The sequence below is a fragment of the Patella vulgata genome, chromosome 4 (genome assembly GCF_932274485.2).
Source record: "Patella vulgata chromosome 4, xgPatVulg1.2, whole genome shotgun sequence".
NCBI classification, from domain to species: domain Eukaryota; kingdom Metazoa; phylum Mollusca; class Gastropoda; family Patellidae; genus Patella; species Patella vulgata.
In genome coordinates this window covers 3,205,153-3,493,510 of record NC_065882.2, presented here as the reverse complement: position 1 = coordinate 3,493,510, position 288,358 = coordinate 3,205,153, and the positions used below count along the sequence as shown (strand labels likewise).

At 38.1% G+C, this 288,358-nt stretch overlaps 10 protein-coding genes and 2 long non-coding RNA genes across 18 annotated transcripts in view; 6 read left to right on the top strand and 6 right to left on the bottom strand.

Annotated features, from left to right (window-relative positions):
* The window catches only part of LOC126819698 (uncharacterized protein C19orf44), a 19,004-nt gene extending 4,699 nt beyond the window's left edge, over positions 1-14,305 (bottom strand). The window contains exons 1-6 of the mRNA XM_050547893.2: positions 14,154-14,305; positions 7,280-7,459; positions 5,648-6,113; positions 4,684-4,814; positions 2,509-2,743; positions 737-1,355 (exon numbers count right to left, since the gene is read on the bottom strand). Of these exons, the coding sequence (XP_050403850.2) occupies positions 737-1,355; positions 2,509-2,743; positions 4,684-4,814; positions 5,648-6,113; positions 7,280-7,387 (1,559 nt within the window). The 5' untranslated portion in view covers positions 7,388-7,459; positions 14,154-14,305. The remainder of the gene's footprint in view (positions 1-736; positions 1,356-2,508; positions 2,744-4,683; positions 4,815-5,647; positions 6,114-7,279; positions 7,460-14,153) is intronic.
* Positions 14,306-14,448: 143 nt separating this feature from the next.
* Positions 14,449-21,310, top strand: LOC126817726 (calreticulin). Its single transcript, XM_056100420.1, has 11 exons — positions 14,449-14,607; positions 14,912-15,016; positions 15,388-15,591; positions 16,437-16,531; positions 16,843-16,977; positions 17,453-17,641; positions 18,177-18,320; positions 18,983-19,075; positions 19,599-19,686; positions 20,086-20,141; positions 20,531-21,310. The coding sequence occupies exons 1-11, from the start codon at positions 14,526-14,528 to the stop codon at positions 20,546-20,548; spliced, it is 1,209 nt and encodes a 402-aa protein (XP_055956395.1). The 5' UTR covers positions 14,449-14,525; the 3' UTR covers positions 20,549-21,310.
* Positions 21,311-27,655: 6,345 nt separating this feature from the next.
* Positions 27,656-33,020, top strand: LOC130012343 (uncharacterized). Its single transcript, XM_056100070.1, has 2 exons — positions 27,656-27,786; positions 31,509-33,020. The coding sequence occupies exon 2, from the start codon at positions 31,530-31,532 to the stop codon at positions 32,943-32,945; it is 1,416 nt and encodes a 471-aa protein (XP_055956045.1). The 5' UTR covers positions 27,656-27,786; positions 31,509-31,529; the 3' UTR covers positions 32,946-33,020.
* A 5,610-nt stretch (positions 33,021-38,630) lies between these two features.
* On the bottom strand, positions 38,631-70,375 carry LOC126819686 (disabled homolog 1). Of its 5 annotated transcripts, none has more exons than XM_056100346.1 (12): positions 70,223-70,375; positions 58,846-58,971; positions 54,348-54,405; positions 53,678-53,895; positions 52,173-52,307; positions 50,101-50,253; positions 49,313-49,360; positions 46,916-46,999; positions 44,275-44,700; positions 42,060-43,694; positions 40,134-40,204; positions 38,631-38,899 (listed from the first exon to the last, which is right to left on the bottom strand). In XM_056100346.1, exons 3-11 carry the CDS (start codon positions 54,370-54,372, stop codon positions 40,154-40,156), a joined length of 2,775 nt encoding a protein of 924 aa, XP_055956321.1. In that variant the 5' UTR covers positions 54,373-54,405; positions 58,846-58,971; positions 70,223-70,375; the 3' UTR covers positions 38,631-38,899; positions 40,134-40,153. The 5 variants fall into 5 exon arrangements, with proteins under 5 accessions (XP_055956321.1, XP_055956322.1, XP_055956324.1 ...); XM_056100347.1 differs by having other exon boundaries at positions 38,631-38,894; XM_056100349.1 differs by having other exon boundaries at positions 43,074-43,694.
* Positions 70,376-70,450: 75 nt separating this feature from the next.
* Positions 70,451-78,233, top strand: LOC130012556 (uncharacterized). Its single transcript, XR_008788031.1, has 4 exons — positions 70,451-70,586; positions 73,483-73,537; positions 76,293-76,399; positions 78,109-78,233. It is a non-coding gene; the product is annotated as an uncharacterized LOC130012556 (long non-coding RNA).
* A 38-nt stretch (positions 78,234-78,271) lies between these two features.
* Positions 78,272-101,013, top strand: LOC126819706 (major facilitator superfamily domain-containing protein 1). The gene is made up of 11 exons (XM_056100741.1): positions 78,272-78,337; positions 81,966-82,021; positions 86,758-86,907; positions 88,675-88,833; positions 89,722-89,837; positions 90,603-90,703; positions 91,392-91,500; positions 92,824-92,961; positions 96,271-96,410; positions 98,451-98,556; positions 100,450-101,013. The coding sequence occupies exons 2-11, from the start codon at positions 82,009-82,011 to the stop codon at positions 100,651-100,653; spliced, it is 1,236 nt and encodes a 411-aa protein (XP_055956716.1). The 5' UTR covers positions 78,272-78,337; positions 81,966-82,008; the 3' UTR covers positions 100,654-101,013.
* A 9,589-nt stretch (positions 101,014-110,602) lies between these two features.
* On the bottom strand, positions 110,603-112,640 carry LOC130012509 (galactoside alpha-(1,2)-fucosyltransferase 1-like). Its single transcript, XM_056100616.1, has one exon. The coding sequence runs from the start codon at positions 112,460-112,462 to the stop codon at positions 111,323-111,325; it is 1,140 nt and encodes a 379-aa protein (XP_055956591.1). The 5' UTR covers positions 112,463-112,640; the 3' UTR covers positions 110,603-111,322.
* A 9,480-nt stretch (positions 112,641-122,120) lies between these two features.
* LOC126819693 (putative amine oxidase [copper-containing]) lies at positions 122,121-129,967 on the bottom strand. Its single transcript, XM_050547884.2, has 3 exons — positions 129,829-129,967; positions 125,869-127,932; positions 122,121-123,348 (listed from the first exon to the last, which is right to left on the bottom strand). The coding sequence occupies exons 2-3, from the start codon at positions 127,906-127,908 to the stop codon at positions 123,049-123,051; spliced, it is 2,340 nt and encodes a 779-aa protein (XP_050403841.1). The 5' UTR covers positions 127,909-127,932; positions 129,829-129,967; the 3' UTR covers positions 122,121-123,048.
* Positions 129,968-141,634: 11,667 nt separating this feature from the next.
* On the bottom strand, positions 141,635-164,230 carry LOC126819689 (radial spoke head 10 homolog B). The gene is made up of 20 exons (XM_056100677.1): positions 163,943-164,230; positions 162,620-162,695; positions 161,525-161,593; positions 160,210-160,268; positions 159,161-159,275; positions 158,281-158,487; positions 157,720-157,896; positions 157,248-157,389; positions 156,242-156,360; positions 154,695-154,887; positions 153,993-154,104; positions 152,319-152,398; positions 151,470-151,564; positions 150,177-150,230; positions 148,269-148,379; positions 146,873-147,034; positions 145,743-145,880; positions 145,224-145,299; positions 144,265-144,411; positions 141,635-143,213 (listed from the first exon to the last, which is right to left on the bottom strand). The coding sequence occupies exons 1-20, from the start codon at positions 164,179-164,181 to the stop codon at positions 143,020-143,022; spliced, it is 2,565 nt and encodes an 854-aa protein (XP_055956652.1). The 5' UTR covers positions 164,182-164,230; the 3' UTR covers positions 141,635-143,019.
* Positions 164,231-166,766: 2,536 nt separating this feature from the next.
* LOC126819729 (solute carrier family 66 member 3) lies at positions 166,767-174,300 on the top strand. The gene is made up of 6 exons (XM_050547942.2): positions 166,767-167,123; positions 168,365-168,447; positions 169,360-169,432; positions 170,119-170,185; positions 171,487-171,607; positions 173,681-174,300. The coding sequence occupies exons 1-6, from the start codon at positions 166,945-166,947 to the stop codon at positions 173,815-173,817; spliced, it is 660 nt and encodes a 219-aa protein (XP_050403899.1). The 5' UTR covers positions 166,767-166,944; the 3' UTR covers positions 173,818-174,300.
* A 2,582-nt stretch (positions 174,301-176,882) lies between these two features.
* LOC126819685 (adhesion G protein-coupled receptor L2) lies at positions 176,883-252,270 on the bottom strand. Of its 3 annotated transcripts, XR_007679721.2 has the most exons (21): positions 252,112-252,270; positions 206,089-206,243; positions 205,505-205,641; positions 204,279-204,406; positions 201,975-202,397; positions 200,686-200,795; positions 199,450-199,671; positions 198,120-198,303; positions 197,583-197,702; positions 196,883-197,073; positions 196,412-196,461; positions 192,177-192,297; positions 189,569-189,672; positions 187,947-188,049; positions 186,984-187,137; positions 185,974-186,040; positions 184,892-184,958; positions 184,234-184,334; positions 182,922-183,090; positions 178,877-181,600; positions 176,883-178,806 (listed from the first exon to the last, which is right to left on the bottom strand). XR_007679721.2 is itself a non-coding variant. In XM_050547863.2 (20 exons), the coding sequence occupies exons 1-20, from the start codon at positions 252,182-252,184 to the stop codon at positions 181,442-181,444; spliced, it is 2,838 nt and encodes a 945-aa protein (XP_050403820.2). In that variant the 5' UTR covers positions 252,185-252,270; the 3' UTR covers positions 176,883-181,441. The 3 variants fall into 3 exon arrangements, 2 of the variants coding, with proteins under 2 accessions (XP_050403820.2, XP_050403821.2); XM_050547863.2 differs by having other exon boundaries at positions 176,883-181,600; XM_050547864.2 differs by lacking the exons at positions 204,279-204,406; positions 205,505-205,641; positions 206,089-206,243; positions 252,112-252,270 and having other exon boundaries at positions 176,883-181,600; positions 201,975-202,441.
* A 17,773-nt stretch (positions 252,271-270,043) lies between these two features.
* LOC126807795 (uncharacterized) lies at positions 270,044-271,136 on the top strand. Its single transcript, XR_007674171.2, has 3 exons — positions 270,044-270,207; positions 270,746-270,949; positions 271,027-271,136. It is a non-coding gene; the product is annotated as an uncharacterized LOC126807795 (long non-coding RNA).
* The last annotated feature ends 17,222 nt before the right edge of the window (positions 271,137-288,358 follow it).

Genomic DNA, 288,358 nt, shown 5'->3' with positions numbered 1-288,358 from the left:
TGTAGTGTAGGCCATTGAAATTATAAAAAAACGAAACAAAATACAAATGTGTATTTTAATCAGACTGATCAAACTTAACCTTTTCAATACAAGGGGCCTGTCCCCTCGCCGCTCGCGGAAATTACTAACATTGAAATTTACCTGTGGCAGGTAACATTGACATTATGGAAAGGATATGTTGACACAATTACTTGCATTATTTCAGAAATTTAAGACCTTTAAAAGCTGTTTCCTAATGGCTATTTATTTACAGAAATAGTTGGACCATCTTTTTCAAGATTTATGATGATTACGGTCATGTGTAGCCATAAAGTTAGTTGGAGAACGAAAGTTGCATCTCTTAAAATTTTGTAAAATTGTCTTGTTTTTTATTTTTCTAAGCCTAAAGAATTTTATTTTTTATAGAATGATACCCTTTTCTGAGCCCAGAGAATGTTGGTATTTTTTTTTTTTAAAAATGATACGCTTTTCTCAGCCTATGAAATGCTTTTTTAAAAGAATATCCTTTTCTCAGCCTATAGAAAGCTTTTTTAAAAGAATGATACCCTTTTCTGAGCCTATAGAATGTTTTTTTTTGTTAAAAAAGCCTATAAAATGCTTTTTAGAACGATACCTTTTTCTCAGCCTATAGAATATAATTTTTAGAATGATACCCTTTTCTGAGCCTAAAGAACGTTTTTTTTAGAATAATCCCCTTTTCTCAGCCTATAGAATGTTTTATTTTATAGATAAATACCTTCTAGAATAAGTTCTGGAATCAGAAAAAGAAGTATAACTCTCGCTATAACTTTTATCATCTGCTTCTTTTTTACTCTGTTTTTTGTTTCCTCGAATAGATTGAGATTCAGTGATACTTTCTGGTTCACTTTCAAAACCTTCCGTATATTCGACGTCAGTTTCATCACTATATTGTGTTTTAACTTCCGAAGCAATCGACGATTTATCCTGTCGACTGCTGACCCCTATTCTCTCGGAGATAGAATCATCGATTTCCTGAGTGTGGGATAAAGAAACGTTTTTTCGAGAAGTTGCACCTGAACCAAAAGTTCTTATCTCAGATAACGACTCTTTTCTCTGGACTTTACGACCACTGTCCTGTCTTTCGAACCTCACTTCCGATATTTCACTGGCAATACTTTCGTCCATTCCATCCGAGAAATTACCCATTAAATCTTCGACAGTTTGTAAACCAAAACTACTAAACACGTCACTTTCAATCGGTTTGGTACTCTTCTTCTTTGCTTCTTTTGGACTCTTTTTCTTTTGTTCTTTGGCTTTGTTTCGTGATTGTCTGGCTGTGTCTCTTTCTTTTTTGACTGGCAATGCTGGTTCCAATGCATCAATGTCCATTACAACTAGTAAGAAAAATAACACAGATAAATAAGAGAAAGAGAAATCCAATTCCATCGAGAGTTGATTATGGCCTGGATCATGGCCTGGATCAGTTAAGGGGTGAGGCTACCCGAAAAATGTTTTCTCAAATTCTAAAGCTATAGAAAATGGCACAAGTAGTTAGGAAATGTAATAAACAAGGGAAAACTAACATTAAAAAAAAAAGTTGTTGCCAGGGTAACACGTTTTTTTTTTTAAAAATATGAATAACGTAGGTACACGAGGTTGGGCAGATGTCCCTACTCCTTGTCCCGTACAACAGGGGAATCAAAACCACGCCAGGTGACTCAATGACAGACATTATGATACAACACGCACAATAACCATTCGACCATCCAACTCCCCATCAATTAAATAAAGGAAATGAAATGGAGTTTAACGTCCTACTGTTTTGCTCCGAACTGGGCTTATGAAGACGGGCATATGTCATACAGTGTGCTATGAGGGAAATTTTCCTGGACAGTGGCGTTAAGGCCTACTCTAATATCAAATTCTGACTGCCAAGGGATCTTTTACATGCACACCAATGTGTTAGATTCCCCATCCTACACCACTAACAAAGAGTAAACCACGCCGGAAAATTCAGATAAACTTTCTCAGCCAACACTGGGATCGAACCCGCGACCTCCAGGCTAGCGAGCCAGCGTCCTACTCACTTACTAAATTCTTACTAAAGAAAATGTTGGTTAAAAGACAATCTGATTAAAATATACATCTATATTTAGTTTCGTTTTTTTATAATTTCGATGGCCTCTACTACATGAAGATCTGACGATTTATAGTGGAAGGTCGCGTTATGGGTCATACAAGCGGCTTTTGACGCTATGATGTTAGACATTTGATTAACCAATCAGCGTTGATGTTTCTAGTAGGATACCCACAGTTCCGTGCATCACATGCCAAGAATTTGATGCAACAGACTGTTTCATTGGCTGATTCCTCACATCATTCAGAACATGTCAGTGATAACAACTATTCCAGAACCTAGGTTAGTAAAGACAAGTAAAATGAAATTTGAACTATAAAAAACGAAACGAAATAGGATCTGTGTTTTAATTAGATTGATCAGAAGATTTTATTTCCCAACAGTTTTAACAGAAAACATGAAATACAAACCTTTGAACAATTCTTCTGAACTGGCTGTGTCTGGTGTCTCGACAACCTCACTAACAATAGATTCGATCATATCAGAGTCCTGAGATTGGGAACGAGAATGCAAGGCCAGAGGTGAAGGAGTTCGTCTACCTACTTTAGGTGAACCACTCTTTCTTGGTGTTCTAGGACTCGGTGAAAATCGGTATGGTTTTCCTTCTGGTGAAGGAGATCGTGGTTTGGGTGGAGCACCATCAGCCTGTAAATTATAGATGATATAAAATTTTTTTTGGAAAATCCTTTTATTTTGTACAGATAGATTAAAAGATAAGTAAAATTGTCACAATTTCATATTTTGTAAGAAAGTCAAAACATAATTATTTCTATGTCTTTTGCTCAATAGGTTGTCAACTCACTATTATATGATCATAGGTTATCTTTCTCACACTTAAAAATCTTCACGCCGGAAATAATAACACAATTACCTCCCTTGTTTTCCTATTCTCTACCATGGAATAGCTATCTTCAAACGTTTGAATTTGAAGTTGAAAATGATAATTTTGCCAATTTCTCAACTGGCAAGAGTGAATTATAGGATTAATAGGATTATTCTTTAACAAGGTAGGACGGTTTATAGATACCATCTATTTTAGGGCTTTATTTTAATACATTTTAAAAATATAACTTAAAAATATGAAATTGTAACTTTAAAGTTTAAGGAACTCAAATTTAAAAAGAACTGTTCGAGACAATGTTTATTGCAGAGTTTTACGAACATTTAAACGATGTACAATCAGAATATTTGAACTGGGTGGTTCGATTTTAAAGGACAAACTCACCGACATGGTATCCTTTTTCACACGTCACTTAACCCCTTATAGTTAGTTCCCTTAGACCCTTAAAACATATGGTTCACCGTGATTCAAACAAGAACTAATCTCGATTACCACACCTTATTTTTGTCAGCTAACTGAGAGAGGGAGACGGGCAGAGAGAGAGAGAGAGAGAGAGAGAGAGAGAGAGAGAGAGGAGAGAGAGAGAGGGGGAGAGAGAGAGAGATGGGGTTTAACAAGCACTCGACAAAAACTAGGTCATTTCAGGACTAACATGGTTTAATTTTATTTCAATAATTTGCTTCCACATAGAGGTCTTTAGAAGTGGAAGGAAACCGAAGGACGTGGAGATAACCCATGAGGTTGGACAAGAGACCCTACTCCTTGTCACATACAAGTGGGGAATCGAAACCACGCCACTTGACTCAATGTCAGACCTTATGAAGCAATGCGCACGCGTTAACCATTCAGCTTCGGTCACATTCCAGGCAACTCTCATCTCAACAAATCTTAATACAGTTCTAATTTTATGGACTTCTTAAATATGTTCTAACAGTTTTTTATTATGGGTGTAAAGATTTAGTTTATATTTTGATTCTTTTCAAAAATGTGCCATGAATATTAAACATACATTATGCAAGAGCTAAATCTGCCTATTGTAGGTCTTTCTTTAGGCCTGAAATGTTTTCTAAAGTATTAATTAGACATTAATGAAATGATCAAGGCCTTAATCAACTCCCGATGGCATCAGATTTCTCCGATATTAAATAGATTAGAATGGTTCAGCGATACTTTGATTTAATCAAATATGGAGGCCTGAGACTTAGTTTCGATCAACCAGTATGGTGGTTGAAATTATTGCACACGTCTGTCAAACCTTCAAAGGCTAATATCTTCGCTTGCAATAGAGTAATTTGAATGAAATTTTCAAATTATTCATTTTACATCATCTTCTTTCAAACTATTACAGCAATAATGGCTAGTTCTTTATCTAAATCTTACATAATGTATCTTTAAGAAAGATTTTTCAAAAATCACTTGATAAAAATAGCTTCAGGGTATTATCAAAGTGGCTATATGACTTACAGGTTTTTTTTATCTACATTTTATTTTGATTTTATTCATAAACATGCCATGTGTACTAACAAAGACAGACATTTTGAAATATAGCCTCACCTCAGGGCATTAAGTGGAGGTGGGTATACAATAAGTCTTTCAGGGGATAGCTACAAGGGATAGCTACGTACAGGCATTAGCTAAAGGGGTTTATATCTTTTTTATGATATATCTAATACCATAATCAACAATAAATCACCAACAAATTAAAATTTGATTGTTTGACCTTGAGGGTATAAGTGATATTTACCGGTCTTTGATAAGATCGAGCTGATTTAGGTCTGGGAGTAGATTCAGATGATGATAATCTTTGCATGAAATCAGCCAAACTTTCTTCTGATGATAATAACTGCTGATTCTTCTTTTTATCTTTTTTAGAACCTAAAATTAAAGGGGCATTATGGGACATTAGATAAAGAGTTGACAGTTCTCGCTTTAATAGTTAAAAAATAGATAATATAAATAGAATATGCTGAAAATTTCAGTCAAATTGCTCCACTCTGAACTGAGATATTAGCTTTTGAATTTTAGGCCTAGCCTCAGTCATCATTACTAAAATCGGTACAATAAAAAACAAAGTCTTGATTATCCATTTTTACATTTAACTATTGGCATCAAGAGTTGATTATGGTCTGGATAACTTAATTAATGTCTAATCAATAATTTAGATAACATTTCAGGCCTAAAGAAAGACCTGCAATAGGCAGATTTAGCTCTTTCATATTGTATGTTTAAAAAAAAAAAAAATGAGAGAGAGAGAGAGAGAGAGAGAGAGAGAGAGAGGGTTTAACGTCCACTCAACACAAACTAGATCATTTCGGGACTAACATATGGTTCAATTTTATTTCAATAAATCACTTGCGCATGGGGGTCTTTAGCACGGGCGAGCCTACTCCTTGTCACATACAACCGGAAAATTGAAACCATGCCACAGTTGACTCAATGACAGACCTAATGATACTACGAGCAGGTGCTAACCATTCAGCCATCCCCCACCCCCGATCTAGGAGGAAGATTGACAAATATGGAGCTTCTGTCAATATGAAATGAAAAATAACAGGATTTAACCCTTTTTTAGTCCCATCCATAGGACTAGATACACTAACCTGCTCAGCCCTATAAAAGTAAATCAGACTGTTAGCTTACCCTTGTCTGCGATATCATCCCAGGTGGACGTGGACGTTGAAACACCAGGAACAAACGAATTAGCTTACCTTTGCTTTTATCAGAACTCTGATTCGTCTTCTCAGATTTAGTAGTAGCTTTAGGAGTTTCTGGTCGTTTCATGAACCGCTTCCCATCATGCCCTACACTCTGTTCAGACGACGTATCAGGTAGATTTATATAAGCGACTCTACTTTCATCCGTGTCCGTATCAACGCTAATATTTACATGAGAATAAATGGGCGATTTCGTTCTTCCTTTATTGGTCACGGCAGGGGATTTCTTCGTTGATGTTAGTGCACTGCCAGACGTCTGTTTAGAAGTCGGCTGCGATGTAGCGGCTGGTTCATCAACAACTTTCTTCTTCAAGAATTTGCTTCCAGCACCAAATGCTGGTGATTTCTGTTTAGGTGTTGAAACATTATCCGAACTTGATATTGAAATGTCCCCGTAATCACTGAAATTTATTGATTTGGCCTGTTGAGATGTCCTTTTACTCACAGTATTTAAATACGCCTGGAAAATAGAGACAAAATGTTTAAATCCGGCTAAATCTATTTGTTAAGGCCAGCTCAATTTTCGTCAAGGTCGCTGTGATGTAAATAAGGTTACGGCACATGATTGTTGGCGAGAATGTAGGTTAGGGTTAGGGTAAGCATTATGGCTAGGTCCAGGGTTAGGGTCAGGGTTGATAAATTGGAATAAAGAGAGAGAGAGAAACGGGGTTTAACGTCCACTCGACACAAACTAGGTCATTTCGGGACTAACACATGGTTTAATTTTATTTTAATTATTCGCTTGCGTGTAGGGGTCTTTAGCAGTGGAAGGAAACCGGAGGACCTGGAGAAAACCCACGAGGTTGGACAGGCGACCCTACTCTTTGTCACATACAACCGGGGATTCGAAACCACGCCAGTTGACTCAATGACAGACTTTATGTTACAGTGCGCGCGTGCTAACCATTCGGTCATCCAACCCCCATGTCGGAAGTAAGCAAAATACATGAAAAATTGACCAGCTGGTCAAGTTCTCAAGTGAAAACCTTGATTGAAAGCTCAGAGCTTGACTCAATCACAGACATTATGATCTTAAGCGCATGTGTAAGACCATTTGGCCACGGCACCTCCTTCATAGCGTCCAGCATAAAAACAGGAGCTGCAGTGGCTCAGCGAGTAAGACGTTGGCTCGCAAACCTGGAGGTCCCGTGTTAGATCCCGGTTTGGGCTGAGAAAGTTCATCAGGATGTTTTCATTGTCGTTCCCCCCTTGTCAACGATGCAGGACAGCTGGTCTGGCAAAGGACCACGTAGTTGTTCGGATTGGACAAAAAAATTAGTTCCTGTTTACACATTGACGTGCACTCACAGTTGGAATTTGATTTTAGAGTAGACCGTAGCACCACTGTCCAGTCAAAATTTATCTACATATATCCTCTTTGTTATTTCAAGAACAGCTGTCTAGTCATTTGGATGGGACAAAAAAAACAAGGTCCCATGTATAAATTGGCATGCACATAAAAGATCCCTTGACAGTTGGAATTCAATATAAGAGTTGGCCATAGTGCTGCTGCCAGGGCAAAATTTCCCTCATAGCACACTGTATGGCCGTCTTCATTAGCCCAGCATAGGAGCAGTAAGGTAGGACTTTAAATCCCATTTCATTTCCAACATAATAATAACTTACAGTTAATTCATCTTCTTCTTTTGTTACTGTTGGTACTCTCTCGCCCTTTAACTGATTTGAAACTCGTTGTAATAGGGCAGACGTAGAAGCGCGGTTTCGTTTATCCATTTTTGCAAATTGTTGATTTAACTGTTATATTATATGATTCCTGTCCACCAAACACCACAAACCATTATCAATCTGTAAATATACATACATGTACCATGTGTAAATTAATGAATGCATTATAACATAATAAAACACAAACAATTCTATGGAGGAAATATTTAATATTATCCGCTCATAGTCATAACAAACTGCATGGCGAATGCCCGTCTTTATTAGCCCAATCAGAGCGAATGTAGGACGTTTCGGCCAGTGGACATTTCGCCCGTGGACATTTCAGACTAGGACTTTTCGGCCACTTTATTTTTTAGAAAGACGACGTTTCAGCCAGATTTATTTGTTTGTTTTCTCCTATAGATCTTTTCTTTTCTGTGTATTTTTTTTTTGGGGGGGGGGGGTATGTTTTTTACTGCGACAAATACATTTTTTAAAATAAGTCTGAAGTTGTTGTCATCTTTGTACATGTTTGTAAGTCCTAGTGACTGGATGTGTCTCCAAGGTGATTGAGTAAGGTGATAAAAACAGTACTGAATCTGTACTTGTGGTCCATACACTGCATAAAGAGAAAGATCTACAGTGACAAGTGGCGTGGTTTTGATTCTCCGCTTGTATATTACAAAGAGTAAGGGTCGTCTGTCGAACCTTTTACGGTTTCCTCACACTGATAAAGATTCTTACACGCATGAATAGTAAGATTCTCCGCTTGTATGTTACAAAGAGTAGGTGTAGTGTCGTCTGTCCAACCTCGTGGGGTTTTTCCGGGTGCCTCCCACTGCTCAAGACCCCTACACGCAAGCGAATTATTGAAATAAAATTGAACCATGTTAAGTCACGAAATGACCTAATTTTTGTCGGGACGTTAAACCCCATTTCTCTCTCTGATTGTTCCTTTATTATTATCAAATAATATTTGAATTTAATTCAGATATTCAAGTATAAACAAAAAATTTATTTTGCATTTGCAATAGAAAAAAATCAGGACACAAAATATGTCATTAATTATCTGTTTGTGCATAGGGGAGGAAACCAGAGGACCCAGAGAAATCCACAATGTTGGGACCACTAGAACCCTCTATTTATATATTCTATCATGGACAGACCATAAAACTTAATATTTAATGGAATACAACATCTGGCAATTTCATACATAAAACAATATATAAAAATATTCATTCCTTTCATATTTTAAAATTTCAATTTTAATGGCAGGCTACACCATTTTGTCACTCAATGATTATCTTTATAGCTGACGTATGAAAACCACAAATTTTACACACCCAAAAAAAGGAGAAATAATTCATTCAATTTTAATTGATTTCATATATGTATCATTTTTCACAATTGAGTGAATGATATATTTCTGGCAACATAAAATCCTATCAGAGATAAACACAACAGCTGTCACCCTGCCAACAGTATACCCAGCAGCCAATCAAATGGCGACACTTCAATTACAGGAAATATCAGAAGGATATCAAATTCAATATGTATTAGTAAGAGCTCGTAGAAAAAAAATCTTTTTGGACAGATAATTTACATATGTGAATAATTAATAAAACATAAAATATATTTATTTAAGTTACTTAAAGATAAATGTACATTATGTAAGATTTAGATAAAGAGCTGGACGTTCTTGCTATAATATATAATAGTTCAAAAATAGATAATGTAAAATGAATATATTGAAAATTTCATTCAAATTTCTTTATTTTGAGCAAAGTTATCACTGTTTGTAGTTTTGTATTGGTATATTCAAGGCTTAGACTTGCTTCTTCATTTTTAAATTAAATTATTCTAATCTATAAAATCTGATGGCATCGAGTGTTAATTACGGTCTTGTCGTGTTAATAAATGTCTAATTAAAAATTATAACATTTAAGGACTAAAGAAAGAGAGAGAAATGGGGTTTAACGTCCACTCGACACAAACTAGGTCATTTCGGGACCAACATATGGTTCAATTTTATTTTAATAATTCGCTCGTGCGTAGGCGTTTTTAGCAGTGGGAGGAAACCGGAGGACCCGGAGAAAAAACACAAGATTGGACAGGCGACCCTGCTCCTTGTCACCAAGTGTTAGTCCCGAAATTACCTAGTTTGTGTCGAGTGGACGTTAAACCCCATTTCTCTCTCTCTATATGAGTAATCTATACAGGCTTCATTAAATATAAAGTAGAATAAGAAAATAAGGATAATTTGAAACTGATAAGGTTGGTTAATTATGACAGTTGTGGTAAGCTGTCGGATTGATTGAGTGATAGATTGAAAGTCTTATATAACATTATCAATACCTTATTGTTTATCTCTATCATTCAACATGAGATTGGGGGATTAATTGGTGAGGAATTTAGATTATATACAATAGATATAACTAAAGGCATTGACAATAAAACTAAAATACATATACTGATATCTTTACTTATCATATAAAGTGGGTCATATAGCACTGTGTCAACTGTTTAAGATATGTTTCCAAGAGCATAATTAGGTCACCTATTGGACACTAAACATACTTTTATCAATGAAAAGGGGTTTAACGTCCTACTTTTCTTCACTGACTGGGATAATTAAAACGGGCATATGTCATACCGTGTGCTATGACGGAGATTTAGCCCAAACAATGGCGCTACTTTTATTTTGAATTCCAACTGACCAATAACTAAACACTGTCCTTTTCAGACCCACTTTTATCAAGTAATGACAAACATAATTTTTGTGTATTCAGTCCACAAGAGAGAGAAAAAAATGTAGTCATTGTTTTTTAAACTTGATAAGTTTGAGAGAATACTCTTCGAAGCGTCCCCCAAATAAATACAAACAACGACGACTGAAAATGGGGTTTAATTTCCACTCAACACTAGGTCATTTCGGGACTAACATATGGTTCAATTTTATTTCAATAATTCGCTTGCGCGTAGAGGTCTTTAGCAGTGGGAGGAAACCAGAGGACCAGGAGAAAACCCACTATGTTGGACAGGCGACCCTACTCCTTGTCAGGGGTTTGTGTCACTGAGTCAAGTGACCTGGTTTTGATTCTCCACTTGCACATGACAAGGAGTAGGGTTGCCTGTCGAATCTCCTGAGTTTTCTCCAGGTCCTCCGGATTACAGTGAATTAAGACCCCTCTCTACATGCAAGTAAATTATTGAAATAAAATTGAACCATATATTAGTCCCGAAATGACCTAATTTGTCTCTCTTTATATAAATTCGCAAACAAATTATTGAAATAAAATTGAACCATATGTTAGTCCCGAAATGATCTAATTTGTTTTGAGTGTACGTTAAACCTCTCTCTCTCTCTCCCCCCCCCACTTCCCATAAGAAATTATTTACAGAAAAATAATTATAGTTTTAAAATTACAATCATAGGTTGGACAGGCGACCCTACTTGACTCAATGACAGACCTTGTGATCCAAGGTGAACAAGTTAACCATTCCTCCCCCCACCCCCAACTCCCACCCCACACTCCCCCAATCTATATAAGCACCAGCCTGTTCTCAGTACCAGTACTCATAATGATATGTTGTTTACTGAATAAATAAATAATGTTTGAAAAAAACAAAAATTGGGTTATGGGAGAAATAAATAAGAAGCCTGAGTGCCCAAAAGGAAAACTGTAGATCTTCAGGAATTGTTGTTATAGTTTTCTGTAGAAACTAGCCTCATAATTTTTGTATTACTGTATTAGCTTGATAACGTTGAGAGAATACTCTTCAAAACTTCGCTCAAATAAATAAGTTTTTTCCATAAGTATGTGTTATAGTTTATTGAAGACCTACAGGTTACAGCTATAAGACCACAGATTTATTTGAAGGCATTTCTTTTATCAAATAAAAATTTGTGGATTTGATCACAATGAGTAAAAATATCTTATTCATGTCTAAACTTTTATAAATTTAGTCAATTGAAAAGATTTTTAAAAATCCATTGTATACACTATCAGTGAACATATTGTTATCTATACAATCAGTCATTGTGATGTCATTAACACAACAACCAATAGAAACGTACAGAGTGTTCTGTCATCCACTCATTCATAGAATAACAAATCATGTTTAAAGTGGCAGTTCAAGTTATTATTATTTTATTATAAACAGGGCCTGCCTTGTCATTATATTATGATCATTCAAGGAACAATTAAAAGTCAGATTTAAGGTCAAATATATTGAGTTTAAAATCATGAACAATAAAAAAGTATGACTGTTTTTTTTTAGTTTAATCCCTACACCTTTCATATGGTTGAGATGGTTTAAGTAATCAATTATATATCTAGAGTTTAAAATCATGAACAATCAAAAATTATTAAAAGATATGTTCACCCAAGTCTGACTGGTTTTTTTTTTTTGGTTTAATCCCTACACCTTTTAAATGGTTGAGATGGTTTAAGTAATCAATTGCTTTTTTTTAAAATAAGTCATTTCACATTTAAGTGTAGTAATTCCTTAGCCAACCATACACCTTTGAGTAAACATAAAAAAAAAACTGCAGAGCATGTGCAATAAATATTATCTATGCAGACTGGAATAACCAGACGCTAGAGGTTGCCATTCGATTGAGACTTCTGGCATATTTCGCGGAACATAATTGAGTAAAAACGTGAACGATTGAATGTAAATCAGATTCATTCACATTACATTATCATATGCGTTTCAAGTTTCAACCCATTTTGGTCAATTTCTAGGTCCCAAATATTAGCCATTTAGCTCCTTTTATGCATGCTATTGTTGGAATTTTTGATAATTCTGTTTTGTGGTTGGATTGAATATAAAATTACAGCTTAATTTATTTTCTTGTGACATAATTAAACATAAAGTAAGGCTATAACATATTATTAGTAAGGCTATATAATGATTTTTTCTGTACGTGTTGTTACAATACATCTAACATATAAATGTTAACATATAGACTCACACTTTTTTGTTCTTTATAAACAAAATTAATCACACAATTTAAATCTAAATTAAAATCAGTTTGGAAAAACTAAATTATTTAACATTTTTTCAAATTATGAACAAACTACTTAACTTTGGTTATTATAAACTTACCTGAGTATTTGAAATCAACTCCTGTTCAATAAAATCCATTGCACAACTAAATATCCCAACAAATAAAAAAGTGCTCTCTTGACAAATTTGACTATTTGCTTGTATTTTCGACCGAGTGGAAGACAACAATGCTTTCGTCACGTGTTGGGCGAAACCAATGTAGCTGTTGCGGGGGTGGTTTAATTTTGACAACCACGTGTTGCAATGAAAACAAAGCGCAATCATTACGATCGATTGAGTTTGGGCGTCGAAAAATATCAACTGAAGGCAATTACATAGGAGATTTATATTGTAACCATTGATCCCCAGTCTATCAAATTTTATTCACAATGAATTGCACGGATACTCATAAAAATAAAGTCATATATAAACTAAAAATATGTTATTAATTTATCATATTAAAGATAATCATGGGTAATATTTAAGGCCCGTAAAACAAATGTAATTGTTTTTGTGCCGCATGTGTGTTCAAAAGAAAATTGTCCAGTCAGAGTCATTAATCAAATAATTAAAACAAAATATTTCAAAAGGTAAAGTTATAAAATTTGCAGAGATTTTACTAGAATGTAAAAGACGATAACGAAATTAAAGAATACGAACAGTTATGTGTTTGAACGCTCAAACTCAGTGCCGAGCCGAGACTTATAGCTTATTCTTAAACCAAACTTGAGTTGTCATAAAAGTACCGAAAACCATTTCGATTTGCTATGCTGTCACCCCTTATATTATACAAAATGATATCTCCCAAAGAGTGACATAATCAGCTTCCATTGGTATTTTTCTATGTCAAAAGTTTGCGGGATTTCAATTTTTCAAGAGACAACATTTTTATTCGTTGGGATAATTAGTTGTGCAATGAATTTTATTTAACGGGAGTTGATTTCAAACACACAGGTAAGTTTATAATAACGAAAGTTAAGTAGTTTTAATAGAGAGCGAAGCTCTACAGCATCGCGCGAAGCGCGGTGCTTGAGCAAAGCTCTTTTCCGGTAACACAGGAGCGTAACTGAAATTGTCACCCACAGACTGTTGATTAAAAAAAAAATTCAGACCGGAACCGGATACACTGGGCAAAACAGCCAATGCGCATGTCAACTTACCAAATCTCGCCCAAGCGAGATTACGCGCCTCATAGAACTATTTCTATGACGCGTCTAATCAATGACGTCACATATTTTTGACGTCAATGAAAATAATTCTCACACTTTTTTGTTCTTTTTTAAAAAACAAAATTAATGTATACAATTTAGATCTAAATGAAAATCAATTTGGAAAAACTAAATTATTTAACATTTTTTGTATCACTTGAGAAAATTAATTTTGAAGGTTTTATATTTGACAATAATCAGCTTCGCTCTACTCAGGCAATGCCTGTTACATATTAAAGAAATCCATTTTAAATTTACGATAGTTCAGACAGTAAGGTTTTATTTTTGACAACAATCACTTTAATTGGCTTCAATCTGCTCAGGCAACATCTGTTACATAATGATATTATACAATAAACCAAATCTGTTGAAAATAAATTTACATATTCTATTATTAATATTATACTAGTATATTATAATTATGGACCTTATAAGGTCCATGTTATAATTTATAGCCAATGATATAAATACAACTGTTATTCAAGTTGGTTCCTGTTCCGTGAACGTGGTTGTTTTTCAGTCAATCAATCAGTCATTGCTATCATTAGGGCCTAATATTTCTATTTTTAACCTACCTGTCTCAAAACGAAAATACTGACATAAATCTACCAATGTCATCTATAGATAGACTTCAAAATTTAGTATTATTAATTGAAAAATTTGTATTTTCCATAAAATTAATGAAATTTGTAAACTTCCGCTTCTAAGCAAAACAAATAAGAGTAACTTCCCTTTTCCACGAAGCGAAAATATCGTGTATCTTCGGCTATTTCCGTGGAGAAACACGCGGGGTGATCCCTTGCTCTGCGCGTGGTGAGCACTGATTGGTCAAAGGAAGCCAATCGCTCGCGTACAACTGTCTAAGTCACGTGACAAGGGATACTATACTTTACTCCAAGCACCGGTTAACGTGATCCTTGTAGTGTGTGTGTATTCGTCTGGTCGAAATGAAAGCCGCTATACTGTTTGTAGCACTTTTCGGTGCAGTTTTTTGTAAAGACAAATTCTATTTTAAAGAGGAATTTGGTGGTGAGTATTTTAAATTACATTGTTAAAATAATATTTATAACGCTTTTCCCGATGAATCTTGCAATACCTGCTACTCCGATCCAACCGACTGTCAAGTCAATGCGGCCTCGCGTTTCAATTTCATTCAATGTTAAATATTATTATTAATAAATAACCAGTCGTGTATGGCTTCACTGCCTTCTCTTGATTGCTTATTGAATTTAAAATTTCTTAATGTTTTCCTCAAATTACTAAACAGTGGACCGAAGTGGAAAAAGACTATCAGTGTGTAAGGGTAATGAAAATGTGTAAAATTTTATTTCAGATGATTTTGCGGACAGATGGGTAGAATCAACCGCAAAAGGTGCCGAACAGGGTAAATTTGTATCCTCAGCTGGAAAATTTTATGGTGATGCCGAAAAAGATAAAGGTACATTATTTATGCATTTATTTCACCGATAGTTTTAAGGACGATAGAGAAAATATTTGTACATCTGGACTATTAACAGAGGCTCCAGTCCCTTTCTACCAAATTTGCCTTAGGCCCTTAGAGGGGCAATTTAGGCAAGCCATATCCCTCAATCACTGTATTAAATTAGAGGTGAACCGGTCCAAGCCCAAAAGTTTTAAAATGGATATCAATATTAAGAAGAATTGCTATATATGCAAATGGCCTCTAAAATTTACCGTTTATGTTTGTCACAAAATAACATCTAAGTATTTATTAAAACATAAACCCATTTCATTTATTAGACTTATTGCTGTAGACTTTAAATCATAATATTTTTTCTTTTTAAATAGGTATCCAGACATCACAAGATGCCAGGTTTTACGGACTTTCAGCAAAGTTTGATAAATTCAGTAACGAGGGAAAGACATTAGTGGTTCAGTTCACAGTAAAACACGAACAAAATATCGACTGTGGTGGTGGTTATGCTAAGATCTTCTCCAGTGATCTTGAACAGAAAAACATGCATGGAGATTCACCATACTTGATCATGTTTGGTAAGTGCCACACCCACATTAGTTCTCACACAGATGTTCTAGTTCAAATAGTTTTTTTCCATTAGCCTTAGACTGGTATTAGTTTTTTATTTTCTGTTAAAACAACAAAAGTTTTTATGTCCTTTGGGGGGTTGGATGGCCGAATGGTTAGCATGTGCATGCTGTATCATAAGGCCTGTCATTGAGTCAGCTGGCGTGGTTTCGAATCCCTGGTTGTACGTGACAAGGGAGTTGGGTCGCCTGTCCAACCTCATGGGTTTTCTCCAGGTCCTCCAGTTTCTTCCCACTGCTAAAGACCCCTACGCACCAGCGAATTATTGAAATAAAAGTAAACCATATGTTAGTCCCGAAATGACCTAGTTTGTGTCGAGTGTCCTTTGATTGATAATGTGAATAGTATTCAATTATTGACTATTCAGAATGTAGAAATAGAATTCTATATGACTAAGTATATTAGTACCAAGAGCTAATTTAGGTCGGTACATGAAATGTGTAAATATTAGGATATAAGACTACTACCGGTAGTATTCAGATTGTTGTATGAAATCCAGATGTCATTGTATCTATACTGCATGTGGGGTTAACGCTTAAAGAGGATTAAACAGAAGTCTACTAATAAATTATTTTCCTCATCTGGAATAATGTCCAACCTCGTGGGTTTTCTCCGGTTTCCTCCCACTGCAAGCGAATTATTGAAATAAAATTTAACCATATGTTAGTCCCAAAATAACCTAGTTTGTGTCGAGTGGAGTAAAACCCCATCTCTCTCTCTCTTGCATCTGGAATAATGAATGAATATTGATGTCTTTTTTGCAAATACTTAAAGGTATATTATTTATTTACAGGGCCTGATATATGTGGACCAGGTACCAAGAAAGTTCATGTTATTTTCAACTACAAAGGCAAAAATTTATTAATTAAAAAAGATATTCGATGCAAGGTAAAGAATCTTTAGTAATTCAAAAAGTTTTTGGTGAATATCAAATTGAGTAAGAGTTCCTTTCGATTTTGAATTTGCATTTGCAAACCCTGAGAGGGTTGAAGGGGGCTCATACGTCCGTTAGGTCCTCCATATGGGTGTACCACTTCTGAAACTTGAGTCCAGGAAGCGAAATTTAGTTAACCCCCATTGAGTGAATTTCTAGCTACATGTATGTCAATGTTAAAATGTATTCCATTTGCATTTTGCCGTTTTTGATTTGAATTTTTCGTGTTCACAAATCAATGAGAATTATGAATGGTGTTTTTTAGGATGATGTTTATACTCATTTATACACGTTGATCGTGAAACCAGATAACACATACATTGTCAAAATTGATAACGAAAAGGTAGAAAGCGGAGAATTGGAAGCTGATTGGGATTTCTTACCACCAAAGAAAATTAAGGTAAGTTTAGAAGTGGAATAAATCTTAATTTAAAACAGAAAACCGTATCCAATGGCAATATTGATAATAGTCATTAAAAGACAAGTCTGGACATTGTCTGGTGCCGATTTGATAAATTCAGATAAAAGTTAAAATTAATACCAACCAATACATATGTGTTTGCTGTGTGAATTTTCCTCGTAAATGAATATTGTGGTGGTATAGGGTGTTCTGGCAAAAGCATACCCTGCCAAAAGATTATGCTTTTGATTTGACCTTTATTAGATTACTTGTAGTTGTTTCCCACGGACAGTGAAATTCTGAAAATGGTCAAATTTCAATGACGGTCTTGGAACTGTGAGATATCTGAAATTTGTGGTGGTGTTCTATAATCATCATGTGTTAGTCCCAAAATGACCTAATTTGTGTCTAGTGGACCCTATAACCATCTCTTTTTAGTCTAAATTCTAAACATTAAACCTATTTCTATTTTCAGGATCCCGAAGCCAAGAAACCAGAAGACTGGGATGAACGTGAAAATATTGATGACCCAGAAGATAAAAAACCTGAAGATTACGATAAACCAGAACATATCGCCGACCCCGATGCCAAGAAACCCGACGATTGGGATGATGAGATGGATGGAGAATGGGAACCACCAATGATTGATAACCCAGAATACAAGGTTCGTACTTTAAACATATATTAGTGTTGTTTTCATACAGATCTGCTCGCAAGTCTTTAACTCAATATCACCCACTTTCGAAATTGCAAACACGACTTATTGGTCAATTTCGTCGAACATAACTGATTTAGAAATTACAGTAAAAACAGAAACGATCGAATGTGAATCAGTTTATATACATTCATATTACATTATATGTAATGCGCCCCATTTGTGTCAATTTCTAGTTGCCAAATATTAGCGATTTAGCTCCTTTAAATATGGTCAGGTAACTTCAGATAAAAATAGTGCAACATTGTTGTATTATTAAATGGCCCATCCCTATATAAGAGTTATGCTAACCCTATTAAGAGTCCTCTATGCACTTGGTAAATTTCTTCAATGTGTAATTAATCTAACTCGAAATTTAACATGTTACCTTGTCAAAATGAAAGGACCATTTTGATCTTAAGTCAACTTGAAATGAGAAATCATGTGGATGACTTCAGATTTATTCTTAAATTGATCATTAATTAAATTGTTTATTTCATTACAGGGAGAATGGAAGCCAAAACAGATCCCCAACCCTGACTTTAAAGGCAAATGGGTTCATCCAGAAATCGATAATCCTGAATACACCCCTGATGATGAATTATATAAATATACCGATATTGGTGCTATTGGTTTTGATTTATGGCAGGTATGTTTCATGGCCCAACACAATCTGATTACAACACAGATCCTATTTCACTTCGTTTTTTATAGGTCAAAATTTTGTTTTACTTGTCTTTACTACACTAGAATCTGGAAGAGTTGTTATATAACCCGCTTTCTGGATGATGTGTGGGATTAACCAGTGAAACGGTCTGTTACGACAAGTTTTTGGCGTGAGTTGCACAGAACTGTGGGTAACCCACTAGAAACATCGACGCTGATTGGTTAATCAAATGTCTGACCTCATTGGGTCAAAAGCCGCTGGTATGACCTGGCGCGATCTTCCACTACAACCGGTCAGATCTTCATGTAGTAGAGGCCGTCAAAAGTATAGAAAAGTGAAACGAAATATAGATCTGTATTTTAATCACATTGGGTCAAACATTGGAAGTTGATGGATACAACCAAATATATTAACATAATAAAAAAGGATAAATATATTTCAGAAATGATTGTACATATTAAAACAAAGGATAAATATTTCCATAGCTAAATATTATGCTTATTTTATTACAGTACCTTGAAATTACTAAAATGATATTAGAGTTCATCCTCTATACAAAAAACTGGGTTTTATACTAGGATAGATGATACCTGACCAATGTTTATTAGGAATGGAATGTATATTTATATGATTATTAATTACAGGTAAAATCCGGAACAATCTTTGATAATGTACTCATAACAGACTCTGAATCATACGCAGAAGAATTTGGAAATGAAACGTGGGGAGAAACTAAGGTTAGTAGATGAATATTTATCTAATGAAGGACACTTCCGTATCGGATCCTTCGATCCATTGTTTTCATATTTGTATATGTATGTCCCATCCAAAGTATATAATGGGTGTGGTTTCGAGTTGTACGAGACGAGGAGTAGAATCGCCTGCCCAACCTCGTGGGTTTTTTCCAGGTCCTCTGGTTTCCTCATACTGATAAAGACCCCTACGTGCAAACCAATTATTGAAATAAAATTGAACCATATGTTTTCCTGATCACGCCTTTTTTTAACTATGATAACGTGTGTAGCGACAACGACGTGATATCAACTATTTTGTAAATACTTCCATTCTAGAAATTTTGGGGGTTATTAGTCTTAAGTATATATTCAGCCAATTAAATGGGTCTAAAAATACGAAATTAAATTCATAAATATTTCCATTCTAGATACGCTTTATGGGTTTGCCAGTAGTAAGATAAAATGGATCCTTAAATATGAATTTAGACTTGACCTTAAAATCAATATTGTTTTTTTTTTTCTTCAGGATCCAGAAAAGAAAATGAAAGAAAAACAAGATGAAGAAGAAAGTAAAAAGAGAGAAGAAGAAGAAAAGAAACAGAAAGAGGATGATGGTAAGTTCGTCAAGTCTTGTTTTAAATTATAATTATACTCACCTGTAATTATACACACCTGTTAGGTGTCGGCAATCTGATTTAAAGTAGGGGGGGGGGGTGGATGGCCGAATGGTTAGCACCTGTGCGCTGTATCATAAGGTCTGTCATTGAATCAACTGGCTTGGTTTAAATTCTCTGGTTGTTTTGAGATAAAATTAACCATGTGTTCGTCCCGAGATGACCTAGATTTTGTCAAGTGGACCTTAAACCCGATTTAATTAATTACTTTGCATCGAACTCAAAATCCGTAAAAACATGTCCCCCATACTAGTGTGTGGATTTAACCACTGGTGCCGTCGGTTTGACAAGGGTAGGAACAAAAGGCGACCGGCTAATATTAATACATCTATTTTACAGATGCCAAAAAAGATGACGATGAGGAGGAAGAAGATGAAGACAAAGAAGAAAAAGAGGTAAGATTTCCATATGTTTATTAATTTAGCTGACTTGTGATACACGGGAGGCAGGAAAAATGACCTTTTTTTGTTGCCTCAAGACTCAAATTAGACCTTTCCCTCCCAATTTAACTTTGAATCTCAGAGAACTCTGTTCAAGCTAGTTTTATTGGCAGTATAGTCAGACCATAGTTTCTGAATAACTCCTAATTCTAGCAGAACTTTAATTTATGCAAGCTTCACTGCAAGCTAATGTGCGTTATTTATTCAATTTTTTAGACTTGTGAATTTGTTCAATTTGTTAATACTTGTGACTTTATTCAGTTTTCTAGACTTGTGAATTTATTCAATTTGTTAGATTTAATTTTATATTTATTAATTTTGGGGGTTTTTTTTGTATTTTTCAGGATCATGACGAGTTGTAACCAAACTGTTCAAACATTTCATCATTTTAATCATCATCGTGTATAAATCATCCATCCATTGTGGGTCAACCTGTTTCTAGGGGGTAGGGGAAGACGACAGCCTCGTGCTGCAGGTGTAATCTATCAATCCTGTCATAAAGAGACAATTCATACCACTACTACTGCAGCCGACATCTTGGATTGTTCTTAACTCCGAAGTCTTTTTATGTTGTTATATGAAGAAATGAAAGGAAGAAGAATTCTTTTTTGTTGTGATGTTATGAATGTTGCATTTAAAAGACTGGTTAATCATGTTTTCATTGTGACATTCACCCTTTTTTTTTATTTAAAAATAGAAAAAAATTTATTATAAATTCCTCACCTCAGATTAAAACTGTTCATATTCACCGTAGTTTTATTGTTTCATCAAGAAAAATGAATTGCAAATTTTAAACGACTGAATATGATACTTTATATTTAGTCTCGGTCACCCAGTACCTCCTAGTTTTCAACATGTAGGGGAGAGTCTTTGACAACGCATCCAGACTAATATTTGTAGAATATTTTTTTGGATGATAGAGACTATTGTATGTGTATATGAAATAAGATTAATCCGTGAATTTCGAACGATTTTAATCTGAAGTGACGAGGTGTATAGCTCTTGATGTAAAATATTCTGTACATTAACAAATACAATAATTATTTACATTTAGAGGAAATGTGTTTTACCAATATTAGTTAGATTGTTATTTGGTATTAAACTACAAGTTCTTCTTTTTTAAATGGATTTTATTTTTTTATGATTCAAATTTTGATGAGTGCTGTGGAGTGACGGTGGCTAAGTGGGTAAGACCCTGGCTCACTAGCATGGAGGGTTGAGGGTTCGATCCCTGCATGGGCAGAGAAAGTTCATCGGGATTTTCCAACGTGGTTTTCCCTTGTTAGTGGTGCAGGGCGGACGACCTGACCAGGGCAGCTGTCTAGTTGTTTGGGTGGGATGAGGTGCCGTGTGGCGTACACGTAAAAAGATCCGTACACGTATAAGAGTAGGCCATAGTGCCACTGCACTAGGCCAGTCAGCGCAGAACAGTAGGTGTCGAGATTAAATTAGTTTGTCATGGGATACTCTGTGTGCAAATGTGTCTTTCAAATGGAGAGGCGGGGGGTGGAGTGACCGTATTCGTGCACTTAAGATCATAAGGTCTTGTCATTAAGTCAAGTGGCGTGGTTTGGATCCCCTGCATGTACGTGACAAGTAGGGTCACCTACTAAACATTGTAATTCGCAGTGTCCTCGTGTTTTCCTCCAACTGTTAAATTGAAATAAAATTGTACCATATACATTTATCGGTGGATATTAAACCCCCATTTTTACTGCAAGCAGTATGAAGGACCTGGGTAGGAACAGTATCTAGTTCTTAGGATGGGACAAAAATCAAGGTCCCATGTGCACTAGTAAGAATTATTAACAATTGGAATTGGACGAAGTTTGGGTTGAAATGCCAAAATTGCCAGACCCATACTGCATGGCTTGGGCTCGCCTTTCTAATCCCGTCAGTGCAGAAAAGTAGGACAGATCTGGCAAGGAACGTGTATAGTTGTATGGATTGGATGGGGATTTGGGATTCCATTGGCATGAGCGTAAAAAAAACAAACCCATGCTTGTCTTAAAGTAGCTAAGTCCGTAACTCAATATCATCCAAAGTCTTCGACATTGAAAACACAAATTATTTATCAAATTAAATCAACATTGATGTTGTGATCTTACCGGGAAAAGATGGGCTTCTGATATCTAATATTTAAGACAAAATAAACATTTTACCACTGGTACACAACTAGTGTACCACAATGCGTTTCAGAGCCATTTGTAACAAGGGACTCGAAAAACGAGGCTAGATGTATTCCACAAGTCATGTCACTTGTCAGAAGGTGATGCCATATTCTGTGCAATTAACACTATCGGTGTAGACGGGAATAACCAGGCGCTAGAGATTGCCATTACATTATGACCCATTTGTGTCAATTTCTAGGTCCGACATATCAGCGATTTAGTCCCTTTAATTAGCCCATTTAGTGGTAAATACCTAATTCATTTCAATATGAGAACCCAGTTCTTTATTCAGTTCCTCTCTCTGCTAACAAGCAAATTATTGTAGCAAGAATGCTTTGTCAATCTTGAAATGATCTAGTTGTGCAGAGTGGATATTGAGCTTCAGAAAAATAAGACAAGGGAGACAACTGCAATTATTCCCTGGTTTAAATAAATATATGAAAATACAGAAGCTGGCAATAATACACTTTTCGTTACGTCACTAATGGATATACTCAAAGTGTGTAACAATTGACAACGCCTGGGTTTCTTGTGAACAGTTGAAGTCTGATTACCTCCCTTTACCCCAGAGCTTACAAAATGTTAAAAGGATGAGCACCAACTTAGGCGGCCCATACCACTAGTTTGTGTTTATCAGGCTCTGATTTATGCCACAGAGAGAGAGAGAGAGAAATGGGGTTTAACGTCCACTCGACACAAACTAGGTCATTTCGGGACTAACATATGGTTTAATTTTTATTTCAATAATTGGCTTGCGCGTAGCCTGGGCCTTTAGCAGTGGGTGGACCTTAGAAAACCCACGAGGTTTGACAGGCGACCCTACTCCTTGTCACGTACATAGTTTATTAGGAAGCTATTGTTTGGTATCAATGACCTCTGTTTTGTCGTCAATGAGTTTGAGCATATTATTATTGGTCATCCATGATTTAATAGCTTTTGTACTTAATAGTAAGTGCAGGGGGACTGCACCACACAAATTTACACAAAAACAGATACACGGACAGGACATCATACCCAGGAAAACACAAACATACAGACAATTAAAAAAAAGTGAATGGAATGTGATTCTACTAAATGAATCCCGATGATCTGTAGAATTCCAACTGTCAACAATTTGTGTATCATCAGCGTAGGAGTGGTACAGAAGCTATTACAGTTGCTTTTTAAGTATATTGGCGACACTGACTGTGTAATGTTCAAATAGCACTGGTTCCAGCACAGAACCTTGGGGAACTCCGTTCGAAAGATTAACAGAATCTGAGTTGGTGTTTGTAATCTGTACCGATTGACAACGATCGAGAAGGTAAGACTCAAACCATGCGAAGACGCAATCTGAAGAGCCCCGGGGAAGAACGATCTAAGTCACTTTTTTCAACAACCCCCAGTTAATGGTGCCATCTGGTAGCAAATTGAATAAGCTTTCTGTGGAACAATCAATTTCAGGTAAAAACGATCGGATTCACATCAAACCAAGGCCCTTCTGAAATGGCCTACCGGATAAATACAAGTCCATCGTACCCTTTATTTAACCTTAATTTGCCTGAAAAGTTGAATTCAGTTGTTGTACTGGTAATTATGGTTCGTATTAAACATCATTTTGAAGTTGTAATTAAACCCAATCGTTGTTCTGTTCGCATCAAACATTCTCGTCCAAAAGTCTGTTTTGCCTTTTATGCGAAAAGACAAAGTGTGACTTAGATCGTTCTTCCCCTGGGCTCTTCATCTGTAATGCCAAAGTCAACGTGAAGTCAGTTTCTTTTGAGGCACCAATGGATCGACCGTGTTGAAAACGACTGAAAGATCCAACATTACTAAGGAGCAGCAGTTACCTCTGTCGATAATATCTCTGATACCATCCACGACCTTGAGAAGAGCTGTCTCGGTAGAATGACCTTAAAAAGGTCTGTAAGCTGACTGATACTGGTCAAACAGTGAGTGCCGAATCAAATGATCGTTCAACCGAATGTTTGCAGCTTTTTCCAATATCTTTGAAATGAATGGTAAATTGGGCAGATGACGATAGTTTTTTAATACTTCCTTATTCATCGAAGGCTTTCTGAAGTAGGAGTTTAAAAAATGCATATCTAAAAATTTAAGGAAAGACGCCGATTGAAGGCTGTTATTAATTATCAAAGTTATTGTAGGAAGAAGCATGTCTGCAAATTGAATCACAGGTCCTCCGGTTTCCTCCCACTGCTAAAAAAAACCCTACGCGCAAGCGAATTATTGAAATAAAATTGAACCATACGTTAGTCCCTATAGATGACCTAGCTTGTGTCGAGTGGACGTTAAACCCCATCATCGAGGATATATTGGGATATGAAGGAGTAAGGAGGTTGCTATTCTGAGAACGGAGGGTTGCGGTGTAAAGGGAAGTAGAGATTTAAGATAAGCTGGAGAGTCATCAGAGTGTAAGGAAGGGTCCTGTAATTAGTGAGAGCCCATGAAGACCATGAAGCACGGGAGTAACATGCCTTGTAATTTTAGTTCGGGTAATAATACGGGCTACATTATTATGAATTAGACGGAAGATTGTATGAAAAAATAATTGCAGTAGTCAAGGCGTGATGTAGCAGTGTCAATAACATTTATAATTCGTCCAATGTCATAGACCTACAGCCTGTCGGTTCCTTGGTTGGGCGCCAATAATATCTTCGTGTGCGGAATTATGACCGCCTCTCCGAGATATGAGGCACCCGCCAATCATGCCGTTTTAGGCGCCCCATTGATCAAGTTGTGGGCGCCCAACCAATCTCAGTCGGTGTTGTGCATTATGAGAGGCCTGACAATCATACATTGTCATTATAAGGCGCCCCACCAATCATGTCATTATGTGCGCCCGTCCAGGGTAAGGCACCCCACAGATCACGCCGTTTTGGGCATCCCCATCAATCAAGTTGTGGTGTTAATCGTGTAATTCACTTTGAGACGCCTCACCATTTGGGGGTCGCATGATATATAACGACATGATTGGCGAGGCGCTCACAAAACCAAGTGGGCGCCTAACCAATGTCAATCGGCTTTATGGGACGCCCATACTGATATGGGCACGTTGGTCGTTGGCTTCGTATTGCGTCCAATAGAAAGGACGCCTTTTATCCGGGCTTGCCACTTTACATGGCTACGATGAACGATAAGCTATCCCCAGAAAACTCTTACCTATTATTTCCCTATTTTATCTCCACTACCCTATAAAAGGGCAAACGATAAATTTTAAAGCGAGAATTTAATATTTTCTAAGAAAGACAAAACATAATTATTTCTATGTCTTTTGCTCAATAGGTTGTCAACTCACTCTTAAACGATCATAGGTATTATTATCACACTTATAATAAAATCATTCGCACCGGAAATAATAACACAATTACCTCCCCTGTCCCCCCCCCCCACATGGAATAGCTATCTTGAAACGTTTGAATTTGAAGTTGAAAATGATATTTTTGCCAATTTCTCAACTGGCAATAGTGAATTATAGGATTAATAGGATTATTCTTTTAAGTAGCTAAGTCTCTAACTCAATATCATCCAAAATCTTCGACATTGAAAACACGATTTATTTGTCGGTTTAAATCAACACTGATGTTGTGATCTTATCGGGAAAAGATGGTCTTCTGATATCCAATATTTAAGACAAAATAAACATTTTACGATTGGTACACGAATCGTGTACCATAATGCGTTTCAGTGCTATTTGTAATAAGGGGCTCGAAAAACGAAGCTAGGCATATTCCACAAGTCATGTCAAACGGTGATGCTATATTCTTATCTGGAGAGCAAGCCCAATAAATAATGTTGGCGTAGACTGGAATAACCAGACGCTAGAGATTGAAATTCGATTGAGAATACTGGCGTATTTCGCCGAACCTAACTGATTAAAAATTACAGTAAAAACAGAAACGATTGAATGTAAATCAATTTACATGTATATACATTCATATTACATTACTGTATGCGTTGCGACCCATTTGGGTCAATTTCTAGGTCTCAAGTATTAGTGACTTAGCTCCTTTAACAAGGTAGGACTGTTTATAGATACCATCTATTTTAAGGCTTTATTTTAATATATTTTAAAAATATAACTTAAAAATATGAAATTCTCGCTTTAAAAGGTGATATCTGTACATAATATCTTAATTATCTGCATAAATTATTTTTATACGCCCACATTTTCATGTGGACGTATATTGTCGTCGCCCTGTCCGTCCGTCCGTCCGTCCGTCCACAATTGTTTGTGAACAGTCTACAGGTCACAATTTTTATCCGATTTCAATGAAACTTGAAACTTGACGGCTGAGTTCAAATTTCGTGAAAATCGGCCCAAAACTGACAAACAAAATGGCCGCCGTTCGTTCTCAAATAGCGTAAAAATATGGTATATCAAGGTTGTGGACCCTATAGAGGTCACAATTTTTATCCGATTTTGTTGAAACTTGAAATGTAAGTTTATAACACAAAGATCTTGGTTCCTTTCGATATTCGCGCATATCGGACCGTAACTTCATGAATTATGGCCCCTGATTGTACCCAAAAACGCGTTTTTTGGCTTGTGGACCCTATAGAGATCATAATTTTTATCCGATTTAAAAAACCGTGTTAATATATCACCGTTACACCATAAGGACGGCTGAGTTCGAATTTCGTGAATATCGGCCCAAAACTGACAGACAAAATGGCCGCCCCTCGTTCTCAAATTGCGTAAAAATATGGTATATCAAGGTTGTTGACCCTATAGAGGTCACAATGTTTATCCGATTTTGTTGAAACTTGAAATGTAAGTTTATAACTCAAAGATCTTGGTTCCTTTCGATATTTGCGCATATCGAATTGTAATTTCCTGAATTATGACCCTTGATTGTAGGAAAAATCACTTTCGTTTTAGCTTGTTTTCTATCCATCTCTCGAAAATGTGGGCGTATCCTGCCTGGCAGCCGCTGGTTTTTATTTCCATCACCTAATAAAGTAAACGATAAATTTTTTTAACGTGAGATGGTCAAATTACACGAGCGTGCTCTGGAAATACATTATAGAATTAACACACGACTCAAAGATACAAGAGAATGAACAAATAGCCCATGCAGTTTGTATAGTGGAATGCATGGCTGATCATACAAATCCAGTTTGTTTAAATATTTTCGAAATGAGAATCCCCAAAAATTATTCAACCACTTGATAAGAATTTTTATATGATTTGATAACACGTAATACAAAACTATTGTTGATAAAAGTATCCGTTCAAGGCCGATCTCGTTTCATAGAAATAGAAATTCCCAAAGAACTATAACTATAGGTGTATATATATATATCTATAAGTCAATGTATGTCATTTTGCTGCGTTAACTTACAAGTTACAACATATAAAGCATATGTATCATAGTGTCGATACGCTGGGTCCACTTACCACACTTGAATTTTTATAATTAATTCGCAAGGTAAGTCTGATAATATATATGTACAAATATTTGACTGTTTAGCGTATTATTAATAGGTGAATTTGTGGAATGGTGGGTGTCAGAGAGGCTTGGCATTGAATTTCATTGAATTGTGTTATATTAATCTACATTATTATTTAAAGTCTGGTCAACACAATACTTCGGTTATTGTGGCAAATTTCATTTCTATGGTTTACATGTGAAATGTGAGGGGTATAATCTTGTCCAGACAGTGGCGTTTCCTCCTACTTTTCTTCAAATTCTAACCGACAAATTTTCTTTTACGCGCACGCCAATGTGTACAGGGTGGGCCGCAGTTGTTTGTACCACCTGTTCGACTATATGCACAGTTTCCTCGTCAACACGACTAGCACCACTCCTTATAGAAATATTTTAATGCTAGTTATTTAGTTAAACATGTACATTATGCAAGCCTATTGCAGGTCTTTCTTTAGGCCTGAAATGTTTTCTAAATTATTAATTAGACATTAATTAACCTATCCAGACCATAATCAACTCTCGATGGCATCGCTAGCCTGCTATCTTTAGTGGATTATGAGCCGATTTATTGCCAGTGGCGGCGCCAGCCGTCTGTTGTTGGAGGGGCAAAGCTGGGGCAAAGTCCAAGGTTAAGGGGGCAAAGGCACGAGGTTTAACTAGGGGTAGGGGGAGAGGGGGGCTCCCCTAGAAAATTTTGAACAACGGGCTGCTGAAAATGCAGCCTGGCAGTATTTCAGGCACTGATCGTTGAGGTACAGTGTCAAACGAACGGGCTTGCGAACCTCGACGAAGCCCACTCACGAGTGCCAAAGTAGGGAGTCCTTACGGAGGGTATGGGGGACCTTCCCCCCAACATTTTGAAAAATAGACTGTCGGAAATGCTGTCGAGACAAATAGATCTGACCAGATACGTTCCGTCGACTAATCACTAGTTTATCCCACCAGAGAACAAAATGTCAAACGAACGGACTTGCGAACCTCAAAGAAGTCCCTCTTGTGAGCGCCAAAGTAGCAAGTCCTTGTGGGGGGTATTGGGCACCTCCCCAAGAACATTTTGAAAAATAGACTGTCAGAAATGCTGTCTGACAGTATTCAGGCACTGATTGAAATTTTGGATTGTTCTCTACAGTTTTCTTTCAAGGAAACTAGGATTATTACAATTTACCGCCCGCCCAATAGCAAATTGTGTCAAAAGTTTATGGAAGAATTTGGATTATTTCTGGACCAGTTGATGATGACTAAGTGTTGCACTATTATTTGGGGAGATTTTAATTTTCATGTTGATGATTCCAACGACTCTACCGCGGTTGATTTTTGTGATATGCTGAATAATAGATCTCTCACACAACATGTTTCTTCTTCTACTCATAACGGTGGACATATTCTCGATCTGGTGATAACTAATCCACGTGATATTAAACTGGATAATCTCTCTGTCTCGGACAAATTAATATCTGATCATTTCCCGGCAACTTTTAATCTTATGATCCAGAAACCACAACCAACAAGAAAGAATTTAACATATCGAAGGTTTAAATCATTTGACATAAATAAATTTAAAGCGGAAATAGTGAACTCGAATTTCAATGGCATTCAACGTATTCAAGATATACAAGAGAAGGCAACCCAATATCACTCAAAGCTTGCTGAAATTTTGGACTCGCTTGTTCCTCTTCAAACGAAAACATTTACTATTCGTCCCAATACGCAGTGGTTTAATGATTCTATTTTAGAAGCCAAAAGGGACCGTAATAAGGCTGAACATCTGTGGCGGAAAACAAATCTACATGTCCATAAACAGATTTATAAATCTTTAAAAAAACAATGTGAATAAATAGATTGAAAATGCTAAAATTAAATTTTACTCTGATAAAATAGAAAATGGCGAAAACAGACAAAAAGACCTGTATAAAGTTGTGAATTCCCTTTTGGACCATAATGCTGAGCGTACTATCCTCCCGGACAATGATAATGACACTGAACTTGCAAATTTATTCTCTGATTTCTTTCAAATAAAAATACAGAAAATACGAACTGAACTTGATGATTTAAATAAAACTATTGACTTTAACGCTCATGATTTTGATAAGTTAGAAAATTCTGTTTATTTAGAAAATTTTAACTTGGTTAGTGAATCTTTTGTTTTAAAGCTAATTAAATCGTCTGCTCCTAAATCTTGTTCATTAGATCCTGTTCCGACTTCTGTTCTTAAGGACTGTCTAGACGAAGTTATTCCAGTTTTTACCAATATTATTAATTCTTGTATATCATCCGCTACTATTCCCAACGTTTTCAAACGAGCTTATGTTACCCCTTCAATTAAAAAGTCTACACTGGATCCTAATGTTTTTAAAAATTACAGGCCAGTCTCTAACTTAAGTTTTATTTCTAAAATATTGGAGAAATGTATTGCTTCTCAGATAAAGGCCCATCTAGATGATAACTGTTTGTATGAACCATTTCAAAGTGCTTATAAACAATTTCACAGTACCGAAACAGCTTTAACCCGGGTTTCAAATGATATTTTAATGGAAATTGATAATAGAAAATGTACATTTTTAATTTTATTAGATTTATCTGCTGCTTTCGACACGGTGGACCCTTCCATTCTTCTACGTAGACTTCAATTTAAATTCGGTATTTGTGGCTCTGCATTAAATCTTTTAGAGAGCTATCTTGTGGGTAGAAAACAGTGTATTTTAGTTAATTGCAAATTGTCGTCTGAATCTGTTTTGTCATCTGGGGTTCCCCAAGGTTCTGTTCTTGGTCCGATTTTATTTACCCTCTATACGTCACCATTAGGAGATATTGTCAGAAAATATGGTCTCAGCTTTCATTTGTATGCCGATGATACTCAATTATATATTTCATTTACACCTAATTGTCCATCTTCTTTCAATTTATCAAAATTGCAACTTGAGAACTGTATTAGTGAAATTAGAAAATGGATGTCAAAGAACTTTCTAAAATTGAATGATGATAAAACCGAATATTTGTTATTAGGCTCAAGGCATCAATTAAGTAAATCTGCACAAGATAACCCACCTGTTGTAATTGGTAATTGTGATATATTTTCATCTTATTCTGCTCGTAATATTGGGCTATCTTTGATAGTTTTATACTTATGGGAGCTCAAGTAAATAATATTTGTAAATTGTGCTATTTTAATATTAGAAATATAGGTAAAATACGTAAATGTGTCACTTATAGAGAAATTACAAAAAGTACAGAATACTGCGGCTAGACTTGTTACTTTAACTAAGAAATGTGACCACATAACTCCTGTTTTATATAATTTACACTGGTTACCTAGTCTATCCGACCAAATACTTTTTTTATTTTCTAAAATTATTGGAGGGAGGGGGGCAAACAGAGGGTAGACCAGATTTATGGTGGGGGGGGGGTAAATGCCCCCCCCCCCCCTTGGCGCCGCCACTGTTTATTGCATAACTTTCCTTCTCGATTTAACGATTAAATGGATAATCGAGACTATGCTGTTTATCGTACTGACTTTAGTAATGATGATCAATGCTTAGTTCTCGGTTCATAGTGGATCAATTTGACTGAGATTTTCAGCAACTTCCCTTTACATTATCTAGTTTTTAACTATTATAGTGAGAACTGCCAGCTTATTATCTAATCTCCCATAATGTATTTTTCATCTATTGATTGTTGATTATACCTAATGCTAAAGTTGGGTTGTTTTTTTGTTTTGGTTACAGAAGATTGTTAGAGGCATTGCTATGGCTACTCTTCCTGAGTTTAAGATAGAAGTGGCAACTGAAGCTGACGTAGAGGGCGGGATGAACTGCTCTAAGAACCCTGGTCACGTAGGTTTTATACCATTTAAGGACTTCGCAATTGACCACCTGTCACAGGTATGGCAAGAGGAGAGAATATTTGAATATATTCGAAATGTTGGTGAAAGTGTTGTTCGTCTGATTGTTACAGGTGATGAAGGTCAGCGTAATTATGGTTCTGGACTCGTAGAAAAATGGGCCGGCCAATACGTCATAGCAACAAATCATCACGTGATTGAGAACGAAAAACAGGCCAAACGATGCATTATTGAATTCGACTTCAACAGTGAAGACAGGTCTGACGTCATAGTATGTGAAGGCACAGGTCTATTGGAGACATCAGAAGAGTTAGACAAAACTTTAATTACATTTCAGCATGTGCCGAAGAAGATATACGATCTTAACTTGGTTGATGAAACCTTATTTATTCCAGAGGTGGCAAGCATCGACGAAAATGGACAAAGCCACAAATATCAAGCTCTTGTCATGCCAAATAAAGTAAACGACGCGGGCATTCTTATAATGCCATTTACTTGTGAATTGAATAAAGCGAAAGAAACTATGGTGCATTTCCATGAAGGTACCATCAGTAAACTGGCCAGTGATGTCATGAAATTCGAACCTATTCCTGAAGAGCTTCGGGTTGGATTGAGCAACCGAAATTTAGATTTAAAATTGACCGTTGTAATTGCAGATATTAAAGGCAAAATGAAAACAATGACAGGTAAAATAGAGTTTATTGAAGGAGAAGTCTTTATAAAATTACCAGAAGCTCTTACAGATAAAGAAGCTCAACAATGCACAGTTACTTTTCCTGATGGCAGTGTTAGTAAAGGTACGGGGGTGCACTTTTTACCCACAACTCTAACCACCGCCAACTTGCAAGGTTTGGATATAAATTTGGATAACCTTTTAGCCACAGGCATTCCGGCTGTTCATGTCCTTGCTAACAAACCGTTCTGGAGTTTAGCCTTTAAACCAATCCCAAGAGGCCTCGAAGAACAGCTGGATATCCAAAAAACAAATAACACACAAAATAGGCGCCTAGTTCATACAGCAATAGTAATTGGACATCCCCATGGTGGCAGGAAAATGGTTACAATTGGTAAACATTTGCCCCTAGGCACCCTTGAATGCACAGAAAGGGGTTTCCGGTTTAGCATTTGCTATTCTTGTAAAACCTGCCGTGGATCCAGTGGTTCTCCGGTATTGTATTTACGTAGCTGTAGATGGTACATCCACACTCTTGGTGGTGAAGGCGCGAAATGTAAGGGGGAGATAGTTGAAACTGGTAATTTAAGCATGGCCTTCTGGTGGAAGAAATATGTCAATGACATATTTATAGGAGAGAGCACGTAAAATTTTGTGAATTTTATTTTCCTTTACTCCTCACGAACAACTTTCTCGACAATGGTTGTTTGTCTTTTGTAACAATAAAAGTACCGAGGATTCAGGAGAATTATGATATTAAAGTTTAACACTAAACCTCTAAATAGGCGAAACAAAATGAAATGAAATGAAATGGGGTTTAACGTCCTACTGTTCTGCTCCGAAGTGGGCTAATGAAGACTGGCATACACCATACAGTGTGCTATGAGGGAAATTTTGCCGGGACAGCGGCACTACGGCCTACTCGAATATCGCCAACTGTCAAGAAAACCCACGAGGTTGGACAGACGAACCTACTCCTTGTCGCATACAACTGGACAATCGAAACCATGCCAGTTGACTCAATGACAGACCTTATGATGCAACGCGCACTTGCTAACCATTCAGCCATCCAACCCTCCCCAATTCTGAATTCAATGCATGGTGATAAATCACAATCAAAAACAATCTGATAAAACACAGATCCTATTTTGTTCCGTTTTTTATAGTTCAAAATTTCGTTTTACTTGTCTTTACTACACTAGGATCTGGAAGAGTTGTTATCATTGACATGTTCTGAATGGTGTGAGGGATTAGCCAATGAAACGGTCTGTTACAGCAAGCTTTAGGCGTGTCAGAACTGTTGGTAATCCACTAGTAACATCAATGCTGATTGGTTAATCAATTGTCTGACATCATAGGGTCAAAAGTCGCTCGTATGACCTCTGACGCGACCTATCGCTACAACTTGTCAGCAGATCTTCATGTAGTGTAGGCCATCAAAAGTATAAAAAACGAAACCAAATATAGATCTTTATTTTAATCAGATTGAATTAACCAAAGGTAATAACCCACAGGATGCTGAAGAAAGAATGGATTAATTTCTGAATCTTTTATTTCAAGAAAAAGGCACAATTTAAATCATAGATAGATGTGGCATCACAGACTTAATTAATTAATTATTACTTATTTAATTATATATTTTTACAAATTGACAGACAAAACACAAGCTTCTTCGTACAGCATTCATAAACAAATCACAATATTATGTTTCTACGTCACCGTAACAATCGTACTAGACCTTGCTGCATGGAACTTATTAATATATACGTACATGCAAGTGTATTTATAGCAAAATCATCAATTTATTGTGTGCATTGTGAAATGGGGTCCTAATACTTGCATAGAAATATCTAAACTACAGATAAGAGTGAATAATTAGCCGTCTTGTGGCATAGTTTTAATCTCTATAAGGCCACATAAGAAAATATTCATGTCCCCCCAGAGTTCACGAAGCATTCTCAGACTTAAGTTAAGAATATACTCAAAATTCTTTACTTTATATTAATATATCAAATACATCAATAGGAAAATATGTGCAAAGTTTTATGTTTCTGGATCAAAGATATTTCTCATAAACAGTGATTAAAAGTTGAGTAAATTCTTAACTTAAATGAGCTAAGTCGCTAATATTTGGGACCTAGAAATTGACACAATTGGGTCGCAACGCATACAATAATGTAATATGAATGTATATAAATTGATTTACATTCAATCGTTTCTGTTTTTACTCTAATTTCTAATCAGTTAGGTTCGGCAAAATACGCCAGTATTCTCAATCGAATTTCAATCTCTAGCGTCTGGTTTTTCCAGTCTACACCGATAGTATTTATTGGGCATGCTCTGCAGATAAGAATATAGCGTCACCGTTTGACATGACTTGTGGAATATGCCTAGCCTCGTTTTTCGAGTCCCTTATTACAAATAGTGCTGAAAGGCATTATGGTACACGATTCGTGTACCAATTGTAAAATAATTATTTTGTCTTAAATATTGGATATCAGAAGGCCATCTTTTCCCGGTAAGATCACAAGATCAATGTTGATTTAACCAGACAAATAAATCGTGTTTTCAATGTCGAAGATTTTGGATGATATTGAGTTAGAGACTTAGGAGAATGCTTTGTGAAACCGGAGCCTGACTTTGTGAACTCGGGGAGCCTGATTCTCAGACCATCTTGTATCACATAAAAAAAAATAAAAAAAATAAAAACAACCTCCGTAATTACTGCACGTAAATGCTTTATCTCTTGTGACAGAAAGTAGCCCTATAAAACATTTTGAATGAATCCAGAAAGGTGGCGTAGGCTCAATTATCAAGTACACAATCCTGATAAATGTCACTGACAAATAATACTGGATAATCATACATTCCCATAACAACATGAGATAAATTCAGTGGCTTGAAATGTGATGTTTAGCCCAAATAAAAACACAAAAATAAAAGCCTTTCTCCTGCACCAGATTTTTTCGTAAGGATTATCTAAGAGTTAAAATAATTTTGTTTGTATGGCCTATAATTAAGAAATTAAAATTGTCAAGGCAGGGTATAAAATTAATATTAATATTCTATTCTTAAAGTGACATGTTCAATTCTTATAAAGTGACATGTTCCATTTCTATAAAGTGACATTTTCCATTCTTCTAAAGTGACATGTTCCATTTTTATAAAGTGACATTTTCAATTCTTATAAAGTGACATGTTCCATTTCTATAAAGTGACATGTTCAATTCTTATAAAGTGACATGTTCCATTTTTACAAAGCACCCAGCAAAAGCAATAGAAATAATACTTATTATATTGAGCAAATTTGCACATTATGCAATTAATATGAATGGAAAACTACACAGGAATCTCACTAACTGGGTTTACTATTAAAAAGAGAGAGAGAGAGAGAGAAAGAGAGGTTCAATCTTATTTCAATAATTTGCTTGCGCGTAGGGGTCTTTAGCAGTGGGAGGAAACCAGAAGACCCGGAGAAAACCCACAAAGTTGGACAGGCGACGATTTACTATTAAAAGATGGGTTTCAACCTAAGATGTGGGTTTAGCGTGAAGCCTCTTTGTAAAGGTTTAACCTTGGGGATGGAGGCAAAGAATTTCCTTTTTCCCCACTCCCATTCCCACGTTATGCTGGAATAGCCTTTCAGACACGATTCAGTCTTCTGGCAAGTTTTCCAGGGATCATTTGTCTGCCATATCAGCCATGAGTGAACATGCAGGATAAAATAAGCGTAAATATTTAAAGAGCATTTTGTGATATTTGGATGGATTCCAAAACTAAATAAAAATTAATAAAAAGATGGTTCGTATGGATTACAACTCAGCATTCTCTAAACACCTTCTTAACATATACTAACGAACAATAAAAATCTCATAAATAAACGAAGAAAGTAAATATACGTCCTTTCAACGTATTTTTTTTTTTTACATATTTCTACCAAAAGTTGTGTTATAATTGTACAGTAATTAAATTTGCATACCTCAGTTATTAAACATACATTATGCAAGATCTTAATCTGCCTATTGCAGGTCTTTCTTTAGGTCTGAAATGTTATCTAAATTATTAAAAAAACATTTATTAACATGACAAGACCATAATCAAAGTTTTGATGCCATCTGATGGGTCCGATTTTTATTGGATTTGAATCTGATCTACCGTTCAACAGGCATAAATGATTGAACGCAAAAATGGATAATCAAGACTTTGTTTATAATCATAACAAATGACAATCAAGACTACAGAGTTATTAAAATGAGTAATTCTCGGCTTATAGTGAAATAATTTGACTGAAATTTTCAGCATATTCCTGTTACATTATCTATTATCCAACTATTATAGCGAGACGTGCCAGCTCTTTATGTAATCTTTCATAATGTATCTTTATAAGCAGAAATAGAACCTGCACTAATTACAATATGAATGAGAGTATTTCTACGGCAACAATTAAACTTAGCTTCTACAGAAACAATTAAATTTAACTCCAACAAGTAAACTTAACTGCTATATGGAAACAGATAAACTTAACTAAAAGAAAACAAACAAAAAAAAAAAACATAACAAAATTATAAATACATCCAATAATAATCAGATAAATGTAAGTTGATATTAATAAAGACAGCTGGTATATGTGGACCTCACGAATTAACGTATTTCGAACCGTGATTCATCTGATCCTCAGCAAATAATCAACATATCTCGAACCATGATTGATCCATTCTAAGCAAATGATAAACATATTTCGAACAACGATTGATCGATCCTCAGGTAAAGTAAGTTAGTCCTTTGAATAAATCCGCTTGCACTTGTTAAAATACAGTGGATTGTGTCTTTAGTTGGGTCTAAGAGTGTATGAATATCAACAGTTGCTACGAGTTAAGTTTGGGTCATCATACAGTCGTGACTTCCGCGATAACTTAATAAACCTATCCCCAGAGCAAGGATAGCCACATTATCGCCATTTTTTTCTTTCTAAACAAAAGTTATATTTATATTAGTAAATATGGACTTTTATAATCCTTGAGTGGCATTTGTACTTGATAACGATAAGAGAATACTTGTCGAAACGTCGTGTGATATGTGTATAAACCAGTGATTGTATTCCACATAAATTAAATTGTGTTGTGTTTTTTAAATATGGACTTCATTTTCGATAATTTATAGAATTTTCAGATGATCGTAGAAAATTGTGTTACTTTGACGATTTGACGACCACGGCATAATCTGACTGACGGCATAATCTGACTGACGTCTGGGATAGGTAAATTGAAACGATGCATAAAAACATAAAATAAATATATAATTTTGTGTGGATATATAATTAATCTGTATAATAAACATTGATATTACATCATATATAAATAAATTAAAATATAAAGATGCCAAACTGGCGGGGGAGTATATATTCATTATACTCCCGTTTCCAGTTCCAATATACAATGTAATGTGAAAAATTCTAAAAATACATGTGACTATTGCAGAATAGATGTGGAATAAACAAAAGAACACATATTTAACAGTAATAAAATAGTTAATCCGAAAGGTGACAAATCTCTTTGATTCAGGTAAAGGTCAAATTGGAGAGAGAGAGAGAGGGGGGGGGGGGGGTAACATTGAGAGAGGGGGGTGGGGGAGTAACATCCACTGGACACAAACTAGGTCATTTCGGGACTAACATATGGTTCAATTTTATTTCAATAATTCGCTTGCGCGTAGGGGTCTTTAGCAGTGGGAGGAAACCGGAGGACCCAGAGAAAACCCATGAGGTTGGACAAGCGACCCTACCCATTGTTACGTAAAACTGGGCAATTGAAACCACGCCAGTTGACTCAATGACATACCTTATGATACAACGCGCACGCGCTAACAATTTGGCCATTCAACCCCCACCGTTCATATTGGCAAAGTAATAATGGAATACATTTTGTTTACTAATTCTAGTGAGGTTTTTTTTACTTAAAATTGTTCACTGTGGAAAAACAAAACCATTTTATCTCAACATTGTTGATCTAAACTTTTATATGTATCAATTTCAATTAAACAGACATTTCTATTTTTACCCAAATCAAAGAGGCTTAGTCATTTTAAATGGAACAAATCTTTCAGTAAAATATATATAATATATTTATATTGCCATATTCAAATTTTTGAAATATTCAAGTTTTCGAAATATTCAATTTTTTAAAAATATTCCATTGAAATTTTTTAAATATTCCACTGAAACTCCATTCAAATCTTTGAAATATTCCATTCAAATTTTTTAAATATTCAAATTTACTCTCAAAATCATTGTGCATAGATTAAATACCCTAACATCGTCCACAGGTACCAACGACATAAGGACTTAAAAAAACACTATGATATAAAAAATATAGCAGTGTTATAAATAGTAAAAGATAAGTTGTATAATAATATAATAAATCAAATAAAACAATGATTGATCATATTGTTGCATAAGATAAGAGATATCTGAAACTGACTATAAAGTTTAACAGCAGATTATCCAATGTTGTATATAGATGGGATGAATAAATACAGTTTTACACCATGACAATAGTTATATTGTATATGTTCTTTGATTATCGTTAAAGGTTTTGGCATCTGTTCTGAAAAAGAAATTTACATTAAAGGCCCATTATATCAATGTAAACAGTAAATAAGTATGGTCTAATGGTCGAGAGAAAGACAATAAGTAATATAGTGAAACAACACGAGGGATGTTAGTCACGAATTGTTGTTTCAATATATTATGCAATGTCTTAAGCTCAAGACCATTAAACAACTAAAATTCACACACTAGCATGCGCTTTGCCTTGAAATACATCACGCGGGTCCAATATTTCAACTAGTATAAATAATGTACACTTGGCACATTGTCCGTACCATTAGGTAAACGTCACATCTGCATTTTAAAGTAAAAATCATAATGCAATCTCGGCTCCCAGAGAGAGGGAGGTTTACCATTCATTTCTTTCTCTGGGGAATCACTTCGGCCATTAATATATTGAAACAACACGAAGAACGTTTGACATGACTTGAGGAAAATTTTGCCCTGGCAGCGGAGCTACAGCCTACTCTTATATTGACTTCCAACTGCCATGGGATCTTTTACGTGCACGTCAATTTGTACACGGGACCACAGTTTTCCGTCCCATCCGAACGACTAGACAGCTGTCCTTGGCAGGCCCTCCATCCTGCATCACTTACAAGGGGAAACCACGCCGGAAAATCTGGATGAACTTTCTCGGCCAATGCAGGGATCGAACACCCGATCTGCAGGCTAGCGAGCCAGCGTCTTACCCACTTAGCCATGTGATCCCCATTAGCAAACTGAACAGTGCATGTACGCATATGTTTAATTGAATATTTACGAAAATCCACAAAATAGCTCTGTTTTTAATCATTTCTGATAAACACATAACAATTCATGAAATGTTCAGAAAGTTGGAATAATAATGCATGGAGGAGAAGCAATGTCAATTAACAACATTTAAAAATCATCAAAATCTGAGGAAATAAAATAAATTGATTGGTATGGTTAAACTACTACAATCTGGTTAAAACACAGACGCTATTTCGTTTTTTATAGTTCAAAATTTAGTTTCACTTGTCTTTACTACACTAAGATCTGGAAGAGTTGTTATATAACCCACATTCTGGTTGATGAGAGGGATTAGCCAATGAAAACGGTCTGTTATGGCGAGTTCTAGGCGTGCGATTCACAGAACTGTGGGTAAGCCACTAGAAATGTCAACACTCTAGTGTAGGCAATCGAAAGTATAAAAATACAAAACCAAATATAGATCTGTATTTTAAAGATTGGTTGAAGTATATTTTTACCTTTGTTCAAGTAGGTTGTTTTAAAATGGATCACCGAATAGGGAAGACGTATTATTATTACTGGTATTATTCTATAAACAAAAAAAAAAAACATTAAATAATTCAACTTTCTTACATAAATAAGATATTATAAAGATTTTTGGAAAACAATAAAAAGGGTCAAATAAAAAACCTCATCGATATCTTGAAATGAAATAGGGTTTAACTCCTATTATTCTGCAGCAATTAAAGTGTGTGAGAGAGAGAGAGAGAGAGAGAGAGAAAGAGAGAGAGAGAGATGAAATGGGGTTCATCATCCTATTATTCTGCACCACTTGGGCTAATCAAGGTGGGAAGGTGAATTTTGCCCAGACAGTGACGTTCCCGCCAGGATTCATTTAAATTTTGGCCAAAGGGTACACAGATGAACCATATTTTTCCATCCCCTTAAAACGATGAGACCCTGACATACCCAGTCATCGAACTAGCACCATAATCACTGTGACTCTCCTTCGTTAAAGGGGAGAGAGAGAAAAATGGGATTTAACGTCCACTCAACACAAACTAGGTCATTTCGGGACTAACATACAGTTTAATTTTTTTTCAATAATTCGCTTGCGCGTATGGGTCTTTAGCAGTAGGAGGAAACCGGAGGACCCGGAGAAAACCCACGAGGTTGGACAGGCGACCCTACTCCTTGTCACGTACAACCGGGGATTCGAAACCACGCCAGTCGACTCAATGACAGACTTTATGGTACAGCGCGCGCACGCTAACCATTCAGCCATCCAATCCCCCTTCGTTAAAGGGACCTACAGAACTGAATTCTATTTGATAAGGTCAACTTCAAGTTTGGTCAAAAACACATTAAATAATTCAACTTTCTTACATAAATAAGATATTATAAAGATTTTTGGAAAACAATAAAAAGGGTCAAATAAAAAACCTCGATATCTTGTCAACTATTACATGCCATAACCTTATTTACATCTCAGCGACCTTGACGAAAATAGAGCTGGCCTTAACAAATAGATCTAGCCGCGAGTGTACTTCTTTTACATTCAAAACTAACAATTAGACATTCCACTTTATTTTTACCTAAAGTATTCAAGTTTTACTTGTGAAATTAACCATCTAAATGCGTGTGTATATATGATATAAATAAATAAAGCATTAACTGATGCAATCAGGTTATAATTAGAATAAATCATGTTTGTGTTTATTGACATATTAAATGGTGTCAATTCAGGGGCGGATCTACTACTTTTGTTAAAGTCTGCATGTACAAATTTTGCTGGATTAATAATTAGAGTGCGTTTTTAGGAAACCAGTATTATTCTGGTCCCCCAATACCAAACTTGACTTATGACTTGGACAATTGTTTATTTACAGGGTTATAGAAACTAGTTCATTCAAGGCGGACATATTTCGGTTTCATCATAATAGACTAATCTGGATCGAGGTGGGTGGTCATCATGATTGCGCTGTCTGATTAGGTCCTGCCTCACAATGGACTAATCTTGATTGTGGGGTGGGGAAGCACATCAAGATTGTACCATCCGATTAGATCCCTCCTCACAATGAACTTATCTTGATATCGATAAAGTCGATCATGATTTCGCTGTTCGATTAGGTCCCTCCTCACAATGGACTAATCTTGATTGTGGGAAATTCAATCATGATTTCGCTGTACGATTAGATCCTTCCTCACAATGGACTAATCTTGATTGGGGGGAAGTCCATCATGATTTCGCTGTCCGAATAGGCACCTCCTCACAATGGACTAATCTTGATATCAATAAAGCCTATCATGATTTCGCTGTTCAACTAGGTTCCTCCTCACAATGGACTAATCTTGATTGGGGGAAAGTCCATCATGATTGCACCATCCGATTAGGTCTCTCCTCACAATGGACAAGTCCACAAGAAAAATGAAAGTAGACTTACCTGATTGTGTTTGTGTTTGTTACCTATATTTGTTATATTGTCACTGACACAATTAAAATCACTAAAAGCCTCCCATTTAGACTGAAAATCACGTGGTTTATTGGCTGGTTGACTAGATAAAAAGGGGTCATTATCGTTCTGATCCTTACAGATATTATTATTATTAGGGGTGATTATAGTTTGGGCAAAAGGATCGTCCGCAAAAGGATCGTCCGCAAAAGGATCGGGATCAGGAAAAAAAGGATCCGATTTTTTTCTATCACCATCGGCACTTCCTATCGAACTTTTATAACTCAAGCTTTTACGCGGTTTTGGCACTGGCTGTTTTTGTGTGATCGACTTGTTAGATTCAGGGTTAAGCGCAGGATGAGGAGGATTAACTCTTGAGGATGAAGTGTCTTGTGATAATATAGGGGGTGCAGATGTATCAGATGACGTTGAAAGTTTTGTTCGCCTCGGTATGGCAGGAACTGGCGATGTGTCCGAACTCGAGTTTGTACTAATTGGCGATAAACTCGACAAAGTTTCCTGATCATCGGAACTCGAACTCGCACCACTTTGATGAGATTGCACGGATAAACTGTCTTTAATTGAACTCGATCGGGCCACGGCTACAGGTGTTGACGATTTCTTACTTGCTGACGGTGGTCGAGGTGGAGGTGCAGGAGCATTTTTAGGTATATTAAATAAAGCATCACTTGGGAGGGGAGGTGGAGGTTCGTCAGGGGAGGGTAAATCAAAATCATTTTCATTTAACGCTGATTGTTTCTTTATGTTTGATGATTCTCCATTGAGTATACTTGCAGGTTTTTTGGCTGTTGGGCGTGGTCTTTGACGACTGTGCTGTTGTGAGGCATTGATATTGCTGGAGGATTCTGTGTGCCTTGCAGGAGTGGGTTGGTGAAGGAAGGATGATGTGTCGAAAGGATCAGCAGACTTGGTGGCCAGGTCAGGAATATGATTCACCCCTTTGTCCAATGGACCAAAAGGATCGTGTGCAGGGAATGAACTTGCCTGTTGAGTCGTTGGAACAATAGGAACATTTCCAAATGGATCATTTGCCGGGACTGCAGCTGGAGCAGGTGCTCCAAATCCAAATGGATCCGCTGCAGGTTGTAATGAAGCCACTGACTGGACTGGTGGCGCTGGAGCTGGTCTGGAAGGCGTTCCTAAAGTAGGATTTGCTGAAGCAGCTAAATTCTCAGCCTTCAACTGGTTCAATGTTTTTTTCTGGGGTTCGCTTTTTTCTTTAAACATATCTTTTGGTGTCTTTGCCTTTTGAGTCATGCTTCCAATATCACACAAATCTCCGAAAAAATCACTGCCCTTTTTATCTTTACTTTCAGGTTCTGTCTCGCCCTCACCTCCTAATTTGGTTGGTGCCAAAATGTCTGCTCCTGAATCAGGCCACCCGACTGAATCATTTGCAGCAGGAGGTGATGGGAAACCACCACTTCCACCAGGTGCAGCACCAAATGGATTACCTGCTGGAGCACCAAATGCACTGGGCTGACTTCCCACTCCGGCAGTGCTAGTTTGACCAAATGGATTTGGACTTGAAAACGGGTCATTTGCAAAAGGATCTGAAGTAACTGGTATTGCAGCTTGTCTTTGAGGAGGTTGTAGTGCTGTTGGCTGAAAAGAAAGAAACGAAGAAAAAATTAAACAAACAGATGAGTTTAAATGAAATGAAATGGGTTTAACGTCCTACTGTTCTGCTAGGACTGGGCTAATTAAGACGGGCATACGCAATGCAGTGCACTATGAGGAAAATTTTGCCTGGACACCGATGCTACGGCCTACTCTTATATCCGTCCTGCACCACTGACAACGGGAAACCACGTTGGAAAATCCTGATGAACTTTCTCAGTCAACACCGGGATCAAACCCACGACCTAGTGAGCCAGCATCTTACTCACTTAGCCACCATGGCTCCCAAAAGAGCTTAATGTATATTCCAATGGATCTTGACACCAGATCAGAAATGCATATTGAATTTAATAAGTCTGGTTGGACAAGTGGTCCTACACCTTGTCACATACAAGCTGGGAATCAAAACCATGCCACTTGAGTCAATGACAGACCTTTGGATCCAACGCGTATGCATTAACCAATCTGCCACCCAACTCCCCCAAAAAACGAGGTCCTGTGTAAGCAGCAAAGTCTGACGTTAAGCTCCATTTGTTCTACAAATTTGTTATCATTTTTTTTTTACCTGTTGAAAAGCAGGAGCTGCTGCTGCTGCACCAAATGGTGAGGATGATCTACCACCAAATGGTGAGGATGATCTACCACCAAACCCAGGAGCTGCCAATCCCGCTTGTCCAACTTGTGTGGGAAATCCTGGTTGTTGGCCCATGGGTGGAAAACCAGGTTGTCCCATGGAAACTCCAAAACCTGGGCGAGCAATCGGAGTAGTAAGGCCGGTTTGAAAAGGCATAGAAGTCTGTCCAGTAGGAAATGGGGTTCCAGGACCTGGTGTTCCCAATCCTGCTAGATCCATTGAAGGCTGTTGTGTTGATACAGTGGGAGCAGCAGAAGAAATACTGGTTCCAAAAGCATCGTCAAAACTAGGTGCTGCTGAAGTTACTGGTGGAGATGTGCCAAATAGACTATCGAAGGTGTTCATTTGTTTAATACCCTAGAATAGAAAATCTAAATATGTGAAAAAAGACCAACAAATCTTAAAAGACGAGCTTTTAAAAAAAGATTGACACTATAGAAACAGGCATTCTATAAAGCACAGTAATTATCATGCAATTAATTAAAGCAAGGATGCGTCATTTTCATTTTTCGCTTAGATATCAAATTTCTCACGGCTTAATCTACGCCAATATGTACTCTGATTATTTAACATTTAAAGGACAATATTGGTGTCAGTCATTATCACATATGTGATAGAACTGGTTCAAGAGGTTCCAAATATAAGTTTAACACACAGATTATTGCTACAATAGATGTGTAACAAAGATTTCAAGAAACGGAAGACACAAAAACAAAAGGAAAATATGAGTTATCCTTCTATATAACTGACTGAAGTAACCAGCGATAACAGATACATGGATGAATTTCTGCTCACTGATAATTCCTTCGAAGACAAAAAGTTGTTATACGAGACTGTGAGAGGATATCTGACAATTTATAAAAAGAACTAGATAAGAGAAAAATAGAAAAAGTCCATGCACTACCATGTTTTTATTATTAAGTACAGAATGAATAAAAACAAGGGAGTATACATACAGGCCTTTTCTATGTTTCTCGTTTCCTCTTATCTAGTGACATTCAATTCTGTTTTTGAATTGTCAGATATCCTCTCACAACCTTACATAACAACTTTTGGTCTTCGAAGGAATTATCCGTGAGTTGAAATTCGGCGGTGCATCTGTTATCGCAGAAGGATAACTCATGTTTTCCATTAGTTTTTGTGACTTCCATTCCTCCAAATGTTTGCTACACATCTATCGTAGCAATGATCTCTGTGTTAAAATTATATTTGGAATGTTTTAACCAGTTCTATCACATATGTGATAATGACTGACACCAATATTATTCTTTAAAAAAGAAAACATAATCCAAATACCAACACAAGATAATCTCCTGACACAGATTCAATCATTTTTGTTCACTCACAACAAAATGGTGTCAGAATTATTGCTACATAGTAAAAAGCAAATAAATCGATGAAATTTCAATTGATCATAACTTTGTAAGTACTGAACCGAAATTGAACCAATCTTGGATTGATATTCATTTTAGAGATTCATCTTTCACAATATTGTAGTTTGCAAGGGATTAACAATTCCTAAAGTGATGATCTCCAGAGATTTTAATTTAGTGTGGCGTTTGAATGAAAGCGTCTAGCTGAATCAAACCATATTTGGAATGATATTCGTATTAGAGATTTAACCTTCACAAAATTGTAGCTTACAAGGGATTGAAAATCACCCCCAAAAATGACGCATCAAGACTTTAATAAGATATGATTTCTAAGTAGTAAAAACCAAGGTGAAATAGGAAAGATATATAAGCAAATAAACTATAAAATCTATTATTTTACTCTAATCCATGTAATGTTTTGCAAATAAAAATTGGATAAGTGCTCTTATACCATCATCTTGACAAGTCATCATTTATCAAAATAAATAGCGAAATGGCAATTAATGTCCACTCGACACAAACTAGGTCATTTCGGGACTAACATATGCTTTAATTTGATTTCAATAATTCGCTTGCGCGTAGGGGTCTTTAGCAGTGGGAGGAAACTGGAGGACCCGGAGAAAACCCAAGAGGTTGGACAGGCCACCCTACAACCAGGAAATTGAAACCACGCCGGTGGACTCAATGACAGACCTTATGAATGAACTCGCACGCGCTAACCATTCACCAACACAGGGATCGATTATGAAATGAAACGGGGTTTGACGTCCTACTGTTCTGCTCCGACTGGACAAATGAAGACGGGCATACGCCATACAGTGTTCTATGGGGGAAATTTTGCTTGGACAGCGGCATTACGACTTACTCTTATATCGAATTCCATCTGTCAAGGGATCTTTTACGTGCACGCCAATGTGTACACAGGACCTCAGTTTTTTGTACCATCCGAATGACTAGACAGCTGTCCTTATCAGGCCCTCCGTCCTGCATCACTGACAAGGGGAAACACGCCGGAAAATATGGATGTACTTTCTCGGGCTATGCAGGGATTGAACACCCGACCTCCAGGCTAGCGAGCCAGCGTCTTAACCACCTCATATCTAATCCCTGGGAGCACTGCTCAAATTTCTATTTGCAAACCATAATGGCCGAGACAAGACAGACGGCTTATTATAATTATAAATCAAAGTTATGCCCACTTTTTCTATACTGGTTAATTGATCTTGTAAATTCAATAAATTTCCACCGTCCTCCTCCGCAATCGGTTGATTATTCTTAGGTACCTAAAGGTGATATAAAATCATCCAAGCTACAGGTGTTAGTTCATGGGCTTTAAACCAAGGTATATTAAATATATATATATCCTCTTGGGTGAATCCTTCTTCATAAGCCAGGGAGAGAGAGAGAAAACTGGGGTTTAACGTCCAATCGACACAAACTAGGTTATTTCGGGACTAACACATGGTTCAATTTTATTTCAATAATTTGCTTGTGCGTAGGGGTCTTTAGCAGTGGGAGGAAACCGGAGGACCCAGAGAAAAGCCGAGAGTTTGGATAGGCAACCCTACTCCTTGTCACATACAACCGGGGATCGAAACCACGCCAGTTGACTCAATGACAAGCCTTATGATACAGAGCGCACGTGCTAACCATTTGGCCATCCACCGCCCCGCCCCCCTTGTTCATAAGCCAAGTTGAAAATGAAATGAAATGGGGTTTAACGCCCACTCGACACAAACTAGGTCATTTCTGGACTAACACATGGTTCCATTTTATTTTAATAATTAGCTTGCACGTAGGGGTTTTTAGCAGTTGGAGGAAACCGGAGGACCCAGAGAAAACCCACGAGGTTGGACAGTCGACCCTACTCCTTGTCACATACGACGGGGGAATCGAAACCACGCCAGTTGACTCAATGACAGGCCTTATGATACAGCACGCACATGCTAACCATTCGGCCATAAAACCCCCATTCTTCATAAGCCAAGTTGAAAATGAAATGAAATGCAAAAGGGCTTAACAGCCTACTGTTCTGTTCCAACTGGGCTAATGAAGACGGGCATACCCCATACAGTGCGTTATGGGGGAAATTTTGCCTCAGCAGGGTCACTACGCCCTAGTCTTATATCAAATTCCAACTGCCACGGGATCTTTTACGTGTATGACAATGTATAAACAGGTCCTAGTTTTTTTACTAGAGAGCTGTCCTTGTCAGGTCCTCCCTCCTGCATCACTGACAAGGGAGGGGGGGCAAGGGGAACTACACCGGAAAATCTGGATAAACCTTCTCAGCCAATGCTGGGATTGAACCCCCGACTTCCAGGCCAGCGAGGCAGCGTCTTACCCACTTAGCCACCGTGACCCCCCCTCAACCAAGAGGATATATAAATAAATAGAACTATAATAAACACATCTTGTATGAAGAGATCTTTTCTCAAACTATCTTCCAGCCATCTATTTATTAAAATAATTCCAAATAACCTAAAATATCACGAAGTCCAAGAACTGACCTATCTCAAGTAAGATATTTTTCACAAGCAATCAATAAATTGTGTGGAAACATCTAAAATACTTGTACAACGCGTAAAATGTAAGCTAAAACATGGTGCATGTATGTCAGATTTTGGAAAATTTAGAATGAATCTTCAAGAATTTTGAGTTTGAGGTCCACAGGAATCTTTGACCATTCCGCGAATATATCAAAGTCAGGTCAGGCATAGTATTTATTGTGTAATAGAAAAAAGCTCTTCAAACAACTCACCGCAAAATAAACAAACGCAAAAGTAGTAACAGCAGAATAAATTAAAGCTAGATTATTTAAACATGCGTTATCTAGAATTAAAGGATAGGTTGCCAGGCAATGAAACCTACGTCCGCAGCAGCTAAGTTACACAAAGTCAACAAAAATTGCCACATTGTGATTCAGAGGATAACCTTTGTTGTGATAAAGACAAATTCAATAGGGTTCTTCTTCTCACTAATGTAAACAACATATATAAAATTGTTCAAAGAATGATGATAAATGTAGTCTTTAGAGATATAACAAGAAATTAAGGATGACGGACGGACAGACAAAGGCTATGACAATATATGAATACATTTTAATATGGCGTATTAATTAAGCAATTAAATTGAAGTTATTTTTCATTTTTAATGACTGTAGAGCATGTCATGTTTGACTCAACTTTTTCCCAAAATTTTAATGGAAACAAAGTTATTAAATCCATCAGTGCAAACAGCATTATTAAATCACATCATTATAAATGGCATTAATGGATCACTTCGGTGGAAACAGCATTAATGATTCACAACAACTATTTACCTTATATACAACGTGTGTGATCTTTTCAAAGACGAAACTACTCAAACAAGAACAAATTCAATCAAGTTTGTATTTTATCATTCGTAAATATTTGTTTGTTAAGCAATCGAAACGTCGAACAAACAAGCTGTTGTGGCTGTATCTCATCACTGGAGTGAACTTATGTGCTTTTATATTCCACATTTGCGCCAGTACACAGTCAACGGAGCATTCAAATGTTTAAAAGCCTACATTCTATTTTTGCATAATAAAATATATACATTATTTTACTTACAGCATATTCGCTCTCAGTACCTTCGACTGGAGCACCATTTTGAGGTACCTAAACAATATTGTAAAAAGAAAATTTATTGATTAACCCCACAATTAAATGAGAAGTTGGTGCCAAATCTTCTAATCTAGTCTAGTCTAGTCTCTCAACCCCTGAGGAGACCGTTTGAGGGCATAGAGAGGAAAAACAGTGGTTTCATGAATGGAGATGATCTCTCTATGGGTTGATGTACCACGATTTCAATCAGAACATCATGACTTGTGGAGCTTTCTAGACAAACACGAGGATCGAATATAGGACCTCCTGCTTAGTCAGCTAGCGCCTTACCCACTGAGGTATGGTACTCCATTATATATACAAAATGAAATGGCGTTTAATGTCTTACTGTTTTGCTCCGACTGGGTTAATAAAGATGGGCATACACCATACAGTGTGCAATGAGGGAAATGTTGCCAGGGCAGCGGCATCATGGCCTACTATTATACTGAATTCTAACTGGAAAGGGATCTTTTACGTGCACACAAATGTTTACACAGGACCTCGTTTTTTTTTCCATTCCTTCAATGACTAGACAGCTGTGATTGTCAGGCCTTCCGTCCTGCACGACTGACAAGAAAAACCACATCAGAAAACACATTAATAGGACTGGTGATAATCTTGCTATGGGTTGATGTAATATGGTTTCAATTGTTGAAATTTCTCGACCGACACCAGAATCGAACCCAGGACCTCCTTCTAGTAAGCCAGCGCCCAACTCACTGAGCCACAGTAGCTCCTTTAAATTTACGAACCTGATAAACGGAATCGTCGCTTTCTCCAACTTCACCATCTTTTAACTGTATTGTTGTTTCTTCTTTTTGTTTCTTCGCCTCTTCCACTTCTTTTTTCTTTAATTCGTATACAACTTGAAATAAATCTCTCAAAGAAAGTACTAAATTTTCAGCCTGTAAAACAAAATAACCTAACAATTATCTCCATAGAAAATACAGGCAAAAATAATATTAGTGTCGAGTAACAGTTCAAATATTGCTGTATATCGAAGTTTAGCGCTCTTAAGAAAATCTTTTGTTGGATATTTAGCCAATCTGATTAAAACACAGATCCTATTTCGTTTCGTTTTTATAGTTCAAAATTTCATTTTACTTGTCTTTACTACACTAGGATCGGGAAGAGTTGTTATATACATGTAGCCTGCATTCTGGATGATGCGAGGGATTAGCCAATGAAACGGTCTGTTGCAGCAAGTTCTTGGCATGCGATGCACGGAACTGTGGATATCCTACCAAAAACATCAAAGATGATTGGTTAATAAAATGTCTGACATCATAGGGTCAAAAGCCGCTCGTAAGACCTATGACGTACTTTCAACTACAACCGCTCAAATCAGTATTTCGTAGAGGACATTGAAAGTATAAAAAAAAACCCAAAAAACAAAATATAGATCTGTATTTTGATCAGATTGATATTCAACGCTTTAAAAATAGATTATTATTATTATTATTATTATTATTAACTGTTCAACAATGTCAGGGTCCAAATGCTACAAGGGAGACAACTCTTGATTGAGAATATCATTTTATATCACATTAAAATAACCATAAATCTAGCGACGTAATTCAACATGTCTGAGGAGAAAAAACCAAAAATATTATAAGGGAGGCAACTCTCTTGATTAATAATGCACTTTAAACAAAATTTAAATAACCTTCTTTATTTTATGATCAGTAGTGGATTACTGGGTTTTATCAGTGAAATAAAAGTGTTATTCCACTGGCTAAAGTAGTCCATGTTTTTTTTCACCTAAAATGTTTGTAAAATCATAAAATAAATAGAACATTTGACGTTTTGTCGTGAATAACATATTTTATTTCATCCCTAAGCAAGAAAACATTTCTATGCTACGCATTCGTGAAAATATAAGTTTTCTTGCTTCTCGATGAAATAAAATATGTTATTCACCCTAAAACGACAAATATCCTCTATTTATGGTGTAACAGGAATATATATATGAATGGTTTTGAAAATGCAATTTTTCATACAATCATGGGGCCGTACAATCCAGGAGGTTATGGTAAGTTATATGCGGCAATATCAAAAGGAAAAAAGATCTTTGAAATATAAACATATTTTTTAATTTTCATCAAAATCGGATAAAAATTATGACCTCTATGGGACCCACAAATTAAAAACCAGATTTTCATACAAATCAGGGGTCATAATCCATGAATTTATGGTCCGATACCTGCCAATTTCGAAAGGGATGGAGATCTTTTTGGATATAAACATACATTTTAAATCGGATAAAAATTGTTTCCTTTAGAGTATTCACAAACAAAACAATGTGAAGGGACACACAACAACATTATACATCCACCTCTCATCTGAACCTAAAAATCACCCCCTCTTGTTCCATTTAAAAAAAGGGGGGTTGGATGGCCGAATGGTTAGCACGCGCGCGCTGTATCATCCGGTCTGTCATTGAGTCAACTGGCAGGGTTTTGATTCCCCGGTTGTACGTGACAAGGAGTAGGGTCGTCTGTCCAACCTCGTGGCTTTTCTCCGGGTCCTCCGCGGTTTCCTTCCACTGCTAAAGACCCCTACGCGCAAGCGAATTATTGAAATAAAATTGAACCATGTGTTAGTCCCGAAATGACCTAGTTTGTGTTGACTGGACGTTAAACCCCATTTCTCTCTCTCTCTCTCTCTCTCCGGTTTCCTCCCACTGCTAAAGACCCCTACTTGCAAGCGAATTATTGAAATAAAATTGAACCATGTGTTAGTCCCGAAATGACCTAGTTTGTGTTGAGTGGACGTTAAACCCCATTTCTCTCTCTCTCTCTCCATTTAAAAAACACATACATACCGCTTTTTCAGTTTTAATTCCAAAAAATTTATGAGATCCATCTCCAGGTCCATAGATATAACCAAACGCCCTAGAATCCGTCATATCTCGAGATATGAAAGATATTTTATGAACTTCGTGTGTATGATCTATATTCTGAAAAAATTATTAGAAAATAAATTAGACTAAATAATATAATCATTAAAAGAATAAAATCTGACTCTCTTCCAGGAATTATTTATGGTGATACAGGAATGGGTCCAGGAATTTTTGCAGAAGGGGTTTTTCAGGCTCTTATTAAGGAAATTTAACAGCTGACAATGCATGATCATCATCGTCTCCAAATTACCTAGGCATACAAACATACACACTGAGCTTTTATCATGAATTAATAGGATCATATTGTTATTCAATTTCATTGATGCAATGCATTAATTGCGATATCACGCATGTCTATATCATTATCTCGCGCTTTGAATACCAATCCCATCCCAACATTTGATGATAAAGGATAAAGCACACAATTGTTACACTTTTCTCATAAAGTGCTGTTTTACCTTTTTTTATGTAGGTGGGCTATGATGGAGTGGCGTTATCTGCCCTACCTCGTGGGTTTTCTCCAGGTCCTCCTGTTTCCTTCCACAGATAAAGACCCCTACGCGCAAGCGAATTATTGAAATAAAATTGAACCATATGTTGGTCCTGAAATGACCTAGTTTGTGTCGAGTGGACGTTAAACCCCGTTTCTCTCTCTCTTTTAACCCCCCAAATTAAAAATAAAAATCTATTTTCATTTTTCAGCTGAATCAAAGACAATATACTCATTTAAAGATACATTATGTAAGATTTAGATAGAGCTAGCCATTCTTGCTATAATAGTTTGAAAATAGATAATGTAAAATTAATAATTTGAAAATTTCAATCAAATTACTCTATTGTAAGCGAAGATATTAGCCTTTGGAAGTTTGACAAGATGTGTGCAATAATTTCAACCACCGTACTGGTTATTCGAAGCCAAGTCTCGAGCCTCCATTTTTAGCTTAAATCAAAATATGGCTGAACTGTTCTAATCTATTTAATATCGGAGAAATCTGATGCCATCGAGAGTTGATTATGGCCTGGATAAGTGAATTAATGTATAATTAATAATTTAGATAACATATCAGGCCTAAAGAAAGACCTACAATAAGCAGATTTAGCTCCTGCATAATGTATGTTTAAATATGTACTTTAAAGCAGATTCTGTTCGTTTTATTATTGATTGCAATCTTAAAGGCTACTAGAAAGTTTTTAAATGTTAGTGTTCAGTGGACGTTTAACCCCATTTCTCTCTCTTTTAACCCCCCAAATTAAATAAAAATCTACTTTCATTTTTCAGCTGAATCAAAGACAATATACTCATTTAAATAATTTTTTTTCGTAATTTACATATATATAATAAAAAAGTAAATCCTCTACTTTCATTTTTCAGCTAAATCAAATCAGATACATTTAGATATATATAATAAAAAAGTAAATCCTCTTACAGCAGTGGCTTGATCTAAGATTTTTAATCCATCTAAAGAAACATTAACTATAATCCTCTGTTTGTGTTCTTTAGAAATTTTGACGATCGCTTTTAATTTCTGTATCGTGTCCTGGCACATCTTATCTCCCCTTGCCTCGGGTACGTCATCTATACCAATTAATTTAGCTCGAAAATTGATTCCCTCCCCTTGAAAGCGATTGGCATCGGCCACTGGATCTGTCAATAGAGAAATGAACATATAAAAACGTATTTAGAAACACTGTAATCTGGGTATCATTTAATCTTGTGTATTTAGCACTAATTTCTTTCCCCTTCATTCAATATCAAATCTTTGTTTAAAAATTTGTAAAAATCATTTAAAATCACCAGAAATCATGTAATTTGTACTTGTGTCCAAATTATCAGTGAAATGAAATTCGATCGTGTGTCTGATATCGCTCGTTACTTCAGTCAGTTATATAGAAGGATAACTCTTGTTTGTCATTTTTGGCGTCACTTCCGTTTTTTTCAAATGTTTGTAACGCATCTATCGTAGAAAGTATCTCTGTGATAAAATTGTATCTGGAACGTGTTTAACCAGTTCTATCACATATGTAATAATGACTGACACCAATATTGTCCTTTAAAAGAAAAAAAACAATGCACAAAATAATAGGAGTAATCTCTACCTTTACTTGTATATCCAGAAGCCATTATGTTTTATTTAGATTATAACTAGTCTTCTACCTAAAACATAGAATTATAAAATATATTTTAACAAGTCTTCTACCTGAAACACAGAATTATAAAAATATATTCTAATTAGATTATTACAAATCTTCTACCTAAAACATACAAATATAAAAATATATTCTATTTAGATTATAACCAGTCTTCTACCTGAAACATAGAATTATAAAAATATATTATATTAGATCATAACTAGTCTTCTACCTGAAACATAGAATTATAAAAATATATTCTATTAGATTATAACCAGTCCTCTACCTGAAACACAGAATTATAAAAATATATTCTATTTAGATTATTACAAATCTTCTACCTAAAACATACAAATATAAAAATATATTCTATTTAGATTATAACCAGTCTTCTACCTGAAACATAGAATTATAAAAATATATTATATTAGATCATAACTAGTCTTCTACCTGAAACATAGAATTATAAAAATATATTCTATTAGATTATAACCAGTCCTCTACCTGAAACACAGAATTATAAAAATATATTCTATTTAGATTATAACAAATCTTCTACCTAAAACATACAAATATATAATATATGTTCTATTAGATTATACAAATCTTCTAACTAAAACATTATAATGTAGACGTGTAAAAAGACATATTCTATTTAGATTATAACAAATCTTCTACCTAAAACATACAAATATAAAATATATGTTCTATTAGATTATACAAATCTTCTACCTAAAACATTATAACGTAGAAGTGTAAAAAGACATGATTTGTTTGTATTATAACAAATCTTCTACCTAAAAAATAGAACATGTTAATAACCACAGAAAACAAGAACTCAATTATTATTAGTTTTGTTTGTTAAATATGTACTTTAAAGTAGCCAAGTCTCTGTCTCAATATCATTGCAAACACAATGATTATTTGTCAATTTAAATCAACATCCATGTTGTGATCTTACAGGGAAAAGAAGGGCTTCTGATATTCAATGTTTAAGACAAAATAAACATTTTACTATTGGCACACGAATCGTGTACCATAATGCCTTTCAGCACCATTTGTAACAAGGGACTTGAAGAAGAGGGCTAGATATATTCCACAAGTCATGTCAAACGGCGATGCCATCTTCTTATCTGGAGAACATGTGCAATAAATACTATCGGTGTAGACTGGCATAACCAGACTCTAGAGACTGAAATTCGATCGATTTGAGACTTCTGATTTGAAATTAGAATAAAAATGGAAACAATTGAATGTAAATCAATTTATATACATTCATATTACATCATTATATGCGTTGCGACCCATTTGTGTCACTTTCTAGGTCCCAAATATTAGCGATTTAGCCCCTTTAAACCATAAATAAATAGGGAAAAATTTGTCTCCCTTTAAAAAACAATATGTCATCATGTGACAATGGGAGTTTCCTACCAGCGTTCTTAAAAGTAAATTAACATGGTTAACTTATACATCGTAATATCATGTCTGAACAATTATAAAAATATATTAAATACATGATATCTAACACAAGTACACAGTTAAAGAGCTAGCTCACATGTCCAATTTGCATTCAGTCAGAATTTATTTCAAAGGGATTTATTTAATCAACAATTTCCTTATTCTCGTGTTCATAATAATGACATCAACATTTATCATGTAGTTGCGATGTTTTAGTGAAAGTTTATGTACTTAAACATACATTATGCAAGAGCTAAATCTGTCTATTGCAGGTCTTTCTTTAGGCTTGAAATGTTATATAAACTATTAATTATACATTTATTAACAAAACAAGACCATAATCAACTCTCGATGCCAACTTATGTGTCGGATTTTCATTGGATTTGAATCCGATCTGCTGCTCAAAGCTCATTTAATGATTAAATGCAAAAATGGATAATCAAGACTATGTTTTTAATCGTACCGACTTTAGTAATGAAGATCGAGGCTAGGCCTAAAATTCAGTCGCTAATATTTCGGCATATTCTCTTTACCTAATCTTACCTAATGCCCCTTTAAGTTTCAAACCATTGGTAGAAATCTGTTCCAATTTGTTGAGAATCATGGAAACCATTGGGTTTCTATTGTTGTGTAGTTTAAAGGGTCTGTCTAGATTAGATAATGGGTGTTGGGTTTATAACTGTTTAGTTTCTAGAGCAGTGTTGAGTAATTAATTAGCCTGTTAATTACTCAACACCTTTCGAGAAAGTAATAAACAGTTGTAAACTCATTATCTAATCTAGACAGATTAATCTAAATTATGTGGCAATAGAAACCCAATAGTTTTCTATGATTCTCAACAGATTTGAACAGTTTTCTACCAATGGTTTAAAACTTGAAGGGGCATTAGACAAGATTAGATCCTTGTGAAGCGCCTTAAAGCAGCCATTGGCTGGATTTTGTTGCGCTGTATCAATGAATAAATTTAACTAAAATGTTAAAGGGGTATTAGGTAAGATTAGATAAAGAGGTGACAGTTCTCACTATAACAGTTAAACGATAGATAATGAAAACAAAATATGCTGAAAATTTCAGTTAAATTGCTTCACTCTGAAAAGAGATATTCAAATCCACAAAATATTACAGGCTAAGGTTGACTTCGAGAGTTGATTATGGCCTAGATAAGTTAATTAATGTCTAATTAATAATTTAGATAAAATTTAAGGCCTAAAGAAAGACCTGCAAATAGACAGATTTAGCTCTTGTATAATGCACGTTTAATAGATGCATGTGTTATTTGTAACTGTTAATGTATTTCATCTTAAATATGGTTTCGATTGCCCAGTTGTATGTGACAAGGAGTAGGGTCGCCTGTCCAACCTCGTGGGTTTTCTCCGGGTCCTCGAGTTTCCTCCCACTGCCAAAGACCCCTACGTGCAAGCAAATTATTGAAATAAAACTGAATTATGTGTTAGTCCTGAAATGACCTAGTCTTTGTCAAGTGGACGTTAAACCCCATTTCTCTCTCTCTCCCTTTAAATAATAAAAGATAATTGTTATATTTAAGATAAACCCTTGTTCTTCAGACCTATATTATAGATTAAAACTATATTAATGATGTTAATATAGATAACCTGAATACTACAATCATACTGTTATCAGTCTACAACATAATTATAATCATACATCTCTCTTTAACAATGGTATATCCATGATTTCTAACAGAGGGAGGAGGGCATGAAAGAGAGATAAAATAAAACCAAGTACGAACAATCTAAACCATTAGACAAAATTTGAAGTCCTAAAAAAACGGTCTAGGCAAAATAGTGTAATCAGCAAATGGACTGTTCACAGTGTACAAAATACACGACAATCCGTGGTAACAGGTGTCCGAAAAAGTAAACTTACCCTGCCTAGCGCCAAACCCGCCATAGCTGTATCCAAACTATTAGATGAAATATCGGTAAAATAGCGTGATTGGCAAATGGGCTATCGGTATGCTAAATGCACATGATGAACAGTGTTAACGATGTAGTAGACATAATCAGGGAGATAGTATAAGCGTCAATTAAATATATCTAGAATAATAGCCGAGAGAGACATGTTATATTTACCAATCAAGTCAATATGATGGCCATAAAACTTTTAGTGCGCAAGTATCCCTGGAGTTGAAGCTTAGATGACAAATGCCTCGATACACTTAAAAAAATCTGAATAAAAGGAACAAGCTCTCGTGTAAAGAATTAGCTGAGACACAAACACTCCATGAGCTGGTGATATTGAGAGAGAGAGAGAGAGAGAGAGAGAAAGAGAGAAATGGGGTTTATTGACACACACAAGGTCCTTCGGTTTGCTACCAGTGACCACAACTAAAGACCCCTACGAGCATGCGAATTATTGAAATAAAATTGAACCATGTGTTAGTCCATAAATGACCTAGTTTGTGTCGAGTGGACGTTAAACCCCAATTATCCCTCCCTCTCTCACAATATATGAAAGTTTTAGATTTAGAAGGAAAAATAATATTCTGTCAAAATATATATAATATGCATCCTCGTTAGGTTTAACGTCCTACTGTTATGGGGCCTGTTTCACCAAATTTTAACTACGATCAAATCCAAATTTTAGTAATTTGATTGGATAATATTAGATTGATTTTAGTGCTTAGCCAATCAAAATTGAAGTATCTACTAAAATTTGGATTTTATCTTTAGTTAAGATTTCGTGTAAGAGACCCCGAGTCCTAAACTGGGCTAATGAAGACGGGCATACGTCCCACACTGTGCTATAAGGGAAATCTTTCCCGGGCAGCGGCACTATGGCCTACTCTTATATCGAATTCCAACTGCCAAGGGATATTTTACGTGCACGCCAATGTATACATGGGACCTCGGTTTTTCATCCGATCAAAACAACTAGACAGTTGTCCCCCTCTATCCTGAACTCAGATTGATAAATAGAGTTATTTAAAATACATGTATATTATAAAAAGTCTGTTTTATAGTTTAATTTAAATACATATACTCACTTAAAATATTCCCGGGTCAGATTTCAAATTAGAAGGCTTGAAACCACTTAGGACTGATATAATATAATTATACTACTGTTGTAAATGATGTCAACAGTCACGACACAAACATTATAGATCCTGCATCTGAATAAATAATTATAATAATAAGTCTTAATATATAACTCTATAATAAACTGGTATATCTACATGCAGTCTGATTAAAACACACATCCTATTTCGTTTCCTTTTTATAGTTTTACTTGTCTTTACTACACTAGGATCTGGAAGAGTTGTTATATAACCCGCGTTCTGGATGATGTGACGGATTAGCCAATGAAACAATCTATTACGGCGAGTTCTTGGCGTGCGATGCACGGAACTATGGGTGTTCCACTAAAACAGCAATGCTGATTGGTTAATCAAATGCCTGATGTCATAGGGTCAAAAGCCGTTCATATGATCTCTGACACAACCTCCCACTACAAATGGTCAGATCTTCATAACCCGCGTTCTGATTGATGTGGGGGATTAGCCAATGAAACGATCTGTTGAAACGAGTTCTTGGCGTGCAATGCGCGGAACTGTGGGTGTTCCACTAGAAACAGCAATGCTGATTGGTTAATCAAATGTCTGATGTCATAGGGTCAAAAGCCGTTTGTACGACCTCTGACGCGACCTTCTACTACAACCGGTCAGATCTTCATGTAGTGTAGGCCATCGGAAGTATAAAAAAAAAACAACGAAATATAGATCTGTATTTTAACCAGATTGGGCAGATATGAAAAACAGTGGTCTATTACCTGCAATGAAATGGGGTTTAACGTCCTACTGTTCTGCTCCTAACCTGGGCTAATGAAGACGGGCATACGCCATACAGTGTGCTATGAGGGAAATTTTGCCCGGACAGCGGCACTACGGCCTACTCTTATATCAATTTCCGACTGTCAAGGGATATTTTCCGTGCACGCCAATGTGTACACGGGACCTCGGTTTTTTGTCCCATCCGAACGACTAGACAGCTGCCCTTGTCTAGCCCTCCGTCCTGCATCACTGACAAGGGGAAACCACGCCAGAAAATCTGGATGAACTTTCTCAGCCAATGCAGGGATCGAAGGTCTATTACTTACCTATGGCTGTAGACAGCAGACATTAATAAATGAGCTAGTAGGTAATTTTTACAGGACTTGACATGGTTACAATGAAGGTAAAACCCACCTGGGCATGCTACTTGATATAACTGACCAGTGTATAGTTATATACCAGGTGATTAGTCTGTCATGTTACATGTGTCATCTGTCTCATAACAAGACATACCATGTCACATTGTTCTATTTTATTAATCCTATTAAAACATTTATATAAGTAAAATTGAGATATATACTGTAGTAACCTATAGTTACCATATAGACTAGACAGTATCTTAATTCTCAGAGAGAGAGAGAGAGAGAGAGAGAGGGGGGGGGGGGAGGGAGAGAGAGCGAGAGAGAGGGGGTTTAACATCCACTCAACACAAATCACGCCAGTTGACTCAATGACATACGCTAACAATTCGGCCATCCAATTCCCACAATCCTATTTAAACCTTTTATATAAGTTAAGTTGAAATATATATATACCATAATAACCTATAATGAAAGTGAAGATAGACAGTATCTTTTAAAAATTTAAGTTTGGATAAATGAGGGAAATTTTCACCGGACAATAGCGCTACGGCCTACTCTTATTTCAAATTCCAACTTGTCAGGGGATCTTTTAAGTGCATGCCAATGTGTACACAAGACCTCAGTTTGCCATCCTATCCAAATGACTAGACAACTGTCCTTGTCAGACCTTCTGTCCTGCACCATTGTCCAGGGAAATTTTGTCTGGACAGCACCTATTTTTGTATTAAGGATACATTATGGGAGATAAGATAAAGAGATGGCAGTTCTCGCTATAATAGTTAAAATCTAGTGTAAAGGTAATTTGCTGAAAATTTCAGTTAAATTGATCCACTATGAGCCAAGAACGAAGCGGGTGAAATTTTCGCAGTCTCGGTCATCATTACTAAAATCATTAAAATAAACAGCACAATCTCGATTATCCACTGTTTTGATTTAATTGTCAATGGCCGTTAAGCGGCATAAAGGAATCTAATCCAGCCAACATCGAAGGCTAGCCTTGACATCGAGAGTTTATTATGGTCTGGATAAGTTAATTAATGTCTAATTGATAATTTAGATAACATTTCAGGTCTAAAGAAAGATTTGTAATAAGCAGATTTTGCTCTTGCTTAATGCATGTTTAAGAATTTACTCAAAATTGTTCACCTCATTTTAACTAAAATATAACTCTTTATAAAACTTTTGTTGTTTTAATGTATCAAACAGTGACTGAAAGTTGAGTAAATTCTTAACTTAAGTCTGAGAATGCTTTGTGAACTCGGGTTAGATAAACTGGAGATGAAAAAGATTTTGTCAGAATATCATCATGATAACTATTTCTTCTTTCACGGTCATGAATCCGGTAGCTGGTCCTGCAGTCAGTTCCCTGGACGACAGGATTGTCCCCTTAAGTTCGTCATACACTAATGCATATGACTAATTTTGTTTAAGCAGTCATTATTGTGGCTACGATCACAATAATCTTCAATGCCTGGACAGCACCTATTTTTGTTTAAGTCAAGGATTCTTTTACAGAGGCCCTCAGGTTTTCGTCCCATCCAAATGACTAGACAGTTCTTGTCAGGCCCTCTGTCAGGCCACCACTTGCAAGGGGAGAAACTGTATATATACATGTATAATATGCATCCTCGTTAGGTTTAACGTCCTACTGTTCTGGAGTCTGTTTCACCAAATTTTAACTACTAGTAATTTGATTGGATAATATTAGATAGATTTTAGTGCTTAGTCAATCAAAATTGAAGTATCTACTAAAATTTGGATTTTATCTTTAGTAAAGATTTCGTGTAACAGACACCAGGTCCTATACTGGGCTAATGAAGATGGGCCTACGCCATACAGTGTGCTATGGGGAAAAAAATTTGGCCCGGCCGGCAGCGCTATGGCCTACTCTTAGTCTTATATCGAATTCCAACTGCCAAGGGATCTTTTACGTGCACGCCAATGTATACACAGGTTCTCGGTTTTTCCATCCTATCCAAACAACTAGACAATTGTCCAGCTCCATCCTGAACTCAGATTGATAAATAGAAGATCTCAGGGAACTTTCTTGGCCCACACCGAGATCGAAACCCAGACCTTCTTGTTACCAAGGTAGCATTTTATACACTCAGCCACTGCAGCACCCATATGAGAAAACAGAAGCTGTGTTATTTTAATTATGACAATAACCATGATTCTATTTTATCTCGTACCTAACCCAACCCAATCGGTGCAGAACAGTCGGTCATTAAAGCCCACTTTATTTCCTTTTATTTATCTCTTACCTTTTATAACTGGATCATTTTTTGATAATGTACATGTACGACACTAGATAACCTAATGATCTGTAGTATGTATCAAATATTGATTACAGATCTATATTGTCTCGTTGATTTCAATTATTGATTACAGATCTATATTGTCTCGTTGATTTCAATTATTGATTACAGATCTATATTGTCTCGTTGATTTCAATTATTGATTAAAGATCTATATTGTCTCGTTGATTTCAATTATTGATTAAAGATCTATATTGTCTCGTTGATTTCAATTATTGATCAAAGATCTATATTGTCTCGTTGATTTCAATTATTGATTAAAGATCTATATTGTCTCGTTGATTTCAATTATTGATTAAAGATCTATATTGTCTCGTTGATTTCAATTATTGATTAAAGATCTATATTGTCTCGTTGATTTCAAATATATTGATTAAAGATCTATATTATCTTGTTGATTTCAAATATATTGATTACAGATTCATACTGTCTAGTTGATTTCAACCTACATTTTACATTTAAATTAGATTCGATTTACAATTTGATTAACAGCACGTGTATCTTGTTCTTCAGTGGCGGGCTTGGACAGCCTCGCCCCAAGTTTACAAGGCATTCTCAGCTTAAGTTAAGAATTCTCAGCTTACTCACAATTGTTTGCCTTATTTTAACTTAAATATAGCCTTTTATAATACTTTTGTTGTTTTAATGCATCAAAAACATCAATAAGAAACTATATGCAAAGTTTTGTGTTTCTGAATCAAAGATATTTCTCATAAACAATGATTGAAAGTTGACTAAATTCTTGTGAACTTGGGGCCTGGTCTACATTTCCATCACAATTATCAAGTCTCCTACATGTATACAACTGAACAGTTTGTCTCTATCATCCAGAAAAATATTCTATGAATATTAGTCTGGATACGTTGTCAACATTTGAGAATAAATCAGTCATTGGTTAGATTATCCAGTTTTTTATATTATCATAAACAAAGTCTAAGGGAGGCAACTAGTCCCAAAACAAGATTTTATTAATTTAAGAATGCCATTTCAGAAAATCCATTGATTGCATTGTCATTTCTATATCCAATACTCGCACTTTTTTTTATTGTAAAATTTCTCTCTTCATGGGCCATATCTATGTTTTTTTAAATTAATCCCAATTCATCGTCACAATTCAGGATTATTTATATTGATGCAAAAATTATGGGATTCATTGCGGGAAGGGGCGCAACTCTTAATTGACTTGGACAAAGATTCCCGGGTTGTACATGACAATGAGTAAGGTTCTGGGTTCAACCTCGTGGGTTTTCTCTGGTTCAGGTCCTTTGGTTTCCTCCCACAGCTAAAGACCTCTAAGTGCAAGCGGATTATTGAAATAACATGGGGGGTTGGATGGCCGAATAGTTAGCACGTGCGCGCTGTATCATAGGTCTGTCATTGAGTCAACTGGCGGGGTTTCGATTCCCCGGTTGTACGTGACAAGGAGTAGGGTCGCTTGTCCAACCTCTTGGGTTTTCTCCGGGTCCTCTGGTTTCCTCCCACTGCTAAAGACCCCTACGCGCAAGCAAATTATTGAAATAAAATGGAACCATGTGTTAGTCTCGAAATGACCTAGTTTGTGTCGAGTGGACGTTAAACCCCATTTCTCTCTCTATCTCTCTTTCTTGAAATAACATCAAACCATATGTTAGTCCCGAAATGACCTAGTTTGTGTCGAATGGACCCCCCATTTCTCTGTGTGTGTGTGTGTGTCTCTCTCTCTCTCAAAACCACATCTACTTTTATTCAAATTCAAATGACCTAGCTTGTGTCAGTGGACATTAAACCCCATTTCTCTCTCCCCCCCCCCCCCCACTCCCGAGATATTTGCATATTTCTGAGTTAGCAGTTTAAACCATCTGCCAACATCCTGCATAGTGTAATTAACAAGATTAATTTACCTTGACATAAAAACCTGTATTCATGTAAAGTGTCAACACACCTGTATTTAAATCCTGGTCAAACAAAAACTATTTCAAACTTAATTAAAACATCAAAGAAATAATTAAACTTTCAAATTCTTTTTAGAAAGAAAAGAAATGGAGTACATTTGCTTTGGTGAATTTAAGACTAGTGGGTTTTTTTTTTAATTTTTCTGTCTGTGTTTAAAGGGAGCCACGGTTCCTTAAGTGAGTAGGACGTTGGCTCTCTAGTCGTGGGTCCGCTCCTGGTATTGGCCGAGAAAGTTCATCGGGATTTTCTGGCATGGTTTACCCTTGTCAGCGGTGCATGGACAGAGGGTCTGGCAAGGACAGCTGTCTAGTTGTTCGAATGGGACCAAAAAAAAACCCAGATCCCGTGTACACATTGGCATGCACGTAAAAGATCCCTTAGTAGTTGGAATATGATATAAGAGTAGGTTGTAGTGATGTTGTCGGGGCAAAATTACCCTCATGGCACACGACATGGCGTATGTCCACCTTCATTAGCCCAGTATAGGAGCAGAACAGTAGGATGTTAAACACAATTTCATTTCTGTGTTTAAAGCTACATTTAGCTGCAAGCGAATTATTGAAATAAAATTGAACCACATGTTAGTCCTGAAATGACCTAGTTTGTGTCGAGTGAAATCAAACCCCATTTCTCTACTTGTATTCTGAATTCAAAGTCAAACTGACATGGAATCTTTCATGTATACAGAGAGAGAGAGAGAGAGAGAGAGAGAGAGAGCGCGGAGGACCCCGAGAAAACCCAAGAGGTTGGACAGGCGACGCCGCGACCCTACTCCTTGTCACATACAACCAGGAATTCGAAACCACGCCAGTTGACTCAATGACAGACCTTATGATACAGCGCGCACGTGCTAACCATTCGGCCATCCAACCCCCATTTATGTATACATAGATGACTGTTTTGTATAAACATTTAATTAGAAATTAACCAGTTATAGCATGAACGGGAGCTGCAGTGGTTCAGTGAGTAAGACGTTGGCTTGCTAACCCGGAGGTTCCTTGTTCGATCCTGGTATCGGGCCAATCTGATTAAAATACAGATCTATATTTCGTTTCGTTTTTTATACTTTCGATGGCCTACACTACATGAAGATCTGACAAGTTATAGCGATAGGTCACGTCAGGGGTCAAAAGACCGACTTATGACCCTATGATGTCAGACATTTGATTAACCAATCAGCATTGATGTTACTAGTGGATTACCCACAGTTCCGTGCAAAACACGCCTAAAGCTCACCGTGACAGATCGTTTCATTGGCTAATCCCTGACACCATTCAGAACACGAGTTAAAGAACAATTCTTCCAGATCCAAGTGTAGTAAAGACAAGTAAAACGAAATTTTGAACTATAAAAAAGAAACGAAATAGGATCTGTGTTTTAACCAGATTGGGTATCGGGCGAGATATTCAGGCATGGTTCCTCCCTCCCCTTGTCAGTAGAACAGAACAGTGGGCCTGGCAAGGAACTGTGCAAAGTCGTTCGGGTGGTATGAAAACCGAGGACCAGCGTATAAATAAAGGATCCCTTAGCAGTTGGAATTCGATATAACAGCAGGCTGTAACACGACTGTCTAACCAAAATCTTCCTCATTCTATTTCAATTTATGAGCAGAGCATGGGTCCTTATCTCCCAGAGGAAAAGACACTTCTGACCCACTCCACATTGAGTACTGGTAGTCATAAATTTGGATTGTTTTCCTGACGGAAGAAAGGAAGCAATAAAAAAATTAAGTTCATTTAATAATTAAAATTTTAGCAGAAATATACGTGCAAAAAAAGGGGAGGGCATAGTTATAATTAGTGGGTATTATAAACCAGAGCCCAGGGGAATATTTCCACCCGGGTGACTGCCATGATCCCCCCCCACCCTAATCTGCTATGACACTTGGTCACATAGCATCCAACAATGACAATTTCTTACATTATAAATAAACTGTTGATTTGTAAAATTAAAGATACATTATGGGAGATTAGACAAAGAGTTGGCAGTTCTCACTACAATACTAGTTACTAGATAATGTAAAGGGAATATGCCGAAAATTTCAGTCAAATTGCTCCACTCTAAGCCAAGAAAACCTTATTTTAAAATCTTTGTTGCCTTGATTGCAAAGTCTTGATTAACAAAGTCTTGATTATCCACTTTTGCATTTAATCATCAACAGATGTTGAACAGCAGATCGGATTCAAATCCATTGAAAATCGGACAGATAAGATGGCATCAAGTTGATTATGGTTTTTTCATGTTAATAAATGTCTAATTAATTATTTAACATTTCAGGCCTAAAGAAAAGACCTGCAATATGGAGATTTACTTCTTGCATAATGCATATTTAAGGATTCATTATGGGAGATTCGATAACGAGTTGGCAGTTATCACTATAATAGTTAAAAACTAGGTAATGTAAAGGCAACAGAGAACTAAGCAGTTGAAATTTCCGTCTAGCCTTAATTATCATTACTAAAGCCAGTACGATAAACAGCATAGTCTTGATTATCCATTCAATCATTAAATTGTGAAGGAAAGTTTATATATGCAGTAAATCGGCTCATAATCCACTAAAGATCACAGGCTAGTGATGCCATCTAGAATTGATTATGGTATGGATAGGTTAATTAATGTCTAATTAATAATTTAGATAACATTTCAAGCCTAAAGAAAGACCTACAATAGACAGATTTACCTCTTGCATAATGTATGTTTAAAAGAGTATTTACAATATTATATTTAAAAAGAAATATTATTTACATTACATCGAGGGTTGATTAAGGTTTTTTGCATGATAATAAATGTCTAATTAATAGTTTATACATGTATAACATTTCAGGCCTAAAGAAAGACCTGCAATATTGAGTTTTAGCTCTTGCATAATGTTTGTTTATGTGAATACAGATATGAATGTACGCATCAGAACTTATGCATCATCAATTGTATCATCATTTACAGGTGTAGATTACCGTACCTGTATATCACTGAGTCAACTGGCGTGGTTTCGAATCCCCAGTTGTACGTGACAAGGAGTAGGGTCGCCTGTCCAACCTCGTGGGTTTTCTCCGGGTCCTCCGGTTTCCTCCCACTGCTAAAGACTCCTATGCGCAAGCGAATTATAGAAATAAAATTAAACCATATGTTAGTCACGAAATGATCTAGTTTGTGTCGAGTGGACGTTAAAACCCCATTTCTCTCTCTTTCTCTCTGTGCCTGGATAAGTTACACTACTTTTATCAGACTTTTCATGTATATTGCTTTTATGAGGTCAATCCCTTATATTCGACAATTCATATAAATAACATATATATAAATTTATTACTTAATTCACATAAATATCATGTATAATGCACATGTACATATATTTATTACTTAATTCAACCATGCATAACAACTGTCAAAACAGAATGATTGGCCATATATTTTTAAATAGTATATAACATATTTTTTTTAAGAATAAGAACATGTGTACGGAGAGAGAAAGAGAGAGAAATTGGGTTTAACGTCCACTCGACACAGGCTAGGTCATTTCAGGACTAACATATGGTTTAATTTTATTTCAATAATTTGCTTGCATGTAGGGGTCTTTAGCAGTGGGAGGTAACCGGAGGACCCAGAGAAAACCCATGAGGTTGGACAGGCGACCCTACTCCTTGTCACGTACAACCGGGGATTCAAAACCACGCCAGTTGACTCAATGACAGGCCTCATGATACATTGCGATGTGCTAACCATTCAGCCATCCACTGTATGGTGCCATCCACCTTGGCAGTTGGAATTTGATATAAGAGTAGGCGATAGTGCCGCTGCCCAGGCAAAATTTCCCTCATAGCACACTGTTTGGCGTATGCCCGTCTTCATTAGCCCAGCATAGGAGCAGAACAGTAGGACGTTAAACCCCATTGCATTTGCATTTCAGCCATCCAACCCTCCACATGTGTACTGGCTTGATCTCTAACATGAAGGTTTCAATAAAGCCAGATGTTCTAACCAAATCAATAAACTTCATCAGATTTAATTAAATGGCTACTTTTAAAAAATTGAAACAATATTTTATTCACGGGATGTGGAAACAAGTCAATGACTTGCGTAAATCAGCTACCCAAATCGCGACTTTCTTTTTCACCCCAATACAAATGGGTTTTATCATTTCATTTAGAATTGACAATTGATTGATTTGACTAATGTCAAATGTTTTCAACATTTCATGACTCAGTACATGTAACTAAGACAATGGCTCATTAAGGCTAAGGCAATGACACATTAATTAAGGCTAAGGCAATAACTACTAAGGCTAACACAATGGCACAGAAACTGAGGCAATGGCTCACTAAGGCCAAGTCAATGCCTCACTAACTAAGGCTAACGCAATGGCTCACTAAAGCTAAGGCCTACTAATTAAGGCTAAATCCATAGCTCACTAATTAAGGCTAAAGCAATGGCTCACTAAGGCTAAAGCAATGGCTTATTAATTAAGGCAATGGCTCACTAACTAAGGCTATAGCAATGGCTCACTAACTAAGGCTAACACAATGGCTCACAAAGCCTTACACAATGGCTCACTAAAGCTAAGGCCCACCAATTAAGGCTAAAGCAATGGCTCACTAACTAAGGCAATGGCTCACTAACTAAGGCAATGGCTCACTAACAAAGAGGTGTTGGCTGACACAGCTCCCCTGGATTTTCCAGTGTGGTTTTCCTGTGTCAGTGGTGTAGATTCAAAGAGTTCATATAATTTAGAAATGACAGATAATTGATTTGACTAAAGTTGTCAATACAAGACAGATAAAGAGAAATGGGGTTTAAGTCCACACGAAATAAACTAAGATGTGGTATATTTTTATTACACAAATTTGCTTGTGCAGTGGGAGGAAACCGGAGGACTTGGTGAAAACCAACGAAATTAAGACAGGAGACCCTACTCCTTGTCACGTACAAGCGGGAAATCGAAACCATGTCACTTGACTCGGTGAAAGACCTTATGATTCCATGAGCACACTTTAACCATTCGGCCAGCCCCCCCCCCCCCTAACGGAACAGAATCACATTTGGACTGACATTGCTTTCAACTGTTTAATTCTGATGATATTATAAATTTCCATGGATACAAAATCCTTCAAACGATCAGTGATTTGTCGTTTGATGTTCAGTTTTCTTGTGGCTTTTGTCCACGGCAGTGTCCAAAAAATTTAAAACATTGCAATTTCCAAAAATTCAACAGAAACCTGCCCTTAATCTCACAAAGCATTCTCAGACTTACGTTAAGAATTTACTCAACTTCCAATCACAGTTTATGAGAAATATCTTTCATCCGGAAACACAAAAAACTTTGCACATAGTTTCTTATTGATGTATTTGATACATTAAAACAAGAAAAGTTTTATAAAGGGCTATATTTTAGTTAAAATAACGCAAACAATTTTGAGTAAATTCTTAACGTAAGCCTGAGAGTGCCTTGTGAGCTCGGGGTCGGATCAGTTTAATTGATAAATAAAATGATTCCCTCAACACTGACTAATCCAATATATTATTATAATCATTATGCTTGGACTTTGATGTTAGAATAAACCATTTCTAATGTATCATTATGTATAGATGTTATCTATGTATAAGTTACAATACACCAAGGTGTCCTAAATACTAATCATTCAAGGGGCGTGTATGTAGAACTGTAGGTAACCTGATATTTCTAATGTGCAAATCTTTTATCATCAGACATTTCACTGGTATTTCTTGATATATGGATGACAAAAATACCTATATACCTCCCAATAAAACAGAGAATAAATATTTACTAAAGTATATATAAAAAATATATATTCTTAGTCGATTTATTAGTATCGTAAACCCTGGATTAGCTCGCCAATTAATATTATTATATAAGTCATAGTGTATTCGTTCAATGTAAGCCCTATACCATCCTTGATCAACAACTCTCAAGGGTACGTACATAACTTTGTCTAAACCGATATAAATAATGAATAAATTCATATTTACCTCTGTCCCGTGTTTTCACAACATTGTTATAAGTGACCTAGCCTCAGTTGTAGTTATTCAAAGGCCAAAATAATGCCACTTGTTGACGTCTTGGTTCTCTCTTGTCGCTGTTCGACTTTATGCGTGTTCTGTATTGACACGCCTACCCGGATGTACAACCTTTGACCTAAGAACATGACCTACCGGGGCGCCGGATGCAGGTGCTCGTGGCGGGAAACTGATAAACTTTCAAGAAATAATTCCACTACGATGCTGGTCGTACGGTGTTGACTAGTTAGAGAGAATATAGACTATGGGGTTTTGTAAATAATGTAAAGTAAAAGACAAATAAATAGGAATGGTTTTAGCTCAAGACTAGCTCTTGGTAAATAAGTTGAAAGAGGAATTTATGTCACTTTTTGACAGTTCATGATTTCTCAATGAGTTTCAGGTAGTCATGGAATTGCCTTACTCTGTGTCTGTTATAAAAACATGTACCTGAAAGCTTTGTCTACATTTGAGATCTGATAAACCACAAATATATCTTGACCTATGAGATATACCAGTGGTTCGTACCTTTTGTGACAACGGCACACCTTGGAACACATGAAAAAATAGCGACACACCTGGCTAAATACCTTTAGTTGATAAAAAATAAATAATTAATGTTTTTCTCATATATCACCTAATCAGATCAGAGGGTGTGAAGTACCTAATTAGGGATTATCCAATCAGTTGATTAAATTAATTAGTACTCACCTCTTTTAATTACCTTGAATTACAATTACACTTTACAGTATGTAATTTTCCGGGTTGGCTTGGGTTGTTAAATTAAAAATGTTTGGCCGTTACAACTAAATATTTTGGCCATTATGACAAAATTTATTGGCCGTTATGACCAAAATGTCTGTCCGTTTTATGACTAAAGTATGGCCGTTTTGACCAAACCTGTTTGTGGCCGTTATGACCACATGCCGCTAAACATATATGAAAAATATTTGAATTTTGCAAAATAAGAAGATGGTAAGTCATAGACGGCATACAACCGTAGACAGAGACTAGTCATAGACACACAGAATGACTCAAACTAAATAAAGAAAAACACAGCTATGAACTTATTAGTAGACACCAGGGAATACTCAATTGGGATCACTGGTTGTTTTTTTTCCATTTTCTTAGTGTGCCGTTCAAAATTTCGCGACACAATTAGAAAGATCTTGCGGCACACTGGTTGAGAATCACTGAGATTTACTATGATGAAGTGGTAACAGGGAATACTTCCGTCCTGTACAGTGAGACACATTAGAATGTGTTATTGGCAATTATTCACCTATGAGTTATAAACATGTAATGCACAAGGGACTATTTTTTATATGTGGTGTTGACCATGCCCTGTGTATTATTATAAAACATGAGTTATTGGCTATTATTCACCTATGAGTTATAAACATATAATGCACAAGAGACTATGGTTTATAAAGCATCAGTTATTGGTTATAAACATGCACAAGAGACTATTTATATGTGTATTCATGGATCCATGGTGTATTGAAAGATCATGCCCTGTGTATTATAGAGAATGAGTTATTTAAGTTATATTTAGGGGGGGGGGGGGATGGCCGAATGGTTAGCACGTGCGTGCTGTATCATACGACCTGTCATTGAGTCAACCGGCATGGTTCCGAATCCCCGGTTGTACGTGACAATGAGTAGGGTCGCCTGTCCAACCTCGTGGGTTTTCTCCGGGTCCTCTTGTTTCCTCCCACTGCTGAAGACCCCTACGCGCAAGCGAATTATTGAAATAAAATTAAAACCATATGTTAGTCCCAAAATGACCTAGTTTGTGTCGAGTGGACGTTAAACCCCATTTCTCTCTCTCTCCGAAAGGGTTATAACACTGCTTTCATGAGTTAACAGGTTTCAACATCGAGACCGTAGATCGAGATGTTAAACCTATTAACGAATGAAGCTTGCTATAAATGACTTGTAACATTGACAACTGCTCAACATGCTTGTTGTTATTGCACAGAAAACCCACCCCACTTCTCTATATAATTTCTACTAAAACTAGTGTAAACCTGCAAAAGAGTGCAATAACATTGAACATGTCTAGTTAATGCACGGTTAAGCTCCACCCAATCTACTAGAGGGAAAACAATCTGCTTATACAACGAAAAGAACAAAGGAAGATTTCCTATCCATGTTACAATAGCTATTATTCACCTATGAGTTATAAAGTTGTGTGACAAGAGACGGTGTTCTATTAATAAGTGCATGAGGACCGATCATCACACAACAACAAAAACCCTGTAAAGATATTTAGATATTGTAATCAAAAACACCCCAACCTTGTACAAAATACACAATTTAATTTCCAAGCCATAATGTAAAGGACATTTATTATGACTTCCTAGGCACAATGTTATACCTTTATACCTTTTCTTCGGTCTACCACCTTAATTATATCTGGTATGTGCACGCTATATCATACGGTCTGTCATTGAGTCAACTGCCATGGTTTTGATTCCCCAGTTGTACGTGACAAGAAGTAGGGTCACCTGTCCAGCCTCTTAGGTTTTCTCCGGGTCCACAAGTTTCCCCCACTGCTAAAGACCCCTATGTGCAAGTGAATTATTGAAATAAAAAATTGAACCATGTGTTAGTCCCAAAATGACCTAGTTTGTGTCATGGACGTGAAACCCCATATCTCTCTCCCTCTCTCTCCCTCTCTCTTTGTCATCCGAATTGTCAGAATGATATATGGTCTCATTTTCTGATGTTTGTGCCCGAAAAACGGAAATACATTGCCTAAAAATGGACGGTTCACAGAATCTCCAGCCCTGCTACCCCCCACCGGTTCCTCAGGGTTCCCGTGGTCCTTGAAAATCCTTAAATTTAAAATGTCATTTTCAAGGTCTTGAATATCCTTGAATTTCGTGGAAATAGGAAAATATCCTTTAATTTCAGTTGAGATCCTTAATTTTGTTTCAAATGTCTTCAATTCCTTTTAAATATGAGATTATAATGATAGTTGGTAATGTTTTGGTTATTTTTAAGATGAAAAATTGTAACTTTAGGCTAAAAAATGTCATTGAAAATCCTTGAATTTGACGTATATTTATCCTTGAATATCCTTGAAAAAATGTTTGACGAAGCCGCGGGAACCCTGTTCCTAGACTTATGTTTAAGATGAAACTTCACATAGCTATTTTTGTTGTATTTAATATTACTGTATAAAATGAAATGTAATAATTATTATTCCTTTTTTCTCCCCACATAAGATTGATCACTAGATAAAAGTAGATTTAACCACAATGGCTAGCCAAAGAGAATTACGTAAGTTTAATCAAGTATTTTTATATAAATAAAATTTATTTTCATTTGGGTGGAGTATTGGTTGGTTCAACTGGTCTTTGTCCCAGTAGTCTTTGGTCCGAGTTGTCTGGGGGGTTGGATGGCCGAATGGTTATCACATGCGCGCTGTATCATAAGGTCTGTCTTTGAGTCAACTGGCAGATTTTCGATTCCCCGGTTGTACGTGACAAGGAGTAGGGTCGTCTGTCCAACCTCATGGGTTTTCTCCAGTTTCCTCCCACTGCTAAAGACCCCTACACAGAAGTGAATTATTGAAATAAAATTGAACCATATGTTAGTTCCGAAATGACCTGGTTTGTGTTGAGTGGACGTTAAACCACTCTGTGAGACAACTAAATGAACCACTTGATATTTTGGAAGGGGAAGCCAGGATATACACTCCTAAATAACTTTCTCGGCCAGAAATGAAAAATGAAATGGGTTTTAACGTCCTACTGTTCTGCTCCAACTGGGCTAATGAAGGCGGTCATACACAATACAGTGTGTGTTATGAGGAAATTTTGCCCGAACAGCGGCTCTACGGTCTACTCTTATATCAAATTCCAAATGCCAAGTGATCTTTTACGTGCACACCAATGTGTACACGGGACCTTGGATTTTCGTCTCATCCGAACAACTAGACAGCTGTCCTTGTCAGGTCCTGTACCACTGACATTTGAAAAGGGGAAACCACACCGGAAAATTTCTTGGCCAGCATCAGGATTGAATCCTGGACCTGGTTACACTGAGTTACTTTAGTTCACGGTTTTTATTAACTAATCGTGTAATTTTTTCCTTGAATGGCAATTAATAAGTAGATCATAATCAAAGAGAGAGAGAGAAATGGGGTTTAACGTCCACTTGATACAAGCTAGGTCATTTCGGGACTAACATGGTTTAATTTTATTTCAATAATTCGCTTGCGCGTAGGGGTCTTTAGCAGTGGGAGGAAACTGGAGGACCCGGAGAAAACCCACATACAACTGGGGATTCGAAACCATGCCAGTTGACTCAATGACAGGCTTCATGATACAGCGTGCACGTGCTAACCATTTAGCCATCCAACCCCCCTAGATCATAATCATATAAAACAAGATTTCACGAGTCGTTATTAAGTATATATCCTCTATTTGTGTTGATATTTAATTCCGGGGGGGGGTGGGGGGTCATCAGATTTCTTCTCACTGCTAAAGACCCCTACGGCCTACGTGCAAGCGAATTATTGAAATAAAATTGAACCATAAGTTACTCCAGAAATGACATAGTTTGTGTCGAGTGGAGGCTAAACCCAATTTCTCTCTCTCTCTCTCTCTCTCTCTCTCTCTCTCTCTGATATGAGACCCTATCATGAACATCTATATTTACTGAAGACTAATGTTATTCCATCATTCGGTATTCGCATTCAACCCCTTTTGTCTCAGGCTGGTATCAGTCAAGGCAGTATTGCGAAAACCCCTTTCTTTGAGACACCACCATGGTCTATATCTCCTCCCAGGATCGATCTCGATCTTACATAAAACAAAAAGAAAGATACTAGTTCCACGGTGTTTTAGTCTCTCTTCAGAGAGTTAAGGTCTAAATATGGTGATTACGCTCCAATTTATACAGATGGTTCCAAAGATGGCGATCGGGTAGCTTCGGCTACTGTCACGCCATCTGAGACCATTTCTGTTCGTCTTCCTCCTGCTGCTTCTATATTTACTGCTGAACTCCAGGCCATCTTTCAGGCTTTGGAGTTCATTAAATCCTCTTCATCTTTAAAACACATTATATTTACTGATTCTTTGTCCTCTTTACAGGCAATAAATAATAAGCAGCTTGTACACCCTTTAGTAGCAGACATTTATCGTCTGCTACTATCACACGAGTTTAACGGCAAGGACACCGTCCTTTGCTGGCTCCCCAGTCATGTTGATATTAAAGGGAATGATCAAGCAGACTTAGCTGCCAAGTCTGCTTTAGATCTTCCCATATCACAATTTCTTTTACCTTTCACCGATTTTAAATCGTCCATTAATTGTTTTATATATGACCGCTGGCAACGGTCTTGGGATCTTACAGACACAAACAAACTTCTTCACATTAAGCCTCTCTTAGGAGACTGGCCCAACTCCTATATAACTAACAGGAGAGATGAAGTTGTTTTGTGTCGCTCTCACATTGGTCATACTTTTTTAACTCATATTTTCATTTTAAAGCGAGAGCCTCAACCAGAATGTGAACACTGTCATGTTCCTTTGACAGTTAAGCACATTTTGATTGAGTGCAAGCATTTCAAGGATATTAGATCAAATTTTTACCGTTGTCAGTCACTACATCACATGTTTGCTCAACCGGGTTTATATGTTAAAGTGTTAGACTTTTTAAAGGAGACAGGTTTTTATAATAAATTTTAATTGTATATATATATCATTTCATTTTTGTATTTAATATTTATATGCATAAAAGGTGTATTTTATTTTTAATTTTATTAACTGTGATATTGTTTTTATTTATGCATATAATGTTTTTCTGTGATATAGTTTAGCCTGTCTTGTAATTTTCTCCATAAGTTTGGCGCAATATAGCCCGGTTGGAGCTGACGTGCCATAAAACCACATTTCATTTCATTTCATTTCTATCTCTCTCTGATATGAGATTGACTTGTGATATCTTGTTGAAATGTCCCCATGAAATAAACCATAGTAATTGTTATAAATAAATAGTGTTTTATTTAATTTTGTAATTTATATTTTAGGTTTCTACAGGTTTTCTATTTTAATGTGCAACTGTTTATTGACGTTTGGATCATTCTATGCGTTTGATATGCCTAGTGCTATACAAACGGAACTACAAGACAAGGAGGTAGGTTAAATATGTGTGTGAATCTCTAGTCTTGATTACTCCAGCCCCAAGTGTCTTCAGCATCGAATTCTTGTCTAAAAATAGTGTCAATGGTGTATGTGTGAGAGAGAGAAATGAGGTTAAACGTCCACTCAACACAACTAGGTCATTTCGAGACTAACATATGATTCAATTTTATTTCAGTAACTAGCTTTAGCAGTGGGAGGAAACCGGGGCGGGCGACCTGGAGAAAACCCACGAGACACCTCAACCCCACCCAATAGTGTATACCAGTATGTCTGACTGTCTGACAGTTCCATTGACGACACAGTAAGGTTAAATTATTAAGCAAGCTGATTTCTGCTTAAACATACATTATGCCTGAAATGTTATCTAAATTAGACATTAATTGATTTATCCAGAGCATAATCAACTCTCGATGGCATCGCTAGGCTGTGATGTTTATTGGATTAGGTTTCGATTTGCTGTTCAACTTCCATTCATAATTAAATCATGAAATGGATAATCGAGACTATGTTTTTTATCCTACTGACTTTCGTAATGATGATCGAGGCTATGCCAAAAATTCAATCGCTAAAATCTTGGTTCATAGTGGATCAATTTGACTGACATTTTCAGCAAATTCCCTTTACATTATCTAGTTTTTAACTATAATAGTTAGAACTACCAGCTCTTGATCTAATCTCCCATAATGTATCTTTTAAACAAGCTGATTTCTGCTTAATCTTCCAAATCTAAAATGTAATCCTATAAAGCTAATACCATACCGGTTTCCACCCACTTCTAAAGACCCCTACGCACAAGCGAATTATTGAAATAAAATTGAACCATGTGTTAGTCCCGAAATGATCTAGTTTGTGTCGAGTGGACGTTAAACCCCATTTCTCTCTCTCTCCCTTCCAGGAGTAATCTCTATTATTGTCTTTCTCAGTTTTTCTGTTTCTATGATGTGTCAAGGGAGACAATTCCGATATTACTCTCTAACATTTTCCCCTGTCCAGAGCAATTTCAATCTTGCCATGTTGGTTATGCAGCTAGGTAGTCCAAACTACTTGCCATTTTGGTAATGGTAGTCATTTTGAGTCAAGCATATGCTCATTTTTATACTCTTACATATACTTTGTGGTGGGGGGGAATGGTTAAGGTCTGTCATTGAGTCAACTGGCGTGGTTTCGATTCCCCAGTGGTACGAGACGAGGAGTAGGGACACCTATCTGTCATTGAGTCAACTGGCGTGGTTTCGATTCCCCAGTGGTACGAGACGAGGAGTAGGGACACCTATCCTCCGGTGTCCCCCCACTGCTAAAGACCCCTACACGGAATCGAATTATTGAAATAAAATTGAACCGTGATAGTAAATGACCTAGTTTATTTCAAGTGGACGTTAAACCCCATTTCTCTCTCTCTCTCTCCAATTGTCAAAGATTTTTTTTAAGTACATGCCAATGTGTATATGTAGGTGGATATTGGCTTTTCATCCGTTTTGCTCAGGTCTAAATATTAAGGCCAACTGCACAAGTAATTGTGGGTTAGGGTTAGCACTAGCCCTGTTTACATCTTGTGACCTTTGACCAAATCTGCAGTTGGCCTTGATATTTAGACCTAACCAAATCGGAAATGATAGCTATTATTGAGAGATATTTTGATAAGATTGTGGGTTAACAGTCTGAAGTGATAGGTATATATTGAGTGATGGTTTTATTTTACAGGGTTGTTGGAATACTACAATAGAAAGCAGTATTAATTCTACAAGTACCACAAATCATACCACATGTTGTCCAGATTGTTTAGGACTTGGACCGTTTCATTATAATTTACTCTTCGCGATATATGCTTGGATGTAAGTAGACCTATTATACATCATACCACGTGTTGTTCAGATTGTTTAGGATTGGGACCGTTTCATTATAATTTACTCTTCGCGATATATGCTTGGATGTAAGTAGACCTATTATACATCATACCACGTGTTGTTCAGATTGTTTAGGATTGGGACCGTTTCATTATAACTTACTCTTCGCGATATATGCCTGGATGTACATAGACACGTTATAAATTATAGTTCAACTGATGACTCCAGATTCTCCCTGTCACAAGGCTTTCCTTAAACTTTATATATGTAGATGCATTAGGGGGTTTGGATGGCTGAATGGTTAGAGCGTGTGAGCACTGTATCGTAAGGTCTTGTCATTGTGTCAACTGGCGTGGTTTCGATTCCCCGGTTTTATGTGACAAGGAGTAGTGTCGCCTGTCCAACCTCATTTCTTTTCTCCAGGTCCTCAGGTTTCCTCCCACTGTTAAAGACCCCAACGCGCAAGCAAATTATTGAAATAAAATTGAACCATATGTTAGTCCTGACATGACCTAGTTTGTGTTGAGTGGATGTTAAACCCCATCTCTCTCTCTCTCTCTCTCTCCTCTCTCTCTCTCTCTCACTCTCTACTCTCTCTCTCTCTCTCTCTCTCTCTCTCTACTATCTCTCTCTCTCTCTCTCTCTCTCCGCTTTAATTCATCCATCTTCATTAGCCCAGGCGGAGCAGAACAATAGGCCGTTAAACTCCATTACATTTCATTTAATTATAATACATCCTGTAGTTAAGCCTTTTAGATGTTCTCATTAACTTGAGAATCCATTTATTATATAATCCCATTGTCCGCAGGTATTCACTTGAATAATCAGTTAATGCATTTTGTCAGGTAAGACCAAAATGAAAATAGAATCCACATGTTAGATTAAAAGGGATTTTATGTCTTAGGTTTCTGCACCAACTGGGATAATGGAGACAGATGATGAAACATGATACATGTTTATAGTTAAACCTCTGGGTAAAAATAAAGGGAGTAGAAGCTCTAAGTAGCATTTGAAGGGGAGTAGGATCTCTAAGTAGCATTTGAAGGGGGTAGAATCTCTAAGTAGCATTTGAAGGGGAGTGAAAGCTCTAAGAAGCCTTTGAAGGGGAGTAGGATCTGTTAGTAGCATTTGAAGGGAGTGGAAGCTCTAAGTAGCATTTGAATGGGAGTAGAAGCTCTAAGTAGCATTTGAAGGAGAGTAGGATTTCTAAGTATCATTTGAAGGGGAGTAGAAGCTCTAAGTAGCATTTGAAGGGAGAAGGATCTCTTAGTAGCATTTGAAGGGAATGGAAGCTCTAAGTAGCCTTTGAAGAGGAGTAGGATCTGTTAGTAGCATTTGAAGGGAGTGGAAGCTCTAAGTAGCATTTGAATGGGAGTAGGATCTCTTAGTAGCATTTGAATGGGAGTAGAAGCTCTAAGTAGCATTTGAAGGGAGTAGGATCTGTTAGTAGCATTTGAAGGGAGTGGAAGCTCTAAGTAGCATTTGAAGGAGAGTAGAAGCTCTAAGTAGCATTTGAAGGGAGTAGGATCTCTTAGTAGCATTTGAAGGGAGTGGAAGCTCTAAGTAGCCTTTGAAGAGGAGTAGGATCTGTTAGTAGCATTTGAAGGGAGTGGAAGCTCTAAGTAGCATTTGAATGGGAGTAGGATCTCTTAGTAGCATTTGAAGGGGAGTAGAAGCTCTAAGTAGCATTTGAAGGGAGTAGGATGTCTTAGTAGCATTTGAAGGGAGTGGAAGCTCTAAGTAGCATTTGAAGGGAGTAGGATCTCATAGTAGCATTTGAAGAGAGTAGCAGCTCTAAGTAGCATTTTAAGGGAGTAGGATCTCTTAGTAGCATTTGAAGGGGAGTGGAAGCTCTAAGTAGCATTTGAAGGGAGTGGGATGTCTTAGTAGTATTTGAAGGCAGTAGAAGCTCTAGGTAGCATTTGAAGGGAGTAGGATGTCTTAGTAGTATTTGAAAAGAATATAAGCTCTAAGTAGCATTTGAAGGGGAGTAGAATCTCTTAGTAGCATTTGAATGGGAGTAGAAGCTCTAAGTAGCATTTGAAGGGGAGTAGAAGCTCTAAGTAGCATTTGAAGGGAGTAGGATCTCTTAGTAGCATTTGAAGGGAGTGGAAGCTCTAAGTGGCATTTGAAGGGAGTAGGATCTCTTAGTAGCATTTGAAGGGAGTGGAAGCTCTAAGTAGCATTTGAAGGGAGTAGGATCTCTTAGTAGCATTTGAAGAGAGTAGCAGCTCTAAGTAGCATTTGAAGGGAGTATGATCTCTTAGTAGCATTTGAAGGGAGTAGGATCTCTTATTAGCATTTGAAGGGAGTGGAAGCTCTAAGTAACAGTTGAAGGGAGTAGGATCTCTTAATAGCATTTGAAGGGAATAGGATCTCTTATTAGCATTTGAAGGGAGTAGGATCTCTTATTAGCATTTGAAGGGAGTAGGATGTCTTAGTAGCATTTGAAGGGAGTGGAAGCTCTAAGTAGCCTTTGAAGAGGAGTAGGATCTCTTAGTAGCATTTGAGGGGAGTGGAAGCTCTAAGAAGCCTTTGAAGGGGAGTAGGATCTGTTAGTAGCATTTGAAGGGAGTGGAAGCTCTAAGTAGCATTTGAATGGGAGTAGAAGCTCTAAGTAGCATTTGAAGGAGAGTAGGATTTCTAAGTAGCATTTGAAGGGGAGTAGAAGCTCTAAGTAGCATTTGAAGGGAGTAGGATCTCTTAGTAGCATTTGAAGGATGTGGAAGCTCTAAGTAGCCTTTGAAGAGGAGTAGGATCTGTCAGTAGCATTTGAAGGGAGTGGAAGCTCTAAGTAGCATTTGAATGGAAGTAGGATCTCTTAGTAGCATTTGAATGGGAGTAGAAGCTCTAAGTAGCATTTGAAGGGGAGTAGAAGCTCTAAGTAGCATTTGAAGGGAGTAGGATCTCTTAGTAGCATTTGAATGGGAGTAGAAGCTCTAAGTAGCATTTGAAGGGGAGTAGAAACTATAAGTAGCATTTGAAGGGAGTAGGATCTCTTAGTAGCATTTGAAGGGAGTGGAAGCTCTAAGTAGCATTTGAAGGGAGTAGGATCTCTTGGTAGCATTTGAAGAGAGTAGCAGCTCTAAGTAGCATTTGAAGGGAGTAGGATCTCTTAGTAGCATTTGAAGGGGAGTGGAAGCTCTAAGTAGCATTTGATAGGAGTAGGATGTCTTAGTAGTATTTGAAGGCAGTAGAAGCTCTAGGTAGCATTTGAAGGGAGTAGGATGTCTTAGTAGTATTTGAAAAGAATAGAAGCTCTAAGTATCATTTGAAGGGAGTAGGATCTCTTAGTAGCATTTGAAGGAAGTAGGATCTCTTATTAGCATTTGAAGGGAGTAGCATCTCTTAGTAGCATTTGAAGGGAGTAGGATCTCTTGGTAGCATTTGAAGGGAGTGGAAGCTCTAAGTAGACTTTGAAGGGGAGTAGGATCTCTTAAGAGCATTTGAAGGGAGTAGGATCTCTTAGTAGCATCTCTTAGTAGCATTTAAAGGGAGTTGAAGCTCTTAGTAGCATTTGAATAACCCATTCTCCTATGAAAGCTGCTTCATCTGATTTGTGGACCAGGAGCTGGGGATGACGTCTTCGAAAAAGGCCTAAGGGTCAGCCAAACTAAGTAAGCTTGTTTGGGCAAACTTTCCCTCATAGCACACTGTATGGCATAAGCCTGGTACAGAAAGGTAGGACGTTAAATTTTATATTTTTTGTTACAGAGCTGCTGTAATTGTATTAATAGCAGGAATCTTAGTTGATAGAATGGGTACAAGATGTAAGTATAATAACTATTTCATAGTTACATGTACATAAACTGTAATACAACAACGCTTACACAAGGAATCAGATTCATTTTCAACGTTTTTTTATACGCCCACATTCTATGTGGACATATATTGTCATTGCCCCTGTCCGTCTGGATGTCCGTCTGTCCACAATTTGTTTGTTAACACTCTACAGGTCACAATTTTTATCCGATTTTGACGAAACTTAAAATTTAGGTTTATCTCCCAAAGATCTTAGTAGCTTTAGATATTGGCATGTATCGGATCGTAACAAGTCATGGATTATGGCCCCTGATCGTACGAAAAATCATGTTTTTAGCTTGTGGACACTCTAGAGGTCACAATTTTTATCCGATTTTGATGAAACTTGAAATACATGTTTATAACCCACAGATCTTTGTTCCCATCGATATTCGTGCATATCGGATCGTAACTTCCTGAATTATGGCCCTTGTACAAAAAAGGGCGTTTTTAGCTTGTGGTCCCTCTAGAGGTAACCATTTTTATCCGATTTAAAAAAACATTTAAACATATTACCGTTACAACCTAATGATGGTTGAGTTCGAATTTTGTGAAAATTGGACCAAAACTGCTTGACAAAACTGTTGCCCCTACTATGCAAATAGTGTAAATATATGATATATCAAGGTTGTGGACCCTCTAGAGGTCACAATTTTGATCCGATTTTGATGAAACTTGAAATACATGTTTATAACCCAAAGATCTTGGTTCCTTTCGATATTCATGCATTGTAACTTCCTGAATTATGGCCCTTGATTGTACAAAAATGTCACAATTTTTAAAAAAAAAAGGTTTGAATATATCACCGTTACACCTTAATAGAGGTTGAGTTTGAATTTCGTGAAAATCGGATCAAAACCAATGAAACTTAAAATATAGCTGAGTCCATTTCTATATTTGCGCATTTCAGACATACATTCCTGGATTATGGCCCCTGATTGTATGAAAAATTCTTTTTTTTTTTTTTTTTTTAGCTTATTCTATATCCATCTCTTGCAAAATGTGGGTGTATCTTGCCTGGCAACCGCTGGTCAAAATTCAACTAGAATTATGCCCCTTTGTTTCAAAATCCTCTTTATGCTGTAATGGTTATTATTAACCTGTCAAATCTGTGAAGACTACAAATCCAAAATAATCTTTTATTTCTTCGTGAACATAATATATGCAGGGATTCAAACTTCTAAAAAACCTTGAAATAAAATTATACGCCATGTTAGTCCCAAAATGACTCCTAATTTGAGTGGATGTTACTCTCCCTCTCTCTCTCTCATTATGTCAATTAGCGAGGTTTCGATTCCCCGCTGTATGTGACAAGAAGAAGGATCGCCTGTACGTCAAACCTCATGGATTTTCTCCGGGTCCTTAAATTTCCTCCCATTGCTAAAGACCCCTACGCACAATGAAATTAAATTGTCCCATATGTTAGTCCCAAAAGGACCTAGTTTGTGTCGAGTGGACATTAAACTAACTCTCTCTCTCTCTCTCTCTCTCTCTCTCTCTTTCTCATATGAATTAGCTGCTGGTTGGTTATTGACTGACAACTCTCTTTAAATGCGGGTTGGATGGCCGAATGGTTAGCACGTGTGTGCTGTATCATAAGGTCTGTCATTGAGTCAACTGGCGTGGTTTCGGTTCCCCGTTTGTACGTGACAAGGAGCAGGGTCGCCTGTCCAACCTTGTGGGTTTTTCCTCCAAATGCTAAAGAACCTTACGCGCAAGCAAATTACTGAAATAAAATTGACCCATATGTTAGTCCCAAAATGACCTAGTCTCTCTCTCTCTCCCTCTCTCTTCTCCCTCTCTCTATATCTCTCTATCTAAATGTGCAATAAGAAGCCTCCTTGATTTCATTTTCATTTCCCTTTAATCAACGCTAGTAAACATTGACAGTTTGTCCAACATATATTCTAATGCATTGCTCCACTCAATAAAAATCTCAGTGTTCTCAGTACCATAGTTCTAAAAGGTTCGATGTTTTATTTAGAAGTAAAAAAGCGTTTTATAACAAAAGAGGAAGAAATATAACACTTTATTGCCGGGGAATATTGTGATATTAAACACACGGGCGTTATTGTATTAGATTATCTGGTGAGATATTCTGCTTTTGACATCAACCACCACAAGCAGACGGCATTGTTATGATAGAGCTAATTTTCATTTTTAGCCCCGAGCCTTTTAGTACTAACCACATCAGCTTCCATTTTTACAGCCGTTCTGTCCTCCTTCAAACAACAAAATATCCAAAATAGATATTTCCTCTTTTTTTTTAGCTTAAGATAACGTGATTGATGAATTGAATTCTGTAAAAAAAAAAACCTGTGATGAAAGAATTTATGGCATCTAGTATATGTGGACTAGAATACTTGACCTCAAAACATTTTTGTTGCTACTGTAAATAAAAGAAGTTGACTATTTGCAGCTAAAAAAGACTTGGATTTCTGAAGCCAACGTAGCTTGGCATGAGAATACAACTTAAAACATTGTTTCAATGGCATTGACACTGTAACCCTGATATCATTTAATATTGTGTATCTAGCACTAATTTCTTTCACATTCTTTTAATAACAAATCTTTGTTTAAAAATTCGCAAAAATTGTTCAAAATCATCTAATTTCTGCACGTGTCAAGTTTAAAGCTGGCCATTTTTAATTTTGATAATGAGTGTCCAATTTTACAAGCCTTAATTTCATTCACATTCATTCAATATCAAATCTTTGTTTAAAAATTTGGAAAAATTATTTAAAATCACCCAAAATCCATCTATATTAATACTTGTGTCCAGTTTAAAGCTGACCATTCAATTTTGATAATGAGTTTCCAATTTACAAGTGTTTAATTTCTTGATCACTGTTAAAAAGATAAACAACCCAACTGATTATTGATGTATGATGATTAATTTTTGAACAGTGGTCAGGAAATTAAATACTTGTAATTTAGACACTCAATATTAAAATTAATCAGTCAGCTTTAAACTGGACATAAGTACAAATTAGATAAGTTTGGATGATTTTAAATAATTTTTACTAATTTTTAAACAAAGATTTGATATTAAATGAATGTGAAAGAAATTGGGACTAAATAGCAAGATTAAATGAAACCTTGATTACAGTGTTAGTAATTGAACTGGAATATACAGGTGACAATTCTATGGAATACAATTACTGCTTATTACTGAGCGACGTTTCCATTAGGCTTCTTTAGTCATTATCAAACAATGATGAAATATAACAAGACAATATATACATGTAAATAACAATAGTTAGTTAATGCTTACCAACATTAAGGTAATTAGAAGGGGTATCTCTTATTGGTCAGCATTAACCAAGTATTTTTTGTACATGTATATTTTTATATTTTATCATTGCTTGATACATTGTAATCTGGGTATCATTTAATCTTGTGTAGCACTAATTTCTTTCACATTCATTTAATATCAATACTTTGTTTAAAAATTTGTAAAAAACATTTAAAATCATTCAATCAAATTAAATGAGGCCCATCAAAATATTTTACACAACTTCAGCCTGCGTTCGATAGTATTAAATGAGGCCATTCAAAATATTTTACACAACTTCAGCTTGCATTCAATCGAATTAAATGTGGCCCATCAAAATATTTTACACAACTTCAGCTTGCGTTCAATTCTATTAAATGAGGCCCACAACTTCAGCCTGCGTTCAATTGGATTAAATGAGGCCCTTCAAAATATTTGGGGGTTTGGATGGCTGAATGGTTAGCGTGCGTGCGCTGTATCATAAAGTGTGTCATTGAGTTGACTGGCGTGGTTTCGAATCCCCGGTTGTATGTGACAAGGAGTAGGGTCGCCTGTCCGACTTCATGGGTTTTCTCCGGGTCCTCCGGTTTCCTCCCACTGCTAAAGACCCCTACACGCAAGCAAATTATTGAAATAAAATTAAACCATATGTTAGTCCCGAATTGACCTAGTTTGTGTCGAGTGAACGTTAAACCCCATTTCTCTCTCTCTCTCTCTTCAAAATATTTTACACAACTTCAGCCTGCGTTCAATCAAATTAAATGAGGCCCATCAAAATATTTTACACAACACATATAGGTGGTCCTGGTTTGTTTATATCTTGTGTAAAGGATGCCAAATGTTGTGAAATATTAAATTCATCAGATTTTTGTGAACTCTGATGAAATCGAACCATTTTTTGGACTGATGAACCTTTATAGATAATCAACTTTCACAATATTGTTTCTTTTTGCAACGGTTTATTCGTGACAATCAGTGGTTGCAATCAAATGATAGCAATAAAATTTGTAGTGTAGAATACAACGTTATTACTTTATACCATGGATTTTATTGCTATCATTTCAGGTGGTGGCCAAATGGTTAGCACATGCTGGTTGTTTCATAAGGTCTGTCATTGAATCAACTGTATGTGACAAGAAGTAGGGTCACCTGTCTACCCCTGCGGGTTTTCTCCAGGTCCCCTGGTTTCCTCCCACTGCCAAAGACCCCTACGCGCAAGTGAATTATTGAAATAAAATTAAACCATATGTTAGTTCCGATATGACCTAGTTTGTGTCGAGTGGAGGTTAAACCCCATCTCTTTTTGATTTTGCTCTCTCTCTCTCTCTCTCTCTCTCTCTCTCTCTCTCTCTCTCATTCCATTAAAGTTAATGATGTCATGAGTAACCGTTTACTGGTATAAAGTAACATATTTTGTTTGCTATATTTCAGTTGGTGCGTTGTTTTTCGCGTCTATAGCATTATGTGGCAGTATTATATTTGCTGTATCTGTCAGTAAAAGTCTGCGTGGTTCATCTGTTATGTTTCCGTTGTTACTGCTGGGTCGTCTGTTACTGGGTACCGGCAACAGTGGAATGAGAAGTAGGTTATTATATTTAATGTATGTTTTTATTAGGGGGTTTTCGTTAAATGTAAGACAGTAAATATAAATTTTATTGTCAATGTTTTGGGTTAATAGCTCACTATTTGGCTTAATAGCTTACTGTCATAAATGAACTGGCATGGTTTTGATTCCCTGTTCGTATATGTTAGTCCCGAAATGACCTAGGTGAGTTCAAGTGGATGTTAAACCCCATTTCTTTCTCTTTATTAATAAGGTCTGTCATTGAGTCAAGAAGCAAAGTAGCCTTTCTAACCTAGTGGGTTTTCTCCGGGTCCTCCCACTGCTAAAGACCACTTTACGCAAGCGAATTATTGAAATAAAATTGAACCATATGTTAGTCTCGGAATGACCTAGTTTGTGTCGTGTGGATGTTAAACCCCATTTCTCTATCTTAGTTATCATTGAAATACATGTACAATCAATATACGAAACCATACAACAGCAATAAATTTTATTATCGATGTTTTGGGTTAATAGGTCACTACCCCAGTTTCAACAGTGAGTTAAAGAGACCAAGAGTCTAACATGTTCTCTTTACGTCATTAGATCAATGATTGAGTCAAATGCCATGGTTTAAATCCCATCATAATAATAAATGTTCATATCTGGAGCACCAGAACTTCTAAAAATGTGCTTGTAGCACTTGACAAGCATAAATACATTAACGGTCTTTAGTTCTCTGTTATAACTTGTTTAAAACAATGGGTTGGATGTGCGCTGTATCATACGGTCTGTCATTGAATCAACTGGCGGGGTTTTGATTCCCGGTTGTACGTGACAAAGAGTAGGGTCGCCTGTCCAACCTCGTGGATTTTCTCTGGGTCCTCCAGTTTCCCTCCACTGCTAAAGACCCCTACACGCAAGCGCATTATTGAAATGAAATTGAATGGGCAATGGGTTGCAGCTTCTAATAGCAAAATGAAATGGGGTTTCACGTTCTACTGTTCTGCTACAATACTAGGCTAATGAAGACGGACATATGTCATACAATGTCCTATGAGGGAAATTTAGCCCGGGCAGTGGCACTATGGCATACTCTTATATCGAATTCCCAATGTCAAGGGATCTTTTACATGCACGCCAATGTGTACATGGAACATTGGGTTTTTTTTTGTCTAATCCGAATGACTAGACAGCACTTCTAATTGCAGCTTCTTCAAACAAACAATAACCAACAGTTATCATTTTATAATTTAGTATGTTCAGATATTAATAGGCTTTCCTTGTGCCTGTATGTGACAAAGGGGGGCTGCCTGCCTAACCCGTCTGCCTCAGCTTTATATTTTTTCCCAGGTCCCTGGTTTCATCCAACTACTAAAGATCTTTAAAGGACAATATTGGTGTTAGCCATTATTACATGTGTGATAGAACTGGTTAAATTCTTATCTAGTGACAACCAATTCTTTTTTTGAATTGTCAGATATTCTCTCACAGTCTCATATAAAAACTTTTCGTCTTCAACGGAATTATCAGTAAAATGAATTTCGACTGTGTGTCTGCTATCGCTCGTTACTTCAGTCAGTTATATAGAAGGATAACTCACGTTCGTCATTTTTGTCGTCACTTAATTCCTGTTGCTTCAAATGTTCGTTACACATCTTTTGTAGCAATGATCTCTGTGTTAAAGTTCTGTCACATAATGACTGACACCAATATTGTCCTTTAAAGCAAATTATTGAAAAACGAACATAGTTCTCACACGATCCCAAGCTATAAAATACTGTCCTTGTATTTTTATTTTTCAGTTGTGCAAGATCGAGTAACTGCCTTTTGGTTTCAGCACAAAGAATTATCATTAGCTTTTGGTGTTACTCTCTCGTTTTCGAGACTGGGTAGTGTTATAAACTACTTGGTTACAAGTAAAATAGTCAAACACTATGGTCTAGAAGTTTTATTCTGGTCATGTAAGTATTTTAAAACATTTAGTAAAGATTATTTTATGAAACCATTAATGCTCGAAAGATTTTCTGCAACACAGCTGTAAAACTACGTTGACTCACCATATAAGGCTTTCTCTTCTAAATTATGACAGCCAGACTGGTTTATGTTGGCTGTGCTTTTATGTTACATTTGACACATGCTGGCTTATGTTTGCTGTGATTTTATGCTACATTTAACAGGTGCCACATAACTCCTGTTTTATATAATTTACTCAGGTTACCTGTTAAATATCGAATTGATTTTATTACTTACTTTTAAATGTTTAAATAATTTAGCTCCTGTTTACCTCTCAGATCATTTAGAATTTTATACTCCTGGCCCAACATTACGTACATCAGATAAACTACTTTTAAAGCCCAAAACTGTTCAACTAGTCTCTTATGGTCAGCGCTCTTTTAGTTAATATCAAGCACCTGTTTTATGGAATAATCTACCATTTAGTTTAAGATGTTGTACATCTCTATATTCTTTTAAAAAACAACTTAAAACACATTTATTTAATCAGACTTTTAACTGACTCTGTATACAATAGTTAACATGTCCATAATCTTGTTGTTTATTTATGATTACATTGTCACTTTGTAAATTCCCCCTGGACATGTTATATGAAAGGGCGCACTATAAATATGCTGTAGTAATAATAACATGGATTTATGTTGCTGTGGTTTTATGTTATATTTAACAGGTGCTGGTTTATGTTGCTATGGATTTATGTTATACTTAACAGGTGTGGTTTATGTTGCTATGGTTTTACGTTATATTTAACAGGTGTGGTTTATGTTGCTATGGTTTTATGTTACATTTAACAGGTACTGGGTTATGTTGCTATGGATTTATGTTATATTTTACAGGTGCTGGTTTATGTTGCTGTGGGTTTATTTTTGCTCTTATTTTATCGATGTTGGACCAACAGGGTACAAAAAAGATTACCAGTAACTGCTCAGAAAAGAAACCCAGAAAGAAATTGGTATGTCGATAAAATTATTCAGCTTTTCATTCCATGACATATTGTAGCTAGGCGTCTGCTTATTCACATGAGGTACTTTCTGCATCCTTCATCTGTAATCCTCCTTTATTCATACTAAGTGTTGAATATGCATAATAATTTAGAAAGTTTAAAGACACATTATGTAAGATTTAGATAAAGAACTAGCCATTCTTGCTATAATAGTTCGAAAGTAGATGATGTAAAATTAATAATCTGAAAATTTCATTCAAATTACTCTATTGCAAGCGAAGATATTAGCCTTTGAAGGTTTGACAGACGTGTGCAATTATTTTAAACACCGTACTGGTTGATCAAAGCTATGTCTCGGTCCTCCATATTTGATTAAATCAAAGAATTGCTGAACCATTCTAATCTATTTAATATCGGAGAAATCTGATGCCATCGAGAGTTGATTAAGGCCTGGATCAGTTAATTAATGTCTAATTAATACTTTAGAAAACATTTCAGGCCTAAAGAAAGACCTGCAATAGGCAGATTTAGCTCTTGCATAATGCATGTTTAATAATGTCCATTGTAAATGCTTTCTATTTTAAAAGCCCATTCAGTTTGATTCTAGATATTATATTTCATTTCATTCTAGATGTTAGATGTTATATATAGCAATAACAATATTCCATTTAATTCTAGATTTTATAACTATAACAATATTCCATTTAATTCTAGATATTCCATTTAATTCCTGTTTAATTCTATATGATATATTTAGCTATAATAATATTTCAGAGTATATCAGATATTGGTCAGTTTTCAGCAACATTTTGGCTGCTAACTATAGTTACTATGTTCTCCTATTCAACCATCATACCATATGTAGCAGATTCAAGGTAATATGTTGGCATTTCTTTTATGCTAAAAGAATAATATTTTGGATCACCTAACATAGCAGGTGTGTTCAGATAGAAACTAAGACCCATTGTCTCGCCATCAGTCGGATCCCCAACACTGTTAATTCGTGGTTTTATTTTTAAAATTGCTGAGCTTGTTACTAGGCTAATCCTTATCCTGTCAATGAGTCATATATCGAGTTTTCACCCAAGTTCCTGTCATCAAAAATGCTCTACAAATATGTGTTGTTTTGTCAGACTTATTTAGATGGTTGAATCCCCGGTTGTACGTGACAAGGAGTAGGGTCGCCTGTCCAACCTCATGGGTTTTCTTAGGGTCCTCCGGTTTCCTCCCACTGCTAAAGACCCCTATGCGCAAGCAAATTATTGAAATAAAATTTAACCATATGTTAGTCCCGAAATGACCTAGTTTGTGTCGAGTGGAAGTTAAACCCCAAATCTCTCTCTCTAAACTGCCCAAGTGACTTTCAAGAATTCAACATTTCTGATCCATTGATAGCAATAGGAAATCTATCATATGCATCAGAATTCGTATTTGACTACGACTCTGACAGCCGTGGCATAACTTGTAGAAGGAGCCACGGTGGCTCAATGAGTTAGACGTTGGCTCGCTAACCTGGAGGCCGAGAATGTTTTGTAAACTTGCACCATTTTAATTTTATTTCAGTAAATTATATCAAGATAAATACGGTTATAGTAAAAGTGAGGCGTCGTATATTGCTGGTGAACCGTATGATGTTGCCATGGTAGCAGCACCAATTGTTGGAATTATCGTGGTATGTTACATTGTGGGGGTGGGGTGGACTTCAGAATGGTTGGCGTGTGCGCGTTGTATCATTATGTCTGTCGGTGAGTCAACTGGCATGGTTTTGATTGCCAAATGCCACTCAAACATGGTAAATCTTTATAAACTTCGAGACGTTGGATGGCGGAATGGTCTTACACGTATACATTAAATCATAAGGTCTGTCATTAATGTAACAATATAGTCGTTGCGACATTGTTTTTAAATTTATAGACAAAGAATAGAGAAATAAGATGACTTTATATTTCATTAATTAATATATTTGGCAAATTAATAGCTTTACACATATTCACATATATATTATATATAGTGTGTACTAAATCAACTTAGTCTGTAATTGACAGTTGACACATAAAAAGAGCTATTTAACCAAAACATTTGTCAATAATATACCACCAGATATCACGTGCCATCATATCGTTAATTGCACAGGTTCAGGGCCATGAACAGGCTTTCTGAGCGTGATATGCAGGAGTCTTATAAAAGAAATCATAGTAAAGTTTTAAGTTAGACTTCCATTAGATTCCAGAGAGGTTCCATCTGAGTTCCTAGACAACCGCAAGGCTGGCTAGGGTGGAGAAATGGTTTTAACTAGTGTAAATACACAACGTGAAACAGAAGTAAAGACAGCTAGAGACAAATTCTAGACGATCACAAGGCTACAGAAATATGTAGTAAGAAAAGATGCATGGGTCGTATGTAGGATGTGGCGACCGGTTTGACAACGTCCGCTCTCCACGTCAGACAAAAGACCTATGGTGCTACATTGTGTCAACTGGCGTGGTTTTGATTCCCTGTTTGTACGTGACGAGGAGTAGGGTTGCCTGTCCAATCTCGTGGGTTTCCTCCCACTGCTAAAGACCCCTATGCACAAGGGAATTATTGAAATAAAATTAAACCATATGTTAGTCCCGAAATGACCTAGTATGTTAATCCTTAAGATGTTAAACCCCATCTCTCTTTGGTTGGCTGAATGGTTAGCATGTGCGTGCTGTACCATAAGGTCTGTCATTGAGTCAACTGGCATGGTTTCGATTCCCCAGTTGTACGTGACAAGCAGTAGGATCGCCTGTCCAACCTCGTGGGTTTTCTCCGGGTCCTCCGGTTTCCTCCCACTGCTAACGACCCTTACGTGCAAGCGAATTATTGAAATAAAATTAAACCATATGTAAGTCCCGAAATGACCTGGTTTGTGTTGAGTGGACGTTAAACCCCATTTCTCTCTCTCTGTCTCCCGCTCTCTCTGGTTATGTTTTATGTTCTGGCAACCTATATTATTATATATATATTACAGGATAGAGTTGGATATAGAGGTTTTTTGATGATATTTAGTGCAGCGTTTACAGTACCTATTTTACCATTAGTAGTCTTCACCAACATACCAGCCTATTTAGCTTCTCTTATAATAGGCTTTAATTATACATTTGCTGCTGTAAGTAGAATCTTAATTTAGTTATTTAAAGGGATGGTCTGCTTTTTATAAAACGAAAAAGCTGGTCAAAATTTCAACAATTTCTGTAAGTTACTTCCAGAGTTAAGGCTCTTGTTTCAGTTTGTAGAACCTTGTGAACCCTAAAACGACAAAAATTATAATCTGATCTTTATTTAAATTTCTTGTAAAATGAAAGCCCCCAATTATCTACAAAAGAATAGATATACGAGAACCCTTCTCGACCACTCGGACAATTTAGCTGCTGTGGGTGTATGTTTTGTTGCCTGGCAACCTATCTTTAAAGGAGCTAAATCGCTAATATCTGGGACCTAGAAATTGACTCAGATGGGTGCAATGCATACAATAATGTAATATGAAAGTATATAAACTGATTTACATTCAACCGTTTCTGTTTTTACTGTAATTTCTAATCAGTTATGTTCGGCGAAATACGCCAGAAGTCTCGATCAAATGGTAATCTCTAGCATCTGGTTATTCCAGTCTACGCCGATAGTATTTATTGGGCATGCTCTCCAGATTAGAATATGGGGTTATCGTTTGACATGACTTGTGGTCTATGTCTAGCCTTGTTCTTTGCGTCCCTTGTTACAAATGGCACTGAAATGCAATATGGTACACGATTCATGTACCAATGGTAGGATGTTTATTCTGTCTTAAATATTGGATATCAGAAGCCCGCCTATCCTTTCGTGGTAAGATCGCATCATTGTTGATTTAAATTGACAAATAATTTGTGTTTTCAATGTTGAAGACTGTGGATGATATTGAGTTAGAGACTTAGCTACTTTAAATGTCTACTTTAGGGTATATCGGAAGGGGGGGGTATGAAAAAGTCTCTGTCCCCCCCCCCCCCCATGGTTTTGATAGCAAGGACAGATTTTCAGGTTTATATCCACCTGAATGTCCCGTTCTGAAGGCTATCTAACCACTGCCTTGGGTCTCACCACAGTAATTCATCTTCACGATATCTTCCTCCTTAATTGTATGTAGTCAATTTTATCATATCGTCATCATATTACCTCTAGTTACAGCTTTTATCGAAATAACACTGGTAAACTGTTCGTAATTACTATTTTGGTTTGGTAATGAAAGGTTCCAGGGTTCGTCCGTCCCCCCAAAAGTTATGACAAATCCACGCCCTTGGTTCTAGGGGAGCCACGATGGCTCTGCGTAAGACACTGGTTCTATAACCTGGAGGTGCGACCTGGGTATATTGTCATCAGTCTGTCCACAGTTCTAGTTCGGATTCATGGGATGAAAAAAAACTAGTCGTGGGTATTGCCACTGCAGTCATTATACGAAAAGATACATATTGTGACATCTGTGCTACAATTCGATTCGTCTCACAATTCATGACCAGTTCAATATTTACTAAAAAAAATGAATAATTGATATGTTTAGTCCTGCCGATGTCAAAGAAATAAAACTTTTTTATATCAGAATATTGATGTGGATCAAAATATGGTCTAAATCAATTTAAGAGTTTTTGTGTAGCTATTGATAATATGTAACATGTGTGAACTTTGTATCATAAAGTCTGTCATTGAGTGACATGGTTTTGATTATCTGGTTGTATGTGACAAGGAGTTGGGTCGCCTGTCCAACCTCACAGGTTTTCTCTGGGTCCTCAGGTTACTTCTAAAGACCCCAAAGCGCAAGAAAGTTATTGAAATATAATTGAACCGTGTGTTTGTCCCGAAATGACGTGGTTTGTGACGAGTGGACATTAAACTCTCTCTCTCTCTCTCTCTCTCTCTCTCTCTTGGCTTCAGTACTACTCCCTAGTTTGAATACCTCTTGATTTCATTTTTCAATGACTAGCTCTTTAACATAAATTCTCAGTTTTATAATTTTACAAGAGTTTTAATTAAATATATTTTAAAAAGGACTTGTAATTTAATTGTAATTGAGAAACAGTCAATTAAATTTAGTTGATGTGTATTTTAAAGTGCACATTATATTGGACCTATTTCTTAAATGTTTATAAAAGAATGTTTATAACTAAATAATTCTTTTTTAAAATTACAATTTTAAATCATTTCTTTGAACACTGTAAGTTTAACTGTGTATTTAATTAAATATTTGCAATGGATTTTATGGTAATTTGACACTTAAATTGAAGACTTCTCTTCTTTTTTCTCCGGTTTCCTCTCCACTGCTAAAGACCTCTACACGGAAGCGAATTATTGAAATAAAATTGAGCCATGTTAGTCCTGAAATGTCATTTGTGTCATGTGGAGGTTAAGCTCTCTCTCTCTCTCTCTCTCTCTCCCTCCTTTTTTCATATATGCCCACATTCATGTAGGAATATCTTCTCCTTACCCCTGTCCAAGTTGTTTAAAAATTCTTGTGAACACTCTACAGAATACTTCCTGTTCAGAATCAAGTAAATTGTTGTGGGCAGGTTTCGTTCCCAATCTGATTAAAATACAGATCTATATTTCGTTTCGTTTTTTTTATTATACTTTTGATGGCCTCTACTACATGAAGATCTGGCTGGTTGTAGTTCAAGGTCATGTCAGAGGTCATACAAGTGGCTTTTGACCCTATGACATCAGATATTTAATTAACCAATCGGCATTGATGTTTCTAGTGGATTATTCACAGTTCTACGCATCAAATGCCAAAAACTCACCGTAACAGACCGTTTCATTGGCTAATCCCTCACATCAACCAGAACGTGAGTTATATATCAACTCTTCCAGATCCTAGTGTAGTAAAGACAAATTAAACGAAATTTTGAACTATAAATATGAAACAATCTGTGTTTTAATCAGATTGGTTTTGTTGCCTGTCAGCCTCAGGGTTCCCGCGGTCCTTAAAAATCAATAAATTTAAAATTTCATTTTCAAGGTCTTAAATATTCTTGAATTTCGTGGAAATAGGAAAATATCCTTGAATTTCAGTTGAGATCCTTAAGTTTGTTTCAAATGTCTTCAATTCCTTTTAAATATGAGATAATAACAATAGTTGGTAATGTTTTGGTTATTTTTAAGATGAAAAATTGTAACTTTAGGCTAAAAAATGTCCTTGAAAATCCTTGAATTTGACGTATATTTATCCTTGAATATCCTTGAAAAAATGTTTGACGAAGCTGCGGGAACCCTACAGCCTGTTTATGTAATACATTATAATAATTATTTTGAAGGTGTCTATGTGGGCATGTTTTGGTGCCTGTCAGCCTGTTTATGTAATACATTATAATAATTATTTTGAAGGTGTCTATGTGGGCATGTTTTGGTGCCTGTCGGACTGTTTTTGTAATACATTATAATAATTATTTTGAAGGTATCTATGTGGCCATCAGTACCACTGCTAGTCAAACCAAGAGCATTAGGTACAGCAATGGGTATACTAACATCATTACAATATATAGGTATAGGAGCTACTAATGTTGGTATGGGAAGAATATTATCTTTTTATGAACAGTAAGTCTTTCAACAATTAGTTTATTAAACTAGGGGGGGGGGGGGGTCGTTGGATGGCCGAATGGTTAGCACGTGCGCGCTGTTGGCGAGATTGTAGGTTAGTGTTAGGGTAAGCATTAGGGGCTAGGTCCAGGGTTAGGGTTGGAATTAGTGCTAGCCCTGTTTACATCTCATAACCTACGACGAAAAATTGTGCTGGCCTTATCATTTAGCATTAACCATTAATGTAAGTGTTCTGAAGCCAGGGGGTAAATGGCATCTACCCAGTTGGTTAATTTGTTGATTCTCTAGATTTTTATATTTGATTATAATTCCAATTCACGTCAGAAGTGAAATAACATTCTTATGTACCATTATAATTTGTATTTCAACTAAAATAATAACCATAAAAACAACAATAATATTCTTTAAACATGCATTATGCAAGAGCAAAATCTGCTTATTACAAGTCTTTCTTTAGGCCTGAAATGTTATCTAAATTATCAATTAGCCATTAATTAACTTATCCAGACCATAATAAACTCTCGATGTCAAGGCTAGCCTTCGATGTAGGCTGGATTAGATTCCTATATGCCGCTAACGGCCAAAGATAATTAAATCAGAAAAAGTGGATAATCGAGACTATGCTGTTTATATTAATGATTTTAGTAATGATAACCAAGACTATGCAAAAATTTCACCGGCTTCTTTCTCGGCTCATAGTGGATCAATTTGACTGAAATTTTCAGCAAATTACCTTTACACTATCTAGTTTTTAACTATTATAGCGAGAACTGCCATCTCTTTATCTTATCTCCCATAATGTATCTTTAAGTGGCATTTAGTAACTGGGCAGATAAATAAACTATAAACATACTTATGGAAAACAGCTACTGATTTATTTAGGCGACGTTTCCAAGACGTTGAAAACATTGAGAGAATACTATTCGAAATTTCGCCAAAATAAATCAGTAGCTGTTTTCCATAAGTATGTTTATAGTTTATTTTTCATAAAAACGTTTTACAATTTCTATTTTATTGGTTGCTTTATTTATTAAAGATACATTAAATATAGTCTATACTAAATTCCATTAATATATGAAGTCATGGTTATTTGATGTCCGAATACTAAAAGTCTATGTTTTAAATACTTTAATTCTTAAAGATACATTATGGGAGATTCGATAATGAGTTGGCAGTTCTCACTATAATAGTTTAAAACTAGATAATGTAAAGGCAATTTGCTGAAAATTTCAGTCAAATTGATCCACTATGAACCGAGATATTAGCCTAGCCTCCATCATCATTACTAAAGTTGATTATGGTCTGGATAAGTTAATTAAAGATACATTATGGGATATTTTTACAGAGAATTGGCCATTCTTGCTATAACAGTTCAACAGTAGATGATGAAAGAAGAATATTTTGAAAATTTCAGTCAAATTACTTTATTCTGAACATAGTTATCATCGTTGTAATATTTGACTAGAAATGGTAGTGAAATGTGCCTTCACCGTGGCTGATCGTTTGATAGACAGGCGTTAACTCCACCTACATATCTCGATTATCAAGTAAAGTTTTCAATGGCATGCGGAAACGCTCTACAGCGGCCTCGCTAAGTACACTCTATCATTTAGCCTCGATCTAACTGACGTATTCTCATCAGTATGCGCCATATTTGAATTAATTGATAAGTGAAATCCATTTAAATCTGAGCTGTAGCCGAGCCATCCGTGGGTCTACAGAGTTGATTTTGGGCTTGTTGTTTAAATAAAGATCTAATTTATAATTTCTATAACATCTGAAGCCTAAATTAAGACTTGCAATAATCAGATTTTGCTCTTGCATAATGTATGTTTAATGTCTAGTTAATATTTAGATAACATTTCAGGCCTAAAGAAAGACCTGCAATAGACAGGTTTAGCTCTTGCATAATGTATGTTTAATGTGATCCAAGTGGATGAGAATGCCAGGGAACCCTTGGAAGTGACAACTTTTGTTAAGGGCACCGATCTCTGTAATGTATTTTTTAAACAAACAAATTGTCTGTTTTTCTTTCAGTTCTGATAAAATGAAAGGTTGGACAGAGGCTCTAATATTTTTAACAGTAATAATAATAATCTGTCTCTTCTTCAGTATATTATTAAATGTAGTAGATTCGAAACAGGTAAGACAATATAATTGTTAATGTATATTAGTACTATCTACATTACGTGCTGTTAATCCATGAACTTCTACTTCTCTACTTCTTGCTGTAATGCGTGCGCGCGCTGTATCATAAAGTCTGTCATTGAGCCGACTGGCGTGGTTTCGAATCCCCGGTTTTACGTGGCAAGGAGTAGGGTCGCCTGTCCAACCTCGTGGGTTTTCTCCGGGTCCTCCGGTTTCCTCCCACTGCTAAAGACCCCTACGCGCAAGCGAATTATGTAAATAAAATTTAACCATATGTTAGTCCCGAAATGACCTAGTTTGCGTCGATTGGACGTTAAACCCCATTTCTCTCTCTCTCTCTTGCTGTAACACAAGTAAAAGAAATCATTGTAAATTACATACAATGGAATAAGGTAAAACAGGGGTTGCCAGCCTATGGCACAAGTGGCACAAGTGGCACCATTCCAAGACAATCTGATTAAAATACAGATCTATATTTCATTTCGTTTTTTATACTTTGGATGGCCTACACTACATGAAGATGTGACCAGTTGTAATGGTAGGCTGTGTCAAGGGTCGTACAAGCGACATTTGATCCTATGATGTCAGACATTGATTAACCAATCAGCATTGATGTTTCTAGTAGGATACCCACAGTTACATGCATCACACGCCAAGAACTCGACGCAACAGACCGTTTCATTGGCTAATCCCTCACATCATCCAGAATGCGGGTTATATAACAACTCTTCCAGATCCTAGTGTAGTAATGGAGACTTTGTGGTGCCATGCATGGAACTGTCGGTAAACCACTAAAAACGTCAACGCTGATTGATTAATTGATGTCTGACGTCATAGGTCAAAAGCCACTCGTATGACCTATGACGCCACCTTCTACTACAACCGGTCAGATCTTCATGTAGTACAGGCTATCGAATGTATAAAAAAAAACCGAAACGAAATATAGATCTGGGCCCTGTTTCACGAAATTTTAACTAAAGATAAAATCCAAATTTTAGTAGATACTTCAATTTTGATTGGCTAAGCACTAAAATCAATCTAATATTATCTAATCAAATTACTAAAATTTGGATTTTATCTTAGTTAAAAGTGAGTGAGACGGGCCCCAGAATACTAACTGACGCAAGTACAGCTAATTAGGTCTAATTAAGTAACGCCATTAAACCGGATATTAGCCGTTTCAATCTTAGTAAACACAGCTGGGAGAAACGACTTCTCGCCGTTTCCGATTTAGCTTCTGTCCAGGTATATCGTTATAGTACTGGTCACCATTGTGTCGAGGAGTGAGTGGGCTACACCATGTCTGCCTTATAATTAAAGGAGAAAGTACTGATGATTTGTTTTCGTTCTTGACCGCACCAGGAGTTTCGAGTGGGTTTATTCTGGTGGTTGTGAATACAAAAGCTACTAACCTGGAGACACTTCTGTTCTGTTATAATTATAAATTTCAAGATCACATGGAGGGGTTGGATGGCTGAATGGTTAGTGCGTAGGCATTGTAGCCTAAGGTCTGTCATTTAGTGGGAGCCACGGTGGCTAAGTGGGTAAGACGCTGGCTCGCTAGCCTGGAGGTCGGGTGTTCGATCCCTTCATTGGCCGAGAAAGTTCACCCAGATTTTTCGTCTTGGTTCCCCTTGTCAGTGATGCAAGACGGATCCTGACAAGGACAGCTGTCTAGTCATTCGGATGAGACGAAAAACCGAGTTCCCGTGTACACATTGGCATGCATGTGAAAGATCCCTTGACAGTTGGAATTCGATATAAGAGTAGGCCGTAGTGCCGCTGTCCGAGTAAAATTTCCCTCATAGCACACTGTATGGCGTATGCCCGTCTTCATTAGCTCAGTCGGACGTTAAACCCCATTTTATTACGTATATATTTATTTCAGGGTGCTGTATTAAACAAAAAGAGAAAGAAATGTTTAAGAGATTCCGACGCCTCGTCTTCCGTCCATACATCGGAATCAATCAACGCGGAGGAACGGCCATTATTAGCAGCTGATTTCCGTAGTCGAATAGCTCCAAAATATCAAGCATTGGTCTCGTCCGCTGGATCGGGAAGTAGCTTCGGTTCCTCAATAAACAAAGTATAATGCTGCGGGATATTTGTTGACCAACAAATAGAATTATTAGACTCTTACATTTTATACAATGTGTAACTAAGGCCTGTTTTCCGTGTACGCGTTTTTGCGGACAAAAAAGTCGATCTAATGCTAATGTAGGGGTTGGATGGCCGAATGGTTAGCGTGTGTGCGCTGTATCATAAGGTCTGCCATTGAGTCAACTGGCGTGGTTTCGATTCCCCGGTTGTACGTGACAGGGAGGAGGGAGGCCTGTCCAACGTCGTGGATTTTCTAGTTTGTGCCGAGTGGACGTTAAACCCCATCTCTCTCTATCTCTCTCTCTCTCTCTCGTGTGCGCCACGGTGGCTCAGTGGATAAGACGTTGTTGGCTCGCTATCGCTAACCTTGAGGTCCAGCGTGGTTCCCCCTTGCCAGTTGTGCAGTACAGAGGGCCTGGCAAGGAACAACGCATAGTCGTTCGGATGGGACGAAAAACTGAAGCCCCGTGTACTCATTGGCGTGCACATATAAGAGTAGGCCATAGTGCCGTTGTCAGGGCACAATTTCCCCCATAACACACAATATGCCGCATGCCCGTCTTCATTTCCCCAGTCGGAGTAGAACAGTAGGACGTTAAACCCAATTTCCGTTTCCATGTAATTGACGGAAACGCATCGAAAACGCGTACATGGAAAATGGGCTTTATGGTCAGCGCATATGGTTTTCACACATGTTAGCCGCATATCGTCATTTCAGGAATTTTGAATACCTTGAAAACTTTAATAATGTTAAAGTGGAATAGCAATCCAAGAATGGTCCAATTCCGTTCAGAACAGTAGGACGTTAAACCCCATTTCATTCCAAATTCCGTTTAGTATTTCTAAAGAAATGTATTTATTATTTCTCAACATTTCGACATCCTCTCGCTGTACACAATATAAAGCCTGCCTCACAACCTGCCGTACATGCTAGTCGTACGTGAGACTTACATGCTCGGCACCGTAGAAGATCGCAGACTGGTCGTAGAGACTTTTGGTCCTGCGCATACAAAATTTTCACCCGGTTTCTTGCGGTTGGTGTGCGAGCTACAAAACTCTACGTCCCGCGAGTGTCGAAACAATTACGGTGGGTTTTGAACTTGGCTTTAACAAGATATCGCCACCTATACGTGTTCGGTCGGGGGGGGGGGGGGGGTTGGATGGCTGAATGGTTAGCACGTGCGCGCTGTATCATAAAGTCTGTAATTGAGTCAACTGGTGTGGTTTCGATTCCCTGGTTGTACGTGACAAGGAGTAAAGTGGCCTGTCCAAACTCGTGGGTTTTCTCCGAGTCCTCCGGTTTCCTCACGCTGCTAAATACCCCTACGCGCAAGCGAATTATGGAAATAAAATTGAACCATATGTTAGTCCCGAAATGACCTAGTTTGTGTCGAGTGGACGGTAAACCCTCTCTCTCTCTCTCGTGTTCGGTCGATTCTTTTGATCGATCTTTCTTCAATCCGTTTGAATCCAGACCGGGAAACCATTGATATTTTGGTGCGGTTTCTTAAAGGGACATCGATACAGAGCTGGCTGACTGTTCTCGGCCTTACCGTAGCTACGTTACCATACATAAATTGTGATATAAGATTTTCATTTCTGTGATGTAAATGATATACGTATATATAAGGCACATTTATTTATTGCTAGCCATATTTATTCATTTAAGCCACATAGTGCTAATCATTGATTTTTTTGTAATTTATTTTTCCGGAAATAAATTTTCATATATTTTTTGTAATTTATAATATTGTAATGGTTTTCGTTTTATGTCCAGGCTTATTGTCCCCCGCCTTTCGAAGAAAGCAGGGGACTATTAAAATGGGCTCGTCCGTCCGTCTGTCTGTCCGTCACACTTTTTGGAACACAATAACTCTCTTTCTAATTAAGCTAGAATGTTCAAACTTGGTGTAGGTGTTTATTAGGTCAATGCCTTGATGGAGTTCGAAGATGAAAATTTTCTGCTTAGGGTATGCAGAGATAAGCAATTTGATTGGTTGATGCTTTGGGACACGATAACTCTCATTCTTAGAATGTTCATACTTGGCATAGGCGTTCATTAGGTGAATGTCTTGTTGGAGTTCTATGATGAACATTGTTTGCTTACGATAAGCAGAAATAAGAAATCTGATGGTGAGAATTTTCTGCTTAGGCTAATGAGCGATAAGCAATTTGATTGGTCAAGACTTCGGAACATAAAAACTCTGCTTTTAATTTAGGTAGAATTTTTAGACTTGATGTAGATGTTCATTAGGTGAATGTCTTGACTGAGTTCAATGATTAACATTTTCAGCTGAAGATCAATTTCATTGGTCGATGCTTTGGGACAAGATAATCTTGATTCTATCTGATAGAGAGTGATGAAACTTAGTGTATAGTTTGATTGCTTGATACTTTTGAAAAAAAAAATGTGCGATTAATTAATGTGTCTCATCTATTTATTTTGGGATTTCGGCGGGGGACATCAGTCTCACTGTTGGCTTGTTTTAATTCCTGTGTCGGGGGCCACGGTGACTAAGTGGGTAACACGCTGGCTCGCTAGTCTGGAGGTCGGGTGTTGGATCCCTGCATTGGCCGAGAAAGTTCATCCAGATTTTCCAGCGTGGTTTCTCTTATCAGTGATGCAGGACGGAGGGCCTGGCAAGAACAGTTGTGTAGTCGTTGGGATGGGACGAAAAACCGAGGTCCCGTGTACACATTGCCGTGCACGTAAAAGATCCCTTGGCAGTTGGAATTCGATATAAGAGTAGGCCGTAGTGCCGCTGTCCGTGGGAAATTTCCCTCATAGCACACTGGCGTATGCCCGTCTTCATTATCCCCGTCTGTTTAGGATTCCGCGGACGTATAATGGCGAATCACTTGAAATCTGTAAAAGAAATCCGAGACATAAAAAATTAAAATAGTTCGGCTATCAAAATTGAGACTTAATTATCGATTTTATGCGTAGTTATTGCCCCTGTCTTGAAAGGCGCAATTCAAAATGCTACTGCTGGGCGTATATTTGTTTTCGAACACGGCTACATTTGTCTTTCCCGGTTGTACGTAACAAGGATTAGGGTCTCCTGTCCAACCTCGTGGGTTTTCTCCGGTTTCCTCCCACTGCTAAAGACCCCTTTGCGCAAGCGAATTATTGAAATAAAATTGAACCATATGCTAGTCCCAAAATGACCTAGTTTGTGTCGAGTGGACGTTACCCCCCCCCCCCCATCTCTCTCTTCTCTCTCCTCTCTCCTTTAAACTCCATATTTGTCTTAAACTGTCAACATAGGAGCAAATGACCGGATATATTAGTCGACCTAATGGTTCCTCGCGGTGACTCAGTAACCTGGTGGACCTGGCTAGAAACAGCGTCTAGTCGTTCGGATGAGACGAAAAATCAAGGTCTCGTGTACGGCCTACTCTTATTGCACGACCTTCGATTTTCACCCATTCGAACGACACGAGAGAACCATACCGGGATCGAACACCGCGCTAGGACATCCATGTTGGCGTGTCAACGCCTTACTCAGAGACCCCACGCCCCCCTTCCCCTAGAAATGATTCCACTACTGATGTCTTCCGCCTTACTCCAGCCACAGTAGTGGCTCGTCCTACAGGAGTTCCTTTGCGCAAGTTTTTTAGTGAAATAACTACAAAAAGGTTACTGGCCTATAGCTCCCTTAATTTACACATAAACTGGCCCAAAACAGTACTGCACCTAGCTTAACTGATAATAAATCTATTCCTATTGAAATAAAGGTGAAGCCTTACCGCATAATTATATGATTTGATGAAACCCAACTGCTCCGCGAAATTTCAACCGGCTGGTGTCATGGCGGCTTGTGTAATACGTCATTACAAGAAACATCGCTATGCAAATGTAGAACGCATAACCATAAAGAAAAACTGTTCGGTAACTATTTTAGTGGTCCAGTCTTCACTATTTGTCATAGAATTACTTATTCCAATACAAACTGTAATGATATGTGTTGACAATTGTGCGTTTGAACCTATATGAACTTGCGTAAGGATTCTTAGACTGTACCGCGGCTTCCCCAAACCAGATATCTAATAGACATTATGTCGTCAAGTTGATAATGGTTATTTTATTACGTTATGCTATCCAACAAAATTGGGTGGCTGAATGGTAAGCGTGTGCACGCTGTATCATGAAGTCTGTCGTTGAATCCCCAGTTGTACGTGACAAGGAGTAGGGTCGCCTGTCCAACCTCGTGGGTTTTCTCCGGGTCCTCCGGTTTCCTCCCACTGCTAAAGACCCCTACGCGCAAGCGAATTATTGAAATAAAATTAAACCATATGTTAGTCCCGAATTGACCTAGTTTGTGTCGAGTGTACGTTAAACCCCATTTCTCTCTCTCTCCAACAAAATTGCTTTCAATCATATTTTTGCGCATGACCAATTCGTTTTACTCTAAGGCTTTTCATTTCAATACAAACAGAAGAATAATTTGTTAACATCCGGTACAAGATGACAAATACTCTATCATCTGGTCTTACTACTAGGAATTGATCAATCATGGTTAGTCCCAAGACACCCATATTAATTAAAATCATCATTCGGCAAACTCCGGTAACCTAAATCTAACCTCGGCCGTATGACGAATTCCCCCATTGGAACATCTTTCAAGTTCCTCAATTAAAAATGGCGGCGCCCAAGAGAGAGATATTGGGTATAACGTCCACTTGACATAAACTAGGTCATTTCGGGACTAACACATGGTTCAATTCTATTTCAATAATTTGCTTGCACGTAGGGGTCTTAATCATTGGGAGGACCCGGAGAAAACCCACGAGGTTGGACAGGCGACCCTATACTTGTCATGTATAACCGGGCATTCGAAACCAGACTAGTTGACTCAATGACAGACCTTATGATAGAGCGCGCACGTGCTAACCATTCGGCCATCGACCCCCACCCCACCCCCTAGCACCAAAGAAGACGCCTATCCGTGAAGAGTGTTTTATCTCACGACACTGTATACATTATACAACGCTTTCAATGTCTGAAGCTGTTTTCTTCCAAGTTTATCCGATTTTCTTCAAACAAGGGAAACTTTACAATGAAAACTACACTCTCTTCGAACGACGCCATTTTGAGAACTTCTTTCAAAAGTTGCAAGTTTTCCTAACAAATAAACCGGTCGCCACATCACAATTGTATGGGTGTATCTACATATCACTTACCGTCATACAGCCGGTTTGCTGAATGTTAAAATCATATTACCAATTCGTTATTTCTCATCAACAGTATCATAAAGCCTGTCATTGACTCAATCAGTGCCGGACTGTTTGGCCCACCTGTCAGGATCAACCTCGTGGGTTTTCTCCGGGTCCTCCGGTTTCCTCCCACTGCTAAAGACCCCTACGCGCAAGCGAATTATGTAAATAAAATTGGACCATATGTTAGTCCCGAAATGACCTAGTTTGTGTCGAGTGGACGTTAAACCCCATTTCTCTCTCTCTCTCTCTCCCACCTGTCAGGTCATTAACCAAGGCCCACACAAGTACGCCGAAGGCGCGCGAATTTCTAGAAAAATTTTGAAAATTGACAACCGCAAATCCATTTCCCAAGCATTTCAGACCAAAGCAGAAGAAGACAAATTAGATAACAGAATGACCTAAGAGCACTATCATTAGATGAATTTGAGAATTCTCTAGGTGTCAAAAAAAAACCCAACCTTTTATTCTCCGTGATGAAAATAATGCAAATTATCATATACATACAGTACACGTATTTGACAGTTCTGTTGACGCACATCACAGAATACACCGATAATCTTCGCACTCACAGAAGTAAACGAATATCATCATAAGCTCCTGAACCTCAGAGCTTATGATAATATTTGTTTACTTCTGTGATGATAACTGATAATTAATTGTTCTCTAAGAAGTAAATGAAATGAAATGAAATGAAATGGGGTTTAACGTCCTACTGTTTTGCTCCGAACTGGGCTAATAAAGACGGGCACACGCCATACAGTGTGCTATGAGGGAAATTTTGCCCGGACAGCGGCACTACGGCCTACTCTTATATCGAATTCCACCTGTCAAGGGATCTTTTACGTGCACGCCAATGTGTACACGGGACCTCGGTTTTTCGTCTCATCCGAATGACTAGACAGCTGTCCTTGTCAGGCCCTCCGTCCTGCATCACTGACAAGGGGAAACCACGCCGGAAAATCTGGATGAACTTTTTCGGCCAATGCAGGGATCGAACACCCGACCGCCAGGCTAGCGAGCCAGCGCCTTACCCACTTAGCCACCGTGATCCACCTCTAAGAAGTAACAAATTATTTCTTTAGCTTCAAGGATAGCCAAAGTAATTCAGGTCTTTTTCTTTCTTCTTTCTCTTTTTTCTTTTTTCTTTATAGGCTTAGGCCCACTTTTTTTTAATGAGCTTAGGCCCACCTGTCACGGATAGGTGGACAGGTGGGCCCAGTCCGGCACTGGACTCAATTGGCGTGGTTTTGAATTCCCGGTTGTACGTGACAAGGAGTAGGGTCGCCTGTCCAACCTCGTGGGTTTTCTCCGGGTCCTCCGGTTTCCTCCCACTGCTAAAGACCCCTACGCGCAAGCGCATTATTGAAATAAAATTAAACCATATGTTAGTCCCGATATGACCTAGTTTGTGTCGAGTGGACGTTAAACCCCATATCTCTCTCTCTCTCTCCCTCTCACAACAGTGATTGAAGTAAATTCTTAACTGGGAATGCTTATGTTAGTCCGGGTCAGGTTTCTAGTTGTCGGATGGTCCAGGGGTCAATCGTTGTGTTGGCCAAGGACGGGCGGACGGCCATGCAAGGCGAAGCGTCGTCTAGTCGTTGAAATGGGACGAAAATCGAGGTCTCGTATTTACCGATACATTCCCCGATATATGGAAATCCAAATAAGAGAAGTCGAAGGGCCACTGTCTGGACAGTTTTCTCTCGTGGCTCATTGCTTCATGTTCTCAACTTCATTATGCGCAAAATATGAGTACTGTTGTCATTGGGAAATGGAATTAAAATAAATTTCAGAACCATGATACGTTACGATTGCCTCAAATAGGCTACTGTAATGTCTACAATAGGCTATTTTGACATCATCACACGCCACGACTTTGTTCTGTCGTATCCAAACGGAAATCGCAGTTTGCGAGGCCGGCTTTACATGTATTGTATAACAAGACTGATCCGACTGGACGTGTTGAATATAGCTGCATTATTAATTAAATCGTAATTAATGTCATTTAAAAGACAGCAGAGATGTGAACTATTTATTTTCGTGGAGAGATATAGGGATCTACTTTAAAGTAGCTAATTCTCTAGCGTAATATCATCTAAAGTCTTCGACAATGAAAACACGAATTATTTGTCAATTTAAAGTAGCTAAGTCTCTAACTCAATATCATCTAAAATCTTCGACATTGAAAACACGATTTATTTGTCAATTTAAATCAACATTGATGTTGTGGTCTTACCGGGAAAAGATGGGCTTCTGATATCCAATATTTAAGACAAAATAACTATTTTACCATTGGTACACGAATTGTGTACCATAATGCGTTTCAGTGCCATTTGTAACAAGGAACTCAAAGAACTAGGCTAGACATATTCCACAAGTCACCTGTCGCCTGTCAAACCTTGTGGGTTTTCTCTGGTTCCTCTGGTTTCCTCCCACTTTTAAAGACCCCTACGCGCAAGCGAATTATTGAAATAAAATTAAACCATATGTTAGTCCCGAAATGACCTAGTTTTTGTCAAGTGGACGTTAAACCCCATTTCTCTCATTCTCAAACGGTGACGCCATGTCCTTACCTGTGTATGAAATAGCTTTATTTAACGTCCCCTTCCACCGAGGCGATATCGCATGCGCAATAAATACTATCTGTGTAGACTGGAATAACCAGACACTATAGATTGCCAATCGATAGGGACTTCTGGCGTATTTCGCCGAACATAACTGATTAGAAATTACAGTAACAACAGAAACGATTGAATGTAAATCAGTTTATATACATTTATATTATTATATGCGTTGTGATCCATTTGTGTCAATTTCTAGGTCCAGAATATTAGCGATTTAGTCCCTTTAAATCAACATTTTACTTGTTCAAAGGGTTCAAAAATATTTTTAAATCCAAGTCACATTTGAAAAGCTTTACGTCAAGCTTTTCAAATCATTTAGTTGAATTTTTCCAATTTTTTTAAATTAGGTGTGTTAAGATAAAATTTGTATCGTCAATTAATTGGAATATTGTAAAATAGTACAATTTGTTGACCAGAATATTATTCAGTTACAACAAGAGTGGTATTGAGCCTTTAAAATCGATATTTGTAACGAAAGCCGGTTTAAATGATACAGGTCAGAGACAAGGCAAACAGATTCTGCAAAATGGTCCATAAATTGGATTGATGATACATTACATGCCATCAACAAGAAAAAAAAAATTTATGGAGAAAGGAGATGGTGTGGGTATTTCGACAAGAGTGCGAAAATTAAATGAATGATATTGTAAAGTGACTCCATTTATCCTTCGGTAAAGACCGGCATTGTCAGTTTTACGTATATTTTCCACGTGCAGACTTTAAAGCTGATGATCGTCATGAGAGAGAGAGAGAGAGATAGATAGATAGAGAGTTTAACGTCCACTCGACACAAACTAGGTCATTTCGGGACTAACATGGTTTAATTTTTATTTCAATAATTCGCCTGCGCGTAGGGGTCTTTAGCAGTGGGGGGGGGGGCGGAGAAAACCCACGAGGTTGGACAGCCGACCCTACTCCGTGTCACGTACAACCGGGGATTCGAAACCACGCCAGTTGACTCAATGGCCTCATTAGGGGGATTTTAATCTAAAATATTACGAAAGCTGGAGGTTATGATAATCAATTTAAACTGGGAGTAGAAATGAGTGTGGAGGTTTTGATAATCAATTAAAACTGGGAGCATAAATGTGCGTGGAAGTTTTGATAATCAATTAAAACTGGGAGTATTAATGTGCGTGGGGGTTATGATAATTAAAACTGGGAGTATAAATGTGCATGGGGGTTATGATAATCAATTAAAACTGGCAGTATAAATGGGCGTGGAGGTTTTGATAATCAATTAAAACTAGAAGCATAAATGCGCGTGGAGGTTATGATAATCAAATAAAACTGGGAGTATACATGTGCGTGGAGGTAATTTTAATCAATTAAAACTGGGAGTATAAATGTGCGTGCAGGTTATGATAATCAATTAAAACTATGAGTATAAATGTGCGTGGAGGTTTTGATAATCAATTAAAACTGGGAGTATAAATGTGCGTGGGGGTTATGATAATTAAAACTGGGAGTATAAATGTGCATGGAGGTTATGATAATCAATTAAAAATGGCAGTATAAATGTGCGTGGAGGTTTTGATAATCAATAAAAACTGTCAGTATAAATGTGCGTGGAGGTTATGATAATTAAAACTGGGGGTATAAATGTGCGTGGAGGTTATGATAATCAATTAAAACTGGGAGTATTAATATGTGTGGAGGTTTTGATAATCAATTAAAACTGGGAGTATAAATGTGCGTGGGGGTTATGATAATTAAAACTGGGAGTATAAATGTGCGTGGAGGTTATGATAATCAATTAAAATTGGGAGTTTAAATGTGCGTGGAGGTTATGATAATCAATTAAAACTGGGAGTATAAATGTGCGTGAAGGCAAAGATAATCAATTAAAACTGAGAGAATAAATGTGTGTGAACTCATTTGACCTTTGACCCCGAATATCTCGAAAACGCCCCAACGGCGGACTGATTACCACTCGGCATCGTATTCTACGCAAAATTTTACTCTAGAAAAGTTGGGTCTGGTTTTGTGCCCATTTGATGGACCCCCCCCCCCCCCCCGCGCTGAGCCTCCAGACTATTTTATCTTGGATTGTCACTTCACAAGGGCGACCAGACCGTAGCTTATCTTCAGTGCCGATCCCTCTATGTATATACACATCCAACCTAATAGGACCAACAATGTTTACAATATGGTTATATTATCCATGTCAATTTATTTGTCAATTCTGTATACTTGCAATGTCCATATTCTTCATTTATTTCTACCCATACAACACGTGTTTTCATTGTGTTCGATGATTAATCAGACATGCCTGTCTTTACCTGCTGTGGCAGTAATGACAGCTTTAACGATCGCTTCTATAGTGAGTACACTTTTTGGAAGAATAACGTTGCCAATATTATTTCAATGTTCACGGTGCAAAATGCAATCTGATCAAAATACAAATCTATATTTCGTTTCGTTTTTTTTCTATGCTTTCGATGGCCTGCACTACATGGAGATCTAAAAATTTGTACTGGAAGGTCATGTCAGGGGTCGCTTTTGACCCTATGACGTCAGACATTAATTATAATCAATCAGCGTAGGGGTTTACCCACAGTTCCGTGCAGAGCATGCCAAAACTCGCAGTAACAGATCGTTTCATTGGCTAATCTTTCACTTCAACCAAAACGCCGGTAATATAACAACTCTTCCGGATCCTAGTGTAGAAAAGGCAAGTAAAACAAAAATTTGAACAATAAAAGCGAAACGAAATAGGATCTTTGTTTTAATCAAATTATCAGAGACATACAACTAAATACAGATCTCGAACAGATATTTATAGCTAATCAGAGTTGAATTCAAGTACATGGATTACTCGAGTCCAATCCAATCAGATGGATAATAGTCTGGAGGAATGATACATCCAAGAAGAGGGGGCGAGGGAAATCCCTTAAAATAAATGCTGGTACCTTTCGTTAAATAGGCGGTCCACCAACCAAAAGTTCCAGATGATATTATACTATGATCACAACTCATTAATACTCCAAAATCAACTTCTACACTTTCATGAACAATAACCGAATCGTTAAATTGTAAATAATCTGTCACCCATTTCTTATCCTCTGAACACACGACAAATATTGGATTTGTTAAATTCTGCCTCAGTATATTCATAGCTTTATAAAAATACGAAGGGGTAGGTACCTTGGTTCCTTTTCTATTCACAAAATCACCTCTTCTAACATGAACCCCAACCTTTATCCGATGTGTTACGTTAAGTGTATTAAAAATATGTTCGACGCGAGCTTTAATGTTCGCTTTCAAGATAAACTCCTTTCGGATATCCGATTCTATGTTTTGGAAATATTTAAACGATTGTAAGTATCCAAACACTGTTATATTAGTTGTCTTATTTATGGGTGACATCAGATCTTTGGTAAAAATTCCTATACATTTTTCACCTTTCACAACATTATTGTTCAAGGTAAATTTGTCGACAGAATTATTCAAATTAATTTCAAACAATTTAAGTATAGGATCTGTTCTACTTAAAATGGGTGTATAATTGATAGCGTCCCCTATTCCTCTTAACGACGCGTAGAAAAACATATGATTACCAAACCGACCCGAAGCTCCCGTTAATCCTAGAAAATGTGTCCTTTTTTTCTCATCGCCTATCTCGAGTTGAGATATTTCGTCCTTTTTCAGTAAATGATTTAAATTCTTCTCGGGATCATTTATTTTGTTAGTGCTTTTCGTTTGATTTGAAAGTTTCATCAAATTGTTTAGGGCTCTCTGAGTGGTTTCCGTTTGACTTGAAAGTTTCATCAAATTGTTTAGCGCTCTCTGAGTGGTTTCCGTTTGACTTGCATGAGTTATCAATTTTCCGAGAGTTCCTGCGTCTTTAAACGTCGGGGTTGATTGATGAACATTTGTCATAAAATATAGATAAAGTAAAGTTGACAAAACAGAAACACAGTAGAAGGGATACAAAACTATTTGTTTGTTCATAATGATATAATTATGTTAGTAGAATCACTAACATATAATTCACAAACACACAATTTATCCCAAATGAACACAGCATAAAGTCTCCAAAATAATTCACCGTAAAAAAAATCTCGAAAATAATTCACTTAGGAGATAAACACTTCCTGTTTCGCATTTAGAGGAGTGTTATTGTCCAATAGACATGTCCTGAGATCATTTGTTACGGCCTGTTAACCGAGACTACAATGTAAAATAACCTCCAATAGAAATCGTTGTTGTTTGAAATAAAAGGATTGAAAATCAATAATTTATCCAAAATGAACACAGAATAAAGCTTTTAAATTAAAAAAAATCATCGTAAGAAAATAGATTTTTTAGAAATAATCCCTAAAAGAGATCCCTTTTTTTGAACCGAACTGAACTAAACGATTGTAAATAAATGGCCACTAAAATATTTGCTTCTAGCATTGCAGTCAGTAGCTTGTTCTTAATAGTACATTCGAACAATATAAAATGGATTTTTGGATAAAACGTGATTTATAGATAACATGTTAAGGTACACTGTCATTGATTCTACAGTTTTATACAACTTCAAATCTATACTAATATTTGTAACTGTCGTTTGTCTGTCTGTTTGTCTGTCTGTTCGGGGTTGGCGGATACACTAGGTCTGCCCCGAGTCTGAAATTTGGGGTATAGGGGTAGCTCGGACCGGGGAGTAACATAGGCCAGGTGGCGTTAGTCTAACACTTCCAGTTTCGGGGTTATGACCACCGAGCGAAGCCGGGCATTCTTCTAGTCATTAATAAAGGTAACAGATTGGTAAAATAATACGCCATAATAATATGCTCGGCGTGTCAACAGTATTTCATGGCAAAGAGAGAGAGAGAGAGAGAGAGAGAGAGGGGTTTAACGTTGAGTCAACTGGCGTGGTTTCGAATCCCCGGTTGTATGTGACAAGGAGTAGGGTCGCCTTTCCAACCTCGTGGGTTTTCTCCGGGTCCTCCGGTTTCCGCCACTGCTAAAGACCCCTACGCGCAAGTGAATTATTGAAATAAAATTAAACCATATGTTAGTCCCGAAATGACCTAGTTTGTGTCGAGTGGACGTTAAACCCCATCTCTCTCTCTCTCTCTCTCTCTCTCTCTCTCTTTCTCTCTATTCATGTCACCCTATTCTGGAAGCAGTTTTATATAAGCATCAAGTTGCTTGTTATTGTATCCAGTTTATTCATATTATTCCCTCCATGGTTGTATATAAGAATTCTGAATAAATACTTTTAAAATCAAATGGGGTTTAACGTCTTACTGTTCTGCTCCGACTGGGCTAATGAAGACGTACGGGCATACGCCATACAGTGTGCTATGAGGGAAATTTTGCCCGGGCAGCGGCACTATGGCCTACTCTTTTTTCGAATTCCACCTGTCAAGGGATCTTTAACGTACACGTCAATGTATACACGGGACCTCTGTTTTCGAACCATCCGAACGACTAGACAGCTGTCTTTGCCAGGCCCCCGTCCTGCACCACTGACAAGGCGAAACCACGCCGGAAAATTCCGATGAACATTCTCGGTCAATGCAGGGATCGAACACGCGACCTCCAGGCTGGCGAGCCAGCATCTTACCCACTGTAGATCGAATATAAAAATAAAACTTAAACTGCAATTCCTCTTTAAGGCGACTTATCTCGCTTATAAAATGAAACGAAATAGGGTTTATTAATATCTTATTTTTCTGCTCCAACCGGGCTAATAGAAATGTGTTATAAGGGTAATTCTGCCCTGGCAGTAGTGCTACAGCCTACTCTTATATAAAATTTCAACTGTCAAGGGTTCTTAATGTGTACACGGGACCTCGGTTTTTCGTTCAATCCGAACGACTATATTATTGTCCCTTGCCATGCCCTATGTCCTACACCACTGGCAGCGGGGAAGTACGCCAGAAAATCCTTATGAACTTTCTCGGTAAACACCGGGTTCAAACAAGGACTTCTAGGTCAGCGATTCAACGCCTTATAAGCACTGAACCACTGTTGTCTCCCTTGCTTTTGACTTGTATGTAAACATTTGGTACATATCATTTAAACAGACACATAGTATGATTGAAGACTGGGCATTTAAACATACATTATGATCAATACTATTATTAAACATACATTATGCAGGTGATTTAAACATACATTATGACGTCATATTAATAATGATGTCATTGTAATTTAATAAACATACATTATGCAAGAGGTAAATCTGCCTTTTGCAGGTCTTTCTTTACGACTGAAATGTTATCTAAATTATTAATTAGACATTTATTAACTTATCCAGACCACAATCAACTCTCGATGTCATCGCTAGGCTGCGATGTTTATTGGATTAGGTTCCGATTTGTTGTTCGACTTCTATTCATGATTTAATCATGAAATGGATAATCGAGCCTATGTGTTTTTATCGTACCGACTCTTAGTAATGATGATCGAGGCTGTGCCTAAAATTCAATCGCTAAAATTTCGGTTCAGAGTGGATTAATTTGACTGAAATTTCCAGCAAATTCCCTTTACATTATCTAGTTTTTAACTATGATAGTGAGAACTGCCAGCTCTTTATCTAATCTTCCATAATGTATCTTAAATATTTGCCATTTTCTCTGATATTTAAACATGCATTATGCAAGAGCAAAGTCTTTCTTTAGGCCTGAAATGTTATCTAAATTATCAATTAGACATTAATTAACTTATCCAGACCATAATAAACTCTCTATTTCAAGGCTAGCCTTCGATGTAGGCTGGATTAGATTCCTATATGCCGCTAACGGCCAAAGATAATTAAATCAGAAAAAGTGGATAATCGAGACTATGCTGTTTATATTAATGATTTTAGTAATGATGACCGAGACTATGCAAAAATTTCACCTGCTTCTTTCTCGGCTCATAGTGGATCAATTTGACTGAAATTTTCAGCAAATTACCTTTACACTATCTAGTTTTTAACTATTATAGCGAGAAGTGCCATCTCTTTATCTTATCTCCCATAATGTATCTTTAAGTGGCATTTATCTTTAAAGATACATTATGTAAGATTTAGATAAAGAGCTGACCATTTTTGCTATAAAAGCTCAAAAATAGATAATGTAAAATGAAAATATTGAAAATTTCATTCAAATTACTTCATTCTCAGCCAGGTTATCACTATTTGTAGTTTTGACAAGATGTGTGCATAGTTTTAACCACGGCATTGGTATTGAGGACGTGCACTTTACTGGTGCCTGACTGTAACTCGCAAGCTATTAGTCAGAGTTCTTACGTAAGCAGGGGTTCCTAAAATAGTACAGGAACACAGTTAACTGATATGAAGTATTTAATATCCAGAATAGAAGTGATATCGTATTCTGGGTGACTGGGGTATATGTACTGGTTTGGTTACCATGTATATAAACTAATTAATCCTATAGAATAGGTATTCTTATCTATGATAGGATTAGAGAGATAACTCAGCCAATACTTCATTGCTAACTGAGACCCTAGGGATTAAGTCGTTATAGTTTTAACTTGAGTCTGGTCTGATCATGAAATGTAAAATCAGTCACTATAACAGTATATTCAAGTCTTAGCTTCGCTTTCCTATTTTTAAATTAAATTTTTAAATGGCGAACCGTTCTAATCTAGTTAAAATCTCGAGTATCAGATGACATCTAGAGTTGATTATGGTTTTGTCATGTTAATAAATGTCTAATTAATAATTTATATAACATTTCAGGCCTAAAGAAAGACCTGCAATAGGCAGATTTAGCTCTTGAATAATGTATGTTTAATATGATTATTACAATGACATCATTATTAATGTGACGTCATAATGTATGTTCAAATAACCTGCAATCCTGGGGCTTGTATTTTATTCCATGAGTGGGGGGATCACGTGGCTAAGTGGGTAAGACGCTGGCTCGCTAGCCTGGAGGTCGGGTGTTCGATCCCTGCATTGGCCAAGAAAGTTCATCCAGATTTTCCGGCGTGGTTCCCCCTTGTCAGTGATGCAGGACGGAGGGCCTGACAAGGACAGCTGTCTAGTCCTTCGGATGAGACGAAAAACCGATGACCCGTGTATACATTGGAATGCACGTAAAAGATCCCTTGGCAGTTGGAATTCGGTATAAGAGTAGGCGATAGTGCCGCTGCCCGGGCAAAATTTCCCTCATAGCACACTGTATGGCGTATGCCCGTCTTCATTAGCCCAGTTTAGGAGCAGAACAGTAGGACGTTAAACCCCATTTCATTTCATTTCATGAGTGTTCCCTTTATGTACAAAAGTCTGTTGGGGTTTTTTTTAAATGAGGAAAGGGTTCCATTTCAATTAATAATTTCTGTAATAGTGTATATTTTTGGGGTTTGTTGTTCAGTGTGTATGCAAGTTATACCTAGATGCCTCACAAATCACTAGTAATATTGCTTTCAAGCGAAAATTTCATAGTTTTAAATTATATTTTTAAAATGTATTAAAATAAAGCCCTAAAAAAGATGATATCTATAAACACTCCTACCTTGTTAAAGAATAATCCTATTAATCCTATAATTCGCTATTGCCAGTTGAGAAATTGGCAAAAATATCATTTTCAACTTTAAAATTATAATTTTTTCTTCTCTCGATTAATACTCAGGGGCTGATCCAGGATTTTCAGAAAGCGGGGTAAGGCGTGCTACCCCCACTTGGGAGTGCAAAGCCCGGCCCTCGGTGGGCGGACTGACGTGCAAACAACCAAGTCACCAACCGACTCGTTTCGGAGTAAATCACGACGGGGATCACTACCATTTTTAAGTATTTTTGTTCTCCTTTCCCGAAAAATATGGGACAAAAATTGTTCGCCACCGCCAACAATAGGCGGGGGGGGGGGGGACGCCCGGTGCGCCCCCCCCCCCCCTGGATCCGCGCCTGATACTAATTATATCATGGGACTCTATACCGTACATAACTTATATTAAGACGGGGCGGCGCCACTGAATACAGTAGGTAATTCGGTTATGCGAGGTTTCCCCTGTCGTGCGATACGTTCGAATACGTTTCAATACGATCAACAGGATTGCTACGACTAACCACAATATATGATAAGACCTGATAGGTTCATCACGATTACTGCACGATTAAAACCCACTCGGCAAACCTCAGCAGATTCCAGTACCCTACATCTAGCCTCGGCTGTGTGACGAGGTCCGCCATTGAAACTACTTTCAAGTTCCCGGATTACCAACGGCGTTGCCCATGACAACGCCTTTGAAGAATGTTTTATCATACAAAGATTTCAAAGTCTGAAGCTGTTTTTCTCTCAAGTTTATCCAATTTTCTTTAGACAAGGACACTTTTGGACTGAAAATTCTACACACTCTTCGAACAAGGCAATTGTAAGAAGTTCTTTCTAAAAGCGGCAAGTTTTCCTAATAAGTAAACCGGAGCCGCATCGAAATTGTATAGGCGTATGTACATATCACTTCGTCATACAGCCGAGGTTAGATGTATTAAAATGAGTAAAAGGCGCCATTCTGCTCGAACCAGTAACGTCTTATGTAAACAATGTACGCACCATTGAGCCAATGATTGACGCCGCGTGATATGACGCCATGTGTTGAAGGCAGTCATCTTTTACAGAGATATTAGAAGACACTCGTAATACTCTGTGAAACAGATTGTATCACACAAACTAGGTCATTTCGGGACTAACATATGCGTTATTTTTATTTTAATAATTCGCTTGCGCATAGGGATCTTTAGCAGTGGGAGGAAACCGGAGGACCCGGAGAAAACCCACGAGGGTGGACAGGCGACCCTACTCCTTGTCACGTACAGCCGGGGATTTGAAACCACGCCAGTTGATTCAATGACAGGCCGTATGATACAGCGCGCGCGTGCTAACCGTTCGCCCACCCAACCCCCAGATTGTATCAAGCATTGTAACAATTTATGCTCTGTTGTTTTCTTAGGTTGTCTTAGAAAAAAGTTCACGGGCCACCTAATAACGGTTCAGTTTACAGAGCCACCCGATTAGATTTTATTACATACTTCGAGAAGGTATTTGTTGAGTAATAAAACCTTCTAGTAGTTTATCGAGGGCTGACCGTCCTTACCGCACGGTACAAATAAAACCTTCTAGTAGTTTATCGAGGTTCGGGTGCTTCCGGAGTCCAAAATGGCCGCTTTATATAAATGAGAATTTTGGGGATAACTAACCCGAACCCTAACCCTAACCCTTTTTAAAAGACTGAACTTGGGTCTAATTTAGTTTTTACCTCTCTAAAAAGGGTTAGGGTTAGGGTTCGGGTTAGTATTCCCCTAAATACTCATTTGGATAATATTTGTACCGTGCGGTAAGGACGGCCAGCCCTCGATAAACTACTAGAAGGTTATATTACTCAACAAATACCTTCTCGAAGTATGTAATAAAATCTAATCGGGTGACAGAGCACATCCTTTTATAAATAAACGAAGCTTTCAAGGCTTTTATCAACGATTTCAAACAACAAAAACGCCATTTTCACGTGTTTGTGTTCACCATTGGAAATCGATTATACAATCGCTGACGTATTGGGCGAGTACTATTAAAGGACCTTGCTCTTATATCGAGCTATGATAACGTGACAATTCCTGGATAACGTGACAATTTCTGGATAACGTGACCATTCCTGGATAACGTGACCATTCCTGGATAACGTGACAATTCCCGGATAAGGTGACAATTCGGAAGGAACGAGAAAAATAAAGTTCCCAGCAAAAAGCCCTCAAAGGCGCTAAACCTCTGACTCAATATTTTCCATAATATTCAAAATAAAAACACGAATTAGAATTCAGTAGTGGAAATATGGGTGTTCTTATCTTGTCGTAAAATATGGGGATACTAATATCCAATACTTAAGATACAATACATTTTTTTATTATTAGTACACGAGTCGTGTATTCTATGGTTGCGGGCGCCATTTGTAATGAACAAAGAAAACATACCCTACAAGACAATGCGGAAATAATTGAGGATGGCTAATTCACAAACGCCCAAAACGTTCAGATTAAGCCGGTGTAAACGACAGTTGCTCAATTACCGAACATAATTGATTAGAAATTACAGAAATTGAATATAAATCACTTTACATACATTCATATTACATTAATAACATTAATATGTGACATTAGAACCATTTCGTCTATTTCAAGGTTCAAAACTAAACTAAACTGAGCCGGTCAACTGTCATTAATGTAGACAGACAACAATGCCATCCAGGCCCGTAGCTAGTCCAAAATTGTTTGTTGTGGGGGGGGGGGGGGAGGGGGGCAAAGGCTTCTGGGGGCGCCGATGTACCTACACTTGACGGTTCACGGCGACGATATAGTGGACACGCCTTCCTTCGGATAAGAGTCTAGGGTGCTCCCCCCCCTCCTACCCACTCCCAAGAAAATTGTTTGTTGGGGGGAGGGGGGCAAAGGCTTCTGGGGGCGCCGATGTACCTACACTTGACGGTTCACGGCGAACGGTATAGTGGACACGCCTTCCTTCGGAGAAGAGTCTAGGGTGCTCCCCCCCCCCCCCTCCTACCCACTCCCAAGAAAATTTTGGAAAATAGGGTTTGCACCTGAAAATGACGGACAATTTCTATTTTGAGGCTGAATTTGCGTTATTGGCGTATTATTATATTTTGATATGAACATTATAAAAAATTGAAGGAAGGGATACGACTTTAACGTACCTATAATAATTTTTGAGAAAAACGAAAAGTTCGCAATCGGGTTAGAGTGCGACTTGTTTGAATTTTGAAGATTATCACGCCGTTTTGGGCGACCAATTCAATCGTGGGCGCCTGACCAATCTCACTCAGCATGGTGGGCGCCCCGCCAATTATGGGTGCCCAGGATCTCGTCTGGGGCGGCCCACCAATCTCGGCATTATGGGCGCCCCTCCGGGATGAGGCACCTCACCAATCATGCCGTTTTGGGCGCCCCATTGATTAAGTCGTCGGCGCCCAACCAATGTTACTCGGCTTTATGTAGCGCCCATACAGATATGGGCACGTTGGTCGTCGGCTTCGTATTACGTCCAATGGAAAGGGTGCCAACGGCGCTCATGGGGGGAGCCGTTTTTTTCTCCAATGGGCAAAGGGCGCCGAATTTTTACAGGGCGGCTGCAGCCCTGATTAAGTCATGGACGCCCAACCAATGTTACTCGGCTTCATGTAGCGCTCATACAGATATGGGCACGTTGGTCGTCGGCTCCGTATTACGTCCAATGGAAAGGGCGCCGACGGCGCACATTGGGGGAGCCGAATTTTTCTCCAATGTGCAAAGGGCGCCATCGGCGTCCATTGGGGGAGCCGAATTTTTACAGGGCGACTGCAGCCCCCCTCCCCCGCTAGCTAAGGGCCTGATGCCACCTAAAAATAATAAAAACAAGCGTCAGTGCCCTTTATTTTACTCCCCCCCCCACCCACCTCCACCCCATGATGAAATACATAATGTTAACAGTTTAGAGAATATAATAGATATTTACAACCAATACTGTACACGTTATTATCTATTATGTGAAAATATTTACATATCAGTGCATCACCATTTTTTCAGGCTATGAAATCTATAACGGATGATGACACAGTTACATAGAATACAAGTTACTCTAGAAGTTTATTGTCTACTTGATAAAGGCGAGAAAACCCTCATCGAAACGGTCGACAAATATAAACTTCTTATCAAGCGGATTAAAACACAAATCCTATTTCGTTTCGTTTTTTATAGTTCAAAATTTAATTTTACTTGTCTTAACTACACTAGGGTCTGGAAGAGTTGCACGGAAGTGTGGGTAACCAACTAGAAACATCAACGCTGATTGGTTAACCAAATATCTGATGTCATAGGGCCAAAAGCCGCTCGTATGACCTCTGACGTGACCTTCTACTACAACCGGTCAGATCTTCATCTAGTGTAGGCCACCGAAAGCATTAAAAAAAAAGAAACGAAATATAGATCGGGGACCTGTTTCACGAAATTTTAACTAAGATAAAATCCAAATTTTAGTAATTTGATTGGCTAAGCACTAAAATCAATCTAATATTATCCATCGCCTGTCCAACCTTGTGGGTTTTCACCGGGTCCTCCGGTTTTATTGAAATAAAATTAAACCATGTATTAGTCCCGAAATGACCTAGTTTGTGTCGAGTGGACGTTAAACCCCATCTCTCTCTCTCTCTCTCTCTCTCTCTCTCTCTCTCTCTCTAATATTATCCAATCAAATTACTAAAATTTGGATTTTTATCTTAGTTAAAATTTCGTGAAACAGGACCCTGTATTTGAATCAAATTGAACTTCTAAATGCAGATTACACAATTGATCAACACTCTTGCTGGCTTGAAAGCTCCAGAAAATAAATAATATCTATATCTAAGTACTAGATGTTTAAGTGTCCTACCTGTTGTGTAAATTAACCATTACATTCTATTTTACTTGTCCAGAAGGTTCGAAAATATTTTTAAATTGAAGTTTCATTTGAAAAGGTTTACGTTAGACGTTTCAGACCATCATGTTGAATTTTTCAAAATTTTTAAATAAGGTGTGTTAAGATGAAATTTGTATCATCAATTAATTGAAATATTCTAAAATTGTACAATTTGTTGACCAGAATAAAGATTGGGACATATTATTCAGCCTTTAAATCGTAATCATCTTAATATTTTCGACCAATCAAATGTCATTTCTAGATTTACCTTAAAAGGGGTTAAAGTAATTAAGCAATCATGAAATCCAAATGATTACATTCCCATATTTACATTTATATATTTATAAACTGTAAATTGATTGGTTACTTATTTTAATGTAATCTTAAAAATATGAATGAGAGTAATTTGATTGGTTATCTATGAAAGTAATTTTATTTTGATTGGTTACGTATGGTAGTTATTGTTTTTTGATTGGTTCATAGGAATTGTAATATGATTGCTTCAAAGTAATTGTAATAAAATTGGTTACACATGCAAGTAAATGAAGGCCTAATTACATTTAACGGTGGTCAGAAATGGCTGACTGAGCAGACTCTGTCGCCAGTTCTCTTTCGTTAACCCTTGTTTGATGACCCCCCCCCCCTCCCCTCCTTTAAACATTTTACTGGTTACAAGTATCTAATCTGTTTTTATTCCACTCGGCAAACCTCGGTAGATTCCGTTACTTTAAATCTAGCCTCGATTGTAGGAGGTTTGCCGAGTGGTTCTGGGCTAGATGCCAGCTTTGTATTTGGAATCTGTCTTACTAGATCCGAAAACAAATCTAGGTACTCTACCAACCCCGCCAAGAGACAATTCTACATGGAAATAACCATTAAGTTATTTGAAGATTTTGATGGTTTCAAAAATACCTGATAATTCATATCTTCACTGTTAATACCTCATATTTTTTTTTATTCTTCAGTCATTATATGAAGCTGTAGTTTGATCATATTTGAATAAAATTATGCATCCAAAAACCAATTTATATCTGGGGTCTTAGATTACCCCTTGTTGCCCACAATGTTTTTTCGTGCGACTTGCACGCACAAAGGTTAAGGCCATATAAGTACTCGGACTTTTCGGGATAATTTGGTGGGGTAACACCACGTCACTGTCTATGGAGCCAAGCTCATAAAAAGCACTGAACCATTCTTTAAAATTTGTTCGAAATCAGGCTGTTGAGGTGGACATGTGAATTTGAAAGGTGTTCCGTGTCGTTGAAAAGTGACTCTCCCCTTATTTTCTGATTTTGCATCCACTCGAATGGCATCACGTGATCCGACAGAAGGATCTTCCGGAAAGTAGTTGTAAGGAAGAAAAGTGATTGACATCTCATTTCCGGTCGTGGCAGTGTTGGGTAAATCCTCTGTATGGGGTATATGGTGCATTCCCAGACTTATCCATGTAACCAGATCCTGAAATAAAATAAACAACTACAAACACAGAAAGGTTGGAGATTTATCTGTAAACTCTTAATGGGATATTGATGTTTGCCTCTCCAGGGTTACCGCAGCCCTCGCTGACCTTGACGTCTGCGGTTAAATATACAGTACCGTCTGTAAAGGCGATTCTACCTCAATTAATTTAACCCGACATGCTACTTAGAGCACCGGTGTCAATTATCAGTGAGTGGGTTTAAACTTCTGGCACCTTTAATTATGCACGAAGCCGAGCCAAGCTAAAAAAATAGACCTACACTTCATTTCTGCCAAAAGAGTTAATCATGTGAACATTGGCGTGGGTAGAAAAATGGAAGGGAGGGGGGGGGGTACGGCCCTGTTCCGGATTGAGGCCATTTACTCTCTTTAATGTATAGGCTCTCCCTGGGGTCTCTCTTGCAGTCTCCACATGAGCAGGGGGGGGGACTGGTCCCCTGGCCACCTGCCCCCCACCCCACCCCCGGACACGCGCCTGATGAACTAGTCGAACGAGAAGTGGTATCGAGTTTAAAAAGGGTTAGGGCACGTGGATATTGCCGAGGATTGTGTGCTAGGGTTAGGGTGAGGCTTAGGGCTAGGTCTTGGGTTAGGGTAAGGGCTAGGTCTTGGGTTAGCGCTTGCATCTCGTGACCTTGAGGAAATCTGCAGTTGGCTATGGTAAATAGATCTAACCCTGTAAATAGCCTTAAATAATAGTAATTCATTTGGCGATCAATAATACACAGAGCTTGTAAAAATACTGAAATCCCCTATAGGTGATATCTATTTTAAATTCTGAGCACCCAAAATAGCCAATCAATTTTACTCCGTTACTCTCTGTTCTTAGTGCCCTGTTTTATAAAAGATTTTGAAATGTAACACGTTTTTTGGAAGTCACAGGTGCGAATGTATGTAACATCCAAGAAAATAAATTACACTGGAGATATCAAAGTGTTTATTGTTAGACTGTCGCTTACTTACCTTTTGTTGTAATGAAATGAAATGGGGTTTAACGTCCTACTGTTCTGCTCCTATACTGGGCTAATGAAGACGGGCATACGCCATACAGTGTGCTATGAGGGAAATTTTGCCCGGACAGCGGCACTACGGCCTACTCTTATATCGAATTCCAACTGCCAAGGGATCTTTTAAGTGCATTCCAATGTATACACGGGTCCTCGGTTTTTCGTCTCATCCGAAGGACCAGACAGCTGTCCTTGTCAGACCCTCCGTCCTGCATCACTGACAAGGGGGAACCACGCCGGAAAATCTGGATGAACTTTCTCGGCCAATGCAGGGATCGAACACCCGACCTCCAGGGTAGCAAGCCAGCGTCTTACCCACTTAGCCACGTGATCCCCTACCTTCTGTGGTACACCAGATATCACTTGACTATTAGAATATGGATCCAATCGTAAAATCGCTAGTAATTTTTTGTAGTTCGGCGGGGGGGGGGGGGGGCGAATGGTTAGCGCGTGTGCGTTATATCACGAGGTCTGTGTGTTTTGTATCATGAGGTCTGTCATTGAGTCAACTGGCGTGGTTTCGATTCCCCGGTTGTACGTGATAAGGAGATAGGGTCGCCTACGCAACCTCGTGGGTTTTCTCCGGGTCCTCCGGTTTCCTCCCATTGCTAAAGACCCGTACACGCAAGCGAATTATTGAAATAAAATTGAACAATATGTTAGTCCTGAAATGACCTAGTTTGTGTAGAGTTGTGTAGAGCTGACGACACCACTCCTTAGGAGGTGCCCGTAAAAGACCAGGAAGCGCCTCTGTCCATGCAAAATTCTCCTCCATGGCATTATGTATGTAGTCACAGAAAATAAAAATACTATTTTTTCTCAAATAGCCTAGCTAGAAAAGACATTTTGCTTAGGAGAGACAGAAATGGGGTTTAACGTCCACTCGACACAAACTATGTCAATTCGGGACTAACATATAGTTCAATAATGCGCTTGTGCCGACGGGTCAATGACAGACCTTATGATGCAGCGCGCGCACGTTAACCATTCACACCCTACACTTTGCTTAGGAAATGAAATGAAATGAAATGGGGTTTAACGTCCTACTGTTCTGCTCCTATGCTGGGCTAATGAAGACGGGCATACGCCATACAGTGTGCTATGAGGGAAATTTTGTCCGGGCAGCGGCACTATCGCCTACTCTTATATCGAATTCCAACTGCCAAGGGATCTTTTACGTGCACGCCAATGTATACACGGGACCTCGGTTTTTCGTCTCATCCGAAGGACTAGACAGCTGTCCTTGTCAGGCCCTCCGTCCTGCATCACTGACAAGGAGGAACCACGCCGGAAAATCTGGATGAACTTTCTCGGCCAATGCAGGGATCGAACACCCGACCTCCAGGCTAGCGAGCCAGCGTCTTACCCACTTAGCCACGTGATCCCCCACTTTTGCTTAGGTCATTGGAGACTAACATCCACGTATTCTTCATTGAGTTCGACTTAGCGACTTCTGCTAAAATAGACCTGTTTAAAATAACACAAATCTTACCTCATCTACTATGTTTTCGTCGTCGTTCAAATATTTTTGAAAATTAACCACAGGGTCTCCTCCATCAAACATAGAATGCATAGAACTAGTAGTAGATTCGTCTTCTTTGCGTTTCGTCATTGCCATTTGGTATCTCGACCACGACATTGACTTTTCAAAACCCACGTTTTGCGGTAACATCTGTTTAGAAAATCCCTTAGTGATAACTCGATAACCCCTAGGTTCAGAATAGGGATTAAGCTTATCGTTATTAAGAACTATGTGGTATTTTGGGGTATCAAAATTAAATTTGTATGCTGCCTCTAATTCGGTTCTTTTGAGTTTTCTTTTAAAGGTCAACTGAGAAAAATATTCCCCATTTTCAAACCATTTTCTAGTTTTGTTATCGATTTCAGTATCTAAAGTCACATATCTATTTTTAGTACCCAGAATATCTATATCCGCTTTGAAACTAAACAAGTGTTGGTGCACAGAACCCACGGAAGAATCTGACATTTTCATTCCATAGGCTTCTTCTTCTGAGAAATACAAACTGGACATAATAAATCCAGTCGCGTGTATTTTAACATCAATAGCACCGTTTTGATGGAAAACGAAGTCTATAATGTAGTCGTAATTAAACATTACAAAAGCAGTCCGAACAATCAAAACATAATCCACAACACCCGCATAAAAGAATCCACTGCGCACACTGTTTGATTTGTGCCGCCGAAGCGGAAGTGCGGTATTATGTTCGAAAATACAAATAGAATTCGGGTAATTTTTCGCTTCCAAAAAGTCTTCATTTAAAATCGTTGAACCAAGAAAGGTGGCATGTTCCGGACAATCCACACCCGGCATCATTCCATAGGCTCTATTGCCGAAACCAAAAGCGCTATCCGATAATTGAGCATAGATTCCATTGGGACTGGCACCGGCGTAAACTATTGCTATTTCCTGCATACTTAGTTCATATATAATCCTTTCTCCTTGAAATCGTATATCATAAAGTTGAATCCCTGACGTATACGACATCCTGTAGTTGAACTCCCAGTTGATGTAGTTCACATGCTGGTTGTGTACAGTATACCGATGACCCTGGGGTTCGTACTGTCTCGGCCCGGATTTGGGAATATTTGGAAATTGCTTACCGCGTATATGCAACGACCCGCGTATTGTGCTTTCACCCTTTTCGGGTTCCGGGAACCGTAAAACTAACTTTGGAATTTCGTTATTTTCGTATTTATGCACCAATTCGTCAACAGAGTCAAACATTTTGTTTGCGTACCAAAGTTTTTCAATTTTCCACTCAGATGCGTTTGTTCCGTCCATATTTATAAGAATCTGGAAACCGACCGGATGAAGTGTGGAGAATTCTTGTTGGTATAAAGATGTAATCCACAATTTTCTCTTTTTCGAAAAAGCAGACGAAATAGCAGACGCTGTAAACGTGAGACATTTATCGTCACAATTTGTAAAAGCTGCCCCATAACTTCGTTTCAACATATTTTCAACTTTCGTGGCAACTTCTTTTTGCAGCAACCTCACGGCTGCTACCATTTCGGTATTACTAAATTGTCTAACCCTATAAGGTATGGACTTATTTCTGCGGGGATTGAGATAGTGGTTAGATGGCTTGGGTATGGGAGAAATAATGTATTCCTCCACCACTGGGGGATCTCTTTGCGGAAGAAACAGTATTGCTTTGGCTTCCCGAACAGGTTTCTCGCCTCCACTGTCGAGAAAATCCAGCGCCAGGGATTTGTTGGGTACGTGCAGTTCAATTCCAAGAATGTAGTTCGTTGTCAGGTTGGCTTTGTTGGGTTTAACTAATTGCAGCGATTTTTGTGAATACAAATACTCCAAGACCTCATTTATTTCTTCAGCTCTTAAATCTTCAAAGACGTTGACGTAGTCGGTACAGTTGGAAAGTTCTTCGGGCGTTTGATGTTGGTGGTCGCAGGTCTCGGTGTGGGTCAGCCAGAAAACAACGACAACAAGTGCGATATTAGCCAAGATAGACAAAGCCAGAATCAGAGTTACCACCGAGAGTTTCTTCATTATTAGGACTAACAGAAGTGAGCACTGAAAGTAAAGAAAGTAAGGCTTATAAAGGTCGAGATATTACAACTCGCATCAACTGTCGCTATTTCTTTTGTGAGCGTGTTGAAATGGCGCCCAGGGAGAATCAGTCATCTTAAAAAAAAGAGCCGCTAAAATTGAAATATTTATAAATGGCTAGAAAAGTGTGAATATTGATCAGGGTATGCTCATTAATCAAACTGATTTATTCGTGTTCTCGGGATTCCAGCCGATTGGAGTTTTCATGGTAATAAAATCATATCTGAAGATCTATCATTCTTATTAAATATATTTTATAATCCGACAAAGGAGAAAATCCAAATATAACGAAGAAAAAATTAATTAAATTACTAATTGGAGGTTTCATGGTAACAAAATAATTGACGATTACGGACAAAGATTAGATATCTATCATATTTCGAGATCTATATTTTTTATATATTTTATAATCCTACAAAGGGCATAATCCAAATATAACGAAGAAAAAATTAATTAATACATTAACGTTTCCTTTCATCTAATAATCACTATGAACAAAGTAATTAAAATGCAAATGTTTCCCTCTGATATAATAAATAAATTTACACACGCCTGTGGTTCAGTCATGATTTGTGAAATAGTAACGGTATATTTTAAATCTTGCTTTCTAAATATATGACAAATATATCTGAGTATAGTCACGAAGATCTTGATTAATTTACAGAATGATTAATGAAATAATAGTATAGAGCATTATATAAATATTCTCAAACATATCGGTTATTTAACATGGTTAGCACGTGCGCGCTGTATCATAAGGCCTGTCATTGAGTCAACTGGGTACGTGCCAAGGATTAGGGTCGCCTGTCCAACCTCGTAGGTTTTCTCGGGGTCCCTCGGATTCCTCCGACTGCTAAAGACCCCTACGCGCAAGCGAATTATTGAAATAAAAATAAACCATATGTTAGTCCCGGAATGACCTAGTTTGTGTCGAGTGGACGTTAAACCTCATTTCTCCCTCTCTTTCTCTCTGTATTTATTTGCGTATATAATTTTATTGTATTTAGTTATTACATTGGTGTAATCTGAACACAAAAATAAAACTTAAAGACTTAAACTTAATTTTTAACTGATTAACTCGTTAATTGACTTGTTAACTAGTTAAAAAAAATTGACTTCGCCCATCTCTGAGGTTTTATAATTAAAGATTTAGAACTATTAAACTTCCTAGCCATTTATGAAGACGGGCATGTGTAATTAATTACAACTGTTCAACACCCAACACAACTGACGCGACCTTCCACTACAGCCGGTCAGAACTAGTAGAGGACATTGAAAGTATAAACAAACGAAACGAAATATAGATCTGTATTTTAATCAGATTGGCCGAACTATATATGTAGCGATATGGAATTGTAATACGTTTATAGGTTTTATTACGTCAAGCAACATAGTGTATTGAATGAGTGTACCTTTAAACTAACACCAAATTTACTTGCAACTGGTCTATAATAACATCTCTCCTTTAAAGATACATTATGTAAGATTTCCTCCCACTGCTAAAGACCCCATACGCGCAAGCGAATTATTGAAATAAAATTAAATCATATGTTAGTCCCGAAATGACCTAGTTTGTGTCGAGTGGACGTTAAACCCCATTTCTCTCTCTCTCTTTCGTCCCATCCGAAAGACTAGGCGCTTTTATTGACACGCCCTTCGCCCTGCGCCACTGACAAGAGGAAACCACAGTGGAAAATCCCGGGTAACTTTCTCGGCTAACAACGTGATCGAACCCGGTGAGCCAGCGCCGTTGCGAGAAGTGATATCAGATGTTCTAATAAGAGTAATCATCCACGGCACCGCGGCTGTTATTTCATTTCTTTTTTTTTTCTTTTTTTTCTTAAATAATAAATCCCCTACCTGTCAAATAAACTGCTTATAGAATTGTATCCGACCTTCATTGATAATCACCAATTCCATTCTCTAACCATACCTGCCTTACGCTTCGGTTCAAGAGCAAGTAAAAATAGGCATGTGGCGCCGTTGAACAATCAACACAGAATGAGCACCGAGCACGTCTGAGAGAGATAGAATGAGAGATGTATCGTAATTCAACGATCTAGTAAAACGTAGTTGATTATCACCACCGATATCCGTCTTCCACTTCTATAAGGCTATATATTACTGGCACTGATAATAAGAGTAGGCTACACCACGAATATCATCTTGCCTTTACATCACGGCTTCAATCAACAGGTCTTACAGTGAATATTCCTACTCAACAGAGCTTTGACACTCAGTGTGGCGGATTTCTGGACGTGGGGGTCCTCTGGGTCGCCAAACAATAATTGTTTCTAACAAAACATGACCAATAACTGACTTTAAGAGCTGTAAAAGCATTGGCGCGAATTTATTGATAAATATTGCTAGGGCTAGAATATTCCGGTGTCGTGAGAAACACGACTATTTTTATAAATTGTAAATGCACGTAAGCGATCTCTTGGCAGTTGGGTTTAGAAATAAATAGATGCTGTTAGTCTCACAATGAACCAAGTAAAGTGTGAACAGGAAGCGATACTAGAACGTGTTCATCGATTTATTTAACACTTTAACTTATCTTAGAGAACCGCATATATTCAATGTACATTCACAATTTATAGCAAGGAGCCACGGTGGCTAAAAGGGGGTAAGACGCTGGCTCGCTAGCCCAGAGGTCGCGTTTGCGTTTTCGATCCCTGCATTGGCCGAGAAAGATTATCGGGATTTTCCGACGTGGTTTTCCCTTGTCAGTGATGTAGGATGGAGGACCTGACAAGGACAGCTGTCTAGTCGTCCGGATAGGACAAAAACCCGAGGTCCCGTACACGTAAAAGATCTACTCGCAGTTGGAATTTGATATAAACGTAGACCATAGCGCCGCTGTCCGGGCAAAATTTCCCTCATAGCACACTGTATGGCGTATGCCCGTATTTATTAGCCCAGTCGGAGCAGAACAGTAGGAAGTTAAACCCCATTTCATATGGGGTCTAAAGCCTAGCTCACAACCTGCTGTATTTGTAGGATAAAGCACGAGACTGAGGTTATGCCGGGGAAAGAAAGACTGAAGAAAATAACCCGAGAGAAAGAAAAACCAGGCCGGTAGGCCGAGGTTTTCCTGTCAAGGGTTTTTTCTGAAGTCTTTCTTCCCCAGCATAACCGAAGTCGAGGACTATTTCTTGCTTATAAACCGTCTATGTTTACATGTAGGCAAGATGAGAATAACCCAGAATTCCCGCAAGAAAAACCTTATATCATGTTTCCTTATGGAAAAAAACTCTACCCTGGAATAATAAACCGGTACAGGTTTAAAGAAAAACTTTCAGAATAATAACCCCAAATTCCCCTGTATATAACCGCCCTCGACTTTCAGACCGCAAGTTATTCCGGGCATAGAATATACCCCAAAGATCAAAGAGATTTACCGTTACAGGTTTATAAGTATTTTGGCACGCACGGGTCGTAGAGTTTGTTAGTTCGCATACCAACCGCCAGAAACCGGGTGAAAATTTTGTCTGTGCACGACCAAAAGTCTCTACGGCCAGTTTGCGATATTCTACGGTGCCAAACACACGCAAGTGATGCGTACGTCTCACGCATGAGTTTAATAAAAAAAAATCCCGGTAGACTGCCTATAGTAGAAATTTATTAACATGAAAAGACCTAAATCAACTCTCGATGCCATTTTATGTGTCGGATTTTCATTGGATTTGAATCCGATTTTGGTGCTTAACGCTCATTGTTGATTTAATCCCTAAATAGATAATCGAGACTATGTTTTTTAGTAATGATGATCCAGGCTAGGCCTAAAATTCAAAAGCTAATATCTTGGTTCAGAGTGGAGCAATTTGACTGAAATTTTCAACATTTTCTATTTATGTTATCTAGTTTTTAACTATTATAGTGAGAACTGCCATCTCTTTATCTAATCTCCCATAATGCTCCTTTATACCAATGTATAAAGGGTGTCGCAAATACCGACAACCCACATCACGTACGTCACTGCACGAGACGTTAACACTGCACGTTCTATTACGATCTTATTAATGGCAAAATACACTCTAAAGCTCTCCAGACTAAATGTGCGTTTAGGGAGTGAGAATTTTGCCCGGACAGCAGCATTTCCTCCTTCTCTTCGTCTAATTTCAATTGTCAAGGCTTCTTTTACGTGCACTCCAATTTGTACCCGTGTGGGCTTTAGTTTTTCTTCCCAGGGTAAACTGTCCTTGTCAGCCCGGCAGGCGCTACTGTCGATAAGTGGGGTCCTAGACCTTAATAAAATCTGCAGGCGGCCTTAATATTTAGATCTGACGGTGTGTTTATCTCTCTTATAAAAATAAAATCTAACAAAACATGTCCGGTGTCGTATTCTTTCCTAAAAATAACGAAAATCTTTATAATATTATTGATTGGATTTCACGCTTTTTGGTTTTTTATCTCGAGAAAAGTCACAGATAATGATGAATGAAGATATATACGTATCAATAAAAAATACTGTGTTTAACCCAAACAATAACAAGAACATTTAAAGATACTTTAACTGTCTTGAAAGAATTATTAGTCTAGCTGCACATGCACTTAAAGGATTTATTTTTGACACTCAACTGGATTGGAGGTGGGGTGTCTTTCAGAGAGAGAGAGAGAGAGAGAGAGAGAAAGAGAGTGGGAGGGGGTAACATATCCACTCAACACAAACTAGGCCATTTCGGAACTAAAATATGGTTGAATTTTATTTCGATAATTCGCTTGCGCGTAGGGGTCTTTAGGAGTGGGAGGAAACCAGAGAACCCCGTAGTAAATCCACGAGGTTGGACAGGCGACCCTACTCCTTGTCACGTACAACCGGGGAATCGAAACCACGCCAGTTGACTCAATGTCAGACTTTATGATACAACGCGCACGCGCTAGCCATTCACCCGCCGTGTCTGTCATGTTAATACAAAGTCTTGACATTTGGGGGACAAGTGCTATAGGGTAATTTGTCCGGACAGCATCGCTACAGCCTATTCTTATTTCGAATTCTAATTGCTAAGGGCTCTTTTACGTGTACGCCATCTTGTATACGGGAACAAGATGCCTTTTGCTTGCTAGGCTCTCCGTCCGGCACCACTGATAAGGGGAAACCCCCCGACCCCCCCCCCCCCCGAGGAACCTTCTCGGCCAAAGATTGAACCATTAAAACACCAGAGGACCATTTGCCGTTCTAGTTTATAAAACAATATGCCAGCTGATTTTAACTTTGACAGATGTACTTTAAAAGAGGTGTGCCCCCCTCACTGGATTCGCCCCTGCGACATACATTTTCAGATAAAGATAAATGTTTCTACCGACAATTATATCGATGTAAAAAAAGCAAACATGATGGTCCTGTTAACTTAATGCGTTTCTTTTTATATCAATGAGCGAGTTTTTAACATCCCAACACCGTGAGAGTAATGTAACTTGGAGAGACTATAGTTGACTGTGACATAAGTCAGACGGTTGTCCAATTAACGGCTGATACGTTACAAGAGAAAACTATTTGCTTCAAGTTAAAACGCTTCCTGGTGACCCGTGTCATGTTGAATCAATTACTTAGCTGATGTTTCCACGATAACAAGACGTCTTGAATCCCTAACAATTAGTCCCTCAAATCTACCGTCTGTTAATGCGGTGTTTGATTGATTTTACAATTCAACCCGTCCTCTTGGGACTATGGAATGGAGCTTGATTTGTAGTCTTGAGAAAAATGAATTAGATAGCGGAGTGTTAGAATTGGCATCGAAGCCACTCAACATACAAGACTAATTATAAGATAGAATTAAAGGGGGTTTGCTACGTCCTGATTGCCTTTTATATGAACCCGCAGGCCACACACAGCTATTTTAAATTATCTCATTCAATAACAATTGATGTCTTGTAGCATTAGACATGATTGTCTACAGAATTGCCACAAAGGAGAGATAGATAGAGAGAGAGAGAGAGAGAGAGAGAGAGAAATGAAATGAAATGAAATGGGGTTTAACGCCCTACTGTTCTGCTCCTATACTGGAGTAATGAAGACGGGCATACGCCATACAGTTTGCTACGAGGGAAATTTTGCCCGGGCAGCGGCACTATCACCTACTCTTATATAGAATTCCAACTACCTAGGGATCTTTTACGTGCATTCCAATGTATACACGGGACCTCGGTTTTTCGTCTCATCCGAAGGACTAGACAGCTGTCCTTATCAGGCGAGAGAGAGAGAGAGATTGCGTGGCTCTGGGGCGCCCACTCCAGACTAAACAAATCATTTCTGAATTAAAATGATATTTTCTTTATTTCAATTTTTTCCCGGTTGTACGTGACAAGGAGTAGGGTTGCCTGTCCAATATAACATAATGACTTATGTCATAGAGGCGTCCTGCCATATTAAAATACGTATTAGTGATTGTAACATAAACCTGTCGCTATCAATACCCGGCTGGAGATCTTGGTAGTATTCCTTATGTCATTGCGTAACTATAACTTGTTGTTGGCATGTCTTATCTAACTTTCTTTGTCTGATAAACTATATTGAATGTTAAACCTTCATATGATGCTTGATACATTAGACAGGTGTCTAATGAGCTCCTTTGTCTCGAATACGTTTATAAACTCAGAACAGAAACGAATCTTCAGGCGGGTCCAGGAGGCCATGCTAGGCGGGTGCCTAGATCAAGGTACCTAATGGATAGGAGAGAAGTCCAGGCAGGGCAGGAGAGCAGGCGGAGGCTAGGCGACGTCTGGTAGTTAACTCCAGGCCACGCAGGTCATGGAGTTAAGACCGGACAACGGCCAACTAATGTAATTTAGTCCTGGGTGTCTTTAACATTACGATGTTTGTACCTAATATTGTAAGAAGCAGAATAAAACTATTATTAGATGTATATACCAGTGTTGTCATCAAAGAACCCGATTTAAGAACCAATACTGTCACATATTAATTGGTGCCGTGACCAGGATAACGTGCAAAGTCGTATACCACTAGAAGATCACAGGCCACAGATATTAGTCTACACGGGTAAGTCTTTTTCTAATCCTACCATGGCCGGTTAATAATGACATTGTGCTATAATGTATTATAATTTAACTGGGAAATCAGCAGTTTATCATCACGCGTCATTAAATATCATGGTGTAGTTACTAAATTTAATATATTGCCTTTCAAGCTAGTAGTGGAACAGGAAAATGGCTAAAACAAAATTGTATATATATTATTTGTTTTAAAATGCGTCATGTTGTTTTTAAAAGATTATGAATTATCATTGGTTGTTTTGAACACATATTTTGGCTTTTAAATTTAGTAGTAGCTAAGTATTATCAGGCTAATAACTGCGAAGTGAAATGTTTATGATTGTTTAATTATCTGGAATAGAGTTAAGCGTATCCTAATTGAGAGATATAGCTCTTTAATCACACGGTATTAACGGTTTTATCTCTTATAATTTTTTTTGTTGTTATTTTGTCTATATATATTTATGCCCCGAGGTTTACGGGAGACCCGATATTTACGGTAGAGAGTTTTATTTGTAATACCCCAAAGTTTTATTGGGAAATGCCCCGATATGTAACGGGAGAAGTTTATGTTAAGTGGTTTAACCCCAGGAGGGTTGTGCTCGGATTTAAGAGCGAACGTATCGTCTTATTTTGTGTTGTGTTTAAAAATTATAGAGATAAACCGTTAGTTCTTTCAAAAATATCTTATTTAAGATTGGTTAAATGTGTTCAGATCATTCATTATTCTTGAGATAAAACAATATGACCCCCTAATTTCAATTGTATCCATGTAAATAATACTGTAAATATCGTTAGATCGATATCTAAAGTCAAATCTGTTCCACTTGCTAATTTGATTAACTATTAATTAAGTTCACTCCATGATATATATGATAAGCAGATGATAAAACTTCGGCACGGGTGGCAGTTAATACTCTTCATATGCACATGTCATAACACGCCGTTTTGCCAGACGGTATGGAAAATGAAAAGACTACCGGTCAATAAGAAGAGCTGAACTAAACGGAGCAGGGAATATTCTGACCCCTCAACATTACTGGAACGAGGAAGGGCATCATATGTACCCCACCCCTACAGTTGGCTACGACAGTGCAGTAGCGGTCTAAGAAGATAATTACAGTAGTTTGTGTTCGCGATTCCACCAAATAATCGGTCTAAGAAGATAATTACAGTAGTTTGTGTTCGCGATTCCACCATTTATGTGAATAATAAGAGTAGTTTGTGATTCCAGGATCTCGTTTGTTTTTTTTTTCATTGACTCGCGTGTGTGACCGATTGTGTGTATATAACTTTCAAGTTCGTGTGTTTTTCATTGACCTTTTCATTTTTGGATATTATGACATTTTACATGTATATATAACTTTTAAATTCGTGTGTGTTTCATTTACCTTTTCTTTTTGTTTATAGACATTTTTGTATACGACATTTTACGAGTGTTGTTTGTTTTTATATATTTTTTCATTATTATTATTGTTGTTTATATCTTTATAAGAGTAGTAATTATCGACTCCATAGGTATCTAATTTTGTAATAGTCTTTAAAAGTTATTTCATATAATTCATAACTTTATTCAAACAAAGAGAGGTATATAACATAATGACTTATGTCATAGAGGCGTCCTGCCATATTAAAATACGTATTAGTGATTGTAACATAAACCTGTCGCTATCAATACCCGGCTGGAGATCTTGGTAGTATTCCTTATGTCATTGCGTAACTATAACTTGTTGTTGGCATGTCTTATCTAACTTTCTTTGTCTGATAAACTATATTGAATGTTAAACCTTCATATGATGCTTGATACATTAGACAGGTGTCTAATGAGCTCCTTTGTCTCGAATACGTTTATAAACTCAGAACAGAAACGAATCTTCAGGCGGGTCCAGGAGGCCATGCTAGGCGGGTGCCTAGATCAAGGTACCTAATGGATAGGAGAGAAGTCCAGGCAGGGCAGGAGAGCAGGCGGAGGCTAGGCGACGTCTGGTAGTTAACTCCAGGCCACGCAGGTCATGGAGTTAAGACCGGACAACGGCCAACTAATGTAATTTAGTCCTGGGTGTCTTTAACATTACGATGTTTGTACCTAATATTGTAAGAAGCAGAATAAAACTATTATTAGATGTATATACCAGTGTTGTCATCAAAGAACCCGATTTAAGAACCAATACTGTCACACCAACCTCGTGGGTTTTCTCCGGTTCCTCCGGTTTCCCCCCACTGCTAAAGACACCTACTCGCAAGCGAATTATAGAAATAAAATTGAACCATGTGTTAGTCCCGAAATGACCTAGTTTGTGTCGAGTGGACGTTAAACCCTATTTCTCTACCTCTCTCTATTGTTTGCCAGTGTGTAGCCTATTGGGCATACTAAACTTAGGCTGCCTGTCTACAGTTAGCTCCGCTTGAGAAATGAAATGAAATGGGGTTTAACGTCCTACTGTTCTGCTCCGAACTGGGCTAATGAAGACGGGCATACGCCATACAGTGTGCTATGGGGGAAATTTTGCCCGGGCAGCGGCACAACGGCCTACTCTTGTATCGAATTCCAACTGTCAAGGGATCTTTTACGTACACGCCAATGTATACATGGGATCTGGGTTTTTCGTCCCATCCGAACAACTAGACGGCTGTCCTTGTCTGGCCCTCCGTCCAGCATCACTGACAAGGGAAAACCACACCGGAAAATCTGGATGAACTTTCTCGGCCAATGCAGGGATCGAACACCCGACCTCCAGGATAGCGAGCCAGCGTCTTACCCACTTAGCCACCGTGATCCCCCTCCGCTTGAGAACATGCACTAAGGGACGAATCTAAATATTAAGGCCACCTGCAGATTTCGTCTCACACATTGAGCCACCGCGACTCCCAAATACAGAAGAGTTGTCGCCAGAATCTTGGCCATTTCTTTATTCAGGAAATGGTGCCATTTTCTAATAATCGTCGATTAGAATTTGAACAGTATCCTTAGGACTTTGCAAGAGCTAAATCTGCCTATTGTAAGTCTTTCTTTAGGCATGAAATGTTTTCTAAAATTATTAATTAGACATTATTTAACTTATCCAGACCATAATCAACTCTCGATGGCATCGCTAAACATACATTACGCAAGAGCTAATTCTGCCTATTGTAGGTCTTTCTTTGGGCCTGAAATGTTATCTAAATTATTAATAAGATATTCAAAACAAGACCATAATCAACTCTCGATGGCATCGGATACTCGAGATTTTAACTAGATTAAAAATTTAATTTAAAACTGAGAAAGCGAGGCTAAGTCTCGAATATACCAGTGTCCTGGTTACCACAATGCACACATCTTGTCAAAACTACAGACAGTGATAACTTGGCTCAAAATCAAGTAATTTGAATTACATTTTCAATATTTTCATTTTACATTATCTATTTTTGAGCTATTATAGCAAGAATGGTCAGCTCTTTATCTAAATCTTACATAACGTATCTTTAATTTAATAGATATTTAAAACAACCCCCAAAAAAACCCGATTTCAATCCTGGAGGTCTCCAATGCATGTTTTAAAAACTATATGTTAGATTGTTTTCCTTCTAATCTTGGAGTGTCAAGATTTTTTTTCCGAAGAAAAACTTTGCCGAAACTATACATTCTATATGTAATTGTTATGAAGCGTGTAGGTCTGATTAGTCTTTGAACACGCAATAAAAATAAACACGCCATTACGATTTTCTTAAGTAGGCCCATTAGCACTTAAAGTACGTTGATTTTATTTACTTTGATAATTAAATACGGTTTAAGGCCCACCTATGATGTGATCTTTTGATGCAAGTTTAAAGTTTTGATGAGAGAGAAAATGAAGACTTGGGTTAGTTATGGCGTAATGAATTACCGATTAGTTTTAACTAATTTGAAAACAATTAACCATCAAACAACGTACAAAGAGGTTAAATATCTCGGATTCCTCTGACATTCTTTCGTTATAAAAATCGGCCCTATACACAGCGTCGGTGGGGGAGTGAAAAGGCCGTATCTGGGTTTTGCGAAATTGTCCAGGAGAGCCAAAAATCGCACAGAGGTTAAGAATCAAAATGTCGTGTGATGTCAAAATGTCATAATATGTAAAATGTCGTATTTCTGAAGATTTTCTCAAATATGTATTTACAAAATGTATGTGTAGCCATTTAAAAAGTATGTAACTATCCGCACATATCAAGCTCAACATCTAGTGCAGAAATAAGGAGTAAAATCTGGTTATTTTTAATTTTATACAGCAATACAAAGACGTAACTCAGGAAAATATTCACCTTTACCTGCTTCAATTTCATAGATTTCACACAGTAGAGGCTCAACAATAATTTTAATAATACGTATTTACCGACAAAACGATATTGGCTATATTTCGTTTGATTGTAATACTTTGGTTAGAAGCAAAGTTGATTTTTTTTCAAGGAAATGCGATATTTTCGCTCTTAGTGGGTTTTTTTTTTTGTTTTTGTTTTTTTGTGTGGAACACCCCATATACGACATTTTGAAACAATATCTATAAAACCTCTTTTTAATGGCTTAGAAATAGAACAAAACTAGATGAACAGATGTGCATGAAAGTTCTCATTCTGAAGAAGCAAAAAGTGAATTTCGCAAAATATGCAAGATACGACCTTTTGACTCCCCACCGACGACAGACAACGTGGCGATGCAGTCATTTCGAAATCTGGATACGTTTTAAAGTTATGAAATGAAATGGGGTTTAACGTCCTACTGTTCTGCTCCGACTGGGCTAATAAATACGCCATGCAGTGTGCTATGAGGAAAATTTTGCCCGGACAGCCGCGCTGCGGTCTACTCTTTCATCGAATTCCAAGTGTCAGTGGTTCTTTTACGTGAACGCTAATGTGTACATGGGACTTTGTTTTTTTTGTATCATCCGAAGAACTAGATGGTTCTTTTACGTACACGCCAATGTGTACACGGACCTTCGTTTTTTGTCCCATCCTAACCACTAGACAGCTGTCCTTGTCAGCCCCCCCCCTCCCCCGTCCTGTACCACGGATATGGGTATATAACAGCGCCGGAAAATCCCGATGAACCTTCTAGGCCAACACCTGGATCGAACCCGCGTCCTCCTGGGCATATAAAGACTGTGCTGCTCCGACTGGGTTAATTGAAGACGGGTTTTTAACGTGGTGGTAAAGACTGATGTGGGCAGTGGGTTAATTGTTTAACCTATATGTACTGCGTGTATTCTTTGAATGGCATTTAGTAAATAGAACATAATAAAATAACACACTATTTATGGATAACAATTATTATGGTTTATTTCACTGCAACATTTCAACAAGAATTCACGAGTCGTTATCAAGTATATCATTTTATATAGTTGTGTTGATATATGCTCGATGACGACTTGTAAAATCTTGTTGAAACGTAGCTGTGAAATAAACCATAGTAATTGTTATTCATAAATAGTGTTTTATTTGATTTGCCCAGTTCGGAGCAAAACAGTAGGACGTTAAACCCCATTTCATTTCATTTCTTGTGACATTTTGGAAACTCGTACAAGATCCTGAAGCTATTTAGTTCTCCACAATGGATATAAACATACATTAGTCAAGAGTCCGAGTATTGCAGGTCTTTCTTTAGGCCTGAAATGTTAAATAAACTATTAATTAGACATTTATTAGAGAGAGAGAGAGAAATGGGGTTATTTCGGAACTAACATATGGTTGAATTTTATTTCAATAATTCGCTTGCTAGTAGGGGTCTTTAGCAGTGGGAGGAAACCGGAGAAAACCCACACGGTTGGACAGGCGACCTTACGACTTGTCACGTACAACCAGGGATTCAAAACCACGCCAGTTGACTCAATGACAGGCTTTATGGTACAGCGTGCACATGCTAACCATTCGGCCATCCAACCCCCCGACATTTATTAACATGTAAAGCCTATAATCAACTCTCTAGACCATTGGATGACTGAGATTTAAATGGATTAAAACACCGGCGACATTTAGCTGGAACTGGCTTCTTTTAGTTTTACCTCGCAAAAAAGAGAGAGAGAGAAAGAGAGAGAAATGGGGTTTAACGTCCACTCGACACAAACCAGGTCATTTTGGGACTAACATATGGTTGAATTTTATTTCAATAATTCGCTTGCTAGTAGGGGTCTTTAGCAGTGGGAGGAAACCGAAGGCCCCGGAGAAAACTCACGAGGTTGGAAAGGCGACCCTACTCCTTGTCACATATAAGCGGGGAATCCAAACCACACCACTTATATACAGCCTGGTAAAGATAAAACGATCTATCTCTGATGTCCCCCAAATCTGATATCAATTTCCATTTAGAATGAAAGAGCTGGCCCCTACGATCAAAAATCAAATTGACATAGCGAGCCAAAATTACGCCCCCACAGCTATTCCCTCCAAGCCAAAATTACGCCCCCTCCCCCACCCCTCCAGCTTTTCCCTTCCACACCGACCTGTTTCCGATTAGTCCGGAGAGAAATTATGGACAATATTCTTAATGACCATGAACCATTTTCATAACTAGCGGATGACCTCGAGGGACATACGCCAAAAACTATTCTATTACAAAACACATAGCGTGACATTTGGGAAATTCTCAGAAAGCCCTAAAGGTATAGATCTGTGTTCCTGGTTAAATGTAAGGTGCCCTCAAGATAAAAAAATAAAACCACAAAACAATATCTAATAATACTTTATTTTTTTATAGATAACATGATCAGATATATAAATATCACCACAATAATAATATCACAGATTTTAATAAATACCAAATATTCTTTATCTTAAACTAACTTAAAAATATTAGTTATGTTTTCTGCTTTAAAATCGTTTACATTTAGATATCCTGGCTGCAGAATCAAAGGTTAATATGACAGTATCCAGGGTTAAAAATCATGATATTCAAAACCCCAAAACAAAATGTCATTTAGTAGTGAATGTTTAAATTTTCAACAATTCCTAAGACCAATAACTAATTTCCGTGGATTAAGAAATGTTTCACACACTAATAGTCAAATAATAAATTAAAATTTTGTGCAATACCGAACTCAAATTGACAGTTGTTAATAAAAACCATTATTAGAAGAGTTCACATAAATTCACCCACTGTCAAAAGCCCTCAGGTTTTGGGATTGAAATTCAACTTTAACTCCAAAACAATGCTTTTAATTCCCCCCAACCCAGCAAGAAAGAAGGATAAATGTGTGCCTAAAATAAAAAGTTCAAATGGTTATGGCCTAACTGTCCATATATGTCCCTGTGTTGATTTGAAATAGAGAGAGAGAGAGAGAGAGAAAAATGGGGTTTACGGTCCACTCGACACAAACTAGGTCATTTCAGGACTAACATATGGTTTAATGTTTTATTTCAATAATTTGCTTGCGCATAGGGGTCTTTAGCAGTGGGAGGAAACTGGAGGACCCGGAGAAAACCCACAAGGTAGGACAAGGGACTGATTTGAAATAGGATTTACAACACCTTGCACGTAGGGGTCTTTAGCAGTGGGAGGAAACTGGAGGACCCAGAGAAAACCCACAAGGTAGGACAAGGGACTGATTTGAAATAGGATTTACAACACTATATTGGTGGATAGAGAGGGAGAGAGAGAGGGAAGGAGAGAGAGAGAGAGAGAGAGATTGGGTTTAACTTTCACCGACACAAACTAGGTCATTTCGGGACTAACATATGGTTCAATTTTATTTCAATAACTCGGCTGTGGGAGAAAACCAGAGATTCCGAAGAAAACCCACGAGGTTGGACAGGTGAACCTACTCCTTGTCATGTACAAGTGGAGAATCGATACAAATCCACTTGACTCAATGACAGATCTTACTCGCACGCGTAAAACCCTTCGGCCACTCGACCCACAAAGATGAAAATAATTAAACAGAGGACACCAAATTTCTTCGAAGTATTCATTGAATTTTGAATCCCCAAAAGTTGGACTGATGTGAAAATAATTACATATTTTGATAAACAGAGACATCCAGCTTTATTATTTAGAAATATACTCTGTCTGAACTTGGAATCCCAAACAGAATGGCTGTTTTAAAATAGTTGCCATTAATGGTGATAAGAAGCTGCCGAACGTTGTCGTGCTTCTTCTAAAACTTTACTATCAACAGCATTCTTGATGGTGGCCATACGATCTGCTGCCGGCAAAAACTTTCTGACAAAGAAAATATGAATTTGATGAGTCCAGAAGTTGAAACGACGCGTTGCTTCATCTAATTCTTCTTCTTCGTCGCCGTCTGGTGCTGGAAAAAAACAGAATCATTTTAAAGGGGCATTATGGGAGATTAGATAAAGAGTTGACAGTTCGCGCCACAACAGTTGGAAAATAAATATATAAATAGAATATGCTGAAAATTTCAGTCAAATTCCTCCACTTTGAACCGAGATATTGGCTTTTGAATTTTCGGCTAGCTTCGATCATCATTACTAAAGTCAGTACGATAAAAAAAACAAAGTCTTGATTATCCATTTTTACGTTTAATTATTTTTCAGAAAATGTATTCAAATCCACTAAATATTGTAGGCTAATGATGGCATCGAGAGTTGTTTATGGTCTGGATAAGTTAATTAATGTCTAATTAAGGGGTGAGGCTATGCGAAAAATGCTTTCTGAAATTCCAAAGCTAGTGAATTGAAGATGGCACAAGTAGTTAGGAAATGTAATAAACAAGGGAAAACTAACATTAAAAAAAAGAAAAAAAGGTTGTTGCCAGGGTAACACATTTTTTGGGGAATAAGTATGAAAAATGTAGGTACACCATATCTCTGATAATAATAAAGATAAATGTCTCATTTTCGGACTGCTTATTCTTTAATGATAACTCTAAAACCAGACAGAGTTTTTCTCTATAATTTTTATAGTTTCTTGGAAAATGGTGTTTAAAACATTTGCCTCACCACAATATTTTGTCTTTGGAGAAATATTTTGATAACTTTTGAAATATTAATGATAATTCAAATTACTTTCTGTCTGATTCTGTGGTAGATATTAGTTGATATACCCTGCAAATTTGGCGAAGATATCTTAATTAGTTACACAGATATAGCGTACCTACGTTTTTCATAATTCTTTCCCCAAAAATGAGTTACCCTGGCAACAACTTTTTTTTAATCTTAATTTTCCCTTCTTTATTACATTTTCTAACTACTTGTACTATTTTCAATTCAACAGCTTTAACATTTCAGAACAAAAATTTTCGGATAGCCTCCCCCCTCCAGGCCTAAAGAAAGACCTGCAATAGGCAGATTTAGCTCTTGCATAATGTACGTTTAATTTAAAACTGTTGTACTTACACACTCTATCTACATCATCAATCGGTATTTCTGTATGTCCACCAATTGACACGGTACTCTGCATTAACTGTTGATTATCATCTGTAGCCGTAGTATGGGTACTAACAAACGAAGCGGATTTCTGTTGATCAGCCATGAACTGAATATCTGATAGAAAACAAAATACATGTATTTATAATAAAAAATAATACTAGCAAAAGTTTGACAAGGTTTCTCTCATCTCTTTATCCAGCATGGTTAGGGCATTTAAATTAAATAAAAATTGTGACCTCTAGAGTGTCCACAAGCTAAAAACGTGATTTTTCGTCCACTATCAGGGGCCAAAATCCATGAAGTTACGGTCCAATACATGCCAATACCGAAAATCAAGATCTTTTATTTCAAGTTTTGTAAAAATCAGATAAAATTGGGACAGGTAGAGTGTCCACAAACAAATTGTGGACAGACGGACTGACAGGGGCGATGACATAATGCGTCCACATGAAAATGTTGGCGTATAAAAAGTAGATGGCAGAAGATAATTGAATGCCAAATTATCCATAGAGCAGGAGACAAATAAGTGTACTGTAATTAAACTCCCAGAGACTTTCAAAATCAGATAAAATCAAAAATGAAATGAAATGGGGTTTAACGTACTACTGTTCAGCTCTGAACTGGGCTAATGAAGATGGACATACGCCATACAGTGTGCCATGAGGGAAATTTTGCCGGATCAATGGCACTACAGTCTACTCTTATATCAAATTCCAACTGTCAAGGGATCTTTTATGTGCACGCCAATGTGTACCGCAGGTTTTTTTTCCCATTCGAACGACTAGACAGCTGTCCTTGTCAGGCCCTCCGTTGTGCATCACTGACAAGAGAGAACCACCAGGAAAAACTGGATGAGATAAAATCAAGCACCATTTGCAATGATGTTGGCAGTAAGAATGAAGGTTTATTTATAACAACAAGTTCACCTTTAGAAGTATCAAGAACATTTGGTACATTCTGTGTTCCATCAACAGGTATATTGTTAGACGATTGTTGATGGCCCTAAAATAAACAAACAATAAAAATAGTTCTACTTTATCATCAATTTAGGTTAATGTTATCTCTTATATCACAGAGAGAGAGAGAGAGAGAGAGAGAGAGAGAGAGAGAAAGAGAGTTTTACTTTATCATCAATTTAGGTTAATTAGGACAAATGATGCTATAGTATGAACAAGGGCTCTAATATCTGAGAGAGATAGAGTACTGGACACAAACTAGGTCATTTTGGGACTAACATGGTCCAATTTGATTTCAATAATTCGCTTGTGGACAGGGGTCTTTAGCAGTGGGAGGAAACCAGAGGACCCGGAGAAAACTCCCTAAGTTGGACAGGCGACCCTACTCCTTGTCACATATAACCAGGAATCGAAACCACGCCAGTTGACTCAATGACAGACCTTATGATACCCAGCCCCACCCTGTAGACAGAAGATAAATTTACTTACATCCAGTGTTTTATTGGATATTTCACCCGTTTTAGTTGTGGCAACGGAAGATTGAGCTCTAGTAGGGGAGGCAACTCCTGATGATGTTTCAAGTTGTGGTGTTGGCTGAACCGAATCTGCTCCATCATCAACACAACCCTGCAATATAACAACATCATTAAGAAATTGTCAAAATGATAAAAAAACAAAATTCAAAGGTTTGTCAATCCACCCAGTGTCTGGCCTCTACTCATCAAATTTTCAAAGGAGCCAAGTGGGTAAGACGCTGGCTCGCTAGAAGGTCGCATGTTCGATCCCTGCATTGGCCGAGAAAATTCATCAGGATTTTCTGACGCGAATACCCCACGTAAGTGATGCAGGACAGAGGGCGTGACAAGGAAAGCTGTCTAGTCATTCAGATGGGACAAAAAACTGAGATCCCGTGTACACATTGGCGTGCACGTAAAAGACCCCTTGACAGTTGGAATTCGATATACGAGTAGGCTGTAGTGCCACTGTCCGGGCAAAATTTCCCTCATAGCACACTGTATGATGTATGCCCGTTTTCATTAGCCCAGTCGGAGCAGAACAGTAGGAGTTTAAACCTGTTTATTTGGTTCATTTCAAATTTTCCCAGCTTTTGCTGTTTTTTTAGTGGTCATTATCCTACATGGAAGGAACAGCTATTACATTATTTGACCATTAAAGATACATTCCTGCATACAAACTGTGTGATTTCATAATATATTTGGACTAAAAACATATTCAAACTAATTAATCTATCAAAAATTTGCTTCAAATGAATGTATTTTTCATTAATTACTATCCATTTACCATACATATTGAGGAATAAGTAAATTCTTAATTACTTTCTGTCAACTTCTTTTTCCACCTTTTAATTGCAGAATCTTTTGGACGTTTCTAATAATTGCTCCCTCAGTCAAGTTAGCACACAACAGTCTAGTTAGTCTAGATTACTGGTATACAGTACTAACCCGACTGGTTAATCTAGACTACTGGTATAGATTACTTACCTGACTAATTAATCCAGACTACTGGAATATTGTACTAACCTGACTAGTTAACCCAGACTACTGGTATAGAGTACTAACCTGACTAGTTAACCCAGACTACTGGTATAGAGTACTAACCTGACTGGTTAATCTAGATGGAGCTCCTGTTATTGAACACATGCTGTGATCGTGTGTTAACGCTGTACTAGGACGTGGCGTAGCCGGATCTTTCACCACAGCTTCTGTTACATATATCTCAGCACACCCAATTAACGCTTCAAAAAATTCTAAAAATGTCAGCTGAAAAAAAAAAAACCAAGGAGTACAGCTAATGGATATATCCCTCGGCTTTCACTTCAAAATTACCTCGAACAAGCAACACACTTTCCCAAGTTTTATAAATGTTAGGTGTTTTTACACATAAAAACAACAAATTTTAACAGTATCTATTGTGTTTTTAAAGTGAAATTGTTTGAAATTCTAAGTTCAGGTCATTAAATTGAATGCCAGATAATATCTCAGCCAGTCAATATCCACTGTCACCCAGTCAATATCAACTGTCAGTCAATACCAACTGTCAGCCACCAGTCAATATCAACTATCAGCCTGTCAATATCAATCAATATCAACTGTCAGCCAGTCAATATCAACAGTCAATATCAACTGTCAGTCAGTCAATATCAACTGTCAGTCAATACCAACTGTCAGCCACCAGTCAATATCTACTGTCAGTCAGTCAAGACCGGCAAAACAAAAGCCTTGGTTTTCCCTACAAATTTAAATGTCTTTGTTTCTTTAAGTTGTCTTTAAGAGAGAGAGAGAGAGAGAGAGAGAGAGAGATAGAGAAAGAGATATAGAGAGTTTGTCCAATCGACACAAACTAGATCATTTCGGGACTAACATATGGTTCAATTTTATTTCAATAATTTGCTTGTGCGTACGGGTCTTTACCAGTGGGAGCAAACCAGCGGAGAGAGAAATGGGGTTTAACGTCCACTCGACACAAACTAGGTCATTTCGGGACTAACAAATGTTTTTTAAAATTTTATTTCAATAATTCAAACAATTGAGAGAGGGAGAGAAATGGGGTTTAACGTCCACTCGACACAAACTAGGTCATTTCGGGACTAACAAATGTTTTTTTTAATTTTATTTCAATAATTCGCTTGCGCATAGGGGTCTTTAGCAGTGGGAGGAAACCGGGGGACCCTGAGAAAACCCACGAGGTTGGACAGGCGACCTTACTCCTTGTCACGTACAACCGGGGATTCGAAACCACGCCAGTTGACTCAATGACAGGCCTTATGATACAGCACGCACGTGCTAACCATTCGGCCATCCAACCCCCCGCAAACCAGCGGACCAGGAGAAAACCCATAAGGTTGGACAGGCAACCCTACTCCTTGTCTCGTATAACAGGGGAATTGAAAACATGCTAGTTGACTCAATGACAGAGCTAGATACCATGCACACGCTAACCCTCATGCCATCCACGCCCCCTTATTTTGAGAACATAAATATAAAAGTATTTTACCTCGAGTTCCAGATTATAACAACCTTCTGTATCGGCCACACCTGGATCATCACTAGATAAAACTGTTATAATACCATGTGGATCTAAATCACTGTTAATCAGTTTCAAATCCTAAAATAGAGAGAGAGAAACAGGGTTTAACGTCCACTCAACACAAACTAGGTCCTTTCGCGTAGGGGTCTTTAGCAGTGGGAGGAAAACAGAGGACCCAGAAAAACCCCACGAGGGAGAGAGGGTGAAAGAAATGGGGTTTTACATTCACTCAACACAAATTAGGTCCTTTCGGGACAAACATATAGTACAATTTTATTTCAATTGTTCTCTTGTGCATAGGGGATTTTACCAGTGGGAGGAAAATGGAGGATCCGGAGAAAACCCACAAGGTTAGGCAGGTGACCCTACTTCTTGTCATGTACAAGCGAGGAATCAAAACCATGCCACTTGACTCATGCATTAGACTATTCAGCCACCATACTAAACCTAAGCTGTCTGTCTACAGTTAGCTTCAACTTGAGTACAGACACTAAGCTAGTTGACCGACATTTTAAGTCTTAAATCAACGATTTTAGTCAAAAACACTAAGTATACTTTGAGAATTTTGAAAAGTATTCATTCTGCTTCCATTTAAAAGAATTAAATAGGTTTATTTAGTGTTCATGTTTATGCCAGATGTGAAACGGAGTAGAACCGCATTACAAAACAATATGTGAATTTTTGGAAATGGCGGCCATTCAAGACAGATTTCTTCTCGAAGTATGAAGTAGATGGGTCTCTGTGTCAGGATGTTCAGCCACCCAACCCTGCTTCCTAAAACAGAACACATCTTTAAAACTAACACAACGTGAAGTCATTATTTCAGCCCTTGTGTTAACACTAGTCAACAAACTAGACATCAAATGTGGGTGTAAAGAAAGAGAGAAAGGGGGTATAACGTCCACTCGACACAAACTAGGTCATTTCGGAACTAACACATGGTTCAATGTTATTTCAATAATTCGCTTGCAAGTAGGGGTCTTTAGCAGTGGGAGGAAACCGGAGGACCAGGAGAAAACCTACAAGATTGGACAGGCGACCCTACTCATTGTCACGTACAACCGGGGATTTGAACCCATGCCAGTTGACTCAATGACAGGCTTTATGATACAGCAAGCTTGTGCTAACCATTCGGCCATCCAAGCCCCCGATTTTAAGTTTAAGACAGGGTATTAGCTGACTTAACTTAAAATCTATTGTAATTTAGAATCTTTAGAAAATGAGTCTGGTGAATATGACTTATCTTAAGTTAAGGTCAAATTTTAAAGATACATTCCCACATACAAACTGGGTGATTTGATGATATATTTGGCCTAAAAACATATTCAAACTAATTAATTTTTCATAAATTTGCTTCAAATCCTTCTCAAAACATTGTAATTGTCAAGGAATACCCTTGCTATAAAAAAAAAAAGATCAAAAGAGGTCATGTGTATGTCACGTGACTTATGGGTGCATACACAAGATGATGTTGTCTTTAATCGCTGACTATTTATTACAAATATCGAAAACTAATCAAATTCTCGGATTATCCACTGCCCGCGTCTTTTCCCGTCATTTTTATCTCAGAAAGTGATAAACTTTATGAAGAGTTAGACGTACAACACTTTCTGTACATCAAGCGCTAAATCTCCACGTGCAACCTTTGATATTCCTAATCGTCGGGCTGTTGATTAGGGGAACCCTTACATTTTTGTCCTATATATGCCCAATGAGTGTTTTTCAGGGAATCCAGTATTTTTCTAGTAAGATTGGATATCGCTACTTTCCATATATACCAAAATTGCCATACTTTTATTGGAAATAACCACCCGATAAATACTTTTCTGGGAACCTATCTTTAAGAGATTTAAGTTTTCATGAATATGGGCTTACCTTCATCATAAATAAAAACTGTCTCATCTTTATTGCCGGTTCTTTTGGTAAATGCTGTAATTAAAAAAATTTAAAGAGCTTTACACTTATATGAATCTAAAATACACTTGAAAGACAGTACTTGAGTTTTATTAATAAAAATAAAATCTTATATTTTGAATTGAAGTGTCAAAAAAAATGATTGGGGAAAAATAAACACCTTGTAAAAGCTTTTCTCATAATTAGGGAAGTAATTCTATTAAACTTTCTTGATAACAGGAAACGCAGACTCGGCTATCAAGTACATAACCATGGGAAACACTATTACTAATCATGAACGGCACTAGATAATCAATTGTTAATTTATTATTCGCAATGATGGCAATCAATCTTTTTTTTTTCGATCAAAATTTTTTATCTTTCCCAAGAATTATGACTGTCAGAGAGATGACCGAAAATATTCTCTGCAGGGAGATTGAGGGCGCAGACTTCGATTTAAATCGAGATGCAATATCCATGTTTTATTTAATAATGAGTACGGTATCGATACCATGTAATGGTCGACAAAATAAAAACGACCGATTTGAAAACATTTTCCCAGGTGTTAAAGATACATTATGGTAGATGAGAAAAAGAGTTGACATTTCTCACTATAATAGTTGAAACATAGATAATGTAAAGGGAATTTGCTTAAAATTTCATTCAAATTGATCCACTCTGAACTGAGATATTAGCTTTTGAATTTTAGGCCTTGCCTTGATCATCATTACTAAAGTCATTATGATAAAAAACAGTGTCAATTATCCATTTTTTGATTTAATCATCAATGAGTGTTGAGCAGCAGACAGGATTCCAATACAATAAATATTGCAGGCTAGCGATGACATCGAGAGTTGATTATGGTCTGGATAAGTTAATTAATGTATAAATAATAATTTAATTAATAGTTCAGGCCTAAAGATGGGGTTTAACATCCACTATGTCATTTCGGGACTAACATATGGTTCAACCCTATTTCAATAATTCGCTTGTGTGTAAGGGTCTTTAGCAGTGGGAGAAAGTCAGAGGACCTGGAGAAAACCCACGAGGTTGGACAGGCAACCCTACTCCTTGTCACGTACAACCAGAGAATCGAAACCACACCAGTTGACTCAATGACACACTTTAGGATACAATGTGCACGCACTAACCATTCGGCCATCCAACCCCCTATCTCATTTGAAATTGGATTATGGAAAAGGCTAGGCCTATGTAGACAAGAGAACCACGGTGGAACAGGCTAGGCCTATACGTAGACAGGTGTGATCAACATACCTTTCTGGCTGTACAAACTGTTTGATAAACTTCATAAGCTTGATCTAAATGTACTAAAGCATTGACAGCTCTTCTTGTTTCTATGTATATTTTACCTGATACATAATAAAAGATGATTAAATACGTGATAAAAACATGATCAAATATATGATCAAATGATCAAAAACATGATCAATACATGATAAAATACATGATAAAAACATGATCAAATGATAAAAACATCATCAAATATGTGATAAAAAAAATATTAAAGGGGCATTATGTGAGATTTAGATAAAGAGCTGGCTGTTCTCGCTATGATATTTCAAAAATAGATAATGTAAATACCCTTTACATTATCTAGTTTTTAACTATTTAAGAGAACAAGATATACTAAACTTAGGCTATCTCTCTACAGTTGGCTCCACTTGAAAACAGACACTAAGCTAGTTGACCAACATTTTCAGTCTTAAATCAACGATTTTAGTCGAAAACACTAAGTTTACTTCGGTTATTTTGAGAGGTACTTATTCTACTTCCATTTTCATGGAAGTAAATAGGTTTATTTAGGTGTATGCCAGGGGCCTGTTTCACGTATTTTTAACTAAGATAAAATCCAAATTTTAGTAATTTGATTGGATAATATTAGATTGATTTTAGTGCTTAGTCAATTAAAATTGAAGTACCTACTAACATTTGGATTTTATCTTTCGTTAAAATTTCGAGAAACAGGGCCCAGGTGTGTAAAGTAGTAGAACTTAGTTTTGGATATGGCAGCCATTTAGGACAGAGATCTATTCTCGAAGTATGAAGTAGATGGATCTCTGTGTGTGGGACGGCAGAATGAAAGAATAAAATGAGTATTTTTACCTGCTACATTACAAGCGTTTGGAAGAATGTTTTCTGTAATAAGTTTGGACATACACCATGACAATACAGGACCCTCGACACTGGAAGTAAACAAACAATAATTGTACGAAATTACTTTCCATCCCCAAAACATGGAAAAACAACAACAATTCGCCAGCGCGTAGAGGTCTTTAACAGTGGGAGGAAACCAGAGGACCCAGAGAAAAATCAAGGGGTTGGGTAGGTGACCCTTTTTTTCAGGCTATGAAATCTATAACATATTACAGGGTTCCCGCCGCTTCGTCAAACATTTTTTCAAGGATATTCAAGGATAAATATACCTCAAATTCAAGGATTTTCAAAGACATTTTTTAGCCTAAAGTTACAATTTTTCATCTTAAAAATAATCAAAACATTACCAACTATCGTTATAATCTCATATTTAAAAGGAATTGAAGACATTTGAAACGAAATTAAGGATCTCAACTGAAATTCAAGGATATTTTCCTATTTCCGCGAAATTCAAGGATATTCAAGACCTTGAAAATGAAATTTTAAATTTAAGGATATTCAAGGATTTTCAAGGACCGCGGGAACCCTGTATTATGACACAATTATATGAAAGAGAGAGATAGAGAAATGGGGTTTAACATCCATTTGACACAACCTAGGTCATTTCGGGACTAACACATGGTTCAATTTTATTTCAACACAACTGAGAGAAAATCCACGAGGTTGGACACTCGACCCTACTCCTTGTTACGCACAACTGGGGAATCGAATCCACGCCAGTTGACTCAATAATAGACTTTATGATACAATACGCGCTAATCATTCGGCCATCCAACCTCCCTGGAAAAACAACAAATATAGGTCAAAGAAAAAAAAGTGATGTGGGGTCGGGGTTTTTTGCTGTTTCTAACTTTTCAAAGGATCCATGGCAGACTTTATGGTTTCACGCACACTCGTTAAATCACTAGACCCCCCCCCCCCACCCTAAGAATAAAGAAAATATATTCCTTTTGTTTTTATAGTTCAAAATTTCGTTTTACTTGTCTTTACTACACTAGGATCTGGAAGAGTTGTGTTCTGAATGGTGTGAGGGATAGGCCAATGAGCGTTGAGCAGCAGATCGGATTCAAATCCAGTAAATATTGCAGGGTAGCGATGACATTGAGAATTGATTATGGTCTAAGTTAATTAATGTCTAATTAATAATTTAGATAACATTTCAGGCCTACAGAAAGACCTGCAATAGACAGATTTAGCTCTTGCATAATGTATGTTTAAAAGCTAAAAATCTTTTAAAGCGATAATTTTATATTTTCAAATTATATTTTTAAAATGTATTAAAATGAAGCCTTAAAATAGATGGTATCTATAAACAGTCCTACCTTGTTAAAGAATAATCCTATTAATCCTATAATTCACTATTGCCAGTTGAGAAATTGGAAAAAATATCATTTTCAACTTCAAATTCAAACGTTTGAAGATAGCTATTCCATGGGGGAATAGAAAAACAAGGGAGGTAATTGTGTTATTATTTCCGGGGTCAAAGGATTTTTAAGTGTGATAATGATACCTATGATCGTATAATAGTGAGTTGACAACCTATTGAGCAAAAGACATAGAAATAATTATGTTTTGACTTTCTTAGAAAATATGAAATTTCCGCTTAAAAACTAATAAACTTACTCCATTTCTTCATGATAAAGATGATATGCTAGAATTATCATATAATTAATAAACTGTCTCTGGAGAATTCTTTCAAACGGATTGTGAAGTTCATAATTAGCCTTGTGATAGCCTGAAAATAAATTAAAAATAAATCTTTATGACAAATAGCGCTAGGATATTGCTGTCTGGCTCGTTTGGGTCTAATTAATCTTGATGGTTTCAGAGAGAGAGAGAGAGAAACCGAAGGACCCGGAGAAAACCCACAAGGTTGGACAGGCGACCATACTCTACTCCTTGTCACGTACAACCGGGGAATCGAAACCATGCCTAGTAATCTGTCCATATTATCTTTTACCATTACTAAAGATCATTACACAAATAAATTACTGACACAAGCCAAGTAAACTGTCCATGTCCATTAATCATTAGAAAATCACTTACATATACCAAATAATCTGTCCATTAACTGTTTTTATAAATTACTTACACAAGTCAAGTAATCTGTCCACCAACCTTTATCATAAATTACTTACACAATTCAAGTAATCTGTCCATCAAAGCCTTATCATAAATTACTTATACAAGCCAAGTAATCTGTCCATTAAACCAAGATCATAAATTACTTACACAAGCCAAGTAATCTGTCCATTACCCTTTATATAAAATAACTTACACAAGCCTAGTAATCTGTCCATTAAACCTATATCATAAATAACTTACACAAGCCAAGTAATCTGTCCATATCCATTAATGTTAGATGCTTATGGTGAAGTTGACAATCTTTTAAAAATCTCCAGAACTGCATTTTATTCATGATATAAGTATTATCTAGATTATCCTCGTAACCTAGGTTACTATAATATGTATAAATCTTCTTTAAACTTGTAACGTGTCTTAATATAACATACATCACCTGTAATAACATAAATCACAGATTTTAATTAAATATTAACAGTATTATTTTATATGAACATTCATCGCCAGAAAAAAAAAAATTATGATCATTTGAAAGAGATAGAGAGAGAAATGGGGTTTAACAGCCACTCAACACAAACTATGTCATTTTTGGACTTACATATGGTACAATTTTAGTGAAATGGAAAGAAATGGAGTTTAACGTCCTACTTTTCTGCTTCGACTGGGCTAATGAAGACAGGCATACAGCCTATAGTGTGCCATGAGGGAAATTTTGCCCAGACAACGGCTTACTCTTATATCAAATTCCAACTGTCAAGTGATCTTTTACATGCATGCCAATGTTCGAACTGATCAGGCTTAAGTGAAATTGTGCAGATGTTCCCTTTATATAGTCGTCGGGGACAGCAGCACAAAATGGGTCTCAGATGGACCATGCAGTGCTGTATCATCTGAGCGACTGCTTCCGTTCTATATAAAGGGAACATCCGCACAATCTTACTTAAAGATACATTATGGGAGATTAGATAAAGAGCTGGCAGATCTCACTATAATAATTAAAGACTAGATAACGTAAAGGGAATTTGCTGAAAATATCAGTTAAATTGATCCACTATGAACCGAGATTTAAGCGATTGAAATTTCGGCCTAGCCTTGATCATCATAAAACATAGTCTCCATTATCCATTTCATGATTTAATTATGAATGGAAGTCAAACAGCAAATCGGAACCTAATCCAATAAACCCCCTCAGCCTAGCGATGCCATCCAGAGTTTATTTATGGTCTGGATAAGTAAATTAATGTCTAATTAATAATTTAGATAACATTTCAGGCCTAAAGAAAGACCTGCAATCGGCAGATTTAGCTCTTGCAAAATGTATGTTTAAGTCCGATGAGTTTGAACTGAACGAAACTAGTCGTTTGATGAGAGAAATCTGGGACAGCTACTCGTCACTCGTAGATTTCTAATTTAAAGGGACAATAACACTCTTGCTGGCTTGAAAGCTCCAGAAAATAAAAAATAGCCTTATTCTAAGTACTAGATGTGTTAGTGTCCTACCTGTTGTGTAAATTATCCTTTAAATCCTATTTTACTTGTCCAGAGGGTTCAAAAATATTTTTAAATCCAAGTCACATTTGAAAAGCTTTACGTCAGGCTTTTCAAATCATTTAGTTGAAGTTTTCCAATTTTTGAAATTAGGTGTGTTAAGATGAAATTTGTATCATCAATTAATTGGAATATTGTAAAATAGTACAATTTGTTGACCAGAATAAAGATTGGGACATATTATTCAGTTACAACAAGAATGTTATTGAGCCTTTAACTAAGCAACAATAGTCATTACTTACTTGATTAACTTCATCCTCTCGATCTGTTTCTACGAACTCATTAAGTAATTCATCAATCTCTAGCTGGAAACTAGGACTTATAGTATTACGACTTTCATTACTGTGGACACTAGCATTATCTATTAAAGATACATTACATGATTATTATATATATCATTAATCAGACTATTATTACCAGTAAACTTGATTAGATCTATTTGATAAGGCCAACTTCAAGTTTGGTCAAAGGTCATGAGATGTAAACAGGGCTAGCGATAACTCAGTGTTAGAGCGCTGAACCGGCAACTGCAAGGTGAATGGGTGCCATCATGGGTTCAATTCCTGAAAAGATTAGGAAACGATAGACCCACGGCCCATGCTTTCTGTAGGGGTATCTGTAAAGAACCCTCATCTCCCGATAACCCTAACCCTGGACCTAGCCCTAATGCTTACCCTAACCCGCAATCACGACAGCAATCACATGCCCTAATCTTATTTACATCTCGGCGACCTTGACGAAAATTGAGCTAGCCTTAACAAATAGATTTAGCCAGTAAACATAAAACCATACTGCTTTATACAATTCACTATAATAAAAAAACATTAAAGGGAGACAATACATATTATCTTTGGGGGGGGGGGTGAACTCGTGTACTTTTAACCCTTCTGAAGGACTAGACACAAGTCTCTAGTGAACCACAGAGATAGATTTTTGAGCTCCTAACTAGATTTTAACCACCAAATTTCTCGTTCTGTGTCCAGCACCACAACTAACCTCCACTCAAAACAAACTAGGTCATTTTTTGGGACTAACTTTATTTCAATAATTCGCTTGCGCGTAGGGTTCTTTAGCAGTGGGTGGAAACTGGAGAATCCGGAGGAAACCCACGAGGCTGGACAGACGGCCCTATTCCTTGTCACGTACAACCAGGGAATCGAAACCATGCCAGACCTTGTGATACAGCACGCATATGCTCACCATTCGGCCAACCTATATATATATATATAAGTATATTTATAAGATTACCTGAAGGGAGAGGAGTTCGTGTTCGTATCTGTGTTATATCTGGAGTACTGGCACCATCAGTATTAAAATCAGGATATTCTACAATATGATCTTTCTCAAACACACCTTCATATATACGACCATTTTTAAATGTAAATTTTCCCTACAAATAAACAGTAATAAAATTTAGAAAACTCAGAGAAAGAGAAATAGAGTTTAACATCCTCTCGACACAAACTAGGTCTTTTCGGGACTAACGCATGGTTCAACTTTATTTCAATAATTCGCGTAGGGGTCTTTGGCAGTGGGAGGAAACCGGAGGACCCGTAGAAAACCCACGGGGTTGGACAGGTGACCCTACTCCTTGTCACGTACAACCGGGGAATCGAAACCACGCCAGTTGACTCAATGAAAGACCTGATGATACAACACGCATGCACTAACCAATCGGCCACCCAACCCTGATACATTTTAAAGGAAAGATAACTCTTACCTTTCCATGTTTCATGTTATTTTTCCAGTATCCTTCATATGATGCTCCATTAGCATATCTAAATGATCCGTAACCATGTCGTAAACCATTGACAAACTCCCCATCATATAAGTTCCTCAGTGGGTACTGGGACGAATGACTTCTTCTCAATAACCAGATATGCTGTCCCATACCATGCTGAAAATGAAAGTAGTAATGTAATGGAATATAATTTCATTCGAATCTAGGGAGTTCCCCCGTGACTTAAGTATTTCATTACTCCAGAACTAGGGTCATGTTTTTGCTACAGAATGAACATGATACCTGAAAATGAACATGATAACTGATACATTAAAATGATACATGATCCATTATCACAAGCAAATTTTTTAACGTATTTGTCCAAGAGGAGACAAGAAGTCCCTGAATAATTGCATTCAAATTCAAACCGGTTTATCATAATCTCATATGGCAGTATTATTTAGTTCATGTACTTCTGAATGTCCCATAAAGATGGGACCGAGAAGACAAACCCGCGGACACAAATTACACTGTATATTAACAATAAGAGTATTTAACTACCTGAATTCCATTCTCCCACTGTCCCGTATAAATCTGATCTTTGTCCAACCACTTCATGGTTCCCTCGCCATGTCGGACGTTATTAAACCACATCCCTTGATACGTATTACCTGATGGGTATTGACGTGAACCCCAGCCATGTTTGATATTATTCATCCAATCACCATCATAGAATGATTTACCCTCGTTATCGTAATCCATACGACCCTGAAAATTTGAATAATATAGTTTCAGAATACAACATGTCTGAGTTTTAGCATTATCCCAAATTTTATTATATTTTGAGTCTTTACAGTACTTAGTAAAATTCTAAATGAATGGCAATTGCGACACAAACTAAGTCATTTTGGGATTAACATGGTTCAATTTTATTTCAATAATTCGCTTTCGTGTAGGGGTCTTTAGGAGTGGGAGGAAACCTTGTCACGTACAACAGGGGAATCGAAACCACGCCAGTTGACTCAATGACAGACCTTATGATATACTGTCCATGCGTTAGCTATTCGGCCATTCAACCCCCCCTTATGGCAAGTAATTAAACTGACTGATAATAAGATTCTCTGACGCTAGGTCCCCAATGTTGTGCGATGTGTGAAGATAGGATTGTCCTAACGTCCCTATTGAGTCCACGATCTGGTACGCACAGATACATTCGGATAAGTTTCGATACAGACAACACAATTGCTACAACTGACCTCAATATATGATAAGAACTGATAGGATCACCACGATTACTCCACGATTAAAACCACGATTTCAATCGTAGCATGAATCGTAATAGTGGGAACCTAGAATAACCGCTCAATTTTTCACTGGCCTTCAGTCAAGACAGGAACCTATGACTAAAACGAGAGCCATGATGTGACAATGATATTCATACCTTTCCATTTCGTTGGCCATTATCCCATTGTCCAATATATGATAGTCTGTTTCTGCTACATTTATATCTACCTATTCCATGTCTTTTACCTTTAACGACATCACCTTCATACGTACTAAAATACAATATCAAATATTACAGTATTACCACAAGATAAATAAAATCATATAAATATTAGACAAGATAAATAAATATAACAGATATTACAGGTATTAGAGAAATAATATTACAGATATTAAACATACATTATGCAAGAGCTAAATCTGTCTATTGCAGGTCTTTCTTTAGGCCTGAAATGTTATCTAAATTATTAATTAGACATTAACTTATCCAGGCTATAATCAACTCTCGATGGCATCGCTAGCCTGCGATCTATAGTGGATTATGGGCCGATTTACTGCCTAACTTTCCCTCGCGATTTAACGATTAAATGTATAATCGAGACCATGCTGTTTATTGTACTGACTTTAGTAATGATGATCAAGGCTAGCCGGAAATTTCAACCGCTTAGTTCTTGGTTCAAAGGGGATCAATTTGAATGAAATTTTCAGCAAATTGCCTTTACATTATCTAGTTTTTAACTATTATAGTGAGAACTGCCAACTCGTTATCGAATCTCCCATAATGTATCTTTAATTACACAAAACAAATAATATCAATTATAGACTTTAGAATGAATGAACGGAATCGGGTTTTACATCCTTCGTTTCTGGATCAAGTGAGTGCGCTATAAAAATGGGAGAGAGAGAAATTGGGTTTAACGTCCACATAACACAAACTAGGTCATTTCGGGACTAACATATGGTTTAATTCTATTTCAATAATTGGCTTGCGCATAGGGGTCTTTAGCAGTGGGAGGAAACCGGAGGACCCAGAGAAAACCCATGAGGCGACCCTACTCCATGTCACGTACAACCAGGGAATCGAAACCACGCTAGTTAACTCAATGACAGGCCTTATGATACAGCACACACGTGCTAACCATTCAGCAATCCAACCCCCCAGAGGTCATGGGATAGTGAATAGATCATGATGTAAAGTTATTTTACCTGCCATCACTCCAAGTATAAGTTCCTTTACCAGTAATCTCATTATGACAAAAATCACCCTAGAAATAAATATAATGATTAAAGAAACGAATAATACATTTTAATAAAATTCATGAAAAAGTTTCAAGATCAACATGGGCCTTTAAAGATAATTCGTAAAAGATTCCTAAAATTTAGATAAATAAATACAGATAACTGAAACCAACATATTTTCTAAATCTATTCTTTTGGAATGGTGCCCACATTTTCCATATCCTGCTTAGCACTGGCTTTTTCACCACCTGACTGAGTGAGTAAGATATTGGCTAGAAAAAAGTGTCTAGTTCTTCAGATGGTAAGAAAAATCTGTGTAATTGATGGCTTGAGAATTAGAATTTGTCAAAGACTATGGTAGGTAGAAATGTAGCTGTCCAGGCAAAAGTTCCCACATAGCTCAGACCATAGCAACGTGACTTATATTCACCTTGTTTACTTCGGGAGCCATGGTGGATAAGTGAGTAAGACGTGGCTCGCTAGCCTGGAGGTTGCGGGTTTGTTCCTGGCATTGGCCGAGAAAGTTCTTCAGTATTTTCCGACCTGGTTTCCCCTTGTTAGTAGCGCAGGACAGGACCTGACAAGGACAGCTGTCTAGTCGTTCGGATGTTACGAAAAACTGAGGTGCCGTGTACACATTGGTGTGCACGTAAAAGATACCTTGGTAGTTGGAATTTGATATAAGAGAAGGCTGTAGTGCCGCTGTCCGGGCAATATTGCCAATATAGCATACAGAGAGAGAGAGAAATAGGGTTTAACGTCCATTCGACACAAACTATGTCATTTCGGAACTAATGTATGGTTTAATTTTATTTCAACAATTTGTTGGCACGTAGGGGTCTTCAGCAGTGGGAGGAAACCGGAGGACCCGGAGAAAACCCACGACGTTGGACAGGCGACCCTACTCCTTGTCACGTACAACCGGGGATTCGAAACCATGCCAGTTGACTCAATGATAGGCTTTATGATACAGCGCGCACGTGCTAATCATTCGGCCATCTACCCTCCCCCCCCCCCCAATATAGCATACAGTATGGCGTATGCCCATCATCATTAGCCCAACCAGAGCAGAACAGTTGAACGTTAAACCCCATTTCATTTCATTAATCCGGTTGGGGCAGGACAGGAGGACATTAAATTAAATCCCAGTTTATTTCTGTTTCCCACTCATGTTCACCATAATGCATGTAAACTAAAGATCCTGGTTACGGATGTGGTAAGGTACACTGTACATAATATAGTGTTAAAAAAAAAGTTGATGTTCCAAATTATTCATAAATACCTCATAGACAACTCCATCTGCCCATGTATATGTACCTTTACCATGCATTAATCCCTCTGAAAACAGACCCTGTAAAAATATCAAATACATTTACTGTAAGTTAGCACTATATATATATACTCACATTAAGACTACACCTAGACATGATACTGTAATCAAGAACGAGAGAGAGAGAGAGGGGGGGAGGGGTAACTCCACTGGACTAACAGATGGTTCACTTTTGTTTCAATAATTCTCTTGCGTGTAGGGGTCTTTAGCAGTGGGAGGAAACCAGAGGACCCGGAGAAAACCCATGAGTTTGGACAGGCGACCCTACTCCTTGTCACGTACAACCGGGGAATTGAAACCATGCCAGTTGACTCAAGGACAGACCTTATGATACAAGCGTTAACCATTCAGCCATCTAACACCAATGTAATCAAGGAATAAAGACATAAATTTTTATTAGGAACAAAGACTTTATCCATGACATTTTGTCAAGTAAAATGGTAGGATAGTCCGCTCTATTTGGTCTTGCTGGTTACATCAATTAATTGCGAAATGAAAGATTGGTTTATCATACATTTATGTCTTCGGTTAAAATATATTTCAGGTAAATCCTAATTTATATGGTTGTTTAAACATGTATTATGAAAGAGCTAAATCTGTCTATTTCTGGTCTTTCTTTAGGCCTGACATGTTATCTAAATTATTAATTAGACATTTATTAACCTATCCAGACCATAATCAACTCAAGATGGCATCGATAGCCTGCGATCTTTAGTGGATTATGAACTGATTTACTGCATAACTTTCCTTCACGATTTAACGATTAAATGGATAATCGAGACTATGATGTTTATCGTACTGATTTTAGTAATGATGATCGCGGCTAGGCGGAAATTTATATCGCTTTGTTCTCGGTTCATAGTGGATCAATTTGAATGAAATTTTCAGCAAATTGCCTTTACATTATCTAGTTTTTAACTATTATAGTGAGAACTGCCAACTCGTTATCGAATGTCCCATAATGTTTCTTTAACAATGAAGCAAAAAAAATTCGGCAGAATCAGCATTGGCCATTTTCTTCATAATATATATCTCTAACAACTTTACCTTGTAAGTGTGGCCTCCCTTAAATTGAGCAAAACTTTCACCATCGTACTGTCCTTTCACCAACTCTCCTGCAAAGCTACAATGAGACAGAGAAACTATTTATAATAATCTTTGGGTATATTACAAGTTTTCTTTTGATGTTTCTGTTGGTTTTAACATATACAGGAAAGCTTGACTTACTATTCTGTTTAATAAGATTATTTCTTTTATTGATGTTCTATGTCAGTGATTCTCAACCAGTGTGCCGTGGCACACTAAGAAAATTTCTCAATGAAGAATAGTGAAGAAGCCATCTATTTGACTGATGAAATTCGAAACACTACAATAAAGTAAGTTCATAACCGTGTTTTTCTTTATTTAGTTTAAGTCATTCTAGATGTGTCTATGACTAGTCTGTGTCTACAGTTGAATGCCGTCTATGACTTGCCATGTTTTTATTTTGCAAAATACAAATATTTTTCATATATATTTAGCCAGGTGTGCCACTATATTTTTATGTCTTCCAAGGTGTGCCATCGGCAAAAAAAAAGGAGGTTGAGAACCACTGTTGTATATTGAGGCTATGTATTGATGCTTTTTGAGACAACGGAGGGAATAATTATATTACTGTATCAATCTTTCCTAAATCCTGGCAACCTTCACGGGAAAGGTGTGATTTGTTCTCAATACATGCACTGTTTAATTTCAGTTCTAGAAAGATTTACCATAGCAGTTATCAGTATTATTCACTGTTTCAAGAGTTTGTATGTAAAACTATGGCGATATTCATGCAAAATATATTATACAGTGTAATGAATTCACCGCTAAACATTGTTTTCTTCGTTCATTGTTGCTAAAAGATTGACTCACGAGTCACTGGCACTGAATATAATACCACTGACTATTATTCAAAATGGCTAGTTTTACGGAACCGTAAAGAAAATATCATCAGGAAAATATTCGAAGTCGTACGCAATGACGTTGTTTGGCTATTTTTACGAAGGCAGACAAAAATCTTTGGGCTATTTTTGGGGTTAGGGTTAGCTTCCAATAGTTTTTGGGAGGTCGAAAGACTCTTAAAACAATTGGAAGCTAACCCCAACAATAGCCGAAAGACTTTTGTCTACCGCTGCAAAAATAGCCCAAACTTTTTGTCTTTACGGGAGTAAAATTCTCTAATTCCAATATTTTGCCGATGCGCCGTGCCGTAAAAATAGCCTACGGCTACAGACTATAGACTATGAAAAATGTCCTTCTTGCACTAATGACTGATTTTGCTTGAAAATACAACAACCTAATTTTGTCCCTGCCTTTTAAAAATATGATTGCATTATAAATACAAACCATTCTATTATCAATTTGGGTAAAATAGGTTCTTCATAAACAGGTTCTGGAGTGGGAATTTTTGGAGTTTCCATTGGAGCTTCAACGACTGGCGTCTGATCAGAGGGTGTATTTTCTTCGGTTGCAAGGGACTGTGTTTCATCTTTTTTCTCTTCGGTAAGGGATGGTTCTTCACTTTTTTTCCCACTTTTCTTATCATTTTCTTTAGATTTTTTTCCCTTGCTTTCCTTCGTTGCCATGTTGAATCCAGTGTCAACAAAATAGTGTTCAGTCCCGCAGATAATGAGTAAATTGTGAAATTCGGAATACTGTAAATTGATACGAAACGAAACCAAAAACAAATGATTAAAATTCTTCTTTTTTACACATAACAATATACAAATACTCCAGTAATAATATTCAATTACTTATCCTTCTAAATATAATCTTTCAGAATCTGTATTTGGATTTATTTGGTGGAAAAATTTCAAAACAACTATACGAAATATAAAGATAGTCTTTGACAACCAGACTCCTATACATGTAGGCTGTATTCTATTATAGAATATGGACTGTCCATATAAAAACCTGCCAGACCTTACAGAGAATGAACCACACTGATCCGCAGTGAATATTTGCTTGGCCGCGACAATCACTGATAAGGATGACATTGATGCGGATTACTGAACTAGAAATATTAACTTTTTTCCTGCGACAAATTAAATTCTAAAACATTTTTTGTATATATTGGAAAAATAAATAAAGGCGTTTGACGTATTTGTAGTTAAAAATTATTTCCGATTTAGTGTAAATGGGTATTAAAATGACTAAAATGCAGCATTCTCTCCGAAGCAGTTATGTCTTATGTAAACAATGCACGCGCCATTCAGCCAATGATTCACACCGCGTGTTGTGACAGGCCGTAGCCAGCGTAGCCAGCGGGGGCAAGGGGGGGGGGGGACAATGCCACCCTAAAAAAATGTTTTGCACCACCCCCCCCTAAAAAAATGTTTTGCACCACCCCCCCGAGAAAAAAAAAGTTGCCGATCAGAACTCTAAAATACCCACTGTAGACTGTGCCCCACTTAAAAACTTCACTGCCCCTCCGCAGCCAGAAAGCTGGCTACGGGCCCGAACCTATGATTCTAATCAAATGGAATTCCAGCATCTTGAGTCAGAACAAATTAATAAATTTTATTCAACTTTCGTATCGAATGCAAAAATCAAGATAAAACTGCAAATCCATAGTAAAAAAAAAACCCTACAAAGCCTTGCTGATATCAGTAATCAGTTGTTTTCAGTTTTAATCCATGTATTTTTGTTCGGTTTTCAATGATTTTAAAGACCGCGATGTGACATCAATTTTGACCTTGGGCTGCTGTCCTTGTATGAACGTTGATTTCGGTATTACGTCACAAAAAATATTTTAATATTTTAAAGTTGTGTGAGTCAACAAATATGTCAAAGAACCGATACATGGAATGATCAAACCGTATATTATCAATATTGGAGCGGAACAGTAGGACGTTAAACCCATTTTATTTCATTTCATGTCTTTATTATTTGCTACAGTGGAGGGTGGCCGAATGGTTAGCGCGTGCGCGTTGTATCATAAGGTCTTTCATTGAGTCAAATGGCGTGGTTTCGATTTCCCGATTGTAGTGACAAGGAGTAGGGTCGCCTGACCAACCTCGTGGGTTTTCTCCGGGTCCTCCAGTTTCCTCCCACTGCTAAAGACTCCTACGGGCAAGCGAATTATTGAAATAAAATTGAAGCATAAGTTCGTCTCGAAATGATCAAGTCTGCGTCGAGAGGACGTTAAACATTGAGCTTTTTAAACAGAGAAATTCAACACCTCGTGTGACGTCAATTTTTATTATGAATTAATACAATGACATTGTGATTCAATTTCATGGATGCAAAGCATTAATTGTGATATCACATAATATCTATATCTTTATCTCGTGCTTTGAGTGCCCATCCTGTCCCACATCTGACGATAAAGGATAAAGCACATGGCCGTGAAACTCTTCTCATAAAAAGTGTTGATTTACAAAAAAAATTTATGTAGCTGAGCAGGGGAGTGTTTCGCCCCCCCCCCATGGATCCGCCCCTGGCCTGGAAGTCGCGTGTTCTGCATTGGCCAAGAAATTTCATCGGGATTTTGCGACGTGGTAATTTCTCTTGTCAGTGGTGCAAGACGGAGGGTCTGACAAGGACAGCTGCCTAGTCGTTCGGATAGGATTAAAAACCGAGGTCCCGTGTAGGCCATATACATTGGCGTGCACATAAAATATCCCTTGGCAGTTGGAATTCGATATAAGAGAAGGCTATAGTGCCGTTGCCCGGGGAAAAATTTCCTCATAGCACACTGTATGGTGTATGCTAGTTTTCATTAGCCCAGACGTATAGGACGTTAAACCCCATTTCATTTCATCTCTCTCTCCCCCCCCCCCTCTCTCTCTCTCTTTGCCACTGTCTTACTATAACCCTGTTCCGTCAAACCCAACTGTTTATTTTTAGTATAAACCTTCGATTTGTATCTGCTATTTATTTAGCTTAATTTCTATTTTATTTATGATTATTAGTTAGGTTACTCAGAACTAAAATTGTTTTTGAGGTATGCTTGCAAAAGTGTTGAGGTTATGCCACTTAGGCTATATTGTTTAAAACGTACGGTGGCTAAGTGGGTAGAACGCTGGCTGACTAGTCTGGAGCTCGCGGGTTCGCTCCCGGTGTTGGCCGAGAAAAGGATATTTTATTTACAACCTTGCTCAGTCTGGTAGACTAACACATTGGTAGTGAGATTAAATAAAAGAATACCCCATTTGAAGGATCTGGATGAACGAGACTAATAATAAAGAGGTCGGAGTAATCTTTGTACTTTGAGTTTAGCAAATTTAACGCCAAATGTTTATTTGAGAGCTTCGTGTTGTTATTTTATTTAGTTATTATTTGTTAGTGATAGATCTGGTTCTAAGTGATATTTGATTTTCTTCTCTCGACTGTCCCGCAACCCAAAGATGTTAAACATGGAGAATGTGGTGGGATCGTCTGCTACGTTGTTGCTGTTGTCAAATATTTTAAGTATATCGGTGATTTTGGCATGTATTGTTATAAAACTACCTCAGATATTATCCATGATACGTGGGGGAAGTAGCAAAGGTGTTCGTTTGAGTAGCGTTTTATTAGAAGAATGCGGGTAAGTGAACAGTGCAGTTACTATTACACAGTTTAGTTAGAATTTTAATAATCTTTGTTGACGTTGGACTCCATGCAACATGTAACTGTACAGTAAAACCTCCCTAAACAGACCACATTGAAAAGTTGGTTGAAATCTGCCTATTTCATATCTATCTGAAGTCTTGCATTGGTATACAAATCATACATGTCAAACAACTTAGCTACCGGTACCTTAAGGTAGTGTATGTACGTAAAGGGTGTCCAAGTAAACTTGATTCTGACATATTGTCCGTGACAGATGGCTTCCCTCCAGAAGACAAATCAATGGCATATGTTATGTTACCGAGAGCCTTTATTATTCAAAGAAAATCGAAGTTTACATTTCATTGACATTGTTATATCAAAACATTGAACAGCTGGAACATGCCTTATCAATTCTCTTTTTAAAAATGATATTTCTGAATATTAAATCTAGACTCTCCCAAATCCCAACCCCATCCGAGTTATTCGCTGTTTAGACGTAATCTGCCGACCATTATCTCATACTGTTCCCAAACTGTCTATTACCTTGATTTGATCAATACAGTACCATTCGTGATTCGTTTTAGAAATGAAATGAAATGGGGTTTAACGTCCTACTGTTCTGCTCCTATTCTGGGCTAATGAAGACGGGCATACGCCATACAGTGCGCTATGGGGGAAATTTTGCCCGGACAGCGGCACTATCGCCTACTCTTATATCGAATTCCAACTGCGAAGGGATCTTTTTCGTGCATTCCAATGTAAACATGGAACCTCGGTTTTTCGTATCATCCGAAGGACTAGACAGCTGTCCTTGTCAGGCCCTCCGTTCTGCACCACTGACAAGGGGAAACCACGTCGGAAAATCCCGATGAACTTTCTCGGCCAATGCAGGGATCGAACACGTGACCTCCAGGTTAGCGAGCCAGCGTCTAACCCACCTAGCCAGATTCGTTTTAGAAAGAAATGATCCCATCAAATGGACCTGTTAAGGTATTTTCCGCCACACTGACCCAAGGGGGTGGGAAAAGATTATTTAAGTGCACAGGTTTTCTTTTTGGCACACACGCACGCTTCCATTGGTATCTGAGACGAACAGAATGAAATACCATAGGGATTTAACATCGTACTTTTTTTGCATCAACCGGGGCAAACAACTCTTTCATCAGTTTAACACCGGGATATATATGATGTTTTAAATTTTTCGTCTCTTTTTTAAAAAAAATTACTTCATTTTAGGTATTCCATAATGTTAACCTACCATTTTGCGATGAATTATCCAATAGCAACATATTTTGAATACACGTTTCTAGTTTTACAAGGTAAGATCAAAATTTGGTATTGGGGGTAAATTGTGCTATGCAGATCATTACACAAGCGATTTGTTTTACACACATATTACGAATACATTCGGAGAACCGACAAAGTTTGTAAAATTTTCACTTCCTTTAAATATCGCAGATTCACAGTGATGAATGCTGTGTACGAGGTACGCTTACTCCTTTCTAGAACACTTGATATCACATCTCATTTAGTTTAAAAGTTCAAATGGATTATAACTTTAGTTGTAAATTACCTACTGTAGTGGAAATACAGTACAATATCATGGGCTTGGTGAAGTGAAAAAAATTCGAAATTGGCATGAAATACAATGAACGCGCACAAAATTGTATGTCCTTAAAATTTTCGCTTTATGGGCTGACTATTCGTCCAATCATATAATTTAATGATTAAGACGTAAAGTATTGTGATCAAAGGGAAATAATTCGATGGTCTAACCGTCGAGTTTTATTTGACCCATGGTGAATGGTATAAAATATACTTAAAACTCGTTTAATAAATACGGTTCCGAACCTTATTACCATTCTAGATATGATGGTGCATGTGTGATTATGTTAATGTGCTACAGGCATGAATGTAGCGGGGGGGGGGGGGCGCTTGATTCCATTATATCATCATTCAAGCCCCCCCCCCCCTTTAGGTTGCTCAATGTTCTACCGGAGTGCCCAGACAGTTTTATACTATAGCCAGTATTTTGCCGACATTCATTGTGGGGTGGGATTGTGGATGGGGCCCTAGTTTTGGAACCGCACCCCCTCTTCTCAGCTTCTATATCCGCTACTGGTGTTTTAGGTATGCATGTGGGTGTGTGTGATTATGTTAATTTGTTTTGAAATATGCGTGTAGGTGTGTGTGTGTGATTATGTTAATGTATTTTATTTTATTTATTTTAGATTTAATCGTGATTGTGTTGATTCTAGGGTATAATGAAAAGCTGAATCTTAGCGCCCTACCATTTTTTGCCTTGTATCTTTTTATTGTTGAATTAAAACTGTTTAATTGTTTATAAATGAAATGCAACAAAGAACAAGGGGTATGTATGGATATTTACCACTTCTCTGTCATTCAAAGATGCATTACGAAAGGGCTAAATCTGCTTATTGCAGGTCTTTCTTTAGGCCTGAAATGTTATTTAAACTATTAATTAGACGTGTATTCAAATGACAAGCCTATAATGAACTCTCTAGACCATCGGATGGCCGCGGTGTTTAATGGAGTGAAACACAATCACAATTTAATAATTTAATTTAAAAATGGATAATCAGGACTTTGTTTATTCATAACATCGCTCAGAATAAAGTAATTTGACTGAAATATTCAACAAATTCCCTTATCGTTATCTTTTTATAAACCATTATAGTGCGAACTGTCGACTCTTTTTTTACATAATGAATCTTTAATAACGACGTTTCGTAACCCATGCATGTAACTTTTTCAAGTTAAAATGTGTGTATTGCTAAACGCGGTTATTAAATAACAATAAGTATTATTGTACCTTCGAATACCAGAAGTGTTTTTGATGTGAATTAAAAATATTTGCACAATCACGAAAATTGGTTTTGTTAAGGACATTCACCTGTAATTTTGCTGTATAGATAGTAGTATTTTCACAAGTTTTATAAACCCCAGACAAATCCTTAACATATTATCAGATATATGTGTGTTTTTTCATGTTTTGCCATGAACTTGGTTCCAGGGTATGTGTTAAAAACAGCAATAGTAAGTTCTAATAACTTCTAATTTCATCTGTTCGACATTTGTTTATATATTTAAAGCAATTAAACAGGTATTCCGCGAAATCATATCCAGGTAGTCTATAGAAATACCAACAACCCATTTCCCCGGTTTATATAAACATTTAAAACGTTTGTCAATTATCGATCATTTTGTCCTTTTTTATATGAAATCATTTACATTTTAGATATGATCCGTAGAATATATGCAGCATATATATATATATATATATATATCTATGACCATGAAATGAAATGGGATTTAACGTCCTAATGTTCTATTCCGACTGGGCTAATGAAGACGGGTATACGTCATACAATGTGCTACGGCCTACTCTTATATCGAATTCCAACTGCCAAGGTAGCTTTTACGTGCACGCCAATGTATACACGAGACCTCAGTTTTCGTCCCATCCAAATGACTAGACAGTTGTCCTTGTCAGGCCCTCTGAGCATACCTATGACATATCTTTCCTTGTCGGTCACTTTTTACCATACTTTGTGCGATATTGACAAAAGAAACGTTCATATCGGTGATTAGAAGGACCGAAAGAATCACACGAATCTTCTGATTCACGACCCGAAGCAGATTCAAAGATCCGTGAGAATTTTGTTACCTTCATATCGATAGATGTGGCGTGCCGGTCTGAAAACAATAAATCTTAGGACGTGACATTTTTAAGTTAGTGCAGATCATGTGGTAAAACATGAATAAAATAACCTAAAAAAAGACAAATGACTGCCGGACAAAATAACAGTCATCAGAGAGATTGTATCTGACAAAACTAAAGTTGTGCCTGACATTGTCCTTCACAGGTGACTTATTTCCAGGCTTAATGGCGTACATGGTTCATTCTGCACACAGAGATCATCTACTTCATACTTCGAGAATAGATCTCTGCCCTAAATGGCCGCCATATCCAACAATTTAGTATACTGTTTTGTAATGCGGTCATACTCCTGTTCACATCTGGCATACATACAAAGACAAAACAAACATTTTCAATTTGTTAATGGAGGCAAAATACATACTTAACAAAATTCTCGAAGTATACTTCGTGTTTTCGAACAAAATCGTCGAGTTAGGACTTAAAATGTCGGTCAACTAACTTAGTGTCATTTGTCAAGCGGAGCTATCCGTAGACAGATAGCATAAGTTTGGTATGGTTTAGACAGGTTTGTTACTGAACCACAAGCATGAACAAAACAAAGCTAAAATGGATTCCAATTGATAGTTTTAACAATGTGTATTTTCCGTCAACTGTTTTTATGATGGTGTAATTTCAGAGTTTATGTACACCAATATCAACTAGTAGTAAATTAATACAGTTAGTTTCAATTGTTCGTAATCAGGATCCTGGAACAGTTAGTGCTGCAACATGGGGAATGGCGTTTTACACAACAATGGGTATGTAAACATGTTTATTATAGATAAATAAAGCCACGTGGTAATTATCGTTATGTATGTATCGTCTTATCTATATAGTTCGGACAGGTTGTACATGCTACAGATAAATTTCAGTTTATATGCAGTATATTAGTATTGTTATATCTAGTTACCGTATTTTTCCTATTAAATGGATGCTTTATGAAACGTTTCCAGAATAGGAATGACGTTTATATGCAGTATATAGTATTTTTATATCTAGTTACCGTATTTTTCCTATTAACTGGATACTTTACGAAACGTTTCCAGAACAGGGATTGCGTTTAACGTCTCGTCAGTGACTAAATCTATTTGTTAAGGCCAGCTCATTTTTTGTCAAGGTCGCTGAAATGTAAATAAGGTTAGGGCACGTGATTGTTGGCGAGATTGTAGGTTAGGTTTAGGGGGATAATGCATTGGAGCTAGGTCCAGGGTTAGGGCTGGGATTAGCGCTATCCCTGTTTACATCTCGTGACCTATGACGAAAAATTGAGCTGGCCTTATCGTTTAGCACTAACCTCTCGTCAATAGCCTACAATAGTCCTGTCACGTGTGCAATGGTAGCGGGGTCAATTTTGCCCTACTGCCTCATTTCTGGATACTCTTCGTCGATGACAAATGTTAAGACTTTTACGTGCACACCAATCTGGACCTCGGTTTTTATCCATGCCAAACGACTAGGCATATTTTTCTTGTTAAACCCAAAGTCGGTGCCGATTCTGAAAAAGCCCTAAGGTATTTATCGGCCTCCGAATTCTAACCGAGAGTCTCAACCACCGCGACTCCTGTAAACTTTCCAAGTCAACGTTAGTATATAAAAACGTGAAAGGACGGTTTACAAGCTTGAAGTTTAGCTAAAGTAAATTGTCCAACAACTGTAAATTATCAACATTCATTAACTGCAACAGCTGATGAACTCGGATGTACAGGTTTAATTCTAAACTCACAATAGATAGCGGTCGCTTGTTACAGTTCCCAGCAAAACCAATAGGTGGGCGTTTATTGTAACATATGTTATTACGATACGGTAGATAGCATTTAATGGATGTATGCATTAATTATGACTAAATAATTCTATGTATTGAAAGTAATTAGAATTTATAATTTATTGATTGATATACGACTTATTTTTATTTCCCCCATTTATGCATTCAAACTTATCAATTGATTGAGGCTATGTTCTAAAGGTAATGAAAACCCAATGATCTTCATTTAGATGGATTGTGAATATCTAGCAACCTACAACATTCTGAAAGTTCGATATATAAATGGAAGTGGTCCAAGTATAGGCCCATGTTTTAAGATTTGGGGGTTGTATGGCTGAATGGTTAGCACCTGCGCGCTGTATCATAAAGTCTGTCATTCAGTCAACTGGCGTGGTTTCGAATCCCCGGTTGTACGTGACAAGGAGTAGGGTCCCCTGTCCAACCTCGCGGGTATTCTCCGTGCCCTCCGGTTTCCTCCCACTGCTAAAGACCCCTACGCGCAAGCGAATTATGGACATTAAATTGAACCATGTGTTAGTCCCGAAATGACCTAGTTTGTGTCGAGTGCACGTTAAACCCCATCTCTCTCTCCCTCTCTCTCTCTCTCTTTCTCTCTTTCTCTTTAAGATTTACTCAGATATATGAATTGACAATGTTCCATCAATCTTCATCCTATAAACACAGGGTCTGTCAAGGGACAATGTATAGTCTTTCGGATGGGACGAAAAACCGCAACCTCGTGTACATATTACCGTGTACGTAAAAGATCCCTTGACAGTTGGAACTCGATATAAGAGAAGGTCATGGCGCCGCTGTCCGGACAAAATTTCCCTCCTGGCGCACTGTATGACGTATGCCCGTCTTCATTAGCCCAGTCGGAGCAGAACAGTAGGACGTTAAACCTTATTTCATTTCATTTCTTTTTTTTTTAATTTGTAGAATTGTATTATAAAACGTTTTTATTCAATATTATTTTTTTTTGTTTTGTATTTAAATTTTGTTTATTGTTCATTAACTAGGAAAAAGGAAAATAAAAAAAAATAAGGTATATTTAACATTTTTTTTGCAGCTCGAAGTATTACAACTTTGATACAGACAGGTGACGTCAGAGTACTAATTAATTTTGGAATTAGTTGTATGCTGAATTTATCTCTTACTATAATGGTTTTACATTATCGACGTTCCAGTAAAAAGAAGTTATATTAATAATATTTTTATATGCCATTCTTTTATTTCTGATTCCTTTGAAGGGGCATTAGTTAAGATTAGATAAAGAACTGACAGTTCTCGTTATGATTGTCAACAATTTTGTCTCATAATTTATGACCACTATTTTGATATTTATTAAACATTACTTGTGCTGGTATTTTAAGCTACCCCACTAAGTAATTTAATGCAACATTTTCTTATGTATATAGAATAATTATGTATATCCATGCAGTGGAATCCCACTTGCAGTGTTGATATAAACTGTTCTAATAGGGGAGGTGTATAGTTAGTATCCTAGCATACAGATTTTACACATTCTTTTAAAATATGGTTGGTCGTATGAAGAGGTGGTCGCCGAGAGGGGTTTTACTGTCTGTGTTGATAGTATATGTAATAAATATTGAATTGATCATGTTATCGTGGAAAGTACATAATGTTATCGTTATCATGATTTTATAATGTCATGTCATTAAATACACTTAAAGCAACGTGAACATTCCTATTTGTTGTGGTGTTTCCATGTTTTCATTCATTTAGCTGCAGATTATTTATCTATGTAGGCCTATTATATTACATAAGTAGACGCGCCTTCTTTGAGGGAGTCGCGGTGGTCTAGGGAGTAAGACGGTGTTCGATCCCGGTGTTGGCTGATAAAGTTGGTCGGGATTTTCCGGCTTGGTTCTCCCTTGTCAGTGGTGCAGGACGGAGGGCCTGACAAGGACAGCTGTCTAGTCGTTCGGATAGGACGAAAAACCGAGGTCCCGCGTACACATTGGCGGACACGTAAAACAACCCTTAGAAGTTGGAATTCGATATAAGAGTAGGTCGTAGCACCACTGTCCGGGCAAAATTTCTCTCGTAGCACACGGTGTGGCGTATGCCCGCCTTTATTATCCCAGTCGGAGGTTAAACCCCCATTTCATTTTCATTTCACTTTCATTTTCATTTCACTTTCATTTTCATTTTCATTTCAATTTCACTTTCACTTTCACTTTCATTTTCATTTTCATTTTCATTTGGTGCCTTCTTTGAGCGACATGTAGAATTTCCTATACGTAGTAAACACAATCACTATTTTAATTAAACTTGAGAAATGAAATGAAATGAAATGGGGTTTAACGACCTACTGTTCTGCTCCGACTGGCATAATGAAGACAGAAATAAACTTGAGAGGACCCACAACGAAATGTTGCTTTAATAAGAATAGTAATTGTGTTCCATATTTATGTTATTGAGATGAAATGGGATTTGACGTCCGATTGTTATGTTATTGTGTTTAATATGTAGAAGTGGTACCAAACCTTGCAATTGGACGGGGTTTGTCTATACAGTTTCACTGGGGATTTTGAAATTAAGATTTTTTTTTTTCAAAAAAAGAGAGACTTTGTCAAGCCATCATCCCATTTCACTTCAGTTTATGACTTGTACAAGTTTTTTAATGGTTTTAGAGGAATTAAAGAATTCCCAGTCCTTGGGGTTTTGATATGGGGGCGAGTCTAAGGTTATTATTTGATAATCATAAGGCAGAGTAAATTTGCTATAGGGGTTTAAACTGCAACATTCCCGAGGATTCTGAGAGCGTTTTGATTCGACGTAGCCACAGACATCCCCAGGCCAGATATATGACGAGTGGTACCAAGCCCCAAACCAGGTGTTACAGAAAGTGCAATCACACTTGAAGTTTCATAGCGGGATATTTTAGACTTGTTTCATTGTCGATGATCTGAAGTTGTCTCCCATGATACAGTAAGTACATCCAAATAATATTATAGCAACTTGTTTTGTTTGCGTGTAGTCTCGCACACCTGCACTTTAAACCCACTTTCATCAACGGATGTGGGGGATTGGATGGCCGAATTGATAGCACGTGCACGTTGTATCATAAGGCCTGTCATTGAGTCAACTGGCGTGGTTTCGATTCCCCGGTTGTACGTGACAAGGAGTAGAGACGGCTGTCCAACCTCGTGGGTTTTCTCCCGGTCCTCGGGTTTCCTCCCACTGCTAAAGACCCCTACGCACAAGCGAATTATTGAAATAATTCCCAAAATGACCTAGTTTGTGTCGAGTGGACGTTAAACCCCATTTCTCTCTCTCTCTCTCTATCAACGGGTGTCCTCGGATTGACCTTTTAAAGAGTCAATGTGGAAGAAATGAACTGAAATGAAATGGGGTTTAACATCCTACTGTTCTGCTCCTATACTGGGCTAATGAAGACGGGCATACAGTGTGCTGAGGGGAAAGGGATCTTTTACGTGCACGCCAATGTATACACCTGATCTCGGTTTTTCGTACCATCCGAACGACTAGACAGCGGTTGTCATCCCTCCGTCCTGCACCACTGACAAGGGGAAACTACATCGGAAAATCCCTATGAACTTTCTCGGCCAAAGCAGAGATCGAACACGCAACCTCCAGGTTAGCGAGCCAGCGTCTTACCCATTTAGCCACCGTGGCTCCCCAATGTGGAAGAAGGCTAATATATACTTTTATTATATTTAAAAATTAAACAAAACGAAGTGCTCTTTAGATATTATTTGGATGATTAAAACCAATGTGATTTATCGATCAGGCGATTACAAGAAATCAAAGATTCCGGAGTGAGATTAATGTAAATTCATTTGTCATTTGGTAAGAGTGTGGCCGTAAAAGATTTTTTGTGTTACTATGGAAATGAAAAGAAAGATACGTCGTTTTAACGTCTCGCCAACACCATACTTTCCAATTGCCAAGCGTTATTTTACGTCTACCGCACCGTGTAGACAGGTTTTTGGTCCCACCCGAAGGACTACGCAAAACCTTTGCTTGTCAGCGCCACCTCGGACAAGTGGGCCGGTTTTTGGCCGGTTTTCACCAAATTAAAAAAATTCTAGGCAATCTACCAGCAGGGCTACCAGGTGTGGCTGTTTTTAGTTATTAATGGCCATATAGCGTAGTCGACTTATGAATGAATATTGGCCTATTTAAAGTTATTAATATCCTGTAACGTCGGGCCTCCCAAATTGGGCCCCACATTTACTACAACCGGCCCTGAGAATGACACAATTAAAACGAACTCACAATAATTCATGATCTTTGAAGACAGTTTAATAGCAAAAAACAAATTTTGTCAAACAACACATAACAATATAAATATATTTACTATGGATTTTACTCGTTTCAGCCGCATTTACAGTTGGCAAGAGCACTGACATCCTAATGCTGCATCAGTTGTTAAAATATTACATAATTTATACCATTATAAATAGAAACAGAATGTCCAGGTTTCAAACTTGGCCAATTCAAAAGTTTACTTTATAATTTCAAATGAAAAGAGGCTTAATGCTAGGTTCCCAATATCACGATTCGTGCCGCGATTAAAATCGTGGAGTAATCGTTGTGATCCTATCAGGGCCCTGTTTCTCGAAAACTTAAATAAAGATAAAATTTAAATTTTAGTAGATACTTCAATTTTGATTGGCTAAGCACTAAAATCAATCTAATATTATCCAATCAAATTATTAAAATTGGATTTATTTTTGTTGAAATTTCGTGAAACATGGCCCAGGTCTTGTCATATATTGAGGTCAGTTGTAGTAATCGTGTTGATCGTCTCGAAACGTGTCCGAACGTATCCCAAGGTATCTACACGTAGCAGATCGTTGACTCAATAGAGACTTTTGGCAAGCGTAATTTCCTGGTCCGTATCGCGTATCCGTATGGATTTTGCGTGTGACGTCATCAATATCTGTGTATTTCTCATACGTGATACGGCACACGGATACGGCAGCACGTATGGAACGGCTTTCATACGGAAATGGTCCGTATAACACTGTCGTCTTTTTACCGTCTTTTTTGCTACTTTTAGACGCTGAAATGTTGCATCATAGCGTTTTTATGAATCTATGTGTATCCTGGAACACGAAGGTGTATATTTGATGTGATTTTAACAGTGATAACGACTGCAATTTAATCATTTTTTTATGGGTTTTTATCGGAATTTTCATATTTTTCCCGCCTGTCTGCATACTGGTTGATCTATGGGCTAAACTTTCTGAAATGATACATTAGTGAAACCAAAAATTGCTAAAATCTGCCAAAACTCTAAAACTACATCGACGCAACGTATCACGTATATACGATACGGATACGGGACACGGATGGGAAAAATCCGCTTGCCAAAAGTCTCTATTAGGGACACACCTATCGTAACGCATCGTACGACAGTGGGAGCCTGACGACAGTGGGAACCTGGCTTAAAGTCCTAATAATTTGCACCAACTGGGAAAATGAGAATTTTCAAATAACCTGTAGGCCGATATACTTTAAAAAAAGGGGCAGATAATTCACAGAAAAATGCCATATTTTCAGACCATAGTTTCATTATTTTACTTGGATGTTTGATTACCCACCGGATATAAACACATGTTGCGTGAATTCAATTCAACATATAGAATATAATATATGTATCTCCTTTGACTAACAGGAGTACGAATTTCTACAACATGTTGATAATATCAAATATGCCATTCTGTGTTTAAAATAAGAATATATTTTGTGTTGCCTGGCAACAAAACATACCCACCAGCAGCTATATCGCACATAAATTAAAGGCTTGGGTGAACTACGATATCTAACCAATATACTATCGATAAGTTTTTACTGGACGACTTAACGGGCCCTACAAGATTCAAAATGGCTACCTCTCGGCTTTCTTTATACATCCCTCAGGGACTCTGGATGTTCGAGTCCACAAACTGGGTCAAGTCGGGACTAGCATTAGGGGAGATAGAGAAATGGAGTTTAACGTCCACTCGCCACAAACTGGGTTATTTCGTGACTAACATATGGTTCAATTTTATTTCAATAATTCGCTTGCGCGTAGGGGTTTTTAGCAGTAGGAGGAAACCGGGGGACCCGGAGAAAACCCACAAGGTTGGACAGTCGACCCTAATCCTTGCCACATACAGGCGGGGAATCGAAACCACGCCATTTGACTCAACGACAGACCTTCTAATACAACGAGTGCGCTAACCATTCGGCCACCCAACCCCACGACTAGCATCAGGTAAATCTTTACTCATTAATTCGCTTACGCGCAGGGATATTTAGGGACGGAAGGAAACGGGGGGCAAATCCCTTGAGGTTAGGCAGACGACACTACTTGCAACTTACAGACCTAACGCGCACGCGTTAGACGAGCCAACCATCAACCACATAACGATTAATGACACGTTTTAATAGAGAGGTGGCCATTCTTGATATAACCGTTCAAAAATAGATGATAACAAAATGTCAGTCAAATTACTTTATTCTGTTCTAAGTTTGGACTAGAAGTAGGCATCAACTGTCTCCGCACCGTTTCCGAGAATTGCCGATAGTTTGATTTACATACGATAACTCCGCCCAGATATTCTCGATTAATTATCAAGTAACATTCTCAATGACTACGGTACTCTCGATTGGCAGGTCTTTCATCGGCAGTCTCCGGTAGTGATGTCAGTGATTAATGGTAAATGTTAGCTTGGTCAGCTATTTAATGATTTAATTATTAAACGGACGGCTTTTCAAAGCGAAGCTGTATCCAAGCCATTCGAGGATCTACAGGGTTGATTTTGGGCTTGGTATGTAAATAAAGGTCTGATTAATAATTTCTGTAACATTTGAAGCCTAAAGAAAGACTTGCAATAGGCATATTTAGCTCTTAACTAATGTATCTTTTAAAAAAAAGTTCTTCGAACCGACGTAAGAACAGAACTTGGAGACGACAACATAACAGATATGGCTATACTAAAACATAGGCCTACATCGATGATACAAAACGTACGGATGACCGATGGGAGAATAGCCATGGACGAAAACAAAGTAATTTACGACTACATTAAAATATTGACGCGTATAAAAACAAATACATAATACACTTAAAGACCACTAAGTTGACATGAACATAACAATTAAATGATATATTTACACGATAAAAAATAAATCCCCACATATCTATATTTCGTTTCGTTTCTTTGTACGTTGGATAAAAGAAACGAAACGAAGTAGGATCTGTGTTTTATGGTGGTTAACAAAACCCAAGGAGATTTGTAACCCATGGGTTATGTGTGATATAATGCACAGTATAAATATATACCCTGAATTTAACCATGGTCTTTTTCTAAGTTTTGAACAAAGTAAATAAGATGACTTAGTATAAACAATGATTGAAACATGTGAATAAACGATAACACAAAACATTAACAGACCATTGGACTTGTCCACAAAACCTAAAATAGTTTAAGAATTCAACCCTTTCACTGGTCAACGATTGTGACTCAAGCTTCTCATTGGCCTAGAGTTAAAGTTTGCTCAAGGATTGTGCCTCAACCCGTTCACTGGCCAAGAGGTAAAGTTTTTTTTCAGGGATTGTGTCCCAACCCTTTCACTGGCCCAGAGGTAAAGTTTGCTCAAGGATTTTGTCTCGACCCTTTCATTGGCCAAGAGGTAAAGTTTGCTCAAGGATGGTGCCTCCGAGTCTATGAAAAAGCAGAATCCTTCCACTATTTTCGGTTTGTTTCATATAATCACAAGAATAATAAAGATAGTCTGTTAGTAGAAAGTATTAAATTGAGACATCTTAAATTCTAATACAGATTGTAAGTTATATACCATAGAATATGTACAGTCAAACCTTTAAATAACGGTCACCCAATGGAATGGTTTAATTTGACCTTTGTATATAAAAAAAGTTGTAAATAATTAAAACTAATAGGAAATATTGGTTTAAATACAAACTCCAAAAGACGACATTAAGCTCATCTCTGGTCCTCTAATTTTAAATTAGCACGGAACAGTAGCAATGCAATTTTGGCAGTATATTAAGCAATAAATAATTTGTAGCACTCAAATCGACGCTCGTCGCTCACCAATCAGAACTCTTTTACTCTTTAAAGAATAAAATATTTTAAAACAGTTGGCAGTGAATATGAAAACATTACACTCGGTAGACCCCATGGGATAGTGCCAGTGGCGTAGCCAGGATTATGCTACCGATGGGGCTGAGGACCGAACCACAATTGCCTACTACCCTTATTGAGGGTATATAGGTGCGCCCATGCCCCCTATCACCACACCGCCTCGCCATCAGAGGGCACTATCCCAACTATTATGCAGACTTAGTAAAGGTTGTATACAATACCACACGTGGTGATTTAATCTTTAGACACAACACGTGGTGATTTAGGCTTTAGATACCACACGTGGTGATTTAAGCTTTAGATACCACGCGTGCTGATTCAAGCTTTAGATACCACACGTGGTGATTTAAGCTTTAGATACCACACGTGGTGATTTAAGCTTTAGATACCACACGTGCTGATTTAAGCTTTAGATACCACACGTGCTGATTTAAGCTTTAGATACCACACGTGGTGATTTACGCTTTAGATACCACACGTGGTGATTTAAGCTTTAGATACCACACGTGGTGATTTAAGCTTTGTATACCACACGTGGTGATTTAAGCTTTAGATTTTGTGTGAAGGTTATATATAATACTACACGTGATGATTTAAACTTTAGATACCACACGTGGTGACTTAAGCTTTAGATTCTGTGTTGGAGTTTAGTGAAGGTTATATATAATACCACACGTGGTGGTTTAAGCTTTTGATTCTGTGTTGGAGTTAGTGAGACTATGACTGTGACTAGGGTTGGACATCTCATACGATGTTCCTTGTTTCCTCATCAATGAAGCTGTTTGAGTAGATGAGGCTGGTCGCTTGGTGATGTGGAATATTCTTTTGTATTCCTTGATCACCTGTAATTAGAGAATAATATACATTTTACTTTCCTCTATATATTAAATTTAATACATTCGCCATTATGTCTGCGATATCACTTATGTGGAAGCAGACGTTAAACACCAGGTTACTACTACCTACTTCGCCATTATGACTATAAGATACACAGCATTATGTACACCCTGTATTGCCAAAAAATTGCATTTCCAAGATTAAATTTAATACATTCGCCATTGTGACTATACGATACACAACATTATGTGCGACCTGTTTGGAAACACCATAGCATTTCCAAGAAGATAAGAATTACATTGGAACATAGAAGAATTTTCAAAGGAACAATGTCGTGTTCAAAAGACAACCTTTAGCCTATGGGTAACCACAGCGACCTATATATATATATATAATACATCACATTACATGGAAAACGATCATGACACATGGCATTTGTAGCCCACTAAGAAAATATTTCCTATACAATGAATTATTCAACTTGCCAAAACTGAAATACTTTATGCACACATTTCATATGTTTCATACCAACTCGAACTGAAGAAATTAACCGAGCCTTGCCAAGAAATAATAAGATTTAATAAGTTTTGAAAGACAACAATCCTTATTAAGATAAAGAGACTGGTTATAATATAGTCGTGGATAGTGCGCATGACCAGGTGAGTTTTATTTGATTTTGAATCTTTGCAAGCAAGTAAATGAATACCAGTTCTCTTCTGCGGCAGTATACCAGAAATCAAAGATCAGTCAGAACAGAGCTTAGAGTCTCAAAGAATGGTTTTGGAAACTTAGATTACAATCCTTTTGCTTAGACGACATTCAAGATACTTGTATTTAATTCCAATACATAGTATTATATATAATTAATAGTTTTATTTTGAGAATTAGGAATCAGAGATAGAAATTTAATGCTGTCACACAAAAACTGGGGAAAGTAGTTCAAGAAATAAGCCAACTTTCAGATATTATAGTTTCATCTGAATACAAAATTTATTCTTACATTGATGAAATTTGCTGCTGCAATAGAAAAGCAATTACTGTAATGTTTTGAGAAAACCAAGACAGCATTTGTGTACATACTCATTCTAAAATGTTCAGTTGGGCGTAGAATAGACATTTGCGTTTCAAAAAGATAAAAATAAGAATCTAAAATAAAGAAATAACCAAATCACAAATTTCTGAACATGATATTGTTTAAGAGCAAAGGTTGTATAGAACAACTGTTAAGAACAACCCCTGGGGGCAACTGTCCATTGGAAAATTAACACCAGCAATTGTTTCTATGGATTTAAATTGGAGTTCCGCTAAATTACTTAGGTTACATACCTTTTTGTTTAGTATACAATGGAAACAGAATATAAATAGCCCCTGAAGACTGTTGAGAATAGTGAAGATATATGCCAGAGCAATGGTCTCCTGAGATAAGAAGAAATATCCAAACACCCAGGTCAAGCCAAGTATTACTTCTATTGCCATCGCCCCTTGAATCCACGCTCTGTAAAAAATATAATCTCAAATGTCAATACTGCGAATATGTCATTAATTGCTGGAATGTACTAGGCGCACTTGTAAAACCGAACGGCATTATATATATACATATATACACACCCTTTCAACAGGGACAATTTTAAAAATGACGTTTTTTTGCCACAACTCGTCAAATTGAGGTACCTGTATTTCTTAACTCAATACTATGAATTTATATGTTTCATTAAATGTTGGAAATGAAATGAAATGAAATGGGGTTTAACGTCCTACTGTTCTGCTCCTATACTGGGCTAATGAAGACGGGCATACGCCATACTGTGTGCTATGAGGGAAATTTTGCCCGGACAGCGGCACTATCGCCTACTCTTATATCGAATTCCAACTGCCAACGGATCTTTTACGTGCATTCCAATGTATACACGGGACCTCGGTTTTTCGTCTCATCCGAAGGACTAGACAGCTGTCCTTATCAGGCCCTCGGTCCTGCACCACTGACAAGGGGAAACTACGTCGGAAAATCCCGGTGAACTTTCTCGGCCAATGCGGGATTGAACACCCGACCTCCAGGCTAGCGAGCCGGCGTTATAACCACCTAGCCACCGTGGCTCCCCATTAAATGTTGGACTGTACATCTTGTTTTATTTGTAGTGCGAATGGGATTCTACAGTTATATTTCACATTTAATTTTTACTAACTTTGTAGCAAATCCTGTAAAAGGAGATGCTTTGACCGGTAAAAAGGTCATGCAATTGGCACCTTTAATGGATATATGCAACAATCTCCGGATTTTATAACTGTGTGCACAGCTGGACTACACAATTTTCACTTAAAATTTTATGCCGACAAATATAGGATTTAGCAATTTAACCTGATCATACTGGCTTACGGTCCTCGACTTACGTAAACAGAACGACACATGGTTTTGTTTAACATGTTGGAAATAAGATAAGTGGGGTTACCGTCCACTCATCGCGACTAAATATGGCAAATCCTCATTTCAAGGGCGGTTGGCAAACATCCTACATTTGCATGTACTCCTTGCCTTGTGCAATCGCCATGTTTGCACTGGTAACAAACCTAATGTCCGCCTACAAAACCCTTTACTAAAGATGATGAAGAAGGAATAGAATCAAATAATATAATAGCTTACCTCATGTTATCGCTACTACCGTTTTTCTCCTTACTATTGAACACATACTCAGAATGACGACAAACCGTCGACATGGCATAGACCAAAATCACGGCATTTACCTAAAAACAATTATTTAACAATAGTTTTAAAGGAAATAATAACAAACAATTAACATTGTTCAAAACAATTAATTGTAATTAATGTGATCTTGTAGCTAAAAGATCCTAGTTTCGAAATTATACACACCATAACATCACCCAACTAATGCTACATTCGATAAATCTCGTTTTTCGGTGGGGAATCGAATTCGTAATCGCTAACACATCGTGTTTCCTACTCCAGGGGATCTGGGTATCAGCATGGCGACTTCACGAAGACGGTTGGAAATTACAACACATTAGTTGGTAGCTATTAATTAGTTAATTATTTTTAAAGGATGTGTGGGTCAAATTGAACGCGCGATTGAATATATCTTTTAAGGTGACCTCTATATCCAAATTAAGGGATAGACACCGAATGCATCCCAGTCGTAAACATTATTTCCCAAGGGTGAAGAATGCGGCATAAGGTAAGGGCCCATATGTTTACACATTATTAACTGACTTCACTCACACACAACTTGTTTACAGGCTCATCAGAAACAAGTCGGTTGATCTGAACAAATTAAAAGCCTTACCAGAAGAACAACGGCTACTGGACCAGCAAAACTCCAGATAAAATATCTCTCCGTCGTCAACCAACAGCTGAAAGATAAACAAAATATGTAACAATATAATGCTTCCTATTCCTCAACTTGAGTTTTTCAACAAGAATAAATAGTGGGCTTTCTCTGTAGCCGTCTATGAATTTGGACATATATAATCGAGATGCTAACTGTCCCAAACGCGGTAAAAAAATGTCTACTTTTTTCCAACATACATCTCAAAATTAGATCCATATATTCACGACAAAACGAGGAATCAAACTCTCAAATCTAACACTTCTGCACCAATGGGTTAATAAAGACCAGCATACGCTAATGTCCCCGTCAGACCGGGGTGGCGTCCTTACTGTGCTGTTGCGACCGTACGGCGACCAGAAAATGCACAAGGTCGCCGGCAAACGTGAACACAACACAAGAAAATGTCCCAAAGAATTAACAAACTTGAAAAACGTCGCATTCTCACAGCTTTCCAGGTTAGATCGCAGAAACTTGGCGTTTGTTTTAAATATGCTCAAAACAGACGCCGCGTCTCGGCGATCATTGGCGACCATGGAGACCACAGCACGATAGCTGGCGTTTCTTCTACGCTTATGGCGATCTTGAGGCGCTTTAAAACCAATTTCCGTCGCCGTAGCAGCGCAGTAAGGACGCCACCCCGGTCTGACGGGGGTATAAGCAGTGTGCTGTTTAAGGAATTTCAAGATGTCAAGGGATCTTTACCATGCTGTCAACGGTATACACCGGACATCTGTTCGAGGCGATGTTTATTTGCAGAGTTTACAGTTTCCGAACATTTAAAACGATGTACGACAATCAAAATGTTTGATTCTATTTAAAGGGAAAATTATCCCACAGTGGCATCCTTTTACACGCCACTTAACCCCTTAGAGTTAGTTCCCTTAGTCTGTTAAAAAAAAGATCCACCGTGATTACGAACACACGGTTCCGAACACCGTCCGTCCTGCATCTCAGCCAATACCGGAATGGAAGTCAGAACATCCCGATTAGTGATCCACTGTGGCCCTATGATTTATGAGGAAGAAAGAATAACTTACAATCTATCAGTACCATAACCTTGATAGAAAACACCAGCTGATACAGCTACGATTGCTAGTGGAAAACCTACAAATAGAAAAACTCAACATTTTAAAATCTCCCTCCTGGTAGCATTTTCCGGACATCTTTCGTGGCTTAATCCTGTGTAAAATGTACTCAAATAGATTTTTTTTAACATTTAATGACGAACACAAAAATAAATATTTTCATCCAGATATACTTCAAAAACCTCTATTTATTTTTCAATCTGATTAAATTACAGATCTATATTTCGTTTCGTTTTTTTTATACTTTCGATGGCCTACACTACATGAAGATCTGACAAGTTGTACTCGAAGGTCGTGTCAGGGGTCGCACGAACGGCTTTTGATCCTATGGCGTCAGACATTGATTAATCAATCAGCTTTTGACGTTTCTTGTGGTTTATCCACAGTTCCCTGTATTGCACGCCAAGAAATCGCCGTAACAGACTGTTTCATTTGCTTATCCCTCACTTCAACCAAAACGCCGGTAATATGACAACTCTACCAGAAGGAAGGAAAAAAGTTAATATTGTGAACTAATTAACTCACACCGATTTCATCCCTCTCAGTGATTGTAACGGCTTAGCGACTATTCACTGTTGATCAGTGTGAAGCCATTTGTCACACAATATTAATTAATTCTTCGTCTTATTCTTGAACTAGTAAATCTGATTTATTTTCACTTTCTTTTATCCGACGTGGTTTCCCCTTGTCAATGATGCAGGACGGAGGGCCTGACAAGGACAGCTGTCTAGTCGTTCGGATGGGACGAAAAACCGAGGTCCCGTGTACACATTGAAGTGCATGTAAAAGATCCCTTGACAGTTGGAATTCGATATAAGAGTAGGCCGTAGCACACTGTATGGCGTGTGTCCGTCTTCATTAGCCCAGTTCGGAGCAGAACATTAGGACGTTAAATCCCATTTTATTTCTTTTAGTTGTGGACTGATACAATAAAGTAAAACACGACCGTATATTTGACTTACCGTATCCTACAAAATAATAGTAGGGTAATCTGGATTTAGAAGCATCAAAAACTTGTACTAACATACAGACGATATGTAGACCTTCTAGTAACATCCATGTGAAGGCTGTTAAGAAGAAATAATGAAGGAATCCTGCTATAAGACCACATGTTAACTGAAATAATAGAATAATTTAAATAAATTAATACACCCATCTAACAACTTCGGTTCATTATCAAGATCCCATATTAACTGAAAAAATAAAATCATTTAAATAAATTATTCAACCATCTGAAAAATAACAAATTATCACCAATATATCACAGAGAGAAAGAGAGAGAGAGAGAGAGGGGGGGAGAGAGAGAGAGAGAGAGAGAGAGAGAGAAATGGGGTTTAACGTCGACTCGACACAAACTAGGTCATTTGTGGGACTAACATATGGTTCAATCTTATTTCAATAATTCGCTTGCGCGTAGGGGGTCTTTAGCAGTGGGAGGAAACCAGAGGACCCGGAGAAAACCCACGAGGATAGATAGTCTTGCAAGGAAAGTTCGTAGTCCTTCGGATAGCACAGAAAATAGGCCGCGAGTATACCAATTTAATATATTTTGGTATATACATCAACCTATTATAGTGGTAATGCCATTTCTCGGATTTAATGATTTTTGTGTTTCCGTTTCCATGGACAAGTTTTTGGTATACAAGGTTGTGGGTCATTAATTCACCACTATCAAGTGCAGAATCACCAAAATGCATGTTACTGAAATGCAATGAGGTTTAACGCCCAACTTGTCTCTGTCTAACCTCGTGGGTTTTCTCCGGGTCCTCCGGTTTTCCCCCACTGTTAAAGACCCCTACGCGAGTGGACATTAAACCCCCCCCTCTCTCTCTCTCTCTCCAACTTGTCTGCACGCTTGACTAATCCAGACAGGAAATAACATGTAATAAAACCAACATTATAAACATTATTTAAAATCGACCTACCTTGTCTCCAGTTTTATCAATTCCAACTAAAAACAAAAGTTCGGCAACAAACAAACAGAATACCAAATTCTTATGTATGGAGTTTCTTTCTCCCTGGATAGCACTGAAAGACAAGTTGAAATGTCAGTTTCATGATATTCGTCTGATCAATAGAAGATGTCTGACACCTGGTAGGTTTGTGAGTATATCAAGATGCGATATAAAGGTATCTATAACATATACCTTTTTATCTTTTCATCGTTTACTAGCACAACCGTATAGCTGCACTACGGTAAACAATGAAAAGATAAAAGATATGCCCAGACAAAGTGATTTTAACACTGGTTTAATAACATTTTAAAGTACTTTTCTCTCACCTGGAGAGCACGTTAGAAACAAATATCATTATATATGGTAGATGGACAAAATACAACAATTTATAGATAGTGACACGGTAAGCTCCGCCCTTTCGCCTCTCGCAGACGACCGGCATCACGGGGACCATTTTATGTATAAATAATGATATCTGATATTTGTAGATGTATCTTGGCAGGAGGACACCGGTGAAACACCCTTCATAAAAGGTTTCTGATTATCAAAAAAATTAAAAGACACGTCATGATCTAAATGTAAACAATTACACCAACCATAGATTTACCGTTGATGTTATACATACGTATACAATTTCACACACCGTCTTCTTTATATTATTGACATACTTATTCAACAAGGACGTTATCAAATATCTATTTTATTTTTACACATGTGACGGCATTAAGGAGCATAAAAGGTCTGACTATTCATTTTCTTCGTGCAAATCAGTAAGGTGTTACATAGAAATAGAAGATGTCAAAACAAACGTCCTCCAGGAAAACGCGTTTTCGGCCGTCAAATTTTCCAAATATTCGTGGGGTGGTGGGCCGGGGTGGGAGGGGGCGGGGGCTACACGGTAGGCTCCGCCACTGCGCCTCTCGCCGTCTGCAACCCGAAATTTTTTCAGGAATTTTAACTTCTGCGCTCACCTCTAACATTCATAGCGCATGTACTATGTCATCTGCGGCGTAGGGTTTTTTAGCAGTGGTAGGAAACCGGAGGACCCGGAGAAAACCCACGAGGTTGGAAGGCGTCCCTACTCCTTGTCACGTACAACCGGGGAATCGAAACCCCGCCAGTTGACTTAATGAAAGACCGTATGATACAGCGCAGCGCGCACGTGCTAACCATTCGGTCATCCAACCCCCCCACACCCAAAAGAATAAAAGCTCACAAATGTAGGTTACTCTTTATGATTTTATTGCCCGTTTCAGTTCAGATCGGTGGGCTCAGCAGGCAAGCCATTTATTGTGTTTTTTGCGGAGAGTCTATGAGGCCCACCATTATAAGGAGGCGGGGGGTGGGTGGTGGAGGTTGGGGGAACTTAGATTGGTGGGCTCAGCAGGCAAGCCATTTATTGTGTTTTTGCGGAGAATCTATAAGGCCCACCATTATAAGGAGGCGGGGGTGGGGGGGATGGTGGAGGTTGGGGGAACTTAGATTGGTGGGCTCAACAGGCAAGCCATTTATTGTGTTTTTTGCGGAGAGTCTATGAGGCCCACCATTATAAGGAGACGGGAGAAGATTAAAAGAAAGAATAATGTATTTACCTGAAACAGTTGAATGTGAGAAAACAAATAACTAAACAAACAAGTGATATAACACATCCTACTATTGTTATATACCTCAACATGGACGAATGTACATCAGTCATCTGAAATACAGGTATACAATATTAAACACACTGGTCAATAGAGAGAGAGAGAGAGAGAGAGAGAGAGAGAGAGAGAGGTTAAATTCAATTTCAATAGTTCGCTAGCGCTTAGAGGTCTTTGGCAGTGGGAGGAAACCGGAGGACCCGGAGAAAACCCGCGATGTTGGACAGGCAACTCTACTCCTTGTCACGTACAAGTGGGGAATTAAAACCACGCCACTTGACTCAATGACAGACCTTACAATCAAACGCGCACGCGAAATAATTATGTTTCATTACTGAGCAACGCTTCGCTCTGTGTTCTCAAGTTTTTATCTCCAGAACATTTGAACAAGAGCATCGCTAACGCTGCAATATACGTCCACATTCCAGCTTTGATTGATATGGTACTTTTTAAAATGAAGAGAATGAAATATGAAATGGCTGTAATATGATCAGAGGCAAAGAAGGCTAGGCGTCGGGTTTGTTTTGCCAAATTTACAGACAAAATACTAACAATAAAGTGGGTGTGACACTGCCCCAGGAGGTCGGGGCAAGTATCAAAATAAATAGTTGCTGTCTTTATGGTATAAGGAATAAATATGCACATTTCAAGATGATCCATTCAGAATTGCAGCCTGTAGACGATAAATACAAAAACTGGGCGTGGCTCTGCCCATGGGGGTTGGATATGGAAACAATATAAATAGGAACCATCCTAAAGGTCTAAGGAATAAGTACACCAAGTTCCAAGATAATCCATTCAGAATTGTGGCCTTTGTCCGTTAAAGGCAAAAATAGGGCGTTGCTTTGCCCCTGGGCGTCGGGGCATTCACCAAAATCAATAGTTGATGCCCTTAGGCTCTAAGGAATACATATGCCAAATACCAAGTTGATCCCTTCAGAATTCCGGCCTGTAAACGATAAACATAAAAATTGGGCGTGGCTCTGCCCCTGGGGGTCGTGACATGCAGTTGTCGTCCTTAGGCTATAAGGAAAACATATCCCAAGTTCAAAGACAATCCATTAAGAATCGTGGCCTGTAGGCAACTCACAGAGACACAAAGAAAAAATGGGTGTGGCTCTGCCCCTGGGGGTTTGGCAATCACCAAAAAAATAGAGGTCAGCCTTAGGGTATAACGTATAAGTATAAACAAGGCATAGCAGGCTGTAAGTGACATACAGACACACAAAAAGAAAATGGGTGTGGCTCTGTCCCTGGGGGCTGGGCATTCACCACAAACAATGGGGATGTTCCTTAGGATAGAAGGAGTAAGTATGCAAAGTTTCAAGGTGATACGTTAAGAAATGCGGTCTGTAGATGACAAACAATGAATATAAGAAATGGGCGTGGCTCTGCCACTGGGGGTCGGGCATGCACCAAACACAATAGGGATCATCTTTAATTAGGGTATAAGGAATTCATATGAAATTTTTTCAAGACGATCGATTAAAAATTGTGGCCTGTAGGCGACACACAGACACACAAAGAGAAAATGGGCGTGGCCTTGCCTCTGGGGGTTGAGCATGCACCCCAAACGATATAGGGATGTTCCTTAGAGTACAGAGAATAAGTATGCAAAGTTTCGAGATGATGCGTTAAGAAATGCGGCCTGTAGACGACAAACAAACAAATACAAGGAATGGGCGTGGCTCTGCCCCTGGGGATCGGGCATGCACTAAAAACAATAGGGATCATTCTTATATAAGGAATAAGTATGTAAAGATTCAAGATGATAACTTAAGAATTGTGGCCTGAAGGCGACACACAGACACACAAAAAGAAAATGGGCGTGGCTCTGCCCCTGGGGGTTGGGCATGCACCCCAAACGATAGGGATGTTCCTTAGGGTACAAAGAATGTGTATGCAAGATTATAAGTTAAGAAATGTGGCCTGTAGACGACAAACAAACAAATACTAGAAATGGGCGTGGCTCTGCCCCTGGGGGTCGGGCATGCACCAAAAACAATAGGGATCTTCCTTGGGGTATAAGGAATAAGTATACCAAGTTTGAAGAAAATCCAGTAAGAATTGCGCCCTGTAGGCGACACAAAGACACACGAAAAGAAAATGGGCGTGGCTCTGCCCCTGGGGGTTGGGCATGCACCCCAAACGATAGGGATGTTCCTTAGGGTACAAAGAATGTGTATGCAAAGTTTCAAGATTATTAGTTAAAAAAATGTGGCCTGTAGACGACAAACAAACAAATACTAGAAATGGGCGTGGCTCTGCCCCGGGGGGTCGGGCATGCACCAAAAACAATAGGGATCTTCCTTGGGGTATAAGGAATAAGTATACCAAGTTTGAAGAAAATCCATGAAGAATTGCGCCCTGTAGGCGAACCACAGACACACACACACACACACACACACACACACACACATACATACATACACACACACACACACACAGACAGGGGCGACGGCATAATACGTTCACATTATGAATGTGGACGTATAAAAATCAATCGAAGAAAATCCAAAATCTTAAACTTTAATGTTGATAAGCATATACGCTATGTTACCTCGACTCCTTGTACGTCCATTAATATGGCGAAGTTTGTTAGATGGTCGCATTGACAGGTTGTCTGACCGGCATCTGTACTGACCACTTCACAACCATCCTGAGACCAAGTTCCAACAGCCCTGAAAGTAATTTATAAAAACAACCTAGAGTTTTAGTCAAAAAACCAAAATAAACAGCAATATTGAAACACTGGTATTAAGATTATAATATTAAAACACAGATCTATATTTCGTTTCGTTTTTTTATACTTTCGATGGCCTAAACTACATGAAGATCTGACCGGTTGTAGCGATAGATCGCGTGAGTGGTTATACGAGCGGCTTTTGACCCTATGACGTCAGACATTTGATTAACCAATCAGAGTTGATGTTTCTAGTAAGATACCCATAATTCCGTGCATCGCACGCAAGAACTCGCTGCAACGGATAGTTTCATTGGCTAATCCCTCACATCATCCAGAACGATTATATAACAACTCTTCCAGATCCTAGTGTAGTAAAGACAAGTAAAATATTGAAATATAAAAAACGAAACGAAATAGGATCTGTGTTTTAATCAGATTTTTATCAAACTAGTGGTTTACAGATCTAAAACTGTTACACAGAATTCCGGTGACATCTAATAGACAATCCGTTTTCCGCTCAATTAACCATTTGATTAACTGTACAGCCCAGCGGACGCTTAGAATTATCCCCCGGATCCACTCATTTCATCTGATATGTAGCAAATGGGTATCAATTTAGCTTTTAATTCAGTAATTCATATCGTTAATGGGGCATTATGGGAGATTAGATAAAGAGTTGGCAGTTCTCAAATAATAGTTAAAAACTAGATAATGTAAAGGGAATTTGCTGAAAATTTCAGTCAAATTGATCCACTCTGAACGAGATATTGGCGATTAAATTTTAGGCCTAGCCTCGATCATCATTACTAAAGCCGGTACGATAAAAAACAAAGTCTCGATTATCCATTTTTACGTTTAATTATTTTTTAAAAGATGTATTCCAATCCGCTAAATATCGCAGGCTAACGATGGCATCGAGAGTTGATTATGGTCTGGATAGGTTAATTAATGTCTAATTAATAATTTAGATAACATTTCAGGCCTAAAGAAAGATCTGCAATAGACAGATTTAGCTCTTGCATAATGTATGTTTAAGGCTGTTTTTAATAGAATTTATATTAAATGCATGTGCTCATACGCTGCCTGTAGTCTATTCAATTTCAAATCAACCCTTTCGCTGACAGATTAATGACAGGCGAAACGACCCCATGAAATAAAAGACATACGACATATAAATGTTTTGGAATTTTATGTTAAAATGACATATCTTTTTTACGGATAGTTCTGAAAAAATGGACAAATTATTTAATATGTAAATACATCACATTCCCGCAATCAATCATTTCGCTATGACAGCTTCGTGTGTTTTGAATTATTTTTTTCGAGGCCGACACAAAAAGTTAATGAATTTCTTGTGTTTACGTTAGACATCTGGCAATAACAAACGTCAACTTTAAAATGCTAATAGGCGAATTGCACAAAGTTTATCGCTGTTTTAACATATCTATCTCTAACTGATAGTACAAAACTACACATGGCTTGCATATATAGCCTCATCATAAAACGTATATGGAAGTTACGGATTGTTTGCACAAACTATCTCTCTGAAACATCAGTAGATGTATGGATGGCCGTGGTAACCGACCGTATAACGTCTGTTCAATGGTATTTCAATGTAAATAACATGGCTGCTAGTAGAGAGAGAGAGAGAGAGAGAGTTTAACGTCCAATCAACACAAACTAGGTTATTTCGAGACTAACATATGGTTCAGTTTTTATTTCAATACTTCGCTGCTGGCGCGTAGGGGTCTTTAGCAGTGGGTGAAATGGGGTTTAACGTCCACTCGACACAAACTAGGTCATTTCGGGACTACAAATGGTTCAACCCACGGGGTTGAACAGGCGACCCTCCTCCTTGTCACGTACAACCGGGGAATCGAAACCACGCCAGTTGACTCAATGCCAGACCTTATGAACTACGCAACTCGCTAACCACGCGGCCATCCAACTCCCGTATTCACAGTAGCGGACTGGATCTTAAAACCGAACCCGGGCAGCCTTCACCTACTCGGATTAGATCTTAATAAGGCCAACTTCAAGTTTGGTCCAACGTCACGAGATGTAAACAGGGCTAGCGCTAACCCTAACCCTAACCCTGGACCAAGCCCTAACACTTACCCTCCCCCTAATCTACAATCTCGACAAGAATCACGTACGTACCCTAACCTTATTTACATTTCAGCGACCTTGACGAAATCTTGAGTTGGCCTTAACAAATATTATTCATTAACTGTTTTTCGGCAATATTTGTATTCAATCCACGAATTTTATGTTTAATTTGTCATTTGAAATAAAAGGAGTTTCTAAAACCACGAAACAGTTTTTTAAACTTCCAACTTTAATGTTCTTAAAACATTTATTTACATTTAATTACGCGAACATGCTTTTCCTTTTTAAAAACACGACTAACAAACTTCTAAACATTTCTGTAATCAGATTATCCTTCTAAAAAATAAATATTTCTCGGATAAAACGACATTTCAAAATAAAACTTAGAATACTTCAACACTACCAGTATCCAGTTATCTGTGATTAACATATCTTGTCACAAAGTTTAATATTTCTTGAACCTTATACAAACGTGTGATAACGATAAGAGAATACTTGTCGAAACGTCGTGCTATACTTATAAACCAGTGATTGTATTTCCATATAAACTGTGTTGTGTTTTTAATGTGTTCAATCGCTAAATGCCACTCAAGGATTATAACCCTAACCCTTTTTAGGAGACTGAACTTGGATCAGGGTATTCCCCCAAATCCTCATTTATATAAAGCGGTCATTTTGGACTCCGGAAACACCCGAACACAAGAATTTAAACCCAATTTCTTTCGTTTGTAAAATACTCATTTATATAAAGCGGCCATATTGGATGGACTCCGGAAATACCCGAACCTCCCAAACCGGCCCACAATTAACATCTCTTGCTAAGGTTAAGTGTACAGACGTGACTGGAAACAGGGATTTAAAGTAGAATTTAGTCACAGGTGGCGAATTACGACCCTTAGGGTTCGTAGGAACTGGGTGTTATTTGGACCTCTACAATTTCTTACGGCTGAATTCTTATATTTTGAACGCCATGTAGTATTTGATTAAACGGCCAATCCCGATATTAATTTTGAGAATAAAACTGGTTAATTTTGTGTTAAAATCACTTAAAATCCTCTACCTTAGGGCCGAGCAACTAACTCAATATATTTGATACGTTTTCAAACAACTTAATCTGGAAGTGGGGACCAGCCTTTTATTTTATAAAAAAACAATGTGTAGGTGAAATTTACCTTTCGTTATCAAGTACGGCACATGGGTCATTCACTGTATAAACCTCCAAAGAAAAGGGAATCGATTATCAGGTCACCCAACGAAAGAACTGACCTAAAATCTTAAAAGGGTTACGTGTCCGGATAAGCAGTTTTGACGTTCACGTCCAAATGACTCAATATTTTGAGCTGAAATTTTTAGACAGGGTAAATACACCATTTCTTTATATTTTGGCGCTTAACTTTCATACGTACTCAGACTTTTAATTTTGAGACTCTGTTCAATTCGGGATAGTCCCTTTAAGATCAAAGATCTCGCCGTTTAGCAATATAAATTATTATTATTTTAAGATTTTGTTTATTATATCTTTACGTGTTATTATTTAGTCTGCTACTGCTAGTGGTGTGTGAGCCGTGTGCTCTATGTATTAAACATACATTATGCAAGAGCTAAATCTGTCTATTGCAGGTCTTTATTTAGGTCTGAAATGTTATCTAAATTATTAATTAGACATTAATTAACTGATCCAGACCATAATCAACTCTCGATGTCACCGCTAGCCTGTGAAATTTACTGGATTTGAATCCGATTTGCTGCTTAACGCTCATTGATGATTTATCTTTATGTATTTTATCATACCGACTTAAGTAATGATGATCGAGACTAGGCCTAAAATTCAAAAGCTAATATCTCGGTTTAGAGTGGATCAGTTTGACTGAAATTTTCTGCAAATTCCCTTTACATTATCTAGTTTTTAACTATTATAATGAGAGCTGCCAGCTCTTGATCTAATCTCTCATAATTCCCCTTTAAACAGTTCAGATTGTAGAAAGAAGTGTACTACTTACCCCGACATATTGAGGAAAGAACACAATGGAACTGAGTTAGCACTAAAGCTCTGAAAGACAAATAAAATATCAGTTTTATTCAAAGAGCCGTCCTAAATAATATGTGCTAGTGAATCAAAAGGGGTAATATTGTGGAGGAATCTTAGAAACATGCATCCCAGTCCTGTACAGCTATCTTGTAAAAACAGAAACCATAATGTTTTATGTTAGGTTGACGATAAATTTCCAAATTTCACTCCACCCTCTAATGCCTGGTTAGTCAGGTCTACATATAGCTGCTTTAATTATAGTAGCAAACGAGGACACGATTATCACGGCACACATATATAGTGACCAATAAAAGTTTTCAGCTGGTTTTTGTGGGACTATGAAAGTTTTCGGTTGTTATTAAAGGGATGATGACAGTTTTCGGTTGGTATTAAAGGGATAATGACAGTTTTGGGTTGGTATTAAATGGACAATCCAACTTACATGTACATGTTTCATGGTGAAGGTAATAGGTTCTGGAAGTCTGGAATTATCATTTCCATCTAACGTAGCACTAAATATATAACTAGCTATTTTTGGTTGGATGACGCTTTCTTCCGACTCCTCCGGCGATTGTTCGTCTAAAATATCCGCCATTTTGTAATGAGTCATAAATACAGCTTTGGCCAGTCCACCTGTAAAACACATTAAGAACAAATAGTAATGGTAGGATTTATTTTTGATTCAAGACTTTTTATTCTTTTTTAATGAAAACACCCAATTATTGATCCGTTTATTTATAAGAAGAACCCCGGCCTTTTAATCGCTTTTCACAGTGCCCCATTTGTAATCGTTGGCTAGAATATGTTCACAATTAAGAATAATCGGACTGCTTGTACTCTGAAATGAAATGAAATGAAATGGGGTTTAACGACCTACTGTTTTGCTCCGAACTGTGCTAATGAAGACAGGCATACGCCATGCAGTGTGCTATGAGGGAAATTTTGTCCGGACAGCGGCGCTACGGCCTACTCTTATATCGAATTCCAACTGCCAATGTACGCGGGATCTCGTTTTTTCGTCTCATCAAAACGAATATACGTTGTCTTGCCTGGCCCCCAGTCTTACACCACTGACAAGGGGAGTAATGACGGAAATACCGATGAACTTTATACTTGAACTGTAAGCACTATTATATGCCTACCTTTACTGAGTTTTTGAAGGGTTTCTTTTGGTATAGAGAATTTAACATCAGATTTCCCTTCCTCATAAACCATTGGTTGGGTATCGTCATTAGATACATTAATTACACGTAGCTGCATATCTAGATAGAAATAAAAAACAGTTTAAAATACATGAAACGTCTTGACATCTAGGAACTACAATATCGTGCGTTAGACCCTTCGGCCATCTAATCCCCCATGACATCTAGGAACTACAATACATAATGTGGTAGGTGGTAATTTAGTTTTCATAGATGAGTGTACTACAACCCAGAGCAGAATTTTGTCAGGGCAGCAATTTACTAGAGATCATTTACGTGCACTGTATTTAAAAAATTAGATTTTTGCCTCGGTTTCCTTGAACCTCGACCTCACCTCGCATAATTTTAACTGGGCACATTTTGGGATTTGAAACCGGGACACTACATCAACATGATATTTGAATAAAATTAAACAAAACGTATGTGTCACGTGTCACAACAAAGTAAACATTCACATAACCATAAATTGCATCATACCTATGTTTTCGTCATGGGTTTCTATAGCAACTGGATAATCAATGGAATGTGCCATGGAGACGGTGGCGGATTCCATAGCAACGAGTAGGCCTTTGGCACATCTTGCTTTATCTACTGGGTTCATACCAGACCAAGTGGATGTCTGGTTATGGGATACCAAGTTACTTCCTGTTTTCACAACATTCTGTCGAAAATATACACAACAATCATAACTTGCAGATACTTTTAAATATATTTTCCTTTGGTGTATGACGTAATAATTTTCCTTTGATGTATGACGTAATAATTATAAACTCGTCGATCGAAGACGATATTCGAACTAGCAAGAGAATTCTGTCGACTAAACCAATACATATAAATATTTATTGTAAAGAAAGTTTTGTCTAATTCAGATCTAACAAGCCAACAGCGAGGTTGGTGTCCCTGTCTCTGTTCTAAACTATAATACTATATAGATGGCACTCATAAATAGTTGTAAATTTAACTATCAAATTGATTTTCACTCTGCTTAACCTGAGCAGAAAATGTTCATTAACGTGTTTCAAAGCACCGATTAATCTGTGCGGGAAACATCACCTACGATCTTGGTCTTAGCCAATTTTCAACATTTGAACCTTAACCAGAAGATGAGTTATTGTATTCCAAAAGGTGTGATGGACAGACGGACGGACGGATCCATTTTGATAGTCCTTTGCGTTCTCCAAAAGGCTGGGAACAACAATACACATCTATTACGAGTAAAACGTCATTAAGAGATTGTTGAATATCTCAGCTTTATCAATTATGCTAGGTTCCGACTATCACGATTCGTGCTACGATTGAAATCTTGGTTTTAATCGTGGAGTAATCAGGTCCTATCATATATTGAAGTCAGTCGTAGCAATCGTGGTGATCGGATCGAAACGTACCCGAACGTATCTGCACGTACCAGATCGTGGACTCAATAGTCACAATTCTATTGTAACGCATCACACGACGGTGGAAACCTAGCATTAGAGTATATAATGTTTAGTTATGACCCTGCTAACAGTACTGGGGTCTGTTTCACGAAATTTTAACTAAGATCAAAATCCATCTTTTAGTAATTTGATTGGATAATATTAGATTGATTTTAGTGCTTAGCCAATCAAAATTGAAGTATCTACTAAAATTTGGATTTTATATTAAGTTAAGATTTCGAGAAACAGGGCCCAGAATGCCTTTATTATTTAATTCACTGTAAACGTATTCATCATTTTCAGACTACCCTTTTCTTTCTGTTCATTAGAAAAGACACAGTTTTAATTTCCAGAAACGTTTTGAGGGTCCAATAAATGTTTCAAAGAATTACCTTGAAAATTTTCTTGAATTCATGTTTATTGCCTGGACCCTTGGCGAATTTGGTTTTACCAAGCTTTTCCATCACTTGGGAGGTGAGAATGACGTCAGCCACAGAGACCGTCTCCTTTTCTGTGATCTGTGCCAATGTTTCAGAAACTACAAGTGTCTCATTCACAGAGAATTCTTGTGGAGCTTCTGCTTCAGTAGTTGTTCTATTCTTTGTGGCAAAAATCTGTTTTAATACAAATTTCAAAAGTATAAACATTACAAAATATAAAACATTAATAACTAATCTAAAGACAGAATTAGATCTACGAATAATCTGGCCCCAAGTTCACAAAGCATTCTCAGACGTACATTAAGAATTTACTCAACTTTCAATCACTATTTATGAGAAATATCTTTGATCCAGAAACACAAAACTTTGCACATAGTTTTTTATTGATGTTTTCGATACATTAAAACAACAAGAATTGTATAAAGGGCTATATTTTAGTTATAATTAAAGTAAGGCGAACAATTTTGAATAAATTATTAACTCAAGTCTGAGAATGCTTTGTTAACTCGGGGCCAGATTAAATCCAGTCAGGTGTTATTTGGCCTTCTTCTTTAGTGTGATATCACAATCAAGTTTTCTTGTTATTATCTTAGCGCACGCGCAGGGGTCTTTCCTGTGGGAGGAAACCGGAGTACCCAGAGTATCGAAAGCGCGACCGCGAGCCAGAGGTGTCCGAACAGCTAGAGCTCATATCGCGACGGGGGGTTGGATGGCTGAATGGTTAGCGTGCGCGCGCTGTATCATAAAGTCGTGGCTTTTCTCCGGGTCCTCCGGTTTCCTCCCACTGCTAAAGACCCCTACGCGCAAGCGAATTATTGAAATAAAATTAAACCATATGTTAGTCCCGAAATGACCAAGTTTGTGTCGAGTGGACGTTAAACCCCATTTCTCTCTCTCTCTCTCTCTCTCTCTCTCCCTCTCAAATCGCGACACTACTCAAGAACACTTGGTCACCCAAGAGCCCGTTATTTGGATGTTTGTGCTTTCTCTTTATTCATGTGACTCAGTGAGTAAATTGGGACAGGGGGTCTGTCAAGGAAGATCGTGTTGTCGTTAGGATGGGATGTAAGCCCACCACATAATTAGATTATTGACCACAGTTATGGAATTCATCGAAACTTGTGAAACGCGAGACATTGAACCAAACCCCATTTTATTTTTAAAAGTGTTCAAATTATTTTAGTTTACCTCCTTTGCTCTTTTGAATATTTGTTGAAATTTTGGTGAAGCACATCCGGATACATCTGGAGTACCTCGCCAGCAAGTTGGATTTTGGCCACACGTAAAGGTAGCCTTACCTAACGGAAGAAAAGACAGATATTAATTGGTGGGGAGCTTCAGTTGTTACTAAATAGTAAGTGCAGGAGGACCGCACTACACGCAAAACAAAACTCCACAAGATAAACCTGCGGACAAGACAGAAAATAGACATTGCACCAAATAAACAAATATCACAAAGTATAAGCACATATAGATCTCCAGGAGTTATCATGAGGATACTAAAGACGCAGCAAGATTGGTCCGCAGTACTGATCTTTAGTAGTTTACGTGTGGATATTAAAAAAACGAAGCACTTTAGTGGTGTACGCGAGGTGCTAACAACGCAGTACTTCAGTGGTGTAGGAGTGGTAGGTGAACCACTTCAGCAGTGTACGTGGGGTACTAAAGACGAAGCACTTCAGCAGTGTACGTGCGGTACTAAAGACGAAGCACTTCAGTAGTGTACGTGCGATACTAAGAACGAAGCACTTCGGTAGTGTACGTGCGGTACTAAAAACGAAGCACTTCAGTAGTGCACGTGTGGTACTAAAGACGAAGCACTTCAGTGGTGTACGCGTAGTGCTAAAAACGCAATACTTCACTGGTGTAGGTGTGGTAGGTGAAGCACTTCAGTAGTGCACGTGTGGTACTAAAGACAAAGAACTTCAGTAGTGTACGTGTGGTACTAAAGACCCAAATAGTTTGCATGTGGCTACTAAAGACGCAGCACAAATATACGGTTATGTACTAAGGACAGCATACGAATCTAAAGATACTGCATTGGCCTCAGTACAGGTAAACACTGGAAAAGCAGGTATCTTTGGTGGTCTGTATATGAATAAAAAGATTCAGCACAGATCTTCAATAATTTACGTTTGCATACTAAAGACGCAGTACACATCTTCAGTAGTTTAGTAAGAGTCTTATAGACGCCACTGATAGGATACAATTACTCGAATAATTGAGATCTTGTGGACAGAGCAAGTTTCTTTTAAAATGAGGGAAGACTGTAGACTCCTATGCATTCACTTGCTATTCTTGGCCTCTTTTCATGAACAATTACCCTGCGATTAATTAACAAATCACGCATTTGGTCATATACCAAGTTTCATCCAACCCGGATAAAATATGTGGATTCTAATTCGTCCACGAGTAATTGTGGACGGACAGACTGGTGTCCACATTAATTATAAGCGCATAAAAATACATCGACATACCTGTTCCTCTCTTGCATTGCATCACAGCCACCTGTCCGCCCTCTGTTTGCGGCCATGATATCTCTGATGATGCCATGGAAGGACACGTGTTGCTGGTATCAAAATGAATCATATTGGAACTCATCTTGTTCTTTTTCCTGCTTTTGACAATCTTATCATAATCAAAACAGACCTTGTAAATGGAGAGATCCTCTTCCTCATCCTGCAGTACGGGTTTTAAGGTAGCTGGCGTAGTTGTCGGATCCTCTCCGACTTCTTCCACTACGACTGGCAGTTTCTTGGTGGTCACTGTTGTATCCGGTGGGGTGTTTGGTTTTGGTGACGTTACCTCGCTAGCTGTACTTGTCAAAAGAGTTGTTGCTTTGGTAGTAGACGCTTCTGTTGTAGCTTGGGCTGTTGTTTGGAGAGTTGTTCGTTGAGTAACTGTAATCAATGAAAGGGACTTTAATTGGAAGTAAAATAAGCTTTGAAATGCCTACCTGCGCAGAAAAGAGTATAAAAACATACATAAATACTACGAATGAATACGTCTGTCAATATGTCAAAAAGTCAGAAAATCAAATGACACCAGTATCTGAAAATAAAAAAACAAATAACAAAAATTAATACCATTTAAATATGTTGTAACAATGCGCATGGCCTTTTTTACAGTCACAATACCTCAGGGATCATTTATTGTGCCTATAAAAAGGGTCACGCTTCTTTATTGCATAATATATTGCATAATATGAAGATGAAACGTTCCGTGTAAAACATTTTGGTGTAACCGCGGTTTGCAACAAAAAGGCTTGGAGCAGCACAGATATATCTTTGAGTGCCTAGATAATTTTGTTTAAGAAGGATACATAATAATATGTTTATCTAGATTAGAAATGATATGAAATCTGATTAAAATACAGATCTATATTTCGTTTCGTTTTTTTATACCTTCGATGACCTACACTACACTATGATCTGACAGTCAGAGGTCATACGAGCGGCGTTTGACTCTATAACGACAGACATTTGATTAGCCAATCAGCATTGGTGTTACTAGTGGATTACCCACAGTTCCGTGCAAAACACGCCTAAAGCTCGCCATAACAGGCCGTTTCATTGGCTAAAAGGTCACATCAGATCCTAGTGTAATAAAGACAAGTAAAATGAAATTTTGAACTTTAAAAACGAAACGAAATAGGATCTGTGTTTTAACCAGATTGTGTTACAAACCGCGGTTATTCCAAAATGGTGTACAATACAAGTTAAAGAATTCTGAAATGTAACACTGAAGTGTCTCTTGGTCACACGAGACTCTGCTCGCTACAGCCGTCTACCCCCCACGACCCGTCCTGCCCTCCACGTCATCAAAGTCATGCATCAGCATTCGAGGTCAGAGGAGTGGAAGCATTTTACATCTACCCCGAACCACGTCATCGGTTAACAGAGTTTGTCCACAACGGGGTAGTAACTCTACCTATTTCTCTAACCAAGCCTGTTAGTTGTTGAGACATCAGATCTAGTTTCTTCAGAATCTCTGGCAGTTTCTTCAAAATCAATGTACTTTTCGGCTGGTCTTCCGGTGTACTGGGAGTTATCTTGGGTGGTGTAGTTGTAGCTAGAGATGTTGTAGGAATAACGTGCCTTCGTTGAAATACTGTAACCAATTGTGTTAGTAATGTGTAGAAACTATTGCATGTTATACTAAGTTCCCACTGTCGTGCAATGCGTTACGACAGGATTGTTCCAATGCACCTATTGAGTCCACGATACGATACGCTCAGATACGTTTGGATACGTTTCAATACGATCACCACGATTGCTACGAATGACCTCAATATATGATAAGACCTGATAGGATCACCACGATTACTCCACCATTAAAATCACGATTTTAATCGTAGTACGAATCGTGATAGTGGGAACCTGGCATTAGGCGTAATGCGACTTATACATTTGAATACATTGTTAAAGGGGCTTTGATCTGGGTGAAAAATGAAAGTGGGGATTATGTAGACAAATGTCAATTAACACATCCCATACATGAAATTGATCAAAATATCCTTATCATATTATGACCGACAGAGAGAGAGAGAGGGGGGGGGGGAGGGGGCGGGTAACGTCCACTCGCCATTTCAGAACTAACATATGATTCATTTTTATTTCAATAATTCGCTTGTTCGCTTGCACGTAGGGGTCTTTAGCAGAGGGAGGAAGCGGTAGGACCCGGAAAAAAAACCCCTACTCCTTGTTACGTACAAGAACGGGTTCATGCCATACTGCACACCTTCGGTCAAGCTGTCTCTTTCAAGTGTAAAATCAACTTACTCGTTACTAATTCACAGACAAACGGTCTTTCCATTGTACAATCTTTATCATTAAGTTTCCCATCAAACTTAAATTCAGCACAATTTTCTCGTTGTCTTCTGTTATTGGGTTCCCCCGGAGACCACTGGCTGAAATGATAATATTTATCTTAGAACTCTCCCAAAAATAATTCTATTAAAAAAGAAAAGAATATGGTGATCTTGTGACCACTGTCAGAAATTATAACATTTTATTGTTATGGTATAACGTTTAGAAGGCGCGGGTTAATGCCCCCGTCAGACCGGGTTGGTGTCCTTACTGAGCTGCTGCGACCGTACGGCGACTAGAAAATGTACAATCTCGTCGGCAAACGTGAACACAACGCGAGAAAATGTCCCAAAAAATTAAAAACTTGAAAAAAGTCGCTATCTCACAGCTGTCCAGGTCAGATTGCGAACCTTGGCGTTTGTTTTGAACATGCTCAAAACAAACGCCGTGACTCGGCCATGGAGACCACATCACGATTTCTGACGTTTCCACCACGCTTATGGCGATCTTGACGCGCTTTTGAGACCATTTTCCGTCGCCGTAGTAGAATATAGTAAGGACGCAACCCCGGTCTGACGGGGGTATAACACCGTATTAAAAACATAAAGAGTGCAACGTCTCCTCAACGCAACACGTTGGTTCTTTTGGGACTAACATACATTTCATTTTAAATGAAATGGTGTTTAATCGGATACCCACGGTGGCTAAGTGGGTAAGACGCTGGCTCGCTAGCCTGCAGGTCGCGTGTTCGATCCCTGCTTTGACCGAGAAAGTTCATCGGCATTTTCCTATGTGGTTTCTCCTTGTCAGTGAACATGCAGGACGGAGGGCCTGACAAGGAGAACTGTCTAGTCGCTCGGATGGGAAGAAACACTGAGGTCTCGTGCACGTAAAAGTACACTTGGAATTCGACATAAGAGTAGGCCATAGTGTCGTTTCCCGGTCAAAATTTCCCTCATATCATAAGGGAATGGCGTATATCATGTATGGCGTATATGCCCGTCTTCATTAGCCCAGTCGGAGCAGAATAGTAGGATGTTAAACTCCATTTTTTCAAATGTCAGGGGATCTTTAGCGTGCACTGTCAATTTGTACACGTGATCACAGTTTTTCGTCCCATCCTAACTACCCAGATGATGAATAGCTGACTATTGTATTTTTGTTAATTTTTTTTTTAAAACTATAGAAATGTAGCTTACGTTACACGAGTTGAGAAGATGCCACCATCCAACCATCTGTCAAATCTACGAGAGTCAGTATCTCGTCTTAAACCCACCCACCACGTCAACATATGATCCTTGTTGATTCTAGCTTGAACGGCTTTCTTAATCTTCATCTGAAACATCATAATAAAATGAGAGAGAGAGAGAGAGAGAGAGAGAGAGAGAGAGAGGGTGGGAGTCTCTGTCACCCAGAACGTCGTAGTCTTTAACGTACGGAGGGTCTGGGACCGTTTTCAATATTTGACGAAAAGTTCCATTGCCCGTGTGTAACCGGGAGTACCATGTTGTCACAGGCGCCTTCTCAGCCCCCCCCCCCCACCTCCCGTTCTGATTGTTCAGTGTTTGTGAAATGATCTATGGAAAATCTTGTCTCGATCCACCACAATGACGTCACTATCCAAATACAATGTGAAGGCCATCTGCCCTTAATACTGTGTCAGATGACATGAGTTAGCATTGTCCGGTATAAATTAATATTGGATGTAGTCGAAGGGGGGGGGGTGACATTATGGACTGGTATGACCGAAATAATGTACCGTCTGAGAACAAATTTAACTTACAAATTCTACCCGAGAGCCAATGGACATTAATTCTCCTCCATCTTCTTGGCAGGAATCAGATGCAGCCTGCCATGTTCTTGGACTTTCATCAAATTTGTAACATGCTCTGTGTATTGCTTGCCACTGCCCAAAACATTCCAACGGTTTACAGAAAACTGTAAAAAATAAATAAAATTACATTATTTTTTTTAGCATGATAATGCAAAACCTCAGTCTTGGTCGTAGGCCTACACTCACTTCGAGGCTGTGATTTATGTCACATGATTTATCTGCTGTTAAATCATAATAAGCGACGCCATGTTATATTTTCAATAGTTCGATTCAATGTTAGGGTTAGGGAACAGTCTTGCTCGTTTTGTGTTTTCGGGGGGGAGGGTCGGGGTGATGGTAGTGGGCGGGGGAAGGGGGGTGGTAGTGGGCTGGAGGGATGTAAATAAATAGTGTTCCAGAACACATCTTAAAAAAATTTTAGGGGAGTTGGGACGACACCTCATCCCTAAGCGAAACTCCGGAAGTAGATTAACTACAAAACCGAATTGGTAGTGCAACGCAACTACGCCCATCTCTCTCGCAAGTTCGAGCCGCCTTTATACCCAAAATTTTAGTTCGTGGGTAGCCCTTGTGTACCCGGCAACTTCAAGCAGACGTAAAAACAGACAAAGCCAAATATAGAAGTTGTTAGTTCGTCCACACACTTATACGTGACAAGGAGTAGGGTCGCCTACCCAACCTCGTTGTTTTGTCCGGGTTCTCCGGTGTCCTCCTACTGCTAAAAACCCCTATACGTGCCAGCGAATTATTGAAATAAAATTGAACCATATGTTAGTATCGAAATGAAATAGTTTGTGTCGAGTGGACGTTAAACTCCATTTCTCTCTCTATCTCTCTCTCGGTATCTCCCCGGTCTCCTCCCACTGCTCAAGATCTCTATACGCGCCAGCGAATTATTGAAATACAAGTGCAAAGACATGACCATTTGTCCCTCTGTAGTGAAAAGCATTCAGCCCAATGAAAATTTGGAGAAAAGTTAGAGGTGGGTAAAGAGGCCAGAATTAACATTGAAGTCAATGGGGAAATTAATGGTGGTTTGCCTCCATTTTTCGTCAAGAGTTATCTTTCATTCACCGAATTAATCCATCATATTTTTATTTCTGGATAGGAAATTAGAGTTGAGCATCGTAGATACTTATATAATGATAAGTGCCCTCGCGTTTCAATTATAAACAGGAACTGGTCATTTAAATAACTTATTTTAAAAGCCGTTTTCCTGTTGTTTAAGTTATGAGTTTAAAATGTATAATTTTACAGTATTGTAACGTAAACAGGGAAGTCGGAAAAGACATCTTACTTTTCAAGTCAGTATGGCTAACAATCTGATTAAAACACAGATCTATATTTCGTTTCGATGGTCTACACTACATGGAGATTTGACAAGTTGTACTGGAAGGTCGTGTCAGGGGTCGTACGAACAACTTTTGACCCTATGACGTCAGACATTAATCTTTCAATCAGCGTTGACGTTTCTAGTGGTTTACCCACAGGTCCGTGCAGACAAGTAAAACAAAATTTTGAACTATAAAAAAACAAAACGAAATAGAATCTGTGTTGTAAGCAGATTGTATGGCTAATATCGTAAAAAAAATAAATACAGGATAGACAAGAACTTACAGACATGCCGATTTGGATATAATCAGGCAGGGTTACAAGGGAAGGGAGAGTCCCCCAACCCCTCGCCCCCACCCAACCCCTTCTTAAACTGAAGGGGTTGCGGGGGGGGGGGGGTATATTCTATCTATCTACCATACTGACATAGGAATTGCATTGTTTGAGTGTGATTGGCAGTGACCAGAACATGCCCCCTTTTCATCGGGATTTTCCGGCGTGGTGCACGGCGGAGGGCCTTACAAGGACAGCTGCCTAGTCGTTCAGATGGAATAATAAACCGAGGTCCCGTGTACACAATGGCGTCCACGTAAAAGTTCCCTTGGTAGTTGGAATTCGATATAAGAGTAGGCCATAGTGCCGCTATCCGGGAAAAATTTCCTCCATAGCACACTGTATGGCGTGTGTCCGTCTTCATTAGCCCAGTCGAAGCTGAACAGTAGGACGTTAACCCCGGGTCCTCTGGTTTCCTCCCACTGCTAAAGACCCCCTACGCGTAAGCGAATTACTGAAATAAAATTTGAACCATATGTTAGTCCCAAAATGACCTAGTTTGTGTCTAGTGGACGTTAAACTCTCTCTCTCTTTCTCTCTCTCTCACTTTCTCTCTCTCTCTCTCTCTCTCAAACCCAGATGGTACAATTGCGTTTCATTTTAAACCTTATGGGCAATAATAACCAGTTGTCGGGTTCTAGTATGCATAATCAAAATTATGATTTATGCCTGTCACTAAGAGTTTTAACAGAAAAAATCTCATAAATATGATACATTTTGGACTAGGTGAAACCGACACCCATAAATATGATATATTGGGAGTAGGTGAAACCAACACCCATAAAAACAAAAATAATTTTTTTTTCGAGATTTGACACATTTGAGAGGTAATTGTTGTTAAACAAGGATGTCATTTATAATATATTATATCAGGGTGTGTTTAAACTAATCACGTTTCTATAAATAGAACTCCTGGTATATAATATAAAACTGGCGATAGTTTATACAGCAATGGCTAAATCTATTTGTTAAGGCCAGCTCAATTTTCGTCAAGGTCGCTCAGATGTAAATACGGTTATCGCACGTGATTGTTGGCGAGTTTGTACGTTAGGGCTAGGGTAAGCATTAAGGCTAGGTCCAGGGTTAGGGTTAGGTTTGGGATAAGAACGCTAGTCCCGTTTACATCTCGTGACCTATGACGAAAAATTGAGCTGGCCTTATCATTTAGCACTAACCATACAAATGAAATGAAATGGGGTTTAACGTCCTACTGTTCTGCTCCTAAGCTGGGCTAATGAAGACGGGCATACGCCATACAGTGTGCTATGAGGGAAATTTTGCCCGGGCAGCGACACTATCGCCTACTCTTATATCGAATTCCAATTGCCAAGGGATCTTTTACGTACATTCCAATGTATACACGGGACCTCGGTTTTCCGTCTCATCCGAAGGACTAGACAGCTGTCCTTGTCAGGCCCTCCGTCCTGCATCACTGACAAGGGGGAATCAACTAACCATACAGCCATGGTGGCTCAGTGAGTAAGACGCTATAGTTCGATAACCAAGGGGTCCTGGGTTCGATCCCGGTGTTGGCCGAGAACGTTTTTCGGGTTTTTCCGCCGTGGCTTCCCCTTGTTAGTAGTGCAGAACGGAGGGCCTGACAAAGACAGCTGTCTAGTCGTCCAGGTCGGACGAAACACCGGGGCCCCGCGTACACATTGGAGTGCATGTAAAAGAAACCCCAGCAGTTGGAATTCGAAACAAGAATAGTCCGTTGTGTCGCTGTCCGGGCAAATTTGTCCATATATCACTATGTATGACGTATGCCCGTCCTCATTAGCCCAGTCCGTGAATAATGCAGTATGACCTTAAACCGCATTTTATTCAATTTTTATACATCAATGTATTAATGTTGGACACTCCAAATACGTGAACGGAAACGGAAACGACAACGGAAACAACGACGATATAGGTTACACATCTTGACTAAAGAATGTACACACATGTATAATAAATTGTACAGGGAACAAACAAACATGGCGGTAGGAGGAGAGAAAAGATTAACATATGTAAATGTTTGTTATAACTCCTAATTACTAAACATATTAAATTCTAAACCTAAACCTAGACTCCCCATAAATTATCATAAAACGCAGTCTTGCTTCTCAATATAGGCATTTTGATGCGTACAGGTTGCGAGTTCACAAAGCATTCTCAGACTTAACTGTTCACGAGAAATAGTTTTGATCCAGAAACACAACAAATTGTGCATAGTTAGATATATTAAAACAAAAATAGTTTGAGGATGCTTTGTGAAGTCGGGGCCAGGAAGTTCGCGTGATCTGGACATCAACTTCATAGAACAGCTTGTAGTCCTTCGGATGGCACGAACAACCACAACCGAGGTCGCGTGTACACGCTGACGTGCACGTAAAATAACCCTACAGTAGGAATTCGACGGAGAGTTGGCAGAACCGCCGCTGTCCGGACAAACTTTCCCTCATAGCACAGTGTACGGTCGTCTTCGCTGGCCAGGTAGTCGCAGAGAGCTAGTACGTTAACCCCCATTTCAATTCATCACAAATAAAACGTAATTGGCAGGTAATTGATTGCACCTTATTATAAATGACGTATTTATTGCTTTATGATTTACTCGTGTTAATTATCTCAGTTTTATGATAAAATAATGTTTATATGGCAATACACTTCCGGATATATATAATAGGGGTATATAATCACATAATTATACCAAGATAACAGACTATTTAAACATACTTTATGTAATTTTTAGATGAACAGCTGGTCGTTCGTGAAATGAAATGAAATGGGGTTTAACGTCCTACTGTTCTGCTCCTATACTGGGCTAATGAAGACGGGCATACGCCATACAGTGTACTATGAGGGAAATTTTGCCCGGACAGCGGCACTATCGCCTACTCTTATATCGAATTCCAACTGCCAAGGGATCTTTTACGTGCATTCCAATGTATACACGGGACCTCGGTTTTTCGTCTCATCCGAAGGACTAGACAGCTGTCTTTGTCATGCCCTCCGTCCTGCATCACTGACAAGGGGAAACCACGCCGGAAAATCTGGATGAACTTTCTCGGTCAATGCAGGGATCGAACACCCGACCTCCAGACTAGCGAGCCAGCGTCTTACCCACTTAGCCAAGTTTATTATGAGAACAAATGTCTAGATAAACCTGATTTAGCCCTTGCTTAATGCATCTTTAATACGGAGGGCTTGACAAGGACAGCTGTCTAGTCCTTCGGTTGGGACGAAAAATCAAGGTCCCATGTACACATTGTCGTGCTTGTAAAAGATCCTCTGGTATTTAGAATTCGATATAAGAGTAAGTCGTAGTGCCCTCATAGCACACTGTATGGCGTGTGCCCGTCTTCATTAGCCCAGTCGCAGTAAAACAGTAGGACTTTAAACCCCATTTCATTTCATTTTTATGCATCTTTAATGCTAGGGGGGTTGGGTGGCCGAATGGTTAGCACGTGCATGCTGTATCATAAGGCCTGTCATTGAGTCTACTGGCGTGGTATCGAATCCCCGGTTGTACGTGACAAGGAGTAGGGTCGCCTGTCCAACCTCGTGGGTTTTCTCCGAGTCCTCGGGTTTCCTCCCACTGCTAAAGACCCCTACGCGCAAGCGAATTATTGAAATAAAATTAACCATATTTTAGTCCCGAAATGAACTAATTTGTGTCGAGTGGACGTTAAACTCCATTTCTCTCTCCCTCTCTTTAATGCTAACGGTCTATTTAATTCCCGTATAAATATTATCTCAAGTACGCTATAAATAATCAAACTATCATTTGACATTTGAGTCTGGGACTTGGCGGCCTTACAACAGTCTAGTTTTCTTCGTCGCATAAAACAATGCTGAATATTCCATGTAAATGTTAGGGGCTATTCAATTACTTTGTTGAAAAGAATGTTATCTGCGTTTTGCTGAATGATTTATGAGGAAGTCTCTTTTATGTTGAATAGAAAATCACAAAGACGAGAAAAGGATAAACAGATGATAATGGCCAAACGTAAGTGCCGACAAGTGAAATGAAATGATATGGGGTTCAACGTCCTGCTGTTCTGCTGCGACTGGGCATGCCGACAAGTATAAAAAACGCTCTGCCATAAAGTGATTTTTATATTGATGATACCCCGCCCCCGCCCCCACCCCCACCCCCACCCAACCGCACCAATATAATATTGTGAAGATAGTACAAGTTAGACAGAATACATATTTCCGAAACAATGGCAACGAGCATAATCAGCCCATTAGCCACTGCTACATCGGTTAACAATTATGGGCGATTGTTTTCATTGGACGAGTATTGTCGCGTGCTGAAAAATCAAAATAGTCAGTACTGTAGATCTCTGCCTCATTTAGCCTAATATAGTAATCGTTTATTTTAAAATAATTTGAACATCTACGATCGATGCCTCGCCCCCCCCCCCCCGATATCTCTATAGCTTCTGGTCGTCAAAAGATATACAAGATTTATGAATATGATTCATACCAATCAGATTAAAATACAGATCTATATTTCGTTTCGTTTTTTATACTTTCGATGGCCTACACTACATGAAGATCTGACAGGTGCGACACGGTCATAGGAGCGGATTTTGACCCTCTGACGTCAGGCATTGATTAATCAATCAGCGTTGACGTTTCTAGTGGTTCACCCACAGTTCCGTGCACCTCACGCCAAAAACTCGCCGTAACGGACTGTTTCATTGGCTAAAACCTAGTGCAGTAAAGACAAGTAAAACGATATTTTGAACTATAAAAAACGAAACGAAATAGGATCTGTGTTTAAATCAGATTGTATTTAAAAACACAACACAGTTTATATGGAAATACAATTACTGGTTTATAAGTATAGCACGACGTTTCGACAAGTATTCTCTTATCGTTATAGCCAATAATAAAATCTTCAGACAATCAGTAGTATATTTTGTGAGAATAATGGATTGTTTTAGACCATCAATATAAGGAAATATGGTGGCCATGTGTCTATTATACTTCCTGGTAGATCAATGACAGATGGTGTATTGTCTTACTCATTGAGATGATCTGAGATTCTGTCAGTTTCAAGTCAGGTTTTATTTATGGTGATTTATTGAAACACTGTAGGCTAAATGTACCTAATGTACTCTTAGAGAGATGGTGGGGGGGGGCATTTAACGTCCTCTCGGAACAAATTAGATTATTTCGGGACTAACATATGGGTCAATTCAATTTCAGTAAAGGCAGACCTGCTGATTTCACTAGACCCCCCCCCCCCCACACACACACACACATGTAGAAAGAGAGATCGGATTATTGACAATCAAACCACGCCCATAAAGTTTTTGAAATGCGTTTTACACTCCGCCCAGTTTAAGTCCAAAAAGTCTAATTTGGCGCAACCGGATGACATCATCCATAACTATAGCTGTGCTGACTTTTATTCTCGGACCTTTCGCTTTTTAAAATAAGAACAATTACATCTATTGAAACCAAAAATCTAATCACAAATTTGAAGGAATTGAGAAACAGGCAAAGCCTACATGACCTCTCACCTAAATAAATAAAAAAAAATTATCTTATCATATCACTGAGTTCAAGTTTTATCGGGATTTATGTTTGTTTTGGTGTAACATCTACAGTTACTATCATACTGTTAGCATGTTGTTCAGTACTAATTGGTCATCTCGTTCAACTAATTAATAGTTTATTCCACCAATTAATACACAACTAAATAGATTAATGTCTGTATAATCTGTTTTATATTCTATTTTTTTGTGATAAAAGAAAATAAATTAGATTTGATATCGTCAAGATAAACTAAGGTTGATGTAGCGATTCCACTGGGAAATTGGTTTAAGGTCAACGCGGTACTTCGATCTTTTTATATTTCTTTTGTTCTGTCGTTAAGTGTGACACAATTTTGCCATGGCAGTGGCGTTGTCCTTACTCTTTTGAGAGAGAGAGGGATAGGAGAAGAGAGAGAGAGAGGGTTAGAAGAAGAGATAGAGGGGGTAGGAGGAGAGAGAGAGAGAGAGAGAGAGAGAGAGAGAGAGAGAGAGAGATTAACCTCCACTCGACACAAACTAGGTCATTTCGGGACTAACATATGGTTCAATTTTATTTCCATAATTCGTTTGCGCGTAGGGATCTTTAGCAGTGGGAGGAAACCGGAGAACCCGGAGAAAACCCACGAGGTTGGACACGTAGTTAATGTCCGTCTTGATTAATACGATTGGTGCGCAGAATAGTAGGACGTTAAACTCGATTCCATTTCATGTCGAAATTCTATACACGCTATATGCTAGTTATATCACCCGGTTGTACGTGACAAGGAGTAGGGTCGCCTGCTCAACCTCGTGGGTTTTTTCCGGGTCCTCCGGTTTCCTCCCACTGCTAAAGACCCCTACGCGCAAGCGAATTATTGAAATAAAATTAAACCACATGTTAGTCCCGAAATGACCTAGTTTGTGTCGAGTGGACGTCAAACCCCATTTCTCTCTCTTTCTCTCTATATCATCCGGAAAATGAGCAGTATTTGCATCAATGCGATGATATATATATGAAGTACTTATATTACCGGATCTATTAACGATACTCGACATAATAATAAGATTAGGGCGATACTCATTTTACGGAAACCCAACCTATAACTGATAAATTAGTTGTAAGGTTACTAAATCTATTTTAAGTATCCGTGGTACGTATTTGAAATAGGTTGCTAGGAAGCGAATCAAAAATACGACTGTCCACTGCGTAGTATTCACTAGAGAGTCATTTCGCCATTAGAGGTGGAAACTGGAGAACTTAGGGGATGGCCCAATAGTAGGATTACAGTCTCAAGGGAAACGGAACAAAGATCCATTACGGTCAAATGATCAATACTTTTGACTTTTGTCATATTTGATTGTAGAGCTAATGAACACCAATGATATATTCTGGCAATCTGCTTTACAGAGTATTACGAAAGTCTTATAATATCTCTGTAAAAGATGACTGTCTTAAACACATGACGTCATATCACGCGACGTCAATCATTGGCTCAATGGCGCGTGCATTGTTTACATAAGACGCTACTGATTCGAGCAGAATGGCGCCTTTTACTCATTTTAATACTCATTTACACTAAAATAGGAAATAATTTTTACCTACAAATACTTCAAACGTCTTTATTTATTTTTCTAATACATATAAAATATGTAATTTGTAATTATCAATAAGAAATAAACATATCAATTCCTAATTCCTGTCTTGGTGACTGTAACAACGGTTAGCCATAACATTTAAACTTGTAATTGAGTCGTCAGAATGTTGAATGCTATGTTGAACCGACATGACTCATTTTTTGTACTTTTAGCAACTTGAAATCTACACCACATGAAACCAACATCAGCCATCATAAAAATGTTAATACGAAATATTGACACTAATTACATACATGAAAAAACATAATGTACAATAGTCAACAGCTAGTCTTTCCAAATTCTGTGAAATTGAAAGAAATCAGAGTGAAAGTTTCAGCTTCTCAATCTTACTCTTTAATTTAAGAATTCTAGAAGCAGGACGTTAAATCTCACGTCTTTTCATTTCTTTTTAAGAATTCTAGAAATAGGACGTTAAATCTCACGTCATTTCATTTCGTTTTAAGAATTCTAGATTTAGGACGTTAAACCTCACTTTATTTAATTTCATTTTACGAATTCTAGATTTAGGACGCTGATCTTCACGTCAATTCATTTCGTTTTAAGAATTCTAGATTTAGGACGTTAAAGAACTTAATTATATATGTAGTACGTTAAACCTTACTTTTTATTTCTTTCTAAGAATTCTAGATGTAGGACGTCAAACCCCACGTCTTTTCATTTCATTTTAAGAATTCTAGAAGTAGGACGTTAAACCTGAAGTCATTTCATTTCATTTTAAGAATTCTAGAAGTAGGACGTCAAACCCCACGTTATTTCATTTCATTTTAAGAATTCTAGAAGTAGGATGTTAAACCTGAAGTCATTTCATTTCATTTTAAGAATTCTAGAAGTAGGAGGGTAAAGTTTACGTCAATTTAAGAATTCTAGATGAGATACAGAAATAATTTCCAAAGGATCCAATTTTATACATCTCTATCATTAAAATCGTAAAAACTGCCTGTGGTACTGATTGTTTGAAATAACTTTATTCAAAGTCCGCTCCACAAATAAATGATATCGCAGATATCGTAGCTGAAATGAAATGGGGTTTAACGTCCAATTTTTTTTTTTAAATTTTTTTGCTCGCTCGCTCCAACTGAGCTAATATCCCCGTCAGACCGGGGGTAGCGTCCTTACTGCGCTGTTACGGTGACGGACAAATGGTCTCAGTGCGCGCAAAGAGCGCCATAAGCGTTGTAAAAGCGTGGTGGAAATGCCAGATATCGTGCTGTGATCTCCATGGTCGCCAAAGATCGCCGAGTCACGGTGTTTGTTTTGAGCATGTTCAAAACAAACGCCAAGGTCTGCGATCTGACCTGGAAAGCTGTGAGAACGAAGCTTTTTTTCACGTTTGTAATTTTTGGGGACATTTTCTCGTGTTGTGTTCACGTTTGCCGGCGACCTTGTGCATTTTCTGGTCGCCGTACGGTCGCAGCAGCGCAGTAAGGACGCCATCCCGGTCTGACGGGGGTATAACGAAGAGGGGATATTGTAGTTCAAGTTGTGTGTGTGTGTGAAATAGCTTTATTTAACGCCCGCTTCCACAGAAGTGATATCGCAGTTGGCTGTACTATTTATTTATATACCGATATGGCATTGGAAAGTACAAAAAATGAAGAATAAAACGCGATCAAGAGTTAAATTCCCATCGTTACTGAAAATAATTCCTCGGGACTTGGTCTGTTTATCGTGTCTTATAAAAATACGCACTAGAGATAAAAACGGGAGCTGGATGTCAAGGAAACGACGGAGGTTGGATAACATAATGATTATTTCCTACTGTAACACGTAACAAACGATAAACTACTGACATTAATATAAAGGCGAGACAACCTTTACGATAAACTAAACAAGTGCAACCAGGCAGATAAAACAATATGGTTTATTTATCTACATTTACAGACAAAATGTCGAGCACTGACTGTTGTGTAACGGGCATGTTGCTGAATAGTGGTATTGTCGGGGCCACGGTGGCTCGGTGGATACGACGTTGGCTGTTTGATTCCTGCGTTGGTCGAGAATGTTCATCGGCGTGGTTCCTCCTTGTCAGTGATGCAGGGTCGAGGACCTGACAAGGGACAATGTCTAGTCGTTCGATTGGGATGAAAACCGAGGTCCCGCGTATACATTGGTGTGCACGTAAAAGATCCATTGACAGTTAAAATTCGATATAAGAGTAGTCCATAGTGCTGCTGCCCGTGAAAAAATTTCCTCATAACACACTGTATGGCATATGTCCGTCTTCATTAACCCAGTCGGGAGCAGAACAGTAGGACCTTGACCTCTATTTCACTTCCTTTCCCAACCCGAACCGGATAAGGTATGTTCTTGAAATCACAACTGACATAACACACTGTATGGCATATGTCCGTCTTCATTAACCCAGTCGGGAGCAGAACAGTAGGACCTTGACCTCTATTTCACTTCCTTTCCCAACCCGAACCGGATAAGGTATGTTCTTGAAATCACAACTGACATAACACACTGTATGGCATATGTCCGTCTTCATTAACCCAGTCGGGAGCAGAACAGTAGGACCTTGACCTCTATTTCACTTCCTTTCCCAACCCGAACCGGATAAGGTATGTTCTTGAAATCACAACTGACAAGGTTCGTTTTATGTGCGTTCCGGTTTGACAAGTAAGAACCTGGCCTGAAAAATATCCAAGGTTGTTTTAGGCCCCCGCCAGGATTTTAACCCTGGTTGCTAATTAAGGATGGTACATGAATGGTCGAATCACTATGAGTAAACTGCACTGTACAGAGTATGCTTTCGGTAAACATTACTCTACATTTATATAAAATGCAAGGATTCCGCTGTAAACGCTTGTCTTGTAAAAGACATTACTGAAGATCAACTCCTAAAGCATTGTGCGAAAAGAGCTTAAAGTAGCTAAGTCCCTGACTCGATATTATCCAAAGTCTTCGACATTGAAAACATGAATTATTTGTCAATTTAAATCAACATTCATGTTGTGATCTTACCGGGAAAAGATGGGCTTTTGATACCCAATATTTAAGACAAAATGAATATTTTAGCATTGGTACACGAAATGTAGCTCCTTTAAGAACAAAAACCTTTGTAGCACTTTATATCAAGGCCACACATATTTGTAAATACAACTACAGTCTATTTTATATTCCCCCGTTCGCCTGGTATTATGGCAAATAACTTTGAGTTGAGATCATTCTCAGAAATCAGGAGTAACAGCAGGAGACTTCTATCATCACTAATGCTATCTGGAATATCTATAGCCGAACAGACATACTACTCAACCAACTATGACAAATATGACAAAAAAACACCAGATTTGGCGGTGAATATCTTAGAGTTTAGGATAACCAAGTATCCGTTTCATGCGATTTGGGATTAGAACATTGCAACACGCTAGTCGTTTAGTGCTCAGAGAGAGAGAGAGAGAGAGAGAGAGTGTGGGAGAGGGGGGGGGATTATGAGAACACTTCATTCACAACACGCTAGTAGTTTTGTAATGTATGCAAGTGTCCAGAGGGAGAGAGAGAGAGAGAGAGAGAGAGAGAGAGCACGCGTGTGTGTCTTCGCTTCATGCAATTTGGGATTATGAGACCACTTCATTCAAAACACGCTAGCAGTTTTGTAATGTACATGTATGAAAGTGCTCAGAGAGAGAGAGAGAGAGAGATATGTCATAAAAAGAAAGAAAGGTGGATGCATTAGAGACAGAGAGAGAGAGATAGAGAGAGGGAGAGAGAGAGAGAGAGAGAGAGAGAGAGAGAGCATCACACACAGCAGCACAATCTATGGCTAAATCTATTTGTTAAGGCCAGCTCAATTTTTGTCAAGGTCGTTGAGGTGTAAATACGGTTAGGGCACGTGATTGTTGGCGAGAATGTAGGTTACGGGTAGGGGGTATGAATTGGGGCTAGGTCCCGGGTTAGGATTGGGATTAGCGCTAGCCCTGTTTACATCTCGAGACCTATGACAAAAAAATTGAGCTGGCCTTATCATTTAGCACCAACCCACAACAATCTACCTATTAATGTCGTTATAATTAATTCTGCAGAGCAACTAGGCACCATTGTCGCTATAAACAAACATGTCGATGACGTAAGAAGAACATCAAAGCCTGAATTCATTAAACAAAATCTAATCTGAATTGATGATTGTCTATCGTTACCCGAGCATTTCCCTTTAAATATCAAATTCTATCAAGTAAACACAGGAACCCAGTATCGAATTCAACAAACACGCCTTTATTTTTTAAGAGTATTGACAGGAAATGACGTATTGTTGGCCGTACAACCTCTTATCCACTTCCATGTTCACTTGATTGAAAAGGCGCCTTGCATCTGTTCCGCTACATTAGTCGGTATATTTTTGTCTCGTAAACGTCGTTTGAGGTAACAAAAAATATCAAAACATCCCAGTACGTTTTCACATTGCTTGTATTATATTTCGCGAAAGTAGGTAAAGGATTCGTACACTAATTGACATCTCTGTGCATCTAAAAAAGCAAACAAAAAGATCAACGCAGTTTTCATACTGCTCGCATTATGCTTCGTGTTTGCGATCAAACATTATGTAAGAGCTAAATCTGCCTATTGCAGGTCTTTCTTTAGGCCTGAAATGTTTTATAAATTATTAATTAGACATTAATTTACTTATCGAGGCCATAATCAACTCTCGATGGCATCGGATTTCTCCGATATTAAATAGATTAGAACAGTTCAGCCATATTTTGATTTAAGCTGAAAATGGAAGAGCGAGACTTAGCTTCGAACAACCAGTACGGTGGTTGAAATTATTGCACACGGTGGTTGAAATATTGCACACGTCTTGTGAACCTTCAAAGGCTAATATCTTCGCTCGCAATAGAGTAATTTGAATAAAATTTTCAAATTATTCATTTTACATCATCTACTTTCGAACTATTATAGCAAGAATGACCAGCTCTTTATCTAAATCTTACATAATGTATCTCTAATTTATCAACCATATCAACACAAACAAATTGCTTCGTGTTGAGTAACACATTTCGTCACCAAAAAATGAAAAGAAAGCGCAACGCTGTATTCTGTTCGGTGTTTGTGTGTAGTAATTTATCAGAATCTGTTGTCGATTTATATCGTTTATTGGCCTAATATCAAACACATCAAAGTCATGTAATGAGGTTTAACATGCTACTGCTCTGCACCGACTGGGTTAATGAACAAGGGCATACGCCATATAGTTAAACAAGTTACTTTCTTATACTTTCTTTTGAAGGCGGTTTGGATATACGAATGTATCCATGGCGCCTTTCTGCGGATCGCTTATATGAATGAAGTAAAATGGGGTTTAACGTCCAACTTTCCTGCACGGCTGTGCAGTGTGCTATGCCTAGGAAGTTCGCCAAGGAATCCTTCACGTACGCGCAAACGTGTACATGTGAAGTGGGTTTTTCGCCTTATCCGAAGGACTAAAAACAAGGCGTAGGGTCGCCTGTCTAACCTCGTGAGTTTTCTCCGGGTCCCCCGGTTTCCTCCTACGTGCAAGCGAATTATGGAAATAAAATTGAATCATATGTTAGTCCCGAAATGACCTAGTTTGTGTCGAGTGGACGTTAAACTCTCTCTCTCTCTCTCTCTCTCTCTCTCTCTCTCTCTCTCTCTCGGAGATTTAAATTTCATTATATTGTAGCTTCAAAGAGATTCTAAATACATCTAAAGACGATCAGCGATTTTAGAGAACCACGAGTAAATTCTTAGACGGGACCCAATGTAACCAGTTAAACCCCATTCGTAGCATTCATCCTCTCTCTCTCTCTCTCTCCGTCTCTCTGTCTCTCTCTCTGGTTTCACCCACATCGTATAGAGACAGGCGTTCAACCGAAATAAAGATATATCGTAAGATGAGGTGAGGTAGTTGACATTAAACCCACTTTACGTCACGTCACGTTCACAAACACAATTACAGAATGTTTACACCATTGTAACGTGTTTGTTTGGAACTTATTTCAATCATGCAAGTATTTGATATGGCTATAAGAAATCAAGCGGAAATTTACTAATTATTTGTATCCAGTTGAATTATTTTCCTTCGAAGGTGTGGTGGTAAAAAAAAAGAATATTAGTATCCAAGATTCTGCCAAAAGAACAAATTTCTTGAATGACGAAGTACATAGCATCCGTATCAATTGTCTGAAGTTGAGTATAGTAACACTCGTCAACGCCCAGAGGCTGTCAGGCGTGGCTGGAAACAAAAACACAAGAAAATACGCAGCGAGAATAACAAAAATCATGGCTAAATCTATTTGTTAAGGCCAGCTCAGTTTTCATCAAGATCGCCGAGATGTAAATAAGGTTAGGGCACGTGATGGTTGGCGAGATTGTAGGTTAGGGTTAGCGTAAGCATTGGGGCTAGGTTCAAGGTTAGGGTTAGGGTTGGGATTAGCGCTAGCCCCGTTTACATATCGTGACCTATGACGAAAAATTGAGCTGGCCTTAACATTTAGCACTAACCAAGAATCATTGAACTAAAGGAATCTTGTTGCTGGCGTGTCAGGGGAAACAATACTTGAAATTAAAGCACTTCAGGCGTAACATGTAATTAGAGATTATTTTTTTCTGTGCGAAATCAACACTTGATAGGTCACATTAGTTCAATTTGTATTTAAAGGAGAAGTTCCGCTACCAGATATATTTTAGCGATTAAGACTGGTTAATTTGAAGTGGTAAATTCTTGCAAAGAGTTTTCATAATAATGTGCAACAAACCGAAGATCTTTAATATATTTAAAAAAAACAATCTGATTAAAACACATAACCTCTTTCGTTTCGTTTTTTATAGTTTAAAATTTTGTTTTACTTGTCTTCACAATACTAGGATTTGGTAGAGTTGTTATATAACCCGCGTTCTGGATTAGTCAATGAAACGGTCTGTTACGGCGAGTTCTTGGCGTGCTCTGCATGGAACTGTGGGTAAACAGAGCCTCGTTTAACATGGTGACTACGCGGCTGGCCAAACTGTGCCGCCTACTGAGCCCAAAAGTTGAAGACTAGGCGGCAACATACATACGTTTTGAAAATCGCTGACAAGGTTTTTCCCATGTGCTAAGCATGCCTGAGGCTGATAATCTGTCATGTCCCTCTCATAATCCCCGAAACTATTTTGTAAGTGCTCAGAAATCGAGTCTAAGGGAGTCAATTTTCAAAATTTTATGGGAGAAGGGACCCACATACCCCCCGCTCGTGCTCACGCCTGCGGTGTTCGCGCGGCTCGCAACCAACGCTGCTCGCGGGTCGGACTTCGCCGGACATTGCCGCGCACGACCAAATCCTTAGACGAGGCTCTGTGGGTAAACCACTAGAAACGTCAACGCTGATTGATTAATCAATGTCTGACGTCATAGGGTCAAAAGCCGCTCGTATGACCTCTGACGCGACCTCCCACTACAACTGGTCATAAACTCCCAAATTCCACGCTTTGTAAGTGGCTGGGAAATCATATCTATATACATCTCATAGGAATAGTGTCAAGTTATTATCAAGACATTCCTACATTTGAAGAATCGATTTACGTAGCCTCGTAAAACAAATCTATCCATTGGGGGCCACGGAGGGTAAGTGGGTAAGACGCTGGAGGTCACGTGTTCAATCCCTGCATTGACCGAGAAAGTCCATCGGGATTTTCTGACGTGGTTTCCCCCTTGTCAGTGGTGCAGAACGGAGGGCGTGACAAGAACAGCTGTCAAGCCGTTCGGATGGGACAAAAAACCGATGTCACGCGTATAGATCCTTTGGCAGTTGGAATTCGATATAAGAGTAGGTCATAGCACCGCTGCCCTGGCAAAATTTCCCCCCATAGCACACTGTATGGCGTATTCCCGTCTTCATTATCCCAGTCGGAGCAGAACAGTAGGACGTTAAACCCCATTTCAAGTCATTTCTTTAACGGGTTATTGTAGCGTGTTTATAGGCGGGTTGGATGGCCGAATGGCTAACGCGTGCGCTTTGTATCATAAGGTCTGTCATTGAGTCAACTGGCTTGGTTTCGATTCCCCGGTTGTACGTGACACAAAGTAGGGTTTTCTCCGGGTCCTCCGGTTTCCTCCCACTGCTAAAGACACCAACACGCAAGCGAATTATTGAAATAGAACCTAGTTTTTGTCAAGTGGATGTTAAACCCCATCTCTCTCTCTATCTCTCTCTCTCTATCTATCTCTCTCTCTCTTTCTCGCTGTTATTAAACAATATAGTTTGGCCTTAATTTCATTCGAATCAATGATAAATCTATGTACGCTCCCCCCAAAAATGATTTAATATAACACATATGTTAAACCCGGTAGATTTTACAAGAATGATTAAAATACGACCTCACAATATTCCATGGAAACAAAAGATAAATGAATTAAGAATCTGTCTTCAGAAAATTCTAGATATAAGTCAAAACAAGTTTCATTTTTCTTGGGGGTTTAAATAGAATCTATATATTTAGAAAGTTCGTGTATATCCTTGCACGTGTATAGCTATATTTAGATTCTCAGAGAATGTAAAGTGGGAAATATTATCATAAAAAAGAAAGAAACATGGATGCAAGAGACAGAGGGAGAGAGAGAGAGAGAGAGAGATGGGATTTAACGTCAACTCGCATGCCCGTCTTCATTAGCCCAATCGAAGCAGAACAGTACGACGTTAAACCCCATTTCATTTCATTTCTCTTCCACCTCCTATGGAATCTTTAACGTTTACCCAGTAGTACACAGAGACAGTAACAAAGGTGTAACATCTTCGGGAACTTTCGGATACAAACCGGAACCCCCTAGTTAAATAAACCAGCGCCATATACAGCCAACGTGACTCCCTCTAATTCCTGCTGGTATTAAACAAAATCTATGTATTTAGAACGTTCGTGCATGTCTATGCACGTGTATAGCTATATTTAGAATATAACGTGGGAAATAGAATCCTGTGATATAATACTTTTAAGAAGAAAAGATAAATGGATATATTAACCCTATCAGGGGGTCCACATTTATTGCATCATGAAAAGAACTATCATTCTATATGTTTATGTCTTTGAGTAATGGCTGTCTTACGCCATATGGGCGACGTAAGGTTTTAATAAAAGTATATCATATTTCTTTCGAGAATAAAAACACCGACAGGGTTGGATTATTTGTTCCTTCCGGAACACGTGCTGAAAAGAATCGCCATAAAAACTATTTCTCACATAGCACTGTAAATATTTGATAGAATTCCTGGCATCAGGATCACAAAACACTATCGTTAGTCTCCCCCAGGAATAAGACCGTTCTGGTCGAGGAACCGGAATCATAAATGTTATTATTATCTTGGTTCAGTCTTGTCCCAGTTATCACCGAAATCTTCCGATAGACCATCCAGTGGTCAATCTGATCAAAATACAGATCTATATTTCGTTTCGTTTATTTTTATACTTCCGATGGCCTCTACTACATTAAAATCTGACCGGTTGTAGTGGAATGTCGGGTCACGGGTCATACGAGCGGATTTTAACCCTATGACGTCAGACATTTGATTAACCAGTCAGCGTTAACGTTTCTACTAGTGGGTTACCCACAGTTCTGCGCACCTCACGCCATTTCCTTGGCTAATCCCTCACAACTCTTCCAGATCGTAGTGTAGTAAAGACAAGTAAAACGAAATTTTAAACTATAAAAAACGAAACGAAATAGGATCTGTTTTAATCAGAATGACCCAGTCATGGCTCCTGAATCGTAAAACTCGGTTCTCCTTTTCCCGGTTTCTTAGTAAACTGACCTAGGGTTAAAGATGCATAATGTAAGATTTAGATAAAGAGCCGGTCGTTTGTGCTTTAATAGTTCAAAATAGATAATTCAAAATTAATATATTGAAACTTTCATTCAAATTACTTTATTCTGAGCCAAGTTATCACTGTTTGTAGTTTTGACAAGATGTGTGCATTGATTGTTTATTATCGTAACCACCGTTATGGTTCTATGAGACTTAGTCTCGGTTCTCTATTTTTAAATTAAACCATTAAATGACCGAACCGTTCTAATCAAGTTAAAATTTCGAGCATCCGATGGCATCGAGAGTTGATTATGGGGTTGTCGTGTTAATAAATATCTAATTGATAATTTAGATAACATTTAAGGCATAAAGAAAAGCCTGTAATATGCAAATTAAGCTCTTGAATAATGTATGTTTTATTGGGCGATAAGATGAGGAAGAAAACACCGTAACAATGGTCATCCGGAAGTAGATTGTTACAACCATGTTAAAACTACTATCAACAGTTGATTTACCCTGGACAAACGAGTGTCGTGTATTATATTGGGATCTGAAGTCAGTGGCATATATACGGGGGACATGCCGCCCCTCCTCCCACAAACACCCACCTTTTTTGAGTTGTTAATAAAAATGTTGTCACCAGACACGCCCAGTCACTGAGTTTATCAATGTTTTGGGTTGTCCGTAAACGGGGGGGGGGGGGGGCGGGCGAATGGTTAGCACATGCGCGCTGTATCATAAGGCCTGTCATTGAGTCAACTGGCGTGGTTTCGAATCCCCGGTTGTACGTGACAAGAAGTGGGGTCGCCTGTCCCCCGGTTTCCTCCCAATGCTAAAGACCCCTACGCGCAAGCGAATTATTGAAATAAAAAACTTAAACCATATGTTAGTCCCGAAATGACCTAGTTTGTGTCGGGTGGACGTAAACCCATCTCTCTCTCTCTCTCTCCCTCTCTCTCTCTCTCTCTGTAAACGTTTTTTTCGATAATAGCACAGTAATCATTATTTACCACTTTCCAGTGCTTATTGTCAAGTTATTTGAAAGCTCATAAATTCGACCGCTCTGGTTTACCGTAGCGAACACACCCATAAACAAACAACCTTTTTCTTTTATAATTATAGAAGAAATGTGTGCCCTACTTAGGGTTCCAAGGAGGTTATTGTTATGACATTTAGGGTAATACTAAAAACACTAAAACCAAATAAACTAGTGTAAAGGTCAGTTATTAGACCCAATACTTTAAAAGCCATTTCTCACTCCGTATACTCATCATCGTCAAGTACGGTTTTCAGGGAAAAGCTTTTTGCTTTTTGTCTTGTGTTGTTTGTTTGTTGTTTTAGGGTGGGATGGGGGTGGGGTTGTATGTAGCAACGCCACTACAAAAATAAATATTTATGGGGTTTTCTCGCCAGATTTCTTATCCTATTTTCCCCATAAACCAAAAATTTCCAGTGATATCTTTGGGTTGAGAACGTTCTGTGATATGGACTAATGTCTCACTGTCTTCGGGGTTCTCTCACTTTTAAAAGCCACCTCCACACGATTTAATAATATGGCACTCTTCGTTCTACTTGATATCGTAAGTTAAAGGAGATAGCCCACTTGGTTCTGTATTCTCACAAACAGAGCGAGAGAGAGAGAGAGAGAGAGAGAGAGAGAGATGGGGTTTAACGTCCACTCGACACAAACTAGGTCATTTCGAGACTAACACATGGTTCAATTTTATTTCAATAATTCGCTTGCGCGTAGGGGATCTTTAACAGTGGGAGGAAATCGGAGGTCCCGGAGAAAACCCACGAGGTTGGACAGGCGATCTTACTCCTTATCACGTACAACCGGGGAATCGAAACCACGCCAGTTGAATCAATGATAGACCGTATGATACAGCGCTTACGTGCTAACCATTCGGCCACCCCACCCCACCCCCTCCTATTATAACGGATACCGGATCAACTTTAAGAACAATTAATTCTAGGTGCACGCGTTCAAGTGACGTCATCAATACTAGTACTTAGAATATGGCTGAAAAATGGCGACGTGTTAAGTGGCTCGGTCAGATTTGTTTCTTTTAAGTATTGAAATAAACAGCTACTCTTGTTTCTACAATTTCCAAGTGACGATTGGCAAGTTTTGGCTCTGCCAGTGCGGTCATTGGAACTGCGACTTCAAAATATTTTTAAAATTTGATTCTTGTAGCTGTCATTGTTATCTGTCTTTTGTTACAGTATAGAAATAGGTAGACCGTCTCCTTTAAAGATACATTATGTAAGATTTAGATAAAGAGCTGCCCATTCTTGCTATAATAGTTCGAATATAGATAATTTAACATGAATAATGTGAAAATTTCATTCAAATTACTCTATTGCGAACGAAGATATTAGCCTTTGAAGGTTTGACAAGCTAAGTCTCGCTTCTCCATTTTTAGCTTAAATCAAAATATGGTTGAACTGTTCTAATCTATTTAATATCGGAGAAATCCGATGCCATCGAGAGTTGATTATGGCCTGGATAAGTTAATTAATGTCTAATGAATGATTTAGAAAACATTTCAGGCCTAAAGAAAGGCATGCAATATGCAGATTTAGCTCTTGCATAATGTATGTTTAAATTGAATACAAGTTTTATTGCATTACACAGAGATAACAAGTCATAGACATAAAAACAAGGAGCCAGTTTTGATCTGACTGATATCTGATACGTTAATTCAGTTGGATTTCTGCTGAAAACAAAATGTCTACGTCAAACGAGTCGATAATACAAGCAAATTGGCAACGTATTCCGTTTCAATCTATCTATCGATTCTTGCCATCAAAACCTTACCACTCCACAAATCTCTTAATTTAGAATAAACAAAAAGTTTATGAAGAATAGCAAGAATAGGAAATAACATTTAGATTCCATGAATCATAGGCCAATTACGTGTCTATTTCCACCGCCAGAGAATAGAATTGTCTAATACAAACTAATACATTTGTTTTCTTAATGGTCGACTTTCCAAACATTAAAAACACAAAATTGCCGACTTTACATGAAGCTAGAACTTTTGAAGTTAGACGCTGGCTCGCTAGCCTGGAGGTCGGGTGTTCGATCCCTGCATTGGCCGAGAAAGTTCATCCAGATTTTCCGGCGTGGTTCCCCCTTGTCAGTGATGCAGGACGGAGGGCCTGACAAGGACAGCTGTCTAGTCCTTCGGATGAGACGAAAAACCGAGGTCCCGTGTATACATTAGAATTTACGTAAAAGATCCCTTGGCAGTTGGAATTCGATATAAGAGTAGGCGATAGTGCCGCTGCCCGGGCAAAATTTCCCTCATAGCACACTGTATGGCGTATGCCAGTCTTCATTAGCCCAGCATAGGAGCAGAACAGTAGGACGTTAAACCCCATTTCATTTCATTTCATTTCAGAACTTTTGAAATCGAAACTGTAAATAATGAGAGATGAAATGAAATGGGGTTTAACATCCTAATGTTCTGTTCCGATTGGTCTAATGAAGCCGGGCATACTGCCAAAGGGCCTTTTACGTGCAAGCCAATGTATACACGGGACCTCGGTTTTTCGTCCCATCCGAAAGACTAGAAAGCTGCCCTTGCCAGGGCCACTGACAAAGGGAAACCAGGTCGGAAAATCCCGATAAACTTTCTCGGCCAATACAGGGATCGAACACGTGACCTCCAGGTTAGCGAGCCAGCGTCTTACCCACTTACTCTCTCATTCATTTAGACAGTTGGAAAAGATAAAGCCCTATATACACCATCGATTATCTGTTGCCGACATCCTAATTTCTCGTCGTCTTAAGTCTAGCTCATAACCCACCATACGAGCTACTAGGCCTACGGACAGTCTACCGGGGGAAATTTGATTAAACCCTTGCATGAGACTTATGCGTTACTTGCGTGCGTTCCGCCCCGTCGAAGATCAGAGACTGGCCGTAGAGACTTTTGGTATTGCACATACAAAATGTTGACCCGGTTTCTTGCGGTTGGTCTGCAAGCTACCAGACTCTACGACCCGGGTTGTGAGCTAGGCTTAAAACAGACAACATTCATTATAAAAGCCTGTATTTGGAAATAGATCTGATCAACTCCGACGATTTGTTGACGATGGATTCCGTGGATAAATCGGAGGCACATCAATGGTTATTACTCGCTGATGGCCTGACAATTTCTGAAGAGATTTTCTTATGGAAATCCCAAAACGAAAATGTCGGTCGATTTCTTACCCACCATAGGCATTTCCATTCGGAACTCTTCACATAATTACGTTACACACTTATCCAGCTAGTTGCTTGACCGCTCTTGAAATGATCATTGGGCAAAGTTTTCTATAAAACTTAGCTCACATTATGCATGTATGTTATATAATGTCCTAATATAGAATTACCCAGTATATATTATGCAAGTATGTTGTATACTGTCTTAATATAGAATTATCGTACCTTTATTATGAAGCATTCCATGAAATACAGTCATATAAATTGGTCATATTATGATATTGTATGAAATTGACGATATGATTATGATGACTGATGGAGTAATTATTAATCATTAGATCTATTTATTTGTCACAGCAGACTCTTATAATTAACATAATGAACGCGAAATAATTTATTGACCAAAGACCAAAAATAGCATATGAACAGTAGGCATCCATATTAAATCACAATAAACAAAATAATTGCTATTTTGTCAGAGTTAGAAAATATCGGTTTTGCATGTAGTTTTAGTTAATAAAAGAACAAGAATATTTAACGCAACGTGTTGTTTTATTAGAATTAAAGATATATTGCCAGGCAACGAAACATGCTCCCGCAGTTGCTAAGTTGTCCCCGCAGTCCATAAAGGAATGTCAGATTCAAGTTCTTCGGGTCAATAAAAAGCTAAATCATTGAACTGCGAATTACAACTGGAATATTGACCATATTCTACAACATGATAATTGTTGTGATTTAACAGACCTTCTCGTTGCTAGAAACCACGTTGGTCCAGTGACTATCGCGTTGGCTCAGTGAGTTCGTGAGTATCGCGCTGGCTCAGTGATCGCGCTGGTTCATTGCTTATCGCGTTGGCTCAGTGAGTATCGCGTTGGCTCAGTGATCGCGCTGGCTCAGTGCGTATCGCGCTATCTCACCAATCAGGGGGTTCCTGGTTGTATCCTGGTTGAACGCTAGATCGGAGACGGTCCTGCACATTGTGCGTTAGGGTTAGGGTATGGGTTAGGCATGGTACAGGATAGGGCTGCCACTATCCCTGTTTGCATGTACATCTCGAGACCTCGACGAAATCTTCAGATCCTAACCCTATTCTTAAACCGAACCCACATTACACATATGACGTCATAGGTGCAGGACCGTCTTCGATTTAGCATTCTTCTGGATCCCGGTGGTGGCCGAGAAAGTTCCTTGGGTTTTTCCAGCCAGCAAATGGCCTCAGATAGCACACTGCATGGCATGCCCGTCTTCATTATCATGGACAGTGCAGGAACGTTGGACGTTAACCCCCATTTCATTTCAATTCATTGTAATACAACAGAGTTTATATATACGATAATAACTTTTAGCGATAGATACAGAGTTATGAAGGGCAATAATGTCGAATCAACACCAACCTGTTAGCCATTTATTTACAACCTTGCCAAGTCCTCTGATACAGACAGAACAGTCACGTTTTTTCCCATATTTATCTTTTGATTACCGTACATTTGACACTCGAACATTACATAAAATGGGACATTTACGGAATAATTTAAGATAAAATAGGACATTCAGGGACTAATTTATGATGCTAAAGAGCTAATAAACTGTATCAATATAAGATATCAAAGCAGATGGCGTCTTATCACACGGCCATCAACAACCTGTCATGGAGGTTATATGATATCACATTTTAACCGATTCCTTATATCTAATGCTCAGTCGGCAAACCTCGGCAGATTCCGGTACCCTGCACCTAGCCTCGGCTGTATGACGGTAAGTGATATATACCTACGCCTATACAATTGCGATGTGGCACCGGTTTACTTATTAGGAAAACTTCCGCCTTTAGAAAGAAGCTCTAAAAATAGCATCGTTCGTAGAAACTGTAGAGTTTTCATTGCAAAGTTGACCTTTGTTTAAAGAAAATCGGATAAACTTGAAAGAAAAACAGCTTTTATCATTGAAAAATGATAAAACTCTCTTCACGGGCGTCTTACAGCGCGGCTAGATGTAGGGTACTGGAGTCTGCTGAGGTTTGTCGAGTGATCTAATGCTAGGTTATCACTGTCGTGCAATGCGTTATGATAGGATTGTCAGTCCACGACCTGCTACGTGCAGATAAGTTCCGATACGTTTCGATACGATCAACACGATGGCCACTACTGGCCTCAATGACCTGACAGGATAACCACGATTACTTCACGATTAAAACCTAGCATTAGAAATATAATTCCTAAAATCTTGATATTTGTTTATTTGGGGCAATGTCTATTTATCTTGTAGATTTTTTTGCATGCAGTACGGTCCTCCTGCACTTACTAATAGACTGTACATGTATTAGAAAATATTTTTGATAAATGGCTCACGGATAACAGAATTGTTCTCTTATTCAGCAGATTTGTTGGCCGAGGTGGATTCCTCTTGTAGGTGGGTGCAGAACGGATGGCATTGTAAGGAAAATCTTCTAGTCGTTCGGATTGGACGAAAAACCGAGGTCCCGTGTACACATTGGCATGCACGTAAAAGATCCCTGGACAGTTGGAATTCGATATAAGAGTAGGCCGTAGTGCCGCTGTCCGGGCAAAATTTCCCTCATAGCACACTGTATGGCGTATGCCCGTCTTCATTAGCCCAGTCGGAGCAGAACAGTAGGACGTCAAACCCCATTTTATTTTATTTCATTTCCTAGTTCCGATACAAATGTACATCTACCTCCCAAAAAATAAGTGAAACTGGATACTAAAGTATTTAGAGTACGATATAAATGTTATATGTAAATGTAGATATATTTATATATATATATATATATTAACAGGTGTTAATATATATATATTGACTGTTTGTTATCTAACTGTGCAAATGATGAAAAACTATAAACTATACTGCAGTGTGAACCCTTGTCTATATATTTATCTTCACACGTGTTAGACTGTTTGGATTACAAATTACAGTGTTAAAGTTGTAATCGCGTGATGTTATAATAAACCTAATATTAATTTCACATCCGCGAAATCAATGAGAGAGAGATATTGCAGTAATTCGCTTGCGCGTTAGGGTCTTTAGCAGTGGGAGGAAATCGGCGGACCCGGAGAAAACAAACGAGGTTGGACAGTCGACCCTTCTCCTTGTCACGTACAACAGGGGAATCGAACCACGCCAGTTTACTCAATGACAGACCTTACGATACAAAGCGCACGCGCTAACCATTCGGCCATCCCACCCCCCCCCCCCACTAAATCAATAAGCTGTATATAGCAAAAAGTTAAGTTCAAGTTACTCCTCTTTATATTCAAAGCGTTAAACGGCTAAGCTCCATCTTATAAAAAAAAAAGTCTTGTAGAACCCTATACTAACAACAGAAATCTCCCCGTTCTCATAAAAAAACCATCTCCTAAAATCACCAATTATTAACTTACAACTTGGGAAAAGTGCCTTTTCCTATTTCTCTATGGAATAAACTACCAAAGTCAATCAAATAGTTAATGTCAGTGGGCCATTCAAAACATTCTTGTTTCAAAACCCTGATCTGTAAATAATCAGTGAATATAACCACCAACAGCGTCTTAGAAACTGTTCTTCAGTATCAACGATACACATGTATACATTATTATTTTTTATTCGCTAAATTAGCAAATTATAAATTTGTACTCGTACCATTCATTTCATTAACTTTAAATTAGTAATCATTGTAATTATATGTAAACCTAAATGCACTGGCAAAATGAATTGGACTAATTTCATTATAAATATCAATAACACCGCTTGGCGAAGTCAAAACATAATCAAATGAAATGAAATTAAATAAAACGAAAGAAAATGAAGTGAAATGAAATGAAATGGGGTTTAACGTCCTACTGTTCTGCTCCGAACTGGGCTAATGAAGACGGGCATACGCCATACAGTATGTTTTGAGGGAAATTGTACCCAGGCAGCGGCGCTACGGATCATTTACGTTCACGCCAATGTGTACACGGGACTTCGGCTTTTGTTCCATCCAAACGTTGTCCCATGTCAAGCCTTCTAGCCTGCAACACTGACAAGAGGGGAACCCGTAAATAACTAACGTACGAAAATTAAATGGTGGCTAGCTCTGCAGGTAGAGTGGGGCAGTCGTTCTGATTGGGGGGAACCACGCCGGGAAATACCAATAAACTTTCTCGATGAACACTGGGATAGAACACTGGACTCATTGTGCCACCGCAACTCCGATATAATCGAAAGTCTCATTGATGTAAATAATGTTTATGTCTCTGTTAAACGTTCCGATTTATACGGTACATCTGAAGTCATACAGATAATATTCAGGTAATAGATTGGTCACTCCATTACAGTCAGTTAGTCTAAAGTTAGGTCACTCCAGTACTACAGTACCCTATTTTATTTTATATCCTTGACTCATATTCATTATTAATCTCATATGCGCTTATTTATTAATTAACTACAAATACCGCATTTTTGACTCATATCAAAACATGTGTTTTTTCTAGAACAATGCCCCGAGCGTGTTAAAACATGTTTATGAACTGAACACTGTAATATGTCAATCACAACAGGTCGTCAAGTCATGTGTTTGTATGTTTTTACTTCATGCACAATAAAGTCTGTCATTGAGTCAACTGGCGTGGTTTCGATTCCCCGGATGTAAATGACATGGAGTAGGGTCCTGTGTCTCCCCACACTCGTGGGTTTTCTCCGGGTCTCCCAGACCCCCCTCCCCCACACCCCTCACTCTCTCTCTCTCTCTCTCTCTCTCTCTGTCAATACACAATAAGTCAACAAGTACAATAAATATTGTTATCTATTGTTATCTCTATACATTAACCCCTCCATTCGATGAATAATATTACTTGATCGGTTTTGTTGTCAATAATACGCTTACAGATGCATTTTCTATACACAATAGACATTTGTATCTCTATAGATCAACCCCTTCCATTGATGAATTAGACCACGTATGGATTTGCCGTGATTTAACAATTAAATCGGGTGTGTTCTAAAATTTAGACTGTTATTTGCAGGATTTACTGCTGTTTTAATATATGAGTTATCTTGACTTCATCCCTTGTACCACACCCTACAACAACATTAATAAATTAAGATGAGTGAGATAGGATATAGTCTAATGCATGTTATTATACTAGATGGATTTAGATATAGAGCATAACCATGCTTCTAAACACAATACGCCCTTTAAAAACACGGGACATATTTCATTATTAAAGTGAAAGATGAAAGCATAAAGTTGTTGTTTTCCATTACGTCTATACTCATACTAAACTGACTGAGCATTGGATCAGACGGCCTGTCATTGAGTCAACTGGCGTGGTTTCGATTCCCGCTTGTACGTAACAAGGAGTAGGGTCACCTGTCGATCTCGTGGGTTTTTCCGAGTCCTCCGGTTTCCTGCCACTGCTAAAGACCCCTACTCGCAATCGAATTATTGAAATAAAATTGAACCACATGATAGTCCCGAAATGACCTAGTTTATATCCAGTGGACGTTAAATCTCTCTCTCTCTCTCTCTCTCTCTCTCTCTCTCTCTGGGGTTTACGCGCAGCTCGATCCGGGGTGTGGCATACGCCTCGTGACGGTCGCACTGCTGCTTTTTGTTGTGGGTATTAAACGCCGGGTCAACCGCTAGCACATTCCTGTGTAAATCTAAAAGTACTCTCTCTCTCTCTCTCTCTCTCTCCGTCATTATCCCGGTAAGTGCAGAATAGTAGGACGTTAAACCCTATTTCATTTCCATACCAAGGAGGGTCTGGTCCTTAAACGTGATCACAGTGAATAGCCGTACACCATGACACAATACACGCCCTTTGAGATGCCTATATCTGATTAATACATCACTTAGGGGAACAAAAACCGTCGACAATAACACGACCTTGTTTTATTTATAAACTCGCGGGTTTATAAAATTACATACATATTGTTTATACATTAAATAAATCAAACTTTTCTTCTCACGGCTCGCTAAAACTAATCCACATGCCAAACATAAAAAACTCTCAATTTACAGAAAACATAAACCGATTGTTAACACCCTTGTTCTCTGTGTATGAATGAACAAGTACAGCTATTTCAAGAACAGCCCAGTGGTTTCTCTTGAGTTTTATAAAGTTGCGGTCAATAATGACTGATTCCGGTTAAACAGCTGATTTCGGTTCTAAATCAGGATTCGATTGTTTGGATTATCGAATGGTTAGCGCGTGCGTGTTCTATCATAAGGTCTGTCACTGAGTCAACTGGCGTAGTTTCGATACCCCGGTTTTACGTCGCCTGTCCAACCTCGTGGGTTTTCTCCGGGTCCTCCGGTTTCCTCCCACTGCTAAAGATCCCTACGCGCAAGCGAATTATGGAAATAAAATTGAACCATATGTTAGTCCATTTGAGAGGGGGTGGGGGGTGGCCGAATGGTTAGCGCGGTTGCCTGTCCAACCTCGTGGGTTTTCTCCGGGTTCTCCTGTTTCCTCCCACTGCTAAAGAACCCTACGCGCAAGCGAATTTTTGAAAAAAAAATTGAACCATATGTTATTCCCGAAATGACCTAATTTGTGTCGAGTGTACGTTAATCTCTCTCTCTCTCTCTCTCTCTTCTCTCTCTCTCTCCCTGGGCTTGTCGGCAACACTTTGGACTGTCTTGAGGCTGAAATTTGGGGGTTTACGAGGAGCTCAAGCCAGGGAGTGACATAAGCCTCGTGACGTATCATTGCCGCTTACAGGTGTGGGCAACGCCGTGTCAGTCGCTAGTATATTCCTGTGGGCAACGCCGTGTCAGTCGCTAGTATATTCCTGGTAGATCTAAAAGTACACATATACGCTGAAATCTAAACTTATCACTGACACGTTTACCCCAGACGCAAGAGGGAAATAGAAAGTAGAGAACAATTGCGCAAAGTTCAGATCAACAAAAACTGAAGAGGGTCGTAGTACAAATTAATTATAGATTAGATATGTAAATTCGGGTGTTGAATAAAACCACTGTCGACCGGTCGACCCAGATACCAATTTCAACATTTCAACAGGAAGTATACGTGTAAAGATAGCAGAGGTCTGTTTCACGAAATTTTAACTCTAACTTTTAGTAATTTGATTGGATAATATTAGGTTGATTTTAGTGCTTAGCCAATCAAAATTGAAATATCTATTAAAATTTGGATTTTATCTTAGTTAAAATTTCGTGAAACAGGGTCCTGAACTGTTAGAGCTAAATGAAAAGGCCAGCTCAATTTTTCGTCATATGTTACGAGATGTGAACAGGGGTAGCGCTAATCCCAATCCTAACCCTAACCCTGGACCTAGTCCCAATGCTTACCCTAACCCTAACCTACAATCTCGCCAACAATCACGTTCCCTAACCTTATTCACATCTCAGCGACCTTGACAAAACTTGAGGTGGCCTTATCAAATAGATTTAGCCTAACAGAACTGTGTTTTTGGGTTGATTAAAGACGGGTCATAAACAAGATCATAGAGTCAGCTGTATGCTATAGAAAGATAAGACAGACCCATATAACAGTTTAATTACCAAATTACACTTAACGTCGTGTTTGTTTATATTTAATAACGGTTTACAAAATTCACGGTCAATAGCCTTTTTATTTATTTTGTAAAAAGTCGTATATACAGATAAACTTGATAGAATATAAAGATTAGAATTCGTCTGCGAGGAAAAATCCTGTTTAATTATCTAAAATTAAAATTAAACCTTGATGTCGTAATCTGATTAAAACACAGATCCTATTTCGTTTCGTTTTTGATAGTTCAAAATTTCGTTTTTATTGTCTTTACTACACTGGGATCTGGAAGAGTTGTTATATAACTCGCGTTCTGGATGGTGTGAGGGATTGGCCAATGAAACGTGAGGTGCACGGAACTCTGGGTAACCCGCTAGAAGCATCGACGCTGATTGGTTAATCAAATGTCTGATGTCATAGAGTCAATAGCCGCTAGTATGACCTCTGACACGACCTTGAAACTACAACCGTCAGATCTTCAAGTAGTGGAGGCCATCGAAAGTATAAAAAAAACGAAACGAAATATCGATGTCGTTTCCTTTTAGTTTTTATGTTAACTTTTACACTACTAGATTCTAACTTAAAGCTACAATTTCATATTTTTAAGTTATATTTTTGAAATTTATTAAAATAAAGCCTTAAAATAGATGGTATCCATAAACAGTCCTACCTTGTTAAAGAATAATCCTATTAATCCTATAATTCACTATTGCCAGCTGAGAAATTGACAAAAATATCATTTCCAGCTTCAAATTCAAACGTTTGAACATAGCTATTCCATGGAGGTAATAGGAAAACAAGGGAGGTAATTGTGTTATTATTTCCTGTGTCAGTGATTTTTAAGGGTGGGAAATAATGCCCATGGTCGTATAATAGTGAGTTGACAACCTATTGAGCAAAAGACATAGAAATAATTATGTTTTGACTTTCTTAGAAAATATTAAATTCTCGCTTTAAGAAATATGAGTTTAAATGTTAAATTCTAAATAAAACAGTGCTACCTCCTCACATGATGGAACTGGATAGTCAAATTGCGTCAAATCAAAACACGTTTTTAAGTTCGACAATAAAACATGCGATATGTCATCACATGATGGTAATTTGTTGCGTTACTAAACACATTTTAAATCCTGTCACATGTAATTCCTGAAATAATGAAATGTGATATTTATAATAGGCTTTAGTTGACAAGTTTAAAGGGGAACACTAGCTAGTAAGTACTTATGTCTCCAGTTATGCGTATATCTAAGGGTGAAATCAGATATTATAACTCACGGTCAAATCAGATATTGGCAAGCTTTATGGGGAATACTAGCTAGTAAGTACTTTTCTCTCAGATGCGTATAACTAACGGTCGATTCAGATATTGTGTAATGAACTTAAACTATAATGTGTCTTATATCTATTTCATCTATTTCCGAGAAACAGACGTCTCTATTGAATCGGGATTAACATCATTACTCTGCTTTATTCTATTCTAAGCAGTCTTTTATAATGTGTGTGCAATTTTCACATAAAAGGAAGTGGCATCAGTTCTTCTGTGTGGGGTAAAGCACGAGACTAAGGTTATGCACCCGATTAGATTTTATTACATACTTCGAGAAGGTATTTGTTGAGTAATAAAACCTTCTAGTAGTTTATCGAGGGCTGGCCGTCCTTACCGCACGGTACAAATATTATCACCACTAGAAGCAACAAATTCCAGAACAAGCCAGAACTCATACCAAAATGGCCGCTTTATACAAATGAGTATTTAGGGGAATACTAACCCGAACCCTGACCCTAACCCTTTTAAGAGAAGTAAAAACTAAATTAGACCCAAGTTCAGTCTTTTAAAAAGGGTTAGGGTTAGGGTTCGGGTTAGTTATCCCCAAAATTCTCATTTATATAAAGCGGCCATTTTGGACTCCGGACGCACCCGAACCTCGATAAACTTCTAGAAGGTTTTATTTGTACCGTGCGGTAAGGACGGCCAGCCCTCGATAAACTACTAGAAGGTTTTATTACTCAACAAATACCTTCTCGAAGTATATAATAAAATCTAATCGGGTGGGTTATGTTGGGGAAAGAAAGACTGAAGAATATAACCCGACTTTCAAACCATAAGTTATTCCGGGCATAGAATATACCCCAAAGATCAAAGAGATTTACCGTTATAGGTTTATAAAGAAAGAGAACGCATACCCTAGCTACATAAAGAGCATGTTTGAACTTGGATTTCACAAGCTTATGATATACAATTAGGATATAGGGACCTTATTCACAGAATACACACTAAAACATTTTAAAAATTCAGAATTTTCATTGCCCGGGAGTTAAAATCAAATGGCAGATTTTATTTCTTAGCCAACGAAAAATTATATTAGTTTAGGTATTCGTTATTAATTTACGTTTTCCGCCGTGATTTCCCTTTGTCAGTGGTGCAGAACTAGTCGTTTGGATGGGACGACAAACTGAGGTCCCATGTTCACATTGGAGTGCACTTAAAAGATCCCTTGGCAGTTGGAATTCGATATAAGAGTATTACCTCCCCCCATAGCACACTGTATGGCGTATGCCTGTCTTCATTAGCCCAGGGGGATCACGTGGCTAAGTGGGTAAGACGCTAGCTCGCTAGCCTGGAGGTCGGGTGTTTGATCCCTGCATTGGCCGAGAAAGTGCATCCAGATTTTCCGGCGTGGTTCTCCCTTGTCAGTGATGCAGGACGGAGGGGCTGACAAGGAAAGCTGTCTAGTCGTTCGGATGGGACGAAAAACCGAGGTCCCGTGTACACATTGGCGTGCACGTAAAAGATCCCTTGGCAGTTGGAATTCGATATAAGAGTAGGCCGTAGCGCCGCTGCCCGTGCCCGGGCAAAATTTCCCTCATAGCACACTGTATGGCGTATGCCCGTCTTCATTAGCCCAGCCGGAGCTGAACAGTAGGACGTTAAACCCCATTTCAATTCAATTCAATTCAATATTAATGTACGACGACAGCTATATAGAGATTGATAGAAATTGCGATATCATCATGTTTCCGTTATGTCATTTTTCACTTTACACCGACAATCTTAATTGCTTCATCCACATGTTACACAATGACAGTAATCGCATAATAATTTTAAGTGCTTTATATAAAATGAAATGTGGGTTTAACTAGGCTCTATTACATGTTATTGACAGTTAAATCGTCCTTATTTTTAGCTTCTGTGATGGTATTTGTATGTTCACCGTTATTATGCCTTGAAATGGAAAACTAATTCGTCCATTTGGTATTATAGCACTGAACTGCTAATATACAAGTTAGACATGTACATATATTTACTCGGAAAGAGAAAAATGGATGTCACCGTATGTCATAGGCCACTACTCCCAGGCCATCCCATCACAAATCGTGACCTATAGACCACTACTTCCAGGCCATCCCATCACAAATCGTGTCCCACGGGTCACTACTCCAAGGCCATCCCATCACAAGGACAGCTGTCTAGTCGTTCGGATGGGGCGTAAAACCGAGGTCCAATATAAAAGATCCCTTGGCAGTTGGAATTCGATATAAGAATAGGCCATAGTGCCGCTTCTCGGGCTCAATTTCCCTCATAGCACACTGTATGATGTATGCCCGTATTCATTAGCCCAGTAGGAGCAGAATAGTAGGACGTTAAACCCCATTTCATTTTGTTTCATTTCATAATAATAACAGCAAGGAAAAGCAAACAAACTATTCCCAGAAAGAAGTTACCCAGTTTGTAAAAAACCCAAAAGATTAAACTGTAAAAATATGCTTTCTTCTTTACTAGACTTTCCAAATAAACAAGAAGTGGTATCAGATGTTCTATCAATAGAATGGATTATAAAACATGTATGAAACTTGATAAATCACGTAATATGAGCTCGGCGTGTGAATGGATAATATTTCTGTAACAGTAGATAAGTACAAGAAACGTTAAATATATCACGTTTTATGAGACAGAAACATTATTTTTATCGTGTAGAATATACACATCGGTCTTAATAATTATATATTAAGATATATTTTTATATCTGTTCAATCTCAATAGAGTCTGAGAATATTCAGGAATGCACATGTCATCGTGATATAAAAAGGAAAAATATAAGATCTTAGATTTTCGTTGGAATTATTTTGCAAATAGCAACTTTTAAAGTAGCTAAGTCTCTAACTCAATATCATCTAAAATCTTCGACATTGAAAACACGATTTATTTGTCGGTTTAAATCAACATTGATGTTGTGATCTTACCGGGAAAAGATGGCCTTCTGATATCCAATATTTAAGACAAAATAAACATTTTACAATTGGTATACGAATCGTGTATCACAAAGCGCTAATTGTAATAAGGGGCTCGAAAAACGAGGCTAGGCATATTCCTGAAGTCATGTCAAACGGTGACGCTATATTCTTATCTGGAGAGAAAGCTCAATAGGCTGGAATAACCAGACGCTAGAGATTGAAATTCGATGGAGAATACTGGCGTATTTCGCCGAACCTAATTGATTAAAAATTACAGTAAAAACAGAAACGTTTGAATGTAAATCAATTTATATACATTCATATTACATTATTGTATGCGTTGCGACCCATTTGTGTCAATTTCTAGGTCCCAAATATTAGCGACTTAGCTCCTTTAAGTATATGATCAAGGAATATAGGGGTGGGTTGAACTGCTTGTGAAAGAAACGAAAGAGAATCTAGTACAGTTTCAGCTTGACTCCTGGAAGAATGAAGCGCAACCTGTTCGAGAGAGAGAGGGAGAGAGAGAGAGGTTTAACGTCCAATCTGCACAAACTAGGTCATTTCGGGACTAACATATGGTTCAATTTTATTTCAAAAATTCGTTTGCGCTTAGGGTTCTTTAGCAGTGGGAGGAAACCGGAGGACCCGGAGAAAACCCATGAGGTTGGACAGGCAACCGCGCTAACCATTCGGCCACCCCCCACCCCCTCTCCAATGGACGATTTCACAAAAAAGCTATGGTACTTTAATTTGTGCGGAATATCTACACTGTAATGGATTACTAATATAGCAAAGTTATGGATTATTAATTTGACAAAATAAAGGATTACTAATCTGGCAAGATCATGGATTATTAATTTGACTGATTGCGGATCTGTCAAAATTATGGATTATCAATTTGACATAATAAAGGATTACTAATGTAGCAAAATTGACAATATTATGAATTACTAATTTGAACATTTTCAGCGAATTATAGCCAATTACACGAATTTTGCGTTTTGTCTTGCTATTTACAATTTTCTCTCGAAATTTGTGGTTTTCGACTGTTTGCGACGACATTAAGATAAAATAAAACAGGATGTTTTTTTGTTTTTAAAATTCATCTTGTTTTTTCTTCCCAATGTTACTTATTGCAATCGTAAATTATTTAATTAAAGCAAAATGTCTTCGTAGTGTGAAAGATATTTAAAAAGACATTTAAATCGCTTTAGTGAGATTTAGGAGTATTTGATTTCACGATTAGTGTCTATAACATACTCATAAATATTTCTTTTTCTCAAAAGAGATTTTTTTTCCATCTCTCTAAAGGGAAAATTAAATGCATAGCATATTAAGCATATCAGGGCATATGTCTTATCTTAGGAAAGCTTAAAATGGCGAATTAGAACATTTTTAATGTCAGATCAACTATGAATTCCGGTTCGGCACCGAAAGATATGTAAAGATGAGTTTTACTTTTTTCTTCTTTTTCTTTTTAAAAAACAATTTTTTCTTAATTGAGAAAATTAACACCAAAAGAAAAGTAAAGATAGGTTATATTTTTTTTTAAATAACAAATTTTTTTCTTAAAAGATAAAATTAAAATTCATGCTATGTGAACGTTATCAAGCCATCAACAGCAGCCTTATCTGAAACATTTTTAGATATTTTGCATTGTCTAGAATATTAGCAATGTTAGATGTGCTGTCAAGTTGAGTTCTACACGGCACTAGACCTAAACATATTTCTTTTATGTCGAAACATAAAAACCTATCCTTTAGAACCATTTTATTAGACGGAATTTTCGCTGTTAGATTTCATTAAACTAATCGCACAGTGCGACTCGGTCGTGATATAAGACGCTTTATTATGATAACGATGCGGGGGAGTTTGACTCTTTATTCATGTACTTTTAATTTTATGACTAATTTGACAGCGTTTCCCGTCTTTGACCTCATCGTTATATAACCAAAATCAAATAATATTCTTACGCGGGTCTAAAAGATCACGATGTGCGAAGAGGCGAGTTACAGTGTACAAATTCTAAGAAATGGGAAATTATGTAAAAGACGAAATATTGTTTAAAGGGCCAATCTCGATTATATTTTGGAGAGCAAAACTGGTTGATTTTGTGTTAAAACCCTTTAAAATCCTCAGCCTTAGGGCTGAGCAACTAACTCAAAATATGTGATACGTTTTCAAACAACTTAAACCCTTCAGTCTTCATCTGGAACAGGAGACCTGTGTCCTAAGCCGTATTATGCGGTGTCTGGATAAAACCAGACTTTTATTTTATAAAAATAACGTGTAGACGAAATCTACCTTTCGTTATCAAGTACAGCACGTGGGTCATGCACTGGAAAGACCTCTAAAGGAACGGCAATAGTTTATCAGGTCACCCAACGAAAACAATTGACCCGGAATCTTAAAAGGGTTACGTTCACTGACTTTTATTTCTAAGACTCGGGATGGCCCCTTTAATTACGTTCTTACTATTTCAGCCGAAGAGTCCAGAGGAAGAACGATCTGAGTCACATTTTTGTCTTTTCGCATAAAAGGCAAAACAGACTTTTGGACGAGAATGCTTGACGCGAACAGAACAACGAGTGGGTTTACTTACAACTTCAAAATGATGTTTAATACGAATCATAATTACCAGTCCAACAACTGACGTCCACTTTTCAGCCAAATTAAGGTCAAATAAAGGGTACAATTGACGTATTTGTTCGGGAGGCCATTTCACAAGGGCCTTAGTTCGATTGTTCCACAGAAAGCTTATACAATTTGCTACCAGATGGCGCCATTAACTGGGGTTCGTTAAAAAAGTGACATAGATCGTTCTTCCCCGGGGCTGTTCAACTGTATTAGACATTATTACTTATTACCCACACTTTCAAAATACTTAATGATTTGCCACGAGAAGGCCTGTTATATTGTCACGACGTTTCGCTGATCAATCCCACGTAAATAATACAGGAATTATTGTTGTCTTCGTATTTGGTATTATAAACATCGAATTTGATTGTGAGAATCGCGATCGTTGAGTATGGCGCGGGCTCACTAATCAGGAGGTCCTCGATGGTAAAGGCTAAAAGCTAAGACCCAAAACAGATTGCGCCATGTGTAGACGAGATAAAATAGCACTCTGTATGGCCTTCATTAGCCCAATCGGAGCAGAACAGTAGGACGTTAAACCCCATTTCATTTCATTTCTCGTATTTTGTTTTCCATCTCCAATTGGGGATCTTTAGCATTTACCCAGTGGTACACAGGGACAGTGACACAGTATGGCGTATGTATGTCAGTCTTCACTAACCCATTGGCTATATAAAACCCCATTTCTTTTCCGGGGTTGGATGGCCGAATGGTTAGCACGTGCGCACTGTATCATAAGGTCTGTCATTGAGTCAACTGGTGGGGTTTCCGTTCCCCAGCGAATTATTGAAATAAAATTGAACCATTTGTTTGTCCCGAAATGACCTAGTTTGTGTCGACTGGACGTTAAACTCTCTCTCTCTCTCTCTCTCCCTCGCTCTCTCTCTCTCTCTCGCTCGCATTTCATTTCATTCGAATATGATTGCCCTTTAAAAGATCGACGGTGATATATTTTGTTAGCATGACTAAAGGTCGCCTTATGTTGGCTTTTATTTGAATTTAATATCCACTCGATCCATCAATGCTGAGACAATATTTACTGTTGTATTAAATCGGAAACTCGGGAGTGGTTCATTGTTATGTCATTCTGATTGACAGCACAGAATAACAATTAGCCTACATCGTAATATTTTAAATGTGTAGAATTTGAAATGTTTACATAATTTTGTATTCCCGAAATAGATGGCATGTTACGTGTGTGTATATACATAGAGAGAGGAATTGGGTTTAACGTCCACTCGACACAAATTGGGTTTAAAGTCCACTCGACATAAACCAGGTCACTTCGGGTCATATATAGTAAGTGGGTGACAATCGCACTAAATAAGGAATATTCTAAAATATTTCAATGAAATTGAAATGAAATTGGGTTTAACGTCCTACTGTTCTGCTCCGACTGGGATAATGAAGACGGGATATTTCTATGATCGGTCTGTGTCCAGGGGTCTTTAAAAGTAGGGGGGTGGGGGGTGGGTGCAGTACCTGGAGAAAATCCACAAGGTTAGATAGGTGACCCTATATACCCCTTATTCCCAAAAACTTGCATAGACAACACGCCTAATGATCCAAAGTACACCATATTATAATTTAACAGATAAAATTATAAATTTAAAGAATTATAAAATAAAATTTAACTGAATCACTGCTTCGTGATAAGTCAACATACATGTAGAACTAGGTACCTTCACACCCACTGTCTCGAGACTATTGTCGCTGTAAGATAACATTAATAGGCCCACTGTATATTTGAGGAATAGGAGTAGTTTTCAAGAATCTAAACGAATTAATAGTTTGGCCTGAAACATATTTACAGAAAGTGTTGACACAAACACTTGTGTTACGTCAAATGCCCCATCATTCATTGAAAGCCATTTCTCCGATCTTCCTGCGTGGAACGATATACTGGCCTAGAAATATAGGGCAAGTTGTTGATCGTCCATAACATTTAAAATATGTAACGCCTAACCAATCATACTCTATATAACTGATGAATGAATAAAAAATAAAACAGGGTTCAGACCACAAATTAGTGTACCGACTGGGCTAATGAAGACGAGCATGTCAAATATTTAACAGTAAATCAGTCATACTAGTTTACATACTAGATAACGAATACTAAATAGAACAGGGGGTCACGGTGGCTAAGTGGGTAAGACGCTGGCTCGCTAGCCTGGAGGTCGGGTGTTCGTTCCCGGCATTGGCCAAGAAGATTCATCTGGATTTTCCGGCGTGGTTTCGCCTTGTCAGTGATGCAAAACGGAGATCCCGACAGCTGTCTAGTCGTTCGGATGGAACGAAAAACCGAGGTCCCGTGTACACATTGGCGTGCACGTAAAAGATCCCTTGACAGTTGGAATTCGATATAAGAGTAGGGCAAAATTTCCCTCATAGCACACTGTATGGAGTCCGTCTTCATTATCCCAGCATAGGAGCAGAACAGTAGGACGTTTAACCCCATTTCATTTCATTCCATTTAATTTAGTTTACATACTAGATAACGAATGGGGGGGTTGGATGGCTGAATGGTTAGCGTGCGCGCACTGTATCATAAAGTCTGTCATTGAGTCAACTGGCGTGGTTTCGATTTCCCGGTTGTACGTGACAAGGAGTAGGGTGGTCTGTCCAACCTCGTGGGTTTTCTCCGGGTCCTCCGGTTTCCTCCCACTGCTAAAAACACATATGCGCAAGCGAATTTTTGAAATAAAATTAAACCATATGTTAGTCCCGAAATGATCTAGTTTGTGTTGAGTGGACGTTAAACCCCATTTCTCTCTCTCTCTCTCTCTCTCTCTCTCTAGATAACGAATACTAAATAAAACAGGAATCAGACCACTCAATAATCCTTATATCCTGTATCTTAAACATGAGAGAATACAAGACCCAACAACACCCCTGATTCCACTCCGCTAATATTAATTACCTACATTTACGAAACTAATTAAATAACAATAAAAACAGGAGTCAGGATACTTAATAGCGATTGGTGATTAATATTTATCTTTTAAACTAGTCAGAATAATCTATGACATCATCGATGTCACGCGCTTATAAAAAATATTAATAATTTGGCCATTCTTCTATAAAGCAATCTTAATCATGTTTGACAGTCTATTGTACGTTGCTGTGATTTGATTGCATTGTTTCAGGTGTTTACAGGTGTTTACAGGTGTTGTATATTTTAAACGATTGGGATAATTCTGGTCTATAATCTGGTTTATTGCCACTTGTAGATAAATCTAAATAGGTCAGATTATTTTTAACGTGTAAACAGTTAGAACCAAATCAATCGGACTATAATGTCATATATATATAGATGAATGACTAACAGCTTTATAGATATGTGACAAATCAATAATATGACAAACAGCCAATGACTAACGGTTGACAAATTCATCTATTTTCATGCCTAATTAGAACAACGCTTTCACACACATTCCTTGTTTTAATGAGTCAAATCTTGAATCATCTATAGGAAATATTTCCCAAGACTGACGTGAAACCGATGATCCTGATAGAATTTTTTTACAATGTGTTAAAGGGGTATTCTCACTCCGGGTGTACTAAGAAGGTGCCTGCGAGTAAGGTAGGCCCGCGGGCTCCTAATACCTGGTTCCCACTGTCGTCCGATTGTCCATATTATATCTCGCGAGTGTGTGTGTGTGTGGGGGGGGGGGGGGGGTCCTGTTATCACTACCACCGAGAAAATAAAATCAATTTTGAACAATATCTTATCAAAAACATACATGGACTCCTGATAACTACCAAATATATGACGTGGTTTCCCCTTGTCAGTGGTTCGGGGCGGAGGGCCTGATAAGGACAGATAGTTGTCTTGTCGTTCGGATAGGACGAAAATCTGAGGTTGGAATTAGGAGAAAAACACATATGCAAGTCTCGGAATTGTGAAGTACTGTATACCGTCTATTCATGTATAAGATTATCTCAGATTTGTGTAGATCGGTTTAACGCATCAGATTCTGTCTCTGTGTCAACCAGGCTGCGGAAGACGGGGAAATACGCCATGCAGTGTACTACGCAGAATAATAAGTTGGACGGCCAGCGGCCTTTCTGATCACATGCACGTCAACGCGTAAACGGATTGACTTCGGTTTTTTCGTTCTCATACGTCCTCACAACTGTCAATGGTAAAACTAGACCGGGAAATCTTTTCGGTCCACGTCAGGCTCGAACTTGCGTCACCCTTGTTATTGGGTCAGCGCTATACTCATTGGGTCACCATGGCTTCACTTTTTCAAAGAAAATATATAAAAATAAAACGAAATGGCTTTTAACGTCCTACTGTTCTGCTCCGACTGGGCTAATGAAAACGGGAGAAAATATATATACGATTAGCTTGTGGTTAAACATGGGTTATACACCTTGATTGTTTATTTCTATAAATATACTAGAAATCATATTTCACATTTAGACCACAGTTCATTCACGTATATAACAGCCTACAGCGACTACAGCTGAAAATGGGTGGATAAACTGTCCCTACTATTAATATCATGTGTTAAATCGCTTGTATTTAGGGCAGGGCAGCACAAATCTTAGAAATCTACACTAATTGGTGTGAAACGCCCAAGGCCGTTAAAGCCCCAGTTACCCCTCCAGAGTTTCTGTTTTTATTTTATTTTAAATCTAATGTTAGTAATACGACACAAATATTCAAATTTTGTATGTGTTTCCTCTTGTCAGTGGTCTGGAAATCGGCAGCTGTCTAGTCGTTCGGATGAAACGAAAACCGAGGTCCCGCGTACACCTTGGCGTGCACGTAAAAGAACCCTTGACAGTTGGAATTCAGTTGTTGTCTGGGATAAAGTCCATCATCGCACTCTGCATGGCGTATCCCCGTCTGCATTTGCCATGTTGAAGCAGAAAAGAGGGACATTAAACCCCATTTCATTCATTAATTCATTTCTTTATTTATTCTTTCGTTCAATCAAATTATATTTACTACGTCTATTATTTGTTACATCCCCAATATTTGTCTGTGGCTCAATTGGTAAAACGCTGGCCTGGAGATCGCGGGTTCGATCCCTGCATTGGGCAAGAAGATTCATCTGGATTTTCTGGCGTGGTTTCGCCTTTGTGAGTGATGCAAAACAGAGATCCCGACAAGGACAGCTTCTAGTCGTTCGGATGGGTCGAAAAACCGAGGACCCGTGTATACATTGGCGTTCACGTAAAAGATTCCTGGGCAGTTGAAATTCGATATAAGAGTAGGTCATAGTGCCGTTGAACGGGTAAAATTTCCCCCATAGCCCACTATATGGCGTATCTTGCCCGTCTTCATTAGCTCAACAGGAGCAGAACAATAGGACGTTAAACCCCATTTCATTTCATTTGATTTCTATATCCTATTGTTTACCCTTTGAGATTAGAGATAAGAACATCCCGAATTTAAATATAATATATACCATACTAATAATTCATCAGGATTCGATGACATCCCATTTGTCAAAAGAAACCTTTGTTGAACAAAATATTTTCATTTTTACATTTCCTAGGCGGTACACGTTCGATTTTAAAACTCATGTACATAGTTCTAGATCAAAATAGTCGTGACGTACAGCCATGTTCGTTCAACCGTGTCTGATTAATAAAAATATACTTGCTTTGTCATTCTATGAACTTAAATTGTATGACCTTTTGTACTCCTAATTGACTTCCCCATTCTTTAAGATGATATTTTTGATATTATATATTGTCTTGATAGTGTCGATACATAGCTACAGGCAATAGGCCCATTAAAAAGGTTAATAAGATGAATAAAGGGCTTGTTTTTTGTTGTTGGGATTTTTGCTGATGTAAAAAGTAAACAACTGACTATTATAAATTGAATTTAGAGTAGCTAAGTCTCTAAATCAATATCATCCAAAATATTCGACATTAAAAACACGATTTATTTGTCGGTTTAAATCAACATTGATGTTGTGATCTTACCGGGAAAAGATGGGCTTCTGATATCCAATATTGAAGACAAAATAAACATTAATCGTGTACCATAATGCGTTTCAGCGCTATTTGTAATAAGGGACTAGAAAAACGACGCTAGGCATATTCCACAAGTTATGTCAAACGGTGACGCTATATTCTTATCTGGAGAGCATACGCAATAAATACTATCGGCGTAGACTGGAATAACCAGACGCTAGAGATTGCCAGTCGATTGAGACTTCTGGCGTATTTCGCCGAACCTAACTGATTAGAAATTACAGTAAAAACAGAAACGATTCCATGTAAATCAATTTATATACATTCATATTACATTATCGTATGCGTTGCGACCCATTTGTTTCAATTTCTAAGTCCCAAATATTAGCGATTTAGCTCCTTTAAAATTACAATATATGACATTGTTGAGGATTCACAGAAAACAAATCGGAGATCGAGGAATGGGGTGGGGGTGGGGATATGGTAACGTTATACACGAACTTTAAAAACAGGACTTATTATTAGAGATACATTATGTAAGATTTAGATAATAGTTTTAAAAAACTAGATAATGTAAAATAAAGATATACTGTTTATAGTTTTGACAATATGTGTGGATTGGTTGTTTATCGTAACCACGTCTGACCATCCACTGACAAACTACACCGTCATACTGTCATGCGTGCTCGGTAAATCGATGACGGGACGGGCGTCCCTAGTAGCTGGAAAGTGGAAAGGGACACCAAGGGAGAGGGGTGGGGTCTCTGCTGAAAGGTCCAGACAGAGGGAGTGGGCGGGGGGATGGGTGTATCTTCAGCCTGAGACACTATATCCAAGTCATATCTGTACCTACAGAACAAACACCCAGATTATTTGACAGTACCAAGATGGCCGCGCCGTGTTCACGAGACCTTAACTAGAGTCAGTTTACTTTGTTTACACAAAAAAAGAAAAAAAAAACGTGAGATCGTTTTTGTCATGTACTTCATACAGTCATATTGTTTTTTTATAGCAACGACAAGCTGTCGACATGATGCTACCACAGTTCAATAGCACCAATGATTCATACCGCATGGCAGCGAGCACTTCGTCACGAACTAACCACACCGTATACTCTGTCGTCTGCTTGCGTAAAATCGATGACAAGAACAATACAACATATTTTAGTTCTGCTTCAGTGATGTCATTCAAGATGTCTTTTGTTCGAGAAACATCTTCATAATTTAAAAGTCAAATATTATTTTAAATAAATAAATGTCAACTTAAAAAGCAGGGACGTGTAGCTTTCAATGGCAGTCTTTTACTCTTATACTCTCCACCCTCCTTTTTTAGCACGTAAAAAACAGACGTCATTGAGTGATAGTTTTAAGAAAAAAACATAAACTTTTCATTAACCTGTCATATCAGTCATAAATCATGGACATTTTGTGACAATAACAGAAGATCCAACCTGTAGGCTACGTAATATAATATTTATTTTCTTACACCCGAGTTCATACCCCTGAGGCCTGAGTACGACTCGTGAGATACAGGCGAGGGGTAAATCTATTTGTTAAGGGCAGGTGTAAATAAGGTTAGGGCACGTGACTGTTGGCGTGATTGTAGGTTAGGGTTAGGGTTAGCATTAGGGCTAGGTCCTGGGTTAGGATTAGCGATAGCCTTGTTTACATCTCGTGACCTATGACGAAAAAGTGAGCTAGCCTTATCATTTAGCACTAACCGCAGGCGAGTATATGTATTATATTCGAACGTAGCTTACAATGTTGAGAATACTGATATATTTATTTCGAGCCACGCAGGATAGAGACGAAAACCCGAGGTCCCGCGTATATATTGACGTGAACGTAAAAGATCCCTTGGCAGTTAGAATTCAATTTAAGAGTAGGCCATAGTGCAGCTACCCGGGCAAAATTCCCCTCATAGCACACTGTATGGCGTATGTCCATCTTCATTAGCCCAGTAGGAGCAGAACAGTAGAACGTTAAACCCCATTTCATATCTGTTCATTAATTTGTTATCCAGAAATAAATAGGCTACCCGATCATGACACAGTAAAATTCAAATCCAGTAAAAAAACACGTTGTTACTGATTGTATCTCTATTCTCGTTCAACTGTCATCCGTAAAAAAAAAACGTTGTCGCTGAATGTATCTTATTACGTTCTACTGTCATCCGTAAAAAAAAGGCCTCACATAGCCTACAAACACAAACACGGTAAACTCTTATATTTGCATTAGACAAGCCGAAACATCCAGGGTTCAATAACCATCTGGGTTGTTGAATAAAATTGAAAAGACAGCAACATGAATAGAGAATCTCTTACGTGGGTCTTTTTTTTTGATATCACAAAATATCAACACAAGTCGATAATGTAAAAAAGAACGAGGTGCCGAGTTTTGTTTTTACTTTATCGACGAGTGTTGATATTTTTTGATTAAAAGTTGTTAATTATTACACCAACCCTATCCATCCTTTTTAAATGACCAATCAATTTTCATGTAAAGCGATGTCTCCTAGGAGATATCGCTCAGTAGAATAAGATAAGATAACTTAAGATTAGATTTTATTGTATCGAAACATCCATTGTGGACATAATAATACAATATAAACATATGTACATGACATGAATAACAAGATATGATATTTTATGTATGAGAGTTAAATATCTACTGTAGAATGGTTAATAAATGTTAATAACGGTAAAATTGTTAATGAACACGGCTTATACACATGTAGAGTATGTTGGGTTAGACGAGCCAAAACATTGAATGAAGGGGTCAATATTCTAATATTCAATTGCCGGTGAATAAATTGAATAGGCCTAGACATAACAGGCCTACAAATCGATATTAAAATGGTAGAAAAGATAATATGTTTAAACTTACCTAACGGTAGTAGTAAAGTTGTTATAAAAATCAGTCGAACGCTGATAACATGTAATCCATTCATTGCCGACATTATTCAGTCAGTCGGAGTCAGTCATAACAGCGTACAGTCCCAACACATGTGCTATATATCATTTCACTGAATAACGTAGTTGAGTGTGTGAGACCAGGTTACCATCCCTCAGAACGATTTGATTGGTCCAGTATAAAGTCACGTGGTCTACTCAAGCAGACACAGAAGGTGTGGTCTTGTGGCGCGAATATTATTTATTTATGATCAGGTAGCGTTATATCCTGAAGTGTGGATTGTTGATATGATTATGCATACAGTAATTAAATATGACGCTCTTAGAATTAAAAAAACAAGTGGATGATTCGCATACAAATTGGCAGTGCCACGAGGTAGGCGTGTTATGTGACAAAGCGGGACAGTTTGCATCTGCCTAAGGTCATTTCATAGACTAAATACAGGGTCAGATTAGGATCTTTAAGATCACTGAAAAGATTATCTTGGTTTTGAATGTGCGTGCGTGCGTGTGTGTTGGGAGACGGCGGGGAGGAGCAGTCTCTGTATCAGCTTCACAGTTGATTATAGTCTGGATAAATTAATTATATGTCCAATTAATAATTTAGATAACATTTCAGGCCAAAAGAAAGACCAGGGGCCTGTTTCACGAAATTTTAACTAAGATAAAATCCAAATTTTAGTAATTTGATTGGATAATATTAGATTGATTTTAGTGCTTAGCCAATCAAAATTGAAGTATCTACTAAAATTTGGATTTTATCTTTAGTTAAGATTTCGAGAAACAGGGCCCTGCAATGGGCAGATTTAGCTCTTGCATAATGCATGTTTAATATGATTATTACGATAACATCATTATTAATGTGACGTTATAATGTATGTTAAAAGGAATATCAGCCCTAATATGGCCCGGTCCCCTTCTGTGTACACAAAGATATGTGTGTACACAAAGATATCTGCAGGTGATATAAAGAAGCCAGTGCCACTCATTATCGTCGGATAAAATCGTTTGATGGGCTTCTTTAATCTGAATAAATCCAGGCCGTTAATATTTTGTTTTCTTTACTAAATGTTAAAAAATCACTTTGAGTATCCTACAATCAATTTGACTTGGCTGAAAGATACATTATACAAGAGCTATATCTGTCTATTGCAGGCCAAACTATTATTTAGATATTTATCACATGACAAGTCGGGTGGTTAGTTTGTGTCGAGTGGACCTTACCCCCCCCCCTCTCTCTCTCTCATGACACCCAACCGGGTTTATATGATAAAGCGTTAGACTTTTTAAAAGAGACAGGATTTTATCATAAATTTTAATTGTATATATATATCATATCATTTTTATATTTAATATTTATATGCATAAAAGTTATATTTTATTTTTAATTGTATTAACTGTGATATTGTTTTTATTTATGCATATAAAGTTTTTCTGTGATATAATTTAGCCTGTCTCGTAATATTCACCATATGTTTGGCGCAATATAGCCCGGTTGGAGCTGACGTGCCATAAAATCACATTTCATTCATTCATTCTCTCTCATGACAAGCCTATAATAGACTCTCCACACCATCGAATGACAGAGATTTAAACCCGATCGTCATTTAATGATTTAATTTAAAAATGGTGGATGGAGGCTGAGTCTCGATTAACATGTAGGCTACCGTTTCCACGATAATAAACAATCTATTCCACATCTTGTCAAAACTTCGCTCAGAACATTTTAAATTTTAAATATGTTCATTTTGCATTATCTATATTTTTAATTATTATAACAATGACAACCAGTTCTTTATCTAAATCTTACATAATGTAGGAGCCACGGTGGCTAAGTGGGTAAGACGCTGGCTCGCTAGCATGGAGGTCGTGTGTTCGATCTCTGCATTGGCCGAGAAAGTTCAATGGAATTTTCCGACGCGGTTTCCCCTTTGTCATTGGTGCAGGACGGAGGGGCGAAAATTCAAATCCACGTAAAAGATCCCTTGGCAGTTGGAATTCGATATAAGAGTAGGCCATAGTGCCGCTGTCTGGGCAAAATTGCCCTCACAGCACACTGTATGGCGTATGCCCATCTTCATTAGCCCAGTTGGAGCAGAACAGTAGGATGTTAAACCCCATTTCATTTCATTACATAATGTATCTTTAAACTATTATAGCAAGAACGGCGAACATTTTATCTAAATCTTACATAAGGCATCTTTAATCCGTGACGAATTAAATATTGTCTCAAAAATGCACATGACAATCGGAGGCTTTAATACAATTTTGACGTTGCTGGCTTAAAGGAATTTAAAATTATGGAAGTAAGAACGGAACACACATTCTTTAATCCCGTATAAACGAGTTTCGTGTGTAGACAACAAGCTGCCATGGTATATAAGTGACAGGTAGATATTAATATTGGCATGTCATATATGTCAGGCACGACATGTATATCCATGTTGACATAAATTAACACCATACACGCTTTTGTTGTAAAATTCTCTAAGATATTAAGTAGTATGTGCAGTAGTCTGGAGCAATTTTGGAATTCCAGACATTCCAAAGGTCTGACGTCACACATTCCTAAGGTCTGACGTCAGAGCATTCCACAGGTGTTCTATTTATAGTTTGAATATGGTTATTGTTGACTGAACAATGAGGTTATGAATAATAAAAAAGGTCTGCAGGTGTTATATTCTTTGATCGTGTTTGACTTTTGTAACGAGGGTATGGGGTCCTCGAATTGTTTATTGGAGGGTAGGGGGGGAAGATATTTCGCTTTATAGGCAGGTGTGCAGAGGTTACATTGAGTTCACGTCACGCGTAGTTATACCTGTATTAAGGGACAATGACCTCCGCCATTAAGCTTGACAGGTGATTTTGTCGATTTTGTTCTAAGCCAATAGTTTTAATCTACATATTTGTGACAGGGTGTAGTTAAATTTTGGTTTTAAGTTTCGAAAATCTGGGTATAAAAGGGGGTTGATTACACGTTCAAATGTAGAATTGTTTTATGAAGTTGAAAACAAGAGATTAACATTATGAGTATTGACTTGTATCGAAAGGATATTGGAAATGATTATTTGGTTGTAAAATGTATTTGGCAAGAAGATGTGTGTTATCACATCAGACTGTATGGTTACGGTTTTAAGAGTGATAGATATCCAACACCCAATGGTATCATGTTTTTCGAGCGGCAATGGCAGGCCTTGATGAACACTGCCTCAGAGATAGATGAGTATTTACAAAAAAACATTGTAAAGAAATCAGTGCCTATTGGTAATGACGTGTACGTAACGATCGACAACAAATACCCTGGAGTCAACATTCGTAAATTTTGGTGGTGTGAAGAGGAACGAATGCCAAAACCTACCCGAAAGGGTGTTCATTTAAACGTGAAACAATGGGAGGCATTGAAAGTTAGCTTCAGAGAGTTGTGTGAAAATAATTTTACGGGTGAGGAATCACCCCTAGGTGTAGTAGGCTTAGCAAAGGCGGAGACTTGTGTATAATTTCTGTCCAACGTATTTTGTATTGGTCGGTCTGTGCGAACCAATAATATAACGAGTTGTATATATATATATAAATAGATGCCTAACTATTGAGTTATCATACGAAACAGCATGGCTTCACCCAAGATATCAGATGTTTCAGTCGGTTTGACATTGAGTTTAGGGGACAATGATAATACAACCCCTGAAATATTACTGAAGGCTGGTTATTTAGGGTTGAAGCGTAAAATGGTTTTTAAGATGACATTAAAAGAGTGGAGTCGGGTTGTTGATCGTTTCAAAAGATATTTATCCTGTACAAAACCTACCAAATTTGCCATCAACAGTGAGTTAAGCTGTGAACTGGGAACCGCCCGCCAAATGGTTCTGGAGAGAAAAAATGGTAGACAATTGGTGATACCCGAAAAAACCTTTTCCGACCTAACAGGCGTGTCTCGAGTTACAAGGTCGTTCAAGCGCGGCCGTTATCATGTGTATGGTTGTTCGCCTGCCAAGTCGGGTCTCGGGGTAAAGGATTGGAGTTTGTTAAAATCTGGACAGGCGTGGCACAATACTCCAGAGGATTGTGTTTCTGCAGCAAACAATGAAGGATGGGACCAGCCTGATTGCTACAGCACGGAAGTACGCGTAGAAGGGGTCTACGCCGAAAATCAACTCATTTTCCACGAGGATCTTGTAGATGCGGAGGAACACGTTACACACCTCGTACCGTGCACCATGTGCTCAAAACCTATGCATGTCAATGACGATCATTACTGTCCTGCCGAAAATATACGTACGTTAGTTGTGCAAATATTGGGAGACATGATCAACACGGAGATTTCAAAAAGTGTAACCGGTCGCTGTGAAGGCTGTCTCAATGGTCGTGGAGGGCAGCTTGAACATACATGCCTGGGGATCAACTATTGGTTCGATGAAATCAACTTTGTGGACTTGTACTTCGAATCCTGTTTTCTAGAGTTGAACAAAGATCGTTTTTTACAGATAGCACGATTCGTCCCTGAGATTCGCGATCAGAGCGAAGAGTTGTTTCTACACGCAACGTTGTATTGGAAACCTCAAATCCTAGAATGTGTTCACACGTTGACTAAATAACTTTTTTTTTTTTTTTTTATGATTATAATTTTCATTTTCTATATGTATTACATTTGTACTTTGATATAATAAAAGATTAAACATTTTTAAATGGAATTAGTTATTTTTACCCCGGCTAACGAAATGGATGTAAGGCTAAAGACCCCATTTACATGTATGATATCAGGGCCCACACAATCGGGTAAGAGTCAATTGGTCAGGCGCTTGATTCTAGAACTACCACAAGTTGTCGATCAACCCATAGATCGTATCGTGTGGTGTTACGGTGTTTGGCAACCTTTGTACGAAGAATTAGCGGGTATCGTAGAATTTGTCGAAGGGTTATCCGCTAGTCTAAACCCCAAGGAAAGAACACTATTGATCATTGATGATTTGATGGACGAGACAACGGACAAAGTATCAAAACTCTTTACCCGCGGAAGTCACCACGAAAATACTTCCGTCATTTATATTGTTCAAAATCTGTTTCATAAAGGTAAACATCACAGGACGATCAGTCTCAATGCCCATTACATGATTATATTTAAGAACCCTCGAGACATGTCTGCTATAACGCAATTAGCCAAGCAGATGTACCCAGGGAAAACTAATTTTGTTCGTGAAAGTTACGAGGACGCTACAAGGAAACCCTATTCGTATTTATTTCTCGATTTGAAGAGTACAACCCCCGACCTTTTGAGACTTCGGAGTAGTATTTTCCCTAGGGATAACCCCACGGTGTACGTACCAAAGGTATAAAAGCAATTGATTTTCGACTGTACCTACACATAGTTGTCCGAAAATAGATAATGTATGGTCTAGATCGTCACGCCAAGCTATTACAAGCACTCAAGCGGGCCAAACCAAGACAGCGAATACATATTATTAAAAACGCAAGTAAACCAGTCATTGACGCATTGTGTGAGTGTTGTCTTAACATCTTGAAAGGGAGAGTTCGACTCTCGGCATACCACAAGAAACGATTGTCGAAACACAAACGTAGTCTAAGACATTTAGCGGACCGTAAAGTCGCCCTGAAACAGAAGAAAAAAATCCTGCAGAGGGGTGGATTTCTTGGTAGCTTGCTAGCACCTCTGGTAGGGATTCTAGGGAGTGTGGTACCTAAAATATTCGGGTTGTAATGGAATTTACTAAAAAGATGGCTCTAGTACCCGAGAGTTTGCTGGAAAATTTGCAAACACCTAAGCCCCTGATATTACAGCCACCCTCTGTGAGAAAAGTTTCTGAATTAGACGTTGAAATACGTCGCATCCTCGAGGACCCCGAAATGGATGATTCGGAAAAGGTCGAAAAGTATGGACAACGGTTAAGGGAATTTATATTTCATAAAAATCGTGCCGTTGAACCACCTACTGTATATGTCAAACAACAACAAGGGTTAAGTACTGGTCTTACTACCAAACAACCGGTTATAAATAACAGAGATCCAATCAGTGAGGTACCGCAAGCGGAACCCTCAAGAGTTATTGAGGACCCTCCATTAAAATCGGACATCCTTGCTACAGTTCCGAAATCAATGAAAACTAAGGCAAATCTATTAATAGAAAAATTATATCAAGCCCCAAACGTCACATGGGACGGTAAAGGAATGGTCACAATAGAGGGTCAGTCTGTTCCCGGTTCAAATATAACGGACCTCGTCAATGATTTGCTACGAAAGCGTAAATATTTTAACCCCATAGGTTGGCAGGTTTTGGGGCGTGCATTGTCAAACAATAATTTACCTCAAGATTTGATAGGAAATGCAGATCGATATCATTACATAAACAATCCAGCTCTAATGGGGACGCCCAGTCGTAAACAGCGTTCACGTTCACACTCCACGGGTCACCCAACCCAAACTCGGCGTTGGGAGGGACATGCAGGATCTCACCCCTATATAAACGACACGCCAAAAGTCAGCCGTGACCTTGAATCTGCAACCTTACGTCGTAAAACACGCCGAAGACAGGCCTCCCCGGACTGGTTACCTTACAGAAACAAATGAGGGTCGGGGTGAACCGTTTGTTGACAAAGATTTATTATAACCCCGAACACCCAGCTTCGTATGGGGGTATTTACAAACTGTATCGATTTCTTAGACAGAACAACCACGCAGTCACACTTAAAGACGTTCGTACCTGGCTGTCTAAACAAAGTGCCTATACGAAGCACGTGACCCCCAGACGTCGATATAAACGTGACAGAATCATCGCATCAGGAATTGATCACATATGGCAAATCGATTTATCAGACCTTACCTCCTTGAAAAAACACAATAGAGGGCATACGTTCCTATTATGTGTCATAGATGTTTTAAGTAAATATGCTTGGGTGTATCCGATGAAAAGTAAAAATGCTCAAAGTGTTGTGCAAGCATTTACCCAAGTTTTGGAAAACTCACAAAGAAAACCCATTACTATACAAACGGACAAAGGTACGGAATTTGTGAACAAATCCTTTCAATCAATGCTCAAGAAACGGGGTATTGGGTTTTATGTAAGTCAAAATGACGACATTAAAGCATGCATCGTCGAACGTTTTCAAAGAACGCTCAAGGGACGGATGTTCCGTTATTTTACGAAAAACAACACGTATCGATACATTGATGTTTTACAAAAGATCGTCAACGGCTACAACAAAGCCAAACACCGCAGTATACAAATGGCCCCTGCTAACGTACACCCCGGTAATCAAGACCGTGTAATGGACATTCTTTACAAAAAACACACAAAGCCAAAAGAGAAATACGCATTTAACACTGGGGACTATGTCAGAATATCCGGGTCTAAACAACCGTTTAAAAAAGATTATTTGGGTTCCTACAGCGAAGAGATATTCCGAGTGTCTCGGAGATTGCGGCGTGATCGACCCCTGTATAAAATAAACGACCTACAAGGTGTTGAGATCAAAGGTACATTTTACCGTGAAGAACTGATTAAGGTTATACCTCCTAAACATTACGATATCGAACAAGTCGTTTCTAGAAAGACGGTACGCGGTTCAAAATATTTATTAGTTCGGTGGAAAGGGTACGGTAAAGCGTTTGACAGTTGGATAAAAGCATCCGACGTCCTACAAAAATGACAACGTTAAATCCACAAGTTTACAGCCGTGTCCGTACGTTTTTACAAGAGGCAAAGAGACCCAACTGCGACGGCGAGTTTTGCGAAGTCATTGTGTACGCATTCATAGTGCTCATCACGCTGACCATGATAACTGTTGAAATTTTAAATACGGTGATGCTAAACCAAGAGGTAGCGAATAATAATTCATCGCGGTTGTAATATTTTTTTTTTTTACTTAAAAAGGGGTCGGTATACAGGTGTATGTGGATCAGTCACGACGGAATTAGACAGCCATGGCAGAGCGGGACGATCAAATATTTCTAACTCTCCCATCTAATAATTCAGTTAAATATTTTCCTAGCAACAAGATCAGCAATTATACAACAAAATTGGCACGCCCACTCCACCTTGACGGGGCCTGGACATGCGGACTCGTCGAAATTCAATACCCTTGCAGTTGGAACAAAATATACCTCAAAGATTGTTGGCTGGCATACCGTAGTAAAACGGAAATAGAGGGACCACATCGCTTACGTTTTTCAATACCCGATGGTTACTACGATACTGGACACGACATAATCAATCATTTCAATAAATCGACGTTGGAGGTTGGGGCATCATTATCTATCGTGAAAGATCCCGAGGGTTATGTCTTATTACTCCTAGGAAGAGACGGTCGAAAAGTCCATTTGTCCAAGAATTTAGCCCGGATATTCGGGTTTATGAAAGAGAATGAATTTACAAGCAGTGTGAAAAGTGACACAAAAGTCGATTTAGATTCCAATTTTCACAATATTTATATTTACACTGATATTATCGAAAATCAGTTGGTCGGTGATACAAGCGCACCGTTGTTGCGAGCTATACAGGTGGATCTAGCTAAACCCTTTGGATCGGCTGTATATAAAACGTTTGACAACCCCTATTATATACCAGTTAACAAACATTACATAGACACGGTTGAACTCGGACTTTACACGGAGCTAGGACAACCAGTACCATTTGAATTTGGACACGTTCTTTGTAAACTGCACTTGCGCAAGGTCGAATAATGACGTGTCTACAACCCTACAGGTGTGACGATGCAAAGATACGACGTTATTACCTCAGTCAAACAGGTGACGGATTTCCAATTTTTACGGGGTCACCGTATCAGAAAGGTTATGGTTTAGGATCGGTTTTCTCAAGTTTATTTCGAGTAGCTACGCCCCTCTTAAAGTCGGCAGCCAAAACTGTCGGGAAAAAAGCACTCACCACGGGAGCCCAGATTTTTGGAGACGTTCTTCACGGTAAAAATTTAAAAACCTCTGCTAAACAACACTTGTTACAAGCGAGTCGCGATCTGGGTACAAGAGCCTTCAAGAGCATCGCGGGTCCTATAAAGGGGGCTACTCGGCAAGGGGGTGCCAAACGTCTAAAACAAGTCCGGGGTAAGAAGCGAAAGCGACGTAAGCAGACCTCATCGGACATTTTTAGTTGAAATTCAGACACCGTTACAGACCCCCCCCCCCACCCAAAAAAATGATCGATCCGCGTTCCTGTGAATGCCTAAGTAGCGGGCTCGATATCTTCAGTGCACCAAACACCAAAATAGATATTGAAAGTGGGAAATGGCACGAATATCATCCTATATCTAATCTAGACAGTGGTGCCCCAATCGAATTTTACATGTCGGGGGCAGGTGAAGAATATTTAGATCTAGCTCAGAGTTTCTTTACCGTACGAGCCAAAATTTTAAACTCAGATGGCACGAATATAGCAGATGCCGCTAACGTGGGCCCTGTGAATAATTTCTTACACAGTCTGTTTAGTCAAATCGATGTGTCGTTAAATGGCAAGAGAGTATCACAACCAGCGGCCGTCAATCCCTACCGATGTTATTTGGAGAATCTTTTGAGTTATGGGACGGATGCTCAAAAATCACATTTATTATCTTGCCAGTGGCGTTTAGACACCCCCGGGCATTTCGAAAGTTGTGACGCCTCCGACGGCGGCAGTAATAATGGTTTCAAGTTTCGAGCCAAATCCTTCAAAGGTAGTAAATCTGTGGATATGCTGGGGAAACTACACCTGGATTTGTTTAGTCAGAGTAAATACTTACTAAATGGAGTTGATATGAGACTTAGATTTGTACGTTCTAAAGATGCCTTTTGTCTCATGGCAGCCACGAATGATTTTAAAGTGGTGATCGAAAAAGCGTCGCTTTTTATACGTAGATTAAAGCTGAACCCTTCCATCATAGTCGCACATGCCAGTGCCTTGATGAAACGAAATGCGATTTATCCTATTCGACGCGTAGATGTAAAAAGCTTTACTATACCTGCGGGGAATCGAAGTTTGGATAAGGATAATCTGTTCTTAGGGCAAACACCTCGACGAGTTCTCGTAGCTCTGGTGTCGAACCAGGCCTTTTCAGGAGTCGCCGATAAAAATCCTTATCGCCTGCAGAATTTTGACATAAATCATATATCGCTCCAGGTTAATGGGGAGGATGTCTTCGCTAAACCACTGAGTCCGAATTTCAGCGAAACCCTAGGTTACGGTTATACACGAGCTTTCAACACCTTATTTTCCGGGACGTCTAGTCTTTTCCAGGACAAAGGACCCACCATTACGATGAATGGTTATCGAAACGGCTACTGCATATTCTGTTTTGATTACACCCCAGAACTTTCTGACGACAATACTGTACATCTCAACAGAACGGGTAATGCGAAACTCGAAATACGATTCGGGACAGCCTTGGTATCTACTGTGAACGTGATTCTATACAGTGAGTTTGAAAACAAGATAGAAATAGACAGTGCTCGAAATGTTATAACAGACTTTTGAGATGAATACAAAACATATCACAGTCATGTTAAAAAGCGACCCCCAAATAGCCCCTCATTTTCGAGGTGTTTTTGCCCGTGACAAACTACCCAAGACGTTACAGCGTGGACTATATATTTACAATACCCATACATCCAATAAGAAGGGTGAACATTGGTTACTTCTTTATGTGGGTCACCATGAGGTTGAACACTTTGATTCCTTTGGCCTTAAACCCCGCCATAATGGCGTTATGCAAAGGATTATGAAAACGGGGTTGCCACTCGTATACAGCCGGAAGCATCTACAGGACTTGTTCAGTGACGTATGTGGCCAATATTGTGTATTTTATGCCTATCATCGCTGTAGAGGTAAAAACATGAAAAGAATTATAAAAACATTTTCCCGAAATCACCGTGAAAACGACAGATATGTCCGGCGTTTTATTGCTCTTAGATTTAAAATGTAAATGTCCATATCTGTATGACCTCATGTATGTTAAAATGTAACTCTAGATGTAGAATAGTTGAATAAAATGTTTTTTTTTAGAAAAAACAAAACAAGGTCTTATTTTTTTATATTTTTTATATCACATATGCACAGGGTTATCAACAAATGGTGTTACAATATACGTAATTACAGTTACAATCATAATATATATATATATATATATATATATATATATATATATATATATATACAGACATACGTATCACTATTCGTTTTGCTTGACAAAACCATAAGCCTTTGTATCATAGGAATCCCTAATTTCTACACGTTTATCGTAATTGAATGATAAGGTTTTCGACTTCTCTTTCATAGAAACCACAAACACTTTACTGCGGTGGAAAGCTTTCGGGTATGTGACTTTGACCTTACGACAGTGATCGTGCACTAATTCGACAAACGTTTGAAACTCGATACGTTGGCAGACATCGTGGTTAAACGTAATACCTTTAGATTTAATAGTATAAAAGATTTCACGTGTTTTTTCGTTTTCAATTTTCAAAGCGTAGGATTTGGGGGCAGTGGCGACGTATTCAAGTATGCGACAGTCGGGCGACGTTTCGCTCGTAAATTCGCCTAAATAATTTCCGGTTGCAACAGGCGTGTCATTATCGGTCTCTGTAAAAATGATGGAATCAGTATCGAAATACAGAACCCGATGGTTCAATTTATCTAAATATTCGTACAGTTTCATACGGCCGTAGGCCGCAGTGAAAGCCCCTATAGGCACATTCACGTGTGGGGCATTAGTGACAAGATCTTGCCGCTCTGTATACTGAACTAGGACCATTTCTTCACTGAGAATTTCGATATTCCTGACAATTTTTGTACCGTCATAAAGATAATCGTAGAAGACGGTTGGGTCGTGTGTGATAACAGATTGTATTCGCGTATCCGACCTTTCAGCGAATTTACCCCATAAATTATTTAATGCGGTCTTCGCCAAGTATCGTAGCCCCGGATTTTTAGATATTTTATTTGCATCGAGAGTAATGTTTTCGTGTTGTTTGTAAGCTTTAATATATGCCAAACGTTTTTGTTCGAGAACCTGCCAGTCGATATGGCAACACGTATCTAGATTATCACACAAGTTACACGCAGGATTAAGCTCATTTGGATACCCCGAACTCTCTTGTTTAATTTTGAGAAACATGTTGATATATTCACTGAACAGGTCTTTTTTGGGTAGCTGTGCAAATATATCGTCTTCCGGGATATCAGTATAGTCGGCACGGACGGTAGACACGTGAATATCGTAGTCTTTCGGATCAATCGGGGCGTCACCGCTGCAATATTGTCGTGTGTGTGGGAAATTCCATACCTCGAAGATTTTGAGTATGCGATAACCTTTTTTAATCGCTGCGATAACTTCAAATATAACCCAAGTACCTGTCAGTGACCTATCATCTGCATTGTGAGTACAGTCCGTCTTGCTACGATTCAGAGCACATTTAGAACATAACGGAAATAACAGTTTGCCGTTGGACCTAAACGGCAGGACGGGTATGTATAACCCCCTTGGAGGGAGGATTTGACATTTAACAAACCCTACATAACTCTCCAAAGGTAAGAAGTCCCGTAGAATAATCAAGGGATTTCCTACTGGATAAATCGCTGATTTATTGATAAAGGGGTAAAGTGACGTAAAATCCAGATATCGAATTCTTTCGTTTTCACGGGCCTTGTGATAAAATTTTAATAAGTTCGTCCTGCCACCATAAAAGGCGTCACGTACTTGCAAGGGGTCCGTCAAAGGTGGTGTTCTTGTTTCAAAGTCTAAATACGCCGGGGTATTTACGAGTTGTCGGTGTTCGCATTCCCATATACAACGAACGCGACGGTTGGGGGCCTTCAGCCGTTCCAAACGTGCCAAGTGTTCCTCGTACAACGTGGTCATAGTTTTGTTATTGTATGGTGATGTTCGCTCTCTGTTTTTTATACAGAGACAGCCGTGGAAAACGCAACCCAAGTATTCGATACACACTTCGGTATTATTTTCCATATACCAACCATCTACATACATATTGAAAATGACCTTTTCACCACCGTTACGGGCATGTTGTATATGACGGTTTTCAATGTATTCCAGATATTGCATGTAACGTATACTTGAATTTGAATACTGACGGGCGACTACATACTGACCCTGGGGTGCTATAGCAATCGTAAAGGGAGGTAAGAATTTTCTCCGGTAGACAAGGTTACACAAGGACGCAATCGTAATAGCCTTTTGAAAGGGCGAGATTTTGGTCAGCTCTATGAAAAGCCTACGAAACCGAGCGCATGCCAGCCTGAGGAGAATTACATCGCTTACACAATAGTTTGTCAATTCTGTTTTAGTGTCAAAATAATTGTTTTGTAACACGCGTTCATTATACCATTTAATAACCTTATCACGTTCCTGCGGAGACATAGTTGACGTTTCGTAAAAGCTTATCGGTGGCATTTCACCATTGTATTCCAAATTTTCAGGTTTAAGGAATGAATACGGAAATATACCCTTCGTAATCGGTAAATCAAATGTTTTGCTAAAATCTGTAAGTTTCATATGCATAAACGCCAGGCTGTCTAAAAAACGTATATTATTGTTTATAGTCATACAAAGGATTTTAGACCCGTTTGCGATGATTTGAGGTAGAATTCTAGTATGTATGACGAAATATCTCAATACAAATAGAGCATCGAAAGCCTGACTATTATGTGCTATGAACCTCGAGTGTCGGTGAGTTAGAACGGTAGTTTTTTTACCCTTGAGGTCGACATTTATTTCGGTCTGAACTATCCAGCGACAAAACTCAGAGACGCAATATTTACCATAAAAAATCCATTCTCTCTGAGCGTTCTTTAAGTTACAACCGTCACAAGGTTCGTTAATGTCTTTCTCCAAACATAAAGGACACACGCGGTGTGCAACGCATAAAATCGCTACATGGATATTATTTTCATCCAAAATAGTCTCAAAGTCGTAAAAAACAAAATATCTGATGGTCTCAACTTCAACATCCTCCGATAATCGTTTCATATAACACCTATGGTTAGGTTTACACAGCTGCTCACAATTACGACATTTGTGCACATCGCATGTGTGTTTATTCATTGCGTCATCTTCGTGTGTGTCTATTGTCGCATAACACTTTAAACAGGCCCTATATTTCACACACGTCGTCACGGTGTATAGTGGGACATTTTGGTTATGTCTCTCCAAACATTTCAACCCTCTAAAATAACGGTGGCAAAGTTCGCATTGTATTCGTGGTCGATCCCTAGGACAAGAATCTACCTGACGGCAACTGGGACATGTCGCTTTACACCCATGTTTATTCTTATGCGAATATGGTTTTTCACACGCTGGACAATAGAATGCTTGATTAAATAAGCTGTTGATTTTCTTTATATAATAAAAATGTTTTTCCATTAAATACAGTCTTAAAACGGGTACATTGGGATCCGCAACACCTCTGAATATGACACAATTTGCACTCTGTGCATCATAGATGACAATTTGATATTTAGCTTTTAAGTGTTCTTGGAATATGCACCATTCAGGACGACCTGTAGGTACTAACGGGTTAACCCCGTACTCTTGATACATTTCCATAGCCATAGCAATCTGTAACGGTTTTTTCTTACGTTTGTTTGCTACACGTTTGTAATGTTTAGTTTCTTCGACTGTCGGTGAAATTTTCTTACGATAAGAAATTTCATTTATACCCAGGACGATAGATTGTCCGAAACAGGTTTGATAACCATAGTTGGCAACTGGTGATATAAATGTTCGTTTTTTTGAACTCATAAAAGCCTCGTTCAAAAGAACCGTATTTGTAAAAGCACCGCCCTCTTTAGAGGCTACATAGGTTACGGATATAGAAGTTTGATTGTCAATAACTAGTGTTTTTTTTGACTGCATAACTTTCGCAATCTCTTCCAAGATTAATTCCAAAGTTAGTTCTTCGTAAGGTCTAAACGCAATATATATGGGGTTGTCCAAATCAGGATGATTTAGTTGTATTCTTACCCTCTCGTTTGGCTGAACATTGAAATTTTCTCTGACGGTCTCTAATATCTGAGTGAATAGCCGCTCTAGCCAGTCAGGAGTGGTAACCGCCTCCGTGTTTATAATTTCGATTCTCATTAATTCGGAATGGATATTAAACTTTCTTGAAAAACGGCGCTCCACCGAAATCAGCCTTACTAAATCTTCGCCACCTCTCCCCACTTGACAAATCTTTAAAAAAAAAAAAAAAATGGAGATTGGGTTTGGTATGGTATTTAAAAAAACAAATCCGGTGGTGTTAACAAATCAAAAATGTCGACGACTTCGTCGTCTTTTTCGTCACAAACCTTAGCCACTAAAGATTGGATATTAGAAGGCAATGTTATGTCACTCGTTAATAGTGCAATTAGCGGATCGATCTTTTCACTTTCTGTAGACGAATTAGGTTTCACATTATTTTGAATATCGTGTAAAGTTTTTTTGCTCACCTGCGACGTGTCAAAGTCGCTATCGTCATCTGAAAATAATATCGGGCTAACCACCGGTCGGGGGTTTTTTTCTAACCTTTCTTCTTCTTCAGAGGCATCCACGGTGTCAGGGTCAGACAGTTGCCGCTTAACCCCCTGTGTTTCATTATGATTTTCATTCTCGACGTGGTCTAGAGCTTCGTTAACGGCCAAGGTTTGACTTGCCGTCCAATATTCAAATTCGTCTGTAATCTGTAGTATTTCGCCCCATTGAGTGTGTGTGTAGGTTTCAAACGCATCCATTCTAAGAAAGCAGAAAATTTGTTTTAATAATAATCAAAAGTACATGACTGTAACAATTTTTTTTTTTTTTTTTTTTTTTTTAGATCTAGGTGTTGGGTTTTTAAATGGTATAGTAAGATGGATCCTTATATACTCTATAACGATCGTCTGGCCACCTTTGATAATTGCTGGATGCATAAGCAGCCGTCACCTCATAATTTGAGCAAGGCTGGCTTTATCTATATTGGACCTTACGATCGCGTAAAATGTTTTAGATGCAACTTAATATTGAAGTCTTGGAACCCCGGAGACAACCCATTCGTTGAACACACTAGGTACAATCAAACCTGTAGTTTTATGCAAATGATTAAACCATGTTTGTCGGGAGGTTTTCGCTGGCAATTCAGAGGATTTTTCAAACAGAGTGTGATTACCCTAGCGACTTCCAGAGTTTTGTACAAATCTAAAACCGAATGCATCGAGGCGGCTAAGAAATCGGAATTTAGCTTTTTCGATTCAATAGGGGGTCCCTATCTATTCTTGACGGAGTGGAATTCCAAAAATGATAAAGTGAAGGAATATAATATAGACAACATGACTGTAGAATCATGTGATTTTTAAAAAAACAACGACGTCTATTTGTTAAAAACAAGGGACCTTACACCTTGAACGTGACGGTAAGTATTACTAACTCATTGCATAATGATTGATGGGTCAAGGAACCGAGAGAGTCAAACTTAGAAAAAATGTCAATTTGAAGATAATTCATAATAGCCGGTGTGATTCCAAGGTTTGTTACATGTTGAATGTAGTTACCTCCCCTTACATGTTGAATGTAGTTACCTCCCCTTACATGTTGAACGATCGGTAAAGCTGTCTCTATCATCCAAACAAATATTCTACGAATATTAGTCTGGATGGTTCCTCAAAATTTGATGGAAAGCCTGTCATTGTCTGGATTATCCAGTCTTTTAAGTTACCACGTACTGAATCTATCAAAACATCTCGCTAGTCTACAATGACCCTCTCTAAAATTTTGTTTGTAAAGGTTTTAATTGAAATGGTAATTTTCTCTCGTCATGAATCAGCCGTATGGCTTCTCACAATCTTCTTAATTCTCCATCGTGATTCACGCTTCATTCTCCTCGGATCTATTTTGTTTCTAATAATAGATGCGCCAAGTGAATTGTGAGATATATTTCAGACTCACTTTATAGAATCTAGCAAAAACGGCCCGGCTTCATAAGATCTAACACTTACATTATATACATTCAAATTTCACAATCAAAAACTCTTACAAAACTAACACCGTAACCTGTTAAGAATTTAATTTAAGAAACGACCAATCGTTTATTATTAATGTAATACTATCGCTAATAAATAATAATCTATCGTTAATGTAATCCTCGTGAATGTAAACATCGGGGGTGAGGTTTGACAACCGGTCTAATAATCTTCACATCGAGTGATACCCTAACAACACCCGGTTTTGCGATTTACGGATACAATAATATTTTACTTTTCAAACACAACTTTCTTGATAAAACTGTCGAAATTGTCTGAATTTTTAACCCTGGCTATAATCTACACTTTGAACAATTCTACATAAAAAACAAAATATATGTACAAGATCTTGTACTCAGAGACCCCAAACAATTCGAAAAGAGTGAATAATAAAAATAATAATAATTATCTTAATCTTAAACAATGTATATTTAAAGGAAAAAAACTGACCTTATTTTCCGAATTTGTCCCAGTAATTGCTAGGCGTATACTAAAAGACAAGGTCTTACGAGATATACACACTCAATGTAGCATGCTTCGCGGCTAGAGGTAAACAGCCAGCCACTGACACCTGCTTTGACAAGTAGCTAGACGGTTGGTCTTTTAAACCACTCGCTGTCAGTAGGGGGGGGGTGTTTCAACGACTCGATCGCCGACAGACATCACACGGCTTTCTGTCAATTATTTCGCGTCATTGGTTATGTCTAGTACTTGATAAAAACACCGACAGTTTATAGCTGTTGTCTGAGTACAGGGCGCGTAATTGACCCTCCTTTACAGCCAAAACCTAATGTTAAACTTTATGAACATTTGCCTAGTTTTCATGAATAATATTTTTAAGTGGAGATATTTATTTTAAAATTATTCACAACGGAGTATTGTCTAGTTTTAATGTATAATATTTTAAAAGGAATATCTTAGAACAACTCGGACCTCCCTACGATTTATAGTTGCTCATAAAAGTATTCACTTTTCTTTATAAGTACCAAGCGTTTGTCTGTGAAAATTATTCTCGCCTCTGAACGAATAAGCATTATCAACTCTCGTCGACTTTGTAAAAAAAGAAAACCAAGACCGTCTCAAAATGTAAGTTTTTTATTATTTCTTCAAAATTGTGATTCGAAACCTACTTTTAAAACAGCGTTTCATGTTTACTTTTTCACTCGACCCTCGTAGGGTGACCTTTGTAGTGCGTAATTAAAGACACGCGTAAATTAGCTAAATCGCTCTCCTAACAATTGAGATTAATATACGACTTTCGTCTGCTTTGCTTATTTTTAAAACTGTTCATATCTAAGCAACCATATTTGTCAAACATATTCAACAAATATTAACCCGGTTAGGAGCCTAAGATGCTATATTACCATGCATATACGTAGAGACCGTGAACTTTATGTTGAAAGTAATGCTTAATGGTAAGTGCAAGAGAACCACACACTGTACCTCCATGGCATCCGTCCACCGTACTTTTCATCATACTCGAATGTTTCTACTTTTTCAAGCTACACACACCCATACACACCAAAATTGGCATACATTTATTGGTATTAACCAACCTATTAATATTTTGACTTTGAAAATATCTTTAATATAAATTATAATATTATATTTTTTGTTGTTTAAGGTACAGTATTGACCAGGTTCAGGCTTACTTGAAAAGCATAATTAACCTAATGCTGTGTACATTGGCGCCGTGTCTCAATGCTATTGGAACACCCGCTATAGCTATCCAACTAAGGGGTATTCTGTTCGACGCCAATAATTTACTGGCGACACACCACCCATATATAACCCCTATAAGTCCATCACCTGAGCAGGAAAAAGAAACGTAAGTTTTTTGGTGATTTTTTTCTACTTGGTATGTTTTATTTTACCAATACCTATCTGATTTGTTCTTTTCTGCAGATTGTTAGCTTTTACGGACTACATACTGACACGGTTGAGGATGGTTGAGGGAACGAACCCTGCGTTCAAGAACATCATCAACGTTCTCGACACTTATAGGGAGCTAACAGACTGGAACATGCCATCATTATAAAAATATATATATATAACACGAGGGCTAAATAAAATATTATAAAAAAAAAAAAAAGGCTGTTGTTGGTTTCTTAGTATCGACACGGATTGAAGAGTGTAGCCCTGTGAAGTGGGTTTTTTTAGGTTAGGACGGGGTGTGGTGGGAGGGGCGGGGTCGGGGTGGGGGGGGGGGGGGTGGTTGGTTTGTGGGATATAAACAGCCTTTGATAAACAATCACAACATGCTCAGCTGTCAAGCTTAATAGCGGAGATCATTGTCCCTGAATGCAGGTATAACTACGCGTGACGTGAACTCAATGTAACCTCTGCACACCTGCCTATAAAGCGAAATATCTTCCCCCCCTACCCTCCAATAAACAATTCGAGGACCCCATACCCTCGTTACAAAAGTCAAACACGATCAAAGAATATAACACCTGCAGACCTTTTTTATTATTCATAACCTCATTGTTCAGTCAACAATAACCATATTCAAACTATAAATAGAACACCTGTGGAATGCTCTGACGTCAGACCTTAGGAATGTGTGACGTCAGACCTTTGGAATGTCTGGAATTCCAAAATTGCTCCAGACTACTGCACATACTACTATATTAATAAAGGCGCTTTGATAAAAATTCAAGAGACAAATGGTCTAGAGGTAGCCAACAGACGAACAGTCGTGGTGAAAATTGAAATGGAGTTTGATGTCTCGCCAGCACAATAGTTCGGTCATTTTGAGACAAGGAAACGGAAATCTATTATTTATTATGAGAAATTTGCGAAATAATTGATATAGTTTTTAATGTGAAATAAAATGGGATTTAACGTCCTACTGTTCTGAACCGACTGGGCTAATGGAGACGGGCATACGACATACAGTGTGCTATGTGGGACATTTTGTCCGGTCAGCGGTACTGTAGCCTACTCTTGTATCGAATTACAACTGTCAAGGGTTTTTTTACGTGCAGACCAATGTGTATACGAGGCCTCGGATTTTCGTTCCATTCGAACGACTATACCTTGTCCTTTGCCAGACCTTCAGTCCTGCGCCACTGACAAGATGGAACCACACCGGAACCATTTTCTCGACTAACGCAGGGATTAACACGGAACCTCCGGGTTAGCGAGCCAACGTCTTACCCACAAAGCCACCGTGGCTCATTTGTTTTTAAAGCAGGTGTTGTCTAACTCATATAGGATAAATGAATAACTCTTAACTTGCTTCTGATAGTTTATGACGCACGCGCAACACAAATTACATAAAACAGTTTTAAACGCATGGATAGTAGAACTCAAATATATATCTAGTAGATTTAAATGCATAACTTTGTATAGCTTACTTAGCCGTGTACGCATGGGTCATATAGAATATAGATTTTAACGCGCATGGGACATACCTTACTTAGTTTTAAACGCATGGATGGTAGAACCAATTCATATATGCATATATGTTAAAGCACATGACATAACTTACTTAGTTTTAAACGCATGAGTGGTAGAACCCATAATAGATTTTAACGCATAACTTTGCATAACTTACTAATTAGTTTAAACGCATTGGTAGTAAAACCCACATAGCATATCTTTTAACGAATAACTTTGCATAATTTACTTAGTTTTAAACGCACGTGGCATAACTTGCTTAGTTTTGAACGCATGGGTGGTAGAACCCATATAGAATAGATTTTATCGCACGTGTGAAATAAGGTACTTGGATTTAAACGCATGGGTCGCAGAACTCAAATATAAATTATCGCACGTGTGAAATAAGGTACTTGGTTTAAACGCATGGATCTTAGAACTTGAATATAGAATAGATTTTAACGCACGTGTGGCATAACTGTCGGTAGTTTGAATCATAGAGCTTTGACAATCACAATAAAGGTATATCTGCTACAAATCTCATATCGTAAGATTCACACATTTTACAAATATAACCCCCAACAATCTCGACATTATTACAAGTCTGCGATTAATTATGAAATAAGAATAGTGGATGGTACTAGGTCATATGTAAACATTTAATACGTGTAGGAATCTTTAGCAGGTGGTTTATTTTCTACGACACTGTTTGATCCTGCGGAAACAACTACCAGGTGAAAACTGTCTGAGGTATCAGCTGAAGAACAAGTTTGTAATTAACCTTTCTAAAGGTGTTTGAACCTACCTTTAATCTCCCATTGAGAATAAATCGCGCTATATCAACATTTAAACATTGTGAAATTTTCTGAGGAAGCGTTCAGAATGATTCGCTCCCGGTGTTGGCCGGGAGTTTCCGGCGTGGTTTCCCCTTGTCATTGGTGTAGGACGGAGGGTCTGATAAGGACTGTTGTCTAGTTGTTCGGATTGCACAAAAAAAGAGGTCCCGTGCACATATTGGCGTCCCGTGAAAGACCCTTTGACCGTTGGAATTGATATAATAGTAGGTCGTAGTGCCGCTGTCAAAATTTCCCTTATACACGGGACCTCGGTTTTGCGTCTCATCCGAATAACTAGACAGCTGTCCGTCCTGCACCACTGACAAGAAGAAACTACGCCGGATAATCCCGACGAACTTTCTCGGCCAATGCAGGGATCGAACTCCCGACCTCCAGGCTACCGAGCCAGCGTCTTACCAACTTAGCCACCGTGGCTCCTCGGGGTTCTGGAAAAGAAACCTGACAAGGTTTACTCACAAGAAGATGGTTGCTACTGTTATAGTGTATCTTTGTATATATTTTATTACTATTTAAGTTTAGTCAAAATAGCAATTAACCAATGTCCGAATTGATATCTCGCTAATCTTTGAAGTCTTTTAAGTGTATATTACGTAATTATAAATAACACGCGTTCTTGCTATGTCCATATTTTCTTCTGTATTTAAACATCTGTTTCCTATGTACAATTTAACATTTCTGATCAAATATTATTATATAATTATTTTAATCTTAAGCTTGTATATATGTTCTATATTCTACTGTAACTTTAGTCTGGTGACCGACTCGCCCTAGCGATACCTATCTCGTTATTGTGACCGTTAGCCAGTTTTGGGCACTCGTTTATTAAAAGTACAATTTTAAATATTTATTCCGAGTTATCGTCGTTAGTGTTGGAATAAGCTAGAACAACAGCACTTCGGTACTGCTATAAATCGTTTATAAGTTGAATGAAATGAAATGAAACGGGGTTTAACGTCCTACTGTTCTGCTCCTAACCTGGGCTGATGAAGACGGGCATACGCCATACAGTGTGCTATGAGGGAAATGTTGCCCGGCTAGCGGCGCTACGACCTACTCTTATATCGAATTCCAACTGCCAAGGGATCTTTTACGTGCACGCCAATGTGTACACGGGACCTCCGTCCTGCATCACTGACAAGGGGGAACCACGCCGGAAAATCTTAATGAACTTTCTCGGCTAATGCAGGGATCGAATACCCGACCTCCAGGCTAGCGAGCCAGCCCCTTACTCACCGTGGCTCCCGTTTATAAGTTGAATAAGAGTAAAGACGTGAATGATTGATATATAAAATACGTTGTTTATTGTTTAACATATAATATAAATATAGGAAATGGTCTGTTCACACGTCATATGTTCAACTAGATTAATCAACATAGTCAGCGTTAAAGAGACATTGGCACTTCAGTAACTAACAATAGTTTATTTTAAAGTTGTGTGGTATAACAATATGAAAAAGAATTAGTGCGTGTACAGTTGATAGGTGTAATTGGAATGCCGTCTGGACAGGGGTATGACATATTTCCGTCTTAGCTAGCCCAGAAAAGTAAGACGTCAAACCTCCATTTTTCACTTTAAAGGGGCGCCATTACTTTCACCAACCGTATTCCTTGTATAAACAAACAAAATATAAAAATTTGATGGGATTGTTTTTAATGGGTCAAAGAGTGGGCGGGGATGGGGCGTGGTTGATGAGTAAGGTTTTGGGTGAGAAAGGGCCTTAGGATTATTCTGGTTTCCCCTTGTATGGACCTTAAAACGTCTAGTGGGCTGGATGGGATGAAAAACTGAGACCCGTGTAGAGAGAGAGAAATAGGGTGTAAAGTCCACTCGACACAAACTAGGTCATTTCGGGACTGGCATATGCTTCAATTTTATTTCAATAATTCGCTTGCGCGTAGGGGTCTTTAGCCGTGGGAGGAAACCGGGGGACCCGGAAAAAACCCATGAGGTTGGACAGGCAATCCTACTCATTGTCACGTACAAGCAGAGAATCGAAACCACGCCAGTTGACTCAATGCCAGACCTAGTGAATAGGTATAATTAATGGCGTACATGTAAGTGAATAGAAAATTATAGTTAAACAATTGACAGCGAGGCAGAATGGAAGGGGTTGATTGTTTTTTTTATAATCCTATACAATTATATCGTTCTCTGAAAGGAGCCGATGCGGTTCAGTGAGGTTCCGTGTTCGATTCCGGTGTTGGCCGAGAAAGTTCGTGGCAATTTTCCGGGTTGGTTCCCGTGTACAAATGTGGGTGCACATAAAAGATCCCTTGGCAGTTGGAATGCGATATAAAAGTAGGTCAAGCGCCACTGTCCGGGCAAAATTTGCCACATATAGCACACTGTATGGCGTTTATGTCCGTCTTCAATATCTCAGTCGGAGCAGAACAGTAGGACGTTAAACCCCGTTTCATTTCATTTAAATTTATTTTATAATGCTATACATTATCGAGTTCTCTAGCCAAGTCGGAGCCGAACAGTAGGACGTTAAACCCCATTTCATTTTATAATCCGTTATCGTTATCTAAAAGGAACACGCTTCTACTCGCCTTCCCCGAGACCGATGACCTAACTGTGGCGTGAGTAAATTCCTGACGATTCCAACTTATTTCCTATTGAGAAAGAAAGGTCAAGGTTGTAAATGATGGACCAAAGCCACCTGTGTAAGCTATCCAATTCTAACATGGCCTTTACAAGTATAACGTCATATTTATGCAATGATTGTGGTTGATTTATCTGGTTCATCGCGTCTTATGTAAAACGGACAATTTTGGACGGAAATGTTCATCGGTCTGCCATTGAGCCAAGTATTGTGGTTCCGAGTGTGTTATGGATTCTTCTAATGTTGGATGTCAGGCGGTTGAAAAGTACATATCAATGCCATCGTTCTGCCACGTATGACCCAAATAACTTTTTTTGTAGAGGGACCTCGGTTTTTCGTCCCATCCGAACGACTAGACAGCTGTTCTTACCCATTTAGCCGCCGTGGTGGCTCCCATGGCTTATACAAGGTATGCGGGTCCGTTCTATTGCCGAATAATATGCCAAATTCACGTTGCGGCAAGGATGTTTGCTGGTAACTAATTATTGTTTGAAATACTACAACAGCTGAAGCCTCTACGGATCATTTTAAATGGAAGATTGTGAAACTATTTGAATATCATAATACTTATGTTTATAAATCCCTCTTGTATGTAACTTCATCCCCTGTAGCTTCATCACTTCATCCCCTGTATATTCAACAACAGAATACTGTTTTAATTATGCATGTTTCAAAACACGAATTCTTTATTTACAATATCTGGCAAAGCACTTAACAACTGGGTATTATATGTTCCGTCTATGGAGCCATAACACGCAGACATGCATTTCTAAGGCCTGTACACACCATTTTTATTCTTACAGTAATGTAATATATAATTAAACCTGCATTATTCCACACTGATCCTCAGTGAATATTTGCTTGGCCGCGACAATCACTGATAAGGATGACATTGATGCGGCTTAATGAACTAGAAATATTAACTTTTTTCCTGCGACAAATTAAATTCTAAAACATTTTTTGTATATATTGGAAAAATAAATAAAGGCGTTTGACGTATTTGTAGTTAAAAATTATTTCCGATTTAGTGTAAATGGGTATTAAAATGACTAAAATGCAGCATTCTCTCCGAATCAGTTATGTCTTATGTAAACAATGCACGCGCCATTCAGCCAATGATTCACACCGCGTGCTGTGACAGCACGTGTTAAGGCAGTCATCTATGACAGAGATATTATACGAGACTCGTAATTCTCTGTGAAACAGATTGGCATTATTCAAGTCAGCAATTCATGGCGAATAAGATATAAGTTAAGTTATGGCCCCCTCGCCGCGACTCGAGACCTAATTCTCTGTGAAACAGATTGGCATTATTCAAGTCAGCAATTCATGGCGAATAAGATATAAGTTAAGTTATGGCCCCCTCGCCGCGACTCGAGACCTAAGCTCTTTCAAGTCGCGACTGCCGAGTCCGAGTCTAAACTCGAGTCGCAATGACGCGACTTCAGTCGGACTCGAGTTCTAGTCGCGGTACTCGAGCTAACACCATTGCCCTTTGATCCAGAAAATACAACTTTAAGCCCCATTTTATTTTATCTTAACAGTGCGTACAGCCCTAAGACTTCTATTCCACAATTTCACATACAACATCTGTTTAAATCCTATATATTCGAGTCTCGACTCAAATAAATATATCAAGTCGTGTCGCCAGTCGGGTCATTTGGTCATTGACTCAATACTTTAAGCCCCATTTCGCTTGTATCTTATAACAGTGTGTACAGCCCTAAGACTTGTATTTCACAGCTTCACATGCAGCATCTGTTTAAAGCCAGTATATTTTGATTAACTTGATAAAAGAACACGCGTGTGAAGTGACGACATGTAAAAGTAGAAACTAATGTATTTTATATCTTTCACTTGTGATAAAAATGAAACAAGAATTGTTGCTTGCTATGATGTTTATAATAGAAAAGTATCCCACACAACATGCAATGGAAATAGCAAAAAGTAAGGGGATGCATTGACCGGATTTTTTCCCCCAAAGTGGAGGCAGACCACCATTAAATTTCACCATCTCGGTACCCACAAATTGTCCTTCGTCTATTTATAGCAATTATCTCCTGTCTCTTTTCCCCCCTTTTGCATACCCATTTTTGTTGATTTTTTTAGTCTAGAATGAACGAATAGGGTTTGTATTAACATTAACTGCCAGGTTTGGTAAATATTCATGATTTAGAGGCGGAAGGATAACAGAGTTATCAGGTTGGTTACGGTGATATGTACGGCAACTAGTTACATGTTTTTAGTATGCTTCTTCAAGGTTGTGTATCTCAAAATTTTGGTGGTCAACCTCCTACAAATTTTAGTGCAAAGACATGACCATTTGTTCCTCTGTCTGTAGTGAAAAGCATTCAGCCCAACGAAAATTTGGGGAGAAGTTGGAGCCTGGCAAATAGGCCAGAATTAACATTGAAGGCAATGGGGAATAAATGGTGCTCTGCCTACAAATAGTGGCGTGCAGAGGGGGAGGGGGGCAGGGGCACAGGGAATGAAGACCTAGGTATCCATTCCAAGAGTGAAAAAAATAAAGTGTTTGTTTTAAATTTTAAAATATCGCTGTTAACTTTGTTGTACATGCTGCCCTAATTTGAATAAAAAGTTTATGTCATAATACTTTGAATAAATAAAATGAAGTTTAACGTCCGACTGGGCTAATGAAGACAGCCATACGCCATATAGTGTGCTAAGAGGGTAATTTTGGCCGGACAGCGGCGGACGGTCTACTCTTATATGTAATTCCATCTACTAAGGGATCTTTTACGTGCACGCCAATGTGTACATGGGACGACTAGACAGCCGTCCTTGCCAGGCCCACCGCCCTGCACTGACTAGAGGAAATCACGCCGGAATATCCCGTTGAACTTTCTCGGCCAACAACAGGAGCGAACTCGCGACCTCTAGCGTCTTACTCACTTAGCCATCGCGGCTCCCTAATTTGAAAAAAAAGTTTATTGCATAAGATTTTGAATATTTGAGGGGGGGGGGGTGTGGATGGCCGAATGACGGTCTGTCATTGAGTCAACTGGCGGGGTTTCGATTCCCCGGTTGTACGTGACAAGGAGTAGGGTCGCCTGTCCAACCTCGTGGGTTTTCTCCGGGTCCTCCGTTTTCCTCCCACTGCTAAAGACCCCTACGTGCAAGCAAATTATTGAAATGAAATTGAACCCTGTGTTAGTCCCGAAATGACCTAGTTTGTGTCGAGTGGACGTTAAACCCCATTTCTCTCTCTCTCTTTTGAATATTTAAATATATCTTCCTCTCTAACATTATCTTCTGAGTACAAGGCCTGAGTCTTAGGGGCAGACATTCCGCACACAGAGATCCAACTACTCCATACTTCAAGAATAGATCTCTGCACTGAATGCCTCCATATTTAAAAATTATTATACTGTTTTGTAATGCAGCCATCTCCGGTTCTCTTCTGTTATACACAAAAAGACTAATTAAACATTTTCAATTTTATTAAATGGAAGCATAATATATACTTGTCAAAATTCTTGAAACAAAATTCTTGAAGTATGCTTAGTGTTTTCAATAAAAATCGTCGATTTAGGACTTAAAATGTCGGTCAACTAGCTTAGTATCTGTTCTCAAGCGGAGCTAACTGTAGACAGACAGCCTAAGTTTAGTATGGGGGGCAGTACAATCAATTAACCTACAGTGTATACACGTCACTGTCCGAAAGAAATGAATTGGTGAGTTCACTTGAAGTAACACCGATTTACCGAATTCGCCTTATGGATGGAATTTTGTATTTTAATTTACAGTGTTAGAACCGAATGTGTTTTTTTTTTAAAAAATTATTTTTGCAATATAATTGGCGCCCTAAACAGTCCCATTAAATTCACCCAGCCACTTCAGTATTAGTTTTGCGAAATGACACATACAAGTTACAACAAAAAAGAAAAATGACAATATCAATACGAACACCATTTATCTGTTACGTCCATCTGATATTAATACTACTTCATTTAATACCAAGATTAATTTATCCGAATATTTCAATTTAAAACGATGACTTCTACAGACATCCGACCGACCAAAGTTTTTCTAGCAAGTTCTGTTTGCTATTCACTGACCAGCAGATATTTCATAATGTATTTGGAAATTGGAAGAACGCCATGAAATTAATTACTTTACTAGCTTTCTGGGTATTTGTCTGGATTACTATTTATTATAGATCTCGTCACGTTTCAACTTAGACAAGTGAACTTCGATAAACTAAATACGTCCACCTCTAAAATTACAAACCTATGTCAATAAGACAATTATTGTAATGTAACGGTGGCCATTTTCTATTTCTTGCAGTAATTACACTCCTACGTCATCTAGATATTGACACTTATAGCAATTTTTTAAAATTGGTCCCCGTATAATGACGTCATTCAAATGGGAGACGCATTATCACAGTTAGAAAATTTGTGGAAATTGATACTTAATAAAGTCCCATTATGACGTCACTCAAATTAAAGAGACAATGGCACTCTTACCATGAAAATTAATGTAAACTAATTTCCATTAGTATCATATATTAGAGATAGTCCTTTGACTCGACACATTTAAAGAAATGCCAAATACCGAATATTCAGAGCAAAGGCATTTTAAAATATTTGTAACATTGGCAAATTGAAATGTCCTTCGTGTACATTTCTCAGCAATGGCTGAAGAGATTTGTATCAAATTTGGCCACCCTTATGTAACTAATTAAAAACAGTGGTAATAGTCGACGCTCAAGCTACGGGAATGTTCATTGGTCGAATGGTCTAACACTTTAGATCACAAGGTCTGTCATGGAGTCAAGTTGCGTGGTTTCGATGCTAAGCTTGTACGTGACAATGAGTGGGGTAGCCTGTCCAGCCTCGTGGTTTTTATCCCTGGTCCTCCGTCCGCTTTCCTTCCACAGGTAAAGACCCCTATGCGCAAGTAACGTATTGAAAAATAAATGTACCATATGACCTTTAATAATTGTGGAGTGAGCGTTGATATCTCTCAAATATAAACCAACTGTTTATTTCTATAAAACCGATTTTTTGGTGAAGGTCTCGTTGTATAGTTGTGCCAGAAATGAAATGACATGGTGTTTTACGTCCTACAGTTCTACTCAGACTGGGATAATGAAGACGGGCATACGCCATACAGTAGGCTATGAGGGAAATTTTGACCGGACATCGGTACGCCCTATATAGAACTCCAACTTTCAAAGGATCTTTTACGTGCACATCAATGTGTACACGGAACCTCGGTTTTTCGTCCCATCCGAACGACTAGACAGCTGTCCTATTCAGGAAACCACGCCAGAAAATGCAAAAGAACTTTCTAGGTCAATGCAGAGATCGAACACGCGACCTCCAAGGCTAGCGAGCCAGCGTCTTACTCACTTAGCCACCGTGGCCCCCATTGCACTACCGGAATTGACATTGACATAAGAGAGGTTAACAACCAGAGAGAGAATTTAGTTTGGGGTGTTGATTTAAAAACATTTATCAGAAACCTTGTAATGAGTTCACTGCCCTTGGCTCTGGTGGGATATTATGCACATACAATGTAACCAGCGCCATGTTTTAACTGATGTAATCATGGTCCATCAAGTACAGCTTAGATAGAGAAAACAGATTTAAACGACAGTCTGTAGTACATAAACTAAATGAAGTACATCATCTAATTCCATTTAGAAAAAACTTCCATGACAGAATCATACGCCCTCTGTGACACAACCATAACATTTCACACGCAGTATTTACAGTTTTAAAAGTTATTAAGAAAAAAAAACGATTCTTTATCGTGCATTCTGCTCTCTGATAAGTTAGTAATGGTATCTATTTAACAGAACCCAAATAGAAGTGGGTTTTTTTTTTGCGAAGTTTAGTGAATAAATGTTCGGATTTGAGAAAGACGTTAAAAATTTTAAAAAAAGACAGAGAGAAATGGGGTTTAACGTCCACTCGACACAAACTAGGCCATTTCGAGACTAACATAAATATGGTTTAATTTTATTTCAATAATTTGCTTGCGCGTAGGGGTCTTTATCGGTGGGAGGAAACCCACGAGGATGGACAGGCAACCCTACTTCTTGTCACGTACAACCGGGGAATCGAAACCACGCCAGTGTTAAAATAACAACACGAAGAACAGGTAACCATGTGACCAATTGGGATCATGTTCGATGTCTCCGCAATTTTAGGAAACTTACACTCCGACATTTCGATGTTCAATAGATTTTGAGGTATTTCCAGATCTCTAAATATTTTTCCCTTACATGATTTGGAGAATTGAATCTTAGAAATCGATTCATACCGCTCGTAAATCCTTATACGTTATATCTGGACAATTGTTCATTGGTACTCGAGTTTAAAGATACATTCCCGCGTACAAACTGCGTGATTTGATGATATATTTGGACTAAAGACATATTCAAACTAATTCATTTATCGTAATTTTGCTTTAAATCCTTCTCAAAACATTTTATTTGTCAGGGAATACCCCTGCTATACAAAATCGATCGATCAAAATGTTTGTGTCACGTGACTAAAATGGCTGTCTCGTTACCTAGCAACGGGTGCGAAGCCGGAGGAAAATTCATTTCATATACAAGACGATGTTGTCTTTAATCGCTGACTATTTATTACAAATATCGAAGCCCAATAAATTCTCAGATTATCCACTGCCCAAGTCTTTTTCCGTGGTTTTTATCTCAGAAACTGTTGTGCCAAGTTTATCAACATATACATCAAGCGTTCTCTAACGCTGGGAGGCCAGACATTCTTCGCGTGCTACCTTTGACGTTACTCGAGCAGACATCCCTAATCGTCAGGTTGCCAGTTAGGGAAACCCTTACATTTTTTTACATCTTTGTCCTGTGTGCGATGTTTTTCGGGGATTCTAGTATTTTTCTAGTAAGATTCGGATACTTTTATTGGAAATAACCACCCGAAAAATACTTTTGTGGGAAAGTATCTTTAAGCGATTACACATACACTGTGAGCTGCGACAGAAGACCCGGACACAAGCGACTTGAATCACCCCGCTGTAATTGCGCGATAACTTATGCACCTTTTCACAAAACAATGACATTCATTCGTTCTTTATCTATATTATCAAATGCCAGGAACCAATTTCTAGAGAAACCTGATTCGAATCTAATGTAAATGGAAACAAATACTTTGATAAGCGCCATAAAATGTCAAGCTTGTTCTTGATCCGGAAGTCGCTATTTCACTTCGTTAATAGGTATTATTTGGAGAGAAAGAGAAAATGGGGTTTAACGTCCACTCGACACAAACTAGGTCATCTCGGGACTAAACATATGGTTCAATTTTATTTCAATAATTTGCCAGACATTGATTAATCAATCAGCGTTGATGTTTCTAGTGGTTTACCCAAAACACCTCACGCATCCTACTGGGCTAATAAAGACTGTGCTGCTCCGACTGGGCTAATTGAAGACGGAGAGAGTGAGAGAGATGGGGTTTAACATCCACTCGACACAAACTAGGTCATCTCGGGACTAAACATATGGTTTAATTTTATTTCAATAATTTGTTTGCGAGTCGCGTAGGGGTCTTCTATCAATCTGATTAAAACAAAGACCTATATGTCGTTTCTTTTTTATATACTTTCAACGAGCGGCTTTTGACCTTATGACGCCAGACATTGATTAATCAATCAGCGTTGATGTTCTAGTGGTTTACCCAAAATTCCGTGCACCTCACGCCAAAAACTCGCCGTTTTATTGGCTCATTCCTCACATCATTCAGAATACGGGTTATATAACAACTCTTCCAGAACTTAGTGTAGTAAAGACAAGTAAAACGAAATTTTGAACTATATAAAAAATGAAACGAAATAGGATCTGTGTTTAAATCAGATTGATTCTTACATATGACCGGATAAAATGTATTTCAAACGATGAAATTGTATTCAATTGTTGTTTTTTTATAATCTTTGAATGGTATTTAGCGATTGAACATAATATAACACAATACAGTTCTATGGATAACAATAACTATATTATATACACACGACGTTTCCATCAAGATTTCACTGGTCGTTATCAAGTATACAAATTGTGAATTCTTGATAACGACCAGTGAAATCTTTTTGAAACGTCGTGTGTATATAATATAGTGATTGATATCCATAGAACTGTGTTGTGTTATTTTGTTTTTTTACAGATTTAGTTGTGACTTGTAAACTGAGTCTAACCCTAACCATGGTGGCATGATCAAATTTAAGAGCCACATCCGTGTTTCAAGGAGTTTGACAGGATGTTATCATCAGGCAAAAAGACACAAAGGAAGAACTTATCAGACCATGTAAATATTAATGGTCAATAATTTGACCATACTAAACTTACACTATCTACAGATAGCTCCGCTTGAGAACAGACAGTAAGCTAGTTGACCGAAATTTAAGTCCTAAATCGACGATTTTAGCCAAAATCACTTCTTAATATATTCCGAGAATTCTAAGAAGTGTATATTCTGCTTGCATTTAATAAAATTGAAAAAGTTTAATTAGTTTTTTTGTGTATAATAGATTTGAACCGTGGTAGGACCGCTTTACAAAACAGTATACCAATTGTTAGATATGGCGGTCCACACTGATCAGCGGTGAATATTCGCTAGACCGCTACAATCACTGATAAGGATGACATCAATGCTACTTAATGAGTCTCAAATATTAACTTTTTTCCACCGACAAATTAAATTCTAAAACATTTTTTTGATGTATTAGAAAAATAAATAAAGACGTTTGACGTATTTGTAGGTCAAAATGATTTCCTATTTAGTGTAAATGGGTATTAAAATGACTAAAAGGCAGCATTCTGCCCGAATCAGTAACGTCTTATGTAGACAATGCACGCGCCATTCAGCCAATGATTGACGCCACGTGCTGTGACGGCACGTGTTAAACTCAGTCATCTTTTACAGAGATATTAGAAGACTCGTAATTCTCTGTGAAACAGATTGATGGCGGCCATTTAGGACAGAGATCTATTCTAGAAGTACAGTAGATAGTTCTCTGTGTGCAGTATGTAATTTGACAATGGTCAATATAGATATCAATTACAGATAATCGTTAAATTCCGTTGAGTAAAACCCTTCAGATTGGTCATTAACAGCGGAAGATCATCAGTTATAATTGTGACATGTGTGTTTGAAGAACCCTCAGAGACAGGATGTCGATCGTGACTGCGGGATGAAGACCGAGGTGAATATCAATGGAGGAAGAGATTAGTCTATTTATAAATGTATAAAAGATCAAATGGAATTTAACACTTCTATTATATTAAGGACTAACTTATTTTGTATTGGATATAATTACGCATGTGGGACGCTGGAGGAAACGGTAGGGGGGGGGCTGACAAAAGTCCTTCCGTCTTCTCTTTTTTGCTAAGTTCGACCTATATCTGCCCTAGGATGTTAATAAATATATGCCAGTGATCATGTTTTATGCGCCAACACGCAGTTAATCACCGCCCCTGTCCGCCCATTTGTCCGCCCGTCCGTCCGTTCATCTGTCAACGTTTTCTCATTAACGCAAACATTTTGTTCCAGAGTTATCCCCCTGTCATTCTGACAGGAACATTGCTTGTGTACGCGATAGTTTAAAAACTACTCTTAGTCAATATCCAATGTCATGATGACGTAAAGCCTACATGTGTGGACCACCGTATTTGTCGTGCCGCCCCGACCGTCAGGCACATTGTTCTTGTCAGAATATCAGCCCCCCCCTCTCCGACAAGTGATTGCTATAGACCTTTAAAGTAGCTAAGTCTCTAACTCAATATCATCCAAAATCTTCGACATTGAAAACACGAATTATCTGTCAATTTAAATCAACATTGATGTTGTGATCTTACCGGAAAAAGATGGGCTTCTGATATCCAATATTTAAGACAAAATAAACAATTTACCATTGGTACACGAATCGTGTACTGTACTGGGCTTCAGCGCCATTTGTAACAAAGGACTCGAAGAACGAGGCTAGACATATTCCACAAGTCATATACTATCGATGTAGACTGGATAACCAGACGCTAGAGATTGCCATTCGATTGAGATTTCTGGCGTATTTCGCCGAACATAACTTGAAATTAGAGTAAAAACGGAAACGATTGAATGTAAATAAGTTAATATACTTTCATATTACATTATTATATGAGTTGCGACCCATTTGTGTCAATTTCAAGGTCCCAAATATTAGCGATTTAGCGCCTTTAACTTTGTTCTTTTACATTGGGAAGGTATACGCCACACGTAGGAGATGTCATAGTATAATAAGAGAATAATTTGGGTTATGAGCCCATAGCTAGAAAAATGTTTACAGAGAAGAGATTAATAAGTTATATGGGTAGATCTGACCTGAAAATTGTTATTTTTCTAACCTTCTGATTGATCATATAACCTTGATGTATCAATGAAATAAAAATATATTATGATTCGGTGGGGATTTATTATTTTAGCATTATCATCTCTACCACCATCAAAGATTAGAGGAAATATACTACACCGATTCTTAATAAAAGACGAATGGTCAAAGAATAAAATTTGCCTGTAACGCGGAAACTACCTTCCACTCGAGATTGTTTTATGTGGCCGAGTTCCAAGATTAGAGAAATATTTAGAATAGAGGCTGATTTGTTTGGAATTTTTCTCGATCCAAAAAAAGAGGATGATTGATAACTCTTACATAAAAAATGTATACAATCAACCAACAAGTTTCTGTGGTGCTGGAATTATATTTCGGTGGGTTTTGTTTACATAGTAACCCATGACTGATGTTAGTATCGTTACCAGAAATAACTATATTCTATCTACTTTACTTGTTTGTCTATGTGCACGTAAAAGATCCCTTGGCAGTTGTAATTCAATATATATGAGTGGTCCTTAGCGTCGCTGCCCGGACAAAATTTCCCTCATAGCACACTGTATGGGGTATGCCCGTAGTCCAGTCGGAACAGAACAGTAGGACGTTAAATCCCATTTCATTTAATTTCATTTTTCATTTTGTTTGTCTATCATATAGCCGTTAGAATGGGACGAAAATTCGAGGTCCCGTGCACACATTGGCGTGAAAGTAAACGATCCCTTGGCAGTTGTAATTCGATATAAGAGTAGGCCTTAGCGTCGCTGTCCGGGCATGACTTCCCTCGTGTAGCACATTGTATGGCGTATGCTCGTCTTCATTAGCCCAGTCAGAACAGAACAGTAGAACGTTAAACCCCTTTTCCTTTCATTTTACTTCTCTATAATATCTCCGCAGGTGGAAGGGGACTTAAAACCCTAGTAGCCTTCTAATAATAAAAAGTGGATATTGTGAAAAAGCTTTGACTCCCTTAATCCTAACTTCCATCGTGAAAGTCAATATCTCTTCCAATCATAGTTTTTACAACCATTGTTTTTTTTTTATGTTATTAATTGTACATCATTGTGTCATGTAGCCACATATAAATAAACCGAACACTGTTCTAACATATCTTGTTTCTTTCTTGGATATTGTTAGAGAAAACAAACTTCTGGTGTTCGAATTGTAAAGCTAAGTGAGTAAGACACTGGCTCGCTAGCCTGGAGATCGCTGGTTCGCACTCAGTCTTGACTTGGCCGAGAAAGTTCAGCGGGATTTTCCTGCGTGGTTTTCCCTTGTCAGTCGTCTAGTCGTTCGGATGGTACGAAAAAAACGAGGTCCTGTGTAGGCCTACACATTCGATGTGAGAGAAGGTCCTAGTGCCGCTGTCCGGGCAAAATTTCCCTCGTAGTATACTGTATGGCGTATGCCCGTCTTCATTAGCCCAGTTAGAACAGAACAGTAGGACTTTAAACCCCATTTCATTTATATCCGAACACGTGCCATGATGACGATGGAAGAAAGGGAGATAACTGGGGTTTAACGTCCAATTAGCGAATGACTGAATGGACGAAATGGAATTTAAGGTTTTACTGTTCTGTTCCAGGTCTATTGAAGGCGGGCAGTGTTCAGTGAGGGAAATTCGCCCGGACAAAAATTGCAATCCAAATGTCAGGGGCTCTTTTACGTATACGCCAGAGTGTATTACACAGGGCCTCGATTTTTCGTTCCATCCGAAAGACTAACGCACTTCCTTGCCAGTGCTACGTACGGGACGAGAAACCACACTGGAAAATCTCCGAGAAATTTCTCGGACCTCCTGATTAGCGAGCGAGTGTCTTACTGACTGGGCCAACGTGACTCGCGGCGAATTACCATGTATATTTTTATTTTAATAAAGTGTTTGTGAGCAGAGGTCCGGTGAACAGCGGTGGAAAATCATAAGTTGTTCCTTTTGTTTTTCATTGGTATACTTTTTTTTCCTTTGGTTTTAGGGCCTGACAAGGACAGCTGTCTAGTCGTTCGGATGGGACGAAAAACCGAGGT

What these genes read in the sequence shown, in the direction of transcription:
- LOC126819706 (XM_056100741.1), top strand. An exon ending in CGGCAACAGTGGAATGAGAA is followed by an intron (nt 86,908 to 88,674) that starts GTAGGTTATTAT and finishes TTTATTTTTCAG; the next exon opens with TTGTGCAAGATCGAGTAACT. An exon ending in ATGTAGTAGATTCGAAACAG is followed by an intron (nt 98,557 to 100,449) that starts GTAAGACAATAT and finishes TATTTATTTCAG; the next exon opens with GGTGCTGTATTAAACAAAAA.
- LOC126819729 (XM_050547942.2), top strand. Translation starts at nt 166,945, where the DNA reads ATGTTAAACATGGAGAATGTGGTGGGATCGTCTGCTACGTTGTTGCTG. An exon ending in ATGTGTTAAAAACAGCAATA is followed by an intron (nt 170,186 to 171,486) that starts GTAAGTTCTAAT and finishes GTGTAATTTCAG; the next exon opens with AGTTTATGTACACCAATATC. An exon ending in GGCGTTTTACACAACAATGG is followed by an intron (nt 171,608 to 173,680) that starts GTATGTAAACAT and finishes TTTTTTTTGCAG; the next exon opens with CTCGAAGTATTACAACTTTG.
- LOC126817726 (XM_056100420.1), top strand. Translation starts at nt 14,526, where the DNA reads ATGAAAGCCGCTATACTGTTTGTAGCACTTTTCGGTGCAGTTTTTTGT. An exon ending in TTGGTTTTGATTTATGGCAG is followed by an intron (nt 18,321 to 18,982) that starts GTATGTTTCATG and finishes TATTAATTACAG; the next exon opens with GTAAAATCCGGAACAATCTT. An exon ending in AAACGTGGGGAGAAACTAAG is followed by an intron (nt 19,076 to 19,598) that starts GTTAGTAGATGA and finishes TTTTTTCTTCAG; the next exon opens with GATCCAGAAAAGAAAATGAA.
- LOC126819686 (XM_056100346.1), bottom strand. Translation starts at nt 54,372, where the DNA reads ATGGCTTCTGGATATACAAGTAAAG. An exon ending in GTACTGAGAGCGAATATGCT is followed by an intron (nt 47,000 to 49,312) that starts GTAAGTAAAATA and finishes TATCACCTTTAG; the next exon opens with GTACCTAAGAATAATCAACC. An exon ending in AATTAACCAGTATAGAAAAA is followed by an intron (nt 44,701 to 46,915) that starts GTGGGCATAACT and finishes TTTCTATTCTAG; the next exon opens with GGTATTAAACAAATGAACAC.
- LOC126819685 (XM_050547863.2), bottom strand. Translation starts at nt 252,184, where the DNA reads ATGTCGGCAATGAATGGATTACATGTTATCAGCGTTCGACTGATTTTT. An exon ending in ATCTTCTCAACTCGTGTAAC is followed by an intron (nt 204,407 to 205,504) that starts GTAAGCTACATT and finishes TTATCATTTCAG; the next exon opens with CCAGTGGTCTCCGGGGGAAC. An exon ending in TATTCAAAAGAGCAAAGGAG is followed by an intron (nt 199,672 to 200,685) that starts GTAAACTAAAAT and finishes GTATTAAAACAG; the next exon opens with ATTTTTGCCACAAAGAATAG.
- LOC126819689 (XM_056100677.1), bottom strand. Translation starts at nt 164,181, where the DNA reads ATGGCAACGAAGGAAAGCAAGGGAAAAAAATCTAAAGAAAATGATAAG. An exon ending in GGACAGATTACTTGGCTTGT is followed by an intron (nt 154,105 to 154,694) that starts GTAAGTTATTTA and finishes ATTTATTTTCAG; the next exon opens with GCTATCACAAGGCTAATTAT. An exon ending in TATCCAATAAAACACTGGAT is followed by an intron (nt 145,300 to 145,742) that starts GTAAGTAAATTT and finishes TGTTTATTTTAG; the next exon opens with GGCCATCAACAATCGTCTAA.
- LOC130012509 (XM_056100616.1), bottom strand. Translation starts at nt 112,462, where the DNA reads ATGAACAAACAAATAGTTTTGTATCCCTTCTACTGTGTTTCTGTTTTG.
- LOC126819693 (XM_050547884.2), bottom strand. Translation starts at nt 127,908, where the DNA reads ATGAAGAAACTCTCGGTGGTAACTCTGATTCTGGCTTTGTCTATCTTG. An exon ending in ACGAAAACATAGTAGATGAG is followed by an intron (nt 123,349 to 125,868) that starts GTAAGATTTGTG and finishes ATTTTATTTCAG; the next exon opens with GATCTGGTTACATGGATAAG.
- LOC130012343 (XM_056100070.1), top strand. Translation starts at nt 31,530, where the DNA reads ATGGCTACTCTTCCTGAGTTTAAGATAGAAGTGGCAACTGAAGCTGAC.